Here is a 280,242-nt window from a genome sequence, read left to right on the forward strand (position 1 = left end):
CAGGACCACTAAGCCAGTCAACAAAGGGGTCCAGTGCTGGTGGTGTGGTCCCCTCTCTGTCTATCTCAGGTAGAGTACGTTACTGCTAATGCCCTCTGAGATCCCTCCGACGCTATCCCAGAAGCCCCCTCTCTTTCCCACAATCCTCTTTGCTCCCTGGGTCCCTAAGCACCTTGGCGTAGGGAAGGTGGCTCGCTGCGGATTGTCTTAATCTCTCCTTTTCCTTCAGAAAAGGGCTAAGCCAACCCGAATGTCACTCTCCCCCCATCACTCCAAAAACCAAGTGGTAACAAGGATATATCTTATATCCTATATCCTATAGGATATGTCTCTTCTCTTACCTTCATATCGGTTTCTGTCACCTCTTTCTCAACTTCCTCTCTTTTGCCCATTTTTTTCTCACCAATCTACAATCGCTATAATAATTTGCCACAATAACAGGAGACATTGCACCAGATCTAGTCAGATTTGCTTGAACTAACTGAGAAAACACTGTGCTGTTTGTCGCAATAGACAAGAAACTGAATGTCAGTTACTTCTCATAATAGAATCTAATTTCTACACACACAAATGTAAATAAACATTTAGGGTTTACCCCCTTCTTCATCTCTGCCTTAATGCAACTAAGTCGAAGACAAACTCCAGTGGTTGAGCTAAGGTTGTTCCAAGGTTGCACGAGTCGATGGGAAACTAACAGAAAAAAAACTAAAAACAACAACAACAAACTAATGTTTTTCTTCTCTTGGACCAGTAAATCCTGAGTATGTCTTTTTGTCTCCTGTGTTTTGGGTTTTTTAGGATGTTTTTAGCACAGCTGCTATTAGCCTTCATGTTAATCCCCTTGGAGAATAAACTCATTAGAACATTAATCACTGGATTCTAATTACCTCTCTCTCTCTCTCTCTCTCTCTCTTTCTGTTTCTTCTCTATGTCTCTCTCTAATTCAGGTACTTAGACAAACCACCCGTCACTGAATTCACAGGGGGAAAGTTACAGTAAAATAAATATATAACTGAGTTGACTTGGGGTGAAGTATGTACACTGTATTTTTAGCATCACATTTTGACCTTATCACAAGCAGGTGATGGGATTTTTAGAGATATATGGGCTGAGCATCTGGTGCCCCCCCCCCCCATCTCTCCAAGGCTCTTCACTGTTAGCTTTGACATCATAAACAATGCTCTTGCAGTAACATTAACAACATACACTTTGTATTAAAGCTGCATTAAGCAATTTTTGACCGCTAGGGGGCAGATGGACCTTTATTGTTATTCCTTCATGTATTTGCTTACATTAAAAAAACTAAATGCAGTTGTTAGTAAAATCAATCATAAAAACAGTAACAATAGATGCAAAATAAATCAATTAGAAAGTATGGCTAAGAAACATCTGACTTGAAAACAAACTCACAGAAACAAAGATATGACAAACTGTTGTCTTACTAAATGTTAATTTGTGTCAGGCCCTGCTGCAACATAATTGTGACCAGCATTTCTTTGGTGGGATTCAGAGCTTCAACTGTCACTATCAAAATGTGTCTGTAAGCTCTCTGAAATATTTAGTGATAACTGTTCTCTCATTCTTTGACTTCCTATTGTGACTCATTTACTTGCTTAAAAAGAAGCCTGTCAGTCAGTCAGCAAATACACTTAGGAGGAAACATAATGCCGGTTGGAGCATGTGTTCTAATAACATAAAGAGGAAATTTTAATAACTTATTTGGCAAGCCGCAAAAATGTTGATACTGAGCATATCATTAAAATGTTCACTGATAATGTATTTGTTTTCCACCTTTTGTTGCCTAAACCTAACCACTGACGGGACTCACGATCGCAGTCCTGTGCTTTGTATGCCCTCTATCCACCAGGACCAACTCCCAACGACTCTGGTGCAGTAGATAAATGTAGCGCTTTATTCACTCACAAAAAAGTTGCCTGTGGACATTTGCCATTACAACGTAATTGGGGAAACAATTTATTAATATTTAAATGTAATTTCTCAAAGACAGGATTGACCAGTAAGTGATTCCTATGAAACAACAACAACTAAATGGCCATTAGCCATTAGCACTGCTGTTTACACGTCCAGCAGACACAGAACAACATGAGCATCCCATCTTGTCTTGTTTTCGCTACTAGATGTTGGACCTTCTTAACCAACTGGTTTTCTTCTACTCTTTTTGGACATTTGGAGCTGGGCAGTTAGCATACACTCGAATTTTCTGAGACTGTTTGCCAGGGGGTGTTGATAAGAGCAGTAAAACGCAACCAACATATGAGCTAAAAGATACTAAAAGGTTCATAGAGATGCAGAGTTAGCTGTTGATTTCTAATGTTTTCAGCAGTATTTATGACCTTACTCACTTTACAGAGTAATTTGATTCGTGTTAATCGAAAAAATATAACTCATGCAGGTTTACAGCAAAAATCTGCACCCCTAAAAATAATGCAGTCATTTTGAAATATTCACTCATTTAAATAATTTGAAATGCTGTTTTGTTGCTCTCTAAAATAGCAGTCCATTTCATAGCAGTGATACATATTCTCGCTTTGCCTGACAAAGTCAGAATACACTTAACAAACTCAGTTCTTTCTGTATAGGACTCAACATCTCTTAAACTCTTCAAACTGTAAACCATGATTAACTATTTAAACAAGGTTTTGTGGGTACAAAATATTCCTGGAACTGTGTGGCCTTTTTCTTGCCTCAAATTTATTCAGAAACTGATTTTGGTGGGTAGTTTACAACAAATTCGATAACATTTTCAGAACATGTTTTTCCTGTTCGACATCTGTCGCAAAGAAATACCTACTGAATCTTGTCAGAAAACACTTTCTGATTTGAAAAATATAAGCTGGCAGTGTCAGGCTACCATTACTAAACAGACAAAAGAGCACCACCTGCTGAAAATCACTTTTCTCACTTCGTTAACTCTGCAGTTAAATTTGATGTGTTACTCATCCAGGCCCTCTTCCAAGAATGAATTCAGACACACTGGGACATCTTTAGTTCTGATGTTTGCGTGAAATGTTTGCATTTTGTGGTCTCGTGGTCTCAACATTTTAAAGTTGTGTGTGTATGTGTGTGTCATCTGGGAGGACACTTCCTGCTAACAGGCCAGAGCAGGCTCTGAGAGCTTGGGGGGAGGAGGGAGGAGGCAAGAGGAGGGAGGATGGCAGTGAGGCATGGAGGTGCAACTCCCTCACAGTCACACGGGACCACACAACAAGACAACAAACCGCCCCCCTCTCTCTCTCTCCTTTTTTTCTCTCTACATCTCTGTGTCTCTCTATCTTTTCCTCTCAGCTGCTGGCAGTGGAAACAGAAACTTAAAAGCAGCGTCAGGTCTTCATATTCTGAGTGCATTGCTGCTAATGGTACTTGATACCCAAAGCATTTACTTGGCTTAACTGTCTAAAAGAGTCACTTTAAATGTGTGTGTGTGTGTGTGTGTGTGTGTGTGTGTGTGTGTGTGTGTGTGTGTGTGTGTGTGTGTGTTCTGGGTGGGACTGTTTAACTGTCACCTACACAGAACCTATGATGCAGGGTCTTAGCGGTAGCTTCTCATGGCTGAATGCACAGGACACACACACACACACATGCACACAGCTACACACATAAGGCCTCACAGCGCTGACAGGTGGAGGTAAACGGAGCAGAACTCTGATAATCCGCCTCCGCCTGGGAGAGAGAGCAAGAGGTGAAGTAAGAACAGAGTGATGTGAGGTGTAGTTGTGTTTTCTTAAACACTAAATGACAAATTATTACAAATGCATTTTGTGCAGTCAAGCATTGTTTGCATCTGCAGAAATTTACTTTGAGATACCAAATATATCAGGCTTAATTTTGAGGAAATGCATAATAAATGACGCACAAAATATCTATCTAGGACCCTGTACACATTTTGCCACTTTATGCAAGGAATGCATGGAAAAGATATCTATCGGATATTTAAGAGGCTTAGTGTGAATACTTTCAAGAAGAGCATTGAGAGAGCATTGATCTGTATGGGTGAGGTAGCGGTGAGAATCGAGATGCATATGTAGCTAAGGCCCCATTGGTTTGAGCAATCAAATTTCAATCCATCTTGAATGCTTCTTGGATGCATTTACACCTAGTTTCTTTTAGATCAGAAACCTATCAGATCCACCCCATGAAGTGACTAAGTGTAAATGGGGTCTAAGTGTAAATGGAAGTGTATTGCATCTGCATTTTATCTGGAAACGAGACACTTGAAATGACAAATGTAAAATCTGATGTGATGGTGTACTCGTAAAAAACATACCATCTTGGGTTTTAGTATTTTACTCAATAAATATTTTTACAGGTGTGCTAGAAACCCAGCAGTGGTCAGGCTTTTGAAGTATTTCTGTTATGTGTTGGCACATGTTAAGATCATATCCTGGAGTACGCTAGTTGGAGTACTCCAGTAAAAACCAGGATACTGTGGCATCAGTTTATCTGTGTTTCCGGTCTGCTGTATGTACAGTTGTGTCCTCAGCTCGGGAAATATGATGCTGAACGATATATTGATGATCTACATGCTGAAATGAAAGTCTGGCACAGATAATGCAGATGAGAAATTGTTTTGTTGCTCTAGACTTACAGTACTTCTTACAGGTTCATCTTCAACTATTCAGGCAACTCATTCAATCCAGAATGAAAGTATGTTGTATCAAAACCAGAGACTCAAAACTGGGATACTAATGTGCATGTACAGTCAATGAACTCAATGTAAACTCCAATAAAGTGTTGAAACAAGCAGATATGGAATATACTGTAGATACAGCATATAGGAATGTGGAGTTCATTTTCTTCATCTTAAAGTTACTAAAAGACAAAATTTAAGAAAAAACCTGAGTTTAAAAGGCTATACATAGTGCAGGAAGTGACAAAAACACATAAATCTGAGTGTCAGACTTCTGAACCCCCCCCCACACACACACACAGCTGGAAGGGCAGTCAGGGTAGATGTTATCGTGCCAGTCTTGTGTTGTTTCTTCAGGTGCTTTTACAGCAAGTTAGACCATGCAGCATGCCTGCCCTGTCTGCCTCCTTCACACACACACACACACACACACACACATACATACACACACACACACACACACGTCTTTTTCTCTGTCTTTGATGTTTGTACATTTAGCTTTGGTATCTTGGGGGCATTTGATGAATTCTTCAACTTCTTCTTCCATCACTACTTTTCCATCTTTGCTCCCTCTTTCTTCTTTTGCTGTTTTTCCTGTCCTCCTGTCTTCATCGTTCTCTTTGCACTGCTCAGTCTCATCTTCCTCCTTCCCTCTTCCCTCTTCCCGCTTCCCCCTTTCTCCCTCTTTTCTTCCTTCAATCATGACTCCCTCCCACCTTTCCTCTCGTTGTTTTAAGTGAGTGTCATCAAGCTCACAGATGTTTAGCACCACATTACCACTAAACCCTGTTCCCTACATGTTTTTTCCCCTCCTCTCTCTCTTTCACACACACTCATGCACAAACACAGACACACACACACACACACACAATGAAAGGGGCTGCAGGAGTAATCATGTCATGTAAATTACCCAGCACACCAAGAGGCCTCTTCATCTGCAATCAGCCTCACGGTGCTTCAGTCCAACCTGCTTTCAACAAGAAACTTCTCTCTGCAAAATGGAGGTGGGGGCATATTTTCTGCACATCCAGGAAAGTAGTTTCAAGACATGTTACTCGTTTATATCTATGTTAATATTGTGTCTTTACATAGATTTATATATTGTCATGTATTTTTAAAGGAATGTAATTTTTGGGAGACCAGCCTGTTGAACTTACCTGTTACACATAAAAGTAACCTCAACCTCAAGTCCAGCAGGGCAAGAAACATGAGAAATACAGTGTTATCATAACTGATAAAAGATGGTCTAAACTACAAAAATAAGACATTAGCATTGTCTCGATACAAGCAGCTCTGAAGTAATTGTAATTTATTTGTATTTCTGTCTAGTTTTATGTGAATTTACACCAAATGTTAGTATACATGTTTAGTAAACACTAAAATAAGTGTTTCGAGCATGCAGGGATGACTTTTCCTTGTTTATACAGGAGGTAAAGTTGGTGGGTGATGGGATAATGTCTTTAGCTTACAATTACTGTGCAATAGATGATATTTTTACTACCAGGTACCCAGCTGTTGGTTTGTTTATATTCAAGGTTTCTTAGCAAAACACAAAAATATTGAAGGCTTTTCATACCTAATGAAACACTTTTTTGCATTCTTTTGATTATTTTAAAACTTGTATTATTTACATCAGCTTGCAGCCTTTATCTTCTCCCTTTTTATTAGTGTATTACTACTAACAGACTTGTATTATCACCCTCTGCAGTCAGCAAAAATATGTATCGTGTCAACTATGTGCACGTGGCGTGCCTGTGTGTCCTTGTGTGTGCTGACAGAAGACACAACTAAGACAGCTTCCCTTCCCAAAACAAGATCATGGGCCTTTGTGTCACAGCGTGACAAGTCTATTCTCCAGCTAAATGTAGCAAAAAGGACATGCGTATTGATTTTAGGAAGGCCTCTTCCACCCCTAGTGACTTTTATAAAAGGGGAGGAAATGTTTTTGCACTATTTGCTCTCAGGGTGTGGAAAAACATCAGAAAATTAATGTGTGAGGAAATTTTAAATGTTTGTCTTGCTACAATGATTATGTTTTATTGAGCTTTTATTGGAACTGTCTTTGCTTTTTGTCAAGTAAGAAAATCTTACCATGGATTGACAGTCTTGTTAATGTAGCAAGCAGATAGTTAGGCTGTGTCAGGCTTTGTTCTTGTCTTCAGTCTGCTGTAGTGTGTCTGTAGTTTGTCTTTGTGTCTGTGGTTATCAGTATGCTAAACATGGAACAGTTTCTACACTTTAAAAGCAGCCCTCTTTTCCTTGTTTTTGCACATGTACTAACACTTTATTGTGAATCACTTAATCTATGATCTCTTTTAATACCTATTTGCTAGGGTGGCGTTTTAAACCCTGGCTACACACCAGATTTCCCTTCATGGAACAATATGTTTCAATATGACATGACTTGACTTGATCAATCAGCAATTTGCAACAGATTATCACATCAGCGGTAGCATCATCACTGATATAAACAAAGATAATTAATGACTTCCTGACACTCTATAATGTATTTTACTTTCATGCCAACAATCGTTTTGTAGGGAAGGTGTCAGTTTTCAAACAGCGGATATCTTTCATTTCGGAAGAAAACACTTTACCGCCTGTGTCTCAGGCTGCTGCCAAATCCAGTCAGGCTTACTGTACTTTACCTGCCACTAGCCATAATGCAACTGCAGCTTAATATGTGACAGGCTTGGCAAGGCATAAATAAGGATTAGCTGTTTGTCATATGTGGTATATAGAATAGTTGCTGCATGTCAGCTGGGAATGGATAGAACATGGATTAAATTTATTTTAAAAAAATCTTCAAAGTTACACTTTACAGTGTTGGTGGAATATTTTTTTTTTTTTTTGGGGGGGGGTGCTGAGGCACCAGATAACCACATGACATAGTATAATTAGAAATGTATTTTCTATGCATGTCAGACAGACAGAACATGTAAGTTTCACAGTTTCATAGTGCAGCAAGACTTCAGGCAGAGCAGGTAGAGGCTCAGTGTCTGACTGCTGCAGGGGATCAAACCTGCAACATACTGGTGATTTTCAACCTTTTATCTTGTCTTTTACTCCTCATTTTATTTAGTTTAATACACCACGACATTTTCATGTAAGTAAAAGTGCTTAAAGTACAATTAGAACATCTATAGATACGATCACAGTGCCAGAGCTCTTGAAAAAATCTATTATTCCAGTTCCCAAAAAGTCTTGTCCTCAGGAAACTGGTTATGGAAAATGATTATAGGCCAGTGGCTTTAACTTCCAATGTCATGTGATCCTTAGAGAGGATCATGACAGAAGAACTACGTTAAGGAGGTGGAGATCAGATCCCCAGATCAGTACTAATAAACTTATTAATGGGCAACTCCTGGAGGACAGACAGAAGGGTATGGGAGGCACGTTTTCACATGTGTTCTTACTAAATGTGTTTTTTTTTTTGTGATATTTGGTTTTCATGCACATTCCTTTAATCTGAGACAATTTTCGACTATGGGAGACAATAAAAGTAACCTTAACCTAAACAGACTTTCAAGATTTAATCTGCCTATATGTTTGTGTATGTCTGCTCTTCCAAATAACTTTGGTAAAAGTAGGACAATAAGTATACACACTGTTTTAAGACATCCTTAAGACATATTTGTACCCTCAGCTCCTGTGTTATAACTGTTTGCAAAGCATTCCTCTTTTGTGGAGCACTTTAGACTCTGGCAGAAGAGGTTAAATTAAATTGAATGATGCACCACAACTAATAAGCTACTATAACTTCCTCCATTTTGGACTTTGGTTCTCCCTTCCCTCAAAGATCAGCTCTGTCAAAACGGTTTGCTATTGGTCAATGGCGCAAATTTGCAGGTCAAAGTTCACCTACGTTGAACTTGACTCGAAAGGATTTGCATGGATTTACTTCGGCCCTGCGAGCAAATCCACTAATTGCGGCGATTCCATTGGTTTAATGAATTAGTGGATGGAACTCTCTTTCTCTCCTTACATTTCTTTCTGTTTTGCTTCTATTTGTGTCTGCATGTTCCCATGTCACACTCCTGTCCCATCTAAGTGTCATCTAAGTCACATGAGACATACCAGCTGTGTGTCTCTCTCAAACACACACACACACACACACACACACACACACACACACACACACACACACACACACACACACACACACACACTTATTCTTAAATTCTGGCTCATTCACCTGGGTGGGCTTGTCTGTCTGGCAGCAGTGTGAGGATTAGACCAGAGATTAGACTGACAAAACACACACAACAGGAGGAAGTCAGGGTTGTGTGTGTGTGTGTGATGGGGAACTTGGGTGTATGAACTTACATATGTGTGTACATTTCGTGTGTGAGCACTGCTTAGCCTCGGAGGAATCTCCCAGACGAGTCACTCTCTTCCTCTCTACTAAGTCATCCGACCATTAAAGTCAAATCTTTTATTAATCCTTTCAGTTAAAACTGCGTTCCATTCAAATCTGACTTTAAAACTTTATGCTAGCTGTGCATTCCATTCAAGTCAACTCATCCAAAATGATATTACACTGAACCCGGACAGGAAATGATAATTGTTTTTCAGAAGGCTCAGTACGCCCAATCCTGACCCGCCCTGAGTCTGACAGTTCCCTTAGGTACAACACAATGACATCAAAATATAAGGTGGGTTCCTCAAAGTTGATGAACCACTTCAGGCTATTGCTCTCTGAGGCAAAACAGTAAGCGACATTTGGCACCCAGACAGCCTTTCTTAAGATTCAAAGCTGAAGTACGTATGAAGCTGGCAGTAAATCTAAACAGATAGCATGTTATAATGTAAGGGACAGAGGTGTAATGATGAGATAAATGCTGGTAGTTAATTTCAAAATGCGTTTTAAGAAGCTGTTTTTCACAATTTGAGGGATCCAGGAATGAATTTTGGGTGTATTGGGATGACAAAAACGTGACGTGAGAAAGCATGAGAAATATTGTTTCTTGTGTGATGGCAGTTTGAAACAAACAAACAACAATAATGAACTTATAATCAAAGGAAACATGTTCGTCATAGAATCTACCTTCAAAAGACCTGAACAGCTGGTTCAATGGAGACACGAACAAAAATAGCTTGTGTAAGATTGTGTAACATTATCATGACAATACACTTACAGAGTGTGACACTTTTGGCTCGAGTGTCCCTTTAGTAGTTATACTGATACCGTAATCATGTCATGTAAATTACCCCGTACGCCAAGATGCCTGTTCACCTGCACTCACCCCCATTGTGCTTTAGTTCACCTGCTTTAAACTGGAAACTTGAATCTTAAGAAAATGATGCTATTTAGAAGATCAGACACTGAAAAATGCCCACTGGTATATTCTGAGGCATCAATCATGCGCATCAAGACAACATTTGTTTGTGTTGCCCTTAAGGATAAGGCTTTATACCATACAGTACGCCAGCTACACTGTGTAGCTTCAGTATTTCCTTGTTTTTCTTTCTATTTATGAATCTTGAGGTTTACAATTTCAGTAGTAACCAGAAACAGACAAAGATTATGTAACATTATTATTGTCATGACCGCAATTATAGTAGCCAAACCACTAGTGTTGAATTGGACAGCCATATTAAATTAGACAATTCACAATGAAAATAGTTATTGAGTTTATCATTAACACTACTGGCTGACATGGTGCCCACGATACTGATTGAATAAGCCTTCCTTTTAAAATTTTACTTTTAAAATCTCCAGCCCTCCAGGGACTGTTTTTCTGTTCCTGTGTAATTAAAAAATGAAATCCACTGGTTTGCAATAGTTTTACTGAGACTGTTTGTCCTAACATAACTTGGTCTATCCAGCCCATTTAACCCGGACAATGTAAAACATAAATGCCATTTATTTTAATTGAAGAGATTGAGTTGGATTTGGATTCTATTTTCAGCCCATAGACATGTAAAAGAATTGGTATAACCCCATGCAGCACAGTGAAACATACAAAACAGCCAGCTGAAACAAGTAACAGGTAAGCTGACCAGAGAACATCTTGAGTTGACTGATAAATGCACCTGAAGTCACTAACAGGTTCAAAACATCAGGTCAGAGATCAGGTCAGAGCCGTCAGTTGAGATCGATGTCAACGTAAAGCCACGTCTGTCACTGGACTCATTGTCAACACACTGCGGTGGACCAGGCTCATTCCAAACTGTCTGGTTTATAAGTGTGTGTGTGTGTGTTAGTTTGTGTGGTAGTATGAACAGCACAAGGCAACAAGGGGTGTGGGAGGGATCTGTCATGTAAACCTTGGACATTAACTTGAGTTGTAAAGGCATGTAGACACATTCCAGGCCTTTTTTTTCGTGTGTGCGTGTGTGGTAGAGAGCAAAATTAATCAAATAAATTTACTCAAGTACAATTTGAAGGTACTGGCACTTCACTCAACTATTTACTTTGTTGCATTCATCTGATAGCTGTTGTTACTGTGCAGTTCACATTCAGTATGAGGTAAGCCCATGAAATATGACTTTTGCTGGGTAAAACTCTCTACACTGTCATTATCAGGAACACTGAAAAGCCATGTTTCAAAATGCATGTTTTACATTATTTAAGTCTTACGTCTGCCAAATTCATCCAGCCTGTAGAGTAAAATCCACCAAATAATCAGAAAGCAAGAAAAACCTGAAAAAGTGCAGATTTTTATTATTTCATCACTTAATTATTAATGATTTAGCATTCTGACAGGGATTCTTCGCAGCAAGCACATTTACTTATAATACTTCATTACACTTTACTGTTATATATATACTTTCTTATCTTAAGTAAAAATATGCATACAGTATTTGTACATTGTGGTAATATATAATACTAAATAAATAACATTCAAAGCAAAGTTACAAAGTGCTTTGCAATTCTGTGAAATAAAAGGCAAATTAAAGATTAGAAACATTAAACATTCTAATAAAAACACAATATACGTAACGTAACGTAAACGTAACATAATTTAAAGAAAAAATGTGTTTTAAGAAAAGACTACCATCCTGCGCTCCTCTGATAATCTATTCTGTAATGTTGAAGCCCTCATGTATAAGGTACAAGGTAATTTATTTATCATTATACAACACAAGGTTGACAATAAAATTAAGTTAGTAGTCCCTTCATGCTACACACATACAATATATATATCCTACAGTTATTTACATACAAACATACACGCATACACCCAAACATACAAACATAATTCAGTGCAGTTTTTAAATTTGCTTCTGCAGGAGTGCAAGACAGCAGCAACAAGACAGTGAAGATAATAATATGGTTAATAATCTTCACATAAAATGTTCAACATCTGGAAACAGTGTCCATCCACTTTGACTGTCCATCCACTTTGAGCACCATCAATACATCCTTTAGTATTAAGTCTTGACTGTGTGGGCAGCCACAGGTCTGAAGATCTGAGGGTGAGGAGTTAAAGACAAAGAGTGCTGCCAGATAATCAGGTGTGATGCTATGGGGGGCCTTACTTCTGATTCTTACTCTGAAACATACAGGCATCTCCTGAAGAACGGCCAAAATGACCATGGCTTTGTATCACTACTTCTACTAAAAAAAATTAACCTGTGCACGTTCACTGCAAGCTACACGCACATGCGCTCCCATGTCCTGTGCTTGCGTGTGGCCCCGGCCTTTCCAAGCCCTTTGTGAGTGTGTATTGTCTGGGCCAGTGATAGAAGTGGTTTAGGGGTGGAGCGGAAGTTTTCCGGAAGGTATTTGTCCACAGTGAGGGCGTCTCTGCCCTGAGACTAAACAGGAGGGAACGCAGGTACGAAGAGAGAGGCTTAGCACAGCTCAGGGGAAACATGATGCAAACTGGAATGACCGGACTTGGCCCAGCAAAACAACACACTCTTAACTTACGTCACACTGTTAACCAATTATTGTACAAGTTTATGAAAGTAAACTTTTCTAACTTCTCAAAAAATGCTTCTGTTTTTAAAGCTTTATGTTTTTTTTATTTATATGTATTTTATGCATGTTTTAATCAGCTTTACAAAGCATATGCCTCATTTTCTATTTTCTAAGGCAGTTTTGTCTGGATCACAGACTAAGCATATAATGTAGCAGCTACTGTTCACGGCTGAACTTAAAGCCCAAGAACAATGCTTAAAAAGTTCAAAACTGTTTGATTCATCTTTTTGCTGCAGGGTAAAAAGGTCAAGGAACATTCTTTCTTTCACTGCTGCTTTTTTACTTCTCTATACCCCATTCTACCCACCAATACCCAGTATTTTAATAACACAGGCGCATTTATCACTGAGTGAAGCTACAGAAAGAAAATGCTTCCGTTACAGAGAGGAGGACCTTGGCTTTCTTGACATTTTCCAGCGGTTACTTTTTGCATTGTCTCTCAAGAGTTTGGTCCCTCAACATCTACTTAAAAAAAAGAAAAGAAAACTTTCCATCTTTCCATACCACATAAGATTGTGTATTAAGTTTTGCACTAAAATACAATAATGAAATGTACTCTTTAACCTACAAATTTTAAATCTTTTCCTTTCCTTTCCTCTTTTCCTTTCTTCTGGGGTGGTCTACACTGATCTCTTAACTCTGACATACCCGTCAAAACACCACAGTGTGTGTGTGTGTGCATGCATGTGTGTCGAAGTGAGGGTATGATTCAGAACTCATAACAGTTAAACAAGGTTTTAACATACCACTATTTAGGGTTTCAAGCAGCATTAACAGTGGGGATGGTGTTATGGGGATAGAGCTACCTTTGTAGGGGGAAAACGGATTCCTACATTTTTATTTCAGTCTTGGAATTAAACCCTCAATCTGAAGTGAAGAAATGTAAACATAATTACAGCTCTATTCTCTTGAGCTTTCTTTACATTACACAGCAGTGAGATTTCTCCAAAACCTAATATTTTGTTCAGTTATGACAAAAATCAACCAAATCAATTCATTGATGTTATGATCATAACACATCTACTGCGTGAAATGATAGTAGAAGCTAAAACAAACAATGTGGCTTTATTATATATATATATATATATATATATATATATATATATATATATTACCAATTATTTATCTTGTATGTATGATATAAATATTAGTGACAGACATCTCTACTGTTTAAAAATAAGCTATAAAAATGTAGGATATTGTTTTGAATAAAATTCTAGTCAATATATAGAGCGATAGAGAGAATGACAATTCTCTGGTTTCTGCTTCACCATTGTGAGAATTTTCAACTTTTCTCTGTTTTATATTATTGTAAATTTATCATCTTTGGGTTCTGAACTGTAAATCAAACAAAACTAGACATTTTAATGTATCAGCTTGGGCTGTGGGAACTTGTGATCGACATTTTTCACTATTGTCTGATGTTTTATGAAGCAAACAATTCATTATCTAATTGAGAAAATAATCTTCAGATTAATTGAAAATTAAAACAATCATTGGTTTCAGCCCTATTCTGATACTACAACGTATTTCTGTGGTGGTCGCAGTTAACCTGCTTTTTATGTAACACATCATCACTGAATGTAACACTTTTGTTTTGAAAGGTTTTCATGAACCCTAGGGCCACGAAACTTACTCAGCACCCACCACGAGTATGCAAACTAAACTTTCAATTCAAGTGGAAAAATACTTCAAAGCAAACTATTATAACAGCAATATGTATAATAGGAAATGGGATTTGATGTTTTAATCTCTTCCTTGGCTTGCATCCAGCACACCTGGCCGGGCTCAAACAAACACACAAACAGGATCCTCAAAGACTTACAGATACAAATTGGCAACAGAGATCACCAAACAGTTGTGTAAAGCTGGGCTCAGTCACTTCCTTTAAATACAACCTCTCTGTGGTTATAGCTTTCTCTGTCTCCTCAAAGGAAGAAAGAGAAGGGAGGATCGCAGTCGGCATGAAGACAGAAAGAAAGAGAGAGTTAAGGGAGGAACTGGAAGATTTTAATGCAGACAAAAGAATGTTGAAAATGAAAGATCTTAATGAAAGACAAAGACAATGAGAGGGAGAGAATACAGGTATGGAGAAGAAAGAAAAGAAAAGAAAGGAGAGGAAGAAATATGTTTCTCCCTGTTGTTGACATGGTGTCAGCCGCAGCTATCAGGGTTAGAAAAACACATCAGAGATTTGTTTGCTCTGTGAGAGTAAACTAGCCGGAGCAACGCCCTAACCCTGCATCGCTTTCTCTCTCACACACACACACACACACACACACACAAAGCATACTGAGAAAAACAAAGTGTGAGGGGCAGGTTGGCTCTTGCAGCAGGGAAACAGTTTGCAGAGCAGACAGAGAGAGTGAGAGGCATTAGGAGGTTGATCTAAGGCGTGGCTCACATTCACTTACCTGGTCAGGTGGGGGGCAGAGAAACAGTTTTAAAATAATATTACCAAAACAGTGACTCTACTTTAACACTTATTATAAATACCCAGTGTCCAGCACGTGTTTTTATCCAGAATAATCCTCTTGTACAAAGTCACACAATGTTAGGAAAGCTGGGAATCAAACATGACAAAGATTCCCATGGTTACGACTTCCAAGCATTGATGCCAAGTGTAAGTAGCCTACTTGATGAACATTTTTCTAGCCCTGAGGTACAGATATATGAAATATTGTGAAACATTGTGCGTGCTTGATGGATCAAGTTCAGTGATGGTTGAACTTCTTTCAACTTGCTGCCATGTGTGACCATGGCAACCACAAAAACCACACAGAGGAACAAACAATGGAGAAGCAAATTTTACTGGTATCTGAGTTATACATACCTTCACCATGTTTTTATTAGCTAAACTTGCTGTATTAATTGTCTTATTTTACTAACCACTTTCTCGATTTTAAGCTATGACCATAGCAGCAAAGTATGGTCCAGGTGTTTATAAAGATTAGATTAGAGTTGCACCCTGCGGTCGCCCATTCAAAATACAGAACACCGAAGTTGCCAGGTGGCACATGCAGCAGTAACCAATCAGTGTCTCAATACACCTTAAATTAAGCTTTATTTAACTTTACCGATGCCTGACATCAACTTGAAATTTTCTTGCTTCTAGGAGGAACTCAGGTCTCTGTTTTGGGATAGCTTAACCCCCCTGGCTCCTCCATATTTCAAATACTAAATTCTGTGTAATTTAGCACCAAGTAAGAGTGTATCAGAGTGTTGAAAAAATATGAGAATCACAGTCATAACTAATGGAAATTAGAAAATTAATCAGACAATGATAATTAAGATACATAACTTCCATATGAAGTGAATTCCGCTTGTATGAGCAGTGACGACACAAGTGCCACCTGCAGAAAATCAAACAACATTAGTATAATGTCCAACAAAAAAGAAAATGTGAAAATAGCAATCAGTGCTTAGCACTATATTAAATACAAAGATCATGCACCTCACAACTTGTGTATAATAGAACAATAAAATAATACTAATAGAATTTATTTATGCAAATGTAAAGGGGTCAGAGGTTGATGCTGATGAATTTAACGTCTCTGAGAAACGTGTATAAGAAGAACTTAATATTTTTTGGAAATAAGTCTTTTTCATGAGTTGAGTTGAAAATGTGAAAAAAGCTGATGGACAGCTAATGTACTTACAGTACAAGGAGGTGACAGTGAGTTCTGTTTCCTTTCTGTAATTATATTAACTACATCAACACATAAACATTCATACTACATAATTCTGTGTTTGAGTGACTGGCTAACATCCTCTAACCCTCTAATAAGCTTTAGTCATGTCATTAATACTGTTTGAGAGGCATTAAAACACTGATCTGTTTGTCTCTCTGTATGTCTGCCTTCCTGTGTGAGTGTGTATGTGTATGTATGTGTGTGTGTGTGTGTGAGACCTATCATTTGTTGAGTATAGTACATGTCTGTCTGCCTGTGTCAGCCTGTGAACATAAACATTAAACCCTCATTAAAATACTGTTAATCCCTTCCTATGACATACAACCTGCTTTCAAACGCACACATTCAGACACACAGACACGAAAACATATTCCTGTTATTAGGGAGGTGATTTGTCATTCAGGTTAGTTCGTCATTATCAGCTGTGAAAGCCGCACTGTAAAACCTTAGCACTTTTAGTTTGAAGGTGGGGTATTTTGGTGGCATGAATGAAACTTTAAGAAAACACAGAACTGGGTATTTACTGCCCTTAGACCTAATGCTTATGTTTTTAAAAATTTTAGTGATAAACATGCACACACACAAACAAAAACACAATTAAATTATCCAAATCTTACAATTAGTTATAATGCAGAATTAAGAAAATGCAAGTGTGAGTATAGCGGAACAAGTAGTATCAAAGCAGCATGAACCAGATACTTCTGATATCCATTATGGGCATTTCATCTGCAGAATACTGAGACTGAGATTTTCTTATTCAGGGGGAAGGGGAATTATTTGAACCTTGAGATTAGTCAAATGTGAGCATTTGTTGAACTGGAATAATTGTTTGCGGACCGAATCTATCAGGATTCAATCTTGAAATTCGGGTGATAAAAAAGCTTTTGAATTTCTTTTTTATCCTATAGCAGAGGACAGCTCTTGTCCTTGAACATAGGCCCTACCTGAAAATGGCGCTCTCCTTGTTTCACATAACACCTGGATTGAAGTGGAGGCAAATGTTAGTGAAACAGTCACTCTTTTCTCTGTGTTGGTTGCAGCCTTGGAGCACAACAGAGAGGTAGAAAAAACAATTAATTGACTGCTCTTCTTACACTATAATTATTACTATTAGGTGCATTATTTTCCCCTAATTTTCCTGCAAAATAAATTGATTTCCCAATTTTCCTGTTTTTTGATTATCTACATACGCATATAAAGAAATAGAAATAAATACAGTAAATAACAGAAAAATATCCATGGACCTCAACAATGAACTCACCTAACTCAGTTTAAGACCACTTCTATGACAATGTACAAATTTAGAAATCTGCAGTGCCAATGGTTTTTGTTATTTAGTTATTCAGTTATTTATCATCTCCTCTGTAAATGTCTGTTGTGTTTGTCTTTATGCAGACAACACCATTTTATACTGTTGGGGCAACTTTTTACAGCTAGCTTTTGAAAAACTGCAACATTCATTCAGTATTATTGAAAAAAATTGTTTAAAAGCTTAAACATTTGTTAAATGCTGAAAAAACAAATGCATGATGTTTCCTAGAACTGGTGTCATTGATTTGTTGTTGTTCAGCACATTTTTCCGCAATATAGGCTACCATCAGAGATGTTTGAAGTATTTTGTCTCTGCCCCTCACAAAATATAAAATGTGTACCTTTCACAACTTTGACAGTGACAAAGTGGCAAGACTGTACAACAATTAAAATCCCTCTTTCCTTTTCAAGTTACCAAGGTTACTGTAAATGCCAGACAAGACCTTAATTTCAACAAATATATTAAATGATGCAGAATGAAGACGCCATCAAAATGCTGTTAATGTGATTAAGCAACATTTAAGAAATGTTCAAGATTGTTTAAAGAAATGAAGACATGCAGAAATAAATAGCAACATTTTTGCCATGACTGAAAAGCAAAGCAAATAAGAACAGAGTTGTGGAGAAAGTGAGAAAGAATGTGTGACTGTGTGAGAAGCACGTTTTGACATCCACAGAGTGATTCTCTTTACCTTGGAAATAAACAGATGGAAAGTGAAAGAGAATAAATGAGAGGAGAGATGAGAGGGGAGGAGGGCCCAGACTACTATCTGCCATGCAGAGAGGCATATTTACCAGTGCTGTTTTTCAAAAAGACATTTCTCTCTAGGAGCAGCTATTTGGCTCCCGCCAGGCAGATGTGACAGGGAAATACATTAGGCCAGATTTGGTTTGTTTTGGTTGTTTTGGAGATGCTGCAATTATGAGAGACAGGGGGCTGGTGATCGAGCAGGGTCAGTTTGATTCTTTTTCTTTTTCAGCCAGCCATCCTGGGCTTGTTTTCTCTTGCTCTTTTGTTATTTTTTTTTTACCTGTTTCACTGTCTTCCCTCCTACCTTACTCTCTTCTTGCAACCCTCATGCTTTCTTTTGCGGGAGTAAAATTGTATGACTTTTTCATGAATTAATTTGAGCTCTTTAAAGATGTATGAATAGATTACAAAATGCTACACATTCAAAATAGAAACATTGTGCAAAATTGATCAGATAAAATGTAATAAACAGAAATGTTTCTGTTCTAAAAATAAAGTTTTTTACAAGCAAATGACATGATGACATGATTTAAATACTAACCCACAAGATGCTTAACTTTCATTTGGAAGGAAACTCTGTTATTTTTTCATGTTTTTTGAGTGGACAGTTTGGTTACCACTACGGTAGGTCTGAAAACTGGAGACATCATGACCAGTAGGAAGCCTGTTTCTTTTCCTCTATTACTTTTCCCACTTCCCTTCAGTTTCCCTTAAGTTAACACTTCACACTTTTATTTGGCAACAACAACAAAACTCCTCTCTATTGTCTTTTTTTGACAATACTCATATTTTGTGATTGACACTGCTAAAAGTCAATATTTACAGATTTTCATCTGAATAACAACCACAAATTGTTACAGTAATTTTATGGTAATTGTTATGGTTCAAACCACCCCGAGGTAATTGCACAAAGGACTGAAGAATGAGGAGAGAGTTGAGAGATTTCCATTTGTCTTCTCACGCTTTCTCTCTTCTTCTCCCATAACCTTGTCCTTTCTCTCTTTCTGTAAACATTTCTGTTTTTTGAGTCTCATTTTCCAATGTCTATCCCACAGTATATCTACCAATTTTCATGTCCCTCATACTCTAATTCTTTCTGTTGGCCAATTTCTTTCTCTTCTCTCTTCTGCCTTCTCTAGGTCACTTCAGGTTCCTCTAATCATTTTCATTCTTTTCATCCTATTCACACATTAGCATCTACTTATCAGTTTAAATACATAGGCATGTGCTTGGTTTTAACTTTCTTTTTACCAAATATCTCAAACTAAAAGCTCCTTTTTAGACTCTTGTTTTTAAATAGTTATTGTTGCCATCAGGTAACCTGCATAAATACAATTAATAATATTTCACAATGTTTTTAACACATTAAACCTCACTTGCCTGCCATTGGGTTGGTGATAACAAACTCATACTTTGCAGCCAAAATATGTGCAAACCCACAGAATTTTATTTTAAATTCTACTGGAAATCCCAACATTTCCAAAGATGCCAAATATGTCAGGCTGAATTTTGGGAAATGATGCAAAAGACATCTAATATTTCTGTTTGATGGAATGGTGCAGCCATAAAAATCATGGAGTCTTGGGTTTTAATATTTCACTCAGTGTGAACATCATATAGCTTCAACGTAGAGTTGGAAAAGAATGATACAAAATGCTCTGTATGTGATGCTATTAGACTGTGTGGAATAAGATGATTTTAACAACCTTAAAGCTATTTGAGGGGGTAAAAACTGGAAAAGTGTATGTTAAAGGTCCAGTGTGTATGATTTAGTGGCATCCAGCGGTGAAATTGCAGTTTGCAACCATTTGAATATCGCTCGCATCACCCTCCCATTCCAAGCATGTAGGAGAACCTACGGTGGCTGTGAAACTTGCGAAAAACACGAACGGCCCTATCTAGAGCAATTGATTGGTTTGTCCGTTCTGGGCTACTGTAGAAATATGGTGGTGCAACATGGCGACCTCCCTGGAAGGGAACCCGCTCCCTCTGTGGATAAAAACGGCTCATTCTAAGGTAATGAAAACACAACAATTCTTATTTTCAGATGATTATACACTAATGAAAACATACTTAAATAAAAACATTATATTCCATTTCTGCCAATAGATGCTCCTAAATGTTACACACTGGACCTTTAAGGGGTTAAAGAAAAGTACCATACAGCTAGTTCTCCTTTCCTCTTCTCTCTCTCTCTCTCTGGACGGTCGCCAGATGGTTATGGTCAATAAAGGGTGCTACAGGAGTACCTAAGTGTGTGTATGTGTGAAAGAGAGAGCAAGTTCATGTGTGTCCATTTCAAAGGCTCTTCTCAAACAGACCTCTCCTTTAATTCTGCCACCCAGCAGGACACAAACTCTCTCTCCCTCACACACACACACACAAATATCCCTCTCTCTCCTACAAGGGGCTAATAGGGTGAAGTGAGTGTGTCTCCAGCCGAACAGTGGGTTCTCTTCAGGGCGGGCTTCGCTCTGGGGGCTCGGGGTCCTGAAACTGACATGTTGGGATTTGGCCTCTAATCAGCGACATCAGTGTGTTTCATAATCTGGGTCAGGACCCTGATTTGGGTCACAAGTAGATTAAATGTGGTCTCAAAATTCTTCAGGAAACACAAACAGCTTCAGCTGCAGCTGAACAAGTGGCCTGTCACTGCATGAGTGAGATTCTATAAACCACAAGAATGGGTAGATGCTGTATATCTTCAAGTTTCTACAGTGTTACCGCAGTCAAATACACATCGTCCTGCTACCAGCAATAACAATGGAAATGTGAAATGATTTGACTGTGGAACTGCCTGACTATAATGAAGAAGAACATATAAATCCTACATCTGAAATGCTTTACCTACAGAAACAGCTTATAGTGTTTCAATGTTACAATGTTAACACCAATGAAAGTAAGTTTTTTATCCAAGTGTGAGGAAGTTTTTTCTGAAAATATAATGTCAAAACCAAAATTAAGTACACATTTACATATTGAGCAAAAATATAGTCCTGAATCATATGTTACAACACACTTATTTGGAAGCCAATATGCACAAATATGAACTGGTTTTCTTCTTCTAGCTATTGAGATTGGCAGATATTGACAAATATTCAGGAGGAAAATAGATTGTGTTAGCTGTGTGTGTTGAAAGTGAGTGCCATTTTCTTCAGTCAACTGTCAACGTGTGTGACACATGAAACCGCAGTTTGTTTCCTACCAACTGTCAAAATGTGTTTATTTTAACCATGACCACAATCTTTCCACGTAGTTACCTAAACCTAACCAAACCATAACTATGCAGGTTGCCAATCAGAAAATACTCATATGAATTTGTTTTTTCAACAGTTTTGGAAGACAGATAGAGACACAAAATTAGAAAATGTGCATATGAGTCATTAAGCAAGTCAATGAAAAAAAAAGTGTTGTGTTTTTCAGTTTAGAGGACTTGTTGGCTTGAAATATTCCAATGGACTGATGATCATAAATTGGAATGGTTGTTTAACTTTGTTTAAGTTTAAAAAGCTTGAAAAGGAAGGCAAGCAGAACTATTTATTTAGCAATAATGATACAATAATACAATAATGATAATGTAAGTTTTATTTTTGGGCATGTTGTAGGATCATTTGAAAATGCATGCACTGCATTATGGATCTGGTTTATATATATTTGTGGTGTCTTGTAAGATCATATTTTTCCAAATGACACAATGAAAAACACTTCAAGCAAAAACACAAGGAAAAAAGTCACATGAGGACAAAGGTAAAATGTATTGTTACTGTACATACCTGTGGAACAGAGACTTTAAAGGGTAAAAAGGTTTTTTTTCCACAATTAATAATTTGATGATATAAAAAAGTAATTTGTTTTCCTTTAAATTGCTACACGCTGCTTGTGTGGGAACAAATTTGTTTTTCACTCATGGAGACCTTTCTGATCCCAGAGTCACCTGACGAGCTCTACCCATAATCCCTCAGCCAAAGGCCAACCAGGAAGGTGAAGTCAACGTTTCTCTTCAATACAAAAGATCTCGCTGACTTCCCCTGTTTACTCCCTCCCCACCCACACACACAAATACAGGCACATGTAGACACAGGCAAACATACACACAGAGCAGCTGTTTAAACTCTCTTTCCACTGAGACTGCACAGTGCTGAAAGGTGGCCTTGCTGCAAACATGAATGGAAACAAGTAAACAAATAAGCCTCAGTAAACAAAACAACACGTTGGTAAACAGATGTAGATGTGCGTAACAGCAGTTAAATGTACTAAATCATCTATTGTCAATTGTTTTTTGTAACCTACTTACATGGACCTCAAAATGCAGTAATCTGACATTTTTGATGCAGAAGTTTTAACTACAATGTTGGAAAATATAAAACAAAAAAAAAACATATTTCTCACAGCAGATAGCAGTCGTTTTATTTGCCCACATTTTGAAACATGTGCCGCTGAGTTTAGCAGAATTCAGCAGAAAAGAGTTCTCAATGAAAACTATTGCTACTGAGATCTGTGGTTTACCATCAACAACAACCACAACAACATGTGTTCGTCATGTTTAATATGTTCATGAGAAAAGTCCATTTGAAAGTTTCTGTTGCTGTGCTCCCAAGGAAGTAACTTTTACTTTTGAAATCATTGTATTGTTGCCAACCATTCGTCACTCCAAACATGATGTTGAAATGTGACACAAAATGAAAACACAAAATGTCTCACTAAAAAGGAAAGCATTTTTTTGTTATTTGTCACCACAGCAAGTGTTCTCTTATACCACTTGAATCCCAAGCATTTTGCGTACATAATTTCCAGTTTGCAGCATATTGCACCATTTGAAGGCAACAGTGGACAAAGGAGCACTGTCTAAGCCTCATGGGAGCTGTAGTTGTTGAATGATAACAGAATTATTGTGGTTGTATGTTTGTTAAGATGAGATGTGGTACAGAAGTAAACTGACAGAAAACAAGTTACAAGAATCATGATCAGATCACACTGTAGTGTGAGGGCAGTTTGAAACCAGTTCTGCCAACATTAGTGCCTACTTGACAGATATCAAAGGTTGGCTAGTTACTGTATTGTGTACTATAGTTACAAGATTTAAATGAGAGAAGAGATGTGAGGTAGTCTGGAAGCTTTAACAGTAGAGTTTTATAAATGAATAACATGAGATGGCTATTTCTTCTTGACTGTAAGGAAGTCCATCCAACTTCTCAAAGTAAATTAAGGAATGAAGCCAGTGTAACAGTAGCAACCCCAGTATTAGGATAGGACTGCAGCTCTCCATTCACAGCACAATAGTTATATAATCATTGTGTGTATAAATGTTACACAAGTCTGAATTAAATTTCTGGAATGTTCTGAAATGTTCTGCTAAATAAAATGTGAATCTGTGTGTTTTTCCATCAGCCTCTTTTATGACAATACTATGACTATATTCCAAAGGTTGTGAGAGGATTACATAATTACTCGAGCAGCAGCAACTCTAATACATCAGTCACAATTGAGAGAGGGCGGTGATAGAGAGGGCGGTGACATGAAACAAGGCTCCCCTTCTGGAATCAAACCAGGTATATTGCTGTAACGTACACCCCTGGGGATTTCTGGTGAAGTGGAGGCAGCTAACAGTGAGTGACATCAAGGCTTGGTCTTCAGTATAAGTAGAAGCAGGTGCCTCACTGTCAAGCTGCATTCAAAACGTCTGTTTTTATCTGTTTCTATCAGCATTTATTGCACGTTCTCTCCTCAGATATGTCAAATTTCCACATCAGCCTTTTTGAATTGTTGGTGTTTCCACAAGAGTTTTTATGCAGCTCATAAAAGCAGGTGGATGGAGACGTGCCTAATGTTACTTAAACTGGTTCAGACAAAGACTGCTACCTAATGAACATAAGTCAGAACTAAATGAGCCATTGTGTAAAAATATTTGAAGTGTGTGTGTGTGTGTGTATGTGTGTGTGCTCTATCTGTCTGGTTTTATCTTTCTACCCCTCCTCTCTCTCTCTCTCTCTCTCTCTCTCTCTCTCTCTCTCTCAGGATTAAACATGTTTATCAATTATCACTCCATCTTGCCTCTAGCTCTCAGCACGCCACACAGCTAATTGAATCATTAAACAATCGCTACTCCTCAGGGAGTGTGTGTACTTGTGACTGTGTGTGTGTTTGTGTGTGTCTATGTGTGTGTGTGAATGGTGGGAGAGTGTGTGGAGGGGGGCAAAGGGGGAGTTGTTTGCAAACATGATAATGCCCTTGGGTGCTTGCAATGCACTTGTCAGATATGTTTATCAATTTATAATGCACGCACACACACTCACACAACCGCACATACACATGTACACGCACAGATACACAGTCACAGATGGGTCCTGGCAGAGGCTGGTAGCACCATGTGTTACTTATGGTTGGGGTCCTCTCCTGTTCTCACACTGGTAACTGGAAGACTCAAACTGGTGTGTGTGTGTGTGTGTGTGTGTGTGAGTGTGTGTGTGTGTGTGTGTGTGTGTGTGTGCACAAATAGATGCTGAAATATGTCCAGTCCTGCTACACACACAGCATCTAATTCGAATTCATAAGTTCTCAATTTGACAAGATAGCTTAGGTGATTTTTTTCCCTTTTCGTTAGAACTGGTAAATTTTTTTTAGATGTAGTTTTGAGAACCTATAAAACCGGAAGCTAACTTGGTGGTTAGCTGTTTTTACTAATATACTGTATTTATCTTTATATACTGTATAAAGGAATACTTCTAAGTCTTTAGAGTATGAAAGAATTATTCCCTGTAGGCTTAACCTCCTAGCCTCTGAAAAGTTTGCAGCTTGCTCCATTGCGGAAAACAGCAACTGTATGTATTCATTTTATTTGTTTATTTATTTATATTTCGCCAATTCATAACAGAAGTTATCTCATTGCATTTGTCCTATAGAGCAGGTCTAGACCGTACTCTTTATAATATTATTTACAGAGACCCAACAATTCCCACCATGAGCAAGCACTTGATACAGTGGCAAGGAAAAAACTTCCTTTTGAGAGGCAGAAACCTCGAGCAGAAAAAGACTCAGGGTGGGCGGCCATCTGCCACTGTTGGTTGGGTTAAGAGAGAGAGAACTGCAGTCAACTTGCAGTTACAATGGATTCCAATGGCAGCCTAAGAGTCTAAAATAATAAGAGAATAAAAAATCACTGAATTGTCTGTAGAACCTTCTCAAACCACTCCTGCAGCATAATTGACTTCTTCGCAGTTGATCTTTAAGTTCAGTATGTTCCCAACGTTCGCAGTTCCCCCATAATATTCCTTTCATTGTAGCATCTACATTCATCCTGGAACGCAGAACTTAGCTTTATACTTGAAATAGTAGCTACTAACTCATTTAGATTGGGCGGCAATCTTACTTTGCATTTGACTACTCAACTGTTTGTGCAGTCTGTGTTTATTTGTCCAGTCAATGTACCATCTGTACAGATGATAGCTGTATCTAGCTAGTAACATGCTTACGCTGTGTCTTAATTCGGATACTTCCTTTAGTACACTTCCATGTTGTACTCTGTGTTCACTATAAACAAACTGATGGCTTCTATCCAACAACAGTACAGTTGTAGTGGAAAAAAACACATGTATAACTTACATTTATATAGCACGGTTTTTACCGGAGCAACCGCTCCCCTTCCGCTAGCCAAGATGGCGACCATTGAGGGTGAGAAGTGTCCAGCGTTCCACACTCAACTTTTTGACCGTTATATGTACATCATCCAGGTACTTGTAGTGCGCTTTATTTTGCCATAATTATCGGTGTGAATGCACTTATGCACTCAAAATAGTAAGTGTATGTCATAGTTAGCCACTATGCCCCCTGATCCTTTTGTCCTCTTCTGTATCTGCCTTCCCCTGTGTTTCCTGGCGGTCCCCTGTCCGTCTTGTTTGTGTGTGTGTGTGTGTCTGGGTTCTGGGCTGGTTTCCAGATCTCCCGGCTGCTATTGATTACCGGCACACCTGATCATCATCATCATCATCAACCACCACAGTTATCTACCGGGCTCATCCACACTTCTAGCGCCAGATCGTCTTCGTACCCAGTACGCGCTATACGTAATGGCTCAAGTAAGATACCTTTTGAAGTTTGTCTGTACTTACCTTATGGTAACATTGTCTGTCTCCGTTGTAGACCTCTGTGCTGCCGGTGATCACTTCCTTGTGCCACGGCCATCGGACTCTAGTCAGCGTGTCTTCACCCGATCAGCCCAGCCTTCAACCACGCCAGCCAGTCCAGAACCCGCTTCCCTGGTCTCCGCTCAACGCACCACCCTCCAGCCTCCGTCCAGTCCGGTCGAACTCTCCGTACTACAACGCACTTCGCCAGACACGCCGCGATCTCCTGATCTATCCACACAATAAACCTGTTCAGACCTTGATCAGCTCTGTCCGTGTGTCCTGCTTTTGGGTGCCAAGTTCGTTCCACATAACAGTGTAAGTATGGAAGTACACAAATTGAGACACAGCATTAGAATCATTAAGCCCCTAGATTTTTTGCTCTAGTTGAAAAACATTTTCAATGCATATGGACCTATCTTGGGGTGCACGGTGGCAGAGCGGCTACAGCTCCTGCCTCCCAATAAGGAGATCGTGGGTTCGTGGGTTCGATTCCCGGACCGGACCAACATCACACAATCTCTCTGGGTGGAGTCTGCATGTCCTCCCCGTGTTACCGTGGGTTCTCTCCGGGTTCTCCGGCTTCCTCCCACCGTCCAAAAGACATGCATGTGTAGGTTAATTGATAACTCTAAAATTGCCCGTATTGAATGAATGTGTGAGTGAATGGTTGTCTGTCCTTGTCTGTGTCTGTGTTCGCCCTGCGACGAGTTGGCCACTGTCCAGGGTGTGCCCTGCCTAAGGTCCGAAGTCACTGGGATAGGCTCCAGTCACCCGCGACCCCCTAACGGGGACCAAGCGGTAGAAAATGGATGGATGGATGGATGGACCTATCTTCACTTACATTTGTGCCACGGAGAGCAATTTTGTGTCTGTTCTTACCCACACGTCTTTCCATTGACATGTGCAATTGCACCCCCTCTAAAATTTTCTTTACGTTCTGTCTGGACATACCGTCACAGTTATACAGGCACTGGTTTTGGAAACACTCCAACAGATTTTTGACTAAAAATGGAGCTTTTAAAAATTTTTTAAATATATTTTTGAAATCGCATTCAAAATATAGTAACAGATGACACAGCAGCGGCACTGAGGAGATGTATTTGTGTTCTTCAGTCCTACAGATGGAAGAAGTTGAACTAACCTTCATTGTTTTCACAGATCTGGCCTAGTCACATGGTTCAACATGTGAGATTTACCCCATCAGCCACCCACCCACGTTAATGCTATCATTGATTACAGCTGATCTACAGTATGAAGTATATGAAGAAGGCTGGTATTACCTTTTCTGAGGAGAAGTAAGGACCCATTATATGATTGCTGTCATCACTGATTGTGAAGGTCTCAACCCATCATTACCCACAGGCCTGCTGTCTCATCATCTGTCGACCAACCACACAATCAGAACTGCTTGATCCACTGTCGCTGTGCCATATACTCCACTGATCAGAAATTAACGACCACGGTCCTTCTCTGGCTTACAGGGCTATTTGATAGCATCGTCATCTTCCAACTTAGCCAGCTGAAATGACTGCGCTTTCAAATTTTATACAAACCCACCTTATTTCGGGATTTTTTTTTTTCTTTTAAGCTAGCTACTCCTGTCTGTAAGATAGTAGATTTTCTGTGTGGCTCTGTTATAGCAGTGCAGATGAGATGAGATGTCTGATGGAGTGGCAAGCCCCTGGATTTTATCCAACACATCTTCATACTGACAGAACCGATCGTTTGCCAATGACTCCCAAAACAAGAAATATAACTGTTCCCAAAACAACATATATGACTGTTGGAGAGTACCAGGCATACTGGACCTTCTTAACATTGTGAAACGCTTACAAAACATGTGGTTAACGTTATGAAAAGGTCACAGTTTGGTAGGTTTAGGCACAAAAAAAGTAATTTAGAACTTACGTTACATATGTGACGTAAGTTAAGTAAGACAATGTTGACTTTTGGTTTCACCCTTGACACAAACAGTGCTCTCCTGGGTGAAGGTCCTGTGTTTGTTTGACCCATCCATCCACCTTGACCTCCTCCCTATGTGGATTTTGTCGCTCTTTATACTAAGGCACCTGACTTCCTCCTTTGCCGCCCAACAATAAACGTAAATATGGATCTTAATAAGCTGCTTGCACAACGACTCATACAGCTGTATTTTTGGGGAGAACGGTCTGATTTATCACAGGCATGAAAAAACATCTAAGCTTTGGAGAAGAAGGTATCATTTTCCTTTTTACAAACACATAAAACTACTACTAAAACAAACAATTTTACAATTACATACAAGCCAATTTGGGGATGTGCCAAGTATTCCAGATATATATTTCCTACATTTTTTGTCTGTCAATTTTCCTTATTCTTTGTTTGGCACGAAAACACAATGATTTAGCTGAAGAGCGGCCTGCCACTTCATATGCATGTCCACCCAGGTGGAGTTCACTCTTTCTAGCGAGATTTTTCTTAATATTTTGTTTTATTTTTTTGTTCTTTGGGCTACATGGAAGTAAAGGTAAAAGCAAAGGTGCAGCCTATACTGAATACTGGGGATGTGTCTGCAGTATAGGCTTTAGGTGTTGACACAGGTGTTCTGTTTAAAAAACTTTTTAATTTCAGCAAAAAAAAAAATCTAACCTTGAAGCTAAATACTGGACTAAATCTGGATGTAGTTTCACCTTCCTATGAACATGTATGTGTGATGGGAAGCTTCCTAGCGTGAGAGAGAAATCAAGAAGGAAGCAGGATGGAAGCAGAGTGACATGAAAATTGTGGGGCAACAGGGAGAGAAAGAGGAGCAGGACTCCTCCCAACCCCATCTTGAGACCGATTCGTCACTGCGACAACCATCACCCCACCTTATTCTGGGATGTCCTGTAGTTATGTTCTTCAATTATGTCTCCCTCTTTAATGTTGCGGCTGCACATCCATATTTAGTCAACCGCTGCAATTTTAGCTGCCGCGTTGAAATGCAACCGTCTCACCCTGGAATCAAAGGACAGATAGAGCTTCCTCAGGCACACACACACACACAGAGAGAGAGATTTACATTTATTTCTATATTCTTTCGGGCTACATCTGCAATTTGAACCACAACAGGGAGATTTTCAGCATGCCAAGCAACTTTCAAGGAAAATGTGAGGTATGGCAATTTATCCACTGTATGTGAGATATTTTATTTTTGTCTGCACTGTAACCCCTGAAAATATGTATATTATTAAAAATGTACCGAGGGAACGAACAAGAGACTGAAATCTGCTGCAACAATTATGTGTAAAGTGTAAGAGAAGGTTGAAAAGGCCGGGTGTGAATTAAAGCTTCCCTATGTTGATCCTTTATCACAAGCTTTCTAGTAATGTTATGCTTCAGAAAGAGATACAGAATGTGAACATACAGACAGAGAGAAGAGAATTTTGAGCCTGATGTGTGTAAACAATCAGGAGAGATGGATGAAATAAACCAATAAGGACTGACATTGACTCTGTGTATTTATTACCATCACTCATTATGTGCATTATTTTAGTGCTGTTGATGTGTCTTTTAGGCTTAAGAAGGTTTTTAACTGAATTGACCAAGACGAATCTTAGTCCCAGAAAAACTTCAGATGTTTAGAAATGAATGAGTTTGACATTTAGTCCATTCTACACAGCTACTCCAAAAGGGTTGTATAACATAAATACAAATCTGAAAAGTCCAGATTTTACGGGGTTTTTCACCACTCATAATTTGTAAAAGCTGTGAATTCATGGTGTAATTGTGAATGCGTCGCTGTCTGTGTGTGTGCATAAAGCTCTACTGCCAGCTGCTTTTCAAGATCAGTTAGATCACATTAACTGGTTCAGTTCCTTTACATGTGAGCTTCCAACATTTTTATTAATATGTCAAACTGGGCTGCTAACATTATAAAGCAGATCTTAAAGTGATTCTGCAGCTCCAGTGTAAGCTGGTCCCTGTTTTTCTCCTACTAGTGAGAAAATCATCAGTGCTTCAGGGCAGTCTTTTGTCTTGTAATGCAAATTTTAAAAATGAATTGGCCTCTGTTTGCAATGTATTATTTACAACATGGTTAAAAGACTATCAGGGTTTCCCCCAGATAAGTTGTTAGGCCCAGTGACAAGTATCCTTTGATGGGGGCTGGCAGCCCAGCGGCCGAGTGTCATTTTATAGCAGAATAGCAGAATTGAGAATTTAATAGAGCTATAACACACATTCCATGGGGCCCTACATTAATTCAGTGCTAAAAGCTGACTGGAGATTTGAAAATATGACTACGTAATGTTATAAATAAGTCAACACACATTTTAAAAAATCAACAACTATAACAGAGTCTTACAAAGAATATGACAATGTACAGTTTGGAATGCTGTGTTTTCAACAACAACAAATTAGGTTGAATTAAATTAAATAATATCAAAGTTATTCCAGCCTCAGGTCGACTGAGGCTGGAATAAGTTAACGTTGTTGACTCGGTGGAGCCGCGAATGTTAACAGTCTCTTCCTCATCGCCATCATCTCCAATATTTGGCCATCTGAAAAAAACTAAGGTCTAAGGTTTTTTGGCTTTTACCTCCTCCTTGACATTATCCCCAAATGTCACAAAGGAAGTATCTGCGTTACTGACTGTTTGGCTAGCTAGCTAAGGTTGCTAGGTAACGTTAGCTTGTGATAGTTGGAAGCATCGCACAATGAGGGTAAAGATCACTGATCTCAGACCTGCTGTTTTCTTATAGTGCATTCATGTTTTAACCAACAGATGTCACTGGTGAGCTTTCTAACCATTATATGTTCCAATAGCCGCCCTACTGTAACTGTAGTTTAAAAACATCTTAAAAATACATAAAAAAAAAATTCTTAGGCCCAGCAGGGGGTCAACTTAATGCACTGGCAGAAACCCTGCTACATGTAATGTGAAAGGAGTCGCTTGTAGTGACAAACCCACAGACAATTTTCACCAAACTCTGCAGTTTCCCTCAGCTCTACGGAGCATTTCACATTGTAGCACCACTGTACGCTACCTGCCCACCACCAAATGACATGAAAAAAGTGGAACATCTTGCAGCTAAAGAGCAGCTATTTCCCTCAGCAGTTGGTGGAGACCAAACCAGACTTAAAAGGAGAGTGAATATTGGACTTACATTCACCAAGTGGCCATGAATATGACTCCAAATGAATGCTAATTTTGCTCAGTTTCACATTCGCCATATCAAGTTTTTATGTATGTCAGTGTCATATTTACAGCTTGTTCAACTGCCCCCAAGTGACCAAACATTTATACTGCTTTAAAAACGCATGTGAAAAATTTGGACTTACACACAAACTCTTAAAGAGCTGATCGAACTGGAAAGTGCTTCAGTGCTTCTTTATTTATCACTTTTAGTCTAAACAAAACAAGACCACAAAGAAACATGAGATACTGCATGAGATATTGACTCATTATGAGTTCCTGACTAACTGATTTCTATATAACATCTATTTTTATAAACTAAATATTTGGTGATATATTATTTTTAGGTTTAATTCATCCTTTCCAACTGATGTTGCACGTTTACTTCGTCTGGTGTAATGTTAGTTTGATTCTCTTTGTTCCAACTTAACTGACACTGGACCATTCACATCACAGAATCGACCTTTAGTTGTCTGCAGTGGGTAATAATACCCAATGTGATGAAACTCCAGAGTATAAGAGATGACATCCATAATCCTTTTACCTAGGAATAGTTTTCAACGATTTGTTAGACCAGCACAGTTCGGGATGAATGTAGCGCAAATAATTGGGTGTTTGTTGAATGAAACATTAGTCATTACACACTGACACTGGGAATCCTGTGGAGAGTTTTCCTCAGAGGAAAGTTATTGTTGTCTGGGACATGCAGAGTTTGAAATATGAATACAGCAGCTCAAATACACTGTCAAGAGCAGATGATGTCTCTTAAGTTGAATTCACTTTTTTGGACATGTTGAAGATCCTATGGTGATAATATTTTCAGTGGTTAATAGTGCTCAGTTTTATTTGATGTGAATGATCCATACAATAATCCATACAATCTGCCGTTAAATAGTGCCATATATACAATGAAAGTAGAATTACAAATACGGCCTAGTTTTTTCATGTTGTATTTCTTTATTTCTGAAATTATTATTAAAGTTTAATTCAGTTACATTTCACTGTTTTACATGCAAAACTGATTTCTGACAATGTGGGAAAGTAGTTGTCAGCTAAATCTTCATATTGCAACATGTGATCCTGTAATGATCACAAATAAATTAGGATTATTAAAATAACACTCTTTTGCCTTTTTGGGAACACCACTGTAAAGTTACCCGGTGTTTTTGATGGAGACAACAGGGGAGGACTAGCAGGAACAGCCAGTCCTGAGGGAGTTGTCAGCTAAGAGAGAAGTTTTAATTGATCTACTTTTCATAGGACTGTTTTCAGTGTGTGAGTATCCAACACGACTATTGATTTGCAATAGAAACTGTAGAAAAATTAATAAAAATGACAAGTTTTATGTGCACGTGCGTAAAATTGGTTTGTCAGTGTCACATCAACAAAATACCAAACCGGCACAGTCGAGGAAATTACCTCAGAGTGCCACAGGAAAATACCAGTTTTCCAGTGCAACACTGCATTTCTTGCCCTGCACAAACACGCGACTAGAGCCAGAAATGTGATAAAGACCACACATTATGAGTAATTGTAAATGTAAAATTGTAAGTGCAAACAAGATGTCTCCATTTTAAATGAAAACAAAAATCTGGTTGGAAGGTGAAACATGTTTTTCTTCTCCATAACACAAAATGAGTCTCTATTTGAGGTGGATTGGAGTGGTTGTTGATCACTTTGAAAGACTTGATCAGGTGTTCAGATACACCCCCCACCCCCCACCCCCACACACACACACGCCAAGAGAGGTGAAGAGATGGGTTGCATGCAGAAGATGGTCCTCACAGGTGTGACAGGATGACCTTTTAAACACACACACTCAAAACACACACACACACACACACAGGGAGAGATAAAAAGAGGGCGAGTACACACTGTACAGGCCAAGTGCCAGAAAATCCATTTATCTTATGTGGTGAACATGTGCATGTCTCCTCAGTGTTTGTCTAGTTTTTAAATGCTTTGATTTACTGTTTGACACATCATGTTCTCAGAAGTTGGCCTGGGGTTAATCAAATCATCATGTTAGAAAGGAGAGGGTGCTTCCATTAATAACTACAGTACGTTAATATACTCTATTCAAGCTCCTGTTCATTTCAACTTTGCCTCTACTTTATTTGGTCAAATTTAGGCAATAGAGATATTGTAGGTTATGATGAAAGACACATTACTGTATAAGGAATGTGTGCTGGAGCTGTTTAAGTATATCATTTGTAATTGTGCCTATCTTGCATTTCTTTCTTTCTTTACTCATATTTACTCATTGTTTTCATATTAACCCTTCAGATGATTTTTTAACTTTATTTTAATTTATCCCACCATTTCTCCACTCTTTCCATTGTGTTTTTTGTTTAGCTTAATACATCTGATTTGCAAGTGCAAATGTGTCTATTTCAGTCATTTCATTCAGATGAAGTCTTGATGTCAAGGAATAATTCAAATAATTGTTTTGTTGATGATGTATCAAATCAGAGCTAAAAAGGAAAAATTATTAATCACAGTTGCTTACAAATTTAACACTCAAAACAGAATAATAACACAATTATGCTATGAACTGTGATGAAGTAATGATTTAGTTTTGGTCTGATTGGACAAATCTCAACAGCTGACACCCTGGAGTGGTAAATGGTAAATTCTAGTATTTTGACCACTCAAAGCACTTCACGCTACATATTACATTCACCCCATTTCACACACTGTCCAAAGGAACTAACTCATTCACTCACACACACACCGAAGGCACAGCCCTTGGGAGCAATTTGGGCGAGCGCTTGAAATGCTATTGCAGGCGCACGAGATACAATTCGTTCCCACGTTTTGATTAATTTGTGGGTCTTTATGCATGGTGGACATACTTAGATTAAGATGTACCGTAGTTGATAGCCTACCTGTGCATTACACCCCATTTACCCTGAATCACTTCACATGTCTTAGGCAAATCAGTTATCAACAAAGCAAAGTGTAAATGCATCCAAAAAGGAAATCCAATGTTGCTCAAACTGCATCGGTAGGTGGCCTGACATTAAAAAGGTGTAAATGCATCTGTCTCTTGAAAAAGCACATGTAATATTTACTCCTCACTATGTCAGTAAGCGCTCTGTGGAAAAACTCTCTATGGGGTCTGTACCCTGTGATAAAGGCAGCAGACGTTACTGCACACTGAAGTTACACTGAAACTAGCCATCGATCTCCCTGTCTTCAAAAACTGAACGAACTGTATGGGCGAGGGAGCAGCATGAATAAGTACGATTCATCCATGTCTTTGTTTGTTCATGGATAGTTGTTAGCTAGCTAGCTAGGCTGTTGTCGTAACTAAACTGTTTAAGTGCAGAAGTCACCACGTCTTGGCCAGGAAAGGCATACATCATTGCACTGTTTAGGCTACTCAAATGTAGTCAGTTGGCATGTGAGTGGTTCTACACAATTAAATTAGATTCAATTTTATTTATATACTATTACTTTCATTTTTTAAGATTTTCTCTTTTTTGCATTTATTCCATAGTTGACAGTGTAGAGAAGAAATGTGTGTGTGAGGGGAGGATATGACATGCATCAAAGGTCCCTGGCTGGGCATCGAACCAGAGATGTTGCAGTTATGTTGTATGCTCCTAAACCATTATGCTATCAGAACACCCCAATTATTTTCTTCTCAGCCATTATTTCCATTTTTTTTGTTGTTGGTTTTATTTTTCAGATAACTTCAGCTGAGACACATATAAACAATAATTTACTCCAACTGGGGTAAAATCCTGAACAAAGCTTTGTACCTTTGCTACAATTTCAAAGTCATTTAATTTGCATTTTGTGACATTGCAAACATTTAAAAATACGCTTGACAGCTGGATGCAAAGTACAACTAATCAAGTCCCATTTTTAACACACCTGCTGCATTGTTGCTCCTCCCTCAGGGCAACTACTTTCCTTCTGAACCAACTTGCTGCTGCGGGCATTTGACATAAAAGAAATAACCTCATCATAACCGCAGAGTTAAGCAGTTATCATTAAAAACATTCAAACATTTTCTTCTCAGTCATATCCATAATAAATGTAATACCATCAGATCAAAGTAATGGGATTAACTTTAACCACAGTGGTTACTTCAAAAGACACAGTCAGATAATCACATAACTTGTTTTTACAGATTGTGGGCCTGAAATCAAAGAGTGTTAAAATGGAAGTGAAGTGAAAACACACAGAGGAAGCTGAATTATTGGTTTGCTGGCATGTTGGAGAAAGAAAACACAGCGAACCTCCCTGTTCCCTTCCTCTCTACAGCACCTGGGTCGTAAATGTCAGACCTGTTTCACCTGGAGCTGCAGAGAGAGCAAACAAACAGTGTGTGTGAGTGGGTGTGTGTTTGTGTGTTTGAGAGAGAAAGAAAGAGACTTTTAGAAATGCTATATGAATTAGAAAACATGTTTCTGATATTACTTCTGGCTGATTGCATTTTGCACTGTTGTATGAGGAAACAGTACAATAAAGGGAATTAGACTCTTCTTTGCCTCTCTTGTTCTTCTTTAATATAAATGCCACCAAACTGCACTTTTAGCTTAATCTGTGCAGCCAACATCCACAAAAACATGAGTTCAAACTTTACATGAGTTCATGTCCAAAGTTTTACTCAGCAAAGATAAAACTCTGATAAGCTGAGCAAAAGTGCTTTTTGGAACAGGCCCCAACATCTTAATATCTCTAAGTGTCAATATCAACTGAGCTGCATTCAGATTAGAGCTGGTAAACATTTTAATTTGTATCAAGATGTTGAGAAGTAGCAGATCTATAAGAAGTGGTAGCCTCTTAACTAACATTTTCAGTAGCATGTGGTAATTTATATTTGCCAAATCCAGTATCTCAGCCCACAGTAGTTTCTGTTCTGGTGCTTTGGATCGTACCACACAAAAACTTCCTCAGCAGATGGAGTTAAAAATTGTCATGGAATTGTAGATGTTTAGAATATGTTTTTATTACAATTATTTCATGCCTTTCACTTGGGGGATGTCCAATTGTAGGAGGTATTTACTTACCACCCAACACATATATTGAGCTTTTTAACGGTTATCAGATGTTCTCGAACTTATATCAAGAAAGGAAAGTTTGTTATCTAGTTTGTTATAGGTGCTGTTCAAGGAAGAGAATTATCCACAAACTGCAGAATTTTTAAACACTATTCAAATGATTTTTATCCTTTCATTCATAAGGCTACTAGGATCTCGGATACATCTGCAACCCTTATTGACAATATTTTTACAAATGTCTTTGACTAGGATTCCCACAGTGGTATCATTTACCTATTTGTAGTGTGGCTCATAAAAATCATGAAACAAATAAGCCATCTCTTTACTACAACAGAGTATACATCGAGAAAAATATGAAGATGATCAGCCTGTCCAGTATTATATGAATGTATTTGGGAATAAAATTTAAAGACGTTGCTAAACGATGATGGTAGAGAAAAAGGCAAGAACATATATTTATATATAAACACACATATCTGATGACTATTTCTGTTATATACTGAAAGAATGTTCAGTTGTTTAAACAAGGGGGACAGAGGCCTTGTTAGAGTTTGAGAGAGTTGCCAATCTTACAAATCGTTTTCGCAGCAAATAAAGCTTATGAAGATTGGATGGGTATGTATTCGCCCAAACAATATTACCATAAATCAAATAGGGATAAATCATGGAACAATGTAAAGTTAATAAACAAGAAATATTCATAAAACCTCGTAGTTTGCTGATGATCCCCAATGACTTCACAGTTTTGTTATGAACAAAATAAATATGTTTTTTCCAATTTAATTTCTCATCAACTAAAATTAATGAGAAACAAGTGTGGAAGACTTGAGAATTTTCTTTTCCATCTACTGACACTCTAGCATAATCCCTATCATACCTCCTGTCCCTTCCCACAAATATGATGGAATTTGACTTTTTAATGTTTAATGAGAGTTTATTAAGATGATATCATCTTGCAACTCTTAACAATTTCTCATTTGTATTATTTAATAGAGTGTGTAAGTCAGTATGTGACAAAATCCTAAGGTAGAAGATAAGGTCCTAGAACAGATCATTGTGGTACACCACGTTATATGAACTGTGTTTAAAGCACAACCATTTATGAATATATATTGCTCTCTTTTGCTTATGTAACTAGGTAACCACTTTAGTGTATCACCTTGGAAACCACAGTGTTTTAATTTGGCTAGCAAAATATCATGATTAACGGTGTCAATTTTTTTTGTTGTATTTTAAGATAAGACATACTTTATTGTCCCCAAGGGGACATTTTCCTTATTTATGTTAGCTTAGTTTTTTAAAAATTATTATTTTTTGTTATTGTTTGTTTTTCTCCTTAAGGGAGGAGAGGTCCGTGCCTGTGGCTTCGTGACCTCTCCTGACACACTATTTTTTCATTATCTGGATTTTATACAGTCTTATGTGTGTGCAAGTAAAATAAAATAATAAAAATTTAAAAAAAAAGTTTTAATTTTTTCTGCGGACTTCTTGTTGCCAGATGATCAGACTTCCATCCTGTTTCATACATTCATTCAGCCTGACATTGTGTTCGTGTTAAACGATTTCTTGTTGCGCTGGGGAGTTATTTTATTTTGTCCTAACCAATCAGTAGTGAGTGACATATCCGTCCCACAAATGTCAGCGGTTTGGAACCATGCTAGTCTTCTCTTCCATGCTAAAAGAATGAACTTTCAAGCTCAGTAGTTCCAATTGTGTTTTGCCCATGAATTTTATCGATAGCAGAACTCATTTCACTCATTACATTTACTCCGCTCCAGCAGCACAAGAGTGATTTTATGCCACAGTGTTTTAGATTTCTGTATGTGATATACTTACTATGTCACTTGACTTCAAAGTGAAAATCAACTCCGTCAACAAGAACATGAACATAAAACTTGATTTTGCTTTTGTCAAAGTTATGTTATCTCGACATGGTAACACAGTTGGAAGTGTGGATGGATTGAAAAACCTTCCCAGATATGGTGGTGCGTTCATGTGTTGGTGGCTGACATCCAAAACTGCTGCCAGATCAAGCTTTTTACAGCAAGAAGCTACCAAATGCACATTTTTCTTAATTACCTGATTACCTGATCACTGCAAACACCTGATGTTTTAATATCAAATATATATAATATAAAATATAATATAATTAATTTAAAATGCACGCAACAGGCCTGACAGATAGGTACTTTTAAATCCTGCGGTGTACGTGGCCTATCAGGCTGGCACATCTGACGTGCTGTACAATAGAGAGACGTTTGCGTTTGCGTTTGCAAAAGACGTCAGTCAAAAGCATGGGTATACACACTAATGCAGCACATAGAGCACGTCCACTTGCATGCACATTTATACACACACGCAGTGCTTGTACACATACGCAATCAGTCCGGTGGTGTTGAAGAAGGGGTGGTTATTGCCTAAGAGGGATGGGTTTGGCTCTGTGACTGACAGGCCATTAGTTATCAGGGTTTGGTCAATCGTCTTGTTGACTGACATCAGAGTGAAGGAACGCACTTTGTACTAAATATAACACACACCTGCTTTCACACATACACACACACACACACGCATGAATGAGTACAAATATGAATGAGTACACATATGTCGAGACAGACTCACATTCATGCATGTATGCGTGTGGGACAAATGTGAATTTTACACACATTACCACACTTTTTTCTGCATGACAAGCATACATGCTTAAGTAACTCCAAACTTACAAACATGAACTTTGAAACACCGTACCTGTCTTCCCATCAGAAAGAGAGCACGTGGCATAACGAAACTGCATTGCACCAGGAAATGTTATATGACATAAACTTTATACCAGAAAGGCTTATATACAATTGGTAGGTCAAACTTTATTAACAGAATATTTACATCCAGCAGGTCACACTCATACATAGGAAGTTCCTTTTCAGCTTAAATCTGTATAGTTCAAGGTGTCATGAATCAAGGTTTCAGATGTAAATGCGTTTAGTGTAAATGTTGTGTAGCTACATGGTCTCTGAGATCAGAGACCTTGTAGCTACACAACAGAATCAATGTATGTCAGATTCTCAAGTATTTCAAGGTGCTGTGTCAAATTCCTCTGGGTCTCACAACATTGTCATTCAGTCATATTCAATTTCAGTTAACAGCCTTTTGAAATTTGCAATTCTAAAGAAAGATAGAAGGTATCAAACACTGTGGCGCGACCCTTTTCCCTATTCTTTTGTACTAATAAACACAAGAAAAAAGCGAATAGTTGCTACTGTGAATGATAAGGGCAAATCAAAAATGAGGGCTTAAATACAGTAGCACAAAGGTAATCTGATTTCTAAAGAACACTTAACAACAAGACAGTGCAACAGGCAAATAATGAAAACAAAGGGTGTCTGGGTCCAGTCTAATTGTAACTTTTGATTAAAAAATCATTTACATTTTAATTTAAATCCCAAATGCAGGTGATTTAAAACTGAACTTGTTTTACAGATACTTGTTTACTTATTTTTTTTAATTTACCATTGAGTTTTATTCACTTAGGTTCTCAGATGAAACCAAACGTTAGAAACTAAAAGTTAGAGTACAGACATGGGGTTGTTTCTAGTGAGGTGACACGTGTAAAGACCATAAAATCATGTCTGCGTGAGCCTGCAGTTCAGATGAAGATTTAAATTTTGTTACATAACATTTTACTATTCAATAAGAAAGACAATGACCAAAATAAGCATCTCTCTTGTCTGTGAAATCTACAACAAATAGGTACGATTCAATGCAGGTCAGAACAGCTGCCCTTGTCATTTTCTATGTACACCTACATCAACCGTAGCCGTAACTAGACGCGACATGCTGCGACAGAATACACCCCTGCACTGTTGTCCAGCATCAGAAAAGCAGCAGACTTGCTCATTCAAGGTAGCCGGCACATCCTGGCTGCCTTGACTTCTCTTGTCAGGTGAAAGCCCGTCTTCTTCTGTGGTCTTCTGCTGTCACAATGGATGAGGAGAAACTGTTTGTTTGGGGAGAAAAATACTCTGAACTCTATGACCCACAACTTCTCCTGATATTAAAAGAGACTTTTTTAAAAGAGAAAGCCGGAGAGATTTACCTCTTTATGTGAGGAATCAAGTGAAATAGCACACAACGGACTCCTAAATCCAGGGCAGCACTCCGTATTCAGTATAAATGCTTTATATTTTTCTACATATTCTGTATAGTCTTGCTGATTTCTAACAGTGGCTCAAATGACAGAGTGTAATGTGAAAGGGTTTGATCATAGTGACAAACCCACAGATAATTATCTGCAGTTCCCCTTAGCTCTAAAAAGGGTTTCAATGTCTTTCAGCAGATTGTTTTGGTTTTGCAGCTCGAAACTTTACTGTTGATTCACTCTCACCGCACTCATCAGCGTTGTTTTTTGTAGTTTTTTAAGCAAAAAAGCTTTGAGAAACCCACTTTTTGCTACCTGCTCAGTACCATTCGGCAGACAGAGAAAGTTAGCAACTAGCTTGTAGTGAAGCATTTATCCCCTAAAGAGCCAGAAATTTCCCTCAGGAGTTGGTGGACAGCAAAATAAAGCTAAAAGGAGAGGGAATATTTCCCTTAAATTCGTCAGGTGGCCAGAAACACGACACCAAATGAATGATAATGTTGCTCCGTGTCTGCTGGATGTGTAAATAGGAACACAATCGGGACATTTGCTAACACATTTGCCATGTTAACTTTAAAAGGTAATAATATGTCAATGTTGTGTTTTCAGCTTGTTCCACTGCCCCCAAGTGGTCAAAAGACAAAGAAAAAACAAACACATATGGAGCAAACTGGAAGGAACAGGAAGAAAAGAGCATAAATGTGATCCTAGTTTAGAGATACAAACTATCAGTGTTGCAGCATGTTCTCATATGTGTGTAACAATTTAATTTGAAAATGGTGTACAGGTACTGCTGTTAAATTTCATGCCCCAAATTTTGGAGAAACAGAAGAAATAGGGGGAAAAAAGAATATGTCCCGTTCCTCAATCTATTTAATTTAATATCTGGCCTGGTGCCCAACTGTATTGATAAAAAGTTGTCTTTCATGTTAGCAGTTGACGTTAGCATGATGAACAAGATACAGACACAATGAAAACAGTGCGGCAGCCGAAAACTGTGACTGAATGGTGTAGCTGTGACAAAGAACTCAACACACAAATGTTTGCTGCCAGATAGCAGAAAAATAAATGACTTAAGATGATAATGAATGTGACGCAGAGATAGTTTATTTGTTTAAACACACACACACTATCTCTCTCTCACAGACTCACACACATGAGCGACACACACTTGAAGAGAATAAAACAGAGATAAATGCATACACACCACACTCAATTAATAGCATTGCTTGAAATCTGTCATGCAATTACCAAACGCAAAATCACTGCCCTTTAAAGATACCGTAATGGTGACTACTAGCTTTTCTAAAAACAGATAGCAGCGTTGTCTTGATAGATGCCAGGGAACAATACCAAAATCATTTTCTTAATTATCTCCTCTGGAACTAATGTTGCAGATATGTGTGTGAATTAATTATTGGAGCTCGATATAAGAGAGGGAGCAAGAGAGAGAGCAGCATTATCCACCAGAATCTTTTTTTTTCCACTCTGCATTCATTAAGGCGAAGGCAACTGTCAGTCACTTGACGAGACAAAACCCTGATTTCCAGAAATCAAATTAGTGCTAGAAACAGAGAAATAGAGGAGAGACAGAGAAATCAACAAAAGACAGCAGAAACCTTATTGTGAGCGTCGATGAGAGACACATTGCAGCAGAAGATGTTTCTTTCTTCCGTTTGTCATGTTTCATTTAGTCTTCCCCTTTTTTTCCCATACAGTGGCTTTTCTGTGGGCAGTTCTCTCTATGCTTGGGGGTGCCTCTCTCTATTCTCTTTAGCAGCTTGGCATTATGAACATGACCTTGTGACTCTCTCTCTCTCTCTCTCTCTCTCTCTCTCTCACACACACACACATTTACACGTTCATTTAGCTCTAGCTCCTCTGTCTCTCTTGCTGTAATCTCAGCAACTAACCACCTCCTCTACACCACCTAGAGCTAGAAAAAACTGCTGTTGACTGTTTGTTTGAAATGGAAAACAAACGGTGGTCTCCCATGTTAAAGTCTGATGTTTTGTTTAACCACCCATTCACCTCGACCTCCTCCCTACTCTGACTTTGTCGCTCTATAACAACACCACCTGGATTCCTCCTTTGATCCCTTCATAATACAAGGTACAAGGTAGATTTACTTATCATTCCACAACACAGGGTTGTGAAACGAGATTTAAGTTGCAGTTCCCAATACGACGACCAGTAGAGGGCTTTGTCACTTGAAGGTAAACATATGTTTTGGGGCATTTGCTGAAACTACTGATGCTGCTGTTGTTCTTCTTGGGTGGACAGTCACCTTTAATCCTAGACTAGCTATAGAGTCACCAAAAAGTATTTATTCTAGTTTTATGTTACTGAACTGTGCTTAGCTTGCTGTCTATTAATTGCTGTGGAATATTTTTTCAAGGAAAAGAATGTGCTGGTTTTCATTCCTAGAGCTTGACCTGACCTAAATTCATCACCCTGTTGCCATCCTGACGAGACTGTCCTTGCCTGAAGAAATTGTTCATTTGTTCAAAGGTCCTAAAAATGTTTACATTTTCCTGACAAGTGACTTCTTGCTGTCATGCAAGTAATGATGATCTTCTCCAGTTCAGGATAGATGGCAGACGAACTGACCCTCAGAACATATCCGATCCCTTCTGTAACAGTCAAGATTGATTTTGTAGAACCTTGAGGTGATCTCTCCCTGACCTTGACCAAGTAGCTTAGTTGCTTAAACTAACCAACTAGACCTTAGCTACAGAGGCAGCAGATCACATGACACCCTTAGGACTTGTTTTGTTGGCACTGACAGTGGACCTGTTTTATCATTTCAGTAGGATTTTTTGTTTCTGAGGTGTACAAAGAGGAGCAGTTAGACCCAGCCACAGTCTATTGCACTCATATCCCTTGGTGAAATTCAGGTTTTATTGAGATTTGCCCTAAATGCTTTACATTTTAATGGTTACGGCCAAGGTCAGGTTTAAACAGAATCCTCAGTGGTTCATGTTGGGACAGACACATTTTTTTTGGCTTGGTCAGAGCTTTAATCTGTGTAAGTTATAGTGATGATTTGACTTTTTTTGTTTTGGACTTAATGCCAGTCATCACCTTTGCCTAGGTAAAGAGTACCAAAAATTATCACTATGGAAGTAGATATTATGTCATTTTTAGTAGCAAATTAAGTACCAAATACAGGGAATTAAAACTGTTGAAGAAAACATGTTTTGCAGTTTTTCTTAAGTTTGTATTCGCTAATTTGCCACTATACACACCAGACTTAGATTGGTCTGACAGTTATATGGGGTCTTAATGTTTTGGCATTGGACACTTTTTTATTCACTGCGGTCTCTCTTTATGGTTTAGGAAGCTAAAGACCTACTGTCTCTGTGGCGAATTTCATTAGAGCAGGATTTCCAGGTACTAAGCACTAAGGTCCTCCTCTATCTCTCAGAAACCTCTGCAGCCAGCCATCGCCAGTTCAGCCCTTGTCAGTTTCTGGATTCAGGGCTTTCATACATTAGCCTGGGATTTCTCAAGTGCTAAGCCAAGTGAAGGCCAACACTATCTCAGATTTTAAGTGCAGACACCACCCAATCCCAACCTATAGAGTCTGTCAAGCTCAGTTAAACCAGGAACATCTGGATACTCTGCTGCTCTGCGCAAGTCTACATTAGGTGGGGATTCCTCCCAGACTTTTAAGACGTCAGGCTGTTAGCTGCCCATTTTCACCCCTTTTCTATCTCTGGATTCTGACCTATTCCTAATAATGAAGACAAATGAAGACTAATGAAACTCATATCATGTATCACTACTATGTTTTTTTCCCTGAATTATTTGAAGGAAATATTCAGAAAAGAGCCAGAGGTTCACCAAAGGTTTGTAGATCCTGTTTAGTCTGCGGACAAGTTGTGCCCCTTGATTTACAGAAATCTAATTTGAAATCATTACCTCAGATCCTGTTCGGTTATATCTGGCTTATCATCTTTCAGTATTATTTTTAATGCCACCCAATAAAAATCTGATTTAAAGTCAAAAGCCAATTTCCAATTCCAGTAAATGTGATGTCATTATTTACCACAACAGATGGCAAATTGTAATTTACAAATTAAACAAAACTGCCTTAAAATTTGGATATTGATTCATTGGCAGTTATAACTTATTGACAGAACAAAAAAGAATTGTCTAAAGATGCAGAAAAAAGCCGACGGCAAACCTCAGAACATTTAACTTTGATCATCTATACTTAGCCCTCTATCATCCCTAAAGATGGATATAAATCTTCTTTACTTCCTCCACTCCTGTTCTCTCCTCCCCATTACTCCCTCCTCTTCCCTGATCTGTAATAGTCGTTCCTGATCTCCAATCTGTCCAATACACCAGGACCCATAAAGGTCTAGAAAGATACAGAAAGCTTAGTAGGAGTGACTTCTCGACTCCCACAGACAACCATTCACACAATAATGTGTGAATAATATGTTCATGCAATTAAAGCATAATGACAATAATGTGGTTAAATGTATTGATTGTATGAGTACAGAGTCTATAGGTCTATAGTATTCAAACATGGAAGTCCTAAAAATGTAATGATTTCTTAAGTTGCTTTTTTTTTCCCCAGTTGGTTTTGCAGTTTTTTTAATTTTCATATTTCCTTCAACAGAAAATATGTTGCCACAAAAGAAAAGATCTTAAAAAGTCTACAGACAGGGTTTAAGTTAAAATACAGAAGTAAAAAAGTTTTTTTAACTTGTCAATGAATGTGCATGGAGAAGTTTTAGTACACCTCAACTGAATTTTATTTGTGCTATTGGAGTAAATATTGTGAGACTTAATGGAGACATATTACAGTATGTACTTCTTTTTGTGTTCCTGTCTCCGACTTGTCTTTTCAGCGTTCAGTAACTTTGTTCACAGCCTTTAATGCTTTTGGCCCACTCTCTGATATTTTGTTGGAATCTGTGTCCCACTTCCTAAATGCAATTTACACCTTTTTGGTAAATACACATAGAATACTTGTTCAAAACTCATGTACATGTCTTGTTCAGGTGTGACCTCCCGCTCTCTGTTTCTCTCCACGCACAACACACAGATAAGTATTGCCCACCTGAAACTTAGGATGGGGATTTTGTTGTTTTGTTTTAGAGAGATAGTAAAAGAGTACACATAAGAGAGTGGGTGAGTGAAAGGGAAAAACTAAACCACAACTGAAACTTATTTGAGTCCTTTTTTTCCTTATTTCATTGTGGATGCATTCTAAATTAAAAATAACAGTAGATAAAACTCTCAGCAACACTCACACATGTTTGATACAGTGGTTATTCGAGCTCTGGGTCAGTGGGGTGCTGACGTACATACCTACCAACATGTTTTAAAAACACAACACCACAACAAGAACCAGTCTGGTCTCCTAGAGGGCGTGTGAGGGTATGTACACATTGCATATTACAGTATACAAGCCAATCCATCAGAACATCTGTCAGTGCAGCTGTAGAGTAAACAGGATTATCAACAAGTACCCTCCCGTCAATGACCACAGAGCTGTGATTAGTCCTCACGGCTCCAACACCTCAGTCTGTCTCTGCCTCTCACACACACACATCCATCAGTTTGTCATCCATCACACTGCTCTGTCAGAGTTCAAACTCTGTCAGCCAATTAGCTGATAAGGCCTGACTTTACAGGGTGGAGTGTGAGCGTGGCCATGATCTCTCTGATCTTCTGATCTGATCTTCTTATCGACATGCTAATGGTTCAAATTAACGCTTTCACACTTGTGCATTGCGGTCAACAGACACACACACATACTAGCCAACATCTCTAATCAGAGGAAAATTAAATACATGAGTGGACAAACCTCTTCATCTTTGTCTGTTTTTTTTTTTCTTCATCTTTTGCACAGAGTCTAGCTAGAGTTGCAGAAAGTAATAACCACACAAACAGGGGAAAAAAAGCACAATGAAGGATTTGAAGGTCTTTACGGCGTGCATGCTCAAAACACCAAAATGGGCCATATCTATGAACATATAGATTCCCTATTATTGGAGCACAAAGCAGCTTCACACTGCAGGTAGCAAGCAGGATTAAACAGGAGAGAGAGGAGAGGAGTGGAAGGAAGCGAAATGGAAAAAAATGATAACAAGTGTGTTTGGTTGGCGAGCTGCAGCGTTAAATGAAGAGATGGAACCACATTTCCATATGAACGAGGCACAGGTAGAAACACACACATATGCGCGACTTACAGTATATGCAAGGCATGCACACAAACTATACACTCTACAAACCCTAACGAACACACACCCTCCACATCCACAGCTCACCCTTACACACACGCCACCTTTCGCACACGCACAGTTACCCATTTACTCACTCACTCACCCCACCTTACAAACACTCACACACGCACGCACACAACCTCCACCCTCAACACATACCTTGCACCCCACCCCTTCATTAATACTTTCCTCTCTAAAGCGAAGGAGAAAGCCCTCCACTTATAAGCGACTCCTCAGCAGACGGGCTCAGCACTGCATTTATTAGGAGCTCATTTGGCTAAGCAGGGCTAAACACAGCGCACCGTGGAGAGGAGGGCGGGGGGGGGGGCACGAGTGGAAGAGGAAGATGCACCCTCTCTCTCTATGTCTCTGTGTGACATTAAAGGGAACATCCCTGTATTCTGTCCTAATCCAAACTGATTTGAGATGGCATAGGGGGGTTTGAGAAGCAGCGCTGGATTATTTGTTTATGGTGGGGGGGCTGGAACGCCTCTGCTTCCCCAGATTTACCATCTTATACCGTCTCACAGCTCTTAATCACCTCTCTTCCCCCTAACACAACCCATTTACAGTTCAAAGCGGCAGAGCCTATATCTATCACCAGCTATATTACGATTAGTATTAATATCATCACCATATTCAAGGCTGAGAAGTCTCACAGGGGAATGAGGGAGGGGTGATCACAACAATACTGTTGCTGCCCAAATATGGCAGTTCGCTTTTTGAAAGCATGACCTTAGCGAGGAGACGTTTCTTGCTTTAATCATAACTGCAGCTTTGCCTGGTTTGGAGGGTTAGAGGTGTTACTCAGCACTTTCACAGATGGATTTTTTCCTCCCATATTGGAAATTAGACAAAGTCAGTTTCCTCTCAGCTTTCCATTTTGCATCCAGGAGACCTTGTAGCAGAAAATGTATGGTAAATAATTTAATTTGAATAGCAGGTGTCTGACACTGTAACCTTCACAGCAAAATGTGACAAATCCAACTTTTCTGACTGCAACAGAAGCAATTTCCTCTGTTTGAATACCACACAGTTCATTTCTATTCTAGTAGAACTATCTATCGTTCTGTTTCTAGTATTTCAGGGTCACTTACTGTATGTAGAACCATGAAGGGATATAGAGGAGAAGACATAATACTTTAATTTTTCTGTTACTTAAATGTCTGCAGGTTTGCACATTACTGTAAGAGAATCACAATGATGGTGTACTGTTATATATGCACTTCAATGCTATATAACTAGCACGTAGGCAGGACAGTTATCTAACATCGTTATTTATTACAGGACTACACAAATCTTGAATCCTCAATCTAAACTGAGTATTCTGAGTCATCAGTCATCACTTACTGGTGAGTGAAAGTGCCACTGTCAGCTCAGCTGTGACATACAGGGTGTTCAATGATGATGTGATGTCAGTGACAATGAATCTATGAACTGAACTTAACTGAAAAAAACAATTAAAATCTGCAAAGTCCTGATTTTTTGGATGTGAATCTGCTTGAGATCCCTAGGAAGGAAGTGTTCAATGGCATTAGGTCAGATGTGGAAGGACAGTTGCATTGTGGGCCTGAAAGGTCCTTTTTGTCTGTGTTTTTGTGCTATGTGGGGTGCTTACATTGCCATTGGTTGGATCCATGTAGGCTGCAATCTATAGCCTAATGCATACCATCTTTATGATTTAGAATAAAAAAAGACAAACTGAGACACAGATGTACATTTTTGAAATATTGCCCCCAGCAAGAAAGTACAATTAATTCCTCAGTAGAAATCACAACATTTCCAGAAGTCTTGTAAATTATTTTTATATCTTTATGGATGACTCCGATTACCATCCTCAGAAAAAACAACTTGCATCAGGATGAGAATAAGTTTTAAACATATCAGAAACATACACTGTATATGGTCATATATCAGGAAAACCATAAACAGAGGAAAGTAAGCAGGGAGAGAGGAAACAGCAGTCACACATAGAGACAAATAAAGTAATAGACAAATGAATGAAAACACAGATTCATGAAAAAAGTGCAAGGTTTCCAGAGAGACAGATAGAGCTGGATGGGGAAGATGAAAAAGCAGAGGAAAATAATTGCTCTCCCTCTGTGGCACTCTGGTTTTTAAAGTGTGTTTTACGTGTCTGCGTAGCCGTGCTGCACAGCAGGCGTCCCTGGCGTGGTGCCAAACTCCATCTCCCCTCACCAGGCCCAATAACCACCCAGCTATCTGCACCTGCTCCAATTATTATCCTATTAGCAACAAATACCGCACAATTACTGAGAGAAACCCTCACACCCAGGCCGCCACAGGCTGTAAAAAACCCAGGGAGAGAAATTAGCAGGGAGCAGCAACAGCAGCGATCAGACAGCAATTAATCAGCAGAGACACATCTCTCAATGTGGACAATATAGACAGAAGCCCAACACCTTTAGCTCTAATGGAGAGGGCTGATAAACGGAGGGGAAGGTGGGAGGATACAGATGTGGCACAGAGGAGAAGAGAATTATATTTTATTGCTAGTTTCGGTTGCACAGGTGGACACAATTTCAATACCTCAGCGTCCTTGAAAACCTTTCAAAAGCATGTTTGACAGGTGGCAACATGGGAAAGATGACCAACCAAAGCAGTTTTGGAAAGGGTTATGAAATCATATCAGAAAGATTCATAGATCCCAATTTTGCTAAATGATGCAAGTAAATATATTTTGGCACTAGATGCAGTGGAAAGTGGGCCAACATGGTTGGGTACAATTTTTTTCAACATGGAAATCAATTATTCGAAATATGTTAAAGAGAAGTTTGATTACTTACTTTTTTCATACCAAACCTCCTCCAGAGTTTACTAAAACGATTCCTGAAAAAACTTGACTTTTGTTGTGTTCTTTTTTTTCTTAAAATAAATAAGAATGAACATGACCAGTGGTTCATGCAGAGTGATCTGATGGGAAATTAATGGCTAATAACTTATTGAGCTTTACCACCCAATGTATCTTTAGATTTTATTTGATATACTTTTACGCTATATCCCTCATAGGAAAATCACAAGGAAGATGTAACTTTAGATCAGAATGAGTTTCAGGGGTCAAGTCAGTTTAAAGCAGAATTAATAGATTTTTTGGCCACTTGGGAGCAGCACAAACAAGGTGTAAACACAACATTGACATATTATCATCTTGTAAAGTAGCAAACAGTTGTCTATTTACACATTCTGCAGATACAGAGGAACATTAGCATTCATTTGGAGTCATGTTTCAGGCCATGTCTTTCCATCATCATTTTGACATCCTGGCAGACAAAGATTACAGGAATGGGGTCGGAATAAACATTTCACCTGACAACAACATCCCAGCTGTCACTGCCTTGTCCTGATAGGCTGAAGATGTCCAGTACGCCAAAATATACCTGCTACACACACACACACACACACACACACACACAAATGAAACCCGCTAGTATTCATATTCAAATGAAAATTCTTATCTTTCAAATTGTGGCTCTTCCCTTCAGTTGCTTTTAATGCATGTCGGAGAGATTGAAAAGTAGGTGAGCAGAGAGAGGAAGAGAGAGGGAGAAATGGAAAGAGGCACAGAGAGGGAGAGAAAGAGAGAGAGAGAGAGAGAGAGAGAGAGAGAGAGAGAGAGAGAGAGAGAGAGAGAGATGCTGAAAGGAGAATTTGGGTGAGTCCAAGGCGTCATCACACCCTCTTCCTGACAATTTATCAGCCAAAAATATGACAAACAGACAGACAGACTGACCGACAGACAAATTTCTTTTGCAGGCCCGTTAGCCACGCCCCTGATGGCTGTCAAAACAGCAGTCAGGAGGAGAAAGAGAGAGCGAGATAAAGAAATCATTGAGAGGCAGAGAGAGAGGAAGGGGGGGAATATGTGTGTGTCTATCTCTCCCTGTCTTTCTTTAATGAAACAGTTGTGTGCTTTTTGAGACAGTTAAAGCTGACAGAAGCACTCAAGTTCTGGCCCAGAGGTCTCACTCACACACACACACACACACACACACACACACACACACACACACACAAACCATTTTTGGGCAATGTCATGCTGCAAACATGTAATGTGTCCTTTGGTCTTTGAGACACACTGGGTTCTTTGACATCTCTCTCTCTCTCTCTCTCTCTCTCTCTCTCTCTCTCTCTCTCTCTCTCTCTATCTGAGTGTGTGTGTGTGTGTGTGTGGCCTCAGGCTAGACCAGCCGGCTGTTCTCCAGACTAATTCACAAAGGTCAACCAGAATTCCTCCAAGGTCTCTCAGTCTCCAGTCTGTTTTTCAGTCCTCATCCTTGTGTGTCTAACTCTCTCTTTCTGTCCGTCTTCTCTGTTGATTTCTGTCTGTTCTCTTTTTATTTGCCTCTCCTTCTCTCTGTAGAAAATGTTTCAGTAAAAAAACACTGGAAATGTGAGGGTATGAGTGCATTTTCATACTCAAAAGTGACTTTTAGCAAACAATTTTGATCTTCTCTATACTGTAAGATACATTTAAATCTCAGTAACATTCCAGGCTGGAGGACTTGTCTTGAAAGAGAACTATTCATGTTTGTAATTGGACTTAATTAGACCACAGGAATTATATTTATTTTCCTATATATGAGCTCCAATTTAATGTTATCGTGGGAAATGTTACGATGGTAGTGAGACAACTCCAAAAAGATCTTAGTAATCCAAAAGTAAGTACACTGATTTCTTGTATACTGACAATAACAGGATACTATCAAAATTAGTTCATAGGACATATTATGCACTATTTGTACTTTATGTAGTACTATGGAATTGGTACACAGGTTGCAGATTTAATCGGCATCCATGTTGGAGCCATAGTCCCACCTGTTCGACCTGCACTGGCTGGCAATTGTTTGTTACAATTGCGTATTAGTTCATATGACCTACTTCACATAGTTCCCATTAAGAGTTTAAGCACCATCATTTATTGAGTCATATTTGACCCTTTTTTCAGCATCCGATGCACATTGAAATGTATTAAACATCTATTCTGAAGTTACTTGTTGGACTAAACAGTAAAATCCTCGATATAATTTATTGGAGGACCGTCGAATCTGAAAGTATTGAAACTGTACAATATGATCCAAAAGTGTCTTCACTCCTCTGACAGATCGAGAAGTAGAACAAAAACTCTTACAGAAGTATACTGCGTGAAGCTTCATGAAATATTAAAATATTCATGTTTTCCATGCTGTTACAATAGACAATTACTAGCAGTCATTTAAATATTAGTAGTAGCATGGAGACCTTCAGGGTCAAAAGCCTGTTTCTGTAACCTTTAGACCACTACTGCCCAATGGTTAGGTTTAGGTTAGAAAGAGCTGTATTTAGATATGCAGATGAAAAAACGTTATTGTTACTTTAAGTTGCTTTAATGTCACTACAATGTCTTTATGAACAGGTTGTGTCATCCTCTCTATCATATATTAGGAAGTAAAACAACGGATATGACACATTTCAACTGTCAATGGGTGTACGTTTGTGGAAGGAGATATCATATGTTACCTTTTTACTGTTTTATCAGTCTATAAAGCACTTTGTACCGCATGTGTATCAAACTGTCAAATAAACTTGTTCCAGATACAAACTTGAACTGTAGGTGATCTCCAATAGACTTAAAGAAATGAAGTACACATTGAAGGGATTTTTACATGCGGCTTTCAAAACATTGAAGTAGAGGTCAAGTTTGCATAGTCTGCCTTTCCATGACAATACAACTGTCACAATCTGTCCTCTTCTCCTCTGATTCTGATTGGTGCGGTCACTTTACTGTTTTTGAAGGCTGTAAAGCAAAAGAAGCTAACTCGATACGTTGAAAATACCAACACCTTTGGATGCTTTCATCAGGAAACCGGGATCTGAATTTTGCTCTGACTGGGTACCGCCTGACAACTAATAGAAAATTAATAGATAGATTTGTATGTGATGTTTGGGCTGGAGAGTACGCTGTGGAGTAGTCCACCCAAGCTCCCCCCTTGATCCAGGTCTGCTCTAAATTGAAGAGCATTGTCATTTAGATGAAAATTGTGTTTTGTTTGTCCAATAATCCAACAATTGCCAACTGTACCCAACTGTAAGAAAAGGAAAACTTGACACCAGCCCCAATCAATCCAACACTGCAGGGACAACAGCAAGTGTAAAGATAACAAATGTCACTCTGCAGGCACAGAACGAGGCCTGTGGAGGTTACGAGTAACCAGTCAATACACATCACAAGTAACATAAAAGTTTAAAGAAGCTTCTCTGAATGAGGAAATCAAACATGACCCCAATCACATCCGAGAGGTGTGAACTCAGTCCAGCGGTACAGGGTCACAGACCTGAAGAAACACTTCAAGTAACTCAACTGACTCAATCAAAGAATGTATAAAAAGATAATAACCAAAGTGTAAATAAACTTCTCCCCAATCCATATGTGACTTTCAGTGAGAAATTAATAAATCAGAGGGTTTCTCTTCCCACAAGGCTATCTGAAGTGTAGAAAGTTGTTGTTAACAGTCATGGTCACTGACCTGCAAAAGAAATCAATTTCAGAGATTCATCGATCGACTGGGAGACAGAAGCTAGACATTCATACAGTGTGGCAGTAAATCTGCTCTCATTTCCACCCACACACTTGACATCCTCACAGACTAACACACACACACACACACACACACTGACAAAGTATTTATATTATTCAAATACACATTTGGACAATCTCTTTTTATATATTGTTACTTTTTCGTGTGACATTCGGTCTTCACTCCCTCATGTGTATTAACAAATACACACACAATCCTGTAAAAAACAATAAAAAAATCTTAACCAAATCTTAATAAAAACTCTTTTTAGCAGCCACTTGGGCAATAGGTCCTTTCCATGATCAACAATCTGTGTTTGTGTGTCCCAACACGACATGTAAGATAAGATGAAATTTTAGATTTTCATGTTTAAAAAAAAGGTCCATCGCAGCAGCAAAAGCAACAAGAGGCAACACATAGAATAGCTGAACCTATCGGGAACATTTATATCAACTCCTGTTTGCCTCCTTGCTGCCTTCTGTGCTCCCATGACCCCATTTAGCCCCTCACCTCCCCTTCTTCCTTCCTCTTCCTCTTCTATTCGCTTCATACATCTCCTCTTGCCTAGTCTTCTTTCCTTTCCTTTCCCTTTCCTCTCTTTTCCTCTCCTATTCTCTTTTCTCCTGCCCTGTCTTCTTTCCTTTCCTTTCCTCTCCTCTCTTTTGCCTCCTTGGTTTTTCTTTCCTTTCTTTTTCCTCTCTTATTTTCTTTTCTCCTGTCCTATCCTCTTCTTTCCTTGCTCTCTTTTTCAACCCTTTCTAGTCCTCTCTTTTCCTCTCCTCTGCCCCCAGCTTCCAGTCCCCCAACAAGACAAACACATCAAATGAAGCCTTTTCATTGTTTCAGATGCAAATTTGGACCGGAATCAGAATTAAATAAACGTCTCCCTTTATACAATGTTACTGCCTTCATAAGTGACTCATTCACACACAATAGGAGAAATGTCTCATTTTATTGAGACACAATGGCTCTTTGGCAGCTTTTGTCCCATTCCAGCTCCCCACCCCATTCTGCTCTTGGGAAAAAAACCCACTAAAATAAAGTACATCCCAAAATTTTCAAGAACTCTTATTATTACTAATCGTCATGCGGAGGCGACCCCTTACATGTGCATCATGGGAAATGAGGGAGGTGTCACAAGGAGCAATGCTGTCCTGTTCTCTCTGAGTGAGTGGATAAGTGCTACATGTCAGCGTCATGTTTAAAGACGCGCTGCATGATATCTTTGTCATCAGGGCCGACAGAAATCATGGTTGGAGACGTGTGGCGCGCCTGCTTGTCACAACAAGCCCCTGCAAGAGGGGAGCGCAGCGCGATGGAAAGCTGTAATTTAGAATCAAATGAATTATCTATGACTTCAGTAAGTTTGTCAGAGAGACGAAGACGTGACGGCTCACGACAGAAAATGTTAATGTTGTGTAGTAAATTACTGCAGCTCCAAAAATTATTTCAGCTGTTGAGGAAATTGAACAAGAAGGAAAGAAGGGCCTAATTGAATTTGTAAAGTGCATGTGGAGATAATAAGCTGGGAAGCAGATGATGTGTTAGCTGTGGCACTTATGAAAATGACAATGCGGAAAAGTACACAAAGACCCTGTCAGATACAGAAGAGTACAGAGGATTGCGAGGTACAGAACAGTGATTCTAACCAGTACAAACTCCTCACCAGTACAAACTCCTGAGACTGGGCCAGGACGTGATGTGAGTGGCAGACGTGGAAAAATTGAAATCCATCTCCAATATGATCCTGGAGAAAAAGCCAATTCCATTTTCAACATAATTATATATTAATCTTTCAAACTTCATGAGGGACATGATGAATTTTGGTATAAACCATATGCAAAAGGAATTTGTCCAAGTCAGTAGTAATTGCTGAGAACTGGAGAAATGATGACATTGCTACAATAAAGTCCAACATGTCAATAAACATGAGCCGTCAGGATCAGACAGGTCGCAAATAAGCCAACAGTTCAGCCAGATTTTTGGAACAGCGCGTTTCTGCATTTGGTTGTGTTGTGTGTATTTGCAGCGTGTTTTCTAAATGCTGCGCATGTGTTGTTAAAATAATGAAGATGTTTTCTTAATTTGCCTGTGTTTTGTCTATTTGCATGTTTTTTTCTTAAGCTGCAGTGTGTTTGCCCTTGTTGGCCATCGTATTGATGGATGTTAACAACAGACAGTTTGGCTAACCTGGATGTAAACGTTGTGTGATCCTCTAAGTGTTCATGTTTCTTTCCCCAATAGATTTAGTAGAAGTAGTAATGTTCCCAGATCTCAACAATTAACTTGGTTAGTAGAAAGATATTAACTGTTGTAATAGTGTCTAAAACCACAAAAATACGACCCAAATTGTTACAGGGCAGAAATATCCTTTAAAAAAGTGTCAAAGTATGAGTCCTCTCACAAAGGTTGGACCCTCTGTGTGACTTCCTTATAAGTACCATACATTACCGCAGCATAGCCATAATCATAGTCAAAATATCTGGCTTTATTCCTGGTTTTTCCTTATTTATTGACCTTGTCACCATAACCTGTTAAAAACCTTATTATGGTTCATATTGTGTTGTCAGTTTAACTTCAGCAACTGCGGGGGGAACTGTTGACTGAAAATAGACACTCAGACACAGTCTTTGGATCCTTCTTTCAACATTTTAACTGTCTGTATCTGTGATTTAGACAGCTTTCATGCCTTTTACACAGATTTAGGTCTCCTTTTCCACTGTGTTCTCTCATTGAGAAGTTGTCTTTGTTTACATGCTGCTTTGCAGAGCTGTTGTCAGCCAAAAGGAAAATGAATGGAACGGGGGGAAATAGTTTTGCATTCAGCCTTTCCTAGGGTGTTGAAAAAAACACAAAGAACACTGCTCTCGCTCAGTGGTTCTTATTTTCACTTTCATTTTGACTATTTATCAACATCAAATTAATTGCACTGGACAGGCCTGAAAGAAATTAACATATATCTTATGTGTATAACTGACACAACAGAGGGGCAAACAATAAGTGACCAGGTTGGGTTTCACTGTTTTATTTTTGATCCATGCAGCCTGTGGCCTTTGGGCTACTGTTGGTTGCTGGTTGGCAGCATGTCGTCGAGTGCAAACTGGTTCTTCTCAGTCATAATAAGACACGGAATTCACCAACACGTTTTAACCTTGCTGACTTCCACCTTCTGCAAACTTTCTTCTACAAACACAGTGAACACAACCTGACTTATTTATCATAAAGCATTATTATTAATCTTAATGCACAACTTGTATTCTATCAATGAAGATGATGAATAACTTCTGCAAAGGCCTTCTGACTGTGATTATCCAAAAGGAGAAATACTGTATGTAATGATAACATTTAGTTAGACTTTTCCATTTACCTGCTTGGAATTCTCGCTAAAAATCATTCATACCTACCAGCTAATTTCTGTTCAGGGTCACCCAGGTCTGTAGTCCATCCCAGCATGTCCAGAGAAGGTTCAATCCAAATCAAATTTAAATTGGATTCAACAATCAGACACTGTACCACCAGGGTGGTTGAGATTAACCTTCACACACATATAATAGCATCATTGGAAAGAAGGACGCAAAACATTTTGATAAACTGAAAACTCACCCGTGGGAAAGGTGTTCTGGCGGCCCAGGGGTTTAAGACACTGATCATGTAAACACAACATCCTTGGTTTGATTCCATTTACAGTAAAGACATTAGTCACCTCCTGTATCTCTCTCCTCCTTTCCTATCAGCTCTTTACTGTGTCTGGCTAAATAATAAAGCCAAAAATGTCATGCCAAAAACATTTTGGGAAATATTTCTACACATAAAGAGCCAGGTATGACACCTTGTACATGTTTTTGGTTACAAGTTGCATTCACAGTAATCATTAAATCACCCCAGTGGATCCTTGTGATTAAATACAATACAATAGTGTGTTTTTACTTTTCTTGAACTGGAAGAGTGCTGAGCGATGTAGTAATCTTGTCGTTATGGTCACTGCTTGGGCCCAGCATATAATTATTACAATATAAATTTCTCTTTGTACTATCACAATGTGATCCATTAGATCCAATAGAAAAAATAAAGAAGGCACAAAGAGTAGTATCAGTTTATTGTTTCCAAGGCATTCGGGTGTAAACAGGAAGTCAGGTGGTTTAGAAAGACACTACTGTAATTATTATGTGCTATTGGCCCAAAACTTTGGAAGTCTGGAAATGTTTTTTCAGTATTGACAAAAAGTAAAGATCTTACAATGGAATAACTGGGGCACCATCTTGGAACACAGTATCCAGTTCTGTTTATACACCTGTGACCAAAACTTTTCAGCTTTTAAGTTCAACCTCTGAAATCCCTCATACCGAAAAATACAAAGAAAATATCCAGGCAAGCACACACATACACACAGCCTTCAGACTATAGTGTTTAGAATAAAGCCCCCCCCCCCTATAAGTGACATCTCAGGTGGAAAATAGAATAAAAATACTTGTTTAAAAACTTGTTTCCCATTCAGGCAGAAACTCAAGCTTGAGTGAAGATTATCTGAAAGAGAGCGAGATGGAGAGGGTGGGATGGAGAGATGAAGAGAGAAAGAGAGATAGAGGGACAAAGAGAGAAAGAAAGAGAAGGAGAGCAAGAGAGATTTGGAGGAGGTTTTAATTGTTTTCCCATGATGCTTTGAGGAGGGCTTTGGGCTCAAAGCGTCGGAGCAGAAAGCTGTTGGAGGGCCTATCGTCCTGGCAACCAATCCTGACCCTTTAGCACACATGAACATGCGCACACTCTCTCTCTCTCTCTCTCTCTCTCTCTCTCTCTCTCTCACACACACACACACACACACACACACACACACACACACACACACACACAAATTGTGGTTCATTTAGAGTCTGACATCAGCAGGGTGGAATGCAGAGGGGACGGAGGAGGTGAGGGGGAAGAGGGGGTTGATTGGGATCAGGAGGCATTTTGTGGATGATGATGAGGAGGAGAGGAAGGTGGAGAGAGGAGCAGGGACTGGAGGGGAAAGGAGGAGAGATTATGAGGTAGAGAGGAGAAGAGGAGAAAGCAAGGGCTCATGGGAGTTTGACAAAAGTTGACTGAAAAAATACAAACAAACACAAGGCTGTTCTTAGATTAATAAGACTTGATGAGTGGGTTTGTTGGGTGTTGTGTTTGTTATTCTAATAAAGTCATGTTACTTAATTTTATCCACTAATTGCTATATTAACTTAGTGTACCAAGAGATACTTTCTTACCTGTAAAGTCTCTCTCTTGTGAGTGACCAGCACCAAACAGCACTGGTGTGTAATGTTCTTGCGGTGCTGTTAAATTCAAAGTATTGGGAATCAGAGTAATGGGAAGTGAATTAAACTCATTTTGTCATTTAAGATGCAGTAGTGGGAAGATGAATTCTGTTGAAAATAAGTCAGACTGACAGAGGTAGGATGCTATTTTTGGACAAATCAACTTCAATCTCCAAGAGGTGATGATACAACAAAGATACCAACTTACTTTTTGATTGGTAATAACTGTTATTAGTGACAATGAAGTAGTAATTTGCTATGTTTCTCATTATTGGGAAAATCAGTATTATCACTGCAACATGTTATTCTGAGCCAACACTAAATATATAACAGTAATTGTAGTTATACAGCAAATGAACAAATAATGACACTACAACTGGGGTAAATAACTGCATTTTGGCCATTTATGGGTTTTGAAGCTCAATATAATGCAAATGTTAACAGATTGGCTTTCTCTGATTTCAAGTGATCCCTCTCTCCATGGCTAATAGCTGTACTGGAGTTTGAAGGTAAAAGTCAGCATTGAGCAGATGAATAGGCACACTGCATAGATCACGGCTAGTAATCATAGGTCTAATAAGATGGGAGTTGTCGTTGTTGGGAGACCAGTCAAAGATTGAGGCAGTGACTGTATTCACACCTTGATACTAAGACAAACAAACCAAACCATGCACACAGTTTGTGTGTGTGTGTGCGTGTGTGTGTGTGTGTGTGTGTGTGTGTGTGTGTGTGTGTGTGTGTGTGTGTGTGTGAGTGTGTGTGTGCGCGTGTGTGTGTGTGCATGTGTGTGTGTGTGTGTGTGTCCCGACAGGCGTTTGAAGCATTGGACTCACTCTCTTCCTGTGAGAAGAGAAACTTGTGTTTGTGGGGATGGAGGGATGGAGGGATGAAGGGATGAAGGGATGGAGAGATGGAGGAAGGAGAGGAGGGAGAGTTCTTGGCTTCTTTGTTTCCAGGCCTTGATGTGTGACCAGCAGCTCTCCTTTCCTCCCTTCATGCGACATACTGCCCAGCTCCTCTCCTTTGTTTTCTCCTTCCCTTCTTTCACACTTTCCATCCTGTCTTACTTAGCCTTCTGCTTTCTTGTCACTTCTTTCCTCTTTTCCTCTCCTCTCCATTTTCCTTCTCCTCCTCTTCTTGGTCTTCACCTCCTCCTCCATCTCTCCTCCTCTCTGCCCACCCATACTGCCTCCACAGGGAGCTGCTTCACACTGAGAATGAATCAAAAGGCAAAGGAGAGAAATATCCTTTCAACGTACACGCACACACACACACACACACAGACCAGAGGACTGTGTGGGAATGAACCAAGGGGCCTCGCTCAAATCCCTGTCTCTAGGCAACCAGCAAGGATATGCTTGGGGAACAGCATTAAAGTTGGAGAAAAACTAACACACACACCGCAAACACACACAGACACAAAAATAGACACACACACACGCTTTCAGGCTTGCTCTCTTTCTCTCTGTATTTGTAAAACCAATCAGAAATGTTGAGCAATAAAAAAAGGGAAAGGTGAGTGAGTGATGCATGTTGTGATAGTGTGTGTGTAAAGAAATGATTAAGTGTCACACTGAGTGTTGACCTTCGAAGGTTTGACTTAAAACCAACAGTGATGCAGAGGTGAGCAAGAGCGCAAGAATGTGTGTGTGTTTGTGTGTGTCAGAAGAGTTGTGTGAGTGTACAGCGCTAAAAATTGAATCGCAACAAATAGTCACTTGTGCTTATTTTTTGTGTGTGTGTTTATGTGAAAGTGTGCCTGTGCGTGTTTGTTTGTGCACAAATGTGTGTGTGTGTGTGTGTGTGTGTGTGTGTGTGTGTGTGTGTGTGTGTGTGTGTGGATGTCTGCCACCTCTGCAGCTGGCCCTCCATCAGCAGATTAATAAGCTTTGTTGCCACGCCGACCGGAACCTAGTGACAACCATCCAGACCCAAGGCATTATGGGTAACGGACTGACTGGCCGCAAGCTGGCCCTGTTTTTACAGCTCTGTTTTGTCCCACACCGCGCTCCTGTATGTGTGTGTGTGTGTGTGTGTGTGTGTGTGTGTGTGTGTGTGTGTGTGTGTGATGGTTAATTGCTCCTCTCTTGCCACCCTTCTCAATGACATCACTGCAGTCACAGATGTTTTTTTCCCACTTCTAGGACCCCTGGACACACACACACACACACACACACAAGAGCTCAGGAAACACTTCCAGGCTTTTGACTCACTCTCTCACTCTGTCTCTGTTCGTCTTTGTGTCTCTTTCTTCTTTCCTTCCTCCTCTTAGTCTTTTCTTCAACTCCTTTTTTCTCATCATCTGTGCCCCAATATTGTGAAAAATAACCTAGCTTAAAAAGAAAACAAGTTTATTTTATTGTTGCTGCATTGTAGTTTGGGTTATAGGGTTATGGTGTGTTACCTAACAACAGAACATGCAGTGGCCACATTACAAAGTTTTATAAACATAATATACATGTGTACAGTATGTATGTGTTGGCACTATGTCACCAACTACCTTACACTAGGTTTTCTATATTCAGTATTACATAACTTAAAGGGGTATTCAAGTGATTCAGTATCACACTTCTATAAAGTTGGGGCACTCACAAGAGACAGATTAATAAAAAGATCAAAGATCAAAGCAGCAGAGGCCAAGGTATCTTGAGTTTTAGTCTCTAGTATGGGTCAACCTAAAAACTCAGTAGTGTCTTTCATTAGAGCGACCTGCCTCCGAAACCCATCCCCTTTCAAACCCCACACTTCCAGTTTGTATTACAGGCTTTCTGTTATAAATTTTAAGCCACATACTTTTTACAGGCTGAGTTTGCTTCTAGCAAAATGAACTTTATGTGTAAAATGAGTGGAATGACTCTTACATTTCTGACTCATGCAAAATTGTCAGAATCAGGATCACAGAAATTATAATTATTGTGAATTGATCACTAGTGTAGTTATAAAAACACTTACATGTACCATAGACCTTTCATATTCAACTTTTTTAGGGAACAGTGTAGTCAGACTCTGAAGTCACTCTCTTCTTGTGATGTCTCATGTCCTTCTCCTGTCTTTTCCTTCTTAAAAAGTTCATTCTGACTTCTTACTTGTATTGTCACTTCTTTATATTTCTAACTTTTTAGTAATTTATTCTTGTCTCAAAGAAAAGTGTTGAGTTGTTGTCTGGGCTCTGTGGCTCTGACCCTTGACCTCCCATACTGTTGGTTGCCACGTTGGTGTTCTAGCTTTTTCAGGTTATTGTGCTGGTGCACCCATTGTAAGTTAATGTTGCTGCTGTGAGCAGTTCCTTCTAACAGGTTTATGCGAAAGTCAGAGCTGAGAGAGTGACTTACAGGTCAAGTCTAGGACAAGACGAGGACAGCCTGAAACCCTTTTGTCAAATGTAGTTCATTCAGTCATAAATCTTTTTTTTGTTTTTGTCAATATACAACACATAGCACAAACAAAACTGATACAAACATTTTCTTTTTGATCAGAATCTGAGACAAAGCATGCTTGTTACCTAAACAGTGTCAGACTTGAATTGAGGCCACAGAGCAGACATGAAGTAAGGAGAGTTTTAGGCGGACAACATCCGACGAGTGTCCCTCCATGAAGCTGAGAGACTGGAGAAAGGTTGTCTTTGCCACAAACTCCTCTGATCAGCTCAATGGACTCAGTGTTCACTCGTAACTGCCCTTAACCCCCTCTGTCTATCTACTCATCTATCTCCCTCTCTCTTTTTGTCTTTGACTGTTCATTTGTCTATCACACGCCTTTATTTATATCACTTTCCCAAAATTTCTGTCTTCCTAACTACTTTTCCATTTATTTACTCTGTCACACTTTCTCTCTTTGTCACAAACTCTCACTACACTTTCTTCATAGGCGTTCCTCTCTTGCTCCATTGTGGGGCCATGAAGTTGTAGTGCCCCCTGGTGGCAGACTGCCTTCACAACAGAGTACAAACAGTCCTGCAGAAGCAGAATGTTGTTTTTTTTTCATTCTTCAGCAGCTAAAGAAGCAGTTGATAAATATCTGGTCATCTGGATGTTTAATTTCTCGAAAATCAGGATCAGGTGTTTTCCAGCTGACAGGGACAGTCTGGGAATATGACAAGGTCAATGTCAGAAAATTATAAGACATTTGTTTGTTTTACACTACTACAGAGTGGTTTTTGGACCAACCGATGTGGAAACATGACTGAAAATAAGGCTAAGGAAGGAATAATAGCATAAGGCCATGGAAGCATTCTGACTTGAGCAATAGAGGAAATTTTATGCTGAGATCATGAAAATCATATTTTAATATGACTCCAAAGCACTTTCATCTCTGGTCTGCTTGTGAAACCACATTAAAGCAACCACACCAACATAAAATAATAACATCTGTCTCGTCATGAGGAGTACTTCTGTCAGATAATTTCCCTCACCTTTAATTTCTGATGCTTCTCCGAGCGGCTCTGAAGTTAAATCAGGCTCTCCTCAGGCGTAATAGAGACACGTGAAACCACTTGCAGAGCGTTTTTTGGCTCAGGTGTGATTTCCACAAACAGGCAAGATGATTGACATTGGCTGCCAGACAAGAGAACATTTCTCAGTCAGCACATTTGTATTATGACTGTAGAAGAGAACAAAATAGAAGAGAGCAAAATAGAATAGAATAGAATAGAAGGTATTGGAGGAGGAAAAGAATGGATTAGAATCAAAGTAAAAGTTGAAAATCACTTGACATTCGGCCTGTGTTAAATTATCCATGACTGAATGCCACAGACTGTGGGCCTCAGTGAAAGCTACTTTGTCTGACTGAGCTCTGTCTGTCTTAATGAAGCTAAAAGAGTCTTAAACAGCTTAACACAGTCTTCAGGTTTCTACCTGCGTAAGGCAATACAGTGAGTGTAATGATGCACAGAGCAATGCTGTGTGTATGTGTGTGTGTGTGTGTGTGTGTGTGTGCGCACAAGATAGAAAATCTTTGTATGTACTCTACTGTATTACTGTATGCATGTGTGTGAGTGTGTGTGTATAAGACAGTGGAGGCGAAAGCAGAGACGACATCAGAGTCCATATTAAAGGATAATTACAACTAAACAACAGGAGAGACTGTTCCCATGAAGAATCCTGGGGGATTATCACTGCTTATTGCTCCTTTACATTGTAGAGCTTTCATGCTAGAGTGTCTGTGTGTCTATGTCCCATTCTTCCGCCTAGCCTCAAATGTCCCCTGCCTACTCACCTCACCACAGTGTGATGAGAGTTACTCCATGTTTGGATTCATGATCTAAAAAGTTTTTAACAGATATTTCATATTCCACCGTTTCCTGGTTTATTTTCCCTAAATGCACATTGTGTATCATCAACATTAAACAAATCATCGTGAAGATCAGTAGCTTCTATCTACAGCACAACTACTGTAACTCTGCAACTAAACTTAGGATTTCCTACTTCCAACAAGGAAAAAAAAATTTAAAACTGCCATTTGAGTACTGACTTTGCATAACATTAATTTGTAATATCTCTAACGTATTTTTCCTGGCTTATAGGCACTTCGCCAGGGGATTGTAATAGTAAAGGTCAGAAAACGGGGCGTAACCAACCAACAAAGAGTGAACAGTAAGAACAGAAAACGTTTCTTTACCTAACATTGTCTGTAATGCATTTATCATTACAGGTTCACATTATTATTTGTTGTATTTGTGTTTGGACACAAAGTGTGAAAAATTCAAGCTTATACTGTTGCTGCACTGAAGTCAGCTGCTCTAGACAACTGTGTACTTTACGTGTACCTCTGCATTTTATTGTATATCTATGCATACACTAAGTGTACATCTGTATAGTTTGTTGTTTTGTTTTGCTGGTCTTGTCGCTTGCCTGATTGGTTATTAATTAATTGGTCGGTCCATTAATATTACATTCAGAGTTGATTTCTGTACAAACTGGAGACATCACCTAAAGCCGAGTATAAAATGTTTGTTTTAAAGTTTTAAGCAGTAAGTCAAAGTTAAGGCCATCATTTAGGTGAGGGAAGCAAAGTGATTTCAAGTTTTGACAAGTTAACTCTTGTCAAGATTTATATTCATCACATTCATTTTCTAAACTGAGTTTGTGTATCCTGAATAAAACTTGTGTCTAATGAGCTTGTGGTTGAAACCAGGTATTTTGCAGACAGATCACGGTCAGATCACAGTTAACTTCCACACAGTTCACATGAAAAAAATCCCAAAACTATAGGAGAAAACAACAAAACATGGTAACATTTGATTTTAAAAGCTAATTTCTCAGGCCATTTCTCAAGGGCAGTAAGAAAACGGAACAGGAAAATATAACACTGAAATGTTTTTCCTACTTTTAAGGTTTCCTCATATAAGAAAATTAAACCTCATGCAGGTGTCTTTAATCCCTTTTTAACTTTGTACACACACACAATACAAAGACTCACCTCTCCTCTCCCATGTTGTCCTCCGTCATACTCTACTATCAACTAACATGTGTCTTGGTTTTGGTGTGTACAGTGCAAAATTGTAGTCAATTTTTCAATTTTTCTTTTTTTAGTTTCACTAAAACCAGCTTTTTATCCTTACAGTTTGGGACGGTGTTGGGGTATTTAAAAGGTGCTTGTTTTACATTTTTAAATCCATAAGCATTTTCAGAAGATTTAATGAACTAATGAACACATGAATGCCTGGATATGATTTGTCAGTCTTGCCAGGCAATGGCTACAAATCCAAACAGCAAGCGTTTGTCAAACATTTTGTACCAAAATTTTGTCACCAAACTTGCAACTGGATCACTGAGATCTTAAAATAAGTTCATCGGTCTCTCTGTGTCACAGCTCCCTGCCTGAGCCCTCCCTGTGAGACAAAGCTGAATCCCAGTAGAAAATTAGCGCATTTACCTGTCATCGCTCAGCTCGCTTTACAATCCCAACCAGCATTCACACAGAGGGCCCTGGCCTCTTTTCTCTCCCTCCATCCATCCACCCCTCCACCTCCCACCCCAACCCTCGCTTGCTTGCTTGCTTTCTTTCTTTGAGTAGGAAAGGTGATCCCCTGTATAGCTCAGAGATCAAGACAGGAAGGTGTAAACTGCAGATAAATGTGATCAAGTGTCTCCGCTATCACAAGCCCTCACGTCGGAGTGGCTGGCTGGCTGGGTTTACCTCCCCCCTCTTCCCTCCACACCAACATGGATTAGCTGCCCCCTCTTTGTGCCTCTCAGTGGAAGCAGACAGGTAGAGGAGATGAGGAGATGTTCAGTCATTTTGGACTTGCAGACCTTTCAGACCTGCTCTCACAAGTAAAACGACACTGAGCGGCTATCATTAACCTCATATAGACCTGTCTGTCTCAAAGGTCATTGCATGGCCTGCTGGACAATTCAAGCAACAAACCAGAAATAACTTTACAACATTAAATGTAAAAATAGTGAACCTCTGCCACTATATACTACACTGTGTGATGATAAGTTTGATACTATTATTGTTCCTGCATTAATTTATTTATTTTTTTTGGCCACTTGTGTGCAGCGTAACAAGCTGTAAACAAAACACTGACAAATTGTTAACTTATTAAGTTGATCTGGTTAACATGTTAGCAAACAGTGACTTATTGCACATCCATCAGACAACATTAGCATTAATTTTGAGTTGTGTTTGAGTCCACATGACAAAAGTTAGTTCAATATTCAGCTAGCTAACTTTATCCGTGTGCAGTTTGGTGCTGGGCAGGTAGCTTACAGTGGGCTTTTTTAGCCTTTTCTCTAGCAAACAGTTGTCTGCTGCATTTGGAAACAATGTTGAAGAGATTTGCAAGACTAAATCAGAACTGTAAAGTTGCAGGCTGTAAAACCAAAACAACGAGTTAAAAGACATTACAATGCCCCGTAGAGCAGAGAGGAGAACTGCAGTCGGGTGAAAATTATCTGTGGGTTCAACAATACGAGCGAGTAGTCATTTTATCTATTGTTAACATTGTTAATTCAGATATTGATTAGAACAGATGTAAGACTTTAAGTACTTGTTTAAAAATCTATTTAGTAAAAGTTAAAAGCAGTACATTTAAATGTAGCATGAGTAAAAGTTTACAAGTTACATTCTAGTAAGGAAGAACACTGGTGTTATGTTTATAACTTAAAGGGGAACTCCACTAATTTTACACCACAAAGTCTGTTTACAGGTCTTGGGGAATACTACTGCCTATGTGAAAACATTTGTATAAAGCCTGTTGTGGAGGGAGTTGCATGAAATCAGATAAATTACCTCAAGTGATGTCAGGCTGCGTCAGGTGGGTTTGAAGACTACAAGTTTGAAAATGAAAAAAAATCTGGGGGTGTGGAGTTAGAAAGAAGTGAGCTTTCCAGACCTCTGTAGCCTGCTCCTCATCTCTGCTTGAGGCTAGTGACTCGAAGCTACATTAGCTGCTACTAGCATAACACACCTGAATCACAACCTAAACTGTCAGCTGTTGCGTTGCACTGTGGATAATGACCCCTACTGGTTAACGGGCAACAGATGGAGGACATGAGACAAAAGATGACACTGAAAATGCTGTGGACCACTGGCAAGTTCCCCTTCTATGTCTCTCCTCTCACTGCAACTCATGTAAAGTCACCAAAAACCAACCATGCTACAACAGGAAAAGGCTACTTTACTGGCACTGGTCTGCTAAAATACCACTTATAGTTATCACCATTTGATTCAATGTCCCTGCATGAAGATATAGCCCATGAAAAGTGGACTTAAAATATCAGAAATTAGATTGGGACTAAGAGGATTTAAATAAGGGTGCAAAACACAAACCAAAATAAAGTCTAAATTTTAAAAAATCACAATCAAAAGGTGATTCTTTGACAATGCACTGATTCGACTCTTACTACTCTATGCTGTAAGCTATGGTGCTACGACCACAGGCGCTAGTCCTATTCAATTATTTCAGTACACATCTATTCACACATGCACTTTGACATTCTCACATACACTCAGAAAAAATACAAGATAGATATTTTTCTGTGAATGCCACTGACAAATTGCCCAAAGAAAAGGAGAAAACCAGGTGAGGAAATACAGTATGACAGTTACATGCCTGTGTTAGTATTAACAGGCACTATAAGCTTGAACCGACTTCATGCAACAAGTGAATGGTTTAGGTATTGTTGTGTTTCGTTGTCTGTCCGTTCCATCAATGTCTGAATCGTTCTGCTATTAAATAAGTGACAAGGTAAAGCTGTGTGGCCAAGTAAGCTGAATGAAAGGCCAGTAGTGTGCGTATGATTGATATGAGTATAAACTGCTCTATTGACACTTCTTTTCTTCCACTTTCTCTTTTTTCCTCCATCTATCTCTCGCTCTTCTTCTCGACAGTTCACGTGTCTGATAAACCATTTATCCCTCCAAGGACATTTTTCCCATCCGAGCGTCCATCCAGTGAAATTACACACTCAACACATAATAGAATCTGTTCCTATCGTCTCAGCACAGAGAGACCCAGAACCCACATCTGCTCCCAAATACCCCAGACAATAAACAATTCACTCCTCATGTTCAAATCTAATTTTTCGGACAAAGTCTTGACAATAAAAAGAAATAAATTACGCTGCCGCCGAAGGGGCCGCCTTAGCCATCCTGGAGACATAGGGAAAAGTTTTTCTCAGAGTTTTTTTGCAGCGAGCAGATTCCTCTGAGCTAGCCATTATCTCAGGGAGGAAGTTAATTAAAGTGGCCCAGTCTGAATCAATGGGGGAATTTGCTGCCGCGCGACGGACAGACCGACGTACTGACGGGAAGAGCGGAGTGACGGCCATGACACCACTTCAGAAGAGAAGATTAGCCTAGAGACAAAACTCTCGGCTCTGATCAGCCCTACAGTGAGGCTCTCCTACTGGATTACTCCTCTCCCACCCCTCCCTCTCCTCCTTTCTTTTTTTATCTCTCCCTTTCTATCCATCCATCCACGCCTCCCCCATCCTCCATCCCCAAAAGAACTTGAGGGGGCTTGTCTTCAAAGCTCGTCCCCTCCTTCCATCCCTGTAATTCCTCACATCATTACCAAGTTTCCAAAACTTAATTTTAGCAATTACACATGCAATTAATTAATAAATGTGCTGTCATTACAGCCCCTTGTGTGATCTGAGCCCCATGAATGGGAGGTTGAAATAAAGTGGTCAAATGAACTGGGAGGGCTTCAGAGAGAGACACAAGGAGGGAGGCAGGGAGGGAGGGAGGGATAGAGGGAATGAGATTGTTATTAAGGGATTGCAGAGTTAATCGGTCGGGGGGCTGCTGCTCTATCAGAGGCAGAAGTCTGCAGGGAGAGTGAACTAGAGACAGAGTGAGAAGGAGAGTGAGAGTGAGACAGCAAGAAATGTACGGAGAACAAGACCAGGAGAGGCAGAGACAGAAGAAAGACAGGATGATGAGGATGGAAAGGGAAGAAATGGACCAGAAGAAACAGGAACAAAAGAAAAATAGAAGAGGAAAAGACAGAAACAAAAGACAATAAGGGGAAAGGAAAGAGAAAGGGGGGTGAGAGCTCTATGGAGCGCGCTCAGTTCAGTCAGTCGGATTATTAATGAGATCAGCGAGTTCTCAGGTCACTACAGCAGCAAAGACACACACACACTCATATAACACACACTCAAACAATGCAGAACACTGTCAAGTTTGAACATAGTTTCAAGACAAAAAGGTGAAAAATTAGAAATAATAAAGAAAAGTAACATCATATTGATCAATACTGTTACAAAATTTTCCTTCTATTTTATTTCTTTAGAATGAAGACCTTGTGATGTGGTGTGACCATCAACAAAAAGTGATTTTTGCTGCAAAAGGAACAAAAAAACTGAGATGAAGAGCTGACAAATTCATAAAATTGCAAAGTTGAGGAACAAAAAGTGACCTAATGTTGCTCTTCAAAAATAAGTTCAGTTACAAATATATAACAGTAATTTTTGTCTCCTTGTTTATTGATTTGACATGCACTTTTCTTTGTTTTTGCAGTATCTGATCTGAATGTTCAGTGTGGAAACACAGGCAGACAAACAGATTGCTGACTCATTTATCACTTCAGTGTGTTGACGGGAATCACACCTGATATGAGGAACAGGATCAGATTACAGACGCGCGTGTGTGTGTGTGTGTGTGTGTGTGTGTGTGTGTGTGTGTGTGTGTGTGTGTGTGTGTGCATGTATGTTGTTTGTTTTAGTTAGATATCAGATGTACAGTAGGAGAGCAAAGTCCATTAGCCAATATTCCAGCTTCATCAAGCTTCACAGCAGAAGCAGTGATGTAGGATGTATAATCACACGACATGACTCACGGAAACATTTGACATTTAGACCAAGACGTTCGTGAGTTTTCCATGTGACCAAGGGTGCAGATCTCATTACGACTTAGGAGGGCACCACAAACATGGAATTTTCTCCAAAAAGCTTTACAGGTATGATCAATGTAACGTAGCTAGCAAGCTAACTAAACTAGCTAGCTAGCTACCTCTAAAAATGGATCTGGCTGGGGGTAAGTTAATTCACTTGAGGCGGTAAACACAGTCTGGTTACGGTTTTAAACCTTTTATTCTGTTGATGGGTAGACTTTATCTTTGTTTGAATAAAATTACTTACAAGGCATCTGCATAGCTGCCAACATTTAGGTTTCATAGAATGGGAGGTTTTTGCCGTCGCCGGGGGGGGGGGAGAGAGCAGCTGCGCACACGCCCTTTGGATCAGGTTGTGGGTTGCCAGGTTGCAGTAAAAGATAGGATGAAATTGTTTGTAGTGTGTGGATTGTGTTTCATAGACTATATGGCAACTTGGGTGATGTCAGAAAAACATCCAAAACTTGGATCCGTGTATGACAAAAATTGATGATCATGCAATTTACTGGAGTTTCCCGGGAGAAACAACTAAACTGGAGGGTGCCGGGAGATGGCCTTGAAATATGGGAGAACCCGGGAAAAATGGCAGTGTTGGCAGGTATGCATCTGTCACAGGACTAGCCTCTGGTCCTAGCAGTTGCCAGTCATGCTAAAATATCACTCAACATACTATACTGTAGAAATGTAAAACTTTTGTTCACTGTTTCCACAAAGCTCAAAGGGGTCCATTTTAAACTTGTTTATGTTGCATTTTTCTTCAAATAAATCATTACCGTATTCATCTTGTGGCATTATTATATTTAGCATAAACAATACAGACTATTGCTGAGAAGACTGGCAGTCTACACCAGCGTCTATTAAATCTAGGACTGGTTTGGTAGAAAAGATGATGAAAGAAGTAAAAGACTGAAAGTTATTGATATCGTGAAAATTCTCTTGCAAAGTCAAAAAGAAAGTCTTGGACAGAGGCAAAACTTGGTCGTAATTTTGAGACACAATGGCACCAACAACATCAATGCAATAAGATTGTGGCTCTCAATCACTTTGCCTGTGATCTCATTTGTTTACCATAGTTATACACATGCAGCAATATTAATTTGACAATGACATATTAACGTTTAAAGCCAGCAAATAATTCCTTTGATAACATGTTAATTTCAACTTTAACTGTAGTATTCTGTTGGTGAAATTTGTCTTGCAGGTGAAACACAGAACACACACAGACTTGAACATACATACAACAATATATATGCATAAACCATGCTCACGCTTACATAAAATATAATGTACATCTAGTAGTACATTACTTGGAGTACATTTAGCCACCTTCATCCAACCCAATCCTCTGTGGTTAAAACATTAACCCCATCATCGCCCACCAATTGTTATACTGACGATTCATCAATAGAGTCTTTGAAATCACTCTCAATGGAAAATGTGAGACAAATCAGGCAGTTTGACACCAAACGTGGTAAAATATAAAGAGGAGTTATTTTGTAAATGCTTTTTCTCAGTAGTTCATAAAACATAAATTGGATAAAGCTGACTAAAGAGAGAAGAGGTACTATATAAAGTGTCCAGAGGCTTATTGAAACCTCTCATGTTGAATGAGGAAAGAGGAAAAACAAGATTATAAACAGAAGAGAAACCAAATCACTCTCTGTATCGCCTCTCTGCTTCTCTAATCTGCTCTGAGTGCAGGCTGCTTGGTGGGGATGAATTAAAGATGAGGGTTAAAACAACGCAGCTTCCAGGGTTAGGTGGAGATGAGATGAGAGGAGAGAAGGAAGAATTAGATCTGGTATCGAAAGTTGGTTATTTTTTACTCATTCTATGTCTCTTTTTAAAAGTTTTTACTAGAGAAAAGATCATAAATTAGACTCTGGACTGTCATGAATCCACTCAGTGCATCAGTGTGTTTACCAGTTCAGGATATTCATTTTAACTCACATTTATACAGTATGTCTCTTTGTTTTATCCAGACAGTTTCCAGTATCCAAGTGTGTTTACCTCTGTCAAAACTGCGTCTGTCAAAGTGTGTATGGGTATGGTCCACACTCTGCCAATTCCATCCCAACACGCCCGCCTGTCAAAACAACAACTCTCCCTCTTTTTTAAAGAGAAAAAGGGTAATTCCATGAATTAAAATGCTTAAATGACAGTCAATCAGGCTTGTAATTCCGTCTGGTATAATTAGAGGCTGGGAAAACTAATTACAGCGGAGAAACCTAACTCTCCTCTCGCTCCCGCTCCTCTCGCTACTACAGCAACCCTCATCACCGAGATCAGGTGACAGCTATCAAACTCGTTAGGCCGCCACGCACGGCCACACACACATACACGCACTGTGTGGTTGAGCGAGCAGCTAGGCCAAAAAAGAGATGGAGATGAGGAGGAGGAAGATGAAGGGATAAAAAAATAGCAGTAGGTAATCAAGAAAGAGTGGTGACAACAACAGGTTGTGTTCTTAATCAGCAGCACAGAGAGGGAGACAGAAAAGGGAAGCTGTGCAGGGATGAGGTAAAATAAGTGAAAAAGAGAGGAAGAGATTATGAATGATAAAGAGAGATACAGAAGGAGGGAAGTAGGGAGGGAGACAGTGAGAGCATATACTGAAATGTAAACTACTGGTACTTTGCATCAGGTTGCACTCAGCTTGATTACTGCTAGGAAAAGCTGTTTGCAGTAAAAAAAAAAAAAAAAAGTGTTTCAGATTATGCCCACGACCTGCTTACAGTTTTACCCATCCAAGTGACACAGCCAGCTGATAATTAGTTATGGCTATAATTAACTGCTTAAACTGCAGAATAACTTAATTTTACCTAAAGTACTGAAGGACACAGTCCTGGAGCACCAAACACTTGAGTGCAAAGTACTTCACTACCAGCTGCTGTAGGCTGACAAGTGCAGTAGCATCAAAAACTGTAGTACTTAATAATGTAGTGCCAAAACTAGCACTAGGTACTGAAATACTAAATAATGTAAAACTGTACAGTAAAGTACTGAGGAGTCACTAGCATAGACAAAGGTTTTTGTACTGGTGATGCTTCAGATAGTGAATGAGAATCAGTCCAATATGAGTGAGACTTGCTTTAATAGATGTTCACCAAAAAATATTTGGATTTTTAAAAATGAGCACATCCGTTAATCAACGGATTTTTCCCAGAATTATTTCCCCAATGTACCCATGAAACCATCAACAGGTCCTCTTGGCGAGAGATGCTTCTGGTAATAGAAAGTGAAGAGCAAAATTTTAAGTAAATGTCATTTTAATAATTCTCAAAACAGTGAACAGCTATTTCCTGATCTGATTTTCACCCAGAGTTTAATATAATTTATTTCTTATCTGATTTTAACTTGCCAAAACAGAGATACATTTGTACATTTGTTATAAAAACTTAAAATAATGAGCTCTTGAAATAATGATGATGATGATGATGATGATGATAAGATGAAAAATCACTTGCATGTGTTTAATATAAGATGACATCACTAGTTGTTAATTTGCATTAAAACAGGTAATTCAGCAGCTTTTATTCATGAATTACGCTGATAAGATGGATGTTTTTAACTGCCTTGTGTATTTTACAGAAATTATGTTTACTACACTTCCCAGGATGCTGTCGGGCCTTTAGGCTCACAGCTGCAGTGAACTGATACCTGCTGCTGGCCAGTCAGTTAGCAGAAGCCTGTTACGTTAAACACTCTGTAACATTTAGCCCCTTTTACTTCCCTGCCATGACACAGTAATGACCAGGTATCACCATGAAGACAAACTCATTACACCGAAACCAATTGTCCAAAACCAGGTTTCTTAAACTGCGGGTCAGGACTCAAAATGGGCCCGGGGCCTAATCCTGGGCAGGTTTCCTGAGGAGAGTAACAGGATATCTTGACGACCTTACAACTTAAAGCCAGGAGCTGTTTTTCCACTTTGCTCTGTGTAGTAAAATCTTCAATTATACTTTAAATTAATGAAATCTATCAATTTGTCAGAGTTTAAGTGTAAACCAGGAGAGTAAAACTCTTCTTCTTGTGGCATTTACAACCAAATGCTCACACAAATACACACACAAAAGTGCACACATACACTAGCTCAGACACATTCTGTGTCTCTCTGTTTAATCTTGTTTACTCTGTATTTACCTGTTAACCTTCCATGTGTCGATGGCTCTCCGGTGAGAAACAGGCAGAATGTCACTGTACGTTCCCTCCAAACCACATTGTGAAGGTGGGTGGGGGACCTGTTTCCAAGGCGACCGGGGTCTCATTTTTTGCCAGCGGCCCATTCCCAACCTGTTACCAAATGAGCCGGAGCAGCACCGCTGAAGCTTCAAAGAGCAGCAGCCCCGAAGCCGCCACGGGGGCCGCTAATGTCAGGAAACCCAATACTGCAGCTAGAGCTAGAAGATTTCAGCTACGTAGACAGATGGAGAGACTGACAAGTTGTTTATTGCTTTATTTAGTAAAATAATACACAAATTCTGTCTTCTCCAAATCTGTTTTTGTATTGTTTCTATCTTTTATCTAACAGATTTGTTCTCATCAACTTCAACTTCAGTTGATGGAAGCGCGCCTAATTCACATTTTACTTTCTGGGACTTTTCAAAAGTTTGCATAAAATTCACTTGATAGTTGCATGGAAACATTCAGTAACAAGTCTCTTCCTCACTCCCTCTTCATCTACCTGTATTTCTTGCTGTCTTTCCCCCCCTCTCATTTTCCTTCATGCCTGGAGGTTGCAGAGCTTCAAAGTTTATTTCCCTCCATGTTAACTTCTGGATGGAGGCTTGAAATGGAGAGAGGAGAGGAGTGGAAAGAGAGGAGAAGTATACAGTAGTACAGAGCAGTTGAAGAAAAATAAAGGTACATGTACATGAAAAACACAGCAAAAACTAATTCTGGGATTTAAAATAATTTTCCAACCATGAGTCAGGTGATGCCAATAATTTTCACCATTTGACTACTTTACTGAAACTTGGTAAAAGAAAAAGTTGGGGCCCATTGATTGTGCACTGCAACAAGTACATTCAGAGATTGTGTGGCACAGAGTTTCCCAGGCCAGTATAAGAATTACAGGTGTTCAGCTCACCCAAAAGTGACTTGAGCCCCCCTGAATATGAATGCATATTTGGAGATGAGGTACAAAAGCTGATGATTAATTAACCATTCATTTCACAATTAATAACATTTCTACTCCGACAATGGTTCAAATCAAAATGCATGATTTGAATTTCTTCATTGTAATGACTTCACCTGGATTCTACAGCTGTATTTAGATACAGGTCTATGCATTAGGCCAATCAATATGACATACTTCATCCTGCAAGGATAATGTGCCTTTTGTAGTCCTTGTGTGTGTATGAGAACAAAAAACAAAGTGCATTGTATTGTCATACACTGTCAACATACTGTATATATACATACAGGATATACATATACATATTGAAGGCCAGATTGTAATTCAAACACTGTCAAGCACATGAGAAATTCACAAATCCTAAATTTTGAATAAGTTTTCAATTTGCACTTAATTTTGTCATTTTACTCATAACTTATTCTCCTAAACAGCTGTCTGGTACCAAACCACTCATTTTGTACCAAAATGCAACTGTTGGTTTCACATACTAGTAGTGATTAAGAAACGATCCCTATGGAGAAGCAGGGGGCTGTTTTTTTGTGTCAGTTCCTCTCTACAATCTAGGACACAAGATGATATTACAGTACATGCACACAAAACTGGCTGCATTCCCTCTTCCAAGCACATCTAACATGAATCAAATATATTAGCTTATTACATGAACATAATTTGTAAGTATGTACCTGCTTTCTTTAACACAGCATGGGCTCATATTTTAGTTGTTATGTGTGTGTGTGTGTGTGTGTGTGTGCAAGTGTGATGGCTCCGTCCCTATCTGCCATATGTGCTCTTCTGGAGAAGTTTACAGTAGGCTTGTCTTTTCCAAGGAATTGCTCTTGTGTGTGTGTGTGTGTGTGTGTGTGTGTGTGTGTGTGTGTGTGTGTGTGTGTTCACCGAAACAACAGCTGGTAAATAGAGGAGTGTCCTGTTCCACTCCCTCTCCTTCCCACAGCTCTTTTCATTTCATTACAGATTTCAGGGTTTTTGGTCAAAAACTAGATAGGAGCATTAGGCTTGATCAAGTTTGGGAGGGTTGCAAAATTACATTCCCCACCTCCCGCAGGAAAATGACACACTTCCAGCCTCTATTCATCTCTGCTTGTCCCTGTGGATGTCTTCTTGTTTCCTCAGCCTGGCCTAGATGCGTCCGTTCATCTGCTCCCCACGTATCCACCTCACTGTCTGTCCTTCCATCTATCTGTCTGTCCATCCAGGCCTGTGTTCTCTCACCAGGGTTTGATTTCAGGCTGAATCGACGCCCTGTAAGACGAGTCGAAGCCAGCGGCTCCATGTAGGCTCCAGGGAGGGAGAGGGGGCGCACGGCCAGGTTTCATCCCGGGGAGGGTGCAGTGTTCTTGGGTTAGGAGTGACCCGGGGGGCCCCTGGGCACGATGGAGGGACGGATGGGTGGATCCACTGACTGATGATTGTGTTTCCCCTGAGGCAGAGAGACATAGATCACAGAACTTATTGCCCTACACTATGTGTGTACTTTTAGCTTGGGGATGTTTTTCAAGGTTTGAACCAGGTGAAATCTGTATGCAACAGCATTCATTAGTACTTGAGACAATAGTGTGCTTCTAACTTTGTGGCAAAGGTTTAGGGAATGCTGTTTTTGACAACATTTATGACATCATTTAACATTTATTTTCAACATCAGTCCATAAAGAAGAGACTGTCCTCCCAAGAAAAACAATAGCATCAGCTGTATCAGCAAATGCCCAAAAACGACATAAGTTTACGTTCAAGCCCTCTAGCAGTTATATATGACTCTTGTCCTTCGGGAGCAAAAGAGGAAATAGTGTGACTTTATTATAGAGCCACAAAGTCTCCAGATGGAGGAGGCCGGGGTGGTTGGAACGGCCAACAAAATGTTTTTCATGGGAGACTGTTGTTTACTTCTCGATTCGTACCAACAGTCAGGGTTGGGGTTTTTTTTTTTTAGCCATAATCATGTTCCCTAACATTAACTAAGTAGTTATTTTAAACCAAACCATGATCTTTCCCAAAATCCAAAAAAAGTAATTTCCATTCCTAAACATTACCAAACTTTAACTGCAGTGTCAGATCAGAAAACGGTTACTATTTGTAGCGGTTTTGGCACTGACAAATTATGTCGTCCTCCATATTGCGGTGTCAGATCAGAGAAGAGATCAATTATTTGTAACACTGTATTATGTCATTTGTATTTTGGAGGACTTGTTGAAAAATAAGCGGTTTTTCAAGTTGGGTGTGGAAGAATGTGACTGGCATGCCCAGAGCCCTGACCTCATCTCCATCCAGCACCTTTGGGATGAGCTGGAACTACCCAACCTCACTAATGCTCTTGCGGCTGAATGGGAGCAAATCAAACAAAACAACAAAAGCAAAGCAACATATTAATGCCCATGATTTTGGAATGAGATGTTGAAAAAGCGTACACCATATGGGTGTAATGTTAAGGTGTCTACATATTTCTTTCGGGTGTCCACATACATTTGGCCATGTAGTGTATGTATTTGGCTTTGTGCTAGCAGCTGAATTCCCTCTCAGGTCTCTATAGGACTATGTTGCTATGGATACGAGAGATCAATTAGCCTTTGCATGTCTCTTAATCCGGGCTAAATCATAACAGCCGCTATAGCTCAGGTTGGATTAACTCAATTACAACTAACTATTATTACAGGATTCTGTTACCACTTATTCTCCTTCTCTTTCTCTCTGCCTTTCTGACCGTCTCTCGTCCTATATAATATGTGGCGCTAACACACCACACAACGCTTTTAGACACCAAATATAGATTCAGTTTCCGCTTTAAGAAGGCTGTTTTATTAAGATGAGCGGTGGGAAAAGCATTTTGGTGTAATCCTACTTGTCAAATTAACATCAAAGTATTGGCATGAAGAGACCGAGAGGAAGAGCAACTCGGAGGGACAGAAATATTTCCTGTAATTGACAGATCATCTAACAAAGACGTAGAGTGATAAATTAAAATGTGAATCTATGACTTCCTTGGTGTTTTGATGTTGTTTTTGGCACAAAGTTTATGTGGTTACTTTTCTGTACTACTGCACAAGATCTCATATCAATCAAAGATTGTGTTCAATGCTGTCAACTTTTTTCTTTGATGTTGTTTGAGGGAAGTTTAAGTTTCTGTAGCTGGCTATGTTCTTTGACTGTGTACCTATGGTTGCTCTCCCTACTCATCAACAAAGCAAATCTATTTTATTATTTTCAAACAAAGTGGAAATATAAAGTGTAGAATTTCTGTGTAAGTTAGAATCACACACTGAGAATTTAGGACAGCAACTGTTAATGCTTTTATAATGAGCTTTTATAATTATTATAAAGCAATCTGAAATATTAATAAAAATATGTATTCCTTTTAAAATATCACACATTACTTTAATCACTGCTATTAATTGTATTAGTTTAACTTGTTTTATACCCCATCTACACTTGTTTTGGGCAGACCAGATAGGTATCGGATTAAAAAAAGCAAAGTGTAAGTGCAACTCTTTTGACTCTATGACACTTTGTTTTTATTAGTTCTCTTTTGCTGCTTGATTGTTGGTTGTTCTTCTATGCTAGTTGTGTGATTGTATGACAATGAATGTGTCATGTGCTCAGATCTCTGAGTTTAATGTCTGAAGGCTCAAAACACCTTGGAAGGCAGTTTGAGATGCATTTAAACCAGATGTCAAAAAGGAGTAAATGCATAGGCTTTACTCCTTCCAAATATTACTTTATCAGTAAAATGCATGGCAAACTGCGATACATATACATAGTCCAGTGCAAATGAATATACAGAGTTAAGTGCAAATGAAATGACAAGTGTAAATAGGGCCTTGATGATCAGGAACAGGATCAGAGTCACTCTTCTAAGTTCAGTGATCGAATCAGCTTATGACAAATATATGTGAAGCATAAAGCTTTTACCCAGGTCTCTTATATGAATGCAGCTCATTTTTTCCAACTCTTCTGACAATGAGTGACAGTCTCACTTTGTCACAGAAGGAACAGCGTAACTAGCCTAAGGCCTGTGTCACTGTGTGTTTGTGTGTGCGTGTGTCTAGGGAGAGGGAAGCGGGGGGTCACCTCAGCTTTGAAGCAGTTTCAGGTATCTGTGTGCCAGGCAGGTAGACAGGCAGCCCTCAGCCTATAGCCCATGGTACCCTCCCTATATGTGTGTGTGTGTGTGTGTGTGTGTGCAGTAGTAAGTCACAGGGGGAGGTCTCTGGTGGTCGTAGAGCTCTGCCTGATACATGAAGGAAGGTCTCCTGTTCTACTTTCTTTACCTTTCTCTACTTTCTACCGCTCTATTTTTCCCTCTTTCTGTCTTTCTCTTTATTCTCACTTCACCCCTCCCTACTCCTCATTCTCTCCTCCCATTTCTTCCTCCTCTCTAGTCTGTAGTTCTCTCTACTTTCACATGCAACATCCTATAATCAAGACACTACAGTTGAAAATGCAGTTTTTTTAAAATAGTCATCGCAAAAACAAGTTCTATTGTATTATTAATAAATTCATAATGCAACACTGGACTTTATTGTGTTATCCACGTGTGACTTGATGTCCTCATAATGTCAGCTGAACTAGACTAAACTAAACTAAACTAAATGAATACCTATAAAAACTTGTTTATTAAACCATGTGAAAATGAGTGAAAATATTTTGTCAATAGGGTGAACAAAAAATTATTATTTTTATATTAAACAAAGTATATAAATATGATTCACAAACAGATATTTAGTGGGCTTTTCAGGCTGGCTCTGACTTCTGGACTTGCAAGTGTTTTATCTGCTCATCTCATCTCACAAATCAGGAGCTGAAAGAAAACATATCTTTATTAAACCCTTCTTGTTTCATCTTCCATTTCTCCTTCAGTTGCTCACTATAATATCCTTTTGAGTTTAGGTAATTTGGGTTATTGTTGTTTTGTGGTGATTATTTTTAGATGGTTTGTCTGACCCTTCAACATATTATTTCTGAAGGGTGACACCACGTTTTGTGGGTTTGGCCTGTTGGCCGTCGCAGCCTGTAGCCCACATCAGAATCCTCCATTATCTTTATTTTGATAGCATATTTCATGTATCTCACTCTATCTCATAGTTAGGAGTAAACACATGCATACAATTTCTCACCTGGTATGAGTTTTCCTAAGAAGAATGACTGATTTTGCCCACTAAGGCCCTATGTTCTTGTCATTTAATTAGTGGTGTTTCTTTTCAGTGAAACACAACCTCTACACGACTAACAAATACTGTGAAGCCCTGGTTGTAACTAACTGAATTTAGGAAAAAAAGAGAGAGACATCAAATAAAACAAAGTGTGTATTACTGTTAAAAGACACATTGCTGCTATAGAGGCTCAAGTTTTGCCTTGCTAATAAAACGTTCTTTAAACTCAGTAGTTACTCAACCGTTTACTGTAGTTACTGTTGGATAAATCAGTTAAATTGCTTTGTTTTTCTCAAACAGGTTGACCAACAAGCCTGCCAACCTGTTGTATTCCTTCAGAATCTGATCAAGTATTCCTCTGATAATACCATTTAATGTTTTTCTGCCCAGAAGCATCATAAACGTTAACATGCCTATTTTATAAACAGATAATTTAAACATATGTGTGTTCACATCAGATGGCTATGTAATACATGATCAAAGACTGACAAAGTGATAATATTACAGACAGTTATAGCTGACCAATGACGTGATACCTGGATGTTGATGTTCCTGATGACAGGATAGACCGTTACAGCTGAATTATGCAAAAGGTAGTTCTTCTGGTGCTGGCTTGACAACTGTCACCTCTTACAGCTGTCTGGCTACCTGGCTGCCTGGCTGTCTCTGATCATATAGATAGATGGAGACAGTCATGCATAACACTAAACACTGCATAAACTATGAGAGGACATACACTTACAGTTTTGCAACAACACAGTGATATCATTGTTTTCTTGATATCAACTACGAAAAAATGAAAAATCAGCATGCACCATCTTTATTTCCCTTCTTCCAGCTGTGGGTTCAGAATTTATTCTAAAATGGTATTTAACCAAACATTTTGTTTACAGTGAACAACCATGGGAAGATCTGAATCTGACTTTAAAAAATATTTTATTTTACTGCAATCCAAAATAAGGTCACATTTTTATTACAAAAATAAACTTCAACTGCATATGTGTTAATACAATTTAAAAAAAGGGATAGTTTGGCCAATGGCAGATTATACTATAGTATTATAATTTTTTTATTTTACTTTTCATACACATATGCATGTTTTTAAAGACAGTTTCAGCTAGGTAATTAAATTGTTTTCGCCCTTCAGCTACAGTATGTCACACTCGCAAGCTGTGAGGAGGTAAATGAGACAGGTAACAGGTCGTCCACGCCCACACACACATAAACACACACAGGGCCAGAAACCCTGAGGCATGCTGGTGAGAGGATCGGGGGGGCGGTTGGGTGTGGATGGTTGTCATTACTGCACCATATGGAGAATGATAGTTTAAGTCAGAATCAAGCGTATCTCATAATCTCTTTTCACTCCACCCTTCTTCCTCTTTTTATCGCTCATCTCCCTGTCTCCCCCTCAGTCCTTTCTCTTCATCTTCTAGACAGCTTTACAATGCGACCAACTGGTATCTATCTCTATCATAGTTTTGTGACTTTTTAATGATACAATACAATGACTTTTTAATGTCATGATTTGCAGTACTGATTACATCACATTTTACTCCTGACAGATGTTTTTAAAGATGTGTTTGTTATATCATATGTAAGTGGTGTAACGTTTAATATTAATCCCCTCCCATCTATGATCCATAATATTTCATCATCAGGTAAAGGAATATACAGTACCATGTTTTCAATAGAATGTCTCATCTTATTAAGACCCACAGCAGATTATTAGCTCTGGTGCATATGCTAACACATTGGTCGCCTGCACGATTGTTCCAACAGCCTTCAGTAAGAAAACTGACCCTTCCCTCATGTAGCCTTACTAGAAGTTAAATTGTATTTATTGTACATCCTATACATTCTGTACTTTTACCTTAACAACTACAGTAGTAGGCTGCATACTGCATCACTGTGCAGTGAGTTCAGATGTGAATAGGCTCCTAGCACCTCACACTTTTATTTTTTACGGAAACAAGGAAATTAGTTCATGGTGACAAAATTCAGAATTCAATATATTTGTATAGTATTTTATATACATTTTATCATTAGACACACAGGCAACTGAGCTTTGTTGCTCCTACAAACCCTAATTTTCTCACTTTACAGCCAAAGACCTCTCTCCGAACTAGCCTCTACTCCATTAGCGCAAAGCAACTTTAAATCATAGTTTTCCCTTTGAGAAATTAGTTGTTTTTTTTTTCATCTGTCTTGTTACTGGGGTTTGTGCCCATGTAAAGCAGTTAAAAGAGCTACAGAGTTAGATTTTCTCAAATGGAATCAGGAACGCTAGCATCTCTTTAGGAAGTCATTGAATTAAAAATATCACCAAGTTGTCTAATGGCACAATCTCCCATATTCCCAACTATGTTACATCTCTGACGGGGCTTGCACACCAAAGACACAAGCTCGATATTCTACAGGGCAAGGCCATTTTTTCCAAAATGCTGCTCTCAGGCAGCTGTGCGAGGTATAGCAGCAAGCACTGCGCTGATATTTCACTAGGCTAAGTGGCCAAATACGTGATCTCCACAATTTAAATATAGAGAAGAATGTTGGAAAAGTAAAAAACATTGTACAATATGCAACCACCATACTGTCTACATTGGATTATGGAGATATCCTGTATGCTGATGCTGATATACCCTTAAACCACTGGATGCTGTCTACAACTGTGCCATTCAATTCATTACACAAGATAGCTATATTACTCACCACTGTGAGTTATATGAAATGGTTGTATTGTCATCACTGACATCTAGCAGACATCAGCATAAGGTCTTGCTATCTAAGTTGGCAAGATATTTAACATCCTTAGTTGAGTTCAGAGCTAATTACCATGACACCAGATCAAAGGATAGGTTAGATTTAAAAGTTCCTCATATGAACCCTGAATTGAGGAAGACTGGCTACCAGCTTTTATACCCCTTACTACTGGAATGAAGTGTAACACAGATTGAAGTTAGAGACACTCATTCCTCTGAGGGACTTTAAAGTTGTTGCCTTGTAGGATTATGTGCTGCTCTTCATGCTGCACTCTACCTCACACAAACTCCACCCTTGTGCTTTTGATCTGAAACAGCTGTAACAAAGAAGGTTACTCATTTCTCTATATAGTAAATCCAACTTCCTGTTATATTTGATTTTATTCTTCAATATAGTCTTAGATTAACCGTTTTTACTGTGTTTTTGACGCATTTGGAGGGATATTTAGATTTGGACACATTCCAACGGGTATCACAGTATCGTTCCCTACAAGCTTTCTCCCTCTTCTCTTCCTCTTCTTCATAAGAAGATGACAGCCAAGTGTGTGTCTTGGTAGATTCAGTCTCCTCCTTCCTCCTCCTCTTCCTGTATGTCATGTTGGTGTGTAATAAACCTCCTCTCTGCGCCTCCATCTCACTCCTGCCTCTCTGTCAGTGTGTTTGTTGCCATGAATGGGATTTAGTGTCACACACAGAGAGCCAAGGCTTCTTAAAGCGTGTTCTCACACACCCCTATCCCTCCCTAACCACGCTACATGCGTGTGTTTGTGTGTGTGTGTCAGGTAGGTTAATGCAGCCCTGTCATCAAAAGCCTTATCACTGTTGGACAGGATTCAGTGCTCCACCTCAGTGTCAACTTAACACACAAGCATGCACACACACACACACACACTTAAAATACTATGACTTATTTCTTGGCACCTCATTAATGTTTCCCTGAAAGTTAAAGTCATGGCAAACACCAACAAACTTTATTTGGTTACTTGTCAGACATGTCTGTGTGTGTCTGTTTACTGTATAAGCACTAGGAAAACGAATGCCCAAAATATTTCCAGAACCATGACTGAGTTGTGATCGTTCTACCTAAAAAGCAGGGTTGACTTTCAACACAACCATGAGGGCAGTTTAATTCTTTTTAAGTTCTCACATTATTACCCCTTTGCAGGCCATAATCTAAAGTGTTATCCTTTAGGATTTGTAAATATGAAGTCTGCATATGCATTAGTTTATAGCAATGTATTTCTTGAAAACAATGAGCTCAAACAAAATGATATTCAGATAACAACAAACTAATGCCTGCGTACACATCCAGCAGATAGAGCAACACGAGCATTTCATTGTTCATTGGAGTTGTGTTTCTGTCCATTTTTACAAATGTACGTCCAATTTTCCCTCTTCTTTTCTTTGTGTTTTGGTCTCCACCAACTCAAGAAACACTTGTTTACATTGGTTGTATGTAATTTCCTGCTGGGAGGTTTAAAATATTTTTAACAGTGCATGAGAGTTTTACCAGGTGGTATTTTATAGAATAAGGCAGGCAATATTCTACATGTTCGTTGTGTGTTCCTACTGAAGACGTAAACCTTTGAAAACAAGGCACAAATATACTGTTTCTTTTTCTTTTGTTTTTTTAAGGCTCAGTAATTTCCAAAAATGTAATGTTGTGTTGAATGCAGTTTGTGTAAAACCTTTTTCCCTTTTCTCGCAAGTCTTCTGGTGATTTTAGTTTCTCCCTCTTACTTTCCCTCACTTCCACCCTTTTGCCTTTAATATGACAGGCCAGTCTGCAACACAGCACAGCATCTGTTAAGTGAATGCTGGAACACGAGGATTATTGTAGCCACTTATTATCGAACAGAAAGCACTATCTGTATTACCCTGCGCCTACAGGGGTCCCCACTTAACAATATCCAACCTTAATGATAATATTAATGTGTACTAAGACGAGTCAAGCAGAACAATTAGAGTCAAGCAGCCACAGAGTGTTTTGCAGCTTATCGCGGCACTGCTACAGTCAAAGACAATTGGTATTATCTGTAAAACAACTTATTACACAGACTATCAACTATCAAAGGAGAAGAGGCAGCACACACAGACATGCACAAACACTTTTCTACACACAGAGGCAAAGACACACATAGGTTTATCTGTGAGGTCAAACCTATTAACCCCAAGGGTCTGAGTATTAAACTCTTCCTCCTGACAGACAAAAGATCCACCTGAAGAGAATAACAATCACACAACTACGGAAGAAGGAGCGTGATAGCTTCTTAAAAAGAGAGAAAGCCACATGAAAAAGCTGTGGTTGCCTCCTCCTCCTCCTCTTCCTCCATCCCTCCTCCCACTCCCTGTGTACACTCCCTGAGGCTCATGAGTAAAGCCTCACTATCAGGTGAAGCCTGATTCGGCGTTTGCACCATTCCTATTGTCGAAGGCCTTTTGTGTGTCATATTAGTTACAGAGAGACAAAGGTAGGATCGAACCAGCGGAACCCAGGCACTGAGAGAAGGAGAGCAAGAAAGAGGAAGTGGAAGCAGTCATGTTAATATCAAGTTATTTTTCCATTGAGGTCAGTGGGACAGGAACCCCTTGTGGCACACACACACGCAATGACAGAGCACATCGCCAAAGGGAAGTTCTTGTGACATTTGGATTTGGATTATTTTAGTTTATTACAACTATGGCCTTATTTTATACTTTTGGTCATTATTCCCATCAGTCATAATAACATTGTATTGTTAACTGCTGAGACCTTTTAACACTACAGTCGCTAGTCCAACAGGGCAAGAAACACAAGCAGTCAGATGATCAGACTTTAATCAGGTTTTAAACAACCCACAGTTAAGACAGACTTATTTGCCCAATTGGACTTCTTTGTAGCAATGGCGTGATCCCACAACTCAGCAATTACTTTAGTGAGCACAATGTTATCATAACCAGTAGAGACGGTGGTCAAAACTACTAAAATAAGACCTATGTTACAATAAACTAGAATGATCCTTTAACTAATTCATTATTGGTGGTGTACGACCCAAATGAGTGCTACTGATTTATAAATCTTTGTTCTTGCAGAACGTAACATTTTCAGTCTTCCTGTTCTTCATTCATGCATCTTGGAGAACCTGACAGTAATACATTGGTTTCTCTACTGAAACACAGATGGAAAGGTAGCAAGGAGTATCTTACAAGCTGCCTCACCAACTCCCTTAACCTCCTAGATACTCACAAGCATATACTGTGTGCATAATTAAACACAAAACCTTTGCATATTTTTATGCCAAAAAACACTAGTGTTTCCCCAAAAAGTGTATTCTTGTCATGAGTGCACATCAGAACAAAGATTAATACTGTATAAATAGGTTAGTAGCTTTTTAAGGCAGTAAGAGGCAGGTTTTATTCTAGCTATTATGGATAAAATGATATCCTCACACACATTGATATGGCCACAATGAGTAAATTTTTTAACGATATGCCAGTTACCATGCATTGTATGACAAATAAGCCATTGGAATTTCTTTGTAGACTTTTCTGTCTTTATCTTGGTGTCACTAATTAGTAATGTTCACATGAATACAGTCACTTCTACATATGGTGATTTCTGAACTACACCAACTGTGCTTTATGCATTTTGTGAGATGTCTTTGTGTGCTATGCTTTTTCAGAGATCATTCAGATTAAGTCCTTATTGATACATTATAGTGCAGAGCAAAATTAATAATCCATGAATCTTTTCCACCATTTATTCTATAAACATGTATTTCTAACATGAATGTGCCTCCAAGAATATCGAAATTTGTTATTCTTTTCTTACGTTTTCTCATACACAAACCCCATTTGGAAGGTACAGGGAACAATAGTCTTGTCTTTCTTCTTTGGCAGTTTACTGTACATGTAGTCCAAAATGATCTGAATATTATAAATTACCAAAGAGAGGAGAAGAGAGGAGAGGAGTTCTTCCACCTAAACCCAGAGCAGTAAAATGGGAACAGGGCTGCCCAGTGGAAGGACACGAGAATAAACAATAAGAGATTATTCTCCTCCTGCTCTTCTTCTCTGCCGAAAAGGTGAAATAAAAATGTTTTGATAAGAGCTCAGTGATATCAAGGATAGTCTAGTCTGTCCCTGATGGAACCAAATCCCAGTGTGTGTGTTTACTTGTATCAATTGTAGGGACAACCTGTTTATACATTCACATTGTGGAGATCTGCCTCCCACATGGGCACAGAAATCTGGTCCCTAGATTAACCATTAAGTTAAGGGTTAAGACTTTTTAGAGTTTTAGGGTTAAGTTTTGGGTAAGGTCAGGATAAAGTTTAGGTTTAGGCATTTAGCTGTAAGGGTAAGGGTTGGGATAAGCCTCCAGAGAATTATGAATTCAATAAAAAATGCCCACAAATGACAAAAGAAAAGAAAAGTACATGTGCAAACCTTCCTATGCAGGTATCCAAGCTTTTGCTGCTCCGTCATCTCTAATTAAATTGCAGGGACACTTTCTAACAAGAATCTGAGTGGCAGACGGCCTTGATAGACTGCTGCTCTCTCTCACACACACAAACAAGGACAGATTCGACAGCTCTAACAGCTAACCTTGGGCCCCCGATGAACCTAAGATGCAGCTCTTCTATCTTGCACGGCAGCTTCAGTGAGCATCAAGGTGACAGCGTACATTCAGTGCCATTCAGCTGCTTTGATAAACACCGGGGGTAGGTGACCTTGATCACCGGGCATGTTTTTCTATCACGGTGGCGGAAGCTAACACGGAGGATGTGTTTAGTCAATTTAGTCAAGTGTTTTGACTTAAAAGCAAAAGGAAAATGATTACCATTATGCATCCGTTTGTCCTCAACTTTCTCTGGCTCAACACCAAACTGTCCTCATCAGCATACAAATGTGAAGCTGGCAGAAGTTACAGTGGAGTATTATACATCTGTTCTTCTGGCTAAACCTGGCCTCATTCCTGGATTGGTCAGTCTTGAGATATTGTAATGTTGTGGTTGTGGACTGGGGCGTCAGTGGGTTAGCACTGTCGCCTCACAACAGGAAGGTTCTCAGTATGAACCACTGCCCTGGTCCTCTCTGAGTGGAGTTTGCATGTTGTCCCCCTGTGCATGTGGTTTTTTTCCTGCAGGTGTGCTAGTTGTCAGTGCAACAACATGCAGCTCAGGTGAATTTAAGACTCTAAAATGGACACGTGTGTGAATGTGGGTATGAATGTGATTCCCTATCAATGCATGTTTCCCCAGTTTGGGACTAGTAGCCTGTCCTAATTTTACCCAATGCATGTTGGAACAGACTCCTCCATGGACCTTAACAGTATCAGTGTGTATAAAACAATGGATGGATGAATGCTTGGCATCCATCTTGGGCAAGATAATAAATAATTCAAACAAAAGTGTACAATAAATATTACTGTACATTGCAAATTACATTGTGATAGAATGAATCTATGCTTTTTTTTTACAGTAAAGTAAAATTTCATTTATGCAAAGTTTTTCATTATACTTTAATGTTGGGGTCTCTTTGGGGTAGAGGGCTTGTATATTTTGGTCACTTTATATTTCTAATTTTGGTTATAACTGAAAAAATGTTTAATGATATATGGGTTTAACCGTTTGATGCTGTCATGCTTCCTCTCTCCCATGGTGCTCTCTGGTTTCATGGCAGGTCAGGGTGGCATGAGAATGACCTGGCAGGAAGGGTCAGAGGTCACAAGGTCAGGGCTAGGCTAAGGTACAGGGGTCCTGTTACACATAAGGAGACAGGAGAGGGGTCTTGTCACTCGCTGTCAACAGATCACAGCACTGAACCACAACCTTCACCTCTTTGACAAATCTCTCAGCACTGCAGCCTGCACTTCCAAGGACCAAAGTCAGACCAGGAAATGTGAATATGGATCAATATTAAGTTACTGACCTTGAGATGATGACAGAGACTTTAAATCAAACTTAAGTATTATCCAAATTTCTTGATTGAGTTGATTTTTTCAACAAATTTTTGCAATTAATCTAAACAAATCTAGTAATAAGGTTACAGATACTTTTTTTTAACAAGGGTTGTCACTTCTGCAGTTATATGTCATGTCATTTTGTTCATATGGTACATTACAGCATGTCATGTCACATGCTGTTTAATGATGCAGGATGCCTTGAATTGTCATGTTGTTTTTGTGGGGTGCACTAGACTATGTCATGACACAACAATATTAATTGCAACAACACATTTCAGGTTTTGGAACACCATATTATGTCATGTTGTGTCGCATTATGTCATGTGACCTCATGTTGTGTCAAGTCTGCTGTTTTTTTCTACGGTACACCATGTCTTGTCAAGCTTTTTACAGTAAGGGCCAGAGCCGCCTCTATTTTCTGAGGAGGCTGTCCTTCAACATCTGCCGGACAATGCTGAAGATGTTTTATGAGTCTCTGGTGGCCAGTGCTATCCTGTATGCTGTTGCATGCTGGGGCAGCAGGCTGAGAGTAGCGGACACTAACAGACTCAACAAACTGATCCATAAGGCCAGTGACATTGTGGGGGTGGAGCTGGACTCTCTGGCGGTGGTGTCAGAGAGGAGGATGCTGGCCAAACTACATGCCATCTTGGACAATGTCTCCCACCCACTCCATGACATGCTGGTCAAACAAAGGAGTACCTTCAGCAGAAGACTCATCCCCCAAAATGCAACACAGAGCGCCACAGGAAGTCATTCCTGCCTGTGGCCATCAAACTCTTTAACTCCTCCCTCTAACATCACTGCAGTACTTAAAATATTGTGCAATATTCACTGTTCAAAAATACCTGTGCAATACACTCTGTTTTTAGTTTAATATTCTCTATTTATTGATATTTATTCATATTTATATTATTGCTGTGCAATATCCACCATCTAATAATCTGGTTAATCTGCTACATTTAACTTGACAGTACTCATTATTGCACTATTACTTATTACTTATATTATTACATTGTATTATACCGTACACTTATCAACCTGTAAATTCACTTTTGTACTTACACTTTTTTTTTTAGCTTTTATACTTATATCCACTTTGTACTTCATTTATCTTAGTTGTATTATAGTGTATTACATTTTTTTATTTGCTTAGTACTTCTATTCCTGTGTGCATTGACGTAAGAGTGAGCAGCTGTAACGAAAGAGTTTCCCCTCTGGGACCAATAAAGTATTTCTGATTCTGATTCTGATTAAGTTTTTATGGGTGCACTGTGTCATAACATATATCACATCACAATATATGATGTTTTAGCTTATTGATCAATATGTTATGTCATGCCTATTACCTTACGTTATATTATGTTATGTTGTCTGATGTCTGGTTCTAAAGCTGATTCTGACAATATGTTGACAATTTCTATTCCCACTTTCCCTAAACATCTATATACTATCACTAATATAATATCAGATTAATATCTACATCTGCGTATAGTTCACAAAGTTTGAAGCCTGTCTGCTCTTAATCTCATTCTCTGTCTCCCTCTAGTGCTAACTGGCCCCTGACTGCTGGAAACCCTTAAACATTCTCACATCAACTTGACAAAATAAGTCAGACCATACTTCATAATCCCCACTTTTACATTTTAAATTCCATCTACACTTGAAGAACTTGGGTGTGCTGCTATAACCAGTACAATTAGCATAGATACTAGTATAGTAGATGAAGAATACAGATACAGATATATATATATATAAACAAAACAAATCTTTCCCTTAAATGTATTTCACATTTGTTAACTCCTCTTCATTCTTTGTAGGTTTCATGCAACTGCATATCAGCCTTTATTTTCTTTCCCATTTTCATTTCTGCATGTGGTTAATCTCATATTGTTCCATGAAGCATGCTGTATTTTTATCATTTTCTGTATTCTCAAAAAGCTTTGCAACCTCTGCTGACCTTTAGGAGATCAGCGTAAATGACGTGGAGATAAATTACCCAATGCAAACACACAAAAATGTACTGTGCCATAATAATTAGACTTGTCAGTTTTTTTTCATTTGGGATATTCAGGAAAACAAGGCACAAGGTTCCGCTGTTGGTTGTTCCAACATGTCAGAGTGTTTAACCTGAGAACCACAAACACACGCGTGCGCGCACACACACACACACACAGATTCATCAGGCTTTGGGATCCAACAGCTTAGCATGAAAGCAAAGGTGAAACTGAATCTGTAAATTGCAGAGCAGGGAAGAGGAAAGAGAGAGAGAGAGGGCGAGAGGGATAGACACAGAGCTGTTATCAGAGCAGGGGTGTGTGTAACCTCATCCCCCTGCTAAAGTTTCCTGATCGGGTCACCTGACCGCAGCCTCGGGGTGTGATTGGCTGATTGGCTCTTGCAGCCAGGTAATGATGTAAGGTGAGTGTGTGGGAACGGGAGAGGGTGATAAACCTGTGTGTGTGGGGGGGTGTGGGTGTGTGGGTGTGCGCGTGTGTATGCGTGTGGGTGTGTGTGTGTTTGTGTGTGTGTGTGGGAACAGGGTAGGTTGATAACAGCTTTTCCCACTGCTGCCATATGACCCTCTCACCTGCCTACCTAACACTGGTTATCACCAAATCCTACACAGCAGGAGGTTTGTGTGTGTGTGTGTGTGTGTGTGTGTGTGTGTGTGTGTGTGTGTGTGTGTGTCTGCAAATTTGTGTGTGCTGATTGAGGGTTTGTGTGTCTCTTTGTGTGTGTATGTGTTCGTTGGTACATGAGTGTTTGAATAACCTGAGTGAACAGAAAGTCCGAGATTGAGAAGGAGAGTTTCAAAACCAAGAAAAAGAAATATGAGTCAGGGTTTAACAAAGAAATCAACCAAATACAAAATGTTAGAACCTTGTATTTAACTATTACTATAATAGGATAATAATAATAGGATTTTGTTACATAGATTTTGATTTTGAGCACATTATTACAGTCAGTATGGACAGGAAGAATGATTAAGAAATCAGTATGCTTCAAATGAAGCACCTTTCCAATGTTGCAATTGGGGGGCTGCATCTAACAATTTTTGTAACTTTCCAAAACGGTCAGTCTGACATTCACACCCACTTTACGCAGCCATTTGCCAGGTGTGTGGAGATGAGAAAGTATGTAGGATTTCAGCTTTTCTCTCAACCTTTTAGCAATGCTAGTGATGTGGCTCTAGGGATGACTTCAGTGCTTAAACATATAACTGAATTAACACCTCTATAACACTGTCAACAAAAACCCTGAACATTATATAGAGTTGTATTGGATTGCATTAGATTGTGGCTCTAGGCAATGACGGTCTGTCCATCGGGTTGCTCAGATTGTTGGTCTGTTGGTCCACCACTTTGGTCCAGAATAAAATGTCTCAGCAATTATTGGATGAATTGCTATGAATTTTGTACAGACATTCATGGTCCCCATATGATGAGTCCTAATGACCTTTGGTTTATGACCAAATACCTGCAATGACCGAATACCTACTTGTCATTGAGAGCATGCTAGCATGCTGACATTTCTCTCAAAGCACCTCTTTGCCTACATACAGCCTCACAAAGCTGCTAGTGTGACTGTGGACTGTTAGTAATGTTTCATTCTTCACACAACTACTTCCATCACTCTTTGTGTGTACAGCCAAGTGTAAAACCATGAATGCCTTTTTATCTGGTAATTATTTAATGTAATTGAGTGTAATTATATGGTTTATCAGGGAAGTTTATGCAACTATAGTACTGACAGTTGTCTCATATGAATGGGTCCAACCCCGGTCGAACACACATTGAGTAGACCCGTGTCATGCGCGCGTCTGTTGTCTGAAAGTGGTAGTATAAACACTTTTGCCAGACCACATTACCATTCGTTTCAAGCATGCCCCTATACCCACCAAGAACTGTTTCAACATACATATAAGCGTGTGAATATTGCATTAAGACAGACCTGAAAAAAATACGAACCTAGAAACATTGAATACCTTTGTGAGTGTGTGATTTTGGATCTGCCTGGATTGCTTGCAACTTTACCAAGTTTGAATGACTTCCGGATGGGAGCCGAAATGTCTTGATTCTGAAAACAGTGTCCATGTGACTACGACTGAAACCTTTTCTACGATGGAACACTCCTGGATGAATGAGGGACTACACCGTCTTTACCAAGTTTGTTATTTCTACACTTGGAATTTATATATTGATTTATACATCTTAAAATATTTAATATTTAAGTTTTTCCCCCCACCAGAACTTCTTTCCATGATACTGTGCTACCCCAACATCCATACACACACACACGAACACATACACCACCACCAACAGCTTCCAGTCACCCCCCTCCACCACCATCAGCACCGTCCAACACAGTTCCCATCCTAGTTGCCGAAACCCTTAATTGATCTTGACCTTTGGTTGTGCACTTGTGTGTATGTGTATATGTGTTTGTGTGTGTGTATTTGTGATTGTGCTTTCTGGAAATTTGGAGAGTGAGACAGGGAGAGTGGGAGTGACAGTTAGTGGGTAAAGATTTTCTGGGAACTGCAAGCCCCCATGAACACCACACTACGTTAAACACCCACACACACACACACACACTCCTTCCCCCCTCGGCCCCTTGCGCTGGAAGAAGCTGGCTGGTTCTCAGACACCTGGTCATTACCATTGCTAATTAGGTACCATTAATCAGGTCTGTGTGTGTGTGTGAGAACCAGACAGAACAGAATAAAGAGGCAGTTTTTAAAAAACAGAAAGTGAGTTTTTTAACACTAACAGTTTCAAATCATTATTATCACAAAGAAATTAATTTCCTTATCTTTCTTTTCTGTAACATTTTCTTTACAGATTTTTTACTCTTTCTTCAACTTAATGTTATAACCAACTTGTCCTCAATATTAAATGACGAAATACGTTGTTTGTCCATGCCCTCTAGAATGACAAATATAAGTGTTTTCTGATGTGACGCCCCAATTGGCAAAAACCGTTAAAAATCACTGTTTAAAAATAAATTAGTTTTTATGACATGACAACGCTATGGTTAAGGTTTGATCACGGTTTATGATAAAATAACTACTTTGTAAAGGTTAGGGGACCTTCATTGCCATGGTTACAATGGTGTGGTTAAGGTTAGGGGACGATCGTGGTCATGCTTTTGAAAAAAATTACGTTGACTAACTATTTAAAAGGGGAAACGAATAACGACTTAGATAGATAGATAAATAATTTATTGTCTTCCATTAGAGGAAATTTGTTTCTACAGCCTGTACACACATAAGAACAATTAGGGAACATCAAACTAACACAACCTAGACACAGGGAACACAAAAACGTGTTAAAGTCCTCCGTAAACATATATCGTTTTGGGGCACTTGCTGCAATGACTGATGCTGTCGTTCTCCTTGGGAGAACAGTCTCGTTATAACTTAGCCAAGCCTAAAGTTGTAAATTAATGAGTACAGCGTGAAGTCTAAAATAAAATGAAGACCATCATAAACTTTTCTATTTATGGTATATCTAAAAATGCATAAACACACAGTCTAATACTTTATAGCATGGAGACTGAGATTTCTTGATTCTGATTGGCTGGCAGGTGTTCATTATTTTTTGTAACCAATAGTATAACTGGACAGTTTCAAGCATTTAACATTCGAGTATTGAATTTTAAATGACAATATCAACTGTACTGAGGATTTAGCAACTGTTCAGCTAAAGAGCTAAACAAAAGAGGGGTACCTAGAAATTTTAGTCATCTTGTTCCAATATGCTATTTAATGATGTATTGAAAAATATTCTATATATTTTGTGCGTCATTTTCACACATTTCTCAGCGTAACATATTTGGTAACTTTAGAAAATGTGGGATCTACAATAACATTACAATAAAGTTGCTTTTGCTTGTGAAGTGAAGTATGAATTGAAGTCTGTTCATATGACATGAGTTTCTAATGACTGACCCACCAGCTGGTCAGTGAGGTTGAAGAGGTTACATTGCTGCACACAGAGCCCCTTTCCTGAACATTTCTCATGAGACAGATTAACACACAGTAGCTGTTAGTTTGTGTGTGTGTGTGTGTGTGTGTGTGAGTGTGTGTGTGTGATGATAATGAGCGAGATGCATCAGTGAGCTGTGTCATCCAAGGGCACTAAGAAGGGGGGTGGTTTGAAATCAGCACACACACACGCACACCTCCCACTGTATCCAGCACATTCCTCCAGTGTTAGCAGAGGAAGCCCTCCCTCGCCCCGCTCACTCAGCCCAAAACAATACAAAAAAGAAAAAAACAGTGAGGAAAACAACAAAAAGCTTGCCATGTTCTGAATCATCTAATTAGAATTCACTGAAGCAGAGAAATAATTTGAGAGTCAGCTCAGAGATAACTCTACTATAAACATATTTGGCTGCATATTTAACACGCAGTTGATGTTGATGATGAAGATGATTATTGAACTTAATACTTGCTGGGTGTATTTTTTCCATTGCACCTCCAGAATTGGCGATAGCATCCTTAAAAATAAGCATAAATAATTCCCCCTCATGTCACTAAAATGCAAAACTAAACAGCATTGACATCCATTGGTCGCAATTGTTGCCCTTTTACTCCATAAATCAATATTGTAGCAATACATTCTCAGAACAAAGTTAGGTTTGTTGCCATTTTTCAGCTAAGCTTAATGTGAGAGAACACTGACAAATTGTCAAATTAGGGAATACAGTTAATCTGATATTCAGACACATACAACCAATAATTATCACATTTTGTTTTTGGTAATGTGCACTTTGTTGATTTCCAAGAGTAAGTGTGAAACTGAAAATTAAATAGTTTTGTGATCTGCTGTAACAAAGCCATTTCTAGTGCCAACCTTTCCATTGTCACTCTATCATTATTTTGGATATTCAATGAATGCACAACACAGACTGATAATGTACAACAAATCTAGTGCCACTATGGTGCTACAATGAGGTTAAAGGATACAGCTGGCATCATTCTAAATTTGTATTATGAAAAAAACAAAACCAACAGTGTGTTAGTCTGTCTTTCAATACTTTTTGACTTTCTTATCCTTGTCTGTGGCTCTCAACCATTGGTTCCTACCAAAGACATAAACCTTTAAAAATGGGTTACAAATATATAATTATTTAGTGCATTTGTTGGGGACTATTTTCAGCTGTGGATTAATACATATAGAGTATGTGAGTATTTACAACAGGATGGTGTATGTAGGATTGGGTCAAAATATACTGTACTCATGTTCATCAAGGTGAAGGAACATGTCAACCAGTGCAACAGTGTGGCTCGTTTATGTGTTTTTAATAGTTTTTGGACACCAATGAAGCTCTTTATTAATAATAATAAGCGAATAAGCAAAATCAGGCTTTAGCTACACAGACAATACTTGTTCCAATCATTGTTGGTTTTGGTCTTTTTCTGGGATTTGATGACAATGAGGAAAATGTAGAATTTAACCAGCCTTGTCTTACATGACACAGAGATATGTACATTAAATTGTATAATACTTTAGTTGCTAATGTTTGATTGGCACTGAGAAAACAGCATCATCATCCTTAGCATCATCATCACCTTCATCATCCATTTCATCAAACATACACATGCACACAACACAATAACCAGCAACAACGACAATAACAACAACATTGGAAATTTGAGGCCAATTCCATTTGAACCATTTAAAATGGCCTTAAATGAAAATATATTCATACTTTATTATTTCGTCTGTCTTTCAATTTATGTTGCTTTACTTCTCTCTCACATACACAGTCCCCCAATTTGTATATGCTACAATTTGCACAAACAGATGTGAGAAAAATAGTTTATACACACACACACAAACCACCACATAGATAGAAAACAAGGCTACGAGCTGCACAAGGGTTCCTGTTTGTAGAGTGCAGAGCTACTAGACTGGAACCCCCCAAAACCATCTCTTATACTACACACACACACACACACACAGCTGCACACACTATGTTTGATGACCCCTGACCAACCCTCTCTTGTTAAGTACAGGAAATTCCTGATGGGTGTAAATAGTTGTTTATTAGACACACTGCTAATTCACGCGCACACAAGCACACAACTTCAACAACACGCATGTAAAACCACATGTGCATTAACTCTCAGTGTGTGTCCACTCACATAAACAGTACTCACACACCAACACACGTGTACTCTATAAAGGATGCTTTAACAGACAACTACTGCTTGCTGTGTGTGTGTGTGTGTGTGTGTGTGTGTGTGTGTGTTTGTTTGTGTGTGTGTGTGTGTTGTCACCTTGTTAACAGCTTCACTTATTACTTCACACGTCTGCCATATGGGACTAATGTGACCCCACACAGTGTTTCAGTGTGTGTCAGCGTGTGTGTCTGTTGTCAGTGTGTTTCTCAATATGTCACCACTAAATAATTTAATCTATTATTATACAATCCTTTGAGCAGCTTTATTATGTACAGTGTCAGTCTGAATGGATTCACAATGCATCAGAATTTATAAATAATATTCATACCAGCTTAAACATTCTCAACGTTCACAATGATTTGAAGTTCTTGTTACTGTTTAAATGTGTTAATTTGTTAAACTATACAGGTCTATTGTGTAAGTGTTTCACAAGCTTGCATGCATTAATTGGTTAATGAAAAACATCAGTTGAACTTCAATACGTAACTATATGATATACATTCACTAATGAATTGCATGTAAAACAATAAGCATAATCACAAATCTCAGTGCATTTCAAATGATTTGTTTTTGAGTTTCTACCATATTAAAGTTAATCTATTGTTTTTGCACATGTTGTTACATATAATAGATCCAATAACTGTCTAACAATTTAAGATTATTTTTTTCTTCAGTTATGCTTATATTAACTCAACAAATTATTATTATTTTCTGGAGACTATATCTATTTGATTTAAACTTAACTCAATATTCTTGCTTTATATCTCACAGGCAAATGTTAATTTGCTGAAAGAACAAAACGATGTTTTAGTTGCACAAAACGACAGCCTTCATTTACTTTTAACAGATTATTGTTATGACAGATTATTTTATCTAATTTAATGAAACATGTAATCACATAAATGTAATGATATTAAATGTGTAATTTATATAGCTGTTCTCTGCTGATTCCAGGTTATACAATTTGAGAAAAAGTGGTTTATTTCCATTCCCATGTATTGGGGACATGTTTCACAATGCATGAAATGTTTTGATGATGTTCCTACTGTTTGGTTTATGAAGCATTTTCTAAGGTTTTGCTATAGTGTGTAAGTCTGTAAGTCAGAAAGAATCGTTTTTTGTTCATTTAACCCTTGCAGTAATCAAACTCAATCAAAGTGCCCCAAAGATGACCTTCGTCTCCATCCTGTGTTGACAAGTGGGTGATGACGCCACTGTCTCAGGTATAAATGAAGCCTTTCACATCCAAAGTGTCTAATCAGGTCTGGGATAGGGCTGTCATAAACCAGTCAGAGGAGAATTAAGACAGACGTGGAACCAACAGCAGAAGTGCTAAGTGGTTAACATACAGAACTACAGGGAGAGGAAGAGATCAGAGCCAAACAAAGCCTCACAACAAGATACAAACCACCTCAGACAAAAGATTACATTTACATCAGGGAATGAGACAGAGGGTTATTCATCTGTTCTGGATTATTAATAGTATACCTCAATAGTAGCCTCACAACTGGTAATATTCATTATGACTAACAGTGTTTGAATGAACTGGATATATTAGACACTTGAGGTCAAAGAAAGGCCAGGTGGAGCTCACAGGAGGTGCAGCCCATTAAGTCATTTATGGGAAACTGTAACCTAGTTAGCAATCCATCTGTTGGTAACAAGAAAAAAGCTTATTCATTTCATTCACTCAAAGGTTGGTCAGTTCATTTCGGAAAAAGAGAAATCACAGTTGAAATATGAAATCTGCATATTATTTTATTCCATTATTTCTCTTCCATTTTCCTTTTGTGGTATTAAATTAGTCACAGACATATAAACTGGACGGAAGAGAAGCCAGTTGAAACACTGAAATGAAGCTCCAAATAAGTTACTTTCCATCTGCTGTAAAAGCTACATTTCTCATAATCATCATCTTAGTTTTACTACTTATCATGCAGTTTCATCTTTTTAACTTTCCTCATTCTGCACAGTACACCTTGAGAAAAACAGAAATGCTGAAAAAATATACCTTAAACATGTTTCAATACTTCAATACACAAAGTCTATTTCTACAGTCTGTTTTCCTCCTAACTGCCTGTAGCTCAGTGTTTGAACAGTATTACAGCAGATAAAACCCATTCGGCAGATCCAAGGCATGTGGGAGCCAGATTACCAAATGTTCCACACCACATTAGTCCCATATTACATTAAAATCACAGCACTTTGGGTTTCATTTAAAACATACCCAGAAATTAAAGCATTAATTACTGTAATGATGGTAATCTGAGGGAATGTGACACCACGTTAGAGCATGACAGATTTAGAGTATTTCTGAACGGGGCTAATTTAAAAATGGTTTAATTCTTGCAGAGGTTTGAAGCTGGTCTAGGAACCCTGGGGGGTTGTCTGACACGCTGCCATGTTGACTAAATGACACATCAAGAAGTTCTCAATTTATTTTAAGTCTGGTTCAGTCCAGTAGAGGGAATGGCAGGTCGGCCAGGTGGTTTTAGAAAAGGCTATGTGTTTAAAAGGTTTGTTTCTGGTGACGTGAATCAAGCAACAACCCTGCTGTGAGCAAGTCTGCTGCAGGGGAACCATAAATGCTGATAACACTGCAAAGAACTACACAAGGCTTTTAGGAAACATGAAGATAGGAAGGGTTTTTAAATGTTAGGGAGGGTGTGATGGGTTCTCCACTCTAACAAGGAAGGACACTTATTCAGAAGTAAAACTTTGAGAGAGACATGTTTAAAGCTGTTTTAGCTCTCATACCTGACACTCACATAATAAACTGCATGTAGCACACATTTGGTTATGATTCTGATCAGTCTGTAATGCTGATACCAAAGGATAAGAAACAGATCAGAGAGTTAGAACATTTTCGAGATTTGTGGCCCACAACAAAATGCCTTATCAGGCCGAAAGCAGTTTCAGCTGAATCCTGCAAAGTGGGCATGTCTGTTTGGATTGTTTCAGAAAGTTACAAAACTTATCGGATGTAGCCCCACCAATTCCAACGTTTGTTAGGTGTAGGGGGTGGGGTTTCAGATGCTTTTTGACGATCTGACAAGCACTCCTTTACTCCTTTACTTACAAGGAGTAGTTAGAAGTTAAGTGTACCCTTACGATTTAGCACACAGTATTAGCACCATGAAGTTGAACTTCTTTTTTTTCATATATGGATTTTGGCTCAAGACTGGTAAAGTACATTGAAAAATTGTCAGACTCCCTATCAAGGTGATAAAATAATGACAATGGAGACAGAGGAAAAAACAGGCCAGTCTTTAAGTCAACCCCACATGTATTATATTGGATTCAGAAGTGGATGGAAATCAGTGCTGGAGCTGCCTACCTTTCATAGCAGATTCGGTGTTGATGGTCAGGCAAAGCCCCAGAGGCTGTAAACTGACTTGACTTGGCGTGGACCCCGTTAGCTTGAAGGCCACATCAGTGTGAGCCAGGGATCACACATGTTGGTTAAAAGGATTGATTGGAAAAGGTTCTTCTTTTCATTCAGGCCATGTGAACAGTAACAGACTGTAAAGCAGCAGAGTCAAGTCTTGGCTCGCAAATGTGTGTTTGTGCGTATGTGTGTGTGTGTGTGTGTGTGTGTGTGTGTGTAATTCAGAAACAGAAGTAGCACCAATTCACTAAGTAGTCCAGTTGGAGTGACAGAATGACTAAATGGTCCAAAACGAACAAACAAAGATCCATATGCCCATACTGTGCATATGCCAGCTCTCTCTCTCGCTCTCTCAGCGGGCCAAGTCAAATCTTGTTGCTAGGTTTTACATGCTGGCAACGCTCCAAGCCACTCATGCATTGGAGTGGACTGTTGGACTCTGTTGGAGACACACACACACACTCACACACACACACAACCATCATATTTATCATGCAAAGCAAAGTGAAAGCTCCCATTGATACTAGAACCAGAGCAAGATAGGAGTAAGACGGGCAAAAAGAGAGAGAGACAGGCAGAGTGAGAGGAGGGAGACATTTCTCTCTCCTTAACAACCATCATCTTTAATCACCACTTCTAATTTCTCCTCCTGTTGGCTGTCACAGGCTGCAGATCCAACTCCCCATCTATGCTATTAGCATTTTGGAAAGTGAAATTAAGTTTTGAGGAAGTAAACTATTCATTGGACTGATATGGGAACAGCGCTTTATAGGAAATAGTCTAGTTTATATGTGTGTGTCATGCTCTTGCTGCAGAAAATATTGGGATTTGACTTCAGTTATTCAACAATGACTGTAAGACATTAAAGCTGCTATAATAAATATTTTTATTATCAATGGATCAAATGACTACGTGTAATGTGAAATGGATCACTTGTACTAGCCAATTCACAGAGAACAATCACCCAACTCTGTAGTTACCCTCAGCTCTACGGAGCATTTTAGCTTCTTTCTGCTCGTTGTTTTGGTTTTACGACCTTTTACTGTTGTGATTCAATCTCACCACTCTCATCAACCACTTCCTTTCCAGCCTCAGCAGACAGCTGTTTTCAGCAGAAAAGCTCAGATAAACCCACTGTACACTGTACTCAATGCAGGTTTGATAATATACGTAATAAAATTAACAATTATAAAATCAATGTAAACAAACATACCATATTTGCGTTGACTGTCTATATTGAATTTATTATAAGCAGGAAATTGGTAGATTGCTTTACAGCACAAAAGGAGTTTACTTTCACAACACAACACAGGAACCATTTACTTTAATGCTTTTCAAACAATTAACGACTTACACCCAGCTGTATTCTACTTGCACCATTGTATTTCGGACTTTCAGCCTCAGGTTATCTTACCTGGTCTAAATACTGACAGCTATCAAAGGGCTTTTATTGATGCCTCTTGTGACTTTTTATACAAGTGACATGGAGAAGGGACACATACAGTAGCAATATCCTCTATATGCAAGAAGCAACAGGGTTTATGGGAACAGAAAGTTTTTCTGGTTTGTGCCAGGGGAGTGAAATAACTCCACCGGTTTCCACTGCAGTTCCACGTGTATTTGCCGTTTCCATTAAATTGCCACCAAAAAAGGAAGATCCCTTTAGCAGTCACTTCAGTTAAGGTCAAATTCAGCTGGAGACAAATGTAAGATTACCTACTGTTCCTGCGAATATACAGGTACAGGTGCATTACAGTTAGTGTATATTTCTGGTCTTAATAAAACAAACTCGATAGACAAAGAGCTGTTGGACACTCCGATTGTTCTATTGCCACTGTCTCACTAACTACTCAACAGCACAGTAAGAAGAAGAGTCACTGTAGCATGGAGAGCCACAGTCAGTGATCTATCAGGGGATGATTTTGGTGTCTGTTGACCAAAAACCAATTTCACCCCCCTCCAAACAAGTAAAATCTGTGAATACCTTTAAACTTTAAGTCAACCAAAAAGATAGACACACAAACACACCTAGGTGGGATTTGATGGGGAAAAGAATGTGAAAGTAAAACCTGTACATTCAACAACTCCAAAACAGTACAATGACCAGCCTTTTTCTCCCTCTCTTTGTCCCTGTGAAACATTAGAGTCAACCTGTTCTCCTGTAGAAGCGGTTTTAAGTAACAATAGATGAAACAAAAATGCTGCAACATCTTTGAAGCAAATATTTACTCAATTTGAAAAAGGCAAGGCAGGAAGGTCTCATAGATTCAGGTGCTGTGCTGTGCGTGTGTGTGTGTGTGTGTGTGTGTGTGTGTGTGTGTGTGTGTGCATGTGTGTGTTTCCATTTTGGGTTGGGATTAACGTCATTACAAAGAGACAGCAGCTGCTTCAGAGAAACAGCAGGTAAACATGGAGAGAGAATTTCCAGTGCATTTGCATGTGCGTGTGTATGTCAGGCCAATGTAAAGAAAGCAGTTACCTAAAGGAGTACAGTAACAATTTGCAGACTGAGAAGTGATGTGACCCCTGGGGAAACACACACACACACACGCATACACACCAACATCCATGTGGGCCCATATACACAAACGCAAAGGTAAATGTGAGTGTCTGGAAAAACCTCTTGATAGTTTATATCTGTATCAGTGGCAATAAAACCCATAATGTGTGTGTGTGTCAGGTAATAATATCGATTCCCTGAAGATACTGTTTCTAAGTGCATATAAGTGCATGCTATTTCTCATAATGTCAAAAACCATTTTAATCCATTTGTATTCATCTAAGTCTAAAAACTTCAGGCTTTATCCAACATGTAACAGTCAGAGGAAACCATGATGAACCGAACAGTGAGGTAAATACCAGTGCAGTTCTTGCCATGAAGCTGTCCTGCTCAGTGCTTATTGCTGAGGATGTATCACCATCTAGTGGTTAGAAGGAGAACTATCCCAAGATGGTACAATGGAAAATATATCTATCTATATGAGTGAAACTTAAAGGTTGGATGTAAACTCCAAAAGAAACTGCATTTGACCAGTTTTCACACAGAAACAATGCTCAAAGCAAAGGTCTTTTTCGTTTTATGGCTGCCATGCCAGATTAAGGTACTTGTCACTATAGGTAAAGAGACAATGATAATGCTTTTAAAAGGTTCGTTCTACAAGTAATATAACTCTATTGAATTGAAGTCATTGATTGCAGGGACCAATCACATGATACGGGAGGCATTTGCAAGAGTTTTATGACATTTTAGTGCAGCCTGAATGCAAAGCAGCAATCTAAGTCAAATGTAGTGCTTCTTTATAGTCACCAGGTTTAGTGGTTATGTTTGGAGTATACTGCCATTTTAACAATTACAGTATATTGTCATATATAATATCATAACTGTTGGATGATGATATAACTGAATAAAAAGGGAGGAAAAATAAAAAAATAACAAAAAATGTATCCATATCTTAACATAGCTGACAGTTTAAGTTAATATACAGTGTGATTTGTTGCATTACCTTTTTTAAAGAAAAGACACTCTATAAAATGTGGATCAAAGAATTGAAAAATGGAATAATGTTCTTATTCTTCAGTTATATCATCACAATCACTATTTTTATTACTTAATGATTGATTTGATAAATTAATTTTATGTTTATATATTAAAATGTTGAATTAAATTATGTCAGTAGTTTAAGTTTAATTTGAAATGATATTTTTCTTATTTTTTTCATGTTCCTAAATGTGAAAGACATGAAGAAGACCTGAACTGCCGCCATAATAAAAGTCCATCTGTAATTATGAAACTACAGATATTCTTAGCAAAAGGTAAACAATAAGCCATTATAAATACTACCAAAATAAAAATGGTATCCTTAGTTGAACTCCTTATGAAAAAGAACCGAAAAGACTAACATACAGAAAGAGATAAAAATGTAAAAAGACGTAGAGAAGAAAGTAGAGAATACAGATTACCATACTGACAGAAGAACGTGATGCATTTTCAAGCAACAGGAAACTTATGACCTCATGAGATAAATGACTATTTTAAGGTAAACATACAGCGTTGGGATCAAATCTGATGTTCAGAATAAGACCCCAAATATGACTTATTCAGCTAATATCGCTTATCAGCTATATGTATGTGATCATTCATTTATCATCATGTAACATCCTCTCACACACACACACACACACACACACAGTCAAGTAATCACTGCAAACAGCTTGAAGATAATACAGCATTTACATACAGAAGTGAGATCACTGAAAGACTTGGGCCTCTCTGAAGCAGGCCTCACACAGACACACACACACACACACACACACACACACACACACACACACACACACACACACGTGTATATACAGACACTTTTCAAAAGCCCCTGTCCCCCTCGCGTTCCTGCTTTGTCTTTGATAGTTGTGGGTGTTTAGCATCATGCTGCCTCTTCAGAAGAAAAGATATGGGGGTAGAGAGAGGGACAGAGAGAAAAAGAGGGAAAGAGGGAGAAGCAGGTAAGGCAAATGTTTGGTCTGTGGCTGATAGAGGCTTCAGATAAACATGCTGGTCTGCCTGCCTCCAAACACACACCTGACTCCGTATGTAGCAGAGAGAAAAGAGCAGGAAACTGACAACTCCGTTTCTCCATTTACCTCTCTTTCCATTCAAATAATCATAATTGGGTTGCACCAGCTATTCATAAAAATTAATAATACATTTGTGTATAAAGTTCTTCCTGAGTTCTTAGTATCTAGCAAAGTGATTCACTAAACCGAGTTACACCATTAAAAGTCAAGGAACATCTCAGCTAGTAAAGACTTTAGTTATGTGTAAATCAGTTGCTAGGAATTTATCTGTTGCGCCATCCAATCAAAAGCAATTTACAATGAAAACAGAAAGTCACCTTAGCAACACAAGCTAGCTCTAACATAACTTCCAAATACCTTAATTAAACTAACCTGTTATTTGGTCATTCAATCTAACGTTATTGGCATACCGTATTGTAATTTGAGGTACATTGTGTTGTTTTTCTAAAATGTTCTCCCTAGTTCATTGTTATTAAAAAGCAAGTGTCAGGTCAGATATGTTGACCATTACCTTTATTATCTCTTTACTCCTCATCTAAATTAGTAATATCAGCAAACTAACATTAGCTTTGTCAGTTGGTTCAGTTAGCTGCGTAAGAGGTACAATTGGTTACTGGTTGTAAATATTTAGTAACGACCAATCTGTAAATACAGTAAGAACTAGTTTGTGTGGTGCAACCTGTTATAATTTAACATCAAACTCCTGTTAGTAATGTTATAATTAGGATAAATTTGAATTTCCGGAAGGCTGGTGCAACCGGCTCCTAGAAGTTTATAAATTACCAGACTATTGAGCGAGCACAAAACATCCCTTACATGCAAACTCCACAATTGGATTTGACCTGGAAGTGTCATTCAGTTTGACTCTGCCTTCCAAATATGGTCAGGTTACTTCCCAGCATGGTAATCTGTCCAGACATCACTGTGAAACAAATCTGACCCCAACACCTGGCTTTGAGTGTGACTTTTTGAGCCCCTCAAGCGTTATCATGCGCTCAGAATCTGCAAACACACAAAATCAGGAATTTGTGTGCAAACCCTCTGAACTTACAAATCTGTGAGATCTCGTTTTGTGCTCGTTAAATAATTTTTATCATTACATCCATATGAAACACTGCATTGCACTACCAGTAGTAGCAGTATGACATTATGTGCTCCTTCAATCAAATACATTCTCTCCATAGATTTCATGGATGCACACACTGATATTCTCCCATTTTGTGCATGCTTTCACACACACACACACACACACACACACACACACACACACACACACACACACACACACAGTAGCAGTAGAAGGGTAGTATCAAGCATTACTTCAGTCAGTGCAGATAAGAAAAGTTGTGAAATGAACTGTGCAAATCTTTCCACTTCAGCTCAAACTCAGTCTCATATCAAAGCTGTGGAGCGATAACGGCTCTCTCTCTCACACACACACAGTTTTAGATAGACTTGGTAACTATGTTGGTGGTCTCTCCCCCTCTTGTCTTGCCTCTCTCTTAGATTAGCCTACTGACTGACTGGTATGTACGTCTCAATTCCCAGACATTATAGTCAGACTTTAAGAGCAGTGAGTCGCTGTAGGTTAGGCCGAAAGAACAGAAAGTAAAGCAGTAAAACAGTTTTTGGCCAAATCAGATTTTATTTTATGTTCTCAGTGATCATATTGGTCATAAACTTCCATGACAGTTAAAAGGAAACACACATCTGAATTAAGTGATGGAATTAATTTGAGGAGTTTCATTGTTTATCCATATGTTCAAACAAGCTTAAATTATTTATATGCATTGTATGTATGTGCTTAATTTAGCACACTTACAAGAATTAAAACATACTTTTAATTTTTTTAAGTACACAATTTGGTAGCTCAGAGAATACAAAAATACATAAAGATTTCAATATCTTTAAGTACTTTTTACGCACAACTTTTAATACAAAATGTATCACTTTTAGTATTATACGACTTACATAAAAAAGTATATTAAAGTGTATTAAAAAATACATTGACTTTTTTATGCTATATAGTAATACTGCATTACAAAACACAGTAGGCTGGCGCTGACCCACATTCAAAGCAAGTCCCTTGAAGATCACAATCTCTGCTTCTGATGATAAAATATTTACTTCTGCACAAACAGGATGTATTTACTGCTTCTAATTTTTTTATGCATCATGAATGTAGAGGAACAACCCTTTCGAGTTGAGTGTGTGTGTGTGTGTGAGGCTGCAGGTGTGCCGTATGTGTGTGTGTGGGACATTCTCTCCTGGTGCTGGAGCAGAACAAACATGGATTAGAGCCACACCATCATGCAGGTACCAACAACTCCCTGTTCATCTACACATACAGCTACACGCACTCAAACAGCCAGCTGCTGCGGCTTACATGATGTCAGGGCCATTAAAGTCATGTAGCTGGAGAGGGCAGACAGACAAATGAAAGGCCTGTCATTTAAACAGAGCAAACTATTAGAAGGCTTATAATCGCTGATGGACAGACAGGTTTACTGCCTCAGGCATGGAGGCTGCAAAGGCCTGTGAGATAGAGATGATGTTAAATATACAGTATGCGTATATGAGTCTCTGAAGCATGGATTTTACACTTACACAAGTTATTTGTTTATTTTTTATCATTATTCAATCATGAAAGCCACACTGTGATGAAGATAGGGACAGAATGTGCTGCAAGTCTCACTCAACAGGTATGATTGATGACTCTGATGTTGGCTAAGTCCTTTACACACACACATGCACTTGTACATTTGCCCACTGTCTTAGTTTGGATCTGCGCAATCCATCGAGAGTTCAACCAGAGGTTTTCCTGATAACATTCACACATACGTACAGTTGCACATGCACACCTGTGACCTGGCTGGCCATTGCATCATGCGTACACAGGTTTTGCTCTCAGTCGACTCTTGTAACAAGGAGTGTTCCAAAACTGTTCCAGCACTTCTGCAGACAGTCAGAGAGTACGTCTACAGCTTCCCTCACTCTGGGAAACATTGAACGATAACAGTTCGAAAGAAAAAGGCTTTCGTCTGCCTCTACAATATACTTACTTCTTACTTTACACAAAACATCCGTTTATAAAAAATGATGCATTGTTACAGAATAAATCAGCTAATAGTATGTATGTCGGCTCCACCTTGACCAGATGCAACATTAAAATGCTACTTTCATGGTAATGCCTCATCAGTTATCCAATAACATAATATATGTAATAATAAACACTCTGAAAGGGGCTATTCTGCACAATGTACTTAACTTTTGATACTTAAGTACATTTTGCTGATAATACCTCTCCAATTAAGATTATAATAATAATATATAATAGAGTATTTTACCTTAATTATTTACCTTAAGTGAAGGATCTGAGTTCTTCTCCTATTACTGGCTAAGTAGAAACAATTTAGCGCTAAGCTAGCTGTCTGCTAAAACAAACCAGATGCCACTGAGCATGTCTGAACTCATATAGACACACCAGTCTCAACCAGCTGCCGCTCAGTCAGCCGCAAGCTGGGGAGTCAAGAGGAGGAGAGAAGAGAGAGGATAGGGGCCCGGAAAGGCCAAGGTCAGTAGGGGCCAGCGTTACCATGGCAACGTCAAACACACACTCACATTTATTCACACAAGCAGACGCATGTTGTGAGCAAAAGGGTTACCACAGTAACTTCATACAACATACACACACACCTCATCAAGAAGAGAATGAATATGTGGTCGACTTTGGAGGGTTAATCACAGTTAATTACAGGTACCTTCATGTATGCAGGTTCTCCCTTAATCCATCAGTGTCCCTCCTTACACTCTTTGTAAGTCCTTTTTAGTCACAATATTTTTGAATGGGAAAGAAAAAAGACTGAAAAATGAAAAAAATGACTTTGGCTTTTCCAGCACATATCGAAAAAGACATGATCAGTTGAAAGTTCAGTGACCAAAACACCAGAGGGCGATAGAAGAAGCGACCCAGCTGCGTGTCCTCGTGTTTTTTACAAGACCCCCACTCTGAGGATTGTGCATGAAGTGATCTAACTCTATCATAGACAGGATTTCATCTATACCCTCCTAAACCAAACGTCTCAGAAAATGTGTGTTTGTGTGTGTCAGAATGATGGAGGGGCGAGGGTTTGCATTTTCAAGCAGCTGCTTGTCCTGGTAGAAATGAAGCAGATCAGAAGAACAGAAAAGCACAGACAGCCCCTTGCCACACACACATACCTTCAACATCTTAGAGGGAACCTTTTGACATGAGATCCAGAGCAGTTTAGGTAATCTGTGGGTGGCTGTACTGCAGCAACTGCCACATAGCACTGTATCTGGAGACTGTATCGCCAAAAACCATGAGTCATCTCTGAGATTCACTATCTCTTAGGTGAACAACAGATTGCGTCACTAAGAAATGTGTTAAAATGGAGTAAATCTGAGAGTAAGAGCTGAGAAAAAAAAGCTGCTGTAAAATTACACCAATCATATCGAATATAAACCACTGAATATGGGTGGCTTACAACTGAAAAAAATTACATTCCTAGTTATTAAGATTCTTCAGTTTCACCCTATTTGATGCAAAGAATTTCACAGGTCGGTGTTATCACTGACAAGATTTTTCTCTCTTCCCCTCTTATTTGCCCCCTCTAGAGTTTCATGGTTGAACAGATAAACTTATAAACAAGAAAAGACATTGCTGCATTTTGGTTGGAGAGAAAAACACTGCACCTTCTCAGTGAAAGGAAAAACCCTCTGCACTGTATGTGGATTATTCATAAAGATTCAGGTTCATTCAGTGGTGATCCATTTGACACACACACACATACACACAATTTGTCATCCATGACCAGGTCCAGTGAAGTGGATGAAGAGCTGCCTTCCGTCTGTCTCTCCGGGTCACAGACTAAGGAGGTCAGGGTGTTAGGTGAAGAATTAGTAGCTCCTTAGGAAACCCAATACCACCCACCTGGCCACACACATACACTCATACGAACACATACCTAGACAGTGAACAAACACGTACACACAAAATAGTAGAGCTGCAGTGATTCACCCAGTTGATACCAAATGCTTTCAGGAATCATATTCAGCTGATTAGAAGCTGGAGTCACACACACACACACACACACACACACACACGCACACACAGACCTACACACACATTGGCACACATATCTAAAAAGCATTTGAGTTTTGCAAATGCAATGTTATGCTCTTAATGTTTTATGTGTTGCGTTTTACAAATTGCATTACTGTAAATTATGTCTAATAGTTGTAACACCTCAGTTTGTCCTTAAGAGGGAGACTCACACCACATATCAGATCTCCAACACAGCTTTTACTTTGCTAAATCATTGAGTAAGGCCAATGAATTTACAACTATTAAACTAATTAATAAATTGTCAAGAATGAACTTTTCTTGAATGCAGTTAATATCCATTGCTGCCTTTCAAGTCCAGTTCAACATCTAGAAAACTATAAAGCACTTCCTTTTGTGTGTCTTAAATGCTTGTCCTGATTTTAAAGCAATGTTTTATTTATTTAGTTTTCTAGACTAATGGTTAATTGGTATTGATTCAGCTATCCAGTTTAAAAGCCAATCCATTTATTTTCTATTTCCCTAAGAGGCAGGACAACCATTTCAGCCAGGCTCCCCAGAGTCCTGGTCCTCACAGAGAGACAGATGTTCATGCTAATGCAACAAGACAGATGCTAATATACACACATACAAAGCAGTAGCCAAAGCCTGAGCAAGCAACCGTTACATAGAAATAGGGGGTCTTGGTAGAGTGGGAGAACTTCTCCTAAGCCTATTAATACTATTAGAGATACTTGGTGGTAATGAGTGAAAGCCACTTAGCGCTGGTGTATTTACCAAGAGGATCAGCCACAGCATGGTTAAAGAGGCCTGATGGATTAACTCAGTCCAATACCAAGACATACACACTGACCAGGAGAGGAGAGGAGGGAAGATCAGAGAAGAACGCACAGAAAAAAATATGGTGTAAATTGTCCCGTCAGAATAGTCTCTGTTTTCCTCTACTGCATGCCAGAATCTACCATATAGGAAGCAAACTGATGATGAGCATTTGGGTATGCCAAGAAGCAACACTTGCCTCAGATATAAACCCATATGAGCTTTAAGTTTGTGGATTTTATTATTTTAAGAACAGGACCAATATAGACTTTTTTAAATTCAAATTGATTGCTATAAATTAATTATTGTAAATTAATAATGAATGCATCTACCTGTTTGGTCATCATATCCACAAGCAGTGTTGGAAAGTAACTAAATAGATTTATTCAAGTACTGCACCTAAATACAAATTTGAGGTACTTGTACTTTATACTTCAACTCAGCGTACTGATTCAACTCTACATTTCAGAGGGAAATTATAATATATTAAAGGTCATATTATGCTTATTTTCAGGTAAATACTTATATTTGGGGGTCCTACTAGAATAGGTTTACATGCTAACACTCCGTTTTAGCTCCCTAAAAAAATCCAGTCTGCTCTGATTGGTCAGCTGGCCTATTCTGTTGTGATTGGTCAACCACTTAGAACGTGTGTCGGAAAAGTCACGGCCCTTAGAATAACCGGATTCCTGAGGCTTCCTGGTCAGCTGAAACAATGGTGTAGCTACGGTAACCATGGCAGGCATTATGCGAATGTTAGAATATGTTACATAGTGACATAGACAAGTAACGGAAGAAAAGGCTGAAATACAAACGAGGCGTTCCAGCAATGATTTCTGTGGGAGACAGTAACTCCCTAAGGCATGGACTTTGGGCTTTGTAACTTTGCAGACCTTTTACATAACAAGAAAAGCTATAAAACACACTAAAGGAAAGGGGAAAACCCCAAAAGCATATTATGACCACTTTAAAGTGCTGCTTACATGTTAATCCATTAGTAATAATGGTCCAGTTATATAATATTGAAATGTAACAATGACAGGTGCCGTGTATCTTCTATAATTAGTACTCTTACTTGTTATACTTATGACTTACTTTTAGTTAAGTAACATTTTGAATGCAGAACTTACTTTTAATGAAGTATATCTGCACTGTGGTGTTGATACTTTAGAAATCTGAATACTTCTTCCACTGTACACAAGATTTTCTGTGTGTGGAAGTATTGTTGCATATTCTAAAAGCACGAGTAGGGTTCCCAAAAATATAGTCCCACTGATCAAACCAATATTACCAAGGTACACAGTTAAAATTATGCAAAATGTTATATCTTACATGATACATACAAACAAATACAAATATGCGTAGCCCATAGGAAACACATGCAGGATTTCTACCCTTATCTGTGCAGTATGGTGAATAATTTCAACCTGTGAGCCACAGCATTTAATATGACAAGCACTTGTAAAATAGAAGTATAATGGAAGTTAAATTCAATACAGAGCTGGGAAGGCAGCCAGACATTATCTGGTACCTTGCCATCCATTTCCATGACAGACATCAAGGGCAGTGTGGATCACTGGCCAGCAGTCTCCTGTCTGAGGCACAAAGAAGTGCTTTAAGCATACAGCATTTCAACTGGCAGCAACTGTGCGTGACCACAGTACATGATATGGCTTATGCTTCGTGAAGTCTAACGTATATGAAATTACTTCAGCTAATATAATGTGTGTTAAATGATTTCAAGACATAAACAATAGGGAGAGGTTCAGTAGAGTGCAAACAAAAGTATGGCACAAGATATATTGATTGTGAGTATTTTACATTAAACTCAGGGATAAGTTCTCCTATACAACACGTATAGGAGAAACTTGGTCTACTTTAAAAAAAAAATCACTACTTTAAGTTGCCTTGTAAACTTGTAATCCTTGGAGATTACTTATCAGAAAAGGATTTTTTCAGTCCCTGAAAAAGTTGACATTTAGAGATGTGAGATGTTTTCAGCTTAGCACCAAAAATGTGCACGCCGCTGTCAACCTCTCACATTAAATACTAACATACTGTATCCAATACAGCTGTGAGGCGGGAGCTCCCAGATGTTGCTGCAGCAGTGGCGTTATGTAAGTCAATGTAACCAAGAGATTACCCTGACAGTCACATGGGTAGGACCGCTGGGCTCAGGGCTCACATACAAACACAGACAGATAGCGGATTACCCAAAGGATTTGCAGAGTAAAGCTGTCTTTTTAAGATGAGTTTGTGACATTTCTGCTTTTGCTGACTATACAGTAGAAAAAACACAAAAAGGTACATGACACTGTTTATTGTATGTGATAGATGAGTGGGACTTGAACCCAAGATGTTGCAAAGACTGTGGCACACTCATTGTCTTACTCTGCTGACTCACGGAGTGGCCTAAAGCTGTGTTAATCCTGGAGATAAATGCGTGTTGGTGGCGTTTGGCTTAGCTTCACTGTTTTTTCCTGGTTTTTAAAAAGGCTTTCCTGATGGAGAGGCCAGTAGGAAGGGGTTTTGTGCGGTGGTGAGTTGAATCACACAAGCACCTTAAGGAACAAATGGGGGGGTATTGGGAACAATGCAAAAACATACAAATACATTTGCATGTTTCACATTTTCATTTAGGCAGCCAGAAAAAGAAAGGAAAAACACTTCACTGCTGGGCAGCTGCAGCAATTCTGCTCCAAATATAGCTGCTGGAACACATTGATTACATAGGATCATTATAATTTGCCATTTGCTTTTCTTGCCATTGATGGGAACATCACTTCAGTGTTTTCAACCATATACAGCATATTGAATCAATTTAGAAAGTACACAGTACAGCAAAACCTTCCAGATACTTAGATTTTGAAAAGTCTGAACATTTCTCATCCTCCCTGTGTGGTAGCATTTATGGTCTAAACATTACTGACTGATTGGGATGTACTGCAGCCAAGTCTCCGAGGAGGGAGGGGACATGAATGGATTCATCACTGGGAGAGAGCCACTAATACTAGGATGACCTCACTTTATGTGAGATGCATTACAAGAGACATCCTGGAACAACAGGGGGGCTGGATAGCATCGAGAGATTTAGAAGAAAAGGATGAAAGGCAAATGCATGTTTTATCCACCGAAAAGATTTCCTTTGTAATAGCACCATTTTATTTCTTGTTCTATATGGTTATTTTTTATAATTTTTCATTCTAAAAAGGAGCCACACAATCAATCAAATAAAATGAGAGGACTTGGATGAGCAAGGGGGCAGGAATTATTGTGAAAGGGACAAATTTTTCAGTTCATGTTCGATTAGGTTCAGGACTTGCCCCAGGAGATGAGAAACCCATTATCTCTGGCTTAAGATATTTAAAACACTCTTGGAGTAAGCAAATCCACTTTAAGTCTCCACTCTGTTGGCAAAGAGTATTCACTAGTTTAAAAAGTGCCAAGTAAGCAATCTAGATATGACTCAGAGTCCTGCATTATCACTATTTGGTGTATACAGTATTAGCAGTTTGCAATGCAGTGAACACTCTGCAATTTAATAGCACCACTGCAATATATACAGCACATCTACAGTATATATGGTGTATGTTCAGGGCCATTCAGCACAGTGTGAAGAAGACAAACCTTAACAGAAAAAAGTGTAACAATAACATATGTACTCATGTCTGATGTGCTCTACAACTATACATCTACTCATACCCACAACTACTCATCTTCAAATGTTTTACTCATTGTAGGTTTTAATGGTCATTGACACTCTTCACACTGTTGTTATTGTAGCCATGGCAGGATTAACTTACTGGGAAACAAAGGGCAAAAATGAGCTTCTGGGTCTCCATTGGGAGTATTATTAGGAATAGTATCAATATCAGCTGAAATAATGAAGGCCTTAAAACTAGATTTTGGCACAGGGCCCCTCTTCAAGACAGGGCCTCAAGATAGCCATTCTCACTGCAGATGTTTTTACTTGTCATAGTAGGGAAAGCACTGGTGTTACTAATAACATTAATGATGGCCCTGTTATATTTCAAGGGCCCCAGTAAGCCATGACAGTTAGACAGTGGGGCCGCATACACAATACAAGGACCCTGAAACTGAAGCAGCTAAAGGGAATTCAGCCATTACTAGCCCTGGACCATTTGCACATTTGGTAATCCAGCCTTATTCTTAGTTTACACATCTTAATTGTACATACATCATAGACTGTGTCCATGTATTTAAATTATTTAAAAAAAATACATGGTGGTTATAGTTGTATGTACAGAATATAGTCATTTTAGTTCAATTTCCAACAAATCTATCTACTATCACTATCACTTTTTAATGCAGACAGGCAGGGGGCGTTGAGAGGCCGCTAGAGAGCAGCCAGTGTCTGCATTGAGCTGTGTGCTGGCAGGGGGAAACTGATCGTGGCAGGACAGAGATGTAGTGTAGCTCGCTGGGACTCCGTGGCCAGTCGTCTGTCACTTTTGCCGCGGATAATTTGTCTGACATTAGCGCGGAATGGGAAAAATCGGATTATTTTTTTTGCACAGTCACATTGCATGAATGTGTCGCGTAATGCGACCGAGAAGAGCTGCCTTTGGGGGGAAATATTTATGGTTCGGGACGGTTTTGTTGGTGTAGGTAGTTGCTAGCGCTGGGCTAGCGACTGTGCTGGCTACTTTGAACGTATTTTTGCAAGGATGCTACGGTGGATACGACAGCAGCTGGTAAAACTGTTCTCCTACCTTTCTCATAACGATAGCCCTCATTAGCTCACAACAGCAGACGCCGAATACAAGGTTTAGCCCACGGAAAGCTGTATTAACTTATTTGGATAACATTTATCAAGCTAACCAAGCTAATTAGCTGTTGCCGATGTGTCCAAAACATTGTTGTCTGTCTCGCTGTTATGACAGTCAGGTGTAGGTTATGTTAGCTACCTTCCCAGCTAGCGACCGTTTATTAGCTGACAAATGGTAACGTTAACTAACGCAAAGCTAGTTATGACCTAAACAACATCAGACTTTACATTTGAGTTGTGAGTTGATTTTAAGTTTGCTGGCGTTTTAACCACAGCTGAATCGTTTGTCATTGTAAAAATATGACAGAAAGTTAACTAAGTTTAACGCTAGCTAGCTGGGTAACAATGTAAAACTTGGCAAAGTTAAACAGCGCTGCTAACTCCACTTCATCTAGCGTTAACGCTTAACGTTTGCTAACTTACACTCTAACTTAGACGCAGATGATTTTTTTCAAACTGACTTATTTATTTGTGTCAAAAGAGCCAACAAACTTTACCAGCTGGTTAGATATTAGTCTCAAAGCATAAGTAGCTAGAGCAGTTAAACGACAATAATGGTCCTTGTCAAGCACACGAGTCCTGCCTGATTCTGTTTTTAACTAATGTTGGCATTGCAGAGAGTGAGTCACAGGGGGCATATTAGTTAAATTGAGTTTTGAATTATGCTGGAGAAATTACTGATTTGTGTTTCAATCATGCTGGAATGACACAATGGTTATATGATAGGATTTTTGTGGTTGTTTCTGTTTGTAGTAGAGTTCAAAGTTTGGGTAAGAACCTGCATTGATATACAGTATAAATGAGAGTGGTGTGACTGGTAGAGGGGGCTTGAGTATGTGAGGAGGGCATACCCATGTAAATGAATGAATGAGTGCATATTACTAGATTAGTCACACATTCGTCAATCTGTTGATGTCACCACAGACAGTGAGTTTAATCAATGCTAAGGTGTTTCTGAACTCCCATGTCCTTGTCAGGGAGTACTCCCTGTACTTAGGGTTGGGTTAGTGTGACTCTTGCTTAACTGCAAGTTTGTCAGTCTGTACAAAAAAGTTTTCTTTCTGCCTTTAGAGGTTAATTTTGGCCTTCACTTTTTTAAAGAGCACCACAGAGCGTTTCACTCTATAAAAATGGTAGCCTCCTCCTAATTTGAGATAGCGCAGTTCATTTGACCCATCCCATATAATTGACCTGCCTAGTTAATTAAACGTGTAATTAAACTGCATCTTAATACAACTGGCCTAATGAAAAAGTTTGTCGGGGGCATTTGTCTGACCTTGATATCAGCTGGAAGTTAATGCAGAAATGTTTATTCCCTCACATTTTGCTTATCAGTTTCTTTCTGATGACACTAGTCCACATTAAGGAAGAGGAGGAGAAGGTGGGAGAGTCCTAATTGACAGTGTGGAAGGCTTTTAATATCAGTCTTCTTCCATCAGCAGTGCTGACATAATGCTAGTAATGCTGCATTTACTTCATAGACCTACTATAATTACTGTACAAGCAACAGTAGCAACTGTGAAAACCCTTCAACATCTTGTGCAAGTATGACATGGAAACTTTTTGTGCGCTCAAGTATTTCCTACGGGAATCACAAATTGCGGTGTGTATATATTATTGCTGACCATTTTCAAAACATATGAAGCAGCACTTGGTCCATGCCCACAGGTATAAAAGCCAACTCACATGCTCAAGACATCTGAGATGTGTGATCTAGCTGCTGAACAGCAGCCGTTTTAATGCAAGAAACTACCAAATTCACATTTTCCTTTTCATAACTTGTGATATATTATTATTGCTTGTGTTTTGAGTTTGATTTCTCAAAGGCATACTTTGCAAATATAAAGCTTTTCTGCAGCAAGGCTTGATACGGCAGAGGTAGGATTTTGGATATTGCTTCAATGCGCTAAGACACAAGAGTTTTAAAAATAGTCATTGCTTGCAACGACATTACCGAGCAGTGATAAGCATGATATCATTTTGAAAAACAAAAACAAAACTAGAGGTTATTAAATTCTCACTTTGATGCATTATTTCCACCCTTGTTAAAATTGTTCAATTCCTTATCACCTGTAGCTCTGCTCCAGGCTATTCATTTCTTGCCACATGTTAGATATCCGTTTGGCATCGGACATCGATAATACCACCAAAAGCAGCATATATCTACTGCATCAGACTACAGACAGTCTATTGCTCTCACTCTCTCTTCCTCTTTGTGTTGCAGTCTTTCTGTCTTTACCGCTTGCTCTTTATTCGACCTCTCTCCTTCTTTCCATCTTTGATTAGCTCATCCCATTTGATTAAATGCCTCGAAGTCTATGATACGACTCAGTGCGTTGCCTTGGTTGTGATGCAATAGTCTGTCGCCCAGCCATTGTTCAGGTCAATGGTTCCTCTAAGGCACTGTGGGACTTGTAGGCCTTGTGCAGGGAGTAATTACCTGCCGGCCTACAAATTGATGGGGGCATGAGAGTGAGGGGCAAAATAAAAATTTAGACTTTTACAAGAATGCCACATTGAAATTGTTGCTATACTGCCAGAAAAAAATGAGAATGAAACAGTTATTTTCTTTGAGTTTATCGCCAATGGTGACACATAAAATGTGTGATATATCTTGCATCAGAAATTTGGTTCTTCTTCCTGATATTCAATATCAGCATCTTTGCACAATTCTAATGGTCCGAAAGCTTTGAAATTCTTATTTACCTCATTTACTACCGGTTATATCCAGCTTGTCTTTTGTGATTGATATAAATTTAATTGGGGGGAAAAAAAATGGAAAATGGCTTCTACTTGGATTCACCTCATTGGTGTAGCCTACTTAATGAAATAGTTAAGTGCCCCTATTACGTGCCAGTCATACCTATCCATCAGCCAAGTATGACATCAGGTCTATGCAGTTTTCATACATTTTCAACATTTCTATTCAATCTGTTATTTCCAAGTAGAGGCAGTCCAAAATAACTAAATCTGGCACTCTAAGCATCAGGTTAGGTCTTTGGCTCATCATTACTGCTGCTTCTTGAATATGTCAACCTGTTCAACGACATCTGACTATTTAATAAAAGTCATAACCAACATGTATACTATCTACACAAGCAAATGCAAAAGTCACAGCCTGCATTGGACTAACTGAGACTATAAAATTGGCTGCTATAGTGCAACAGACACGTATATACAGTAAGAGATCTGGATCAAGTGAATAAGTGCTGCTTTGGCTGCATTTATAAGTGTATTTATCTGTCTTGTGTAGAGTTAAATGATGGGATACATGCCTTGGGAATCATAGGCTCAATCCATTACCTGCGTGTTTGTGTGTTTTTCACAATTTAAAGTCTGTTATTTTGGTGATTTTAAATTTTGTCATAAATTGTAAAGCAGATAGGTTAGCTCTTACCGCTAAATGCAGCATGGTTACGTATAACATGTAATTGTCTTGTTATTGTCATTATATACAGGTAAGACTCATTTGCTTAATTGAACTGAGATATTGTGGACCATTATTGTAATTTTTTATATATGCTAACTGAAGAGTAGCATAAAGCTCAGGCAGTTGATTCAGGATAGGCCATACACAGGGATAGTAAATGGTCTTAACTCTTGATTTAAAAATATCTGTGGCATTACCTGCCTAATAATAAAAAGTGACATTTAATACTTCAGTCTTATTTTAAAGATAATCAGGTGTGAGATTGCTGTACATTTGTATGATAAATAATTATAATTGTTCGGTGTAGAAATCACTTGTTACTGTTGTTGTGACAGATTGATGTCCATTGACCAATTCGAGTGTTTCCGGGTGGTACTCCCTGTACTTAGGGTTGGGTTAGAGTGACTCTTGCTCAACAGCAAGTTTGTCAGTCTGTACAAAAAAACGTTTTCTTTCTTCTTTTAGAGGTTCATTTTGGCCTTCACTTTTTTAAAGAGCACCACAGAGTGTTAAACTCCATTAATAATGGTGACCTCCTCCTAATTTGAGATAGCACAGTTCATTTGACCCATCCCATATAACTGACCTGCCTAGTTAATTAAAAGTGTGTGTAAATGCTCACAACAGGCCATCCTTTATTGAATAACAAGATGCTGCATGACATTTACCTAATCCTGTTTGAGTTCTTGCGGCTCTCTAGCAGTTGTGCATCACTGACATTCATAATCAAATCATGTGAAGAATAATGTAATTTTGTGTAGATTCTTCAATAAATTTTATTTATATAGCACCAAATCATAACAGAAGTTATCTCAGGGCACTTTTCATATAGAGCAGGTCTAGACCGTACTCTTCTTCTCTTAATTCTTCAATACACATTTCAAAAACATTTTACCTGCATCAGACATTAGCCTGTTGGATCACCTTAACTGTGCATAGGCCTATATCTTTGCTGGTGGTGATAGTGAATGTAGATACACTAGCAGAGTTGACGCTAGCCAATAGGAACATTTTGACATATCAGCCAACTTTGGTCTTGCTCTGTAGCTCTATACACTTTAAATGACCCTGGATGTAATCAGTCTTCCGTACATTAAAATGCCATACCCTAAAGCATGAACAACAACTACTATATTAAAGCTGCTTTACAGTGATTTCAGAACCATTGGGTGAGGCGCTTCCCTTCATTTCACAAGGCCACATCTTTGTTACAGTTACACTAGGCAATTGTGTATGTTCTCAGCCAGCAGTTCAGCTAATTTAAGCTACTGTGTGCAAACATATTAATGATTAAGCAATTTAACTGATAGCTGATTGATGTGGTGGTGAGCTAGAATCTCTGACTCCATAGACTGTCTGAAAAACTGGGTGGAGAAAGGGAATGAGAAATTTTCTCCTCCATCAACCACCGTCAAAGTTCCTTACAGTAATCATGTAAAGGTGTATTAAGGAAGATGTTTACCGTCCTAAAGTACAAAATTACCATAATCTATCTGCAGGGATGCAGTAGCTCGTTGATCAATGCCAGTGACTCAACAGTTACCCAGAATCAGAAATATTTTATTGATCCCTGAGGGGAAACTCTTTTGTTACAGCTGCTCACTATCACATCAGTGATAGTGAAGTACTAAGCAAATCAAAATATAATACAGCTAAGATAAATTAAGTACAAAGTGGATATAAGTATAAAAGCTAAAAAGTGTAAGTACAAAAGTGGATTTACAGGTTCATAAGTGTACGGTATAATACAATGTAATAATATAAGTAATAGTGCAATAATGAGTACTATCAAGTTAAGTGTAGCAGATAACCCGATTATTAGTTGGTGGATATTGCACAGCAGTAATAAAAGTATGAATAATTATCAATAAATTGAGAATATTAAACTGAAAACAGAGTATATTGCACATATTACACAGGTGTATTAAACAGAGAATATTGCACAATATTTTAAGTATTGCAGTGATGTTAGAGGGAGGAGTTAAAGAGTTTGATGGCCACAGGCAGGAATGACTTCCTGTGGCGCTCTGTGTTGCATTTTGGGGGATGAGTCTTTCGCTGAAGGTACTCCTTTGTTTGACCAGCATGTCATGGAGTGGGTGGGAGACATTGTCTAAGATGGCATGTAGTTTGGCCAGCATCCTCCTCTCTGACACCACCGACAGAGAGTCCAGCTCCACCCCCACAATGTCACTGGCCTTATGGATCAGTTTGTTGAGCCTGTTAGCATCTGCTACCCTCAGCCTGCTGCCCCAGCATGCACCAGCATACAGGATAGCACTGGCCACCACAGACTCATAAAACGTCTTCAGCATTGTCCGGCAGATGTTAAAGGACCTCAGCCTCCTCAGAAAATAGAGGCGGCTCTGGCCCTTCCTGTAAAGAGCTTGAGTGTTCTTAGCCCAGTCCAGTTTATTGTCCATGTGTACTCCCAGGTACTTGTAATCCTCTACAATGTCCGCACTGACCCCCTGGATGGAAACTGGGGTCACTGGTGCCTTGGCCCTTCGTAGATCTACAACCAGCTCCTTAGACTCTGTCGCATTGAGCTGCAGATGGTTCTGCTCACACCATGAGACAAAGTTACCCACCACATGTGATGCTGATACATCCCACCACAGAAGAATCATCGGAAAACTTTTGAAGGTGGCAGAACTCTGTGTGGTAGCTGAAGTCTGTGGTATAGATGGTGAAGAGAAAGGGATAGAGGACAGTCCCCTGAGGGGCCCCAGTGTTGCTGACCACACTGTCCGACACACAGTGCTGCAGACTCACATGCTGTGGTCTACCAGTCAGGTAGTCCACAATCCAGGACACGAGGGGGGCATCCACCTGCATCGCTGCCAGCTTCTCCCCCAGCAGGGTTGGTCGGATGGTGTTGAAAGCACTGGTGAAGTCTAAAAACATGATCCTCACCATGCTTGCCGGCTTGTTCAGGTGGGTGTAGATGCGGTTCAGCAGAAATATGATGGAGTCCTCAACTCCCAGCCGGGGCTGGTAGGCAAACTGAAGGGGCCCAGGAGGGGTCTGACCATGGGCCGCAGCTGTTCCAGCACCAGTCTCTCCAGGGTCTATATATGTGGGAGGTCAGTGCCACCGGTAGTCCTTGGAGCCACTGGGACATGGCGTCTTCGGCACAGGAACGAGGCAATATATCTTCCACAGAACAGGGACCCTTTGAAGGCTCAGGTTGAAGACATGTTGACGGACTCCACGTAGCTGGGGGGGGCACAGGCTTTTAGCACTCCGGGGCAAACGCCATCGGGGCCTGTAGCTTTGTTTGAGTGGAGTTTCATCAGCTGTCCTCTCACCTGGTCAGCAGTCAGACACACAGCAGAGGTTGCAGGCGGGGGATGGGGGGGGTGTCGGTCTGGAGAGGGCCGTTAGCCTGAGAGCCAGTTGAGGGGGGGGTAGGACTCTCCCAGGAAGATGGAGGAGGGGGGAGCAGTGGACTCAGAGGCGTCTGAGCGCAGACAGCAGATGAGTTAGACAAGGGCAACAGGCAGCATGCACGTTGGCACATACGCACTATATTTACTTCATTAGATGTGGGGATTTCTCGCTTACAAAATTCACTTCCTGGCCTGTCAGTGTCTGCAGTTGCCAGTTCATATAGGTTGATTTAAAATCCTGTATTACTTAATGTCTGTTAAAATGTAATTGCCTCATGGGACCCGCTCAGCAGCCAGTGTTAACAAACAATGGTAGTATTGGGCAGGTTCCTGTTTCCTGCAGCAATAAACTGTGGTTGCTGAGGGCAACTCTAAACTATGAATACAGTACTATACGTGCAGCTGTGTGATTGTGATGCAGGAAGTTGCTGTAAAAAGTGAACTTCAAGGTGGAAATGAAAAAAAAATCTGGGTGTGTGGAGTTAGAAACAAGTGAGAGTAAAGAAATCTCACATGGACCAGCTTTTTGAAAACTGAGAGCAAAGTGGAAAAGAATGGATCAGCGGAAATGGAAAATCCTGAACATATTGTTTTCATTCCTGAAAGTAGATCACTGATTTTATGCCAGGTGATGACAGAAAGGTCAATGTTTGTGCAAACTTTGACGTACAGTGCTTACGCACTCTGAAAATGAGAGGGTAAATATTTATGTGAATTTCATAAAATTATCAGTAAGAGGGAAAAACAAGACTTTCTAGCTATTGCTACTTTGATAAATACTTCCTTGACCCTAGAAAAGTATATATGTTCAGGTGAGAAAGTGATCACTTTCTGAAAAACTACAATAGACTAACAAAAATGATGTCATCGTTCAATCTTAGTGTTAGGTGTGGTGCATTTGTTTAATAAATAATAAGAAAGCAGATGGGAGAGCTTAAGAAAGGCAATAATAGTTTACATGTGTCCCTGAACAGAGGTGAATCTGTGTGAGAGTGACTGACGTGGCCCGGATACATTCCTCTTTGTGTGTGTATGGGTGTGTGTGTTGGACCTACGTCAACATTTGCAAATGATTGTAAGCACTTGCTTTAACCTTCTTAGTATAGCAGTCGGGTAGGGTGTGACACACAACACAGTACCAGAAAATGATGTTAGAACTAAGTGAGAAATTATGAGATGAAAGTGAAAATTGCATCTCTGTGTTTTGGTCTGCAGATGAATGGATGAAAAATGACCAACATTAGATCATCATATCAATAACCTCTAATATTATACAGTGCTTGAGACATTACATTTTTGTGCTTGCACAAAATTCACAATCATCTTGGTTCCTCTTAATGCCGCCTTCTGGGTAAATAAGCAACAGCTGCTAACTAGCTAGCTGTTCACAGTCTGGACCAGCTCTGCTGTGAAGGGTACAAGAAGACGCTGTAGTAATGTTACATGAACAGGGACTTTTTCTGTGGCAGCAAACACAACACACAGCCTTTCAGTAACTATTATAACTTTACTGCAACCTGAGCTCATCTACACACTTTTTTGCACAACAAACCCGCTGGACTCCGTCACACACACAGGTTACCCACAAGGCCACATTCCTTAAAGGAGAGGGCTCGGCCAGTAACGCAGGTGCAGTTAGGCTATGGGTGTGCTAACCAGAGGTGGAAGAAGTATTCACTTAGTAGCCTAAGTTCTGCATTCTAAGCCTTGCTAAGGTAAAAGTATGTATTATAGCAAAATGTACTTAAAGTAGTCATTGCTCAGTAAAATGGTTACTGTGTTGTTACTGCTGCATTAATGTGTATGTTGCATTTTACTGCTGTAGATGTTTAAGGTTGAGCTAATTTTAACTATTTTATATACCGTTGGGTAGTTTAATCTACAACAATGCATCATATTCTACAAGATCATCATATGTTTGCACTATCTGAGAATTTATGGTATGTTATTTTAGATAAAATGTGTGTGTGTGTGTGTGTATATATATATATATATATATATATATATATATATATATATATATATATATTTATTTGGTGGTGGCTGGTGACTAAACTGTGAATGAGGTGTTGATTTGTGCCAGATATTGTGATCTACACTTTAGTGAAGTTTGGCATACTTTTACCCTTTTTTATTGTACGCATATTGCATGTTTTGGAGTAGGGCTTCTATTTTGTTCTGGTTTTAATTCAGTACTGGGCCTAAAAAATGTTTCTTATATAAGTTGTTTTGCTTGCTATTTAAGCTTTGTCTACTAACTGGTGTCTTGCTGGTCGAACATGTTTTAATCAGCTATATATCTTATCTGGCTGGCCACTCAGAAATTTGCATTTGAATGGAAACATACAACATACAGTAGTAGAGCAAGAGATGTTTACCATGCTCTTGCACTGTAAGTATATGCCATCATCTGTACTTGCACGATGTAACACTAGTGTAGTGTGTATTGTTTCTCTCTGTTTTTCAGTATAGAATCCTTCAAGTCCCAAACTAACCTCTGCCGCACCAGACAAAATAATGGCCCATAGAGATATGGCTTTACAAGCCTAACTATATAGTAACTGAAAGCACATTGAATAGAAGCACAAAATGTTGCCCCAGGTGAATTTTAGTGTGGTGTAGACTTTTAGGGTTTAGTCATGCTGCTGCATAATGCCAACAATATAAAATGACTTGCTTTATATTAAAGTCATAATGTTGCATTCCCTCTGTACCACTAGCCAACATTTGCCTATAATTCTGATTTATTTTAAATGTAAGTAATTTTCCAGTGAAAAGGAAATTGTATTTTCCTGGCAGTTATTTGTGTTTCGCATGTTTTTGACAAAATTTGAAATTCTTATATTTTGATTAACTTTTTTTTGCCTTTCTAATGGATGTGGAAGTGTCTGTTTTACTGCAAATTCATTCAAGAAATAAGTGAGATGTCTACTATAAGGGATGTACTAAGAGTTATTACGGATGTAACCTGTTGTCTCCTTTTTTTCCCCTCCTTTTCTACATTTTCCATTTGTCCCTTTTTTCTGCCCCTCCCCTCTCCCTCTCTCTTCTTATATATCCTCCCTTCACTCAGGGCTTTGACCCCCCTCATCAGAGTGAGACCAGGACGGTTTATGTAGCAAATCGTTTCCCCCAGCATGGCCACTACATACCGCAACGCTTTGCTGACAACAGAATCATCTCCTCCAAGGTACCAAATGTTGATTTAAGTAGGATTTAGTTAGTCAGTGCGGCAGTATGTTATTTTTTACTATATTTGATATAATTGTATTGCTTATTGTCTACATAATGAAAGTTTTGGGGCAAAGTTTTGTTCTTGAAGTGTTTTAACTAATATTATGAATCTTCAGATCTTTGCTTTATTTTTTTACATAACTGCCACAATCATGTTCTCAAATTCTGTCATAACCACGAAAGCACCATGTTGTGACTTTGCATCTTTAGCCAGAAGTGCAAAACAGATGAGTGATGGAGGCACTGTTAATTTATTAATTTGTGGTTTAGGCGGTTTGAGGCACTTAACATGCACCATGACATTTTGCCATAGACTGTATAAAACATGGACGTAGTGTCCGTGACATCACCCGTAGGTTTCTGAAGAGCTGTTGTGAAGCTCAAAGTAGGCGGCTCCGGTGCCTTTGGTTGTTGCCTGGTTGATGAAACCACCTAACGGCAAGCCACCTGAGAGGGCACCCACCTGTCACTCAAAGCGGCCCGCCCTTAATTATGCATAACTTCAAGCCTTAATATAATTTAAACGGGTGAGTTATATAAAAATTTACAGTTGTCATGAACGGGGAGATTGACTCGCTTTTGGTGCCAGTCTCAAGTGGTCAAATGAGGAACTGCTGTTTTTGGCACTTCCGCGTTGGCTTCATTATTCAGCCACGGAGGTTGCTGCTTGCATTTCACATGAGTCTGAGCAGTAACAGCTAGTGATGGGAATTACGGCTCTTTGAAGGGAGCTGGATCTTATGGCGGCGTTCCTTTCGGAGAGCCGGCTCTTTCGCCTCCCAAGTGACATTCTTATTCGTTGCAAGAAATAAATATGCAATACATTAAAATATTCATATTGATAGTCATATTGATGGTTAAAAGGTGTATCAAGAATAACTATCCTTCACCCTACTAATGAAATAGTATGGTTAATAAATAATTACACAACTCTATACAGGCACATACAGTATATTTCAATTTAATTTCTATGATATAATATGAAACAAAAAATATTTCTGCTCTAATCGGCTCTCAGACAGGAGCCGGCTCCCATCGTTCACTTAAAGGAGCCGGCTCATAGAGACACATCACTAGTGACAGCAAACATGACTCAAGAAAAAGTGTCACTACAGAAACTTTAAACTCAAACTGATTTCTGGCAGCTTGACCAGTGTTAAAAAAATAATCTATTCTAGTGTGGTGTTTGAGAGATAAGGGATGAAGCATGATTTGTTGATAACAGGATCAACTCAGACGAAAAACTTTTGTGTTGGTGAGAGGATTAGCAGGTCAGTTGGAAGATTGACTGGACAAAAAGATAATAATTGAAAGAGGTTGCTGCCTGCCACCAGCAGTGAGGTCATTGATTAAGCAGTTGATTAAATAATTCAGGGTTCCCATGGATCCTTAAAAGGTCTTAAAAGGCATTGAATTCATTAATCTAAAAATAAGGCCTTAATTTGTATTAAAATGTCTTGAATCTATCTTTCAAATATCTTAAAAATGCTAAGAAATGGGAAGTAAGATTTTATGAATCGTTTTTTTTCTGACATTGCATAGCGTATGTCATGCAAAACAAATGGAATGGAAGTTGGACCAAAAAGTCATGTTTTGTTACAATAAATGTTTGGGCAAAATTGTCCCTAACCCCAAGTAATTGATGTTGGTTCATGTTTTTTTTTTTCCTTCAATTTTGGTTAACCTAAAATTGGTTTTAAATTTAATCAGTGTCATTAAAAAGTCTTAAAGTATTGCCTTAAGCTGTAGGAACGCTGTGATTTACAGTAGGAAGTCACCTAGGTCAGAATTAAATAGATTTTAAGTCATGCTTTTTAAGAGACAGAAACAGCTCATTTTAAAAACAAGGTTATTCTTGGTGGAGCTGTGCACTAATGTGATGACTTTCAACTTAAGGTAAAAGCAGGCCGTTAAAGATCTATGCAGAAATATTTCTTGTAAACAGAACATTGGAGCCGCACTTTTTTTTTCTTCCATCAGCTATTCTTTCTAGACCATGCTGCACAGGAAGTGATGAATTGAAACGTAAGAGTGAAACAAAAAGAGTCTCTTGAACAGCAGTCATCTGGAGAACGCTGTACTGAGCACAGCAGGGTGAACTACTAAACCACTTACCAGAATACTTTTTCTCATACTCTTATTTTATTTGGAGCTACCAACATTGACAAAGGCAGCTTTAAAAAGTATGAAAAAAAAAAGTGAAAATAAATTGTCTGAAAAGACCTAAAAATGATTACTTTAGGTATTTAACGTCTTACATTCATCAGCCATGCTGTGACAGGATTAGTATGATAATATGCCAAACATGGTTTTTGTGTCTGCTGTACTAAACAGTTAAACTTAATCTCCTTTAACAACTAATTCATGGTATTAGTTTTCTTATTGTGCCTGTTTACCTTTTCCTGCCTTGTGTATTTGTTTATATATGTTTTACTTGTTCATAAGTGCAACTCCATCTAGTATTCTAAGGGTTTCTTTAATTAAAATATATATAATGTGTGTGTGTGTTATTGAATAAATATTAAATATTTATGAATAACCTGCAGATACCCTGCTTAAATAACCTTTCCTTAGTCTTTGTCCTAAGTGTTGTTTTTTCTTTCTCTTTCAGTACACAGTTTGGAATTTTGTCCCTAAGAATCTGTTTGAGCAGTTCAGAAGGATAGCCAACTTCTATTTTCTTATTATCTTCCTTGTACAGGTAATAATACTCACAAATGCACACACACAATTATTTTTTGCAGTTACATGTTCTCCTCAGTCATATGGTGACGAGTCAAGTGTTACCTCGGTTTTCCTGCCCTAAATACAAATGTGTTTGTGTGTCTGTTTGTGCAACAGTGAGTGACTCATCGACTTCTAGAGAGACAGATCTGCCTGTGTAAAACATTACACCCACACTATAAGTAATATGTGTGTCTTTACAGACAGCCCTAAGTGTTAGGCCTTCACTATGCATCAGTCAGCCTGTGCTGAAGTAGGATTTGGCTTTCAAATCTTCTCCGGATTTATTTGGGCCTGTGTAGTGAAGCCAAAGCAATTGACTTGACTCTCTAAAAAGGCTCTCTTTTCACCCACTCAACTTGTCAGTGTAGCTGAAGTCACCTTAGTCTCAAATCACTGAAAGGAGTGCCTCTTTTCTCTTGACATTGTCAACATGACGTTTTCTTAAATGGCCAATTTGACCACTTTTTGGATGGCCTTAGATGGATTCCTAGATACATGTTGTGAACTGAATCATTTCCCTTATCAAACCAAGTAAAGAAAAATCTAGTTTATACAAATTCTTATGCTAGAGTTTGTTTGTTGTTACTGTTTGTTAAAATGTTCAGATACATCTTAAGTGTGTCTTGTTTAAAGTTACCTTGAGGAGTTTTCTTGTAAAGTAGTAGTTTATATTTAGTATCACTGCCTTTGCTGGAGCATTGCTGCTTTTCTTGGCACATTACCGCCACCTATAGATCAGTGGAATAGTGTGAAACCATTGGCAGGAATCTGTATCGTATTACCTGCTAATGAGAACAAACAAATCGGGGACCCACTCATAAAAGCATTGCTCCATAGTGCTACTAGTTGTTGGAAACTATACAGGGTACCTTTTAATTTGCACCTCTGACTTTGTAGCTAGAAGGAGACTTAATCTCTTCAAGTCAACGGCCGCCACAGCAGAATTTCAGAAATAATCAGAATCAGAAATACTTTATTGATCCCCGAGGGGAAACTCTTTATGGAAAAAGTAAGACGACGAGACGGAGCTATGGCAACAGGCAGCATGCACGTTGGCGCATGCGCACTAAATCTCCCACTAAAAATTTGAGGGTGTAGTTACCCTTTAAGAGATTTAAGGTTTTCACTTGTCTATGTAACTAAACAATGTATGTAGATCTTAAAGCCAATGAATGTGAAAAAACTGCATTTTGGCTCATATTCTGTGTAAGTCATAAGTCAGTGTTACCAGGAAGCAGATGCAGTTCTAGCCAATAACTACACTCTCGGTGGAATGTTAAGACGTAAACTAGGAAGTAATGACTGAAACACTAAGAGGACAAATCACCATGCTTCCATGGTCTGTGCTTCTCTAAACTATTATAAGCTAGTCTGCAAAAAAAAATAAGTTTTATATAGGGCATTCTGGTGGCATAACTGCAACGTCCCTGTATCGAATCCACCCCGGGACAGGGCTGGGAAAGTTGAGACTTGTCTGCTCGAGTAGATGTTGCTTTTGAAGCTTTTATTTTCTTGTGCCTGTCATTTTTAAGTGACGGTTAATCTTTGAGGGTAGTAGGATTTTCCTGTTTGACACATCAGCCACTACTTCCCTCTGTTGTCTTTCTAGTTTGCTTGATTTCTCTCACAGGACACACCCACTCTTACTGAATCTCTGGTGTCATTATTTTTTTAATTATTTTTTATTTCCCACGCCACACTTCAAATTCGTTGAAATCTCTCCACCATCTCCTCCCCCCCAACTGTATTTGTCTTTCCAGTTAATGATAGACACCCCGACATCCCCAGTCACCAGTGGTCTGCCTCTCTTCTTTGTGATCACAGTAACTGCCATAAAACAGGTGAGAACACAAGCACATGATAGCTTCCTCTTTGTTGGGCTGAAAATGGGGAACTAACATACATGCAGTATTATTTAAGTTAGATTAATTGTAGTCAACAACTTGTGATTTACAACTTGTTTCAGCTCAGTTCAGTATTTAGTTCAATTCAAATTGATTAAGAAAACTTGAACCATTCCTGTAAATTTCATCAGTCACAATGTTTAATATATGAAAATGTGAAATAGCTTTAGTTGATTCAGGATGCTTTGTTCTCTAACCACTAATGAACTTGCCATTGATATAAAAAGGTGTGTTTGGAATAACTTAACCAGCTATTAGTCACTTCAATTGATCCATGACTAGTGTGCCAGCATTGCATCATCACTGTTGATCAATAATGCTATATTCCACTGTGAAGTTGGCGATGGTCAGTTGCTGTATGTGATCTGTTATTGAATTAATTTCTTCATAGGGCTACGAGGATTGGCTGAGACACAAGGCGGACAACGAGGTAAATGGGGCTCCAGTATTTGTGGTTCGCAGTGGAAGTCTGGTCCAGACAAGATCCAAGAACATCAGGGTAAGGTGGCAAAAGCTACACCCTAATGCAACTGTATTATATCAATTATTCCAGTTCAAAACTCTTTGTTTAAGAACAGGGCTTTACTTCTACCAAAGTGAAGCATTATGTTTGTTAATGGGGAAAACCTGGTCTCATAGCCAGCAGCCATAACTAACTTAAGCTTAGCTGTTAAATTCCTGGTGTTTCTGTAGAGCTAGTGTATATAGAAAGGTAGTATAAGATAATGTTGTCAATGACAAGAGAACTGCTTCATATGTTAGGATTGAGAGAAACGGGGGCATTCATACTGTTCTCTGGTGTCACAAGTGTGATTGGAATGTTCTGTGAATGATGCATTTGCTGCAGTAACACAAGTTTCTACAAATGCCACTGTTTGTTTCATGTCCATATTATTGGACTGTATTGGACCGATTGGCATTATTTGTCTTTGCAGGTAATTTTCCTGAAGATCAATGATGTACCATGGTGACCAATTTTTGAGCTATTTGCATATTTACAGCCTTTACAGTCTTGCTGTTACCTCTGCAGTCACAGATGATGTGTCTTTGCTGCCTGGATATGCCTGTAACTCAGAACATTGTAGTGCACACAATTCCTCTGAGGTCAGGTTTCTCAGAGACACTGTAACTAGTCTGTCTGGAGCCAATTCAACGCTACCTAAATGATGTGTGTCCTTTAGTCAAACAGTAAATGAACCTCTCAAGCTTATCAAAACCATGATGTTGTTTACCCAGTCACAGCCAGGAGACTTGGTGTCCACAGGAGTGGGCCATTTTATTCAGTATAAGTCCAACTGAAATTAAGTAGCATTTTTTTGTCTGCTACAGCATTCATATTTGCATACATATTTGCACATTAAATCACTTGTCCTGTGTTCTGCTTTGAGAAAAATATCTGAAACCAAAAGGGAGAAATTTATATTTAATATTTTTTGGTTTCATGATGGCGCCCCCTAGTTTTGCATTAATTTGACGGAATATTGTTAGGCATCGTCGACATAGATGGAGACCATATTTTGATAAAGCCAATCATATCTTGCATAAAGCAGTAATATCAACGTTCTATCATAGGCAGAGCAGACTGTCACACTGACCCAGACAGCCGCCGGCAACACAACGCAAGAGCCACAGACTTTGAACAACAAACCACATTAGTTTTCCTGCTGGAGTCTCCTTCTTATCTAAGTTACAAACATGAACACACGTCTTGTCCTGCACCTTAGCTTGTTGAATTAGCGCCCAAACAAACATTCACTGGGGAAAAGCGCACTGCCAACGTCAGTTTGCAGGCTCCCCTCCAGCCAGCTTATAAATTATATTTCCTCACAGACCTTTTTTCTTCCTATTGATAATCAGAAATTATTAACAATACATGAAAAAAACATTATTTCTGACTACAAAAAGGATGACTAAATGTGATTCAGTTGGACTTAAATACAAAGGCACAAAGCTATACGAAGTCGCTGGGCGTCACTTGAATACAGTTAAACTAAATGTCGGTATAAAACTTAAACAGTATTAACCTGTGTGTGTGTGTGTGTGTGTGTGTGTTTTCTGCCTGTCCATCCAGGTGGGGGACATTGTTCGTGTGGCTAAAGATGAGACGTTCCCAGTTGACCTGGTGTTGCTGTCGTCGGATCGTGCAGATGGCACCTGTCACATCACCACAGCCAGCCTTGATGGAGAGACCAACCTTAAAGTGTGTTTGTGTGTGTTGGCTTTGGAGTATATGAAGAATATCTGGTGTGTCTGAGTTTGTGGAGTGAAAACTTTTAAAGGTTCAGTAGGTAACTTTGCTGAAACTGTCACTACATCCTGATAGTTGTACATGAGACAGATAATCTGTGAAGAAATCAGGTTCTGCTGGCTCCCCCTAGTGCTCCTAATGTCATTTGCAAGAATCCACCGTGCCTGAACGAAACAACCAATCAGAACCGGGAGGAGTCTCAAACGCAGTACATTCAAAGGCACTTTTGGTCAAAGTTCTGTTCATTTCTGACCCGGCCTCTGTCATGCCGCTGCCGCACTTTATCTTTCCCTCCGTCTGGTGTAGAGAATATCGATAAATTGTTGAGAATTATTACATTTTGACGGATTGTTTCTATTTTAACCAGCGCAGCTTTTCTAGCCTTTACAGCACTGGTTTAGTGGCCCGCAAGTTGAGTCGGTGAGTGAGGCATACACAGGGAGAGGAGAGGAGAGATGCGGGATGAGGTTTCGCAGGGCAACGGGCTCCTTCTGCTGCCGTACGAATTTGTGGGTTTGGTGGGAGGGGCTTAGCCAGACTAATCAGTAAATTAACCTAGGGCTGCACCTAACAATTATTTTTTTTATTGATTAATGTAACAATGTATTTTTTAGATTAGTCGATTAATTTAACGACTAATTAAACAATTATTCTAAAGATATTTTTTTTATTACTCAGTTAATATAACAATGTATTTACCTACAATAAATATCAAAACTTGTCATTAATATTTCAATATTTAATTTAATTATTTTCTCTTAAAAACAAACAAATGTAACAAGGAAGTATGCACTGCAAGACACTGCACCGAATGAAATCGGCACCAACAGGTACCAACAGGTGCACTGACAAGCTTTTACTAAACGACAACATAAGTAGGCCTACATTAAACAGGAGACTCTCTGTGTTTCTCTGCAGAGCATGTGCGACTGTCAGTAGCTTGCACTGGAGGGGGGGCTAGAGCGAGGTGCTTTAGATGATCATGGACAAGGTTTTTTAGCTGCAGTTTGTTCTGCAGGGAAATCCAAGCTTCATTGCGACGCGCCGATGCACATTATGCAAATCGACGTATTTCCATAATCTATTAAGTTGATTATGTTGATGAAACGCCCCAGCCCTAGATTAACCAGTAGCAGCACAAACAACCATTTGATTGAGTTAACAAGATATCCCAATATTGGGATTCTGCACAAGCCAACTGCTCTACCCTAAAGGTGCCCTGTGGAGTGTAAACAAACAAAAGTTACATTCAGTAAAAAACTTTACTATACTTTACTCAGTGTTTTTCATCAAATACATTGTGTTTATCTTTGTGGCTTGACAAACATGTTGAGTGCATTTACTTCCTCATAACACATTTACAAAACAGATTTTTAAAATATTTAAAATCCATTAATTTAAATAAATCCATGTTTACTAGCGTGCAGTGTTCTTCCTCACTGCCTTTGTTGGTGCATTGCTGCATCTCTGTAGTTACTGCCACCAACTGTCGATCAGTGGAATAGTGTGAAACCAACAGCAAGATGTGAACCGTGTTGCATGCGTGCATGTGCATCCTCATGCGTGTGCATGATTCAAACAAAATGGGGACACACTCATGAAAACATTCCTCCATAGCACTACTGGTTAAAAACTCCACAGGGTACCTTAAGTTGTGTAGCTGTGTGTGCTCTGCGGCTTTGTTCAGACTGCAGGCAAATCAGATTTGTATCTCAAATCAGATCTTTAAGATAGACTGTCCGCACTGTTACAAGTGATCAGATTTGCGTGTCCAGACATCACCAACCTATCGGCATGGGTTGCTGTGGTAACTATGTAGGCTTCAGTAACTACGTACTGGTGACACAGCTTTCCAGCGCGGAAGCATGAGAAATGGAGATCCATTATCTCGCCCTCCAAACAATCGTACTGTCAAGTCGTGGTGCAGAACTCCTGCTGCGCACCAGACAAACTCAGCGACGGAGGAGTTCTGCACTGCGACTTGACAGCACACAGCATGGATTTTCCTCAGCCACTCTGATGCACTACCGTGACTCTGGATTTGACCTTGTATGTCGCGTTGCAAGTGATGCAAAAGACACTTTGAAATCCAATTTAAGCGGACAAAAAACGGATTTGGTCTGGCAGTCTGAACAAGGCCTGAGTCACTGCAACAAGTGGAGTTTTATGAATGGATGGTGATTAATTTAAAAGCTGTTTAATAGAAATAGTTTGCATATATTGGGAATTTGTCTTTTAATTGGTCAGAAAATAGAGTCTGGTTTGCATACCTCTGGGTATCTGTCACATGACTAAGACCAGCTTGTGTGTGTGTGTGCCAGGTGTACGCACGACTTTGAAAAAGTATTTAAATGACTTGGATATGATTATATAATTTTAGTGCTTTACACCTCTTAATTTTGTATTTAGAAAGTCCCCCCCCCCCAACTCATGCCAGAGGCTATATTGTTTAATTGTCTCTCTAACAACATGCTGCTGTTTCTGTTGCAGTTTATTGTACAGCATGGTGGGTTTTTAGTGTTGGCCTAGAGCTGTGTTTGTGCACCTTTTGATATCTTTATAAATTGGTGTCAGCTGTAGCTGTTTGTATACTGTACTGTATAGTGCAGTGATATTGCAGTAGTAGTCTTTCCCCTTTTGGGGGGCCTAAACCTAAACCCAGCCTGCCAAAAATACTGTAGCTACAGTATTGTTGGATCAGGTTCATCTGACCAAATCTGTATGACAAGTTTGGAAAAAACTCAGCTGTTTTGGGCAAGATCAAGATATGCTGGGTGTTAAAGAAGGTCAGGTTAGGTTAAAAAGCTAACAGTGGTCCCACACTGAGTCAACACTGAGATGCATTCAAGGATGTTTCCCTTGAAGTAGTGAAGGTAACGATGTCACCTAGTCAAGGCTACTGATTACATTGTGATGGAACCTGATGAGTTCTCACCACTGCAGTATGGTACTTTTCATAGGAATACAGATTTTGCTTGTAGGTTTGTTTGAGTAGATGAACAGATGAAATGTATGAAATAAAGTCAATCCATCGGTCTGTCCCACAATCACATTCACCTTACCCTGGCAATCTCCCTGCTTTGTATGGCCAGGTTAACAGTTGAAGTGCAGCCTCCTCTCTTGCAAAGCAACAACAACTGACCAAACCAGTTATTTTATAAATTGGAAGCTGTAGATCTATTTGTTCATGAGTTTGCTGTCTTTAGTATGAAAATTCCTCCTCTATAAACTAAAAAAGTATCTTTTTCCAATTTTAAACTATGCTCCCCTTTCATCAGCATTTAGCTGTATTTGTGTGTTGTGTTTGTATGTAGACTCACTACTCTGTGGCAGAGACAGCAGTGTGTCAGTCCGTGTCCCAACTGGAGGCTCTGCAGGCTGTGGTGGAGTGTCAACAACCAGAAGCTGACTTGTACAGGTAATCTGCACCTGTGTGTACACACACACCTTCAGTAGTGAGAGCACAAAAAGTCAGGTGTGAAGTCACATACAATAAAGAAAGGATACTCCCAGCTAAACACATTAGAACATTAGAAATGAAGATTCTGCCTTTGGAATCCTTATACATGAAGATTTTTTTGTGTTTTATTATTTTTATTCTAGCTTTTTATTTAACTAACATTTAACTGTAAAACAAGTATAGGTCATTCTTTTCACTCATTTCATTTTCTGGGATCCCCGAAGAACCCATGGAAGTCTCCAGAACCCACTTTAAAAACCACTATGATTAATACATGGTAGAAATGCCCTGCCAGAGATGTGTTATTAAAAGGATCATGGGGTGAGATGGCTTCATCACCTCTTCAACAACCCCTCTTCCTCTTGTCTGTCTCAGCTGGCTACTTCAGGATCGATTAGTGTATTTTTAGATCAGGCAGTTTGTTTTCGGTGTCAGTTTTCTCCCTTTACCCTCCCTTGGTTGCTTTCTCTCTCTTAACACCCACTGTGTTTAAATGCACTTAACTAACCCAGCTGTTGTCAGCTTTATGCAGTAATCTAATTTCTTCAACATCGTATTAACCAGAAACCTGGTTTCCTTAATCAGGTTAAGGGATTAAGATAAACCTTGTTAGACTTCTGCTGGAGCAACCTGATTGTATACACTTTACCAGGTTTCCTATGGGATTATTACATGTGAGCATGTTCATGACAGATGCTCCAAATAGGGAAAGTATTTTTACATGCAGAATTCTGCAGATACATTTTACACGTACATAGAAAAACACCAACAAATGCATGTAGAGCAAAATTAGGCAGATACCCACTGATAATTAACATTCAAAAGAGGGCACTCAAATTTTTAATCACCTTAAATCCAGCCCCCTAGACACCCTCCATTCCAAAGCCCTCCAAACCCAAGAGCTGAGCTGAGGAAAAAAATCCCTTATGTCAGTTGGTGCTGAGACTAACTGCCCCCTCTTGGACACACTCTGACCAGGCTCACAACAACACTGCTTTCAAAACACCAATCAAACCAAAGAAAGAACCAAAGAAACCTATTTGGAACATTGGAAAGAAGAAACTAAAAGCCAAAGTAGATCATAATGTTATCTGGCCCTAAAAAGACATTATGAATTGGCAGAATATCTCTCTATTGTCAGAGATAGAAAGCAGAAAAAGGAAGACCAATCATGACAACCAAAAGAAAACAGAATATGTGGTCACTGTTTGACATGTGAGGTTGAGACAGTGATGCACTTCCTCCTACAATGTACAGCATTCAATGCACACAGCACATGATGCATGCGTTCATACATTTGCGCGCGCACACACAAATACATGCATAGGATATACTGTGTGTTTGTGTGTGTGTATGTATATATATATATATATATATAAAACTTTGTCCTTCACCCTCCGCGGGTGGTCTCGTCCTTCGAGCTCGGGTCCTCTACCAGAGGCCTGGGAGCTTGAGGGTTCTGCGCAGTATCTTTGCTGTTCCCAGTACTGCACTCTTCTGGACCGATATGTCTGGTGTTCTTCCAGGGATCTGCTGTAGCCACTCCTCCAGTTTGGGGGTCACTGCCCCGAGTGCTCCGATGACCACGGGTACCACTGTTGCCTTCACCTTCCAGGCCTTCTCCAGCTCTTCTCTAAGCCCTTGGTACTTCTCTAGTTTCTCATGTTCCTTTTTCCTGATGTTACCATCACTTGGTTTCGCCACGTCAACCACAACGGCTTTCCTCTGCTGTTTGTCAACCACCACGATGTCAGGCTGGTTCGCCATTACCATTCTGTCAGTCTGGATCTGGAAGTCCCACAGGATCTTGGCTCGGTCATTCTCTACCACCTTTGGAGGTGTTTCCCACTTTGACCTCGGGGTTTCCAGTCCATACTCAGTGCAGATGTTCCTGTACACTATGCCAGCTACTTGGTTATGGCGCTCCATGTATGCTTTTCCTGCCAGCATCTTACACCCTGCAGTTATGTGCTGGATTGTCTCAGGGGCCTCTTTGCACAGCCTACACCTTGGTTCTTGTCTGGTGCGGTAGATCTGGGCCTCTATTGCTCTGGTGCTCAGGGCCTGCTCCTCTGCAGCCATGACGAGTGCCTCTGTGCTGTCCTTCAATCCAGCCCGCTCTAGCCATTGGTAGGACTTCTTGATATCAGCCACTTCAGTTATGTTCCGGTGGTACATCCCATGTAGGGGTTTGTCCTCCCATGATGGTCCTTCCTCCAGCACGTCTTCCTCTGTTCTCCATTGCCTGAGACATTCCCTGAGCACGTCATCTGTTGGGGCCTTATCTTGGATGTACTTGTGGATCTTGGATGTTTCATCCTGGATAGTGGCTCTCACACTCACTAGTCCACGGCCGCCTTCCTTACGGCTAGCGTACAGTCTCAGGGTGCTGGATTTGGGATGGAACCCTCCATGCATGGTGAGGAGCTTTCGCGTCTTAACGTCTGTGGTCTGTATCTCCTCCTTTGGCCATCTTATTATTCCTGCAGGGTATCTGATCACTGGCAGGGCGTAGCTGTTTATTGCCTGGGCTTTGTTCTTGCCATTGAGCTGACTTCTTAGGACTTGCCTTACTCGTTGGAGGTATTTGGCCGTTGCCGTCTTCCTTGTTGCCTCTTCGAGGTTGCCATTTGCCTGTGGTATTCCAAGGTACTTGTAACCATCCTCAATGTCTGCTATTGTTCCTTCTGGGAGTGAGACCCCTTCTGTGTGGACTACCTTCCCTCTCTTTGTCACCATTCGACTGCACTTCTCAAGCCCGAATGACATCCCAATGTCAGAGCTGTAGATCCTGGTGGTGTGGATCAGTGAGTCGATGTCCCGCTCGCTCTTAGCGTATAGCTTGATGTCATCCATGTAGAGGAGGTGACTGATGGTGGCCCGTTCCTGAGTCGGTATCCATAGCCAGTCTTGTTGATTATTTGGCTGAGGGGTTCAGACCTATGCAGAACAGCAGTGGGGACAGAGCATCTCCTTGGTATATGCCACATTTGATGGATACTTGTGCAAGTGGCTTACCATTGGCCTCAAGGGTGGTTTTCCACAGCCTCATCGAGTTCGCAATGAAGTCCCTTAGAGTCCTGTTGATGTTGTACATCTCTAAGCATTCAGTGATCCATGTGTGCGGCATATATGTATATGTGTATATATATATGTATATGTATATATATACATATATATACATATACATATATATATATGTGAAGATCTGTACTAGTAATGCATCCTTGTTTCCAAATAATGTAATACAAAGTCCAACTGAAACTAAAATTGATAGGTATAAATATGTCAGATTCCTCTGCTGAACTTTTTGTTAACATTTAGACACATTCTTACAGTTAAAGAAAAGCTGTTTACTACAGAGCCTGTTCTCTAAGTGCTCTGTCAGTCTGACCAGCTGCATATAAATACAGGTTTTACAGTAACTTGGTTACTGAAGTGCATGTAAAAGCCCTTCTCATGTTTCCCATATTTGTAAGATTTCTTCCCATAGCCTGGTTTCCTGTGTACATGTTAACATAGTTGCTGTTGCTGTCTCTCACTCAACTAAAATGCCTTTGGTGTTTTCCAGATTTGTCGGTCGGATTACGGTGACTCAGCATGGAGAGGAGATAGTCAGGTGAGACCAGATTTATCCAGCTGCTTTGACTAATAATTAAACTGACAATTATATGTGTGCTAGACTAGCTAAAGACACTGCTAAAGAGACATCCCCAATAAGATAGGCATTGGATACACAGCTTTCTGATTAGTGTAGTGGCACCAAGGTCACAATCAGACAAATAAAATGGGACAGTAGTTGAGGGTGAAACACGAAAGCATGTCCGTTGTTCATGCAATGTGCATGCTTTTAGCAGAGGGCTACAAAATGTTACAAAATTACTAACCACTGGTCTACAGAGACTAAGCTGTTTCAAATATTTAATCAGCAGTGGGCTGCTATGCCACCAAAAGAAAGAAGCAGTGCAGCTAAATGAAAATTATACATTTCATATACAGAAGATTTATGAGCCTCATAGACTGTTGTTTAGTGTTTTAGTTTATATCAAGGTCCTATTGTGTCTTGTTTGTACCAAAATCCTATAGCCACATCCATCTTTCTCTGTATTTATGTTGTTTTTTTTGCTTATATGTCAGACCGCTGGGTCCAGAGAATTTGCTGCTGCGAGGAGCCAGGTTGAAAAATACCAAAGAGATTTATGGTGAGTTAATACAGTTAAAATCAAAAGAAAAGGTTCTGCAAAAGCAAGACTTCCACCTGAGAGGCAAGCAGCTAGGGGGGTAAATGATTTCTTACAATGGGAAGTTTGCAGTTGAATTTAGAGAGAAAGAAATACAAAGTATAGCTGCTCAAGAACAGGTTGCTTCTGAAATGCTTCCATTGGATATTGGAAGCGTGATAGAGAGGTGACCCAGCCACATCGCAGCTGTTACACAAACAAGCCAAGCTCATAGGACATTGTGGGTAGGACAGGCCATTCATCATGTGGCTGAGGTCTGATCATGTTAACTGAAGACAAAAAAGGGTTTTATCTGCAGATTTTTTAGCAATGCCCCAATGCTTCTCTAGTGTGTCTGTGTATACTGTTGTAATTGTTTGGCACGGACAACCAGAGCCAATGATCTACCATGGACACATGGATAATTTTGGTGTCTTTCCCATGAATTCATGCACAAGTCAATCAGTAGTCTAATGGTCTAATCTCCCTCAAGCCTAGTGTAATACATTAACCAACTGTGCTGTTGCAGGTGTGGCGGTTTACACAGGGATGGAGTCCAAGATGGCCCTCAACTATAAGTGCAAGTCCCAGAAACGCTCTGCAGTGGAGAAGTGAGCACTTTATTTTGTCTCCCAGAGTAAGCAAAATATTGCTGTTTTAGGATATGCTTAGTTTAACATTCAACTTTAAAATATATTTGTGTGTCAGGTCCATGAATACCTTCCTAATCATCTACCTGGGCATCTTGCTGTTCGAGGCCATCCTCAGCACCATCCTGAAGTATGCCTGGCAGGCTGAGGACAAATGGGACGAGCCTTTCTACAACCAAAAGACTGAACAGGAGAGAAACAGCAGTCCGGTTAGTCTGCTGCGCGTTAAGAATAAAAAAAATGCATTCTTTTTGGTTTTGTTTTTGTAAGTAGTGCAGCCTATCAGCCCTAGAGACAAGATGATGTAAGATAAGTCGATGTTCAACTTTACACTTTCATCTCCTTGCCAAATAATAAATAATTTATCTCTATATCTCAATTCTAGGTTTAGAATGTCATAAACTTGGCTTTTGTATAGCTGCTGATACTCTGTGTCTCAGTCTGTGGCCCTCTCACTCACCTTTCCTGTCACATAAAGTAATTAACTCCTTAATGGGAATTAATTAACCTGCCTGCTTTGATTCAGAAGGATCCATGCTGAAGCACCATCAGTCTGTGTGGCTTTGATGTGTATTAAGCAAATTTATTTTGCAATCTTTGTGAATGTGACAAAATGTCCCCAATAGTGCAAAATCATTTTGTGCAGACTTGAAGAAAAAAATAAGGAAACAAAAACACATTCTTAAAAAATATTATCGTACAAACATTAGAGATGCCATTTCTCCAAATAAATGTGCGCACAGTTATTATTTGGCCATTACATTGTGCATTACAACATTGCCAAGTGCATTTCTATATTGTTCATGTCAGATAAAAGTTCATTTGAAATTCAGATGTCAACATTTTTATTTTTTACATTTTTTTTAGGCATTTTTAGTTCTTTGCAAATGTCCTTATTTTCCTGTTTTGTACCAATCATCATCCTCCTCCTAGGTTGTTTTTTCTGTTTTCTTTCACCCACTCTCCATCTTGCTTCCAACAACAATTCAAACTGTTTACATTTGTTACCCTAAAGTTTAGCTGATGTTAGTTTATCTTCCTATCTTTTTAAACTCCTCATTTTTGTCCTCATTGTGTTGGCCACCTTTTGTCTCATTCTAATAAAATGTGCTCTCATCCTTCTTTAGATCTTGAAATTCATCTCAGACTTCTTGGCATTTCTGGTCCTCTATAACTTCATCATCCCCATCTCGCTCTACGTTACTGTGGAGATGCAGAAGTTTCTGGGCTCTTTTTTCATTGGCTGGGATTTGGACCTTTACCATGAGGAGAGTGACCAGAAAGCTCAGGTCAACACCTCTGACCTCAATGAGGAGCTGGGACAGGTATGGAATAGAAGTGCAAGAACACATACATATGGCAAAGGAGTAAAGATGCATACATATGTATACAGTAACATACACATACACTAAACACATACATGAATATCTGTATCATTTCTGTTTTAGTATTGTGTATATAAAAACAGTGTATGTATACAGTTTACCCGAAAAGAGTTTTCCAGTCAGATGTAATGTACATTGTATTGCAATAAATATGCCTATTTTGATATAGCAAGAAACTTAAAACAGACATCCATTTAGAATTCAAGTGTTTGTATTTAAATACATATTATATATACATACAGTAACACATAAAATTTAATTCTAATAGAATGAAAGGGAACTTAAACTCTGCCTCAGCTTAAGAGCCAACTACATAATACTCAACTTATGTGTGTGTTTCCTAGGTGGAGTATGTGTTTACAGATAAGACGGGTACACTAACAGAAAACGAGATGCAATTCCGTGAGTGTTCAATTAACGGAATCAAGTACCGGGAAGTTAACGGCAAACTGGTGCCAGAGGGAATGACTGAAGATTCACCTGATGGTTCTGCGCCTCACCTGGTAACTCATATATATCTCAATTCTTTTGGCATATATGCTGTTCTCACTGCTGCCATCAAACAAGCACAACATATGTACAAATCAGCCTCAGATGTTAGGGATGGCATTTTGCCTTTTGTGTAATCAGCAATAGATAATTGGACTAGTGCAGCATACAGTATGTGTATTATAAGCTCTTCACCCAAATGAACCCCTGCTACAGCTAGAGGTTGTTCTTTGCAAATGAAGTGACTCTGGTTCATATCTCTCGTGTTTACAATGGCATACAGTATGTCACTGTATAGAATAACAATTGATGGTGTTTCTTCCTCTCATCCTTCCCTGTTGTCTCTCCATCCAGATTGGTGATGAATTGTTATTTCTCAAGGCAGTGTCATTGTGTCACACTGTTCAGATCAGCTATGACCAGCCAGACAGCTTGGTTGGGGGAGGAGACCCATTCTCCCATGCAAACGGTTTCTCTTCCAGTTACATGGAATACTACGCCTCTTCACCGGATGAGAAAGCCTTAGTAGAAGCAACAAAGAGGTAAGGTTAAATTAGAGCTTCTTCAAGAGACTCCACCTCTTCTGTAAGTTTCAAATAGTGCATAGGTTGAAGAACCAGCTAAGCTAGCTGATTCTAGCAAAGGTGCTCCAACGTTTATCACAGCTGTTTCCACCAACCATCACCACTAAAACAGTACAAACCCATTTGACCCATGCCTCACATAATTAGGAGCAGTTGTGCTATGACCAATGAAAACACAGAAAATTAGCAGCAGCTATATTCCTTTGGTTGTAGTACTGGCATTTTGCCAGTGACCCCTGTCTTCATGTGTATTGTGGTGTTATACAGTACTTCTATAAGAGCTTGTGGTTTGGCCAGATGGCATGAGTATGTGATTGTTACAACTCAGGAAATGTGTAAATTTCCATCTTTACTTACATTGTATGGTGGCCCCCAACGATGCAAGAAAACAAAACTTGTGATAGCTATTAGTTACGTGTGAAGTCTGTTGAGGCTACTGTAGGTTTAAGAGAAGAGCTTGAACTTTAGTTTAGCCAAAAAGCACTGGTGATAATGTGTATGCCATTTCTTGACCGTTGCACCGATGTGAATCATGGACATTGACATGATGTGAAATTCTACTTGCTGTACTACCTGTTTCGACTGAGTCAGCTGCTAGGGGACATTGAAATACTTGGAGGTTGGACTGCAGGCCAGATAGACATTGGCACTTACTCTTACTTGGTCTTACTCACTTGTTGTTCTTTTTATTGTCACAGAAATATAGTGCAGGCAACAATTTAATGTCCAGGGAGTGGTTGAAAACCCTCAAGCACGTTGTGTGGAACATGGCTCAAAAGGGGAAAAACATTAATAGAAAGTGACCAGATTCTACTATACCATTTTGATAAAGGGTAGCTATGGAAGCTGACGGGCTGCAGTGTAGGTCATAAACCCTGCCCCCTCCATGTTAGCGGATGGGACATGGGCCAAACTAAAAAATCAAAGTACACGTCAAATACATTTTTCACAAAGATGGTTTCTGTCATTTTAGGTAGTTCTTATCACACTGATGTATGTTCAGTGTTCATTTTTCTGGTAAGTTTGGTTTTAATTAGTTATTTGATGCTATAAAAGGGGGGTTTCACGTCATGATTGACAGCTGAGACCAGCTCGCAATTGAGTCAGCCAGGTGTATGGGAAAGACCTCGATACCGCGGTTCCAACCCCAAGCACTACTGCACAGACTAGCTCCAAATTATGTCACCAGTGCAAGACGGCAGCTCCCATTTCCAGAATATTTTTGCTTCATTTTTGTACAGGGAGGAAGTGGAGATGTGTCGTCCATCTTTATATACAGTCTATGATTTAAACCAGGAGGGGACACAGTTGGTACCATAACCTCAATAATCACTGGTGAATGGTGAACACTCAGTTAATGTTACAGTACAATTTAAAAATGTAACCTAAACATTCAATCAACACTGTACATTGACTCCAAAGGGGCAGTGCCATTACTCACGGCTGGCTACTGTGTTTACCTTTATCAAGTCAAGTTCAGATGACACCAGGCAGCTACAAAATAACCCCACACGCCTCTACACACACCAGACGGGTCCGGTATAACTCGGTATTCTATTGTGTATGTGGGAGATGTCAGATTTCAGCGGTTCATAATTTTTTTTTAGCAAAAATGGCATTTCATGTTTTATTTTTGAATTGCATAGTTGTGTCACATTTTACAATATGATGTACCCATTTACAACGTGAATTACAGTAGAATTAAAACTGAAATAATGTGGTACTGCAATCGTATAAATGGCTTCATCAACATATTTTATTATTATATTTTAAAGGCTCCAAATTGGTTTTTCACCCAGTATTTTAAAGGTCAGAATATCCGTTCTCCATTTTACGCAGGATCGGAGTGACCTTCACTGGCAGCAGGGGAGATACCATGGAGATCAAAACATTTGGCAAGTCAGAGAGGTATGTCTAACCCTGTGCATCTCTTAAATGATAAATAAACATGCAATAAAAACATGCCATCTAGATTGCAGACAAAAAATTATTGCGTAAGATACCTGTGAAAAAGAAATGGTCACGTCCATCCTGTGAGTCCAAAGTGAGATTAACTTGAGTGTCTCTCTTTGCTCTTTCAGATATAAACTGCTCCATGTGTTAGAGTTTGATTCTAACCGCAGGAGGATGAGCGTCATACTGCAGACTCCCTCAGGTAACTCCACCTTAAACTACCATACACAGTATTTTTAGCATTAATGACAAAATATTGACTGCAGCAACTAACAATGAAAGCTTGACAAAGGCAAATTCATCATATGGTCAAACAGAACACTGGAGTTCCAAAAACATGAAAGGCAAATTATAAAAGCAAATAAAACAAGAAATTAATGCAAATAAAACATTTCAATTGTTTGAGAGAGTGGAGATAAACATGTTTCATAAGTTAATTCTGTATACAAATGTACAGTTTTTCATTGTATTCATAGTATTTTCATAAGGTATATTTAATATTTATTTCTGTAAATGTTTACCTTTTACACCTTCTTCATGCTGTCTTGACTTTCAAGGAGGCAAAGTGCTGTTCACCAAGGGTGCAGAGTCGGCCATCTTGCCTTTCGCTACCAGTGGTGAGATAGAAAAGACAAGACTGCACGTTGACGAGTTTGCCTTGGTGAGAAATACATTTGTATTTTTTATTTTCTTACAAAAAATTCTGAATTGTGTGTTTTGTGTCAATAGATCTCCTGCAGCTTGTACTATTACTGCTACAGTATATACATCTGCTCAGTGGGTAGTGGTCAGCAAAAAGTCAGTATTTGTTGCAGAAAATACAATTTTCTCTGAATGTGCAGACAATCTGGAGTCAAAGGAGTTATGCTGATATGTTTCCTACACTTGACTAGTAGTACTTATTTTATTCTTTTAAATAATATACTTTTAATAATATACTTTATTTTGTTTGACTCACAAACTCAACAATCAATATTCATCTTTTACCCATACAAAGGTGGGTAGACGAGCAGATACCGATCCTTTGAGACACATTGAATAAACTTAATATACCACACTTGCCACTTCGGAGAATTGCTTCACCGGAAAATTGCTCTTCAACCTTATAATGAAACCTTCAAATATCTGACTCTGAAATGCCTCTAGATCCATATGTTCACAGTTATGTGTCTCTTTGTGCGTAGGCCTGGCATTTCCTGGCGTTGTAGTGATTACTTTTGGCTTTGTCGCTCTCTGTTCCCATTAGACTGTAAATTCTTCCTAACAACAGCCACATACACATGCACACGCACACACATCCGGCCCCCACATCATGTCATCGGACGTCAGTATCCAGGAGTCGGTGCACTGGACTGGGTTGATTTGTGGTCGTCTACCCCTCAGGCTGGTTCTGTGATTTAAAGCCACACTTTGATAATTTGTTTTTCTGCTCTTTCTCTCTCTGCTTCCATTCATCTCTCTTTCCTTCCTTCTCTTCATCTCCTATCCACATCTTTTTGACTTCCTCACGTTTACCCTTCCTCTCTACACAAACTTATTTTTTCATTTGGACATTTATAATTTTTTATTATTATGTCTTTCTCCTCCTTTCTTTATGTTCCCCTCTCTTCTTTTCATTTAATTCTTCTTGTATTCTGACGTAGAAAAGGTTTCAGTCGTAGTCATCTGGACACTGTTTTCAGAATCAAGACGTTTCGGCTCCCATCCGGAAGTCATTCTCAATTGTGAAAAAATGGGACGGGTACTAGAAATTTAAGCTACTCTGTGTTACATAAGCCCTTGTATTCTGACTCGTTTCTCCTGTTTTTTCTCTACCCATCACCCAACCTTCTCCTCCCACTGTAGAAAGGTTTGCGGACCTTGGTGGTGGCATGTCGCCACTTCAGCCCAGAGGAGTACATTGATGTGGACAGGTGTCTGAACGCTGCCCGCACCGCGCTGCAGCAGAGGGAGGAAAGACTGCAGGAGGCCTTCAGCTACATCGAAAGAGACCTGCAGCTGCTGGGAGCGACGGGAGTTGAGGACAAGTATGGAGACTAATGAATAAATTGGAATATATCGGTGTTGTCCATCCTGAAAACAGTTCTCATTTCCTTATGCATATGTCCATGATTTTTAAGTCTTTCACATCAAGAAGAAATTTAGTCAGTTCAACAGTTCATTCCAAACAGAAAGCAGTTGTGCAATGTAGTGCTGGTTGTGTTTAGGTTACCCTCTTTGCTTCCCTTTATAGTTGTGTATGTACAATGTATACTGATGCAAACATAGGAAGAAGATGATTCTGAATCAAGAGTTGCTGGCTTATATTAAGGCCACTGAATGGAATAGGTGATTAACTATCATCCAAAAGCCATTTCAATAATCTTCAACATATAGTATGATGGAAAATTATGTAACACACGTTTGGTTTTTTTTAATCATGTGTTGCCGCTGGCAGTGAATAAATAACATATAGTTACTGTTTAGATAAAACATGTTTTATTTCCGCATGGTTAGCTTTAACAGCAGTATATGTAATGTGTTACTAGATTGAATATTTACTGCCTGTGCATTTTTAGCCACGCATGCAACATGGCTGTATGGATGGTCGGTCCACCACTTTGGTCCAGACTGAAATATCTCAACAACTATTGGATAGTCATGAAATGTGCTACAGACTTTCATGGTATCCAGAAGATTAGCCTACAGACTTTGGTGATAACCTGACTTTTCATCTAGTGTCATTATCAGTTAAAAATTTTCATTTTTCCAATACCTTGGTTCATGACCAAGCCTGCAAAACTAACGACATTATGAGCTACAGAAGTAGAGAATAGATTACTAAAACTAAAGATTATTATGTTACAGTAGATAAGTGTGTGAATTAAAAATAGTTTGACATCTAAGAAAAACTGGGGCATTATAAAACAGTAAGAAACATGTAGCCAAAAACAGATAAACAAAGTGGGCAGGAGAATCTCCAACAAACAATGTATAGTCAGCAAAAAGATACGTCACCTCACTGAGCCTCTCTGGAAATTAATGTTGATTTGTGTTTGCATCCGCTCACCATCTGCTCCTCACAAAAGCCCCACGCTTCTCCCACTTTATCTCTCTGCTCTCTCTCTCTCTCTTTTCTCTCTACTGCTCTGTTTCTGTATCTGGAATGAATTCCTCCTCAGGCACACATGGTCACAATCTAAAATTTCACTCTGTTTTGAGTCTAATATGAATAGTGCAACGCTGATAGGCATGGTTATATTAGATCATAGTCATTGTCTATTAACTTCTTTAGGAATATAACTGTGGTCAGAAAGGATAAATATTCTTTAAAAAAAAATCAGTGCTGTCCAATTTCAGAGCCAGTTTTCACCCTCCTCCTCCTCTCACCCGCAACAAGTTACCTTTTTATATCAAAATTTTTTGAAAAAATTGTGTCAACTGTTTCTCTGTGCACTGGAAAATATTATTTATTTATTTTATTATTTTTGAAAAGTTTCAATCTGGTTTCCATAAGTATCACAGGACTGAGACTGCCCTGCTCCAGGTCACCAACGACCTTTTAATGGCTGCAGATGATGGCATGTGCTCAGTCCTTGTACTGCTGGACCTTACCTATCTTAACTTTTAAAGACAGACCATTTTACACGCCTTCATCTCATCACACTTGGATTACTACAACAGCCTTTTTATTTGCGTGAACCAAAAATCTGTTGATCGACTCCACACTGTCCAGAACTCAGCCACCAGGCTTTTAACCAGAACCAAGAAACGTGATCCCATAACTCCTGTTTTAGCCTCCTTACACTGGCTCCCAGTATGTTTTAGAATAGATTTTACTGATTACTTTTAAGGCACTTCATGGCCTTTCTCCCTGCTATATATCTGACCCCTTAATACCGTACGAGCCGGCATGTACTTTGAGATCCTCGGGCAGAGGTCTTTTGTCTGTTCCCGAGACCTAGCTGAAAAGTAAAGGGGACAGAGCGTTTGCAGTCAGGGCCCAGAGGCTTTGGAACACTCTGCCCCAGGAAATCAGGTCAGCTGAGTCAATGATCTCTTTTAAATCCCTTCTTAAAACATACTTTTATCAGAGAACCTTTCTTGATTTTTACTTGAGTTTTAATTCTTTAAACTGTCTTTTACTTACTTAAAAATGTTTTTTGTTTTTTATGTTTTCTTTTAAAACCAGATGTGTTTCATTTTGCTTCACTTTGTAACATGGATTTTGAAAAGTGCTCTACAACAGAGATTTTTATTATTATTATTATTATTATATATTCTTTCTCTCCCTTGTCTCTCTTAGACTCCAAGACAAAGTCCAGGAGACTATTGAGGCTCTTCGGCTGGCAGGGATCAAAGTATGGGTGCTGACAGGAGACAAACATGAGACTGCGGTCAGCGTCAGCCTGTCCTGTGGCCACTTCCACAGAACCATGAACATCCTTGAGCTTCTGCAACAACGTTCTGATAACGAGTGTGCTGAGCAGCTCCGCATACTGGCCAGGAGGTGAGTGTGTGTGTGCTTCTACTTTTGACTGTAGAATATACATAGTGTATCTTAAAATGCATCTTGAAGCCTTGTATTGTGATAACATTAGAGCCCCTTAAGATTAAGAGTTGCCTAAGATTTAGATTAAGAGTTTGGTTTTAATTAGATACCATTCATTTGACTGATGTCTTGTTTTTACTGTCTGCATCAGTATAAAACTGTCTGGACCTCAACTTGTTCTCATGTTGTTGTTTGTTTGTTTTTTTGAATACTATCCAGTTTTCTAGAGGGCAGTTTCTGGAAATAACGTTTCTGCAAGAAAATTAAGTAGTAGGCTGGCAGTTTCATAAGATGCAGCATAAAAATCAGAGTCGGCTGACTTGATTTGTTAAATGCTTTGTTTACTTTGACAAAGGCAGTGGGCAAAGGAAGAGCCTTTGCTATAGTGATTGAAGTGGTGTTTGTTTATATGTTTGTTTCTAATATAGTCTAGGTCTGAAACAGAACCTAAATATGTAAATTCCATATTTGGGTACATGTCAAACATGTCAAAGCTCAAAAGTGCTCCTAAGTGAGGAATCTTTAAAATACTAACTCGCTATATAAAAGTAAAATGTATCTGTGACAAATGCATAGTAAACAAAACATCTATGTAACAAGGAAACGTGCTGGTGAATGGACTAACAGTAAAATGTAATATGGCATTAGATGGTAGTAGTTCTTTCCATTCCATATCAACTCAGAGTCAGAAAAATCAGAATATTTCTCTCCATTTTTTTTTCCAGGATAAAGGAGGACCATGTCATACAGCACGGATTAGTCGTAGATGGAGCCAGTCTGTCTTTAGCCTTGAGGGGGCACGAGAAGCTTTTTATGGAAGTGTGTAAAAACTGTTCAGCTGTGCTGTGCTGCCGCATGGCCCCGCTGCAGAAAGCTAAGGTACCAGTCTTCTGCCATATACATACATACATACATACATACATACATACATACACACACACACACACACACACACACACACACACACACACACACACACACACACACACACACACACACACCCAAATACATTATCCTCATGTTTAAAACAACTTTTTGGATTTTGGATGGTCCCACCATCAATTCAGTGGTGACATTTTCCTTGTTGACTAATGAATAGAATATGTGCATGTTTCTGAGTGTTAAACAATTTCTGACATAAGCTGAAATAGGGAATTATTGTGTTAATAATATAAAGCTCTTATATTTGTGTTGTGTCTGCTCATGGTGTGTTCATGTGATGCATCTTCAGAAAACATACTTAAACTCAGCCCAGATGTCAACGTTACTTTGTTCTATCCAGGTGGTGCGTCTTTTTAAAACGTCTCCGGAGAAACCCATCACCCTGGCTATTGGGGATGGAGCCAATGATGTCAGTATGATACAAGAAGCTCACGTGGGCATAGGTAAACACTCACCACACACACAATATTGTTTCTAAGTCTTAAATTGTATTCTGCAGTGTGTCCTCCAATATATGTGTGTGTGCATGTGTCTCCAGGTATCATGGGGAAAGAGGGTCGTCAGGCCGTGAGAAACAGTGACTATGCAATTGCCAGGTTTAAGTTCCTGGCTAAATTACTGCTGGTCCACGGTCACTTCTACTACATTCGAATAGCTACGCTTGTACAGTACTTTTTCTACAAGGTAAGACTTGGCTATGAATTAAAAAAAATGTAAAACTTTATCTGCACAAACTTTTATGAATAGTTATCATAATCCAGTGCTATATAAATAAAATTATAGCACTTTTCAAAACACTGGACTCACTCATCAAAGAATAAGTCTTTAGGAGCTCAACGGGGTTTTCAGTGATACACTATACTTATTTTGAGCTTTTGCCTTTTTGGAATCTCCTTGTCACGCATTCAATTATGGAATACATTCTAAATAACAGAAATTGAATTTTACATCAGCTGTGATCAAGACTGTTCGGCCATGTCTATTTTCGCTGCAATGTTTTTAATGTTTCTTTCCTTCACTAGAATGTGTGTTTCATCACGCCCCAGTTTTTATACCAGTTCTTCTGTCTGTTTTCACAACAAGTAAGTCTCTTATCTCTCCATCTCTCCACTCTCTTATGTCATTGTTGATTTTGTTTGTGGTTTTAATGTTGCACAGTCTCTCATTTACACTCATTCATTGAATGCGTTCTTAAATATACTGAAGATTTCTTTTCAAAACTCATCTATGGTTGAGGCAGTTTGATATCCAGTTTGATTTGCATTTTTAATCATTTCAGTCATTAAAAGTTGTAACGTTTAAACAGTGGATCTCACATTTTGCATTTAAACTCTTCAAATATTTATTCAATATAGCTTTAGAGCTTATGCTAAATGATTTAGCAAACCATTATTAAGGCATTAAGTCTGGTACTAAAGTTTTAGTCTGTTATTAAGGTTATTGCATTGGTCCCAGACAAAATGATATCGGACCAAGAAATTATTTATAACATATTAGACTATATACAGTGTAGAGATACAGAGGCTACATTATAACCTGTAATATTTATATAATAAATGATAACATAAGCCTTTATTGACCCCACAGGAATATTTAGGTGTTACAGCAGCACAAGGACAGAAATAAGTATGGATAAATTGAGGAAGAAAAATAATTAGAAGTATATAAAAAGAAAAATATAAATAAAGATAGAAACTATATAAGAGCAAATTAATGCATAATTAAAAGGCAACTAATAGCACAGTACCACCTTAAGCAAAATGACATAGTGGTGTGTCTCAAGTCAGATTAGTTTACTGCCATTCTTTTCTTCTGTGTATCTGACACTGAGTAGACTCTCGGCCTGTTTTGTTTGTTAGATTAGACGAGTGTTGCGTATCAATTTAAGCTAATAGGTATGTGTTAAGTGAAATGCTGTCTCTGTCCATCCCAGACTCTGTATGACAGTGTTTACCTGACACTGTACAACATCTGCTTCACCTCGCTGCCCATCCTGGTGTACAGTCTGTTTGAACAGCTGGTCCATCCACACGTACTGCAGAATAAACCTGGTCTGTACAGGTAAGTTTACATGTACTCTGTAGGCACACACAATAGATGTCTGCCATAAATTCATGAACAAAAATAATTAGAAAAGTAACTATTTTGTTTTATGCCATATACACTACTAGCAAAGACAGCTAATAGGAATTGTTTTTTGCATTTTAAGTAAGATTAAACTACAAAATAAAGTTTGAGTTTGTTGCCATCTGCATTCTATTTAGTCCATAATTCATTAAACATTTTTTGCTGAATCAGTCTGTAAATTACCTAAACTTACATTAACTATTAACTTATTCATCCCAGTGAAACATGAAAATGCGCTTTGATACAGTATATCCTCCTAAGAAAAAAAAAAATGTTTGTATCCTGAAGGGACATCAGCAAGAACTCTCTGCTGTCTTTCCGGACATTCCTGTACTGGACCCTGTTGGGCTTCTGTCACGCCTTTGTCTTCTTCTTCGGATCCTACATACTGATGGGGGAAGACACCACGCTTATGGGCAATGGACAGGTGCGTCCTTGGCTGTGTGTGTATGTGTGATGTACTGTATGTTTATACTCTATATTAGAATCCCTAGAAAAGAAAAAAAAAGATTGCCCTGCTGAGACAATTTTCCATATTAGGAAAATATTGCTTCAGGAAATTAATGGTAAGTTAGAAAGCAGGACATTGTATGTGTGTGCATGTTATGATGAGTTATTTTTATTGATGGGGCTGGTTGTCTGCTGGTCTTTCTTCAATCACTCCTTCCCTTAATCTTGCTTTTTTATTTGTCTCATCCACATTCTGTGTTTTTGTTTAACAGTCTTTTATACAGTCTGTTTCCATTTCTGTGCCAGCATGTATGTCATTCACTTGTTAATAAGTAAGTTCGTAATTTTACTTTTTCTTCTTATCATATCTTCTGTGTCTCTGGTCTTTCCCAAAATCTGTGTTCTTCTCTTTTCTTTCTTGCTGCATATCTTTGCCGTCTTTCTCTCTGTTTGAAGTTTGGTATCTCAGAAAGCACTCACTTCTATTGCTCGCTTCTCTTTTTCTTCTATCTTTTGTTGATTACTCCTTTTCCTTCTGCCTTCACGCTGTGCATGTCTTCAGATCTTGCGAGCTAACAGGCAGCTGGTAAGAGTTTGCTCTACAATTAAATGCATGTCTCCTTGGGGGGTTAATGAGAAGACTATCAAGATTATTCCTCAATATGTTTTTGTCTTGCTAATGATGATGTAGAAAAATATTAATTTTAATACATATGCTCTATAGTATATTTACATGTTGCCTAATTTTGAATGCTGTCCTGCACTATGCTGAATCACAAAACACATATTTTGTTTTCCTCTGAAACATTGAAATGAGCAGTGTAATGGCAGTTATAAAACATGCAGTGGCTCATTGATGATTCTAGTAAATTGTAATCACTTTTGACTCGTCCATTTTCTCTAAAGTTAAATTAACTTAAGTTAATTGTGTATTCAGTTCTCAGTTCCATGTCTCTTGCTCGAATACAGTATTAGTAACCCTCTGTTGAAAAACGTATTCATTTTAATTTATTTTCTAAAACACACAGACTAACGGTCTATAGAAAATGAACACATAGATTTATCATAAACATATAGCTTCAAATGTATGCTCATCTTGTGCCGTTATATAGTGTAAAAATGTGTCACTAAAACTTGAACAATATTCAAGGGGTCCAGTATTGTTGTCCGCTCCCCCGAGTGTTTCTGTGGATACATCTTAGTCCTCTCACTATTGGTTTTCAAAGTTCAGACTCCAGCAGGGTCCTGTATTGGCTGGCAACAAAACAATGCCCCCCACAGCTCTCAACCTATGAGTAGAGTGATTCTCATAGCAAGTGGTGGAGTTACCGATGGTAGTCACACGGTCGTAGGGCAAGGCCTCATTATGGGTACCGTAATACCGCTCAACTTGTTAACCGAGAACGGTGCCTTGTAGAAGTTTTATCTCCATTCCACAACTCAAGCACAACACTGCTCACCTTGTCCCACCTGTCCTGACTCCCAACTTTTATCCAGATTTGTGGTTTGACTTGGAACAGTTTATATTATTATATTATCCTAGTAACATAATCAGTAAATATTAAATACAGCAACTGTGACTGGTGTTGTTGGTATCCGTTATTCATTGTAGTGAAATGCCAACAAAATGTCAAAGATTTATATTTGAATGTTTGGCAACCTTGTACTAACCTAATACTGCTGAGTCAAATGGGAATTATGTTTATTAGTTCATTCTTGACAGCAGGAAGAAGAAATTGCAAGGTATCAAAGTTGCATATAAACAGGTCGACCATATAATGATCTTGTCATATTGCTAGTAATTGGGTCCATGCATGTAAACATCGCTACCATTTCTCTGTTTTGTCATCGCAATGTAATACTGTTTTATTAACAGTTGCATTTCTGTTTTATAGATGTTTGGAAATTGGACATTTGGAACGCTGGTCTTTACTGTCATGGTCATCACTGTCACATTAAAGGTAAATTACACTGATCTTATGCTCTCACAGCAAAGGAGCCTGTTTTTTTTTTGTTTTTGTTTTTTTTTTTGTTGTTTTTTTTGTTCAGAATGATATTAGTCAGTATTTTAAGATACCACATTATCTTTTGAGTTAAGTGAAATGCACTAGGCATCTTTTAATCCCTACTCTATTTCTCATGGCTTTTCAACTTAGTAACATGCTTTCTGTTATATTCAGCTGTAAATATGTATGATATTTTTCTTATCTGGTGACAGTGTAATATTACTGTTGTGTAAGAAGTGATTGGTTTTTATATTAGCAGCCATTTCAGTAAACTGAATATACAGTATGCTATTTGCCCAGCACAAAACTGAAAAAATCCAAATCAGCCAAAGAAAAATTTATGTCTGCTGAAAAGTTACATGAATATTGGGCTTAAAATCATCAGGTGGGCAGAAATGTGTCTTCACTGACATGCTCATGTTGTTCTGTGCCAGCTTGTTAATGAGCTTGACTGTATGTCATCAATGTATTTTTCCGAGTTTGTTTTTGACTCTTTGTGCCCTCTCCTGGTCACAAATAGCGAAATGCTGCTTTAAGATGATGATCACTGTGTGCATTAGCTGAGAGCTGTGTAGTATGTTTTAGTCCACAGGGACACACTTGTATTGCCACAGTCCCAATATGAAATACATGCAGTATGTTGTGAAGTATTAGGATGATGTCAGTGGCCATTAACAGGAGAAGATTATTTGTCACAGGTTGGGGTCAAGGTCTTTTTTACAGCACAGAAGCTGATTGCTGTAGTTTATTGATGCCCTACCTGTCCCTGTCTCAGTGTTTTACACCTAGCTTTCTTTTCCTCCCCCTCTTGTGTGTGTGTTTGTGTGTGTGTTACCACAGCTTGCTTTAGAGACTCATTTCTGGACATGGATGAACCATTTTGTGACGTGGGGTTCAATTGCCTTCTACTTCATCTTCTCTCTCTTCTACGGAGGCATTATCTGGTAAGAAGAGGTTCTTACAACGTTCATGATTGTCCTCGTTTTTGTACAAGACACTGCTTTCAGACTCAATGTAAATGCTTTTCTGTGGTATAACATACTCGATCTACCGTGTAGGCCTAACATAACACCTCTTAAATAATCCTTACATGCGGAAAATACATACTCAGTGGCCATGCAACAGGTTTACAGAGAGAATAAATTGCAAAAGAAGAACAAAGTGAAATTTAAAGTATTAAATCATCACATTTACATTGTTCCACATCCTTTCATGCTAGCAATAAATGACTACTTTGGTTGAAGTAAGTGGACAGTAGAATATGTAATAGGACATTGGTCTACTGTCCAAGTTTCTCATATGGACTATGATATGACTTAAAATGCCCAGACAAGGAAGACAGTATACAAATCTTTTTTACATCTAAGGATGAAAAAAACCAAAAGGCTGTTACCACTCTAAGCGAATCTCATATTCTGCAAATGATGCTGTATATATTGTATTCACATATTTTTGTCTGGCTCTCTGAAAACCTCTTTTCAACAGGCTCTTAAGAGTAGCTGCATTGAGAACAATTATCCAACACATGTTTTTTACTGAAATCTATTTAAGCTCTTACTTTAAATACTGTAATTTTAATATTTTTGCCTTCCCAAAAATTCATCTTGAAAGGGATTCACTTACAATAAGAGAGGTGTATAAATTGTGCACATACTCTATTTGCCTGATGGTGATGTTTGGGATAGAACAAGCAGATTTACACCAGATTTACCAGCCTTGTCACTTGGCAGATAAATCCTGAGGCTTTGTTAGAATCAGCTTTCATCATCTGGTAGTGTATTGCATTGATCATATCAGTCTTAACCACTTTACCCAGTCCAGTCAACTTACTGGCTAGTAGGAGCCATGCTGATAATATTAGACCTTAATTGATATTTGTAGTCTGACATCTGCACAGGTTATTCAATTATGTGGTACCAGGGAATAATAAAATAGTTCTAAGAGCAAGACTCCAACTGCCAGTGAGACCTGAATTTGAGGACCGAGCCTGGCTGCTCACCTCTATGGTTGTTTTGAATGGCTTCAGTTGTGTACCTAGCCTACAGCCTACTACCTCAGTCAGTTCTGATACTAATTAAGCCAAAATGTTAGTCACTTTCAGACCAACCAACTCGTTCATGCTTTCCACCACTGGTAAAAAGCATAACAATGGTTATCTTTCCCCTTTTTTCTGCAGTATGTAACCATTGTGTCCCTTCCACTCCCTCCAGGCCATTCCTCCACACCCAGGACATGTACTTTGTATTTGTGCAGCTGCTGTCCAGCGGTTCGGCCTGGTTTGCCATCATCATCATCATCATAACTTGCCTCTTTCCTGATGTGGTGAAGAAGGTCTTCTACAGACATCTGCAGCCCACTAGCACACAGAAGAGTCAGGTAACATGGGAAGGAGGGGCAGAAAATAAGAATGTGTGATCAGAGAAGACTTCTAGAGGTTGTTGTCTGGGAACCAGCCATTCCTCTAAAGTGGATTATACTTTCTTTGGTAAAAAAGTCCAGGTTCTATTTCAAATTGGCTGGGATTTAAAGAGGCTCTTCCAGCATTTATCTGTTTACTTCCCAAAGGTTGCCTTGCGTTTCACATGCCCTGGATCCTGCTGGCCTGTCTCCAAGGTGCAGTGTAGTCACTCTTGGTCACAGCAGTGTCACTTTTTAATGAATCATTTTTTTGTACTATTGTGCATGTCTCCTGAGTGTCCATACTGCCGTAGCTACTCTGGGAACTGCAGATGTTTTGTTCTTCTCCAAAGTTGTCTTTGCTGTCTTATCTCTGCTCTCAGTAGTAGTTTCGTTTTGGTAATCTAGGATGTGTGAGTAGATGCTACTCGTAACTTGCATTATTTTAGCTAACTGTGGTTTAGTGACCAAAGCCAAGACTACATCGTTTTTTTTCAAGGCAAAATCTTGATTTAAAGAAGGCTGTAAGGCAGGATGAGAGAGAGAAGTCAGACAGAGGATAATATCAGGTGTGGCGAACAAATGTTCTACTACAAACAGTCATAAAGAAGTCAATCATCAGGCAAATGTTGCAGTGGAAACTAAAAGTTTGTCTGCAGCAGCGTCTTCAGAAACGTATTGTTAGTTTTTTTTTTAAATTTAAATCAATAGGACTGGGACACTAGCTAGTTCATTACCACAGTTGTAAGCTAATCATATAAATTGTTGTAGGTGAAGAATGCTAAAAAGATATTTCATTATTATTATATTATTTTCTATAAGGTCTGCAGGCCCAAGCTCAAAAGTAAAACTTATTAAAAGTAATGAAATGGCACAGGGAAGGCCAAACACCTTCCAGTAGTTAAACAACAGTCTTATGTGTGCAGTGTTAGATTTAATACTTATTCCTACTTGTATCTCAAAAATGGAAATTACATTTTTGACAAGAGTCTGGAGGGAGAAAATAAACTAAAATGTCACATTAATTCAAATTCTAGACAGAGAAAGAAATTGTTCTGTGTGTCACATTGTTTAAATAGTTCATTTTTTCCTCAGCCTCTGTGGTCATGAGTTACCCACAGGCACAGCATGGTGTTCGGTTGCACACACACCGCATGACTTCTTTTTGATCCAATACATGCACATACACAAACACACAATGTGCATGGTCTCCTCTCAACAGACTCCTGCTGTTTACTGTATTGATTTGTCCAGCTACAGACTTTTTATGTTTCTACCTTACTCTTTTCAAAACTCTCCCCTTGTTTCTTAGAAAAAGTTAACTGCCTTTTCCAATCCTATGTGGTGTTTGTTGTTTCTGCTCTAACCTTTGTCCCATTTTGTCTGAGAGTGAGATTCTGAAAGTGGGCTTAGTATGCTTGATATCTAACCTTTGTGTGTGTTCTTCCTCCTATCCTCTCTGTGTATTCTCCTGGTGTAGATGTATTCCAACCGCGTGGTGATAGGTGATGACTTCATCGCTCTGCAGCCTCTGTCCAGAGCCAAGAGCCAGCTGGGCAAAATTAGGTAGAGGAGATGAGACTGATTCAGCCATGGGCTTAAAATATATCTAAAAATCAATTCAAATAAAACAAGTATCCCAGGAGTGCTTTATTCAAAAGCAATATTTCTATATTAGTACTTTTTGGGAAGCATCTGTATATTTTTGTGAAAAATACATATTTTGTAAATATGTATTTTAGAACTTTTATAAACCACCACAGGGCCTGTTTTTCTTTTCTTTATGATTTCTCACCTTTTTCAGAAAATGGATATCCATTGCAACATTTTGCAAAAGTTTTTTAGTCCCCAAAGTCATCATCTCACATTAAGGTGTTGAAATGTATAAAATCAGTGTCTCGATGAGGTTTTCACCATTCAATAATATGTTTCTTAGCACTGCATGTTCACATTTAAAATAACAGAATACGATTGATACCACAAAAAGCATGTTACATACCTTTCTTCGTCACTTTTCACGATGTCCCTTGAAAATGTATTCTTCTTTTTCATATACTTATTATGCAAATTTCAGACTTAACTATATATGGTCAAAAATATACTTGCTTTGAAAGGTTTTATGTCAGATAGTATTTAGAATGTCTTAAGTCTTTCTGAAGCATTTACTTGTAGATTATTGATGCAGAGGTTAAGATGAAGAAAATCAGGGTTCAAGTCTAATTTACAACATACAACATGGACAGCCTGTAAAAAGTAGAAACATTGCTTTATGAAACAAGTGCTCCTGTTAATGATCATTCATACAATACTGAAGTGTTCCTTCTCCCAGGTCTGAACTTGATTTTAGTCCCACTGAGACCAGTTTCTAACACTGGCAGTACACTGACTGCCGAGATGTGTGCTGTTAATGTTGGAACAGTTTATTTTGTGTCATGTCTGACTGCATGCCCATAACAAGCCAATTAGCATTCTCTGTGATTGGGATAGGGGGGAAATAAACATATTTTGGAGATAATGCAAAAAAAACGTGATATCAGTCGCTGCATGTATTGCATTTTTGTGAGAGGCCTCCACCCCTCCTGCCTGTTACAGCATGGTACTGTCATTACTCCCCCGACTGCATGAACAAATAGATGAATGAATGTCCGAATGTCAAATCACCTGGGAATCCTCATTGACTTAATTTTTACTCTTCCCCCTGCACTCATTATAATGTGATAGCAATGTTATCATACAGGGACCCTATGTGGTGTCCTAAGTCATAATTTATGAAGCACCGTTCTGACTGTGACGTCCTGCGTCTGCATTAGTCCCAAATCGGAGCACCCTGTCAGACCTGCCTCCTGACCATCAGCTAGTGGTCTTGTTATACAACCACAGTCTGGCATGTCACGCTCAAGTTAAAGTGACACATCACACAGTCGCATGGTGCAGCCCATCAAACCACCCCTTTTATCTATAGCATGGTCCGTCCTCTTGACATATGCCCAGCCTAACACCCCCAAACTGGATTCACCACTTGAGACACCCTCCCACCTGCATGGTTTTAGCAGACCCACAGAACAAGACAGATACCTCACTACAGCTGCATGACAGGCTCTTGGACCTATCTGAGCCGCCTTGCACAGCAGCATGATGCTGTCCTGTTAGAAGCATGACAGACTGCTGTGTTGTTATCACAGCTATTTTAGACTGATGATTTGAAGATCTTGTGCTGTCATTGCAGATAACACTATAAACAGCCTGCAAGGGAAACGCTAACAATAGTGTGAGCCAAAAGCCAAAAGAAGATTTGATCTTGATCTTGAACAGCTCTGTCTTGACTAGTGAATATAAAAAAAAGTTTTTGAGAGTTTAAATTTTTTTTATACATATAACTGTCCGAGATCATGTGAATAAACCTTGTGAAATATATAGAGTTAATATTTTTAGATCTGTACTTTGTGTATAGAGGTGCAACGATTAGTCAATTAATATTGATAGACAGAAAATTAATCAGCATTAGTAGTATTATAATCAATTCATCTTTTCAGTCATTTTTCAAGCAAAAATAAAAATATTATTTGGATTTGATGCTTTTCTTTGTCATATATGACAAATTGAATATCTTTGGGTTTTAGACTGCTGGTTGGATAAAACAAGCTATTTTAACATTTAATGTCACCTTGGGCTCTGGGATGTTATAATGGGCACAATTTTCTGACATTTTACACACCAAACAGTTAATCAAGTAAATGTTCGGCAGATTAATTGATAACGGAAATAATTGTTAGTTGCCGCCCTAGTATGGTTAAATTCATTCAATGCTATTGTTGCATGCATATCTTTATCCTTACAGCTATATGGCATGTTCATTCTGATGGTTCTGTAGCACTTGCTGGGAAATGCTTCTCCATATTAAAAATAATAGGCTATGTTTTATGTTTGTAGTTATTTACATTACACTTAGCTGCCAGTATATACACATTGCTGAAACTAATGCAGTCTAATACAACAGCCCTCCAATAAATCCTACCTTCACAAAAGTTTTAATGCTTACTTTTTTAAAAACTGTTTTAGAGAGGTGTTGATAATCAACTTAATAGTTTTAGAGGCTGTAGTTTGTGGTGCCGTTGAACTGTATTGCATCACACTAAGAGGTGTTTCTAATATTTTGTCACCATATATATATATATATATATATATATATATATATATATATATATATATATATATATATATATATATATATATAATATATATATATATATATATATATATATATATAATATATATAATATATATATATATATATATATATATATATATATATATATATATATATATATATATATATATATATATATATATATATATATATATATTATATAATATATATATATATATATATATATATATATATATATATATATATATATATATATATATATATTATATATATATATTATATATATATATATATATATATATATATATATATATATATATATATATATATATATATAATATATATATATAATATAATATATATATATATATAATATATATATATATATATATATATATATATATATATATATATATATATATATATATATATATATATATTATATATATATATATATATATATATATATATATATATATATATATATATATATATATATATATATATATATATATATATATATATATATATATTAATATAATATATATATATATATATATATATATATATATATATATATATATATATATATATATATATATATATATATATATATATATATATATATATATATATATATATATATATATATATATATATATATATAAGCACCTCTCAAAAACAGTTTCAACAAAAACTGAACATTATCTTCATAAAGGTAGGATTAATTGCAGTAGTTTTAGCTTGGTGTATCTATACAAAAAAAACAAAAAACTGGCAACTGAGTGTATATGCCCGCCAAGTCACTAATGATATAGGCAATGCAGGTCCCATCCCACAAACTCAATGAGCAGAAACAAACTGATCTAAGTATTGTGTGCATTATGGTAAGGGAGGGCGCAAAGCACATTATGCTAAAGATATCCCATTTCCTCAGTTTGACTAATTTGTTTGTTGAATTGGTAGGACTACACAAAGTGCTCTTACTGGGTTCAAAATCAGTGTGCATTCATGTTAATGTGCTGTATAATTATTCAGTTATGTTGAAAGAATTCCAGTATCTTTCAGAGTCTTTTTTTTCCTAATTAGATTAGAGGGAGGTAATCACACAAGAACCCAGGAGGCTCTCCTGGGTTTTCTGTTGTTTGCCTACTCTGTATCTCTGATAGATTCAGCAGCAGGTTAATTGGTTTGGATGCTAATAGATTTACTCTTATCTGCACCAGAAGAATTATTTTCCCTCGAGACATCTTCCTTATGCCTGCAGCTTCTTTCTGCTCATTTGTTGCTCAAATTTACAGCTATTTCTGAGCTTACCAGCCTTCTCACCAATGTGTTCAATTGTCACTGCTTTTGTGAGAAATGAAAGCCCTCCTCCAGTGACCTCATCACCCCACTCAAATTTTCTGAATGGCCTCTTCCCAAGCAGTGATTTATGATTATCTCCCAGTCCCAATTAACATGAGGTTCAGATCTGTCGCAGAGGAATAAGACCCGGGATGCACATTGGTGTCTTGTTTGAAAAAGCAGGAAGCAGCTGTTCTTGTTTGCTTTGGAAGCCAAAAACGTCCTATCAATTCTGTTGCTATGTTGAAGATTGTTGGTGAGGTCACTTGTGAAGGGCTTTTTCTCTATGTTGTATCTTCTGTATAAGTGTATTAGACCACACTGTAGAATGAGGGTCAGAAATTTAATTAATTGCCCCTCTACAGTGCAGCCTGGACTGACTCGCTGACTGCTTGCTTACTAACTGACTAATTAATCTGCTGGTTGGTAAGTAAGCAGTACTGAAAAACATATCAGCTGTATCCACAGTCTTTTAGTCTTGTATTGATTCCATAGATTTACAAAACAAAATGTAAAATAATTCCAATGTTATGAGATGATTTCATATCTCGCCCAAATCAAATCACCTCAAAAATAACATTCTGTATAATTCAAGTATAATTTTTTTTTATACTTTTCAAAATGTCTACTTGTTTTCAGAAAATTCCTAAAATGGTGAAAGTGAAGTGAAGTTACGAGTTATCTCATCCCATTACTTCAGCTGTTTTAAGAATAATTTAAAGACTTAATATGAGACAAAATGACTACTGTAGATATTTTTGCAGTGTGATTGGTAAGTTAACAGGCTGGCTTTACTGGTTATGTTGCTATGTCGATGTCTGACCTAACAACAGTCTACTTGGCTGGCTGATGAGCTATTTGACTAGCCAGCAGGGCTCACTGTAAGCATCTTGTGTCCTTCAGATGGAAGAGGGTGAGGGTTCAGTCGGCCCAGAATATGACCCTGTTAAAGCCCAGCGGAGCCCAGGGGAGGACAATTGGCACCTGCTAGCTGCTTATCCTCCCCCCGCTGCCCCCCGGCCCAGACCCCTGCTCCCCTAGGTAGTACCATACTTCACTCCCATTGTCCCCCTTGTACTGTCACTGCCCCAGCATCATGGCTTCGCCCAAGGACCAACCAACCCTGTACACCCCCTAACAGCTGCAGTCAACCACATATGTCCTCATATTTGGTTAAGACAACCTGAACCTTCAGTTACTCACCCATGGCTGTATGTCACAGCTGTCCCTGCACTGCCCTTTTATTTCATATGTAAAAATACTATTCCCGTATGTCTCTCTGTTAATCTCACTTCCTGTATGAATGACCTTATCCTCTCCCACCCCACCATGATCAACTCCACCAATCCCTACTCTTCCATGAATGAACCTCATCCTTCCCTACACAGATATGACTGACCCCATCCTCCCTTATCCAACCATGATTGTCCCCATCCTTTCCTATTCCAGTCTCTATTCACCCCTCACTGTTATTGATCAGATCTGGGTTCAGAGTTTAGAGAGAGAGAATGCTGTTGGCATGCTGACTTCATTGTCTTTGCTGTATTTTTGTTCAACCATCTAATCCCAATAATAATACTCCATATTGAAGCCCGGATTATATCATATAATCCCTTTTGCGCTTCAAGTACGATTTGAAGTATGATTTTTAAGTTATTTTCTCTTTTGTACTATAATTTATGACTTTCAGTGTTTTTGTTTTCTCTACATACAGAGTGTGCTTTGTGAGCACCATATATAATACTATAAATCCAAGGTCATTACATTTTCTTATGTTGTCAGAAAGATCTTGCTAAAGATACGCAGCTGTCGTAGTTGTGTAAAACATCATGTTGTTGTGCTAAATAAAAGGACCGAGAGCATGAACTTTTGCTGAACTCTATAGCGAATATATTAAATCAGCCAGGGGATAATGTCACCCATATAGCTGTAACTGGTCATTTTATGACAAAACCATCAATTCAGGCATTGTTTTCTCTGAAAATCTCAGTTTACAAGAGAACTATTACTCATGCGGTTTGGTCTGGTTTTACATCATATTGCTGCTGCTTCTCCAGAACAAAACAATTACTTGCACCAAAGTTGTGTTCCTCAGAAACAGTGCAAATCAGATACATTACCATCCATGACTACAGCTCTGGCTTGGCTGCTGTCATTGTGGTTTGGACTGTAATGTGTGTTTGGACCTCCACTTTTCTCTTTGCTATGGCTGTAGTGACTGTTGCTTACAGTAACAAGAACCAAACATTTTCAGAACCTTTTTTCAAGACAAAAAAAAGCTATGTTCTGATAGAGGAAGAGCAAAGCCATGCATTTGTTATCCAGGGACACCTGACACTGCCAGAACAAATCATATTCAGTTTGTCCAGTCTGTGTTTTCTTGTTACCAGCCAAGATGCAGAAATTTGGTTTCATGCCAACAGTGTCTTCAATTTCTGCTGCAGAGAAATGTAACAATGGCAACGTCACAATCCAAAGCACTGTGGCTACATGGGTCACACATTCAGCTACAAAATAGGACAATTTGGGCTATATGACAGGAGTCAACATCAAATGGTAAAATATGAAAGCTCAGAAATTGTTTCCTACAAAAGCACTTTTCTTTAAATACCTTGACTTGCTGATTCTAGACCATAATCAAGCATCTTAGTGTTTACTTAGCACTCCATATACTGAAAGAAACTGGAGGTTTGAAATTTTAGTTGAAAAGTTTCTGTACACCAGAGTTAAACTTTTAATCTCAAAAATTTGATTCCACAAACAATGCCTGTAATTGATTGCAAGAAGTACAAAATTAAGCTGATTTATGAACCAGGTGGGTCTGTTAGTCTGAGGTTAATCTGTAATTATGAAGTCCTGTTATGCTGTAGGAAAGAAGGGTACAGGATGCAGACTACATGAGTATAACCTCACCCTCTGTTTCCTCCTTGCCTCTTCGCTTTCTCTCTTTTCCATCACATGCTCTCTCTCTCTCTCTCTCTCTCTCTCTCTCTCTCGGGTGCTGACTCAGGTTAACAGAGCCACCTGATCCTGCAGGTTTCTAGGCAGCAACTTCATTCAGCTTTGTCTACCAATGCATCACTGTCTCATTCATTGATCATGGATCAAGTTTAACATCCGTGGAAATGTTTAGCCAAACCTGAATAGTTGTTCAGCTCTTCAGTCTGATGTGATTTCCAAACAAGGCCAAGGGCAGACTTAATCTGCTCTACAAGTACCCTAAAATATACTGCAAGTCATTTAGATTTAACATTTTGAGCTTTTTTTGTCTGTTTTCTCAAAGATTTCTTTGTTTACAGGTTTTATGATTTTGTGTATTTGTTTGCAACATTTCAGCCCCTCGTGTAGCATGTTAAATGTTTTCCCTGTACATCATTGTTCCTGTGATAGCATGCAATATGTCATCCTCCAGTTGCCCTTATCATCCTATCAGAATGTGACAGTAAACCTGTATTACAGTATTAATTTCTTCTTGTTTCTTTCTTCACTCACTTCTCCCTCTTTCCAACTTTTCCTGTCACCCTTTCCTTTTCTTGCTCTTTCTCTGCCCTTCCACCTTCTTTCTCCTTCCTCCAGTCTCTATCGGTCCCCCAAGCGCAGGCCCTCAGCTGTGTGGAGTCCCTGTGCTGCTACCAACATGGGCAGAGCAGCTGTTCCCGCCTGGCCCACCTCCTGGAGCAAATGACTGGGCAGTGCCAGGCCAGCACCAACCATTGCCACGCATCTAGCCGCAGCAACAGGTGGGGTGGACGACGGCGGCAAGAAACAATGATTATGAATTCTGATGAACCCTCACCACCTCTTGGTTTCAAAAATTTGGGCTGCAGTCCCTGACTATTTTAGCCCTTTATGTGGCTACGACTCTACTGTAATTCTCTCTTGTTCAGATCTGTAGTTGAGCATACCCTTGTGGGGGAGCAAAGTTTCAGACAGTCAAAGAGACTGGGTTTAGGGTGCAGCTTAGTGCAACTTTGGGGACAACAGCTGAACGAGGAGTTAGAGGCTGAAGATGTGTGACTTCAACAACTACACTATTATGAGTTTCTTATTTCCATCAAAGTGCGTGTTGGGAGAGTCTGGAGTCTGAACATATTTGTTAACCAGACACAAAGGTTTACTTAATCTTGTATCCACAGTAGTGTACTATCAGAAATATATCGGTACACCTTTTAACCAAAATCATAGAGACCAATGACTGAATAGATTGTGATGGCCATGCCTTCTACATAGCATGCAGATGTGGATGTTTGATAGTCTAGCCAGGGAGAATTTGGATTCCAGTATTTTTATTAAGGCCCTTACAATAGAGACCTGCTGCGATATACAGGTCTCAATATTTCATTATGTAACCTGTCTTGTCTGTGTAGCCCCTACATTAGGGCGGGTCTGTCTCTTAGCCCATGTGTCCTAATCATTTATGCTATGATCTGTTGTTCTGTCTGTCCTGTGTGTCTTCTCTATTTCTGTTCAACAGTCGTTTAATATCAAAGGTTGGTGTCCAAATGGGAGCTAGCCTGATTAATGTGTAATGCACTTTAACAGTTGACACTTTTAGTTGTTAATAGCTGTAGGCTGACTCCTATATTGTCCAGTAGGTCCTCTTGTAAGTGCAGATAAAACTTTCTTCTCTGCTGCAGCTCCACTTTGTGATGAAGGCGGATGAAACACTGACATGTTGATTATGTTTTTGTTTCATAAAAGATTTTAGCCTAGTGCAGCTTTAAAGACGAGTAAGCTGAGTTCACAGTTTGCTGGGCTGCCCCAATCTGCAGTTTCAGTGTTATTGTGTCTTTTTACTTGAATCCCAGTGACTCAGTGGGGTCATTGATTAATTGACCTGATCGGCCCTTTCTGCTGAGCAATCAGTACTCCTCAAAACAGCTTGGGACATTCAGTATTGATTACATCAGTAATGAAGATGTAGCATTCTTGTTCTTTGTGTGTGAGTCTTTTGCAATGGACCTTGCACAGTCAGGTGGTGTGGGGACGCATGTTTGTGTGTGTGTGTGTGTGTGTGTGTGTGTGTTTTTAAAGGTAATGACAGCATGCAGGTCAAATAAGGGATGCACTGGTCTTCCCCACCCTCCCTTCAGCCCCTCTGGACACTAACCTGCAGACTCTCTGTGGTGGAGTAGAGGACTGTCATCCTAGTTAGTCGGGCCTGGGGGATACAACAGTCTTACAAGCAATCTCGAAGTAGAGACATAAATTTGTGACTGGTTATAACAACATCACATTGTAACAAATTTTGTTCTGTGCCAGGCCTGTGTGCAAATAATTAACATCTTAGGTATCATCTGATCATTTTAAACTTTGATTCAGCCAGTCAGGAGCATAAAATGGGTCCTACGTTAATATTGTTAATATTTATACCTTTCATTATTCCTAAAAGTGCAGCATGAAATTATCTATTTCAATTGTTGACAGGGTAATTTCACTAGAAGAAAGGAAACTATTCCCATTGCTTCGGGGTTAAATTACCACTAAATGCATGATTCAATTTGGATGAATTTCTTCCTGTAGGAATGATTGATTTGTTTTCTGACCTTGGCACGAAGCAGCCAGTTGGATTCTTCCAACTGAGCAAACAGCAGCCAATTTGTACTCCCAGAAGCTTAAACAATAAACATGAGTAAAATGCTCTGCTTAGGTGTGCGTTATGCTGTAAATGCAAAAAGAATACAATCAACTAATAGAATTGGGGCTGAATGTGCAGGTTTAGTTTTTGTCCCTCATTTCCGTCCCTTAGTTTCACCTCTCCTTTTCCTTCTATCCTTGTCCTCTTCTCACCCCTCCCCACCTCCTCACTTATGTTTTCAACATACCGTCATCTGTCCCTCCTCTTTACCTTTTTAGATTGAGGAAATAAAGCATAAAACCACAAAGAACAAATGAAAGATTAGTGAGACTCACATTTGGCCTTAATGCTACAATACTGCCATAGGGGAAAGGGAATATATCCACCTAGTCCGATATAACATGCTTAATGACTGGAAGGGACATATAGTAAGCATATTTATAAACTTATATAATACATAAAGCATTTATCTGTTATATATTGGAAGCCCAACTGTAGCTGGCTGCTTGACTTGGCCTGTTGTTGGAGCGCTGAATGCTGGCCACAGCTGAATCATGGCTAGGGGCAACAAAGCAGGAACAGACACGGATGTCAGGAGTCAAAGATGTTTTTCATTATAAACGAGATACATGCCTGTGTGTAGTTGACATTTGGATAGAGACGCAGCTGCCGGGATTTGACAAACAAATTTTACTCAGACTTTTTAAATAGGAAAAAAGAGAGTGCAGATTAGGAATGCTTTCCTATTGGCATTTACAAAATATATATAAAAAAAAATTGTTGTTGAAAATAAAGAAATGTATTTGGATGCACCAATTAACAGGCATATATCCAGAAAAAAATCTAAACATACAAAACATCTTGTTAGCTGTTGTGCAACAAAATTTAACCATTTTACATGATTATTTCATCAACAAACTTGTCTTCAAGTCTGCTTTAAAACAGTTTGTGGAAAATTTGATTAAAAGTTGCAACATCTGTTTATCTGTAATTTAATGCATTATAATTTGAAAAAAAAAATCCTTGGATGAAAACAACCCTTGCTCCTCCTCTTCACCTAGAACAAGGGGACCACACCCTAAACCAGAGAGGCTGCTGGGAAATGTAGTCTCTGAGTCTTATTTTATTTTATTTTTTTGCTACTTCATGTATCTATTAGTCTTTTTCTACCGGATCCTGAAGCCTTATATGTGCTTCTGAGAAGAGGCAAACTTTGGGGGCATGCTCGTTTTATAACCAGGGGTGTTCCAGGTAGGTGGGCATTACCTTCTCCGCAGGTTTATATTACAGGTATATAACTCCACCTGGCTTGTCCACTACAGGCTACAAAACGAGAATGTCCAGACGCTGTCGTGTTGCATGGGGGCTGCTGTTGCCTTTGGTACTTTGTATACAATGTAAACCTGTATGTATTTGTGTCCCCTCACACACTCCTCCCCTTGCACTTGTCTTTCTCTGTCTCTCTGTGTCCTTGTCCTTCTGTGTCTGAAATCTGCATAATGTTGTTCGACCTTCCAGATTAATTATTCATGTGCTGTTAACGTCCCCCGTGAGCTTCATCTTGTCAGAAATCTGCCTGTTCTGTTCTTTTCTTGGGTTCATGTTCCCACTGGCTTATCCCAAAAGTGTTTGGGTGCTAACGTCCTCTTTGTTCTGTCGTAACCCGGAGAGCAAAGATGGTTTTAGCACTGAGATGTTTCACTTTGACCCCAGCCCTGGTAGACAGCCGAGTTGGTGATGTAGCACGTGAGAGTGCCTCCAGTCAAACCACCATTTGAGTCATCAGCCTATTTAAAGTCCCTGGGTGGCCCTGTTTTCCTGTTTACCAGGTCTTAAAACGGTTGTCTTCATCTCAGAGAGCAGCATTAAATTAAAGGTCATGAGAATTGTGCAGAGTAGAGCAGCTGACATTTAGAAATCAAAACCATGTTTGTAGATGTGGATGGACAGGTGCAGTGATTGAGGTGCAGAAATTTGCAGTCTTCCTCTCGTCAGCTATTCAGCGTGTAAAAGCTGCACAAACATTTCAGGCTTTACTTGTGCAGTCATGTGAAGATCAGGTGTAGCAGCCAGAATGGAGGCACTGTTTGAACTCAAAGGATGTTGAACCACAGTCTCTCTGCTCCTCCCTGCTGGTGCTTTAAGGTAGAAGCTGTGATCGTTGGCTCTGGTTCTTTGATGTGAGTCAGCATGGTGATGGTTGGTTTGTTGTGACCTTTATGATTCCAACAGTGGCAAGCTGCGACTTTCACGATGTATCCATGTTGTATTTTTTTCTTGTCCGACCCAGTCTCTGGCCATTTAGTTCGAAAATGTTTTAAGCAGTCTACAAATGGATGAGTGTATGTACTCAATCAGTCTTTGTTAGACATTTCCAAAGTAGATCCAGCTTGCTAAGCTAATAACAGAAAGGGACTGTGCCTCCATCATGTCTCTCAGTAAGAATATACAGTATATCATAGATTTTATACTATGTTTAATGTTGTGGAAGACAGCATGATACACATTTTTATAGTAAAAAAGACTTAGGGATGTATATTTTACCTGCAGAAAATCCGATACTAGTCCTGGTTATTTTGAAAGTGGATATATGAGGCAAGAATGTTGTTGTTTATTTCTTTTTGATTGTGTTGATTTTTATCCTTGAGTTAAGTAGCTCAAGTCTCCTCTCACCTCCTCCCTCCTCTAAGAACAAACCAGAGACAGATTCAGAAAACAAAACAGATGAAAGGCTTATAGTACAGAAATTGAATGGGATACATTTGTGTTTTAAGAGGCACCAAGCATTTGCAGCAAAGAACCTTTACCATTATTTTTGATGTGTGAGATCAGAGACATATAGTACTTAAGGGCTAATGAGCTGTCTCTGAACAGCTTCATTAAATCTAAACCTTGAGATTGTTTCAGCACCAAAGCCTTTGCATCATTTGCATTTCCAACCTTCCAACCACTCTAAGGACATGGATCTACTATGACTCCACACTGCTGCTTCTACTCTGTTGAAGCAAATAAGAGATTATAGTGGATATACCCAGATTTTAACATGTTTTTTCTTTCCCAGTCTGTTTTTTTTCATCAGCAGGTCTTAAAGTTGCAAAATTTAAGGCCTTAGTGCAGTAATTAGTGACCTTATTTTTTTATAGTGCACTAATATGTTTTCTTTGTTCTGTGTACTCTTTAAATTTAATATAGAACAGCATTGGTAGTACAATATCCAGTAGATATTATACCTGCTTTACTAAACACAGATAGACTAATGCCCCTCAAAAATTATTTTCCCAGTGTACTTTTTACTTCAATATATAGGTTTTTTTTTTTTTTATTAATATCTATGCTATCAAAAGTACACTGGATTTGTCATCTGTAGGTCTTTTGAAAAAACATCCTCAGTTATTCTCTTTTAAGATATAACACTAAAAAGCTCAGCTAATTTGCTTGATCAGGACTGTGCAGGTGTGGTTTCAACCCCATAATTGTCATCACATTTTAATTCAAATGTCTCTGATCTCTGATAAATTGGTCACATATTTTTCCCACTGAGCCCTGGCCTCTTAAAACCAATGAAAAAATCAAGGGCAGGAAAACAGAAATACAAATAATAGTATGTTCTGGTAGGACGCCATCGCTGATTGAAAAAATTTGTTTCTGGGATCTTTAAATTTAATTCTCTGAAACTGGGGCAACCCTAATCGATTTGGATTAGTGCAAGTTAATGAGAAGAGACTTTTGATACTCATCACTAACACCATTACACCCATTACTAACTCTTCACTCTTCCATTCCTCACTCTTCTCTTCTTCTTCCAGTCTGGTTGCGTAGATTGTAATCACAAAACCTCTGGACAACAGTGTGATAGCTAGTGACAGCCGAGCCCACTGTCCCCCCCATCACACACAAACACACACACATTCACTCCGTCAGTCTCCTAACCCTCAGTCACTCCTGCCTGTTTTCAGATCTTGGAGCGACACGGAGAACTTCTACTCCAACGATCGCAGCATCCTGACGCTGTCGCCCATCGAGGCCACCCACTGCTGACTCCCAGGGCCGCTGACTGTAACTGGGGGAGAGCTACTACTCCGCTATCTAGACATAATCACACCCACACCCCCCTGCCACCATTTTATAAACCTACTTCAATTTAAAGTCAATGCATCCTCAGTTGGATGCAAAGCGGACACAGATGGGAGCTGTCGTATTATGTGAAACCAAAGGACTCGGCTCGGTGCAGCAGGCTGCTTTAGCTTTCACCAATTTGTTTCCCTGAGTGAATCAATTCTTAGTAGAAAGGTTGAGAAGGACATCAGATGGGAGCTGCAACATGGAAGGAAATGAAATATGAGGTGTGAAGCAAGTCAGCATGGCATGAAGCAGACATCTGTGGAGCTACTCCGGTAGAAAGATCAAGTCAACAAAGTATCTGAAAACTCCATATTTAAATTCAGTACCTTTTTAAAAGGTTAGAGAAGACATGTCAGCTCACAGGCGCTGCCCTCTGAGATCAGCCCAGGTACATGGACTCTCAGCAGCTGTTTATTTTTATTATAACAGTACAGTTGCCAGACTTATTTTTTCTTGCAGCTGGTGTAAAAATGACCGTACTGTAACTCTTACATATTTGTAGACACCTAATGAAGATTCCTGACGATATGAACTCTTTGCTACAAACAATAGCTAATATCAGGTTACAGTCCTCGGGCTGCAATGCTTCGAGCAAGACTGACACCTAACAAGCTGGTTTCGACATGCTGACTAACCTCAACACAGGACTGAGGTGGCTTGTAGACACCAGCTACCATGATCATCCATGTAGCACCAGGACAGGAGCTCTGCAAAGTCCGACTGCATTAAGAGTTCATCTCAGAAATGTCGCCTAGCAGCTAAGGCCCAACATCATGCTGCTTCCATAGACTGCTATATAAACTTCCTCTTCGAGCTGTCGGCCCCGCTGCACCTTTGTTTCTCATTCAGATGGAAAGGGGAAAACGCTAGACTATCCTGTAGCTTTCAGAGCTGTACAAGCAGATTCATCTCTACCACGGAACCAAAGACCAAATGATTCAGACTGGAATTTAAAAGATAAAGTGTTTATTTTTGTGCCTGATTGTACAGAAGCTTATATTGTTAAGTAGACTATTATTATTGTTCGTGCTGCTTTCTCGTCTGACTGTTCAGGCCTCTGTCTCCCCGGTGCGCTGCTCTGAAGGAGGCCAGATGGGGTCTGTTTAAAAAGCCATACATTTTCAAGAGGTTATATTATTGATAGATTATTGAAGGTATTGCAGATAGAAGCTGTTTGAGCCTGTTGTTACTTTGTGTTTGGAAACTTGTTCCCCTTGAATGCCTTTTTTCATTCAGCCCGGTTAGCAAAGGCATCTTAGCATTGAAGACCACGATGCTCAGGGAATATTTTAAGTAAAGTTTTTATAACTGGACGTAGAATCATCCCTCTCAATTGCCTAAAAATATTTCCTGAGTATCGGATCAGATCATGGTACCATTTTTATTTCAGTGAGACAAAAATGGCTTTAATGGCGAGATACTTTTCCAAATCAGGGCTGATACATGTCGACCCAGACAGCAGAATGTCTCGATATTTATAGATAGATATATCAGATAAATATAATTCGCTTCAATAGAGATGAAAAAAAAGCAGAGCATTTGCACAAGTCACATATCAAAATCACATTTTGTTGTTTTTCTTTTTGTTGTTTCTCAAATCATTGCTTGTCTCTCACCATTGAAATCATCTGAATCATGTTTTTGCTGTTTGCTTGCCATGTGTGTTTCTTTCCACATGTTGGCGAAGTGTGTGTGTGTGTGTGTGTGTGTGTGTGTGTGTGTGTGTGTGGAAGTGTTGGTGTGTTTCTTGTATGGCAGCCATGTTGGTTGAAGGAAATACGGTACGTAGCCTTGTAGTAAGCTCTTGTACGATCTCAGTGGCCACATGCTACCCGCAGATCTAAGGTCAAATGTTTCTCTTTGATGCTCAATTTGCCCTCTCTTTTTCCAAAAAAAGTGAAATGAGGAAAAGTTTTGACGGTTCTTATTTTTAGGAGAATTCAGTTGACTCCAGAAGGTGACTGGCAGCTGACAGAAGTTTAATGTAGAAACCTTTCAAGACAACCGTTTTAAACTTGACATCAACAACCACACAATGACCAGTACATGCCTCAGGATAGGAGGAGTCATAGGATGTTTCTGTTACTACGGTTACTGTTTGAAGACATTGAGGTGTTCCTCAACAGCTCAAAATCAGTCAGTAATGTTTTGTTGGTCAATTCATTTAATATTATATTTTCTATATGGTACATGCTGTTGGATGCATACCTGGGCTTGTTATATACTTTCTGTTCATACAGGTCACAATGAAAGTGTATTTATTATTGCAGTACTTTTTTCTGTTTGTGTTGAACTTTTCTTACATATCAATATATATGTGTGTGTTCTATACTTGGCCTGAATGCAGCAACTTCCCAAGATGTTTTACTTGATCTTAGACGTGTAATCTGGAGGTTCAACCTCCATCGAAGCTCTTTTTTTGTTTGACCTGAAAGGTGTGACAGTGCAGCTGGGAGCTGTCAGCTGCAACCCTGTAAGTTTGTTACAGGACATTTAAAAGAGCAAAAGGACACTTGGAAACTTTCAATTAGATCACTCCATCCAACAACCCACCAGTTCTTTTTTGACCATTTGAGTTTATATCTACTATTAAAATGTCTACCTGCATACACCTATGATACCTGTAATCTGTACCTGGATTAGGAAAAATACTGCTGTTTAAAAGCAGCACTTCACCAATGTTACACATAAAAGGTTAGTTTCTTCATCATGGAAAGCACTATTCAGCCTGTGAAAACTGTTGTACAATGTCCGCTGTGACTCTGAAGGGAGCTGAGAAATCAACCCTGATGATGTCATCTTGAGTTAGGCTCTAGCCTTCAAAAATTTGACAGAAAACCTTCATTATAAACTAGGGGCATGGAGTTTGAAAGATGAGGGCATGTAACAGGCAGGAGTACCCGTTAAGATGCCATTGGGTTGCATTACGTGAATTGTAGGATCCAGTGTTTTTGGAGCTAGACCCATACGAGGGACTTTAACTCAGGATATCTTGGTCTCTGCTGCATTCATTCTGACCGTTCTTTTTTATGGAACTTTATGGAAATGCAATACTAAATCCAAGAGTACCCCTTTAATACCTTAAAAAAAAAAAAAGTCAAATTTGATGCAGCAGAGGCAAAGATATCCAGACTTAAACACTGGAGCCTGCAACTTTTGTAAGGTTCTCCATCAGTGTTATTTTTTTCAAACTTTGGAAAGCTCCTCCAGAGCCGCAGAAAAAATATTCAACTGTTTTCACAGACTTACTAGTACTTTATTGTGACAAGTAAAATGTTTCCAATATTGATACATATGATCACAAAACCGCAGATAAGTTGATCCAAATTTTGTAAAAAGATAATCATCATCAAAATGTCAGAGTGTGATTCCACTGACGGTCAGTAGATCACAATATTGAATCATCACCGAGCCCTTAAGGTGTGATGTGCCAGGAGAAAACATTCACCCAGGGAGTTCAAACCAAAAATGGAAAACCCTCCTCTCTGGAATCAGCGATAAACTCAGTGTTCAGGAGAATTTGGGGGCATCAGTACTGTGACCCTGCTGACAAGTCCTTCGTGGCCAAAGGTAAATCAGGCGGAGCTGTGCAGAAACACCTGAAGTACTGATACCCCCTTGTGCTCACCTACAGAGACCCAACGTGTTCAAAATTACATAAAAACACTGACATCAGTCATTATATGGCTAAATACAAACAAAATATATAGGTGTGTCCTAATTACAGGGATGTACAAATAAGCGACAAGTAGTAGTTACATGATTTAAAAAAAAAAATGCCTCTACCAATAAACAAAACAAAAACCAAGTCAGTTTTGATTCAAAGCAGACAACCAGAATACATGTAAATGTGGTTATGTAATTGCAATTTTATCGCGACTGTATGTCCAGGTAACGATTTTTATTGAACATATCAAATGTTATTGGGGCCCAAGTGGCACTCAAGTGATAGATGCTATATTTTTTTTTAGATCAGATGAGACAATAGTAACAACCAGGAGCTGATTCTCCAAAGTATCACAGCACTGACGTCATTACAAGAGAGCAACATGGGTTGGATACGAGGCCTCTGGGGTATTTCTAGAAACAGGAGATTACTCAGCCATGTAATTAAAAAAAAAATGGTAATTTAATATTTTAATCAGTCCTCAACTACAGATGATCATATCATCCATCAGAAGCACCATCCAAGTTTAATTGGAAACCTTATTAAAGACACCAAGAGCTGTTAAACTCTGTCTACAGGTGTGGTTTTAAACCATGTACACGTGCTTCTGGTAAGAAAGAAAGTTTTGAACTGAAAAACATGTAGAAATGCTGACCGATGACGTCAGTGGAGAGATGCTCTTGGACAACTCAGCCACAGTTTGCAGACTTGAATCAAATTAAGGTTTCCTTGATCAAATCAGCTAATCAAATCAGCTAAAAAGAGTGTCCGATCAGTTTTTCAGCATCAGCCAGTACAACACGAGGCTGCAGATTGTCAGTGCTGAACAGTTTGTTGAAATAATTTTTATTCTCTCCTCATCAGTAAATCATGCTGCAACAGACAATTAATAAACCACCATCATCACTCTTCTGTTCACCGATATCTGGCTGTCTGCCCTCCTCCTCCTGTCTGTAAATCTGTCTTATAGCTGATGTTTATGAAGATGCGGTTCTATTTACGAAATAAATACATTTTTAAGAAACAGGTCTTTGGAGTGTGACTTTGTTCATTTAAATGCTCTTACAATGTGATAAGTAGACATTAACTTACCAGAACCAAACAAAACAACAGCAAAGCAGCTCACAAGTGATAAACAACAAGAGAAATCTCCACGTAGTTAACGAAGGAGGGAAAACACAAGTAAGACTTTCTACACAGCAGAAAGCAGCAATTAATGCAACAAACTCAGATTCACTCTTACGTAACTGATCTGAAGAGAGCTGTTCAACTACATAGTGAAAAGTTTACACGTTGACTCACAAGATGGCTGGTTTTCTTTTTTGACAAGCGAAACAAAGGGGAGATTTGTGTTTTCAAACAGCATTTTTACAAGAGAAAAGACTTCAGGAATGAAGACTAACTGGTTGTTTTGGCAAATGTACGTCTGCTTAACCACCCCACTTCTGTTAAAAAGTACCGGCTTCCCAGAGCTTAGGAAGATATTATTGACCTGCTGAGCTGTGGAGGTTGTCTAGATCTTCAGTTAACGCACACTGCATCACTTAGTAATAGTTTTGTCTATTTCACCGCCAGCAGTGATTCTGCACTGCCACACAGCTGTTTCCAGCCATTCTGATTGATTGGACCTCATCCAAGTCTGTACACATCCACACAGACCTTTTTGTCTGTGTGGGTGTGTACAGACTGTGTTTTTTAATTTATTAATTAATTTTAAAGTGTTACACTAAGCAACCCACCTTCAAACACTTGCGAGTACATCAAGTATGACATGGGGCCATAAATCGTAGAAAAGGTTTCTATCGTATTCATCTGGACACCGTTTTCAGAATCAAGACGTTTCGGCTCCCATCCGGAAGTTATTCTCAATTGTGAAAAATGGTCTGAGTTCTCAGACTGAAACCTTTTCTACGATGGAACATTCCTGGACGAATGAGGGACTACACCGTCATACTTTAGAAATATTTTTATTACAGTATCTCACCAGTCCAATATCATTTTTCAAAAATCATCTGTCATACATCTACAAAATTAACACAAGTGTTTGTCAGTTTTAGTCTACAAAGGCCTCATAACACACCAGTTAGTCAGAAGAGAGTGATCAGCAGAATCAGGTCAAGTTCACATGACATATGCGAGGTAAAATCATTTGGACTGATGACGGATTTACACAGAAACAAACCATCTGTCTGTTTAAAGCCCTCTGTGACCGACATTTCATCTTTTAAGGGTTATCAAATCAGAGCCAAAGCTGGTCGCAAAAGTTGGGAATCATTTGATAATTCTCAAGTGTTTTTCTGCCTCCCAATTTTGAAGGCCTTTCTCCTCAGTGCCATGTTACAATATCTGCTCACAGCAGACCTCTGCAAACACACTTCAGGGGTAAATGATGACAAACAACAACAAACCCCAATACAAAATATTTTTGACACCAAAAGAAAGTTTACAGCTCTTAAAATCACTGTCCAGTAAAAGCCATGTAGCTTCAATGTGTCAATTCTTAATGACTATGAAAAACTGTTGAGTTGCTTTAAGCTTGGTATTCACTCAGTATATATTTTAAGGTCATGTAAATGTGAAGTCCCCATCAGTAACTATTCCTATAGCCCAATGGCATAATTCTGCAAGTATTTTGTCTGATTTCTCACTTGCCATTCCACCTACTTATTATCTTCTGCCTCAGATATGCTTACAAACAACTATTTAGTTGAAGAAGTAGAAGAAATAGACAGTGTGTGCATGGAGAGGACACTCAACTGTCAACCTCATCCGTACGTAAGTGCATTAAACTGTACTGAACAAGAGAATACCCAAATCTTTAACGAACACCACACCGCTGACAGAAACCAACCCAGAAAAAAAAAAAATTGCAAACACAGAAGTTGTCAGAGATTCACTGATTACTGCAAACATATAAACACACAACAAGAAAAGCAGAAACACACAAAAGTCAACATAAAGGTAATATCCTGATGTGTAAAAGGCAACTGTACATTAGTGATTTTTGTGGTGTTTACCCACAGTATGAGCCTTTTCACTGCTGTCACACAAGTCAAACTCAGGAACATTTCAGGTCACTGTAACTGTTTTTGACCTTCCTAAATGCATGTTGGGTTTTTGTCATCCATTCCAGACTGAACCAAAATCAGCCCAACTGATGATTCAGGCCCTGACTTTAAGAAATATTAATCAAGTGCTGGACACCAACCCCATTCAGATTGACTCACTTTCCCTCCAGTTGTCACAGTAACTAGTTCCGGCTCTCTCCTACCTGTCAAGTGTGTATTTGTGGGTGTGGTTGTGTGTGTGAGTTTGTTTACTGGCTGCTCCCCTCCCCATCCTCCGCCTCCTCTTCCAGTTCAACCAGAGGAGCGTGGCGATTGGCCTGAGAGCCCTCGCTGAAGAAAACCTTCTTGATCACACCTGACTTGGGCGCCCGAATCGTATGCTGCAGAGACAAAAACAAACAACTTTACCTTCCAAGCGCAGCAGAGAGTGTGTGTACCTGTGATAGACCAAGAAAAAGGTGAGAATGTGTGTGAGGCAGAGCCAGCAGGAGTACCTCACCTCCATCTTCATTGCAATCATGACCATCAGCGGGTCTCCTACAGCCACTTTGTCTCCAGCCTTCACTAGCACCTGAACACAATACAACAGATTGTTTATTTGTATTTGTTTGGACATTGAGTCTTTGTTCATCTCAACAATAAAGATCCATAATGTCACTCAAGGATAATGAGGAAGTAATTTCGTGCTTAGATTGCTGTAATTGTCTTTTTAAATTTGTGGCTCGATTATCTTTAAATTCTTTTCAGTTGTTCAATATATGGCAGTCAGTCTGCTCTTATCACTTGTGGCAGCCAGTGTAATGAGGCTGAAGCACATTTCAGGTAAACAATAATACACTCAGAGGTGTCCCCATAAATAAAAGTAATAGACAAGGTGGAGGCATAGAATCGCATTTCTTTCACAGAGTCAATTAATTTCTATATCAGCATGAGTGTATTACAGTGCTTATACTACTGCCTCTTACCACAAGAAAACGATGTGTTAAAATCATCATTCATCAAGTTTGTAATGGTTAAGGTTAGTTTCACCAGTGAGTTAAGTGAAGGCATAGTATGAAGTAAAAGTATTGTTGCAATGGTTACCAGCAGTTTTAATATGCCATATGACAACACTGAGCATCAAAGCTAATTCTTGACCTTGGAAACAAAACGGCCAAATATGAAGCTGAAGTCAGGAGGTGGTTAGCTTAGCATAGCATAAAGACTGGACGCAGGGGGAAACAGCTAGCCTAGCTCTGTCCAAAGTACCTCTAAAGCTCACTAACCAACATAGTGTATCTTGCTGTCTAAAAGCTAACTAATTAACATGTTGTTAATTAAAGTGCTGCTACAGTAGGTGTACTTATGCTATGCTAAGCTAACCGCCTGCTGGCTATAGTTTCATATTTAGGGCACAAGCACAAGAGTGGTATCAATCTTCTCCTCTAACTCTTGGCAAGAAAGTGAATAAGCGTATTCCCAAAATGTTGAACTTTTTTTTTTTAAAGTCTACTCATAATTGTTGCAATTTAACTGTCCCTGTCAAAAAAACTGCAGATTTGCTTTGGTAAGTGACAATAACATAAGTCTCATAATGCATTTTGAGGTGTCCTGATATAGTATATAGTAGACTTGATGAATAAAACAATAGTTGTGCTTCGTGTTACAGTGTTTTTTCCTGCAACCCGTCCATTCTTTTCATATATTAGGACATCTCGTGTAATATTGGCTTCACATCAGGACACCTTGGAGAGTATTATCCCTTACTATGCAACTATCTGTCCAACATCCTTTAGTTGAACCACCGGCTAAATCCAGAATTGACCAAGACTTCATTTTAAGCTGTCCCCAAACTGTGGAATAAATTACCTCACTTTTATAAATTGATTGTGATCTGTTTCTGATGTAATAATGTATTTCTTTCAAGAAATGTTAATTTGTGAATAGCTCTTCACTGTTGTATCTTCAAATAGAGTGATGTGAAAGGCTTCCACATTTTTTTTAATTTACAATTCATTATGTAATATGATGACTTTAGTCCTCCAAACTTCTAGAAAGACAGAAACTAAATTCACTGCCAATTATTATCCATATGCTAATACAGCCAAACTCACCTTCTCTATGGTTCCAGTCATGGGGGCCACAGCTCCACCCTGAGCCCCAGAGCTGCTCACACCAGCCAGATACTTGGGCACTGGAACAGACACTTCACAGCTTCCCTCCTGCAGAAAAGATGTAAAGATGTCAGAAACAGAAGTGGCAGTTAACTGGCAGCTGAGATGAGAGGATTTGAACAGTATTTAATTTCCCCTGATGTCAGACGTTGAGCGTTTGTCCCCAGCCACCGGTCTTGAAAGATGACAGATGCTAAACACAGGAAATTTGAGGAATGGAACTTTTTATTTGAGTTTAGGACAACACGTTTTCATGCTTGCAAAGCCCACCCAGTTAAAACGTACGTACTGAAATGTTTAGGTTTAAGAAACGTTTTTCAAGCACAAGTGGCAAATATTCTCTGGTTCCAGTTTTTCAAATGTGTGCATTTGCTGTTTTGTTTTGTTTTGTCTTATGTAATATTAAATCCAATCTTTGGGTTATGGACTGTTTGTCAGACAAAAGCTATTTGATGATGGTTTCCAAGATATTGCGTGATTTTTCACAATTTTCTGCATTTTATGGACCAAACAATGACTCGATTAACAAACAAAATAATCAACATCAAAATAATCATTAGTTGCAGCCCTAAAAGAAATACTGCTTCATTATTTAACTTATACAATAATTTGAATTTACATAATTTGCATTTAAAAAAAGGTACCAAATTTATACCATTAACAATTCATAAATGTCTTTTTCGTGTTACTTTAAATAAACATAAATCCCAGTGCAACTAAGATGACAGATGATGACTTCTGCTTCGCTGACTTAGGGAATATGTAAAATGCAAATCTGTCCACACACCACAAATAGAAAAATAATGCATGTAAATTTAAATGTAAATTATTTTTCACTCAGCTTGTGTTTCTATTGTCAACAGTAGTGGCAGGAACATACCGTGGAGAACAGGTGCACTGTGTTGTCCAGGATCACCAGTTTGGGACGAGACTTCACGCCATTGACAGAACAGTGCAGGAATGACGCTCCACCTTCCATCTCCACCTCCCCAGTCACATGGTACACCTCCTCACCAATCTGAAAGAAGAAATACATTTATGATAAATGTGAAGGTGGCAGATCTACTACTACGGATTCACCTACATCTTCACCTAATACTCATACAAATAGTGTTACTTTTCAAAAATAATCACTTTTTAATTTTTGACCTTAGGAACAGTAGTTTGATAAACTAATCTTAACTCAAAAGGTCCACTTGCTAGCTTTTTTGGGATTTTGCAAGCACATCTCACAGCCTTCATCTGTGAATGGAGTTTGATCAGTATTCAAGTCGCTGATAAAGGCAGTGAGATGTGTAAAGCTAGTAAGTGGACCTTGAGTTAAGATTATTTTGTCAAACTATTTACATTACACATGGGTGAAAATTCGATTATAGAAAATAAAACACTCATACAATAATGTGGTCTACAATCAGTATTTAAAAATAAAAACTAATCTGCTCCTTTTTTTAAATCTGGGTACTTTTCTGTGAAAAACAACAAAACATGAAAACAGTGATTAATGATGTAGGATACAGGACCTATTCCAGCTCACCTGCATTGTGTAGCTTCCGTCTTTGTTGTACACGACGACCACATCAACTTCTAAAGACGCAAACACAGAAGATGAAATGTTTTGTAATTCTAAAAGGCCAAACAGGTTTGAGAGGAGCACAGAAGCAAACAAGAGGAGACAATGAAGTAACTTTATGCAGAGGCTTTAGTTGACCATCATCATCACATCACAATGAAGCAGCCGCAGGATTTATTTTTGGCCTTGCAGTGATATTTATAATAGAAACTTTGAATAATGAATATTCATTAACAAACTGTCACAGACAAGACCAGCTTTAAACTTAATTATTCAAACACTCATTAAATAAATCAGCTCCACAGTCATGAGTCGACCCTAACTGTACTGATCTGCTTATTAAAACTAACACAATATACCATAATTTCAAATAATTTAACACACGATTTAACCATCATTATATACCTCTAAAGCATCCAAAACATTAAATGAATGCATCAGGTCTTTGATTGACAGGCCTAATGATCCTGACAAAATATTATATATATTATATATAATCCATTCTTATATTATTATATAATAAAAATATCCAAAATATTTGTCTATTTGTCTTTTCTTCCTCCTCTACCTATCCTCCACCTTCCCTCCCTTCTTATACACTAGGGTGCAGTAAAAGCTCACCATAATTCTGTTACTTACTTTTGTCTCCCAGCTGTAGTGTCATGTTTCTGTTGAACTGAATGTTGCTTCTCCAGCCGCTGCTGGAGCCAAATGGGGAGAAGGGGTCTGAAAATCACACCATGAACACTTAGTATACAATTACTTTTTCAAGTCAAATGTGCTATAAATCCTTTGTCCTGACAAGGAAAATGTTATCCCCTCACCAGTGGAGGTCTGTGTGAACTCCTGTGTGCGTCTCCTCTCCTGCAGCACCAGGCCCAGGGCCGCCTGGCAGATCATTTCCCCAGAAGGAGTTCTCGGAGTGGGGAAGAGGTCAGCGTAGTGCTGAGGGATGAAGCTGGTGGTCACATTTCCAGCCTCAAACTCCGGGTGGCCCGAAAGACTCAGCAAAAAGTCAATGTTAGTGTTCAGTCCCACAATCTGAGGACAGGGACAGGTGAGAGGACAGATGCTATTATAGGCATTTTGCATGTATATGTTGTATAATTGAACACAAATGCTAAACATAGGGGCTTTGGGTTTAGTAAATACTGTATTTATCATACAAGTTCAGTTTCATGATATGCAACGCATCATTTGACTGTATGTGTCTTACATTGTACTGCCGTAAGCAGTACCGCAGCTTCTTTAAAGCAGCAGATCGGTCTTCTCCCCACACCACAAGCTTGGCGATCATTGGGTCATAATGTGCCGACACCTCGTCCCCTGAAAACAAACACACACAGAATAAGACACAGACACAGTTGTAAAGCTCCAAATATTTTTACATTATGGTAATTAGCTTTATTTATCCCTTGCTCATCCCATTATCTACACAGACCGAAGCAGTCGCATAGGTTCTTCTTTCTACTGGTGTTGTCACGTGTGATTGGATAATCACTGATCAAACATTTCTCAAAAAGCACAGAGAGAGATTAACAAATGGATGGAGACCAGTCAGTACTGTACAAGAGATCTCTTTTTGTTTGGTCTTCTTACTTGATCTTTGTTTTGTGTGTAATGAGCCAGTACAGCTATTGTGATATATCAAGCAATGACAGAAGTTTGCAACTTGGACACTTAATACTGTAAAGAACAGTGAGTGTTGTTACATAAAGAATGGAAAACTATCCATGCAAACACAACCAGAGTTAGATCTAGACTCCCTACCATCCCTGACTCCAGTCTCTATGCGTGTGTGTTGGTCTGGTGGAGGGGTGGAGAGATGCAGCAGAGGCCCCGCCCCTGGAAGGAAGTCGTTGTTTGGGTCCTCGGCGTAGATACGAGCCTCAAAAGAGTGTCCCCTTAAAATGATGTCATCCTGGAGAAGAGGCAGGCGCTCCCCTGCTGCCACCTGGAGGAGATTTACATCAAGAGTAATCAGTGTGACAAATCAAAACTTTGCTGACAAAAGGTTATTTCTGTTGATTTAAAAACTCAGCTCAGAACATATTTTTTTCAACAGGCTGTCTGCATTCCCTCCCTCTTTTTACTTTTTCCTCCCTCCCTCCCTCCTCTCTCACCCTGAGCTGCCACTCCACCAGGTCAGTCCCAGTGATCATCTCAGAGACAGGATGTTCCACCTGCAGCCTGGTGTTCATCTCCATGAAGTAAAAGTTATGCTGGGCGTCCATTATAAACTCCACCGTACCTACACATGAAGACAAACAACATGATGTCAATATCCTGTGTGTTCTGGGTCTGAGGCACTGTGGTGTGGTGTGTGTAGGTTAGTGTTTGTGTGTCTCACCTGCCCCTACATAGTTGACAGCCTTGGCTGCTTTAACTGCTGCCTCTCCAAGTTTCCTCCGAACCTCTGGACTAATACCAGGCTGGAAAAATACATATAGAAACAGAGTGAAAGTACAGTAAAACAGTCAGTTGACACAAACAAATTTAAGTGATCATAGCCCTGATATCCTGTTCACATCATTGATCCACGTATGTCCGTACGTCCTTTCTTTGAATGAGACGTTCACACGGTAGGGGAAATTGGTAGCTGGAGAAGGAGAGTGTCCTCATTTAAGACAAAACTCTACCAACACAGGTGGACTGCACTTTGTGTGGAAAGTTTATTCAGCTTTTGTCACCATAGTAGTGAAGGAAAGACTCTAAAATGTCTCCTCTTCCAAGAAAAAGAGCGTAGTAGTGGTAACTTAAAGCTAAACTAAGAGCTTTTATTGACTGTACATTTATGGGTTTGGGAGAAACAGATTTCCACTTGCTTGTTTGACCACATTCATAATGGGAATAGTTTGATAACCAGAGTTGCAAATGATTTATACAAGTCACTTTACAAGAAATTTTGAATTACATACAAGCTAATTGGAAATAAGAGAATCAGTTTCTCTATGCCAACAATAAGATCGGTGGATTATTCCAGAAAAAAGTGGCTCAACATATCCTGTACAAAAAAACTTAAGTAAGGCTCCCATTAGCTGGATGTGGCAAATCCAAATTTATCTTTCAAGAGAAACTGATTTAAATGTATGCAAATGTTAAACTTAGATACTGTAGGTTTTGTCTGATTTGTGAACATTCACAGCAACGTTTACATTTCCTTATCAGTCAGCATTAATTCAACAATACATCTATGTGACCACCATTGCTCACTCACCCCTGGTGCTTCCTCTATGATCTTCTGATGTCTCCTCTGGACGCTGCAGTCTCTCTCAAACAGATAGACAGCGTTACCGTGCATGTCCCCGAACACCTGAACCTCCACATGTCTACAGGAGACACACAGACAGAGGAAAAACAGGACAAATTAATATTTTTATGTGAATATAAATTGGCTGGTCAGCAGTATCTGACAGAGTGAATGAATATTACCTGGGATCCTCTACAAACTTCTCAACCAGCATGACATCATCGTTAAAGGATTTTCTGGCTTCTCGTCTCGCCGACTCCAACTGCTCCAAGAAGTCTGAGTCTGACCGTGCAATACGCATCCCCTAAACACACACACACAAACATATACACCACACACACACACACACACACACACACACACACAAGGTTATTTCATGTTTCCTGAAGTAACTCTGTCAAAGTTATTTGGGCTTTTTCACGTCGTCTCACCTTCCCTCCTCCTCCACGGACTGCCTTAATCATCACAGGGTATCCTATCTGGGTGGCCTCTGCTTGCAGCCTCTCATTTGATTGGTCCTCTCCATGGTAACCACCAATGATTGGCACCCCAGCAGCTGACATGATGTGTTTGGATGTGCTGAAAAAGGAGACAAATCACTAAAAGTCAATTGGCTCATATTGCTATTATTGCTTTTTGTCCTAATGTATATGTTTCTATGTTGCTGTATCCCATAAACGTTTGCTCCTACAATGACACCAATTCCTCCACAGGGATCAATAAAGTTAGTCTTTTTATGTACCAAAAAACATAAATCAGTTATTTCATTAAATGTTAATTAGAGACAACTGGACAGATAATATAAAATGTATACTGTTCTATATACACACACACGTGTGTTACCTTTTAATGCCCATGTCTCGGATGGCAGAGGAAGGTGGCCCAATGAAGATGATCCCTTCCTGTTTACACGCCTCCGCAAACTCTGTGTTTTCTGACAGAAAGCCATAACCAGGGTGGACCGCCTACACACACAAGCACATTTTCCAAAACATCACATTTAACAATGTCAAAGCTCCTTGTTGACTCCCTGTTAAAGAAGAATAGTTAAAGGGAATAAAAAGACCTGAACATCTTAATCTACACTTTCTTTGGAAGTAGCTCCTTTAAGCAGGACTAAAGGAAAATCACAGCATCACTTCTAAACATTATCAAGTAGAGGATTACTCACATGTGATCCAGACTTCTTGGCCACTTCCAAAACTTTCTCCATAGAGAGGTAACTCTGCTGGGAGGGTGGGGGGCCGATGTGGTAGGCTTCATCTGCCTACAAAAAACAACAACAACAACAACAACAAAAAAAAAAAAACAGACCGTTTCCAACTGAACATAGCTAAGTTTAAAAACTATTAATGGGCAGTGTGAGAAAACACCAATTCAGCAACATGCTGTCTCATTGTATTTGTTAAAGTAGCATAGAAGAACACAGAAAGCAAAGAGAAGAAGATGACTACAAATACTAAAAGGACACAACTCCTTGCAAGACAGAGCTATCCAGCATCTCACCATGGCCACATGCATGGAGTGTCTGTCTGCATCACTGTACACAGCCACAGAGCGGACGCCCATCTTCTTGGCCGTGCGCATCACACGACACGCAATCTCTCCTCGATTGGCAATCAGCACCTTCTCTATTCTTCCCACCCCTAGAGAAGACACAGCAGACGCTTAGGTTTTTTTCCAAAATGACAACAAAACGTTCTTAAACTGAGCTAGTTGTCACCACCTCACTTCAAATGCGCAAAAAGTTTTAAAAGGGATCGCAACCATCGTTCTCCAAGGTCTGTGGTAATAAAGTTGTACTTTTTAAGATGTAACACGACCATACTGATCAAAACAACCACAGCACAGACAATGGTTTGGGATCCACAGTGCGTGTCAGATAATATTTATAGAGTTGAAACAATAAATCAAATAAAAAAAACTAAAACACAAACAACAACAATTTTACCAAACATACCCAACATTATCTGCTTCCAGCATTCCAAAAGTGAGGATGTTGCTTTTCTCTGTTTTATATAATTGAAAAATGAGAATCTTTGGGTTTGGGTCTTCTTCGGGCCAAATAAGCAATATGGATTTGTCATGTTGGGCTCCAGGAAACTTGTGCTGGGCATTTTTCTCTATTTTCTGACATTTTATAGAGTAAATAAATTAATAAATAAATTGATAATTAACTAATAGTTAGTTGCAGCACTAAAGTTTTACTTTGCCCACATCAACATAACACTGGAATGTATATTTTAATGAGCCTGTTAAAGTTAAAGCTGGAATCACAAATAAACATCTCTTGCACTGCAACTGGAACACAAATGTCACCTAACTCACACCTTAAGCAATAAAAGGCAACCCATGTTTTCAATTAGAGTTGCAAATAAAACTATTTCTTCTATAATATTGCAAGGAGCATTTCTTTCACTCACCTCCTGAAACAAGCCTCACGCCTCTTTTGGTCCATGACAATTTTCTGAGGAGAGGAGAGAACAATATCTTCAGTACCATTCATCTTTCTCTTTGGCTGTGAAGGGCAGATCATATGCTAGATGGACGAAATGCTGGTGGCTAATTTATGAAATAGCGATAGTAACTATATAGATATATAGAAATAGTAAATAAAGCAAAGGCTAAAGAGCTGAGCTGAATGTGATACTCGGTGAAGGCTGGTCGCACAGGTATATCCACAACAGTGTGCATCCTGTACCAGCCACATTAGCCATTCTAGCTCACAGTTTGCTACCTTTATTTAACCTTGCTCAGCTCTTATCTGATTCATTAGCTCGCGTAATGAAAAACATTTTATCAACAAGTTAACGCTGAGGGGAGAAATAGCGTGATTTTGGCAAAGTCCGAAATCATGAGAACCAGCAGATAATTTACAATGTGATGTGTGGCAATGATAGCTACACAGGTACTAATTGTTAGGTTAGCTCAGGGGTAAGGCAGCGTTAACATTGGTCGGCTTGCAAACTTGATAGCTGTAATTAACGTTAAAAAGAAGGTTAAAAAAAAAGCTGTTTGGTGGGAGATAACGTTGGAGGTGGCAGCCTGTTGTCAGACAATATCATAGCAGCCATGTAACGTTTTGATGTACTCACTGTGTAAATATCCTCAGACCCTGCAGAGTTGGGAAACTCAGAATAACTGCAGCCATAGCTGCCAGCTCTGCTGAGGATATCTGCTAGCTAGCTAACTGTCTGACCAGCAGAGGAGAAAAAGGCGAAGTGGTAAATACTAAACAGCTCATACACCGTTTGGTTCTATTTTAACTGCAGCAAACAACTCAACTTAATCCGGAGAGAAATACTGGGGGGGCTTAACATGTACACTCGCACTAATAAACACTGCCACACGCTAGTAAATTTCTGCATTATCATTTATAACCTTTCAAAGGACTCGTAGTGCCGACAGCCAATCAGAAAGAGAGATATGGAGGTGGGGAGGAAGCTGCAGTTACCAAAAATCACCAGCAGATGGTAGCGTTTCTCTGTCAAACAGGTGGTGATGGTGGTGAATCATAGTTAATAAAGAAAAATCACACTCACAATGATAAAATAAAACTCATTTTATTTTACAAACGAGAAAAATTGCTTGTAAAGCAATATAGATATTCTGAAACAGAAATATGTTGACAAATTAAGCATTCAACAACTATAATAGCTAAATTATAATATTTTTGAGTTATGTATAACTTTTGCAGTTAAAAACAAAATAGTTCACTATAGCCAACATACTACAGACTGATAAAGGCTGACTAAGCTGCAAAACTTGAACTAATTAACTGTGATGTTCATTCTGCAGTATCCCTGCCATGTAGGTTAAAGAGTTATATTGTGATAAATCACATTATACAATAATTTGGTTCATTTATATTGCTTGTGTAATTAAGGGCTATATATATATATATATATATATATATATATATATATATATATATATATATATATATATATATATATACAACAAACATCAGAAAAGAAAAGTTATCTCTGAAAGCAGAAGGAAAGTGAAATGAAATGCAAGTAGTTCCAAGAGACTGGAAGATAGAAAATAATAATGAAAAAATCAAAGAAAGAATAGTTAAATAAATAAATGTAACAACATTGTTTACATGTATTGTTTAAATATTAGACAGTAGACCTCTTTTGCCAGGAGCACAAAGTTACATTCAGGTTAAGGAGAGAACTTTTTGTAACAGTATGAAATATTCTATAAGATGGGGTAAATCTCCATCCAGTTTCACAACAAGCTCAGATCCTGTCGTATCCTTGTCTGTGGCGGTCTTTGATGAACAGGAAGGTCAGCACAGCAATCAGAATGAGACACACCACCGTGGCCCCGACGATTATGGGAATAACCCGCTTGTTATAGTCGGCCCAACACTCCACCTCTGAAACACAAGACAGGAGGAGAGCAAAATGCAGAAAGAAGAAGGAATTGGAGAATAAGGACCTTGATTTAAGTAGACATATGAGGAAATTCTGTATCATGGCATTCCTTTATATGGAATCTGAAATGCTGTTGTGGCAGTACTTTGATTTTTAATTCTTGTTTATGTGTTTCATTAATCACTTGAACCACTCAGGTATCCTGTTCCAAGAAATAGGTCCACTGCTTTTAGAAGAATTGTCTCCCATCGTTTATGATCGTGCACAGCTTCACCAAACCATTAGCTTTAGTTTCAGTAGATTTACTCTTTCTGAAACAGATTCTCACTGTCCAATGGGACAAATTATCACACCGTCCAAAACCATTTCTGACTTGCAAAAATCTCATCCTCAAAAATGGGATGCTCACAGTATATCCAGACAGACGTAGCTTCTCAATAAAAAAGGGTCACCAACCAGGCTTTCCATCAGATGTTATTTATTTTATCTGGCACAATTTTCTGCTTTTGGCAGCTGTAGATGTTTTTAAAAGTGTTTTAAAGCAAGACCATAACCTGATCCAGCTGTAGAAAACAGGCTGAAAACACACAAAGGTTTATGGATATGAAAATGTATGTGATTTTATGCATGAAAAAACTTGCAAAACTTGCATATTCATTTATTTGTGTTTTTACTTGGTATGAACACCAGAGAGGAAGCACCGACAAGACCATTATGCTTAGCTGAAGGTGTCCAATAAAGAGAATTATAAATCAATCAACTTGTGTGCTATACAAGTGTTGGTTTACTTTTAACCGAGCATTGTGAATTTGGTCCTTGTCTTCACAAAACAATAATATTTATTAGAGTGTTAGCAGCTTATATATATGTATCTAATAGAGAAGGATTAAACCACCTACACTCATTTAAATTTGTGGAGCATTTACCCCTGCATCACTGAACACAAATGACAGCTCAGTCACCTTTTCCATACTGTCCTTTGGGCAGAGTGAAGGCCTGCATCTGCAGAGGAACCAGCTTGATCTGCAGCTCAGACGACATCAGAAGCAGATTCTCAGATTTGCACTTGAAGCTCTGCCCATTGGCTGCTGTGAAGAGCTTGTCATGGGCCACCAAACCCGAGTAAGTCTTATCTGGGAGGAAGAGGATGTAAGACAGGGACAATTACATTCTCAGTGTTTGCAGGTCATTGTTCCAAATCAGAAATACCAGCTGTATGTTATCTGCCTTCTCTCTTTTTCTCTTGCTCTCTGATCTTACTTGCACATCCTTGGCAGACAGGAAGAGGAGACACATGGACAGTCAGCTTGGTAACATAGAAAAGATTCTTTTCCTGGAGGCAAAAATACAGATATTGAAGATGAAATCCCCTGAAATTCTGGAAAAATATACACCTTTTTCCAAGTAAAAGAAAATCATTTCATCATTTGTTGTGAACGTTTTGATCTAATGAACCTGGAAGACTCACGGATGCGCTGTGTGAATGGATTATGTTCCTATGACTACAGTAGTTTGAATGAAATTAACGTGGACACTATATTTCTTGATTTTTTGTTTTCCATAAAGAGCAAAAGACAAAGTGATTTCTTAAAACTTGAAATATCACTGTTTTTCTTGACATAACTGAATTTCCCATCGCGTGTTGATGTGAACAGTTAACAAATGTTTAAATAAAAAAGACAGATGGTTGTTAAACTAGGTAAAAACATGAGCTACTGATTATTTTGCATTACAGGAATATGTGCAGTATGGTGTTAAATGTCTCTGGACACCCTGAACACATAAAGTCAGACCACCATTCAGCGTCACAATGATGCCTACCATGAATTTACAGTTGCCAGTTACCCTAACCTGCATGCAGTGGTGGAAGAAATACTCAGATCCCTTACTAATAGTATTAATAATTGAAGAGTTTCCCCTCGGGGATCAATAAAGTATTTCTGATTTCGGAGTATTCCTGATTCTGAATGCCCCACTGTGAAAATACTTATCTACAATTAAAAGTCCTGCATTTAAAAGCTTACCTTTAAGTAAGTGAAAGTATGTAAGTATTATCAGCAACATTTACTTACTAAATATCAAAAGTAAAAGTACTCATTCTGCAGTAAAATGGTCCCTGTCAGAGTTTTACTATCTGATATTTCTGGATTAATATTACTGCTGCATTAATGTGTGTGTTGCATTTTACTATAGTAGTTTAAGCTTGAACTAATTTGAACAACTTCATATACTGTTAGTTTAATCTGCAGCAATGCATCATATTCTATAGGATCATCATATGTTTGTTGCATTGACATATCATTTTCCAGCTAATCCAAGGGGGGTTTAAAATAGTTTATTTAACATAAGAAGTAGAAGAATCTTCTCATCCCACCAATAAATACTTTGATTTATCAGAAAAATCTAATTCAAAATCACCTAATTTGGAGATATATGTTTTTTTACTGGACAAGAAGGGTATGAAAAAATTTAATATGAAAAGTAACAAGTAACTAAAGCTGTCAGACAAATGTAGTGGAGTAAAAAGTACAATATTTGCCTCTGAGATGTAATGGAGTAGAAGTAGAAAGGAAATACTCAAGGAAAGTACAAGTACCTCAAATTTGTAGCTACTTAAGTACAGTTCTTGAGTAAAAGTACTTAGTTGCATTCCACAACATGCAAACTTCACACAGAAAGGAATATGTGAGTTTTGTTGTTAAATGTGTTGTACCTTCCTGAAGGTGACCTGCAGACTGGCAGCATTGTCTGGCAGTGTGAGAGAGAGAAGAGCAGTTTCTTTGCCACAGTAACCACTGGTGCTGACCCTGGAGGGGTCCAGGCTGAAATACCAAGTCTTCTGAAAGCACACAGGAGGTAAATACTTTATATCATTAGACAAGTCAGTGTTTCTTCTCTATTTATTTTTTAACTTTTGCCAAACTTTTCACTCTAATAACACTCATCACTTACATTGGAGACATACAGTGTGAGGGTATGCATATATATGTAAATATGTCAATTGAATGCACGTTTTTCATTTATTTTAAAAAAGAGCTGATGGCAGTTTTAGATTTTAACAGTTTGAACAGTGAAACCAACTTGTGACACCTCACAAAGAGACGCTGACACAAACACACACTTTCTGCAAAAAGTGCTGAAATATTAGAAAATTACACAGATACAGCAAACACACAGCACACTATTCATAAATGAACCCTGACAGATGCACACACACACACACACACACACACACACACACAGTGCTGAGCTCGTCACAGCCTCTAACCTTCTTTTCGATGACAATGTACTCTACTCCCATGGTGGCTTTGATGCAGGGTTTCCCAGCAAGGTTTTTCAGCATGTAGGTCCCTGTGCACAAAGCACACACACATACATTAACACACACAGATACACCAGACAAATACCAAATGTAATGTAAGTTTTAAGTTGCACACAATTATTATGTAATATTATCTATAACTTCCAAACATTTTATTTTGTCACTTTCAGTCTTTACCAACTGTCACACTTGAAGTTCTCTATGAGTCATGAGGAAAAGATGTGATTGTGTTGTTGCAGCCAGCGAAGCCACCACATTTTTTTACTTTCCTTTTACACTGTTAATGTTTTACAGTAAAACTGAACTGTGAACCCAGTTATCTTAAAATGCAAGTAAACTAACTGTGGTGCAGATAATTAATGTATTATCTCAAGGGAATGCAATAGTGTTATGTCCTAGTAATGCTGTAAATGTAGGGCTTTACACTGCATGTATCTGATACTGGCATTGTTAGTGTTGTCAAATATGTCAAAATGTAAATAGTTAATGATCAATAGAATTTTTTTTATTTTTTTAGATTGTATCTCACAGTTTTTATGCTAACAAGATGTTTCACATATCAAATTGTGTGTAATTTGTTTTAAACTTTTATTATTGATTAAAGTTAAGTTTAATAAGAAATCCTATAGACAGCTATGTTGTTGAAATATCTCAGCTATCGAGTGGAAATTTACTTCCAGTAACAGCTTTCACAGCCTTTAGGTTACAAAGCACGTTAATGAGTTTTCATGTTCACAGTGCCAACCATCTTCAAAAAGCTACACAAAAATCGAGCCAATCAGCATGATAGCAACGGGTATTTTCTTCAGAAAATGCTTGTATATATTTCAGTTTTGTGTGCTTCATACTGCGTTTATGCTCTTATACTGCAGCTTGTCTTATATCTGTCACTACTCATGCCAATTTATCAACATCTTTGTGATTCTTTCTACAATAGATGGGCTACAGAAACTGGTGCTTTTGTAATAAATCTGGTCTGGCGTTGGTGTGTACCTATTGGAGGAATGGCCTCAGAGGGCTGCAAGACCGGTTGGTAGATCTGAGCCTCAGAGGGCAGCTCAGAGTCAGAGGCAGGCTGGACGGAGCTGCCATTTCTCTGGAGGTGGAGACCTGGTGAAGGAAGAGACATGTCACTCTCAATGTGTGTTTATCACCTGATTTTTTTATTGTTATATACAAAGCTTGCATTTCAAAATAAATAAATTAGTTTGTAGTTTGCAAACTGCTGCATTGCTTTATGGCACAAAATGGGAAGAAGATTAAGTCCAGTGCACACAGCAGACTACACATGCAATTTAGTTAATTGTCCAGAGACCCAGAAACCAGTCAGCACTTCAACATGCTGGAATATATCACATGGCTCCAGGTTTTCTGTGTGTCAATAACTGCATTACAATCTGATTAAACACAATTTGAATGAGGAATATTCACCATTAGAGCAGAATATAAAGTGGATTTTGACGCAGGGCCCATCTAAAAGACAGGGCCACAAGAATAGGTAATAATGCCAGACGAGTCTTAGTATATATTATACCTTAGTGGGGCAAATTCCTATTAAAAAAATTTGAGCTTTAACCCTCATCCTACCGATGGGCAACAGCAGACCCCAGAGGTATACTTTTTGTCATATCCCACAGGTGCTTTATTCTATTATTCCAATTTTTTATGACTTTGTCAATCAAGTTGTTCCTAATGACATCATCTCTTGTTTTCTGTTCCTGTTTGAATTAGTGCTTTTTGAAAATACCAATGTATTTGACCCCAGACAAAAGCACCCAATTCTGCCTATGCAGTTTTAATAGATGGAACTATTTATTGACTTCATGTTTGCCATGGGTTCTAATTTAACACCATCGGGAGGGTAGGGGCACTCTGTCAGTCATTTAGAAGGAGACAGATTATCTCATGTGCTCTGTCGACAATACATATTTTTATAATAAAATGTTTTATGGCTATCAAATTCAATGTTTATGTGTTATACAAGATAAGACTGTAAAATAGTGTGTCATGCATGCGATTGACATGCAATCAGAGCATGATCAGGACATGAGAGGGCCAGAAGGAGGGGTATGCAAGGAGAAGCTCATGTATTTTTTCAGATGAAATTAATTACATAACTAATAATGTTTTGAGTTGCTATGATGGTTGTTTCTTACAGTAGTTTATTCTTGTCGGTAGTCCTTGTATGTTAAATATGTTGGTAGGATGAGGGTTAACAGATTCTTGGAACAGCAAATGTTGCAGAAAGTGTAAAGCCAATGGAAAAATCCCATTTAACATTTTTGTTCTCAGCTTTGTCCACTTTTCAACAAGACACGACTGAAAATACATTTTTGGGATATGTAATTATATAGTAAAAATGAGTCTTGACCTTTGTCTACAGTAATTACACCTAGGTGTCACAATTGCAGTCTTTTAACAATGGCACTTAATTAAAAAAACAGCTTGAAAGCTGAATTGAATTTTTCACATTTTTTGACAAAATTTCCTTATCTTTAACAACCTCCATTTCTAAAATATTTGATGTAGTGTTATCAATGCTGTACTACATGAAATGGCTCTGATCATTGTCATATCACATGTTGATGTCTGTTAAACTACAGACTGAGTAAGATGGAAAATGTGAGACCACTAAAGACCACCAAACCAAAGATGACTGTGTGTGAGAGGAAACCAGAATAGCTTCACAGAACAGACAGCGCTCACATCATACAAGGAAATATCATTCTTTAAAGAGAAGTTAACACAACATTATGAAGTCCACCATTTCATTTCAAACTATCAAAGATAAATGAATAAATAATCATTAGAAATGTCCCAATCACAGATTCACTCCCATCATTATTGACCTTCTTTCATGTGTGCACATAAATACAGAATGGGAGTTCAAAGTGAAAAACTTGGGTGGTAAGGGTGTGGAACCCTTCACTATTCCTCTGTCAAAAGTCTCCCATTAAATACAGAATATTTTGAGTTACAGAGAGAAGACAAAGAACAGTCTGCCGAGAGAGTTTAGAGTCCATTATCTGAGGGCGAAATAAGATTTGAATATTATCAAACTTACCTGGAATAATAGCAGCCAGGAAGAAAAGAGACCACCCAACTGTGTGACCCCTTAGCTTCATAGTTAGTAAAGAAAATAATAGAATAGAGTATAATGCTACAGTCCTAGATGATAAGGGCAGTATGAGTGCTGCAGTTGTGGTTTGACTTGTGAATGTGAAACTGTTGAATACCTTAACACCTAAATAAACCGTGCAGAGGAAGTGAAGTGTCACAGGAGGCGGTGTAGAGGCCGCTGCTTCTCTCAGCATTGAAATGTCACCTCCGATGGTGACTATTGATCCTCTCGGCCTGTGGGAAAAGCTGATGAGTCAAAGACTAGTCTGCACATAACTCTAACTTTACAAAACATACTATAATGATAAAATAAACTCCTAATGAAGTCCCTTACTGTACAGCAACAGTAATCTCAGTCCACATCTTGCTCTTCTAAGGGTCAAGTTAAAAGATGAACGCTAGTAAATGTACATGTTATATTTTTAAATATTATATAAGGTTTTCTTCTAATTAGCAGTCAGCAGATACACAACACAGCAGAGCTAAAAGCTACATGTGTGGTTTCTTTCAGATCAGGGTCAACAGTGTTTTGCTTTGCTTAGAGCACCAGGAGGGGGACATTCAGGACCACCCAGATGGTGTTATTGTATGTATTTTATTTATTATAATCTCACTTGTTGTTGTATGCACTTTAACGTGAAGCACATTGAGTTTACCTGTAACGAAATGTGCTATATACATAAAATTGCCTTGCCTTACTCAACCCATCTAAAATTGAACTTATTTGTTTTTATTTGAATGTTTCTTAGAGTCCTGAAGAGGTGAAATAAGTCAATAATTCAAAAGACAAAAAATCAAAGATTAGAGGAAGGTTTTTAAAAAATAAGAAAGACTTTTTGTTCTAGGAATCAGTTTTTTCGCCTCTCCTCTCCTGCATCTTGTGGCCACTCAGATTTAACTCGACCCCTATGTTGGGAACCACTGGCTTATAGTGTAGATGTGATGCCTAATAGCGCCGTATTTCTTGGTGCATGTGGAACCACAAGAGGGCAGAATTATGCTCTTATAAATCTGCTCTTTTCTAGATTTTTACACAATCACAATTCTTTTTTTCTTTACGGCCTCCAAAATATATGTAAGGACTTACTTTGTATCTATCATTACAGAGCTGTACATGATGGAGCTAAAGTGGTTCCTTAAGTGCAATAGAGCCATGAATCAGCCAGGGACACATGGAAGATTTTAGCATGTTGTCATCAGTTCACAGGTAAGTTGCTGTACTTGGTGAACACAGACAAGGCAAACACAATGTCTGTATGATACATCTATAATATGGAGTGTAACATCTGAGCACATTTCACTGCATTTCACAGAGGAGCAGTGGGGAAATCAGAGTGGTGAAGGCTAAAGGTCGAGAAGGACAAAGTACCAGCTAAAACACACAAAACATACACTGAGCACACACACATACACACACACACACACACACACACACACACACACACACACACACACACACACAGGCTCCTAAACTACCTAAATATTTTGCTACTATACAGTCAGTGCAAATAAACTTTAAGTGGTTTCATTAGTGAGTATGTGTGTGTGGAGGTAGGAGAGATTTTACTCTTTCAAAGTCACTAATGAAGGAAGTAAGTTCATCTCCTTACATGTTCTCCTGTCTCTCTGATACTGATTGTTGTATTGACTCGACAGGTAGGAGGGCAAACAAAACAGCAAACATTTACTCTCCTTTTACCGACTGAGCGTTTTGAGCCTTAGTGTGTGTGTGTGTGTGTGTATGTGTGTCCTCTGTGCCCTCCTGTCCTCTGTGTATGTGTCTATCAGTGTGTTGTCATTTTTCTCAGGATTTCCACCTACAGTTTCAGGAGAACTTCACTCAGTCGTCCATCCTTGTGTGGAGAGGATTTAAGTTTTTCCTCTTCAAGCCTGGCAGAATCGACAGCAGGCCTCCACCTGCAGAAACTGTAAGTACTGTATCACTAAGTTTTTACATTAAAGAACTGTTTGGAATTTTACAGCCACAAATAGGAAATCTGAGATTGATCCAGCTAACGCTGCCAGAGTTTGGACATGAAATGCACTTACATTACATTGATAAACTGTGGCTGAAAGTGTTCATGAACTGGTGTGATATTTGCCATTTATTTTCCTTGTAGCAGAGCAGAGTCAAACATCCATCAGGATCAGACGATGAGGAGCGGAGTGGGGCTGTGTGTGCTGGGCCTCCTGTGCCTCCACAGCTCAGTCTTTGGGCAGGTAATCATAACTTCTAACTGGTTTTCTGGTATTCTGGTAAATCTAGATTACACCGTGAGAACAGTTTAACTATTAGGCTGCAAAGTGTTACAGCAGTGGTGGATGTGTTCATGTCCTTTACTTAAGTAAAAGTAGTAATACCACACTATAATATATACTCCATTACAAGTAATTCAGAACTTTACTTAAGTAAAAGAACAGAATCAGCAGCAAAGTATCAAAAGTAAAAGTACTCATAATGCAATATGGCCACTGTTAGGTTATTATATTATATATACAGTATTATATAAATGGATATTATTATTGATGCAGTATCTTGTATGCAGCTTTTTAATGTTGTCGCTTGTGGAAGTGGGGCTAACTGCTAAACTACTTTATAAAAATGCATCATATTTTGTAAGCTGCTCACGTTTCTTGCAAATGGTAATGTGAAAAGTAACCAGTAACTGTAGCTATCAGATAAATGTAGCTGATTAAAAAGGTAAATATTTTCCTCTGAAATGTAGTGGAGGATAAACATAAAGTAGCATAAAATCAGAATACTACATAAATAAAGTTTCTCAAAATTGTAAGTAAATATACTTAGTTACTTATTTCCATCATTGGATTACAAGCATGATTTATCTGACGGCTACAAATTTGGATCATTATGTGTCACAACCTTTTTAGGCCTGTGACCCTTTAAAATGAAGCAATGTCAACGTACAGAGTGGTGGAAGAAGTGTTCAGGTCTTTTATTTAATTAAAAGTAGCAATACCACACCAAGAAAATATTCCATTACAGGTCCTTCATGCAGGTATTGTCAGCACTAATGTACTTAAAGTATCAAAAGTAAAAGTGGTCATTAAGCAGCAAAATCGTCCCTTTAGAAGATATAAAAAACTTTGTCCTTCACCCTCCGCGGGTGGTCTCATCCTTCGAGCTCGGGTCCTCTATCAGAGGCCTGGGAGCTTGAGGGTTCAATATATATATATAATTGAATTCATATTAGTAATGCAATAACATGTAAAAAGCATTTTAATGTTGTAGTTAAGTTTAACTACCTCATATACGTTTGGGCAGTTTATCTATGGCAAAGCATCATATTCCATAAGATGATCATATGTTTTGTATGTAAAATTTAACCTGAAAAGTAACTAGTAAATATAGCTGTCAGATAAATGTAGGGGAGAAAAAAGTGCCGTAGATGTATAAAGTAGCAGAAGATGGAAATACTCTGGTGAAGTACAAAAGTTTTGAGTAAATGTACTTTGTTACTTTCCACCACTGCTTGTCACAGGTTGCATATGTTTATGAGCTGTCAACACTTTGATCAAAGAGTACTTTGCCTTCTCAGATGGTTTAGTTAAAAACAAAATGATAGGCCTGAAAATTTAAGACTGTCAGCATTTTACAAGCAAAAGCAAAGACTGGAGAAAAGTCAGACCTAATCTTGTGCAGCAGAAATGCATTTTCTTCTGTTTTCGTCATAATTCTCCTCTTCCAGGATGCAATTGAGGTCCAGCCCGGCGTCCTGATCTTCTGTGACGACCCATCGGTAGAGAAGGCTGTCAACAGCGCTGTGCACAAGTTCAATGAGAGGTTGAGCACCGGACACAAGCTGGCACTCTTTCAGATACTAACAGCCAGCAAGGTACAGTGATTGCAAAAAGATGTGGCTTTCTGCATATTCACCTGACCTGCTTGGTCTCAGTATATTTGTATACAGTCATCAAGACCCCTTATAAGACTCAAACAGTCACTACAAATCAAACAGAAATAACGGTTTAATGTACAAAACGAAACATTTTAATTCTTGATTGTTTAATACTGCCTATAGAAAATATGAACAAAAACATAATTTTCATACCAATTCTGCCTTTATGTCTCAGTGGTTTTAATTACACTTGCCAATGCATACAATTTTATGAGCTTGTTGCATGTTTTTCCTGTATAGCCTTAATAATAATAATAATAATAATAGCGATAACTAATACCTACAGTGCCTGCCAGACAAATATAGTGTACAAATGTAGCATTTTAAAAGTACAATATTTCCATCTGAAATTAAGTGAAAGTATAAAGTTGCACAAAATTGATGTAATGTGCCAGTAATTCAAAGTCGTTCTTCTATAAGTAAATCAACGTTTATTGAATATAGTGTTGTGTTAAATATTCAGATGTGAATAGATCTGATGGTTGTTCCTTCCATTAAAAATCCACACATCACATTTCAGAGCTGAAACTGGAAGGTGATAAAACAAGAGGAACTTAAACTGTGGGATGAATACCAAGAAATTCTAGGAAAACATGTTCAGACACTTTGACCTCTGGTACACACTGATTTTGTGTGTGTGTGTGTGTGTGTGTGTGTGTGTGTGTGTGTGTGTGTGTGTCTATCTACAGTCAGAGAGTGGCTCAGACTCGGTGTACTCGCTGCAGTTCACCAGCAGGAGGAGTGACTGTCTAGCTGAGGGCAACACACCCTGGACAGACTGCAACTATTCTCTTTTTGGACGCAGGGTAAAAATGATGAGATTAAATACAGTTACTGATATTCATGTTCGTCACAAATGTAAACTTTGCAGTGACCCTCCATTCATGTCTGTGGAAAAAACAATATATAATATAATATAATCATCTCTAATGTAGATACTTATGCTTAAAGAAAGCTATAGATTTCCTGTGTAGTCAAAAACTGGGAGAGATTGGAGGACCTTTTATTGCTTAAAGTTGGTAGCAATAGTTAATATAAAAGTTTGGATTATACAGTATTAACAACACAAATCACAATCCTAACATCATCCTGTTATTCCTCCAGAAGCCAATTTCATGCAATGCCACAGTCTACATGACAGAGACCAAAGCAGACACTAGAGAGGTGGACTGCCTGCTCGGTGAGTGAATGAATGAACAGGATTATCTCATTAGGATTTGGGTGGATAAACCAACCTGTTATTTAACAGTTACAACACAAGTACAACTAGCAGAATTTTACTTAAAAAAATTGTTCAACATTTGGGAAAATAGGCTTATTTGCTTTCTTGCAGAAAGTTAGATGAGAAGATTGATACCGCTCTCGTGTCTCTACAGTAGGTTAGATATGAAGCTGGAGCCAGTAGACAGTTAACTTAACTTAAACAGCGATCCTTGCTCTGTCCAAAGGTAACAAAATCTGCCAACCAGCATCTCTAAAGCTCACTAATTAATTAGTTAATTAAACTTAATTGATTAAGCTAATCAAGTTGTGGTTTTACAGGGGGTTATGTGCTGTACTATTTCTTGACCTGGAGCAGTGACTTCCTGGAGTGTCCACTGGTTGCCTGGCAACTGTTCCCAGCCCAACCCAATAGTCCAGCATATCACTTCCAGTAAAACCACAACTTGACATTTTTATACTTTGGCTTTTGTATGGATTAGATAAAAGAGATAACATGTTAATTAGGGAGCTTTAGTAAGCTCTTGTTGCCTTTGGACAGAGCCAGGTTAGCTGTTTCCTCTTTTTTTCCAGTCTTTCTGCAAAGCTAAGCTAGCTGGCCACTGGCTGTAGTTTCGTATTTGCTGTAGAGACGTGAGAGTGGTATCAATCTTTTCTTCTTACTCTCGGCAAGAAAGCAAAATAGCATATAAACTAAAATTTCTAACTATTCCATGAAATATTACCAAAAGTACAGAAAGTCAGAATACAAGATAAAGCCTTTTGCTTGCCTTGTCTCATGTTTTCAGCAGTGAGAAATAATCTGGGACACTGAAGGGGCAAGTGATTTTACTTTGCCAGGAACTTGAACAAAGTTTAAAGATTCTTTCAAAACACTCTCAATAAGAAAGATTATTTAAAAATAACTTTTTCAACGTGGGACCTCATTTAAGACATTAACCGCAGAACCAGTGGCTCATTAATAGGCCTACAGAGAGGGGCTGATTGTGTAATATATCAACACTACCTGCAGATAGGGAGAGCACAATATTAACTTATAACACCATAAATGGCAATGACAGTCTAGACTTTCATCTGTTTGCCTAACCAGCTCACTGTCAGCCTACAGTAAATAGAAATTTTCTCTGTTCAGCTTCCAAAATGTTTTGCAACTTTTTAAGGCTCAGCTTGGAAATTTCCTTTGTGTATTAAAGCAGTATTTAACTGCTTCAGTGGGGTATGGCCTCAAAGAAATAAAAGTTGTGTGGTTTGAAGCCTGTGGTGTTAAAATAGGTAAATAAACAGGCTGGATGGAGCATCAGCACTTTCTTCATGCAATAATAAAGCTAGATTTACCCCCATATGAATAATATGAATATGAATAATTAGTCCTAATATTACTTGACAAGACAACATACAGTAACATCAATTATCACATATGCTATATGCTGATGATGCTCATTTTTATGTTTCAACCACGCCTGATGATCCTAATGCATTAAACTTATCTATCTTATCTAACTTATGTAGACGCCAGGTTTTTACAAGGAAGAAGAACGCATGCAAAAAAGACATAGACTAGACTATATGTTTACCTGGATCAAAACTGAAGTAAGAGGTCATTAGAGCTGGACTATGCCAGCAGCATTACTAAAACATTATTCTTCCAATGTTTCATTGAGAATTCAACGCTTTCATTTTCCTATGCACTTGTCTATCAGGTTGTAAAAAATAAATAATTTTATAGTTGCTTTCTTGCACACAAAGAGCTGTAACTTGACTTGGGCGATATTTTATTGCAGAATTTGAACGATTCTATGTTCCATCATGCACATTCAGCTCATCTTTTGCTAATCTATTAGAAATCACTACCCCCACTCACAGGAAAGGTGAGAATGTGGCTTTCTTTTACTAATTTACTTAAAGATATTAGAAAAGCAAACTCATGGCAAAGAGTTTGAACAACCTTTAAAGACATAATTCAACTTTGTATACAACTAGTGTCTCTCCATCACACATCTCTTATTTTCTTACATTTGGTGAAACTTTTCAGTTCAATTTAAATATTATCAGAAATCAGAATCAGAAATACTTTATTGATCCCTGTAGGGAAACTCTTTGTTACAGTAGCTTCGTTACAGGATTATTTTCATTAATTGATTTGATTGTGCTGGTTTTAACCTCATTACCTTTCTTATTATCTTAATGTTTTAATCTTGAGTGCTATTTGTATCTGTTTATTATGTTTTACTTATTTCATAATGGAAAGCACTTTATAAATCTATGCTAATCAGTATCCTAGCACCAAAGTTAACACTACCATGAAGTAGCAGTGATGGGAAATAAGGGCTGCTCTTGAATGCATGGTTTATACTGACTGTTACATCAGTTGCTTTAGTATTTTACCTGCATGGATTAAGGAAGGAAATTGCAATGTCACGATCGCAACAATTAACGCAAATTCAACCAATCCCTGTGAATTCTGCGCGACCTTGCAATTTTGCCCAAATTTTCCGCGATTTTCCTCAATCATCGTAGTTTCCTGCAATATGTCACCAAACTCAATTCCTTGTTTCTGGTTGTGAAGATGCAGACATGTGTGACGCGAACGTCTCACATTTACCAACAAAAATTATTGCTAAAGACCGTGTAAGGCAATTCCCTGATGTTGCGGGGGTAAACTATTTGCAACGTTGTGGTGGAACACAAACGAAAATCATCGATTGACACTTTTCTACTGCAAAACACACCCGGAGAATGCCTTAAACACATGGACAACGGGCAAGCCAAATCACCATGACAGAGGCTGTTGCATCCAGACACAATTGACACAATTTTGACTCATTTGTTATTCTATTCATAGATGTGTAAAAGCACACACAGTCTGTGGAGAGACTACATCAAATGCTACAAAATCCAGATATGGCTCAAAGTCTGCAGGTCCAGATCAGCAAGTGCAAAGTAATCGTTCAGCTTCTGGACATCTTCCAGAGCAGATTTTTGACCTGGAGGAACTGCAGATAAACTTTGCTGCAAATAAAAAGCTACAGTATGAAATGTGTCCATTGCTTTGAGGGGCTTGACCTATCTTTTGCTGTCAAGACACACTTCCTCAACACAGTGGAACAGGCATACAACAATGCAGAGGAGAAACTCAGCAAGTACATGTCAGATGGACAACCTGCCATTAATGTCCTTCAAGAGGTCAGGGTGTTTGATCCTCGTCACACTGCGTTTATGAATGACAGTGTGTACAGCTACAAATACATCCCAGGCTTCAGTGATGGTTCCTAGAGATGAATTGGAAGCCTACTTCATCCTCCGGGGTCCAGCAGCCCTCAGAGCTTCAACGTGTGGAGTGGTGGATTTGGATGTGTTCTGGGATGGGCTGCAGGAGAGGCTTCCCATGTCTTGGCCAAAGATGTCATTATAAATTCAGCAGATGCTGAACGAAGCAACAGCATCTATAAGCTGATGTTGTCCAGCTGAAGGAGATCAATTACAAGCAACAACAACCTCAAAGCCTTGGTCTTCCTATACCACAACCAACGGCTTACCAGTGGGGCTTTTGAAGTGGAGGAAGATTCCTAGGAGGACATAGAGGACATTGAGGCCTAGTCAGGTTTCAGGATTTTTTTGGTTTGTTTTTTACATTTATTGACTGAGCCTGCATCATTTCATTTTGTTTATGCATTGTGTTACTTGTTTACAGTTATGGGTTTAGCATTATTTGTTATGGATATCTGTCAACATAAATTAAATGGTTTGGTTTTATGAGCAGATGTAGATGAAAGTGCTAAGAAAATGTTGGATTCAGATTTAGATTTATTCTTCACATGGTGTGGAGTACAAGCATAAAGTTTTGTTATTGGCATCTTTCAACATAAATGATGCTGAATGTTTCCTGTGAGGTTCTGTGCACTTTAACTTTTAAGCCTGCAGAGGGCGGTGTAGTCCCTCATTCGTCCAGGAGTGTTCTATCGTAGAAAAGGTTTCAGTCGTAGTCATCTGGACACTGTTTTCAGAATCAAGACGTTTCGGCTCCCATCCGGAAGTCATTCTCAATTGTGAAAAAATGGATCGGGAACTCAGAAATTTAAGCTTTAAGCTTTTTTCACAAAAATGGCTTCCTTGACACCCCGTTTAAACCAACTCAGCTACAAACCACACATTTGAAGACAGCGAGGTGAGGATTCCAAGTAGAGAGAAGAGTTGGTTTGAACGGGGTGTTAGGAAGCCATTTTTGTGAAAAAAGAAAACCTCTCTTTGAACAGAAATGGTGGTCTGAGATTCAATCTGCCCAAAGTTTACCACAGTGTATTAGCACCTTGGTCACGCCAATCATATGCTAATCAGGTACTTAACAGTGATGAGGGAGGTGCAGCCAGAAAACAATAGGCCTGATTACTGATTACTGGGCCATCATGGAAACAATTAGATCAGTTTCAGGTAAACTAGCTAATCAACAGATACTCAGGTAGACTCCTTCCTGAGGGCAGGGCTTATGTAACACAGAGTAGCTTAAATTTCTGAGTTCCCGTTCCATTTTTTCACAATTGAGAATGACTTCCGAATGGGAGCTGAAACGTCTTAAGCCTGCAGGGGTCTTTTTGCATTCAGTGATGGTAATCAGAAGAAAGCAGGGTTTTGCATTGTTATGGATGTCTATCAACATGAACTAAATGAAGCTATTCAGTTTTATGAGCATATTTAGATGAAGGCGCTGAGATAATTTGTTTTATACTGTATTTACCGTGAGGTTCTATGCACTTTAGCTTTTGAACCGGCTCAATGTTTTATTATTTATTTATTATTATTATGTGTTTTTATTTTGTCACGGAAACTGAAAAGAATACAAGGTTTGTCTTTGTCATTGACATGTATCAATGTTCTGTGCATTTTAATATTTTATAATTTTGTGCTTGCTGTTTTGACTGAGTTTGAGCTCCAAAATGATTTTTCTGCTTTCCAGGTGCCCTTCTTCAATTACAAATAAAGCATATTTTGTTAGAATTTTTGTAATCCTGAGCCCTTTTGATAAAGTTTCTTAGAACGCTTAGAACAGTGCTGTTTTATTCTCACTAGAACAAGTTGCCTTCGATTTTTAATGAATTATACAAAAAAATCACAACTATTTTTCACTTGCAAATTTCGTTGCCAAAAACGGCAAAAAAAATCACAACATGCATTGCAATTTTTTAGAAAAGCTGCTGTGAAATCAGGCATTTTAGGCCGCAACAATCCCAGAAAAAAGCCCTCGAAATCCTTGAGGGACTGTTTTTTTAAAAAGCCCAACATTTATGAGGTCACGCGTATCATGTCGCGCACATCCTGATCCACAAACCATCTGCTGTCTCCTTCCTTTTGCCTTCTTACTTTATCTCTGCTCACAATCTTTCTCCTCTCCAGATGATTACATCATTCCAGAGAAAGCTTCCTGCTTGGGATGCCCTGTGGACATTGATGAGAACTCAGAGGATCTTAAGGGTCCTCTTTCCGTCTCCATCTCCAAGTATAACTCGATCTCTGACTCTACTCACCTGTTCACCCTGCACAATGTCGGCCCCGCCACCAGACAGGTAGAGACTGGGTGATATGAAGGGAGAGGAAGTGGAAGGAATGTCAGTGGAGTAATTTCTGTTTCATTTCTACCTACTTTCTGTACGTATCCCTGTAGGTGGTTGCAGGTTTCAGGTTCAAGCTGAGATTTGATATGAAGAAGACCACCTGCGCCAAGGCCGAACACAAGGACCTCAATGATCTCTGTGTCCCTGATGAAGAGAATTTGGTAAACATGAAAACAAAACACATATTATTACTGACATAATGTGTGCCTGACGTGTGACGTGTCCCTCTGTGTGTATTTATGTGTGCAGGAGTTTGCTAACTGTAACTCTACAGTGGATGTCGCACCATGGAGACTTGAGCCCCCACAGGCCCAGATACAGTGTGAACCAGGGGCACTACCCTCGGTGAGACCAACTTTTCACAAAATAGTCATACATGAAACAGCATTTTGCCTCTTTTAGAAATCCAACAATGCTGAAGAAAAAGGACTACCATTCTACTGCCAGTCCTTAAAATAAATAAATAAACTACGCTAGACTTTCACTCTAAAATAAAAACTTCTTCAGTCAGAAAACGTTTTCAACTGTAAAGTGTCATGGGTGCACGCCAATGAGAAAGGTTTATCAGTCTACTCATTAATCCATATGTTGTACACTGTATTCTTTTCTTCAGGTGTTCACCAGGCGCCGTCCTCCTGGCTGGTCTCCACTTAGGAACATTCTGTTGGAACGTGGCTCCCCCTCCTCATCTCCATCCACAGCAACCCCCTCCAAGGCTTCAGCTAAAAAAGAATCTTCTGAGGAGGACACCACAGTCTCCAAACTGCCCGTCTTCTCTGATGTGGCCCCGGAAGCTGTGAATGACAACCCCTTCCACTGCCCGTCCAAGCCCTGGAAACCTTTCAATCCAGTCGATCTTGCGATGCCTGCAGCTCCTACGAAGGCAACCATAGAGGTGGCCTCCCCACAGCCTACAGCAGACTAGACAGGGCCTTCAGTAATACAGACCTGGTGGCATAAGGTTTTCCTCAAGAGAACCACATTTGTATTCAAAATAATCTTATTTGTCATGCTCTCCCAACAGATGTTTGTTGTTTTTGGTATTTTGTAGACTAGTCCTCAATTATACTGGGGTGCATTGCAGGGATCTTCAGGGGTGTTACGCAGATTTAAAACTATAAAAGCAAAAGGGTTAAGTTAATAAAATGACCAGTTTAGGTGGGAAAAAAGAAAAAGCAACACATTGTTTGGCCCTGTAATTCATCAGAAAGCACTGGGGCGAAAAAAAGACTGAAATGATGAGAGCCTGATGCTGTTATCATATTAATTGCTGGTTAAGAGAGGAAAACCGGTGTCAGTTTGATGTCAGTTTCCTTTGAGTAAATCAAAGTAATGAGTGATTACATGCCTTCAGTGTCCATTTATTAAAGATGTGAGAAAATGGAAAAAAGCACAATGGAAATCTGCCACTCAAAGGGAAAAATCTGCAAGAAAATAAAATTAAACTTTGTTCTGTGTGCTGGTTTTATGTGTGAATATAAATGCAGCTCATCAGTAATTCCTATTAAAAATGCTTTTCTTTCAGTAAACATTTCCTGTAATCACCTCCTTCCACAAACAATATAAAGCTCTGTTTTATCACAAGATACAGAGTTCACACTGTTTTCCCACCTGACACTGTGTCCCATGACATCCCTTAACAGTCACTTAAAGTCACTTTTAGTGACCCAAATGATCTTTCCAGTCTTTTAATGTTGTTGTTGTTGTTTTTAAAGGAATCAGATTCACTTCACAATTTTGCTGGGGGAAAAAATGCAACAAATGTGAAACAATTTAGAAAAAAACACTAAGCTATTTTCCTGTGAAGTAACATTGGCACTGTAGTCCCTGACAGTCGTCTTCTCCACAAAAACATCAAAATTCTCTGAAATTCCCTTTTCAGCAATCCGCCTTTTAAACAGATAAACAGTGGGGACCCTTTAAATAAAACAAAGTCAATAATTTAAGTTATGGTTGAACATGGCAGACCAAACTTTTAAAAATGCTTGTTCAACTACACATTACATTATTCATTAAGTAAGTAAGATTTTGTAAAGAGGCTGTACAATCAAATTGCAAGAGCGGACAGTGCAAGAGCAAACACAGCTGGGTGAATGTTTAACAAATTTATTTGTACATCTTCACAGAACACTCAGATGACCAGTCGGTCAGTCAGGGTACAAACCTTTACTCTGTGACCAGGGAGCCAAAATAAAACACAATATACAATATAAATAAAAATGCAGGTTATTGTGAGGATGAACATGTCCTAGAAACTGTCCCTACACGGAGCAAACTTAAGGCATTCATTTATAAACATCGGTATGGCCGCTTAGCAGACTAAAAAAACACAATGTAACAAGAAGAATATTAATCTTTACCCAATCTCATGCAGGTAGGCTGTGAAAAACAATACATTGGCCCACTGTACATTCATTCATAGTATAGGTTAAGGTTCTGACAGCATGGTGTGTTGGAAATATATTAGTGACAGACTAAAATGTACTTTAGAGCACTGCATACAGAAAAGAGCATGAAACCACAGACCACTTAGCCAATACTTCTCTTTCAAGTGAAAACTTGGGACATTTTAGAAGCCTCAAAAATGATCACAAATGATCAATAATAACTGATTAGTCATATTTGCTCTTTGATCCAATGCTGATTTTTTTTTGTAAGCACAAAAGTTTAAAACCCTCGACATTCATTCTGTTTAAAGCCCCATTCAAAGGCTTTCTAAAAACACAATTTGTATTAAAATGAGGACAGTCTGTAACTGTGGGCTTGACAATGTTTTAACTGCTTTACAGAAAGAAACACAGATGACGATATGCGGCCGTATTTACTAAATATCAGGGCCCGTTTTCATACAGCTGGTGGACACAATAACGTGAACACCTGTCCAACAGTAACAACAGTCATCAAAAACAGAACACTATAAGCTTCACAAAAGTAGTATTTACTGCATGGATATTGCATTGAATTGCATTATATTCTCTGGGTGTTCATGTTATTGTGTCCACCGTTCATCTTGGAATCATATGACTGAATCATCTCAGATCATATGATTGTATTAGCAGGTGCAAACTGAAGAGCAGATGAATGAGAATAGGATTCCCCTCCTCTGTTAAACTTCACAGAAAATCTATAAGTATTTCTCTGCACACATAAGGCGCTTAAACAAGATCATTTTCAACGTCACCTTTCTTGTACAATGATTACGTATCATTATGTGATACTCAGTCAGACAAGCTGGCTTAGTAACAAAAATAGACAAAGCCAGTTTACTTGATCCTGTGATAAGCAGATTTGTATATATGGGCCTGTGTTTTCATTGTTGAGCTTTTTGACAGTTAAAAGGGATAAAGCACGGGTGCCATCAAAGCCTCCACTTAAAGGAGGAAAAACTAGTGCAACAATTATTGCAGAATTCCTGCACCAATTCAGTGCCAAAGTCAGGGACCAGGAGAACTTTCAGACACACAAACACGCTCTGAGAAGATGTGAGAACTATCACTTAGGTGCTGGACGTCATTCTTATGATTTTGAGGCTGAAAATCTAAGCTTATTAAATTTTATTAAATCCTGTAAGATACTTCGTCATAGTTCTCACAGCACCTGATCTTAGAAATTTGAACTCAAGCAAAACTTAAGTCCTTCATTAGTTCAAGTAATTGTGTCTTCACTCTGAAATTCATGACTGTGGCATCAATAACATTCACTACCAGTATCAAACAAACAGCCTGTGCACAATGCTTCAACCTTCGGTGCTTATGTACAGTATAAGACACACACACACTCTCACAATCAGTACTAAATAGACACTGCACCCCCCTATCTCAACTTTAAACCAACAAAATACAGCTGTTCTGATTCATGACATTTCAAGTAAAACATTTACAACTTATGTATGAAAAAAGTTCCTCCATTTCCCCTCGTTTGTTTCCTTACAAACGATGCAAAAACTTGATAATTTTTTTGTTTTTCTTCTCTGGCACAGACCAGCTAGTGGAAAAAAAGGCTTACAAAACATTTAGAGACACCATCACTTCAACAGTTAAGTGTCATCACACACGGACACATGGACATGTACATACATAGTGTGGGTTTTCATTGGGGCCAGCCAATGAAGCTCTGCAACCTGCACAGAAAGACAATTAATGCATATGGGCACACACACTATCGGTTTGGAGGATACATGGGAAAGGATACTGAAGATAACAACACTACATGAAGCCTCCCATAGAAAAAAGGGTTTGGCTGTAACTGTACATACATACTGCTTAATGCTGCTTCAAAATGTACATCATACACACTGCTGTTATGCTGCTTGAGAAATATGCATACTAGGCTAAGTTTCTTCTTACAGAGTCCTTTTGGACAAAAAGGCATTGAGAACAAGAATTTGTAAGTGCATACCCCAAGCTTTTTCTTTTCTCTTTTTAAAGTCTGTAACTGATATGCATTAATGCATAATGCAATTCCAGCATTAGCTTTCACCGGCCTCAGTGATGCTTGATTTGGCACGTTAAGAAAAAGAAAAAGAAAAGAAAAAGAAGGAATAGTGAACAAGAGAAGAGCGCTCTGCTGATAACCTACTGTATGTTTAGTGGCACTGCATCTGACAGAAAGTAAACATGAATGGCATACACATAAAAAGATGAGACGGTGTAGTCCCTCATTCGTCCAGGAGTGTTCTATCGTAGAAAAGGTTTCAGTTGTAGTCATCTGGACACTGTTTTCAGAATCAAGACTTTCGGCTCCCATCCAGAAGTCATTCTCAATTGTGAAAAAATGGGACGGGAACTAGAAATTTAAGCTACTCTGTGTTTCATAAGCCCTGCCCTCAGGAAGGAATCTGCCTGAGTATCTGTTAATAGCTAGTTTCACCTGAAACTGACCTAATAGTTTCCAAGATGGGCCAGTAATCAGTAATCAGGCCTATTGTTTTCTGGCTGCATCTACTTCTTCTGTTAAGTACCTGATTAGCATGTGATTGCATGCATGTGATTGGCGTGACCAAGGTGATAATACACTCTGATAGACTTAAATTTCTAGTTCCCGTCCCATTTTTTCACAATTGAGAATGACTTCCGGATGGGAGCCGAAACGTCTTGATTCTGAAAACAGTGTCCAGATGACTACGACTGAAACCTTTTCTACAATAAAAAGATGAGTGCACATAAGGTCCATGTTAGCAATTAAATACATTTTAGACATTAATGCTGCAATAATAGGACATCACACATGTGCGCCACATCAGAACAGACCACAACTTTGGCTTTTCAATACAATCAACAGTTGAACTGGCAGACTGAGTTTCATACTGTAGAGTTACTAAGATAATAATTTAGTTATGGGCACATCCAAATGTCTTTCTAGGTACACTGTAAGGGCGTCAGGGGCTCGAGGGGCTCTTTTCTAATACTACATTCGCTCCTCAGCAAATAAATGCTCAAATGTTTCTGTTTCTGAAGCTTAAATCTGTAAAATTTAAGCTTCTAACAAAAAGTTGTAGAGCATGGCTTTAACGGTGCCTGGCAACAGAAGGCATGGCTCAAATACTGGCAGGGTCATGGGCTCAGTGAAAGGTGTATCCACCAAATGTGTGATAAACACAAGTTAAAATGCACTGTCAATGAGTCAACATTTTAAGGACATTCTAAAGGGGGGCATGCTAAAGACCATCAAACTAACATGGCTAGAAATACAAATACAAAGAGTTTGTAGGGCTTAGCAGTGTGCAGTGTTGTGGAGTGTTGTGCTGTGACGCCAAGGCATTTTATCAACAGGAAGACGAGACATTCCCCTGTGCCTCTGCTTGCCGTCAAAACAGACAGCCAGAGGCTTAAAATAGGTCCCATTATTCATAAAATGTGAGACTGGCACTTTGACTCTCGCCATTTTGCATTGCCAAACAAATTACTCTTAAAATTCCAAGTAGGGCTGCAAACTAGCCACATTAAAACAAATTGGGCTACTACTGATAAGGTCTAATGAGATGTTTAACTTAAAAGTGACGGTGGCAAAAAATGCATCAGCAGTCTTCATTTATGAATATGAGCAAAACTCTATAATTGAGAAAAGAGGGGAGAGTTGTTGTTCTCGTTGTCAGAAGAGGCTAGAGGGAAGCAAATAGGTGAACACAAATACAAAAAACTGTATTTACACAAACAATGGTGTGTTTCTGGAGAGAGAGTTGCCTGTGTAGAAACTGAAAGAAACTAGATACATAAATAAATTTAAAAAGTCATAATAAATCTGTATATTATTCTGGTATTTCTAAGTGCTGTTTTTTGATGGAGAGGCATCATCACCCTGAAGTTTATGCAAGAGTCTAAAGCTGCACCACCAACAAATGTTCCCAAGGGTGGAGTGCTTTTTCATTGAGGCCGTGGGAGACTGCAGAGCTGTGCAAAACAACCCAGAGGCTCTTCTGCAGTTTTTGAGCTTTGAAACTTCCTCGCAAAGGGTTAAAAGCTGACACCAAATCAGCTCAGAAGGGCAACTTCACCACAAAGATGGTGGAAGACTGTGCAGTGGTAGTCATCATAGAAGCCCCCATACTGCAGTAATCCTGCACTGTACAACAAATTTGATTAACACTTATATTATGTAAGATAATTTAGACAGTTCCTTGTGCCCGCTATCTTCTCAGCAGTGATGAGTAAAAAAAAAAGAATTCCCAAGCACATCCTTTCTGGGGTGGAGCCACAGTGCAGCACTAATATAGCAGAAGGGCAGCAAGTTGAACTTACTTTGTGGCTACATTTATAGATTGGCAGATACTTATTCTTTGCGCCGTTTTGTCCAATTTCTGTTTTTCCTGCAAGAGCAGCAGGGGAAGGGGTCCAATTTCCTTCGTTGCCCAGTTTGTTCCTGTCCCTGGAAAAAAAACAGCAGAAACATAGTAGCCAAGGATACAAGCATCGGCCAGGTAGGGCACATCTTCACCAGGACATGAGGACAACGTTCTCTTGTAGACGCAGAACAAGCAGAGGATAGTGTGAGGGCATCATCAAGACCACACAAAAAGACAGATGATAATGGCAAGAAAATGCAGAAAACAGGAACCTCGTTTAAATTAACAGAAATGGTGTTTGAAAAAAATTAAAAAGCTGCAAACTTCCATCATCAATGAGCTGTGCGTGGTGTCTGAAATTCCTTGAAAGACTAATGCTGCATGGTTTGGACTTGAACAGCTGGCTGACAGAAGTAAATACTCCATGGTGGGACTGGTGGTTTCTGTTTGTGTGCAGGAGATCAGTTTAGTGCATGCTGTCTAATTGTGTGGAATATCCAGTCCATCTTGGTGGTCCATCCTCCATGGTGAGCATCGTTCATCTGTTTCATAAAGTAGTCCAACGCCTCCTGCACAAAGCAGAAAAAATGAGAGCAATACATAAGTAGAAGCAATAATCTTGCAGAGGTTTCAGAAAGCAAAATGTGAGACTTGAGACAATATAAATACCCCAAACTAAGAACAGAATGGATATGAGCAGAGAGAAAAGCCTTATTACCTGTTCGCTTTTCTCCAGGGCCAGCGTCTTCCGGATGTAGGCAATGTCATCAAATGACTGCAGCTCCGGCATGCCAGAGCCCAGCATCATAGAGAACAAGTTGATGAAGAGGTTAGCATGCTGCCGGATGGCCAGGTAGGCTTTATAACACATCTCCTGGAACCTGGAGGGAGACGGAAAAGGGAATGTGAGACAGACAAACATTTTGTACAATTTGTTTAGTGGCTGCAGTGCAGGGAAGTCACAGCAAACATCAGCAAGAGAAAAACGGAAACTTACAAAACTGAGGGAAGTGAGGCAAGAAAAATGCAATGTGCTGCTTGAAGTAAAAAAAAAAAATCTGTACTAAATATATTCAAACCTCTATTCCATTCCAATATATTTACAAAATAAAAAATATTGTGTGTGCGCTCTCCAGTTTGACTGCAATTGTAACAATGCCATCCTCTAAACTCAGTTAAAAGAAAAACACATCTATAGCAAACCTTTGTGGTGGCAGTATGTCATGATCGGACGAGAAGAGCCTTGACGAAAACGTTTTGGGGGTCAACTAGCCAACAACTACTCACTGACTAAAACACTGACTTACACTAGTTGCAGGTAGCCGATAAAAAAAGAAGATGAGAGAAACAATGAGCGAAAAGAAGAGGTAAGATGCTGCAGTACCTCTCAAACTCTTTGGTCTTTGCACACTCCTGTGAACCCTTGCTGATGACGATGAGGAAGTCTTGTGTCAGTACAAAGGGCACTCGCTCTCGCTTGTAGCCAAATTTCTTTTTCTTATGATCCAGGAAATGGCCAAAATCTATATGAAACAACTGGCAGAGAGCAGAACAAAGAGGTAACCAGTAAGTCAAAGTTTAGTATCTCTCTCTAACAAGTAAACCTCCTCTAAAGTCAAACCTATATACTGTACATCAATATCAAGTTATCTTACAGAGATGAGTATAGCCATTCAGTCTGCTTAGTACTGGCTTAAATGTATTCATTTTATCAAATATGTAGTGGACAATAACAAATCCCTAATAAATTCATTTAAATTAAGAAAAAAAGCAGCCTAGACGAAGAAGCTTACTAAGTAATCTGCATATTTATTTATTTTTTTCACATTAGTTGGCTTCTTCACCTACAAGACCAAGACAGCCAGGATTATGTTTTAGAATAGTCCTTTAAAATGTAACTAACTATAGTTTTTTTACTCCAACTGTTTCTGGCTGTCTCTCTTCTATACTCCAAACTACAGTGACATTGTGAACTACCACATCATTAACATTTTTCCTACAAGTATTTTACAGGGAGCTGGAGTTATAATGAGTCCACAAACAGTAATTTCTGCAACTGAAACAGAGAAAAAGAAAAGCTAAATGGGCAACATTTATATGGGAAGGAATGTAGAAGCGTAGTTATACGCACATCACATGTAGGTGCAAGACTATTGGAAACCAGCATCAAAGAAAAGAGTAATGCCTGCACACTGACTCCAAACCATAAATTTACATTTGAATCCCAGTCAGATCTTCCTTTAACCTTATTAAAAAACACTCTGCATGTATGTGGTTAAATGTCAATCATATCTCAAACAGTGTATGTACAGCAGATCATTTTTACCTGTCCATCATCTTTGACCATAATGTTGCTGTTGTGCCTGTCTCCTATCCCAAGGATAAATGTAGCTACACAGTAGCCAGCACAGGACCTCGTAAACAGATCCACAGCCATGTCATACCTGCACAAATACACGCACACACACACACCAGTAAGCATTGACACAATTAATGTTGTATTTTAAAAAGAAATTAGAAATGAGAAAATGCTGAAAATATAATATAATATAATATATATATATGTACACACACACATATACATACATACATACATATACACACACACACACACAAAACTAATCGCAGGCAGAAATAAATGGGCTGTAACTCTAAACAATACCATATTTTTCTTTTAGGATCCCACAGACACTGTACTCTAATGGACATGGTTCTATACTGTCTAATGTTGCAAAGATGCTGTAAAAATAATATCAGGAGAGAGGAACTAACATCTCGCCCTTGTTCTTGTCCTTGAGCCACTGATGCAGAGTGTTTGAGTTGAACTGCAGGGCTCCTTTCAAGCCTCCTTTACACTGAATCTGCATGATGGTGTGGGAGCTGCGAACCACCTCAATGAGACCCACGCAGTCTCCTAATGACAGACAGCCATAGGGAAGCATCCTGGAGACACACAAAACAGATTTTCTTAGCCCCATGCACTGAGGCAGGAAAGAGTTAGAGAATAAAGAAATGGAAGCAGAAAGACACAGAGAGAAAGAGAAATATACAGTAGATTGAGATAATAGGTGAGAAAGTAGTACCGCAGGTCCAGTCCCTGATTCTGCCAAATATTTTCCATGATTTTAATAATCTGCAACGTCAGCATATCCTGCCGCAAGTCTACAATACAAACACACACAATGAAGACAGTTACAGTTAATAATGTCCTGGGATACTGACAGATTCTATACAGACACAACTTAAGGATGAGTTAGTATGATTATAGTGGACAACCAATACCAAGTAGCTCTGCAATTCTAAACAGCACTTTACAGTTTGTGTCAGCATTTAGGATTGGGACAGGGAAATATGCTGAATCGCTTTACAGCACAAATGAGGAAGAGTGAACTGGTCTTCCCGTGCAAACTGAGCTGAAGCTTTTAGAGTTTCTTTCAATGGCATATGGTGGTAGGAGGGAGAGAAAAAAAACTTTCAATATGTTAAAGTTTATGCCCAAATCTTTGCAATAGTTTTCCCATGACGGGTTTATGGGAAAAGTGTTTTGATTCATAAGCGCTAACAATACCACATGTTTGAGATAAAGGTTTCCCATAAAGGACAGAAAAGTTTCAGAACAGTTTCTGGTACCCTCAGGAGCCAATAAAGGTTAAAAATGAGGTTTAACAGGCTGTGTGTGTACTTGTCTGTGTGTGCGTGTGTTACCATCTCCATTTTTGAAGATTATCTCATTGTTCTGAAAGAGCAGTTCAGACATGATGTCAGGATTTTCCCAGTTCAGCCACAACGGTCTCTTTGCTGATGACATGATCCTGCATTCGTCTAACCTGTGCACAAATTAATTCAAGTTACTAAACAATGTCAATCTTTTTTTTTCACAACCCACTTATACACATATACACACCACTGCACACACACACACACACACACACACACTCAATAGCTCATTCATTATTGCTTCCAACCTCAGGTTTCCCAGTTGGTGCGCAGGGTTGAGAGGAGAGGTGAAGTTCTGCAGAGCATCCATGTAGTCCGGTCTCTTCATTTGGTCCACAAGAAACCGCATCTGGACCTCCACAAGACACACACACAACCACAACAACACACACGTGCATTTGCATATAAATGTGTATGCACGCACCACATCCACACACATCCACAAAGAATCCTTCTAAAAATGGCTGCATTTGTGTGGTATTACGACTCTGACGGTAAATTATGAATTAAACAAAGCCATAAACAGTTGAATGAATAATGACCAAACTGTTCTGGCATTCTAATGTTTGTTATTTTCAGAATGAGTAACACAACACAGATCCCACATAAAATCTGGGTGTTTAATAGGCTATCTGAATATAATAATGGCTGATAATTAAAATTTTATGTGTGTTGTCAGTTGTTGAGAAAGAAGACAGGGTCAATTAACTGGAGAATCCACTGAGGAAACTAATAAAAGCACCAAATCGACATACAACATAATAGTGACTTGTATGCTGTGAAAAAAAAAATAAAAATAAAATCCTGTTCTGTTATATGGGCATGCACATCACAGTGCTGTGTCATTGTTGTACTTCAGTACTTGATACTATAAGCGACAGCAACACAGGTAACTGAGGCCCGTGTGCCTGTCACATCTACAAACATGCAAGACACTGGATTTTGAAGCCAAACAAAACATAAACCCGCATGACTGTGGAGCGCTGCAGTGTAGGACATTGTCCAGGCACAGATCAGTTAATGAAGCTGAATGAAGTGAAGTGAATGAAGGTGATGATGTAGTAAAATTAAGGCATTTATGATCAAGATAAATGCCAATGTCCCTGTGTGTGTATTTATATATATATATATATATATATATATATATATATATATATATATATATATATATATATATATATATATATATATATATATATATATATATTTATATATATATAATAATAATATAATATATATATATATATATATATTATATTATATTATATTATATTTTATTTTGTGTGTGTGCGCTGCCATACTCCTTACCTTCTGCGTCTCATCCTTCTTCTCCTGTTTCAGGATGTCAGTGAGGTTAATGAGCTTCTCCATGGCCTCTACCTGCCTGCTGAGGTGTTTGAGGTACATGCCACAAGCCCTACAATAAGCCTCTAACAGCAGCCCAAACCTCTGGCTCACTGTTTTATTGTGCATTTCTGACCTGTGAGGAAGCCACAAAGAGAAGGGGGAGACAGAGAGTGAGAAGCAGAGAGGCACAATGAGTTTCTAGCTTTCTAGAAAGACTCTAAAAATTAAGGTGTATAAACATGCAAGATATATATGCAATCTGGATGGTAACTCACTTGAGATGCCAGAAGAAGAAATGTCCTATCCTTTGATTGGTCAGGGCCTTTTTTAGAAGGAAACGGGCCAAGGGATTGTCAAGATACTGCTCATATTTTAATACCTACAACAGGAGGAGAGAGAGAGGGAAGGGAAAGTTGGAAGGAGAGAACAAGAGGGGATGCAGAGAGGAGGTTTGATTAGTCATTTCAGAGTCTGTGATGTTTCCCGACCATGGAGTCTCTGTTCAACCACCACCAAATACAACCTAAGGCAGACCAGAAAGTCTTCAACGCACAAGAACAGGCCAAACAAAAGCTTTCCAACAGATATAACAGTGGCTGTCAAAGACACTCAGGCTGGAGAAAGATACTCCACAGTCCACTTGAGTCATAGTACTCTTTGTTCCTCAATGTCTTCCTTTTCCCCTCTTTTGTCAATGATTTCCTTGAACTCAATAGCCCCAACTCTCTGTTAGACCTACCTGTACAAGCTGGATGAGGTACTGGGACAGTTTGTCATCAGTCAGGTATTTGTCAAGGCAGCGTACAGCAAAGTGCCTAACCATGGGGTCTGGATAGTTACAGTCCAACAGCTCCATGGCCTGCTCAGGACGGATAGATGGCCATTCCTTTAACAGACAGTACATCTGGGAGACATGAAAACCAAGAAATCATATGAATTAATGCTAATTAAACAACGTTTTTTTTCTATTTCCATTTTTTCCAAATCCATTTAAAAATACGTTGTGGAACAGCTGAGCTGCGTCAAATTTTCCTTAACACAGATCAAGTATGTAAGAGTGTTTATATAACAAGCAGGTATGAAATGGTATGGCATTACCTGTGCTACTTCATCTCTGGAGTTCCATTTGACAGCGAGAAGGATCTTGGGAAGGATCTCAGGGATGTTCATGCAGTAGTGCCTGGTAGAGAAAGGGGGTAACTGCTGTGTGATGCATCCCAGTTTAAGTCTCAAGCAGTTGTTTTTACATATCTACATACATGTATTAACATGTAGAATTACATGGTTACGGTTAATCCCAGAAATGTATTTTGGCTTTTTTATACAAAATGTATATTTAAGAATAACAATTTAAAAAAATGACAAAATGTCTCAGCCAACTAGAATTAGCTTGTATTGAATCTGGTTGGGGGCTATGCAAGTGACATACTGTGAATTTACATACAGCTACATACTAGTCTGACCTATGAAATCTATGCCATTCTATGTAATTCTATGTGCTCTGCATAAATAAATGCTTTAAGTGCTATATGGTAAAGTAGGATAGTATCATATTTGCTGGTTGGGATGTTACCTGTGTCTCCAGAGGAAGTCTTTCTCCTGCTCAGTGATTTCTGAAAGAGGGTCTCTGTTACTCAGCTGTCTCAGCTGCTCAGTATCGCTCTCTGTCAAGGCATGATCTCTGGCCGAGCGGTTGCTCTGAAACACAACAGAAAGAAAATACTTGCATTATTACATTACTAACACTACCATAACTAACCTGTTGGCCTTCATGTTTAGCTCACCTGGTAGAGCTTGACCATTAAGGCTGACTCCTTACTGCAGTGGCCCGGGTTCAATTCCAACCCGTTTGCTGCATGTCATTCTCTCTCTCTCTCTCTCTCTCTCTCTCTCTCTCTCTCGCCTTTCCTGTCTTTCTCTGCAGCTATCACTATACGAATAAAGGCAAAAATACCAAAAAATATAATCATAAAAAAAAAAGATATGTAATCGCTGCATTTCCTTCACATTTTTTTTTCTACATCAGGACACCTTGGATTATGGAATCACGTTTATAGTCAGCAAAATGAGAAGCGGTGTTCAAGCTGTGCTCAAATTATAGTCTGGGTATGTTTTTGCCAGAGCAGCTCGTGTTTCTGAAGCGTGAAATTCACTTTGGAGAGTATTAAAATGCCTGTCTTTACCGGCAATTGACTTGAAATGAATTCTTAATGATGCATTTCCTTTGTTTCTGACTTTATCTTCACAGATACACAGCAAAACAATTTTTTTGTTTGTAGTTAGTGAGAGAGAGAAAGGAGAAAAGCGTGGGTAGTTATTCTCCTTTACATATTTTTCGATTTCTGCTGTCAACAAAATGAGTATGAAATTTGGTCACGGCTCATAAATACTATGTTGACCAGGAGTCATTACCAAGCTCCTGAGCTGCAGATAAAATCACTATTTTACAATCACGACATAAAGTCAGACAAAATAAAACAAAAATACAGTGTAATGACAGGAGCTGTGCTGTGAGATCAGCTATACTGACATTTAAACTGTGATGACAGGGGATGTGTAGAAGGAACAAAAAGGTTGTTATATTCAATACAGCCAAAAAACATTGGTTACCACATATAAATGAGCTGCAAACGTTTATGCTTGTAAAACCCAAATAAATATAGCTGCAGAATAACAGATGCTCCACTTCTGAAACCTTTCCAGTCGACATTGAAACTGCAACGTGGTCGTGACAGAGCCGGCGTACAGTCGGAACACGATGCAGCCAGAGTACATTCGGCATAAGGTTCAGGCTGTTAACAACCCTGACAATGCCCTCAAATCCTGAATTTGAGTGTCTACCTTTTGGCCATCACTTTGCCAAGAGCACAAAATCTGTAGAAAAGCTCTATTGTCCCCTGGCCAATCATCCTCCAAAACCAAGTCCAATATAAATATGACGATATGATTAATTTAGATTTTAACTGTGCATGAGACAAGATCAAACTATTTTCTGGCCAGGATCAAGCCGGATGATATTCTCATCACACTATGTATTGAGTTGAGCACTCCTCACATTTGACACACACATCATGAATAACTTAACACATTGTCTCACACTGTTCACATCCTCTCACATGGCGGAGTAACTCCAACCACTTGTCACATTATCACATCAGAAGTCATGGTTCTCACACCACACATCATCTAGAAATCTGATAAGACAGCATCACCAACACCATCATGATTAACTAAACACAATAGCTTACAGTGGCACTACTGAGTCACATGAAAAGTGTTGGGACAAACTTAGTTAACAAAGTCAACCATGAGGTTTAATAGTTAATAGTTGGGCTGAAACTTAACCACATTTATCGAATCACTTATTGACCTAAATTTACTCATATCAAAGTTTTCAATAAGTGAAATATCAGAAATACACTGAAAAGAGCTATAACATTTATTGACATCTAACCATACATTCAACCAACCAATTGGCACTGCCGTGTATTATAACCGTTGCTGCCAATAATGTTTAATGCAACCATTCTTACGATATAATAATAATAAACTTTATTATACAGCACTTTTTGAAACAAAGTTACAAAGTGCTTTACATGGTTGAACCCGGATTAAAACATATCAGGACTGCAATGAGGCAAATAAAATCAGACGATTAAAATAATACAAAAATAAAATACCCAACAATAAATAAAAGATAAAAACAGTAACAATAATAATAAAACAGATAAGACATGTTGAAAATAAAGTGTGTGTGTGTGTGTGTGCTAGCATTAATAAAAAGCTTATTTTTTTAAGATAAGTCTAAAGGGAATATTGCTTTCTTTGAAGGAATACATCTTAAACACTCACATATAACATACAACTACCGCTCAAAAGTTTGAAGTCGCCTGCCACAAAAGCTTGATTCGGTACAGTCAGATGGCTGAGAGGAATACAAATAGAGGTTATTTTGTATGAAGGGTTTGCAAAAAAAGCAATATTTTGTAAATGAAGAACAAAACACTGTACAATGGTTTAACCAGACTGTCAATTGAAAGGGCAGAAAGAGACAAAGATACCTCTGAGTAACAGTTAAATACCAATATAAGAAATCAGCATCAGCATCAGTCATTGGTAAAATAAATTGGAAGCTTAGCATTAAAATCTGTGCAGATTTAAATAGGAACAGGTTCCTACAAAAGAAGAAAAACATCAACAGGTGACTCCAAACTTTTGAGCAGTAGTGTATATATATATATACAAAAGATTCAATAACACCTAACTATAATTACATGTGGTGTTTTACAAAACACACATATCTGTTCACATTATTTACACACTAACATCACAACTAATTTAGCAGATTGTGTCAATACATGTAAAGCCTTCAGCAAGGATACAACCACACGCATCAGGGCCTCATAAATCAATGTCAAAATATCTCATGCCACAAAGGAGTCTAATGAACGGTGATATTCAAACACCTTCATTAACAACTTACCTCATCTTCTCTCTGTACACATTATATTTTCAAAAAGTGTGTATTTGAGCTCTGTTACTTGCTAAATGAATCTGCTTTTTTCAGTGAGAATATTAAGGTAAAGATGCATTTTATTATGTTTTTAATGCAACTAATGTATTTGTCTTTATTGCGTGATTTGACACCCACTTGTCTGTCACCAGTACAATAGTGTTTCATTAATTTGGTTCTCAAAAGTGCACACCCCTCCCACTCCTGTGTGCTATCTGATCATCTGTGTGGCCCAGGCCTCTTATGCTCATGCAACCTCTCACCTATAAGCTCCCTACGGGTCTTTGAGATGTCACTTTAACAGACATGTCTTTACTTGTGCTTTAAAGAGTTTCAAAACATAAAACAGTTATCTTGGGTGAAAACACAGGGTTCTGGGGTCCCTATAATGCAATCAAGGTGTGTTGCAAAAATCCGATCTATTTTAAATTTTAGTGATGCAGAAACTGTTGTGCATGATTTTATCTCCTCACGCCTTGAGTCCAGGATGAAAACTAAGGGGGACGGAGCTTTTGCCATAAGGGCCTCAACGCTCTGGAACAACCTGCCCGGAGAAATTAGGTTGTCTGAGTCAGTGTCTTCCTTTAAGTCTCTTCTCAAAATGCATTTTTATCAGAAAGCATATCCTGATTTTACCTGAGCTGTCTGTTTATTTTATTGATTTTTATGTATTTTATCATTCACTGTGGTATTTTATTTCTCTCTCTGTGAAGCACTTTGTACTTTGTTTTGATAAGTGCTCTATAAATAAAGTTTCATTATTATTATTAATTATTATTATTATTATTATTATTATTATTAGGTAAACATCATCTTTCCAGCCCACTGATTAGTGGCTGGTAAGCATGTTATTACCTGCCCAGAGAGGTTGTAGTTAAACCCCAGTTCCCTCGAGATGGTCCAGTTTGCATGATCCTCTACTGCATTCATATCTGGGTATTTGACTGGACTACTAAAGTGGTCAAACTCCAGCTCCAGACATGGGGTTTCCTGGACAACAGAGATTAAAAGAATATTATCACATTGTGTCAATTACGGATTCTCACAGTCAAAACTCTCAATTAAATATAGAAACCTGTTAACTTTCTTTTGCCCCATTTCTGGTACAGTTCCCATATGAAACAGAGCATGTACAGTGCAAAAGATGCTGAATTTTAATACCTTATTAGGGTTGGATCCAGTGACTCCTATGGGGTTGAGGAGGTCTTCAAGGCCATGAGGGACAGGCCAGAGGTTCAGAGCCATCTTGTTGGCCACCAGAGTGTGAGTGTAGTCAAACAAGTTGATATTACCCCAAGCTAATGGACAGTGCTCCTAAAGGAAGAGAGAGAAGTAGGGAAATAGAGAGAGAAATATTGTTTGGATGTGAGAAGCTCATGGGAAAAACAGACACAAACACAGATGGTGAATCATTGTGAATCAATGGAGGCTTTTAACACCAGCATATTCTGTGACTCAGTGTTTTAGCATGTGATCTCATTAAGGTTTGCTTATGCCAAGGACACATTAAAAGCACTAACTCAGAAAAGGTCTCTATCAAATACAACATGATACAATACACTCATACAATAGTCAGTGGTTATAATAAAAACAAAAAAGTACTTTAGCCAAGTGAAAGCACAGATAACACATCCACAGGTTAACATTTATAGCTCAGTTGTCTGCTCAGTCCAGCTAAACTCATTTCATGTCTTTAAACCTGTTGAGATGCAACTTTCCCAATGACTTACTGGACTTATCAAAACTGATCGTGCACTGCTCATTCTGACAAAACTCTCTATTGGTCGGGCGTGCTGGGCATTTCCCTATTTCTGAGGTTAAGTTTTATTTTCGGTAGGTCAGATAGAGGAGATGCTCTTTTGGATGCTGTTTATTTGCCTTCAATGTGTTGGTTTACACTAACAGAAATTAGTTTCGATTATCAGGATAAAAAAAATAAAAAATAAAACATTTACAGGTTATCAAACAATCTTTAAACTGCAGTACTCCATCTACCAAAGGTACAATGTAAGCCTTCACAAAGGCTAAGGAAATGTTCAAGATAACATCACTAAGGGGCAGCGATGGAACCAGGTGACAAAGGGCAACATGGTGAGGCAGACAGAGTATCATGCAGACAGCCAGTCAAAATGCACCTATTTTTAGTAATGCTGGAACAAAAGGCTGCTGTAGAGAAGTGTTTCTTTAATTCAGGCAGGGCATGAAAGAGCATCCGCTAACCTGACCTCAACCTAGCATGGCGCAGTATGGGACAGGACTCACCCCAGGTGTCCGTTACAATATCCATGTCTGGCATACACTGATCCACTCCACACTCACACACACACACCTCTCTCTCTCTCTCAGCTTTTCCACCATAGAGAGATGTAAGAAAAATCAGTGTGGGTGTCTGTTACAAGTATCAGACCAAATGAACAAAAACATTGACACACTCTGAAAAGTTTTACCACACATGGTTTCTAAACATAGAGTAAAATGTACAGACAGTCATTCTTTTTATTGTAAATCAGATGAAAGTATCTAGAATGTTACTATGCTACAAAATAGATTTTTTTATGACATCAAAAAAGCATGACACTTTTTATGTTTTAAATTTAATGTATTCATTTGCTAATTTTACTGGCCATATTTTGATTTTTGAGAGAGAACAATTAGCCTCTTTCACAACATGCCATCAATGTGGCTTGCACAAGTGAAACATATTCTAACATGAATGGAAAAGTCCCTTCTGCTGATGTTTTCAGCCACCACAGTGCCCATGGCTGATTAGTAATTAAACAGAACCAAAGATGATACCACAGCTCCCATTCACCTTAGACACATATACTATACACAAGACAGACTGACAGAGTAAGGTAGGTTCATGTACCAATACCAGCACATGATAACACACACACACACACAAACACACAAAATGTACCTATACAATATAAGTATCTCCAGGATGGGTTAGCATGCCAGTGTTAAATAAAACTTTAGACACATGGTCATCTGCTCTCTGCTATCTTTAGACTGTGACAACTATAGCACTCTCTGCCTATCTGTAATACAGCATACTGCTATTGGTATTTGTATGATCAGATAATAGCTTCCTTTGGCTAAAATGAGTTCATACTTGATTTGTTGTGCCCTGTTATAGATTTTTTGTGTGTGTTTTAAATCATAAAATGCCATTTTCACTATTCACAAATATGCAATTCAATTCAACAGTATACTGTTGCATTTTCCCCTTGTGAAACTTCGGGGCAAAGTATTTTACTTTTCCATAATCATTCCAAATGGCTAAAAATGGAACGGTGATATCCAAATGGCCTAGTAAAAAACTTCCTGTTTTTGCATGTCCACATCCTGTCAACTTAAGTTGCACTGTGGAGTCATTTCCTTCACTGATTTCTATCCTACCTCCTTGGCTCCCTTCCTGCCCTTGACAGAGCAGATGGAGAGGCAGAGTCTGGCAGCACGGGGTATGTCTGGGATGTACATATCATAGGTGAGCCACTCATTCCACCTGTAGATAAAGAATGAAAGAGACACAGATCATTTAAGAGACAGGGCCAACAAAAAGAACCAGAAACAATCTCAAATATAGGCCTACAAAGCAAACTACAACCACCAAAAAAGAGGACCTGCAGAGAGCTGGGACACCTAATTCTACACCAAAGTGGTTCCAATGATAGAAAACACAATGCTCAGAAACCTTACACTGCTATTAGACAGGGGTGAGCTGAGCCTATACTTTCAGCAACAAAATTTAGGAAGTGAAACATAGCAAAAGATACCTCAATGTCAAAATTATTTTAATATGAAGACTGTTCTACCAGGCATACATAGTTTAGACAGTATTCTTTTTACCTAGGTGTAAGACTGGACCAAGGCTTAGGTTTAACAGTAATGTAATACAGCAGTTTAGTGTTGCTAGCAAGCACTAAACTGGTAACTTTACCCTCCTGCCTTTGACTGCTTAAAGCAAATTATCAATGTAAATTGTCTAAAGCAATTGTCTATCAGTGAAATACTGAGAAAGTGAATTAAGGTGGTAGTTATTTCCATTATTGTGTAACATAATTGATTTATCACATTTTATCTAATTTTTCCTGGTTTTACTTTTCACTGTATAATTACTGACTCTCACATTGTTTGTTTAAGCAATTTGTAACTATATTAAGAAAGGCTCGTCACAAGTAAATTTATTATTATAAAGGGACCTTGATTAAGGGGCAGCTGTTATGAATTAAAAGGTATTGTAATGAAGGGTGGATAGTTACCTGGGGTTAGAGCAGGGTACCCTCTGTGTGTTGACATTGTCACACATCTGTTCACCTCCATGGTAAATGCCTGTTCTCACATATATCTATAAGTTTACAAGAGAAGCAAAATGCAACAAAGACAAACAAAAAAACATTAATAAAAAAACGTGTTATCTTAGAAGTACACAATTAATAGTGTGTAACAGCTGTCATGTTAAATGGTCATTACACTTAAGTGGCATGCAGTCTGGCAGTTTTGACTGGTTACATTTCAACAAATGATTCATGACAGCACAACAACATGAGCTACCAGAGCTACTTTCCCTTGGTAAAGGTCTCTGTTCACACGAGACCTGGACAATGAGTGTTTGTTTCCACGGGAAGTGAGGGGGTTGGAAGACTGGACAATGTGCACAACTGAAAAAACATTCAACTGATATTGCTCAAAAACAAATCTTAATTGCATTTAATATATTGATTTTTATTCATGAACCTGCAAAAAATACAATAAATACCATTCACAATTTTTTTATTACTAAAAGATCATTCCTCCAATTCTTCACCTACCATCCATGTAAAAATAGAGTATTTGAGTCAAGAATCTGTTATTTAATTTGAATGATCAACAGTAGGGGTGGGACGATATACAATTTTATCGCGGATCGGGATAAAAAAAACACTCAAGATAAGTTGATCATGGTGAATTTCCATTAATGGGATAATCATGAATCGGGATCATCGTGAATATCATCACGAATGACTTGAAAAGCCCAATGCCACATGGATTTTATTTTTGTTAAAAGGATAATTCCTGTATTTCTTAAGTCAAAGTAAATTATATATACTGATGCAATTGATGAAATCGGTCTGTACCATTTGACATTATTGGTAGAGAAGTAAAAAAGAGCCTGGTTTAAATAATACAGGAATTATCATGTAACAAAGAACAGACTCGCACAATGTTGCTATTTTTTTTATTTATCCTTTATTTATGCAGGGGGAGCTTATTATTTATGTTTACCTTATTTAAGTTGTTTTATTATTGTTTTTCAAAAGGATGTGCACTAAAAAGATGTGTGTCCTATCTGTGATGCAATAAAAATATGTTTCTTAACAAAGTGTAAGGTAAAGTGATTCCATTGCCAGTGCCATTTTAAGAGTTTTAAGCATATTTTGATGATTATCGGAATAATATCGTGAATCGCAATTATTTTGGTCAGGATAATCATGACATGAAATTTTCATATCATCCCATGGTATATTCCCACCTTGTCTATGTCCCGTATATTGACGTTAACATAGGTGGCACAGAGGATTCGTATTCGCAGGGTTCCATTGATGGTCCACAGCGTCTTGGCAGCTGCCTCGCCATTCATATAGGATGTTGCCGTGGAGATGCGTCGAGAGTATGACGGCATGACAAAGTTATCTGTAGGCAACTGGGTGTACAGGCTGTCCTTAGCCATTAGCATCAGGTTAGGCATCCTGCCCAGCATGATGCAACTACGGATATACTAGAGGGAGAGAGACAGAGAGAGAGAATGACACAGAGTGTAATCAGTGATGAAAATTGGTCATTATCCAGCAGCCGCCGTGTGACTGTAGAGCAAACAGTGACACTTTGTGCATCTTCTACTTTGATCTGGCTCACATGGAATTTCTTCAGACTCTGAGCATGGGCTCACTTCACCATGCATGAGGAAATGGTTCTAATGTTTTAATGAAAGACAATATTGTTTTGCCATATCCACAATGGTTACAACAAATAAAGAATCTGAAATGGATTAGGCTTTAGCTGTACCCTGATACGGATTTATCAAAAAAGTCCTGGAACAACTCTGAGCCTGATCCAGCAGGTTAGCAGAAGCCAAAAATGCAATGTTGCAAAAATGAGTGGACACTTCTCAATTTTTCATACACTTTTTTTCATCTCAGAAAATATGCTGCTGGCTTTCTATTCAGACAGACAGATAGCCCCCAACTATGCCTGCTAATTTTTCTCTTTGAGCCATTAAACTAAGTATTTCCAACTCTTCATTCATGTAAGCCAGCAATGTTGGCACTGTTTTGTTAAACAAATGTTTGCTATAAATCACTGAAATTATAAAGAAAATATTTACTACCTGTAGAAATTATTTTTCATACATTTTCATGCCATGTAAGGTCTAAATTCTCACAAATTTTATGTTTTCTTAATTTCTTTAATGAACTGCCCGAAATAAATTTTTGCCCATATATCACTTACCTTATACTGGCTGATGGGGTACTTTTCCAGCAGGTACTCATCACAGCCACAAACTTTGAGGATGTATTTACCCTGATATTCCTGAACACACATCTTTAGCTGTTCTGGTGACAGCAACATGCTGCGTGTCTTCTTACGAATGGCCTCTGCAATCACCTTTAGGACAAGATACATGCAGACAGACTACATTAGACTATCGTAAGGCCTATAGTGACACCCTTCAATTTCCTCACGTCGAATTTAAAATCAAAGGTGCTATATAGTGTGGCTCATGACTGACTCATTGTCTTTTCATTTTAGTGCATGTTCACCCCACCTGTTCAGGCACGCAGTCGTGGTTGATCTTCAATGTATACTTTTGTTTGTCGTTGTTTGGAGAAACAATCACCCAAATCACGACAATAATCTGACCTACAAAAAAAAAAAACACAGATTGACATGACACCTTTGTTCATTCTGAGGTCAGGTGTATGGATTACTGTGCTTCTTTTACAAGTAATGTTTTAATACAATAGCATCACACTAATAGCACTTCAATCAATTAATTGATTGCCGTGCTCATTACTGTAGCTCCTATCCATTATAAAGGCTGGCTAGTAGTGGTTAAGTATTGATGGGAGGCTAAAATGTTCATCTCTTGCTCCACGTTGGCCTCCTGTTGTCTTTAAGTGTTTTCTTTGTGTTTTATTTTCTCAAAAATAATAATCATAGGCTTGATCAGACAACCAAAACAGAAAAAGATACATTTTCTATTTCCGAAGATTCTTATTTTTCTCTTTTCCTGCGATACTGGTTAGATTTGACACTGAAAAGGCTGTTTCCTACCTTTGTCCAGTTTGCTATAGATGTGTTTGGGAAGCTCCTGTGTGGATTCTATATTGGGTGGGTAAACATACAGCGCTCTACTGTGGGGTCCGCTGGCATCTCTCAGCTCCACAGAGTCTTTACAAACATTCAGGATGTTTCTCCTGAAGTCCTGAACCTCGGGGTCCTTCACAAGGTCAAACTCACACACAGGCATACCAATGGCAAAACCTGACAGAATAGAAAGAAGAGCCAGTGTCCTTTAAGGCAATTTTGGCTAGATTGGTCCGTTTATAGATACAATAAAATAATGTTTTCCTCCTCTATCGACTGTAGTTTCCTAAAACATTCAAAACAATAATCCAAAACAAATGTAAGTAGCTTTAGAACATCAGTTCTGCTTATTACATCAAGCTAAAATTAGCCTAATAACATGCTTCAGCTAAACGGTTAGTAATTTACTAAATTTTTTTTGCATCTTTTGTCTTTTCCATTTATATGAAAGAAAAAGATTAAGATTAACTATAAATAAAGTATCTAGCAAATTAAACAATAATTTTCGCTTAAAATTTAAGCTGAGAACAAGAAAACGTATTTTGAATTTGTCATTAATTCACTTTTTTACTACACAAAATCAAACCAAGGCTACAACAGAACCAATGCTTTCAGAGGAGAAGAACCTCTCACCAATCTCTCTGTTGAGGATCTTTTCCTCTCTGTTGCCAACTGGTTCAATGACCTTGAGGAAGGGCTGGAAGAGTCTGAGGTCACACAGCCTCCGTGTCTCATCATAAAACTCCTCCCGCTCTGCTTCCTGCAGGCAGGAAAAAAAACAGAGGCTGTGTTCAATATTCCACTTTCTGTTTTCATGAAAGCCAAAGGTGATTTGCTGTAAGTGCTGATGGCCTGCCTGCAGGCGTAGAATTGATGTTTTGGAAAAGTGCAAAGCATGGTGTGTTTTTAAGCACAGGGAAGCATTTTCTAAAGATAAGATGTGTTCAGTTTTGAGAGGCAAGCAAGATGTGAACTACTTATTTTTGTGAGCCTTCCATTCACAACAAAGTGGAGGCAGGGTTTCCCTATAATTTTCAGGCAGCATGAACACATTGGCTTTATTTCAAGTACAGCATATGATAATTTGCAGAGACTTATTTCTTTGCATTAGCACCTATTGCAGCTTTGGCAGCTCCAGATAAATTTCTGGTCTCCTTTATAAACAGCTGTCTGGGGTTGTTCCATCAAACTTTCAATAATGGATGTCCGTTATGTTTACTCATTTAGATGGACGCCTCTGCCTACCAGATATTCAAATTGAGATTGAGTGTTCTTACCTGTGTAACACTGACAAAGATGTAGGATGTCTCCTCCTGTAAGAGGTGATGGAGGGGGTATTTCCTGGCCTCCTTGAACAGCTCATGTTTGATGGTGATGAGCGTGGCCTCACGGAGACACTCTAGGGTCAGAATCATCCCATTGGGCAGCAGGCAGTCTACCAGGATCCTATAGTCACACTCAGCATCATTATACAATGTTGATGACTAACCTAATTATTACTTAATATGCCCTCTTTGGGCATTTCACACTGTTTAGAATTCCTTAACATTCAATAAGGAATATATATACTAAATAATATAATAACAATAACTGAATACTAAATCATGTAATAAATACATAGGCATAGATTTTGGAGATTTTTTGTATTTATTTGCAATAACAGGAAATTGACAGGCTATTAAGCCTGTCAAGTACATGGGTACACAATAAAAATTACAAAATGCATTTATATCCACAATAGAATCCAGAGTGTCATACCTGGGAGGCATTAAGTGGATGCCCCATAGCTCCCCTGAGGACGGCCTTGGAGGCATCTTCCTCTCTGTCTCCCAGCTCAGTCACACAGTTAAGCTGCAGAGCACAACCTGAAAGATAAGAACACTTTTAAGCAAGTTCTGACCCTCATAGTGTAAAGCAGACTGAAAGCCCTGTTAGACTTAAGCCCCAGTGGTGATACTTAATGTAAAAAAATCAGGGTGCAGTTGGTTTATTAAATACAGTTTACTTGATGCTTCTGTCAGAAGCAGGGTTGGCCAACTGACACACATTGTTCAAAAGGTGCATGTGCTACACTTTCAAGGTGACCCAGTGGGTGCACATGAAACCACCTCACAGTGCTGCCAACTGAGCAGCTGTTTATGTGCCTTGTGACTTCTCAATTAAACAAATTTATTTAAAAAATATTAATTTTAGTGACCTGATTAGGCAACCACTGTTTTGCCACTTTCTAGATCTGGCGACTTAATTTCAAAAAAGTTGCCCAACGACAATTCTGGTGACTTTTGGCTCAACATGAGAACGGTGAATCCACAGTCCTGCCTATTCGCTGTGGCTAGGGGCTCAGCTATGCTCAGTTAAAGACAACAAGCATGTCAGCACACAGCAGCAAGACAGTGACTGACTGCACAGTATCCATGGCATGTGTAAAACTGGCATAGTGTATCTTACCAACAGGCTGCATTTACAGTACAGAAGTCTTTTTTGGTATACGGATTTAACTAACATTTTATCATTACTTTAGACCCACATTAAGTGGGTGATCACAGAGACCCATACAACTAAAGACCAGGCTGGAAGGCATCTCTACTTGTCCCCAAAGTAAAAGCAATGTGAAACATCTACAGTAAGAGGCAGTTTTACACCTCTGAGTTGTAAAACATGTACTTTCAACTGAAATAAAAGCAGTGACTTTATCTTACCACTCCTGTCACACTGAACAATTAACTTAAGGTAGAGACATAAAAATAGTTTCCCAGTGGTCTCTTGAAAGAAAATAAATTTGAACTCATCCTGCAAATCATGTCTGTTTAGTCCAACAATCTCATGTCAAGATGAAATTAGTATTATGCCCTCAATTTCTCAGATTGGGGTCAAATCATATTGTTTGTTCCGATCAACTGTCTCCTATATTTAAAGCATCATCTTGTAAAATTTCTAGTCCGTTTATTAGCAAGTCAAACTTCAGTCTGCAATATCATTTGCTGGTGATAACTCAGCTCCACCCTGTGGCACAATCCTGAGAGAAACCCTTCTTCTGTAGGACTGGGGAGACACAGGCAGATGTGTATGAGCTGTTTATCCATCTGATGTTGGCCCTTCTTTTTGTTCAGATCCAATCCAATCTGAAAAGGTCCCTTCCAAACTCAGACTTCGATGGGTTTTTTCACTGAATAGCACTTGGCTCAACAATGGATACTAAATGCAAAGTCAAAAGAAGTAAGGAATTCAGCCAGGCCAAGCGACTAACTGATAACTTGACTGAAATCAAATCCAGCAAAAGACCTTCATCCCAAGCCTTTCCGGCCCATGCTTACACATCTGGGTATTAAGAATTCTATATGTCTCTTACACCACACATAATCAAGTCGTAGCACCCAGAATAAATACTGAATGAAATTCTAACTATTCCCAATGCTACAACACATCCACACCAATACCAACTATAAGATTATAGAAGCCCTATAATGAAAATATATTATATATTGTAAATAAATGCCTAAAAGAGGCCTAAACTTGAGAACAGAGGGGCCTTCAGGTAATCAAAACAGATCTTTTACAATAAAGCATGACAGTTTCATTTCTGGAGGATGACCTTTGTTGTGAAATGGAATAAAAGTAAGCCTAGTCTCTTTAAATGTTCACTTCTTATCACCCTAGCTAAGTGCTCTCATTTACAGAAGATGAATATACACTAATACAGCTTTTAAAGCAGATAATACAATGAAAAATTTCCCATTCCTTAGCAACACATGGATACTAAAATGCTTTTTTGTAAAAGTCTTTGTACATATGCAGGTCTAAAACAGGTCGAATGTGATATGTCTACCTTCTGGCAATTATATATTATATACGCCTAGCAAACAAAAAAAGATTATGAAATGTCAGTTATTACCGAGTACAGTACTATACTCGATTTTGGCTTTTTTTTCCGCCACAAAGAAAAATTAGCCAAAATAAGTGCTTACTAGCTGTAGTTGTATTTTTACCAGTCAAACCTGCTCATTCAATTGTCTGTCATTGAGTTCTGGGAAATAAAAGGGCCTTGGGTAGCCTGACATCGCTAGACCAATTAACAAATGCGAATTAATCTGAAACCTCTCAGTTCATTTTCGATTTCGCAGACCAAACTGCCTCTGGACGCAATTGGATAGACCTACAACCAATCAGAGCTACGAAACGTGTGACGTAGCGCTTGAACGACAGAAAAATGTAAACAGACTACAGCGTGCAGAGATGAGTTGTGATGGTGTAGCATCGATATGTCTGTGAACGAGTGTTGCCGTTTTTGCCATCAGAATCCGGAGGTCCAGTTCGTTTAAATAGTGACGCCATAGCGGATTCAACAGAACATCAGCAGCAGCCATCTTGTTTGTTACGCAAATGCCACAACGGCGCTCTGTACGGTCATCGTATCAAACCCGCCCCATATTAGATAAACGGTTGCCTGAACGGGAGGAGGACCAGACGCATCTGCCAGAGCAAATAAAATATGAGCTCGCAGATTTGTCTGGTTCCCAGGCTAGGTCTTGGGGGATTTTATAGACACAACTATTTTAGACAGACCGCTCAGGTCCAACACTCACAAACACAAAAACAACACAGTGACTCAACTGCAGATTGTGACACAGTGATGGGAAAGAATGTGTTTGCATGGGCTCTTAAAAAATTACAACATGATGCCTTAATTTAACCTTCAGCCAACTTATGGCCATAAACAATTCTCAGAAATACAATCAGGACGAGAAGAAAATCAATCATTATTATTAACAGATCATATAATTCATCAAGCCAATATCCATCTTTCATTCATTACTGTACAAGGAGTGTCTTGTTGCCCTTCTTATAGTTTTTGTGGTTCGCACTCTGCCTGGATTGTATTAGCAGTCTAGACTATATTAGTTTAACATCTTAAGTACAACAAGATATTTTGAGCAAAAATACCCAGTACTAATAATCTAGAAGACAAATCACACGCCCTTGAAACAGCGCTGTACTGTCATGTACTTTCTTGGTGTTTCCTCACTTTGACTAGGTCTGTCTTACAACATTATGAGAATATGACAAACTATACTGAAGATCACCAAAAAAGGCATCACTGGCATCTCAATCATTACACTAGATTACTGCAGCATTTTTATGAACAGATCAAGGAACTATTGGTGCATTCGAACAATATCTTATCTAATTTCTCAAGTAAGGGTGGTGAATACTATTTGCAAAATAGCATAAGAATTTAGTGGCCAAGCAGGTAGAAGCCTTTATTGTTCATTTCACTCAACTAGAGCACTCAAATAAGTTAAGGTTATTGTATCGTCTAACTGTAATGCAGCCTTTCAGACTAGTAAAGAACATTTAACATCTGTCAATATAATACTCAAAATCCCACGTTATCTCATTTCATTTTACAATACCAATAGGCTATTACTTTCATATCCCCCAGCTCTATCTACCAGGAGTTGAGGCACGCAAGAAAATTGCCCCAGGTCCAAGATCAGATGGAGTGGTTAAGGCACCTGGCAAGATGCCCTCCTGCACCAGACTTTGGAAATGTTTTGGGGGTTTGACAAACTGGGAGGACACCACAGGGCATATCCATGACATGGCAGTAGGTTTAAATCTTTTTTCTGTCTTTGGAGCACTTTAGCCTCTGACTCACCACCCACATTGTCTTAGTATTTTTGCACGGCCTTGTGCTGTTTGTACATGGTTGCACACATGCATTTTATGTAGTCTTGTGTAGTCTTAGTTGATTCTGTGTAGTCTCATGTGGCTCTGTGTTGTTCGATGTAGCACCATGGTCCTGGAGAAACGTTGTTTAATTTCTTTGTGTACTAGCTGTATATGGTTGAAATAACAATAAAGACAGTCTACAGTCTACATCTCAGATTTTTTCAGTAATTTAAATAAGTCTGCATATGTCCTTGATTGACTTAAAAAAATGCTCTAAAATGAAATGGTAATTTGGTCTATTATTATTAATCTATTAATATTAACACTACAATTACATTTATACTACTTAAAAAATTCCAGGTGGTATTTGCATTGTGCCTCCCTTTCCCCCACCACCAAAACCTCTCTCTCTCTCTCCATCTCTCTCTCTCTCTTTCTAAACCCCCTTTTCTCTCTCAAAACCTAACATGGCAACGGTGGATGGCCGCCCACCATTGATTCTGGTTCTGTCCAAGGTTTCTGCCTCTTAAAGGAAGTTTTTTCTTGCCACTGTCGCCAAATGCTTGCTCATGGTGGGATTTGTGGAGTCTCTGTAAAGAATATTATAAAGAGTACGGTCTAGACCTGCTCTATAGGAAAAGTGCAATGAGATAACTTCTGTTATGAATTGGCGCTATATAAATACAATTGAATTGAATTGATTATCAGACAACGAGCAATTGGGGATCCCACAAAGGGAGCACCCCCAGGTGGTGGAAGCTGCTAAGGGAAAGGGTGCTTGGGCTGCTCTTTTTGCCCTGTTACAAATACAAAACTGACCAGGTTACGCATTCCAGGGGGTGAATGGCTACATGATATACAAGGAGCAATGGAGAGGAAAAATAGAAGATATCATCCTCCAACTGATGGAAAATTGTCCACCCAGTTAAAATTAAGAGTTGTGACTGAGACAGAAATGCATGAAATTGATAGTTAATGAGACAGAAAAATAGCAAACTTAATTTACAAAGAAGGGAAGCATTGAATATGTACAAAAACAAGCTAAAACAGTAAACCCTGAGTTAGAACAAACCACCCATTGAGCAGTTCTGTGATCTGTGACCCTGATCAGGATGCAGCTAAGCACTTTAGGACAAAAGAGGAAGCTTCCTCACAACACAGGATGTGGGGAGTGGGGAAACATTGGCCTAGACACAAGCTTGCTGTGAATACTGAAAGAAAAATGCACAACTAGTTATGTAGGCTAGCAGTGGCAAGATCACACATATGCTCAGTCTCTACAACACATAATATATGTGTGGTAAACAGAAGGTTTGGCCAGTTGCAACATATTACACAACAAAGTGGTTTTAAGAAAACACTTGTGAAACCATGATCGATTTTCTATTTCATTTTGTCCATTAAATCATCTTTGCAATTTAATTTGTGAGTTACAGGACAAAAAACAACATTGTATATAAAATGTATTTGCTGGACAGTCAACAGAAGACGTGTAATTCTTTCAGATGGAGAGAGGAATTTCTGAAGCATACCTAAATGAGAGAAGTGATGATGGGACAGTTCCACCCTTCATGTTTCAATCCATCTTCACGCTGTCACAGAGATATGTGTGGGGAGGAGAGGAAATTAAAACACACAAAAAACATCACACACACTGCAACTATGGCAGTTCGCGTGATTCACACTGACCAGCAGCAGGTTAGCTAACGTTGGGTGTTTGGGAATGACAGCTCAGAGATGACAGCTAACTTACACAACACTGTGAGCTCTCGATATAATAATATAAGTTAGTATATATATAGCCTATGAAATAACCTAGCTAGGTAATTAGCTAACAACCACTCTACCCATGTCGGCTCTGTCTTAACGTTGGTTACCACAAACATCTCTTTCGATTCATGTCCACCAGTTTGGCAATTGTTAACGTTAGCTAGCTCTCTTGTTCATTAGCTAACGGCTAACGCTGAGCCAGTCATCTCCTTGCTGGAAAATATGTTACCAACATTAAACACAAGCCATTTGTCTGCTGAAAGGTACAAATATAATTAATTTAGCATAATGGCTTACCCTTTTAAGTTGGCGACAACGCAGCGAAGGGTTTGAGGATGCTGGTCTGAAGGGCTCTCCCCAGCTAATGCCAGTTAGCTAGCTTTCCAGCTAGCCAACCCCTCCGGTTCCCAACGGCCGGTTGGTGGCTCCCGGTGCCGGGCAAAGCAGGCTGTTATCTGACGTCTGTCAGCCTCTGTGTCAGCTATCCGTGACAGCAGCCGTTACTCCACTCCGACAATAAATCCGCTTGTGTTGTGAGATGTAAGGTGCACAGTTACAGAACATATGTCCAAAATGTCCAGTCAGAAGGGCTCGTCCTGAGGATGTTATGAGCAGCTGAGCTGCTGCTCGACTGGACAAGTTGTCTTGCTGCGGCAATGCAGCCACGCTGTCTGTCTGGGGCCCTCCTCCCTTCCTCTAACACACAAACACACCACATGCAGAGAGAGTGAAACTGTGTGTGATTTATCGGTGTGGTATATTAGTGGTAGCTTATAACATGTTGCCTCATGTTTCAAACCACAAAACCTTTTTTTTTTTTAGATTCAAATGTTATATTCAAATGTTATTACAGGACAATATCAATATCATCACAGTAGGCCTACACAAATAGGCTAATTCTATTTAAAACCAAAACATGTTTGTTTCATTGTTTGTGGACGTGACACCTACTTGCTTCTGCTAAGTAGCTCATAATTTGGTAAGAAGGTAAGATATTATTGATCCCCAGAAAGGGAAATTCACACTTAAAGGCAGCACAAAGGACAAGTTCAAGGTAAGGAAATAGAAATATAACTATTTAAATGAAATTTTAAAAATTTAAATAATAAAGACAGAATAAACATTTAAACTCTGGAATCTTAATTGTAAGAGTCATACTGATGTAGAAACGGGTGTATCTACTCTACATATTATTATACGATAAACGTAAAGTATATGAAACAATACGGCCTATAACAGTAATGTATGTCATATGTGGGCAAAAAACAAAATGTACACACAGTATAATAATAATACATTAATATGTAATACATACGTATATAGTTGACAAAACATCTTAACTCAAAGCCCACTTACTGCATTTTTTCTATGGAGCTTTCAACCACACATTATAGTCTCAGTAATATAATATAGTAGTTAGGCTACTATATAATTAAATGTATTACTACTACCACTAATAAGAAAAAGAATAAGAATAACAACAGCAATAATAATAATAATAATAATACTTATTGTTAGCCTACTTAATGCAAATTTAGTTTTCAATTCTTTATCCTATTTCCACAGGCTAAATTCCGTTTTGATTATCGTAGCGCTTTATTATATTTGTCCACATCATATCAATATTTTCATCACAATATTTTCCCAGCAGATTTGAGACTCATATACAGCCCAGAGTGTACCACAGAGGTGTAACATATTTATACAATGTGTCATGATTGCCACCCATGCAAATCAGCAGCGATGGCATCGGAAATGGACTGTACCAAGAAAGAAAGGGAAGCTGGAGGAGCCTCGGCAGGTTTTTATGTCTAGTTTCGCGAATGAGAACATCTTTGTCGACGTGTAATGTGAACAGACAAACGCACCGTGTTGACATGTTGTCGATTAAAATGCATTGTTGTTGACTGTCACTTTCTGCATTTCTCTCCTTTGGAAATCACCCCTCCGGTGAAAGCCTCAGTGTCTGAGCGTGTGGTTGGTAGATTGGTACTGTCATCCTGCCTGGCCGCCCGGTTTTTGGAGAGAAGAAGTTGGCAAAGGGATGTGACTGCGATGATGGCGCTGCAGCTGAAGAACGGGGATGCAGCGTACTACCAGAGTGCAGAATATTGCAGAAATTACACTTCGCCGCCTGTCAGCTACGGTGGCAGCAGCCATTATCTTGCCCGATTGCCAGGTAAGCAGAAGCTTGCCATACAAGACATCCACTCTGACTGTCAGCAGTCTTATGCGCTAATGTGCAGGGATGGAGAAAATCTAAACAGAGACATTTACATATGGTAGGCTACAGAGGAAGGTGGATGTTGAGACTGGTTTCCCTGGTGCTGCTGTCATCATCATAATGTCATGTAGAGGGGTGCACCAACCATCATTCTGTTCAGCTTATAGAGTATGGATGCTGCGATGCAAAATCTGATGTTGTCGAGATACGCTAATGGTCTCTTGTACTGTAGGAGAGCTCTATATCTCATGCTGCAGGGAGACTTAGGTTTGAGCTGATGTCTGACTGTAATTCGAAACAGTGCACAGCCTCAGTGCAATGTTCACTTTCATCGCTCGAGTATGGCAGGCAATCACGCGGTCTGTTGTCAGAGCAAGTAAAGAAATAGAAACTGAATCGTTGCTGCTCCCTTCACTCTATCCTTTGCACTGCTTGATCTGCACAGCTGATGGTGGCATGTGGCAATTACACAGTGTGTCTTCTTTGTACCTGCACAGTCGATGCCAAAACTGGCTTTCGTGTTGATTTCAGGCACTTGAGGCCAGCATGTGTCCATGCTCATGTAACTACATAGATGTTCCAGATTTACAGCATAAAAGAGATCAATCCACCTGGTAATATTCCTGCCATTAAACTGTGTCATCTTGACTCAGCCTCTGTCATCCTGACATTGCATAGAGTGCATAAAGTCTTAGATTGAAGTTAGCAGAAGTTATTGTAATTGACCTGAAGTCAAATGTATATAGTGCTTAGACTAATTATTAATCAATCAACAGGAATTTTTTATGGAAATTTTGGTAAACCATCAATTATTTAAGTCATCAAAAATACCAAACATTTGCTGTATTTAATTAATCAAAACTAAGGATTTACTTGCCTATCGCTGTATAATATTGTTATAAATTCAATACCAACTTTTTGTCAGCCAAAATCATCAGTTTTGTTCTTTTGTCAGTATTTCTGACTTTTTATTGGTAATCAGTTATTCAACAAAACTAGATGTCTTGTCCTAGTTGTTTTCTATAAGGAGGAATGGATAATTACTGATCGAGTAATAGCAGCCTAATGCATAGGCCAGGTTTCTAGTGCTTAGAGTCTTTAAAGCAGAATACAACCCACTTTATGTTAATTATTATGTATGACATTCAAACCTTTAGTGCTACTGAGATATAAAGTAAGTAAACTGCAAAGTACAGTAAGACATATCTGGTTTTTGCTGCTTTCTGCGCTCGTCCATTGCCCAGTGAAGCAGATGGAATAAGTGCAGGAGACATGTGCTTCTCATCACTCCATAATTGATGTGACACAACACAGTATGGCAAGAAAAACTCTAGAGAAAATGAACACTTGGCCTATTTAGAGATTCTCAGTGGAGGCCATGAGATGATCAGGCTCCAGTTTTTTTTGTGGCTATTGGTTCTAAACCAGCAAACCAAGAAATCTTGAGTCAAGCGCCTAAAATCTGAAAAGTGATTAACTAATAAATAACTTCTGAGGTAGTTTCAATTCAGGCATTCAGGTTTTTTTTTTTCCAACTCTGGCTAATTCTTTGATGAACATTACTGTGTTGTCAGTCTACTGATCACTTGCTGCCTTGTGCTTCAGAGCAACATTACATAAGCCTGATTTTGACTTGCAAAGTTAATGTGTGTCCTCTCCAAAAACTCAAATGCAAAACAACAAAGGTTTTTTGACTTTGCAGCAAGGTCCAATGCTGTGAACATGCGTATGTTCTGCAGCTCTGTAGAGTGCACTTTGTGGGCCTGGATCTGGGTCTTTGCGGAGGACAAAACTGACCTATCTAGCTCACATTAAAACTATGCAAAGGTAACAGCCAAAATAATAGGCAATTTTGGCTTTCTGACACCTCTGTTACTGTACAGTATGTCAAAGAAGAACCAACAATCAGCGCAGATCTTCTCTTTATTATGCGTAGTGGTATAATTAAAAGCTGTACTGTTTGCTCTGCTATGATGTTCTTGTGAGAGGATCCTGTTTTGTATGATAACAGGGGGAAATATTTATTGGTGGTTTTGGCTACCACAGTGTTGATTAAGAACTATTTGTAATCTGCACACTCATAGCTAATAATTCATGTTTTTGTGGCTGCTTCTGGGTTTTCTCCTGGATAGTAAGGGCACTTTTTGCTCTCCTACACTGTCACCTAGGCTGAATAAAGATATTTAGTCAACTATGGGGCCACCGCTGTAATATTCCTCCTCTGCTAGAAAAAGCAAATATGCTCATAAATGTGATCAGAAGAGCATCATAATTTAGCCCTATTTCTCTCAGAACCAATCAATCATTGCTCACAATGCATATCTTGATCTTAATAATAGGGTATCAAATTAAGAACAGATTGGTCTCTGCTTAATACTGTTACAGACACGCCAGGCTCCACCTCATCACAGCCACACCGAACTCCCTCACCGGAGTACTAATTCCCAACACCTGTCAACCATTACACACCTGCACTTAATCAGTCACTCTACTCCCCATAAAACCCAGCTCTTCAGCTCAGTTAGTGTCCGGTCTCGTTTATACTAAGAACAGATCATAGCGGTCTACAAGTATATGCATCACGGACTCACCACAACGATTATTGGAATTTACCCCCCAAGAACTCCGAACCCCAGCTTCGATCAATCTGCGGTATCCACATCGTGCCACTCAAACTCCTGGCTCTAGTCTGTCTCGTCTCACCAGAGTGGGCCGCTCCTGACCCTGGCTCCCGTCTGTCTCCTGTGTCCGGAGCTCCTGTGTGTTCCCCGTCTTCGGTGTGTGGCGCCCCTGTGGCCACACACCACTACCATCAGTAAGGAAAAGGACAGTATCTTCTCTCCACCATATTCCTGCTGTGTGTATAATAAACTCTCAGTATCCTTACCCTTGTCTCCGGTTGGTCTGTTCGTAACAAATACACTGGAACAAGGACAAAACTGAAATGAAGGTGGAGGCAAAATGTTAACAATTTTATCTTTATTATTATTATTATTATTATTATTAAGTAGTTATAGTCAGTCCAGTATAGTGTGCACAAATAAATACAGCAGTAGATCCCTCTTGTCTTTGTTGTTCATTTACTATTGCTATCGCTATAGTGCTTTCAGAGAGGGAGGAATTAATCAAACTGAAAATGCCAGCAAGCACAAAAAAATTTAGATACAGATTTACTGTAAAGCTTTCAGCATGTGACCATGTTTTAAGAGTTTACATAAATGATGGAGTCTTAGAAGTGTGGAGCTTCAAGTCAGGATTGTAGGGAAATAGGTCTTGGAGGTCTGTCAGTTTAGCTTAACAGAGGGTCTGAAATGCAGAGAAAGTAAGATTGGATTTCATGCTGAACGTATCTAAAAACTCAGCATTCACAGCAGAAGTGTGACACTAGCAAATAGATGGAGATTTACCCTTAAAGAGGTAGTTCAACTACATTCATTTGGAAGAATATGTTTGAAAATGAAAATGAGATTGATCGAGCGCCATCCCGCCAAAATAATCAGCCATTGATTCATGTTCATGTTTGGCCCCTGTTTTGTTTGCAGACACCGTAATGGCTACATGATATCGTGATGCAAAGTAATTTTACACGAGGTAGTATCACCAAGGGTTGGTCAGAAGGTTAAGAAAGAGAAAATACTATGCAGGGAGGAAGTGTTGGGAAAACAGTGGACAGCAATGTCTTCAAGCTTACCTATTGTAACTGATATACAGTAAATGCACATGTAGTAAAAACGTCAAGTCAAATTTAGTTCTATAGCACATTTAAATCAACATGAGCTAACCAAAGTGCTTTACAATACATATGCATAAAAATAAAAAAACCCAGGCATAGAGCAAGATAAAAATATAGCAATTTAAGTACAATTAAAAGCCAAAGAAAAGAGGTGGGCCTTGAGCTGTGCTTTTAAAGACACGAGCGAGGGGGCAGATCTGATTTAGTGGGGCAGTTTGTTCCGCAGACTGGGGTCCACAACTGCGAAGGCATGGTCACCCCTGAGCTTCTGCCGAGCCTGAGGGACGACTGGTTAGCGGACCAGAGTGACCTAGCTGGGGTATAAGGGGTTAAAAGGTCAGATAGGTAAGGGGGAGTCAATCCATGAAGTGCTTTGTATACAAACAGTAAAGTTTAGAAATCAACTGACAGGAAGCCAGTGGAAGGAGGCAGGTACGGGGGAAATGTGCTCATCCTAACGGGAACAAGTTAAAAATCTTGCAGCTCCCATGTACAAGAAGTTGCAGAAGTCATAGTCAAATAGTCATCTATTGTGTGGTGGCACTACGTGGACTCTGAGCTGCTTAATGGATAATATCAAGCCAAAAGGGTTAGTCATCCTTTGTGTTTATAATTGCTGCTGCAGTGAGGTTTCCGGACTGCTGTGCAGGCTGTCTCAATCAGGGCTGAAGGGTTCTCATGAGGCACTGCTGATTAGAATGGAATTGGATTGGTGTATCAGGTTCTGGATAGTGTTAATAGTGATTGTTGAGCATTGACGATGTGTCCAATTCATCAACATATCGGTCTCATTCAACAACACCAGTGAAAAATATGAACATTTGAAGCACAATCTTCTCATTTTGGACTATCTTCTTTATCCTTTTAATGGCCACAGTATATCAATTTATTTTGTTTTAGCATGTGTATTGTAACGTTAAAACCACGTGTTTCCTGTTTTGTCTCCATTCTAAAGCTGTCATTGCTGTGATGTTTCTGCAATGCACTTTATATGTGCCTATCACTTATTTTTATTCTGTTAATGAAGTTTGAGGTTCTGTTACAGCTGCTTTCCTTTGACTTTCCACTCACACTGGCCAATACTAACCCACACCCTCTGCTGTTTATTACAAATAAATCACTGCTGCTGCTCCCTATGGATGCCAGAGAATATCTCGTAAGAAGAAGCTCTCAAAAACAGCAAATGTAGAAGCTTTCATGAGCAGGATATAAACAACACTCACAATGCCAATGAATAGTGAAATTGATATTTATTTATATGTAACTGCTGCATAATATTACTTTATTAATGTATAGGCAACTTATCCAGCTCTGCTGAATCTTCCACAGTCTCATCTTGCAGTTGACAGGACTATAGTAAGGTCAGTGCCTTGTCCAGCATACCTTTCTCCTGAGGTCAGCCAGGCCAGGTGACAGACAGGCAGCCAGACAGACTGACAGCAAGCAGCAGTCGGAAACACAAACACTCCGGGGTGTTATTTTGGGTCCATGAATCACTGCCATTGGGCGTCCAATTGGATTCCAGATAAAAGCTTCCAGCACAGTGAGTTTTGACACAGCTGTTGGCACAGACCTGACAATATATGTAGTTATACACACACACACACACACACACACACACACACACGACGAAATGGAGCATTAGAGCGGCACAAACGAACACATACAAATCAGCACAGTGCCATTCCTAATATCATCTTTCTTTATGTTTTTCATACACAACCATGCCTACCATGCACACACACACACACACACACACTATATCAGCCTATTTGAGCAGTCACACTTCAGGCTGTGATCGCTTCTGATCAGGGCAGCTTGAGGATTTTGTCACTGTCTGTGTGTGTGTGCACATGCATGTGTATGTAATGTCCTGTATGCATGACTGCAGGCGCTGCAGGCTCAGCCTAATCTTTCTGATGCCCACTGGAGTGTGAAGCTCCTCTGTCCGAGAATGTGTTTCCATTCACCCATCTCTTTACATCTCTCCTGCCTCAGGGCGCCAAGAAATAAATGCCTTCTCATAGTGTCACTGTAGATTGGTCATTGGATTTTCACGATGCTCTGACTCAATGTCCATTTGATGATCTGTCAATCAGACAATATCCACTTAAGTCTGCAGTATCTGAAGCATCATCAATAGTCTAAAATCCAAAGCAAATTATGTATTTATCTTTGCCAAGAAAGTGATATTTTGTTAATATTATGTTTGTTTTTGTCTGTTTAGGCAGTTGTATATCTTAAAAATATATTTACAGATTTCAATGAAATTTGGTGTAAAGATAATGAGCCAAGTTTCTGGTGCCATTTATAAAGCACTTTCTCTTAATACAACTTCTGAACTGTGCAGCATTGACTCAAAATTCATTTTAATAGATTCCTTGCTTCTAGACAGATCTGCCAGAAGAAATCATACCATGTCTACGTCAACAGATTCTCTTACATCATAATGTTTCTCCACCGCTCATTCTACAAATATCATCCCATCTTTACAAAAAAAGTAACTTTTTCTGACATTGTGAATATTGGCAGAATTCATCCTGGTACAAAGCACTAATGTTGTCCAGTGTGTATTTTGATGCAGACCCAGATCAATATTCAGAATAACAAGACAGCCTACATCCACCCTAGTGGGTCTGTGAAGCTGTATTTAGGCACAGCAGTGCTTTGAGCTAAATACTAACATGCTCACATGCTCACAATGATAATGCTAACATGCTGATGTTTAGCAGGTATAATGTTTACCATGTGTACCATCTCATTTTAGCCTTTTAGCATGCTAACATTTGCTAATTAGCACTAAACACAAAGAACAGTTGAGGCTGATGAATGTCATTAGTTTTGCAGGTATTTGGTCATAAACCAAAGTATTGGACAAAATGAAAATTTGACCTGAGGATGAATGACCAGATAGAAAGTCAGTTATTACAATTCATCCTGAGGAGAACATGAATGTCTGAACCAAATTTCATGACAATCCATCCAATAGTTGTTTAGACATTTCACTCAAAAGCACACATGTCAACCTCATGATGATGCCAGAGGAAAGTCCGGGGATCACCAAACACATTCGGATATATCTGGGATGAATCCATGAATGTATGTACCAAATTTTGTGGCAATCCATCTATTGAGATATTTCAGGGGGATAAGGGAAAATGATGACATGCTTGTGGTGCTAGATGAAAAGTCAGGAGATCATCAAAGTCATTAGGATTCATCCTCTGTGGACCATAAATGTCTGTACAAAATTTTATGACAATCCATTTAATAGTTGTTGAGATATTTTAGTCTGGACCAAAGTGGTGGACCAACCAACCGACATGGCATGGCTAAAAACTAAGTATGTTCTATTATTGCATGCTTACTAGTTTCCTTGAATATAGTATTACTAATGTTCATACAAGTGTTTAAAAGCCATTGAGGCCTTGACATGCAATATAAAGAGTAAAATTGTGCAAATGCTGAAATGGTATGAATGGCAATGTATATATAATGGCAATGTATACAGTATATAAATATATAGTTCATTCATGTATTATTGCAGTCACGTCTGAATCAACACTGATTCCATCAACAAGGTTACTGAATTTCCTTGTAAGAAATTTCTTTGATTTGTAATATCTGCTCATGTCTAAAAGTAATGTGTATGTGCATTGCCTCTGATGTCCACAGGCCCAGAGACCATGTTGAAGCCTCCTCTGAGTCTCTTCAGCCATCCCCAGCAGCCTTTCCAACACATGGACTCTCTGCACCAGCTGGGACCCCCGCCAATGGCTCCTACCCAGCCTCTCGGCCCACCACCCATTGCCCCTGCTCAGTCAATTGGACCCCCAACTATGGCTCTCACCCAGACTCTAGGACACCCACCCATAACTGCTACTCACACATTAAGGCCTCCCCCAAATACCCCACCACACAGTTTAGGCCCCCTCCAATGTCCCCAGCTCAGCCACTGGGGCCTCCACCAATGGCACACATCTTGGGACCCCCACCTGTAGATCACACACAAGCAATAGTGCCTCCAACCATGGACCTCACACAACCGTTAGGGCCTCCACCTCTGAACCCTGCACCAGCACTGGTGCCCCCACCTGTAGTGGCGCCTGGAGCCGGCCGATTCCCCCTCCCTCCCAGCCCACTGTCCTCCCCTCCTGCTCCGGGCCCAGACCCTTCACAGCTGCCCCAAAGGCCCCCAGGACCGGCCCTCATCCCAGCCCCAGTGTCCTGCCTCATCCATGGTCCTCTCCTGGGTCAGGCAGCCCCAGCCAGCGAGCAGCCCCAGGATGAGGGCTCTCTGCTGGGGATGGAGGAGCAGGAGGACTCTCTCGGGCTGGGAGAACTGTGTAAACCGCTGTACTGTAAACTCTGCAACGTTACCCTCAACTCCGCTCAGCAGGCACAAGCTCACTACCAGGTCAGTTGAAAAACACATTCGCACATGTACAAAACATTAAGATACATACAGAAACACGCATTTCTATCTCCTTATCTGTCTGTCTAGGGGAAGAACCACAGTAAAAAGTTAAGAAATTTCTACGCTGGCAGTCAACAGCCTCCAGCAATCAGGCTCCCAGAAGTCCTCGAGGGGGCTGGCCAGACAGCCCTCAGCTCAGGATCCAACGACAGTGACGCAGGCAGGCAGGTCAGATCCAAACTTAGCAACTCAGCACTAACCTACCTAAATGTTAGAGTTTTAGTTGAGAAGGTGGGTGTACTGTTGCTGAAGTGGCCAATCTGCTGATAGAGGTCGTTCCCCTCTGAGGAGGTGGTAGGGAACTGCAGAGTCACCCTGTTTTATTTGAACAGTGGAAACTTACATCACCACTGAACAATTTACTGTCTCTACACATTCTAGCAGCACTTTAATAACAAAATACCTACTCCATATGATTCAAATTGTCTTTACTCAGTGCTACCAAGAGTTAAATCTAAAGTCAAATTTAAAGCTGATAAAACCAGATTCTCTACAACTGAACATGGTTTATGAAAGATCAGAAGCACAATGAGAAAGGGACAAGAGAAATTAAATAATAAGGAACATGATGTCTAATTACTATTTGGAGATACAACTGAATGAAATTATTGTATATAATAGATTTTATTGTAATGCTACATTTTCTCAGACTGTAACACGGCTATAATCGGTATTCTTATGTATCGAATGACAAAGTGAAAACAATGTGATATTGTGAAAGGGGGTGGTCGTCGTGAACCTACAGAGAATTATCACCAGAATCTGCAGCTCCCCTTGGCTTTACAGAGCTTTAAATTTGTCAAACTAATAATACGACTATTTTGGACTTTAGCACATGGATGTGATTTCTTTCATGATTTAATAACTTTCATCTATTTAATTTATTTTCCATTTGAAAATCTTCATCAATTTGTGCAAGAAATAATTTTCTTCCTCCCACTGGACCTAAACATTTCTTTCTTCTTTTTCTCACTGTTTACTCCCTAACTGCTCTCACCACAAACACTGCATTGCTTTGTCCTGCGTCTGCAGGCATTGTATAAGGGGGTGACCCGGGTCATCTTGGCCACAGAGAATGACTACTGTAAGCTGTGTGACGCCTCCTTCAGTTCACCGGCAGTTGCACAGGCCCACTACCAGGGCAAGAACCACGCCAAGAAACTACGGCTCTCTGAGGCCCAACAGAACTCCATTAACATGTAGGCTAAAGTACAGAAACTTTTTGCAGTATACAGAGGTTTCGTCCTTATTTAGCTTTGTATGAGCTTAGCATTTGTTTTGCAAATCTCTTGGAAGCCACAGCCGAAGCCATGATTCAGATTTGGCCTTCTTAGCCAATCCTAAATTAATTAAAAGAAGCCCTGAAAAATAAATGTTTTTGAATAATAAAGTCATATTTTGGCTATAGCCCTGATCATTAATGCAAACCTGAATGATCCAATAAGGTGTACAGAATTTGTCTCCTGATTTAAGTTACCCAGTAAAGTGTGGTTTGAATATTGTTGTAGTTGTAGCTATAAATACCCTATATAAAGAGCTTTGTTAATTACTGAAGTAGCCAAGATAAACTTGTGGAAACCGATAGCCAGATAGTATGTTTTACTCACCAAGTGATTTTGACTGGCTGTTTCAGGGAAGGCAGTAATGAGGCAGCCCCAAGAAGAAACAGGAAAGATGGCAGTGAGTACAGACTGGTGAAAAACCGCCGCAGCCCACAGCTACCTGCTTCCATGCCAGGTAAAATATTAAAAATAAATTTTAATTAAACATTTTTGTAGCTGTCCTCCCTAATAAAAAGACTAGATAAGTCAGCAAATTAAACAGTTATTCAGTCAGTCAGTCAGGAGCTGTGTGTTGCTGTATTTTCTCATTGGAGTCTGGTGCACATGTGTTTTGGTCTGAGATGCTGGTGCTCTAGTGCAACATTTAGTGGCACTGAATGTCGCATACAGCACCTTTACCATGCTCTTTGTGTGTACTTATGTGAGTGTCTGCTTTCGCCTTAGTGTGTGTGTGAAAACAGATACAGAGTAGGTAACGTCAGACTTTCTGCTGACGTCAAACAACTATCTCTTTCTTGCCGTCTTTTGCTATGTCTCTATCTTTCCACAAACAGTAGCACCTCAGTTAAAGATTAAGCAGGATAAATCATACAGTAGATTCCCTTCTCTCTCTCACACACACACACCACAATGTTCTGCTGATTTAATCAGTTTTCTTGATGGGCAAACCCCAAAATAGCTGCACTCTCCTGTGGTTGCCTTCTCGCTGTCTTTTTATCTCTCCCCCCCTATCTCCTTCTCGTTTTTCTGCTGTGTTAACACACACAAGCACTCTTTTTCCAATGATCCACCTAGTTGTAATCCCAGATGACTGTGTTTTCGTCCTGTACCCTCGTGTGTCTTTATCACAAACATCAGTGATATATCAGGTTATAATTAATGTGTGATGTTGGTCTACACTATATTTAAAATCTGTTCTGAAATGTGGATTTGATGTGTAAAAAACCCCCAAAAAAACTCATTCATGCTAAAACGATTAGTGGTTTAATCAATTTTAATAATCAAGCGATTGTGTGAGTCATTTATCAAGCAAAAAGACTAAGAGTCTAAAGCCATGCTAACAGCTCTGTGAGGCTGTACTTAGGCACAGCAGTGTCTTGAGCTAAATGATAATATCAGCATGCTAAGATGGTCACAATAACATTCTGATGTAAAGCAGGTATGTTTACTATGTTCATCATCTTAGTTTTGCATGCTAACATTTGCTAATTAGCACTAAACACAACATACAGCTAAGAATGATGGGAATGTCATGTCATTAGTTTTGCATAAAAGATGGTGCCCTCTGGTGCAAGTTGGGCTACCATGATGCTTGCCTTGGGCTCCGGAAAATTAAAATTTTCAACTGGCTGATATTTTATAATAAACAATGAAGGATGAATTGAAAAAAAGATAAAAACAATAATTAGTTGCAGCCCTTCATCTCACATAATCTTTGCCTACCATCAGTCCTATTTTGAAATATCCTTCCAGCTGTCATGATAGGTAAATCTGGTATGAATCAGCCACTTAATATGTAGCTACAACTAACTTCTTCTCTTCTGTCCATCACTTCTCTTCTCTTTCTCCCTCCAGGGCCATACTACAATCCCAGGCCGAGGCAGCGCATCCCCAGGGACTTGGCCATGTGCGTGACTCCCAGCGGACAGTTCTACTGCTCCATGTGCAACTGCGGAGCCGAGCAGGAGACGGACTTCAGGCAGCATCTGGAGAGCAAGCAGCACAAAGCAAAAGTGTCGGAGTTAAGATACCGCCATGAGATGGAGAACCTCGGCTACAGCTAAGAGACACAAGAGGGGAGGGGGAAAGAGAAAAGACAGAGATTAAAGTGGGACTGAATAGGTGGAGGCAGTACAAGAACAAAGGGCAGGAAAGCAAATACTGCCCATGTTTGAGGGGCATATTTAGTGAAGGGATTAGCCCTAATGGCCTCAAGATCTTGTTGCAATTCATTTGATATATGAATCAAATACTTAAATCCTCATATTTGACATAATTCTCTACCATATGGAGCTATAATTGGATTTGATGGATTTATCTGATCTGGGTATTACTCTTGAAATTCAGTCTGTATATTGAAGCAGGCTGCAATGTGTATGCAGAGAACAGGAACCGTACATTTGAGAAAATGGTGGATTTTTGACGTACAAGCCTCAAGACATAAAAAAGTCTGTTTTTTAGGCTCTGAATTAGATCACATTTTTGACCCATCACCTTTTGTTATACTGTTTCTGGTCAACTTTCCTCCAAGGCTTTGAGTGGGTTGCATTCTGAGGATACAGGTAAATGGAAATTAATTGCCAGTAAATCTTGAGTTTGTGAGGACTATTGATGCACAGAGAGCCAACATGACAGGATAGGAGGCACAGGAAAAGACTAGTAGGACATGTAGAGGGTTCAAGCATTAAGACAGAATGCAAAATGTGGGAAATGGAGAGAAACCTGTTGATATAAGTAAAAGGTAGGAGACAAGCATAGAGGCAAACACTTGAGGTCAGAACAAGTCTCATCCTTGGGAGGTTTGAGACTTGTTTTTCAATTCTTGTGTGTGAATCAGCCCTACAGGTATTTTTTACAGGCCCTACAGCAGGGACGTCAGGGCCACTTAGTGACCACAGAGCCACACAGGGCACAGAAGAGCAAATTCAACATCTATATAACCTAATACAGGTTATAAAATCCAAAGCACTATTCACTGATTTAAAAAAAACAAAGCACAACAAACACCATCATCTGGTAGAAACTTAGCCGACCTCTTAGCGGTCCTTTGGCGTGTATCAGGCTGAAGGCTACACCCTAGCTAGCCTTGTTTGTGCCTTTAGTGAGAAGTAGGCTAAAGAGTAAGCTTTGGCTAGCCATTTTGGAAACATAGTGGAAACCAATCTACAGTATTGATTGGATTTTTCTATATTATGACATCTCTCTCCTTGTATTAAATCCACACAAATATTACGTAAATTTTCTCAAATTACATTATAGATGTAAATATGGTATACCATACACAAATACTATTTATTCTTTGGTTATTGTTAGCCTAGTATATATTATAAATAATCTATTTAATAATTATCAGGAATCTTGTACAAGTGTGCACTGACTGAATGTCTACCCTTCAGCACTGTATGTTTGTGTGTGGATTTTACTGTAGGCTCTCCATACCACTTTGGGTGATGTCCTTGTTCATTGGTAAAGTAACTCTGGTACCATCCATCTGTAGTTAAAAGATGCTAGTCTCATCATTTTGACTGTGCTGGAGGACCACATGCTAGGAGAGGCTGTCTCTGAAGTTGAAACCTCTTTTGAGGCAAGGTGAAAACTGAATTATTGTCTTGACAATACAGCCAAACTGGCACTGCGAGGAAGAAATGTGCAAACACGTTGGAAACTCGTAGTTCGTTAGTGATGCGTGCAGCCGAAAGCATTTATCTCCAAACTTCTAATTAGTTTGTAAACTGCAAATGAATGTGTGCAGAGCTCATGGATGTTTCTGGTTGTAAGACATATCATTTAATTCTCCCAATCAATCTTGATCCCTAGAGGGGACATAACCAGGTTTTACTGCAGTGTGAAAGGGCTGCAGAGGAGTGACGGATTTTGTCTGGATTTGCAGACAGATCTTTTCTTTGTAGTTGTTGTTTTTTTATTTTGTTTTTTACCCCGTATGACCCAGGTCCAGCTGTTTTTCAGTGTTTAGCCCATCCTGAAAAGTCAGTTATGTAATTGGAATCAAATTTGATTTGATTGTTTCAGTTCAGTGGTGCTGAGCTGAACATGGTGCAGTCACAAGGCATTTGGAGTTATACAGTCATACTTTAAATGACTAAAAGTGTGTACTGTGCCTTTAATGTTGGCTTTGATCTCCATTGCATTTAGAGAAGACAATGACAGGGTCAAAAAATCTACATTTTTATTGTTTGAAACACAAAACTATTGTCTTTTAAATAGTAATTTTCAGATTGTTGATTCTTTAATCCTTTAAATAGATTTTTTTTATTTATGCCACAAAAAATCATTTTATGTTGCAGTTAATAGGATTTTTCATCTAGAGTTTCTGAAGCCAACATGTTTCACCCATACAGTATACAAGAATGAGTAGATCTGTGGTTCAAAAGAGGAGAAAAACCTTCCTGTTTCATTTTACATTTGCTTCTCCAACTTTTCCTGCAGAACAGCAGTGCATGCACACATACTCCCACATAATTCAATCAGTCAAAGGCCTGATCAGGTCACGTAATTAAATGTGTTATAAAGTGAAATGAAAGCAGCATCCTGGCTTTCTCTCTGGTTGGTTTGGTTTGCTATGGGGAGAGGCAGCTGTTCACATCTTACATTTGTCTCTAGAGCACAAACACACACCTGATCACACACAATGAGGACACTCAGGAGAAAAGCACTGTGAGGACAAAGTACTGTGGTGTTTAGGGATTTATACATGTGAGAGAGGGACAGCCAGAGAGGGAGAGGCAAACAGAGCATAGAAAATAAAATGCTAGGTTTTATTAGCCCACTGTGCTGTATGGTTTAATCAAAAAGAAACAAAGAGGAGCTGAGACACAGCTAGTCAAGGAGTTCTTCACATTAGACTTAGTTGCAGTCTGTTAATAGCACTCATCCTCCTCCTAGAAATAACACACTTTGTATTACATGAAAGCATGGGTAGCATAACCTTTTATTATGTTGACAGGTTCCTGAATTCAAAATGAGAGTCACAATCCAGTGCAGCTACTGAACACCTTCAGCAAATGCATAAAATTAGAAACTGCAAAGGAATGGAGGAAGTGAGGGGATCATAGGAAACTATCAGGCTCCTAACAGGCATTGCATTTAAGATAGACAGTAGCCTGGAAACCTTTTTTGTTTCTGTTCAGTCATGTATTTGGACTCTCTAAACAAGTGGTTCCCAAACTTTTTGGCTTGGGACCCCTTAAAACGTGGCAATATCTACTTGAGACCCCTCATCACAGGTCATGGCCTTAGTGTGGGCAACCAAAGATTGATTTTTCTTTGTCGGATTGTTTCTTTGAACAAGACGGGCAACTGCCCTGGGGGCCCAAATCCGGAAAGACCCCAAAAGACCAAGGTTCACTGCATGCCGATTGGATTTTGTACTTTGATAAACTGAACATTTGTTAGGGAGTTTGCACAGAAAAAGTACATCAGCTAAGGCAAGATTAATCTTGTGGTCAATCTTGTAGATGAACCCTGTCAAAACCTAGTTTTAAGACCTTTATTTTTAGTTTCTATAGTGCTCACATGTTGTATATTCCTATGTAAAGTCTTGTTTAATCAAATTAACCAACTGAGACATTGAAAACCTGGGGCCAAGAGTTTTTTTTTTCTTCTTCTTTAAGACGACAGTGAAAAAGCAGACAGGAAACAAGGGGAGGGAGTGGGGTATGGTCCCTGGCCCAATCCTAATCATGTTGTGGTTATGTGGCATGCACTCTAACCATTTGGCTACCAGGATGCTCGCCAGGTGGTATTATTCCAGCATATCAGCGGTTGGTTTCTGGGTCTCTGGGCAAATAATGAAGCTACCACACATTGTCTGCTGATTGTGCTGTGCTTAATGTGAACTTGGAGGTGACAGGATACATACACAATTTACTGTACTGAGGGTCGGAGGTAGTTGATCAATAGGAGCCCAACAGCAAATTTTTGCCCTGAGGCCCCTTAAAGCTAGGGTAGGTAATGTTGGAGAAACTAGAGACAGCTAGATTTTGAAAGTATCCAACTGAAAAAATCCCACCCCCTCCCTTCAAGCTTCCCTCCAAAGCCACTCCCCAAAAACACTTTCATGCGCAATGACTGCACAGGCAGAGTGCATGCAGGAATTAGGTAGACAGGCCTCCCTGCCTGTCTACCTAACTACCTGCTCATTTCATTTGAGCCGAATGAAATAAGCAAACATGATTTTGTGTGGCAGAGAATATACTTTTCTTTCTTATCCCTTAAATCATCTTGTGACCCCTCACACTCATCTTGGAACCCCAGGTTGGAAACCACTGCTCTAAACCACGAATGCATTTTGCTTTTTGTGAGGATATTACAATCATCACAGCAGTGGTTCTAGATTGGTTTCATTTTTGGAAACACATACTGTAGATGATCACTGGTCCTCCGCTATGTGAGTCAGGACACTGAAGGAGGCCACATAGGACTTACACAAGACTAAATTTACAAGTATTTATTATAATAAACATTTCACCCAAAGCCTCTTTGTTCCTTTTAAAGAGTTTCAAGGGAACAACTCAAAAAGTGTCAATATAATGGTATTTTCACTTGATTCAAGAACATTTTGAAACAGCAGGCTCTAATTGAAAATAAATTACATAGCCTGAAATAACATAGTAAACGCAATTTGTTGTTAATGGGCTAAAACATGCCAAACCACTGGTAAACTGCTTCTTTTATACAGGACTATTTTTGGATGGATATTGTTGCAGTGAAACCACTGTGGTAAATTACATACAGCCATTAACTGTTAACAGGTTTAATATTTTGGCAATTGACACTTTTATTTGCTCTGTGTTCACTGAAATTGATTAAATTGTATTAATGCTTATAAAGAATACTGTTTCGTTGTTGTTTGGTCTGGTAACACGTTCAATAGTTGAAATACCTGGGGTAATGTTTCTGTTTGTTTTGTTCTGTGTTGAGGACAAGAACTTGTTAGAGACTATAACGGTTGGTAACTAAAATATACTGATAATTATTGGTTTCTGTTATTAACCAATACTGTTACCTGAATGCTGATGTGTTTCAGCACCATAACTGATAAGGAGAACTTCAGTGCTTTGTTGTAAATGACAGAGAAGTGTTACATACTGCACCATATAAATTGGTTTATTTTGTGCATGAGTAAAGTCATACTTAATAACTGCTGAGATGTTTCTACTATTGAGAGAAAACATGACAGTGTTTTTCTGAGGTTTATATGACCGGTTGGCTGGAAATGTCTGTATATTGTGCTGAATCTACAAAAGGGCATTGGAAAGAATCATGATTTTGCACTGAATATAAAAAGACACTCGTGTTTATAAAGAAAATTATGCTACCATATATTGTGTAGTTCAAGTGAAGGCTTTGCTACCATTGTCATTATTTGCATCTCAATAATTTTTATCCTAATGTTTACAAGGTGAGAAGTTAAAGCTGTTCTGGATGTGTATCATATTTGTAATTCTGTGTGTTTATCCATGTGTTGCACTGTTGGACTGATAAGACCAGGGAAGATGGGCAGCACTGTGAGGTTAAGTAGAAAAAACACTATAACCTGTGAATAGCTTTGGCTCAAATGATTATATCAAAAGATGTTTATCCATTACTTAACTTAACTTAAAATTAGACACCACTGGTCTGATTTTGACAAAACAAAGAACAAAAAACGACGACAGACCTTGTTTTATAATTATTGCAGTGAGTCTGTAGAGTTATTAAAGGACACATTTTAAGGTCTACAAAATGTGTGTTTGGCACAAACTTGGCATGAAAAACACAGTTGTTCTTTGAAATTGCTGTGACAAATAGTCAGTAGAAAGTTTTTTACTTGGGTGCCCAAATCTACGGAACCGCAGAGTGGCCATAGAGAGAGAGAGAAAAAATTTGTTCCCAAGTTTATATTAATTCATGCGCACGAGATAAGTGTATATCCAGAGAGCTAGCACAACAGACCAGCATTGTTTGAGTGTTGAGTAAATGGAAGTCAATACACTCTGGCAGCGAGGAGCATCATCACAGGAGAAGTGACCACAGGAGGAGCAGCAGCCCGGGCTGGAGGGACTGCTATATAATACAAGCTGTATTATATAGCAGTCCCTCCAGCCACGAGCCCTATGCTTGTCTCAAACTGTTAACTCATATTCCTTCAGAATTAACGTTTCCCTTTACTCAGCACTCTGATAAACAAAGCTGGTCTGTTGTGCTAGCTCTCTCCTGCGCACAAATTAATCAAAACATGGGAACAAATTGTATCTCGTGCACACGAATTAATCAAAACGTGGGAACAATTTTTTTTCTCTCTATGGCCACTCTGGGGCTCCGTACAAATCAGTTGTCTGGAAGAAGTTGAATCCAAATTATTGGGTCATCATTTTTCTGTTTATCTGAAAGACCATCCACTGTTAAAATGAGGGCATGTAAGAGTCCTTGGTTACAATCACGCCCCCACTGAAAAGAAGATGGCTGTGGGATACGGCCTAAAGCTTGTGGAAAAGCTAATAAAGTGAACCTTGATTTAAGAATTTATATCACAGACCACAAATGGTCATTTTTACATTTATGATTGTGCATGGATTAAACAAATATGATATGTTAATTAGTAAGATTTAAAGATGCTGGTAGGCAGGTTGTTTTTACTTATTGTTTCCCCTGCTTCTAGTCTTTATGCTAAGCTAAGCTAATTGCCTCCTGGCTCTAGCTCCATACTTAGCACACAGATATGAGAGTGGTATCTCATCTAACTCTCTGACAGAAAGAGAATAGGCGTATTTCCCAAAATGTCACACTATCCTTTTAAAACTGTTTTGCCTGCATATACTGTATGCACCTGTCCTCTTCAACTGTATTGATTTCTAATGTTGTTACTCAACCACAACATATAAAATATGGTTATGCTTGCCTCACATAAAAGCCCATGTATCCTGGTCTACAGACTGAGCCAGTCTTGTACACTGACAGAATTCAGGAACCCTCACCTCCATCTACTGTCAGGGGCCCCAAACCTCCTAGCAGTGCCCCTGCAGGACAGTATATACTCCTGTAGTCTCTGTGAAAACCTCAGCACACTTTCAGTGCCTCTGAACAATGTTGCCAATATACCACTGACTGACTGAATGGATGTCTGGACGACTGATATATTGAATTCTGAGGCTGTGTGTGTGTGTTTTCTGACAGATGAATAAACGTGCAGATGATATAACCGAGCTGAGTTGATGATTATTACATTGAATGTATGTCTCATGTGTTCTCTTCCACAGCTCATATCCGCTCCGGGGGAAATAACCGTTCTGTTAGCTGATGCTGTTATTGGCTCACAGGGAGAAGATGTCCTACATAGCCTAGTTTCCACTGCACTGATAGCCAGGCTTTACTCATTATTCTTGATATTACTTCTGCCAAGATAGCTGTTCTTCTTCTGCCCCTGGTAGTTTGTTTATTTGCCTTTCAGCTGGATATCTCACAAACCTTATGAACAGATTGCCTGAAATGTGGTGTATTGGCCTCAGGTTTCAGTTTTTAGTGAGGATACACAAACTTGGATTTCTGCCATTGGATGGTTCTTTTTTATTTGCAACTATGAAATCAGTGCTTGAATTGGGCCAGTACTGGAACATTAGATTATCTGTCCAATTTCCTTATTACTCAGTACTGCCACTTTTGAATAGATATATGTAGGTACTAATGGTGTCGTTATTGTAAGTGTTGGGCAAAATAGGCCCCTTTCCTGCTCCTCTGTTCATATCAGGGGTACCTTTTAAAATTTATTTGTGCTAATGAATTACTATTAATACTTTATATTACATGGTGGTTTTGCGCCTCGATATTAATAACTCTTCTGCATAACTTGTGTCCTCAAATGCTGCAGGTGCATTGCTGCTGGTTTAGAATACAGCACCCGTATCTTTATTCCTCTCTTTATTCATTGGGGAGTTACACTGAGAGCAATGCTCTCTTTTTCAGGAACACCCTGATCACATTCACACAGTTACATATTCACACCTGGAAGCTGTCCAGTACAACCACATTCTGATGTGCTGGCCACTGAGCAGCTCCACTGGAGCGGTTGGGGGGTTGCTTGGGGTTAAGGGCACCTCAGTGGTGGTAATGAGGGACTGAATGAAACTAGCAAATAAACAGACTCAGTTGCAATTTTATAAACTAAATGTTTAGCCATGGCTCACATTTTTGCATCTTTTATTGTGGTCCAGAAAGACTCAGAAAGCATTTGCTTCAAACAGACAGCTCAAGTAGATGATTGACAGTTGTCTCCTTCACTCAGACATCAATATGAACCCTTCCTATAGAGCCGATTGAATAAACACACCACCACTCTGGGCTTCCATTGGTCTTTGGTTCTGATGCGTTGACCAGAAAAATGTGGCAGTTGTTCTGGCCACAATAGTTTCATAAGAAAGAAAGGTGTCTGTCTGATAGCACCTTTGCATCTAGTTTATGTAATTGTTCATGAGGAGTTTGGAGAGACATCGAGTAACAAAATCATGGAGACACTTGCTGATTGTTGCTGATAGGCCTTTGGACCTGTCACAGTAAGGAAAGCACAGGTGTCACTAATAACATTAACAATGGCCAACATTCACAATATCAGGACCCTGAAACCAAAGGAGCTAAATGGAATTCAGCCATCATTTTTTTAAAGGTTATATCCAAGCACAATCACTGATGCTGCACTGCTTTCTGTGGGTTCATGCTTGTCGCACCATCAGTGATTTTAATGCAGGTGTTTTGCCTTTGACAAGTGATGGATTTTCAAGTACATTGTGTTTGAAAATGTCAAACCGCAGTCATCAGCGCAGCAGCAGCTTTCTGCCCCATGTAGCTCAGTTTGGATTTAAAAGTCCTTTATAAGTGACAGGAGTGATGTCTTTAGGTGTACTACCAAGCCAGAGGATTGTCCCGTGTTGACACTGGTTTGCACTCTAGTACATTTGAGCCATATAGTTAATATTATTGATAATCCCTACAAGGCCCTGAGCACTATGGTCAGTCTTTGGAGCAACATTAAATGTTTTTGGTAAATCTTTGGGCAAATGGGCAAAGTTGTGAACACAAAATTGACATACTTTTTAAGTTGATACTTGTTAGCAAACAGTTACTTATTACACATCCAGCAGTTACAGAGCAACATTCATTTGGAGTCTCGCCATCTGGTGAATTTAGGTCCAATATTCACTCTCCTTTTAGCTCTGTTTCTCTACCAACTCCTGAGGGAAATATCTGACTCTAGCCCTTGTTTGTCCCTCTCATGTATTAGCATACATCTGGGTCACAGAGGTAATCACTAGTTTCTATAATTAACCAGTGAAATTTTAAATAAGCTAGATGGTCGTTCAAAAACACTTACCGCTGTCCTGCGGTATTTTCAGAAGCCCCAAATACACTTCCAACCACCTGGATGAAAAAATATTTCGTCTCTGCACCATAAAACATATTTTTAACCCATTCCCCAATTTGCAACTCTGTTTCCTATCCTAGCCACCGGCGGGCTGTCATCTTTAATCTTTGTTTAGATTCTCAAACAGAGGCAAATACGTGAGAAGCACAAACTGTGACTAGGTCTTTAGCAGCTAAATGCTCCACTATGTTCACCAGCTAGTCTCTAACTTTGTCTGGCTGCTGCTTGGTGCTGAGCAGGTAGTGTGTACAGTGGGTTTGTAGAGCTTTTTCTCTGAAAACAGCTGCCTGCTGTGGCCGAAAACAACACTATGAGAGGGGTGAGAGTGAACATTGCTGGTCGGACAGCTAAACAATGAGCTGAAACTTGTTTGCAAAGAAGAAATTGCCAGAAAGACAATTCTCCAAAAGTAGGCTACATACAAAACAAAAATATGCACTTTCAAAAATACAGCTCCCAATCAAACCAATATCTGCCGGCTAGGCACTACTCCATTGCTGCCTCTCAAGTTTAAGGCTGGATTGCACCTATAAACGAAACAAAAATCTGGTTTACTCGTCAAACAGATGGTTCGAACTAAGGTCCCTCCTCTGACTGGGTAGATAGCCAATCATAGTTTAGAATAATGGGGTGGCACCTGGGGTGGTCAATCAGATTTCGCTCCCTGGACAAACCCCTTATTTCTTCCCAATTTAACTTGTCATTTTTTGTTTTGTTTTGTGGCCCCTTGTATTTTCGATGGGTTAATTGCTGTGCTTTGTGCTTTGATATTATTATTCTTTTCTTGTGCCTTTTCTTTTCATTTGTATTTTCTATCTCACATGTACCACCAAAGAGGCTTGACAACCACAAAGACTTGCCCAGTCCCCCAGTTCCAGTCCTCCAGGCCCAGCTAGAGGACTGTGGGTCAGTAAGGCAAACAGTTGTTTAGACATTTAGGAGGAAGTGATGACCCCTGTGTGGAAACATGATTTTTCCTGGAAGAGACACAGGAACACACACACACACACACACACTCACACACACAAAGAGAGACAGCAATAGGGAGGGCCAGAATTTTCTGGCTTAATATGAAAGACAGCTGTAGATTTCCGATCGTGTCTCAGACAGCCTGGGGACATGCAACAGTGGTCTTTGTTTCACTGTTATGACAGAACAGTGGAGAAAGGGAGGGAAATGTTTCAAAAACAGGAAATCAATCAGTGAGTGGACGCAAAACACCCAATAACTACCTGCAGGGTGACGCAGATGACATTTGCTGATAAAAATAAGAACAGTTAAACCAACAAAGCCACTGTTCAGTCCCACAAAATATTCTACCTTTACAATTTTACAGCGCAATTTTGTCTCAGTTTTGTATAACTCATCCCTGCTTTGTCGCAGTGTGAATGTCAGTGGACTAGGAGCCTGCTGAGGTCTTACTGGACTTGCTAATTGGACTTTATGATACAATTTTCTGTCATTTCTGGCACAGTGCAATACATCTCTGTAACTCTTTAACTTATACCTTATACTTACATTAATTTTGAACACAGCAATTTGCATACTTGTATGCATACACATACGTTACTTTTATGTTAGTACTTTATGTGATTGATTTGTTTTTGCATTTTCTTTGTACTGTGTGGTTCGTTCATGTACTGCTGCTGTGACATCTGAATTTTCTCTGTGGATAAATTCACTATCTATAATCTATCTATCTATAACATTATAGCAGTGAAGGTATTGCACAGCTAAAATTCTTGTAGAGCAATTCATTAGATGCTGTAAGATAAAATTGAAAAAATGATTCCTCACATACTGGAGCTGCAACGTTTGCCACTTAATCAATTAGTCAATCAACAGAAGAGTGAACTGCAACAATTTTGATATTCAATTTATCTGGTTTAAGCCTCTCAAATGTGAGTATTTTTCCTGTTTTCTTAGTCTGCTACTTTTAATTATTTAAATATAAAATATAAAATCAATAATATAAACAATCGTATTGCAGCCCCACTAGGTACCCAAATCCTAACTGAGGAAGAAGTATGGCTTTGGTATTAATGCTCTGACTTGGTTCAAAAAGGCACAGTGGGGGATTTTCTTTCATAGATTATTCATCTTTGTGTCCGTAAATAACATATCAGTTTTCACTAATGCACTGAATGATAAAGCATGTTTTGACGCAAAATGCATTTCTTGACAGAACCAAAATGGATCTCTTGTAAAGTTACGTGAGTATACCCAAGCTGTTTTGTAATTCTTATTATTTTGCGCCCTCTAGTGGTCATGGTACAGTATGACACATGATGTGATTTTGTGAATGAAAGTAAAGCTTCAGTAGAAATCAGTGATATTAAGATGTTAAATATTTAGTTTTAGAATTATAATTTCTGACAGTGAAACTAATGTGGCATCTGGCTTGTTTGTATAAACTGTGACTAAATTAGTTTGTTGGCCTGTCTGTAGCAAAAGACCATACAGCCTTCAATGTTTATAGTGTACAGATTCGAACTGTGTTGAGATGATAGCTGTTTGAAAACGTGTTCCACATCCTCGGGTTTTTTTATTTTGTTTTTTTACGCATTTGCATTCATGTGCATTGCCAGGTGTCTGTTAAAAGTGCACTTTTAAATCAAACAGATTTGAACATAGCATAACACATGCAAAACTTTATTCCCTCCGTGGCTGGTAGCCAGTGGCTGGCGGTAAAAGTAGCCGAAGCACTAGGTCGGGTGGTATTGGTAGATTGAGCAGGGACTGTCCACAAAGTGAGTGCCTGCACGCTTTGTTGGCAGTCGGGTGAGGCAGGCCCAGCAGAACCGCTGTCTACACCGAGAGCACATCATCATGTTACATCCTCCGTCCTTCTACAACACACAACACAACAACATGTGTATTAGCAAAGACACAGAGGTCTAAAACAGTCAGAAAAACAACAGGTGTGTAACGTTCTGTCACTTTTTGTTCTATAAAGAAATGTAAATCTGGAAACACATGACTGTCTGTGCTCATGAGTTCATGTGTACGTGTGCAAATAAGTGCTAATAAATGAATAAATAAATACCTGTATTCTGCAGAAGCAGTGAGGACAGTTCTTGCTATTGAAGGCCATCCAGTCCTCACTCAGACACTCCTCCACAGTGACCTGCAGTATCTTGCGGCCGTATCGGCTCTCCAGGAGTTGCTGCCTCTGCTTACTGCCTCTGGCATAGTCGTCCAACAGAGCTTGTATCCCCTCTGAGACACACACACAGCAACACAGAGCACTGTGTCAGATACACATCGAGACACATCTGCATCCACACAAACTCAACATTCAATCCAGGAAGTCCAACGTGACATCTTCAAATTATTGTTTTGTATGACCAACAGTCCAAAACCCAAAGATATTAAATTTACGATCACAAAAGACAAAGAAAAGCAGCAAATCCTCACAACTGAAAGCTGGAACTAGGGGATTTTAAGCATTTTTGCTTGAAAAATGACTTAAACGATGATCAGAATAGTTGCTTCTGTTGATTGTCTAAACAATTAATTGACTTATCATTTCTGCACTACTTCTAAGGGATGAAAAGTAGCTTTAATCCTCCAAAAATGCTGATTCACTTATGCAAAAAAGGAGCAAGACATTGATATGAGACTTAATATCGGGACATCTCTACACTACTTGTTCTGCTTCCTCCTTTTAAGTACTGAGAAATATATATATATATCTTTTTTATTTTCTTTTAAACAAAACAAAGTTAAGTTTAGGTATAAAATATTCACATGCCACTTCCTGTTTTTCTTCTTACTGAATATTGTCATAAAATATTATAGTAGTTCTAGTTATAATAATAGTAATAGTTCTTTTGTTTCAGACTTTTTTCTTGTTTCTAAGAAATTACTGCCACAGCCATGTCATAATGACTCATGGGTGACTTATACTGTAACATTAATGCACAATTGTAATATTAAGAATGTGTCACCGTGCCATTTCCAGATAAGCAGATAAACACTTTTGGAGTTTTCCAATTAAAAAAATAATAATTTGATTCTAAATAAATACAAAAACACAAGCGTGTGCTTGTATACCTTGTGACTGTGGCAGGTCTATACGGGCTTGCTGTGAGTCTTTTTCTGTCAGTTTGTTCGTGTTCTGCTTTCCCTGACAGTCATCTGCACCATGGTATGTCTTTCTGCAGGTGACACAGAAGGCAAAGCCACACACAGAGCACATTGCTGCAGTGCTGGACTTCTCCTGAATGACGGCCGAACCACAGGAGCGCCGAGGACAGTACGTCACATCTAAGAGGAGGGGAGAAAAGAAGGGACATGAGCAGAGACTCTTCCATTAACACATTTTTTTAATCAAACAAAACAACACACTTTCGTAGAGAAATTCAGAGAAATTGCTATAATTGTATCTCTGTTAATTCTAATGTATAAAGGCTTTGAATACATCCTCAGTTTTCCAGGAATATAAGGGAAACACACCAGGCATACAGTCCAGAGTATTTTGTAGCAGGAGACGATCGTAGCGGCTGAACAGCTCCTCCCCTACCAGACTCTTCACCTACCAAACAGGGAAACACAGACAAAGACTGTGTCAGAGAAGTCAGTAAAATGCAAGAGATTTCTTTTTCTAAGATATATTGGTATTGGTGTATAGGCTATATCCACATATAACAAGACATTGCATGTCAGAAGTGCCAAAGATGCATATGCAGAAATTTAGAAAAAGTACTGCCATTACATAGTTTGTTCACCAGAGATCACTGACCAAGTTTATTTTTACACTGCAAGTACACAGTCAGTAAGTACACATCATGGCCACATCTCCAGTGGTGGAGAGTACTGTACTTTAGTACAATTTTGAGGTACTTGTTCTATACTTGAGCGTTACTTTATATTTTTACTCCTCTACATTTTAGAGGGAAAATATTGTATTTTTTACTCCATTACATTTATTTAAACAGCTATAGTTAACTAGTTATTAACATTGAAAATATTGGTTACACTTTATTTGGATAGCCTGCCTACAGATAGTTTATAGATAGAGTATTTTTAACATTTTTAACAGAACAGCTTATTAGTTGAGGTTGTATCACAACTAAAGGTTTGGTTAGTTTTAGCCACAAAAAAACATCTTGGTTAGGGTACGTTCATGAATTGTCACATATACTTTATTGATAATCTATTAAACATCTACAAACAACAGCGTAACAGTTGAAATGTTACAATACTGTCTACTCTGTAGGAGGTCTATCCAAGTATAACCAATATTATTATACAAAACACATAATTTTATAAAACATAAAGCATTGTTATAGATGAAAATCCCTAACACTATATATAAAGTAGCTAAAATGTGTTTCAGCTCAACCACCTGCAGCATTAAAAGGCTACTTACATGCTACTGCATCAATAATAATGATCCAATGATATGATAAACTCCAATATGCATTTTTAGTACTTTTACTTTTGATACTTTAAGTACATTTAAGTAATACTTCTGTACTTTTACTTCAAAATTTGAATGCAGTCATTTTACTTGACATTGATTTTCAAATTGTAGTATTGCTACTTTTACTAAAGTTCTTTCAGCACAGCTCTAAACCTTGCCCAGCATCCCAAAGCCTCAAAACATGTGAAAGACCTCCAGAAAGAAGCTGTAGTTGGCAGAGAGAACAGACGGACCGGCCAGGACTGTACCTGTGCAGGTGTAGGGGTTGCAGTGCAGTCTGCCTGAGGACAGATGACACCCTGGACGTTCCCCTCTGTTATCTGGAGCTTACAGAACTGGGCGAGACAGGTCTGGCAGAAGATGTGGCCACACTCAGGCAACTGCACACACACCGAACCGAGCCAGCCCATAAAACACACACCACAGTCAAACACCGTGGTGGCAAACGCTTTCCGATTCTGGGCCGCATCATAGATCAAGAGCTGGGACAGGAGAGTTTGTGACGGAGTTAGGGAGAGACCAGAGAGGGTTTGGTCTTCATTTTGAGGGGATTCTCTGGGGTGGATTGGCAGAGAAGCAGCTCCTTGTCCACTTTGATCTAGTTGGACTTTGCTGTGGTCGAACGGTGAATTTTTCTGATTAGCCTTGCAGGAGTCTAATGCCACAGCTCCCTGCAAGTCTGTGCTGGTCCAGTCTGAGGTTGAAGGATCTGAGACATTACAACTTTGGTTATCTGAGGGTTCTGACTTTGGAGTGTGTTGATTATTATTTGGTTCTGACAGTGCAGCATTTAATGAGTCCTGGCTATAGTACTGGGTGCTCTGTTCATCAGAGGGGAGCTCGAGCAGAGTATGGATGTCCAGGAACCTGAGGGCATCTTCTTTAAGAAACTGCACCCAGGAAAAGAGCACCACAGCGCCTCCAGTGGCCTGGTAGAGATCAGTGAGCTGAGCCCCCAGTGCAGTGAGCTGCAGGAGGAGAGGGCAAATAGACTGATGTAATCTGTATTGACCCTCTGCAATCTGCATTCATGTCTCTCTGTCTTTGTGACACACACTGGCAGGTTGTAAATGTGACTAATAATGTTTTAGTTGACCCACGTTGCCTCTACTGATTACCTGTGTGTGCGTCAGCCAGCTGCAGGTGAGGGTGAAGGAGGGAGGGGAGGAGGATGGGTAGTCCTCGGGGAGTTCAAAGGTCAGAAGCAGAGGTGGAAGGAATGATATCTCATACTGCCTCAGCGTTTCACCTTAGGACAAAAAACACAATAAGACAACATGACCAAATACATACTTTTGTGACATATTGTAATAAAATCGTTCCAAAATTATTTTGTTTATAGGAAAGGCCATACAGTGTGTTTCATTTAGTTTCCCATGCAAGCAAATTCAGACATATTTCGTACAGTTACAGCTCCTCAACATGCTGTTGTAATCGACACCCTTCTATTCGTGTCAATAACATGTTTCTCTAGTCAACACACTATCTGTTGTGTGCTGAGATCTGAGTGTAGACATTAAGATTTTATGTAGGTTTTTTGTCCATATATATCTTCTGTTTGTATTTGTATGTTTCCATGTTGTACTGGCGTTGAAAATAAATCTCCCTCTGGGACAATAAAATCCAATCTAATCAGATCTAGTCGGTTTTATTTACCTTCTTTCAGAACCACAGTGAAGTCTGCAGGAAGCTCAACAGATACTCGGATTTCTCCGGCAGACTTCGACTCATCCCGGACGAACTCCTCCGATCCAAAGATACTATGGAGAGCGAGCAGTTCGTCTTCCTGCTCCACCATGTCCGCAATCATACCTCCTGTCCCCAACACTGCAACAAACTTCACTTCCTCCTCGCAACGATGGCGGCCTGCTCCCGGTCTGTTGCCCGTCCCTCTGTTGACTCATCTGTATGATGCAAACACGAGCAACCTCACCTGACAGTGCTGCTGTTAGTATTATGCAAAACAGGGCACACCATGTGCCATTTATGGAAATCACGTTAAAAACACCTTTCTTTGCACAAATGAACAATTTATTATAATGTTGTTATGAAGATCTGTGTGATATCCAATCACAAAGATGTATTTGAGTTGTATTTGTATTGCATTGTATTTCCATTTTGTGTAACTTTATAATCCACTACATTTCAGGGGGAAATATTGTAGTTTTTACTCCACTACATTTATTTGACAGTTGTAGTTACAAGCTACTTTTCTGATTAAGATTTTACATTAAAAAAAAACACAAGATAATCTTATAAACCACAATGCATTGTTAAAGATAAAACAGTTTTGGCCTGTGACCCTCTAGACTTCTCAGATGGTTTCATTTAAATAAAAGTGTGAGCCACAAAGAGGGAAAATTATCCAATATTTAACAAAAAAAGCAAAGATTAAAATTAGATTAAATTTGTGAATGCAGTTTTTTTCTTCTTACTCAAATCAAGACCCCTCAATTTTATCTTGTGTCCCTTTGAGGGGGCCCAACCCCTTGGTTGGGAACCACTGAGCTAAAATACCTAACAGTATATAAAGTAGTTAAAACTCGCTCCACCCTGGAGCTACAGCAGTAAAATGCTGCTTGCACATTGTTGTATCAGTATTAACAATCTAATAATGTCATATATAATAATATATCAGTCACAGGGGGTCTTCTCTGCAGAGCAAGTACTTTTACTTTTGATACTTTAAATACAAATCACCTATAATACTTCTGTACTTTTACCTTTACCTGTAACATTTTGAATGCAGGACTTATTGGGGTATTAGGGTGTTCTTACATTGTTGTACTCATACTTTTACTTAAGTAAATTGTTCATTGTTCATTACACCGCAAATCATAAGAACTTGATATAACCAAAATACACTGGCATTGTCAGTTGCCAATGTATTTTGTGTGTTGCCATCAAGTGGAAAACGTGGCCTGATGGTGGTGCTAGAAAACATTCACAGGGTCACTTAAAGCATTATGAATCAACCTCTTGCTACCAACATCATCCAATAATATCCATTAACAATAACTAGCCTAAATGTGTGTAACACTTACATTTGCAATGCTAGATTAAGAGAAGGTAGGGTGATGCATAAGTACATGACTATTATAGTCCATAAGTAGCAGGGAATGGGCAGACTGGCCAAGGCAAAAAAGATGCTGGATCCGAGTGATCAGTATACAAACAGGATGAGGAAAACAATCATATAGAAACACTTTTAACTTCATCTTAAAAGTTAATGCTTGACATTGGGAACAGTAGCCATGAAATTGCTGATAAAGACCACAAGATGCAATTGAAAGCACTGGAAAAGTGGAACTTGAGTTAATTTTTTTCTTGGCTATACTTTTAACTTATTCATTCAAAAATCAGCCAGAGAATACTGTGAAGTGAAGATTAACATAGCTAATAGCATTAGTCAAAACATTTAGATATAAAAGAAGTCATATGCCAAAATCTGACCCTGGTTCCCACTGGATTCATTCTGTGTAAATGCAGCCATTATTACATTATTATTACAATACTATAACATATTGTAAACTTACAGATATGAATATGCCAAAGAGAAATCATTATGTCAGAAAATACTGTCATCACCATTCAGCCAAATATATAAAGAAAGACTCAGAATCAGAGAAAGAAATGGTGCGACAGAGTGTGTGAAATTTCAGTATTCATCAGTTGTAGCTGTAGTTTTCCTTCAGGTTGACTTGGCTCTCCAAGACCTTCTCTGCCATGCTCAAGGGCTGGGGGACTCTTTGGGATTTCAACTTGACACTCATGGGCCTTGGGACTGTTTTGGTTTTCAACATGACAGCCAAGGGCCTGGGGCCTCTTTGGGATTTAAACACAACATTCTTCTGGATGCCATCAGAAGATGCTGGATTGAGAAAGACAGATAGACAAGGTATTTATGCTCTGTTCATCCAAAAGATAAAACCAAATTAGTATTTCCCAGATATTGTACATCATCCAAAGCATAACTACATTTCCTACAGATATCACAGATTCAAAACACTATGACAAAGTTATACATTATCATTTTATTAAAAGCTTATTTAGTGAAATTCCTGGTCTGAGTTTCAGCGCTCCTGGGGTAGGGTTTGGGGACTGATGCTTGGGTGCTGTTGAATGCAGAGGCCCTGATTCCCACCTGACACCCGGATACACTCTTCCTTATGTCTTTCATTCCATGCTTTCAGTTTGCAGGTCCCGGAGCAGTAGAAGACCTTGTGGCAGCGGCTACAAGCAGTCAGCTTCACGGACACAGAGCGACCGCAGTGATAGCAGAACTTAAACACTGGTTTCCTAAGAAAAGATTCACACATAGAGTTGGAAACAGGCACCTGGAAGATTTTGTGTAACGGACTAAAATTTGATTCTGAGTTGGACAAAGTACAAGTTTAAATGAGAGGGAATAGAAAAAGAAAAGGGACAATATGCAGGAGCCTTACATGAATGTGTGTGTATATGTACCTGTGTTTTTCTGTTATGGGTGGTAGACTTTCACAGCTGGGGAGGGGCACGTTTGAGGCAATGGCACCGGCACCCATGTACACAAACCTCTCTGTGCTACTGGTACCTGTTACATAAATACAGTACACACACACACACACACACACACACACACACACACTATGATTTACAGGCATACTCAAAAACACAAAATAGTCACATTTTTTTGCCTTCAAAAAACACAAATACATTGTACTGACTAGTCATTGTGAGGTGATGTTCTCTCTCTAAATTCTCTCTCTCCCTCTGGTCGGCAGTGTGTCTCAGCAGATCTCCCATCATGCTCAGCAGTTGGCGCCGTGCTTTGAATGTTTCCCTCTCCCGCATGTTTAGAGCATGGAAGGGAGTGTTGGCAATACACAAGTCCTAAATAGTAACATATATCATAGTCACTGTCACAGACAGCTATTCCGATGAAATTATCCAGCAAAGAAATAAGTAAACAAAACAAAAAACTACTCCATGCCATTTTTCTGTCTGTGTATGAGTGCAAGTGTATACTCTATAATGTTTGTTTAAAATGTGTCAGAGGAGATTATTCAACTGAACCAACCTGCGTCCACCACTACTGGCACACGTGACACCTGTCAATATAAATGCAGTCCAGTGCAACTCTACCACTAACTATGGCTTCAAAAAGAAGCACAAAGTCGAATCAACAACTCTCTGACACAGTCTCAACAAAAACTAATCCTTATAATGTTTACAAAAATATGATTTATTGAAAGGATTCTGTATGTGACTAAATTTTACTGAAATGCTTACGGTGTTTTTACAGTTGGTGTGTTACCTGGTTGAAGGAGTAGTATGCATAGTCAACTGCGGTTCCCACAACATCACCCACCGTAACTGGCATCAAGATGTCGGCACCAGCCTTAGCTAACATGTCCAACTACATCAAAGACACACACACACAATTCAACCTTATACTTTTAAATGACTCAGCATAGAGGGATACAACCATTTCAACAATGTTTTTGGAGTTAAATCAAATCTGACTCATTTGAAGCCACCAAGAAAACAGTTAAGTCTGTATTGTTTTGGGATGTAACTTATGAAAGAGAATGACTTTGGATCTGGGTGTTTCAGATTCACATTCTCAATGAAAAATAATCTTTACACACCTGTATACAGACAAAAACAAGTGCGCATGAAAACAAGTGAGGAGATGAACAAACAATCAAAAATAAACATTGTCACCACGGTCAAGTTATTGGGCAGATTCATTCTGGAAATTTAGAAATGTCTGACAAATGTCACTGTGCCTAAAGACAGCTGCTAAATAAATTGACTGTATGTGCTGAAAGTGAATGTGCTTGGGTGTGTACCAGCTTAGCTCTGTTGCCACCTAAGTGGTAGTTGATGTTGGCAAGGGCACAGAGGGCGCTGCCCACCCTGCAGCCGAGGGGGATGTTGGGATTTGTACCTCCGTTCAACAGCTCCTCCACTGCCTGGCCAGGGAAAAGGAACAGGTCCAGGACAAAGTGAGGTCTTGTACGCATGTATGTGTGTGTGTGTGGGAGGGGGGGCCTACCAGGTCATTCCCAGTTGCTATAGCCAGGGAGAGAGGTGAGTGTCCACTCCAGAGGAGATCTGTGCTGGCTCTGTGGGAGAGCAGGAGGGCTACCACCTTACTGGCATTCTGCAAAAAAAAAAAACCCCCACACAAGTCATTTAAATAGACCACACTGATGTTCTGAGAAAACGTCATGCCTTTTGTGGAAGGTTTCATCAGTGATGGTGTGTATAGGTGTGAGTGTGTGCATGTACAGCATGTACTGACCCGGTAGTCACTGTCCCTCTGGCAGGCCACGTGCAGTGCCGTTCGGCCCCCTTCTTTGAGGTGTGAGCTCTTATTGGTGCTCAGTGGTTCCTGGGCCTTCATGAAAATCTGTAAAAATGTCACACTGAAACTCTTCTCTCACAATTAGTAGTAATTGTCCTTAAAAAGCTTAAAGGGACAGTTCACCCTTTACCTGTAGTGCTATTTATCCATCTAGATGTGTGAGTTGCCGAGTTTTGGAGATATCGGCCATAGAGATGTCTGCCTTTTTTGAATGCAATGGATTACATTGCACTCGGCTTGTAGTGCTCAAAGTGCCAAAAAATACATTTGTCAATTGTGAAATTTGTCATTAAATGTATTTTGTTTTGGCACTTTGAGCACCACAAGCCGAGTGCCATATAGTCCAATATTTTAAAAAAAGGCAGACATCTCTATGGCCAATATCTACAAAACTTGGCAACTCATACCAAAACAATCTAGATGGATAAATAGCACTACAGGTAAGAGGGAACATATGTATTTTTGATTTTGGGGTGAACTGTACCTTTAAAAAAGGTCAAAAACACACTCACCTTATCTGGTTCATAGATCTCGTTCTGGTCGCATGCCTGTGCGTCTGGGTCAGTGACAGCATGGAGCAGCAACTCTGTGATTCTGGGACCTGCTGGACCTGGGAGTGCTGCAGCTACATGCAGGGGATACAGGCCTTTCTTCTACAAAATGGATGAGAGGTTGAGGAGTTATGGAAATGATGGATGCTCTCATTTTGTTTTCTGTGCGTTTGTTGTTTTGAGATATCTCAACAAACGTGTATCCCCCTCCCAATAATTTAGTTTAAACTTACTAAAAAATGTATCACAAAAGAGGCCCTAAATAAACAGAACTTAGATAACGTTTGTAACCAAAGAAATTCCTTCCATAAGTAAAAATTAAAAAAAAGTTCCTGCCTCAGGTGGAAGGGGAATGTCAGTGCGAGCTCCACACAGTAGCAGTCTCTTGACGGCCTCAGCGTCAGCCGCCATGATGGCTAAAAAGAGGGCAAGCATGGGGACTCTGGATACGTTGGGGTCAGCTCCCCGTTCCAATAACAGCTGCAGAGTGTTCAAACGAACACGGTGTCTGGTCAGATGGGCAAACAACACACAACATTTACACAGATACACAAACAAAATCAGTGTCATCAGAACAGAACAAACAGCACAGGAAAAAGCAGGACAGAGGTAAACAGAACTGACTCAGTTTTCATGGCAGCCATTTTGCGTACAGTCTCCTGTGTGTCAGAGCGCTGAGGAATCCCTGTGCGACTCAGAGCTTCTGCAGAGCGCTGCATCACTTCCTCTGTGACCTGGATGTTATAGCTGCTGACGGAGCAGGCAGAGTCAAAGGTCGGTTTTTGGGTCAATTCTTTGTCGTTGCCCTGCTGCAGACAGAGAGTTGAGTGGAAACCAGTGAGTTCAGACAAGTACCAACTTATCAAACCAATTATAGGATGGGATCTCTTTGCTTTATACCTGAACTCGTCCTGCTGTCTTAGCTCGACATTCCTTCCACTGCACGCTGCCCAGTGCAATGTGACCATCCAACACCTGAATGGAGCGCTCCACACCAGGCACGTCCTCACTTCCTCTCTCTTCTCTCTCCTTTACATCCTCTTCATGAATATTCCTTACTCCCTTCTCCACATCTTCCTCAACCTCCTCCCTCACTTCCATATTCTCTTTTCTTGACTCTGTGTCTCTCCTCTCACCAAGCTCAACATCTTCCTCATTCTTTTCTCTCTTCTTAAATTCTCTTTCCTTCTCTTTTAGCTCACTTTCTCCAATTTCCCACGTTTGATCACATCTGCACTCTATCTCTCTTTCTTCCCCTTTGCTCTCTTTCTCATCCTCCCTCCTGAACCTGTCTTCTCTCTCTCTAACCTTTCCCTCTCCCTCTGTCCCCTTCCAGTCTCTTTCCATTTCTTCTCCCTCTTTCTCTTTCCTCTCCTCCTCCTGTTGGTCTTCAGTGTCTGCAGGGGTCTCAGACTGATTCAGGTCAGGCGAGCACTCAGTGATAAGCTCCTTGTCATTGGGCACTATACTGCTGTGATGTAAGATGTGCTCTGTTAGTTCTTCTGCTGTCCTGAAAATACCACAAACAGGGAACTTAAATTAATACATCAGCTTCATAACCAATCAAAGGGTGGTAACACTGTTCTAGACAGTGACAAATCTATAAATACGACTTGGTTTGTCTCAGTTCTTAATAGAGGGAAAGATCAGTGCTTAACAGAATACATAGTCAGCTACACCCCTACTGATCAGAGAGGTGACTCTGGTTGCTCAGGGTTGTGTCAGTGGTCTGAGGTCTGTTGTTAAACCTGGGTGTGTCTGTATTGAAGTCCACTTGGCTGATCTGGGGACTGTTCCAACATGCAGATGGAGACCTCAAAACCTGATGACACATACAGTGCAAGTTGTTTCATTTCAACTGTCTGTACAAAACACGGTTTCATACATGTGAACTACAGATAAAGAGGCAATGAGGAAATATAGATAAAAACTACATTAGGTAGAATCTTACTTGAGTGTTGGCAGGTGGTTCAGCCAAAGTGGTGTGCAGAGACTGAAAAGGGTAGTAGAGGACATGGCACACAGCCAGGGCAGACATGCCTTCACAATTCAATTTGTCAATATCAGCACCCATATCCAACAACAGCTGGATCACATCATTATGGCAGTTTATCTGACAGGTATAAGAAACAAAACTAAATAGTCAGAAAGAAAAACATGAAACTAAAACCAAAGAATAAACCATTGAATCTTTTATTTCTTTATCTATTTGATTTTGTTGTAATTGTTAACTGTAATTGTTGAATATTTGACTACGTTGTAGGTTTTCCAACCTGGGTTGGATACCAATCAAAGAGCAAATGAATGACAAACTGAATAAATACACAATGGGCAAAAATGTTTTTAAAATAATATGTTACTGTGGCAGCAATCATTGCAGTGTGCCCCTGTGAATCTGTTACATCAGGGTGGACCAAACCGGTCTGGAGGATCTGCGACACAGCCTGCAGTTCCCCTCGAGAGGCATGCTGGATCAACAACTCTGAACTGACTTCCAAAGGCCCTTTAGGACCAAAATTTTCCCTGCTCAAAGAGAGAACAGCTGCCACGTCCCATTCCACATTTTCAGCATGTAGTCTGAGAGACACATAAATGCATAAATATTAGCACATATTATTTCAGTTTGCTTGCAAAAGTGTTTGCAGTTATACCTGTACATGATGTAGTGTCTTTTTCTTTTATTCAATACTGGTGCCAGTACAGTGTGTTTTAGTACCAATACTCAAACAACACTTTTTTGATGTATGTCTGACCTGTGTTTGTGTATGTGAGCCTGCATGCGGGCCTGTAAGGGAAGGGTGGAGAGTGGGTCTCGCTCATAGCCTTGATGTGGATAAGCGTCTGGCACCCACAGCTCGCCATAAAAGTGTTGATCCAACTCTCTTCTTCGGCCAGGGGGCAGCGGCAAGTGGTCACCATCTGTTGAGTAGCTCTCAATGTCGGTGGGAAGGATAAAATTCTCATCTGACAGCAGATCTCTGTCCGTATCCACCTGAGGAGGATGGGGAATCAATTGATCTGTTTCAAGTTAAGTCGCAAAGCTCATATAGTTGGTCATTATAGCAGTACTTTACCTCAGAGTCTGTCCTGGCTTCTGTCTGTGGACCATTAGTGGGAGCCTGGTAAGGAAAAGAGAGGAGCAGAGAGGTAATTTAAGAATATTTTGCAAATGTATATATATTTGTTTGTGTAAACACTACATATTTTACAGGTGTGAGGAAAGTCTCCAACAATTTAGGTTCTACTTCCTGGTACAACAATGTTTTGCTTATACAGTATTGTCCAGCAGGGAGGATTGGTAAGTATAAAGACTTGATGACAAAATGTAGCTGTGAGAAAAATAAATCAACAAATACAATGATTCAGTGTCTTATAGAGATGGTTTGGGGCAGTATGATGTTTTACATGTTCTTGGCTGGGTCAAACATTATTTAAGCTGGGATCTCAACAATGTTTTAAAAACAATAAGACATTACATTTTAAACCAAATATATGTATGAAAATGCAGATCTTATAGCCTGGCATATCTATTCACCTGTGGGTGAGATTGTGGTCAGCATGTACCTGAGTCAGGGAATCGGTGGTGGTAGCTGGGTCCATGTAGGCAGCATATTCAGGAAAGTTCTTCAGGCTAAAGCCCTCTTCTACAGAGGTACAGAGCTTTAGCAGGCGATCCCCGAGCCACAGACCCACATCCTTTCGCCCATCTGGATAACTAACCACACCTGGACCAAACCTCTGGTCAGCGTGGTACAAACCCTGAGAGGAAGGGATTGCTATTTAATGAAATTTATAAACTTAAAAAAAAAACATCGAAATGCCTGTCATCCATCCATCCAGTTTACCTGAAAGGTGACTCCGTCAGGGAACAGTTGTTGTCCATATCCTTCCTTTCTGTTGAGGTAGAACTTGCCAGTGAACTTGTGGCCTGTGGGCCAGCAGTACAGTCCATCCCCATGCCTGTAGTCTTTGTAGAAAGAGCCCTCATAGTACTAAAAAGGAGCAGACAAGGACATCAAATTTAACTTCAGGACAAACTGACTGGCTTTCTGCCATCCACACACGATATACCATACCAGAACACCTCACTATTATTGTCTATTTTTGCAAAAATATAAATTCCTAAAATGAAATCGTTAGCTAACCTAAACTGCGGAAAAAGGGCGCTTATGAGATCTTTTGCCTAATTCTTTCATGTCAATGTCACATTACCTCTCCGTTTCTCCAGGTGTATCTTCCGTTGCCGTGTTTGAATCCGTTTACAAATTCCCCCTCATATCTGGATCCGTCGGACCACTCCTGAACACCGAGCCCTTGTCGTCTCTCGTCACCGATTTGTGCTCCTCTCTGGCCGTTGCTTTGTCTCCCTGCCCCCGGCTCCGCACCTGCTCGCCCCGGGTCAGCCGCAACACCTCTCCAGGTCGACAGCATTTTAACCGGGGCGTATCCGTTCTGAAAACCATTCACCTGAATCCATTTGAGTACAACAACAATTAGTTTAGAGTTAACGTCACAGGAACGACTAACTAAGGTGTTTAGAGGATAAAACTTTTGCGTTAGCTGTCAGAAGTCAGATTTGAGTTTTGACTTTCCTGTAAGCGCCGGTTGTCATGGGAACAGAAGAAACCTGTGCTGGGGGAGTTGTTCTCACGCATGCGCAGACGAAAGACAGTGTAAGAAAAGTTTAAATCTCCTTGTAAAAAAACACTTAATTTTTAGTCTCATTGATGCTATTTTTTTGCTAAATTACTTAAGCATAAAGTTCCCTCTGTCGACCAATTAAACCAGCAAAATTTCGGCATACACTACACATAAACCCATCCTATTTTATCCCTTAAATTGAACAAATTTCTCAATTTAGTTAAGTTTAATCATTCATCAAAAATGCCATAGCTTTAAAAAGGAGGAAATAAAAAAGGATTAAAGGATTAAAAAGGACTTA

The 280,242-nt window shown here is 39.1% G+C and overlaps 8 protein-coding genes and 3 long non-coding RNA genes across 25 annotated transcripts; 4 read left to right on the forward strand and 7 right to left on the reverse strand.

The window, feature by feature from the left end:
* Window positions 1–25,860: 25,860 nt before the first annotated feature.
* On the forward strand, window positions 25,861–26,715 carry LOC122877792. The gene is made up of 2 exons (XR_006378335.1): window positions 25,861–26,379; window positions 26,469–26,715. It is a non-coding gene; the product is annotated as an uncharacterized LOC122877792 (long non-coding RNA).
* A 34,484-nt stretch (window positions 26,716–61,199) lies between these two features.
* Window positions 61,200–119,216, reverse strand: LOC122877260. Of its 2 annotated transcripts, XR_006378216.1 has the most exons (4): window positions 116,013–119,216; window positions 74,356–76,787; window positions 63,277–63,418; window positions 61,200–62,948 (listed from the first exon to the last, which is right to left on the reverse strand). It is a non-coding gene; the product is annotated as an uncharacterized LOC122877260 (long non-coding RNA). The 2 variants fall into 2 exon arrangements; XR_006378215.1 differs by lacking the exons at window positions 74,356–76,787; window positions 116,013–119,216 and adding an exon at window positions 65,739–65,796.
* On the forward strand, window positions 115,618–178,105 carry atp11b (ATPase phospholipid transporting 11B (putative)). 4 transcript variants are annotated; one of them, XR_006378214.1, is made up of 32 exons: window positions 115,618–115,994; window positions 125,964–126,080; window positions 128,736–128,825; window positions 130,612–130,692; window positions 131,147–131,254; window positions 132,827–132,955; window positions 136,318–136,421; window positions 140,035–140,082; window positions 140,601–140,665; window positions 141,213–141,294; window positions 141,392–141,542; window positions 142,461–142,658; window positions 143,063–143,221; window positions 143,562–143,749; window positions 145,631–145,699; window positions 145,873–145,946; window positions 146,302–146,405; window positions 147,590–147,771; window positions 150,030–150,233; window positions 151,001–151,154; window positions 151,558–151,660; window positions 151,756–151,901; window positions 152,240–152,299; window positions 153,151–153,278; window positions 153,633–153,771; window positions 154,357–154,380; window positions 155,690–155,755; window positions 156,641–156,744; window positions 158,011–158,176; window positions 159,678–159,763; window positions 164,616–164,753; window positions 167,289–167,420. XR_006378214.1 is itself a non-coding variant. In XM_044198578.1 (31 exons), the coding sequence occupies exons 1-31, from the start codon at window positions 115,968–115,970 to the stop codon at window positions 167,395–167,397; spliced, it is 3,465 nt and encodes a 1,154-aa protein (XP_044054513.1). In that variant the 5' UTR covers window positions 115,618–115,967; the 3' UTR covers window positions 167,398–167,452. The 4 variants fall into 4 exon arrangements, 3 of the variants coding, with proteins under 3 accessions (XP_044054513.1, XP_044054511.1, XP_044054512.1); XM_044198578.1 differs by lacking the exon at window positions 164,616–164,753 and having other exon boundaries at window positions 167,289–167,452; XM_044198576.1 differs by lacking the exons at window positions 159,678–159,763; window positions 164,616–164,753 and adding an exon at window positions 173,247–178,105 and having other exon boundaries at window positions 115,619–115,994; window positions 167,289–167,452.
* Window positions 178,106–179,030: 925 nt separating this feature from the next.
* Window positions 179,031–190,523, reverse strand: mccc1 (methylcrotonyl-CoA carboxylase subunit). Of its 2 annotated transcripts, none has more exons than XM_044198580.1 (19): window positions 190,216–190,523; window positions 189,544–189,587; window positions 188,627–188,766; window positions 188,292–188,387; window positions 187,964–188,085; window positions 187,552–187,699; window positions 187,303–187,424; window positions 187,088–187,199; window positions 186,221–186,302; window positions 185,994–186,121; window positions 185,641–185,824; window positions 185,087–185,196; window positions 184,695–184,911; window positions 184,510–184,596; window positions 183,835–183,884; window positions 183,181–183,318; window positions 182,241–182,348; window positions 180,647–180,718; window positions 179,031–180,527 (listed from the first exon to the last, which is right to left on the reverse strand). In XM_044198580.1, the coding sequence occupies exons 1-19, from the start codon at window positions 190,269–190,271 to the stop codon at window positions 180,396–180,398; spliced, it is 2,148 nt and encodes a 715-aa protein (XP_044054515.1). In that variant the 5' UTR covers window positions 190,272–190,523; the 3' UTR covers window positions 179,031–180,395. The 2 variants fall into 2 exon arrangements, with proteins under 2 accessions (XP_044054515.1, XP_044054516.1); XM_044198581.1 differs by having other exon boundaries at window positions 180,642–180,718.
* Window positions 190,524–190,667: 144 nt separating this feature from the next.
* Window positions 190,668–198,042, reverse strand: LOC122878040 (lysosome-associated membrane glycoprotein 3). Of its 2 annotated transcripts, none has more exons than XM_044200356.1 (7): window positions 197,892–198,042; window positions 195,821–195,937; window positions 194,774–194,856; window positions 194,219–194,344; window positions 192,766–192,838; window positions 192,468–192,638; window positions 190,668–191,507 (listed from the first exon to the last, which is right to left on the reverse strand). In XM_044200356.1, the coding sequence occupies exons 1-7, from the start codon at window positions 197,950–197,952 to the stop codon at window positions 191,368–191,370; spliced, it is 771 nt and encodes a 256-aa protein (XP_044056291.1). In that variant the 5' UTR covers window positions 197,953–198,042; the 3' UTR covers window positions 190,668–191,367. The 2 variants fall into 2 exon arrangements, with proteins under 2 accessions (XP_044056291.1, XP_044056292.1); XM_044200357.1 differs by having other exon boundaries at window positions 194,219–194,341; window positions 197,892–198,040.
* A 1,473-nt stretch (window positions 198,043–199,515) lies between these two features.
* On the forward strand, window positions 199,516–210,148 carry kng1 (kininogen 1). 2 transcript variants are annotated; one of them, XM_044200621.1, is made up of 10 exons: window positions 199,516–199,539; window positions 199,736–199,875; window positions 200,068–200,167; window positions 201,655–201,801; window positions 202,554–202,670; window positions 202,969–203,044; window positions 208,474–208,643; window positions 208,742–208,852; window positions 208,941–209,036; window positions 209,305–210,148. In XM_044200621.1, exons 1-10 carry the CDS (start codon window positions 199,531–199,533, stop codon window positions 209,614–209,616), a joined length of 1,278 nt encoding a protein of 425 aa, XP_044056556.1. In that variant the 5' UTR covers window positions 199,516–199,530; the 3' UTR covers window positions 209,617–210,148. The 2 variants fall into 2 exon arrangements, with proteins under 2 accessions (XP_044056556.1, XP_044056557.1); XM_044200622.1 differs by having other exon boundaries at window positions 200,071–200,167.
* Window positions 210,149–215,435: 5,287 nt separating this feature from the next.
* Window positions 215,436–240,562, reverse strand: LOC122878181 (phosphatidylinositol 4,5-bisphosphate 3-kinase catalytic subunit alpha isoform-like). Of its 3 annotated transcripts, none has more exons than XM_044200631.1 (26): window positions 240,137–240,562; window positions 239,602–239,661; window positions 234,158–234,264; window positions 233,677–233,845; window positions 233,033–233,159; window positions 232,367–232,576; window positions 231,858–231,952; window positions 231,542–231,697; window positions 230,565–230,810; window positions 229,315–229,400; window positions 228,452–228,557; window positions 226,211–226,363; window positions 225,905–226,039; window positions 222,110–222,234; window positions 221,635–221,716; window positions 221,276–221,440; window positions 220,812–220,915; window positions 220,498–220,669; window positions 219,438–219,538; window positions 219,178–219,299; window positions 218,556–218,634; window positions 218,245–218,415; window positions 217,799–217,916; window positions 216,857–217,008; window positions 216,191–216,353; window positions 215,436–216,041 (listed from the first exon to the last, which is right to left on the reverse strand). In XM_044200631.1, the coding sequence occupies exons 3-26, from the start codon at window positions 234,211–234,213 to the stop codon at window positions 215,934–215,936; spliced, it is 3,201 nt and encodes a 1,066-aa protein (XP_044056566.1). In that variant the 5' UTR covers window positions 234,214–234,264; window positions 239,602–239,661; window positions 240,137–240,562; the 3' UTR covers window positions 215,436–215,933. The 3 variants fall into 3 exon arrangements, with proteins under 3 accessions (XP_044056566.1, XP_044056564.1, XP_044056565.1); XM_044200629.1 differs by having other exon boundaries at window positions 219,438–219,544; XM_044200630.1 differs by lacking the exon at window positions 239,602–239,661 and having other exon boundaries at window positions 219,438–219,544.
* A 148-nt stretch (window positions 240,563–240,710) lies between these two features.
* zmat3 (zinc finger, matrin-type 3) lies at window positions 240,711–260,759 on the forward strand. 2 transcript variants are annotated; one of them, XM_044200636.1, is made up of 8 exons: window positions 240,711–240,826; window positions 241,797–242,018; window positions 249,472–249,598; window positions 249,883–250,213; window positions 250,301–250,441; window positions 251,306–251,472; window positions 251,907–252,010; window positions 253,411–260,759. In XM_044200636.1, exons 2-8 carry the CDS (start codon window positions 241,895–241,897, stop codon window positions 253,617–253,619), a joined length of 1,203 nt encoding a protein of 400 aa, XP_044056571.1. In that variant the 5' UTR covers window positions 240,711–240,826; window positions 241,797–241,894; the 3' UTR covers window positions 253,620–260,759. The 2 variants fall into 2 exon arrangements, with proteins under 2 accessions (XP_044056571.1, XP_044056570.1); XM_044200635.1 differs by lacking the exons at window positions 240,711–240,826; window positions 241,797–242,018 and adding an exon at window positions 247,206–247,339 and having other exon boundaries at window positions 249,472–250,213.
* LOC122878186 lies at window positions 244,871–253,490 on the reverse strand. Its single transcript, XR_006378427.1, has 3 exons — window positions 253,367–253,490; window positions 247,180–247,369; window positions 244,871–246,110 (listed from the first exon to the last, which is right to left on the reverse strand). It is a non-coding gene; the product is annotated as an uncharacterized LOC122878186 (long non-coding RNA).
* Window positions 260,760–265,494: 4,735 nt separating the features above from the next.
* On the reverse strand, window positions 265,495–270,310 carry LOC122878184 (E3 ubiquitin-protein ligase RNF14-like). Its single transcript, XM_044200634.1, has 7 exons — window positions 270,054–270,310; window positions 269,516–269,646; window positions 268,646–269,365; window positions 267,428–267,506; window positions 267,026–267,238; window positions 266,016–266,188; window positions 265,495–265,818 (listed from the first exon to the last, which is right to left on the reverse strand). Exons 1-7 carry the CDS (start codon window positions 270,205–270,207, stop codon window positions 265,675–265,677), a joined length of 1,614 nt encoding a protein of 537 aa, XP_044056569.1. The 5' UTR covers window positions 270,208–270,310; the 3' UTR covers window positions 265,495–265,674.
* A 1,281-nt stretch (window positions 270,311–271,591) lies between these two features.
* Window positions 271,592–279,934, reverse strand: ankmy1 (ankyrin repeat and MYND domain containing 1). 5 transcript variants are annotated; one of them, XM_044200625.1, is made up of 20 exons: window positions 279,513–279,934; window positions 279,146–279,292; window positions 278,865–279,059; window positions 278,375–278,419; window positions 278,054–278,292; window positions 277,661–277,877; window positions 277,252–277,413; window positions 276,986–277,122; window positions 276,201–276,810; window positions 275,925–276,106; window positions 275,637–275,808; window positions 275,262–275,402; window positions 274,687–274,794; window positions 274,438–274,545; window positions 274,232–274,354; window positions 273,694–273,795; window positions 273,104–273,269; window positions 272,865–272,970; window positions 272,542–272,696; window positions 271,592–272,268 (listed from the first exon to the last, which is right to left on the reverse strand). In XM_044200625.1, the coding sequence occupies exons 1-20, from the start codon at window positions 279,729–279,731 to the stop codon at window positions 272,066–272,068; spliced, it is 3,537 nt and encodes a 1,178-aa protein (XP_044056560.1). In that variant the 5' UTR covers window positions 279,732–279,934; the 3' UTR covers window positions 271,592–272,065. The 5 variants fall into 5 exon arrangements, with proteins under 5 accessions (XP_044056560.1, XP_044056561.1, XP_044056562.1 ...); XM_044200626.1 differs by having other exon boundaries at window positions 274,687–274,782; window positions 275,925–276,109; XM_044200627.1 differs by having other exon boundaries at window positions 275,925–276,109; window positions 277,703–277,877; window positions 279,513–279,933.
* Between the last annotated feature and the right edge of the window lie 308 nt (window positions 279,935–280,242).

This window comes from Siniperca chuatsi, linkage group LG6, assembly GCF_020085105.1.
Source record: "Siniperca chuatsi isolate FFG_IHB_CAS linkage group LG6, ASM2008510v1, whole genome shotgun sequence".
NCBI classification, from domain to species: Eukaryota; Metazoa; Chordata; class Actinopteri; order Centrarchiformes; family Sinipercidae; genus Siniperca; species Siniperca chuatsi.

Bases quoted from the DNA above. Each gene is read 5' to 3' on its own strand.
- atp11b (XM_044198576.1), top strand. From the start codon at position 115,968: ATGCTACGGTGGATACGACAGCAGCTG. The intron at 141,543-142,460 runs GTTAGTCTGCTG...ATCCTTCTTTAG, and splicing joins AGGAGAGAAACAGCAGTCCG to ATCTTGAAATTCATCTCAGA. The intron at 151,902-152,239 runs GTAAGACTTGGC...TTCCTTCACTAG, and splicing joins TACAGTACTTTTTCTACAAG to AATGTGTGTTTCATCACGCC.
- mccc1 (XM_044198580.1), bottom strand. From the start codon at position 190,271: ATGGCTGCAGTTATTCTGAGTTTCCCAACTCTGCAGGGTCTGAGGATA. The intron at 188,086-188,291 runs GTGAGTAATCCT...TTGTGTGTGTAG, and splicing joins CCAAGAAGTCTGGATCACAT to GCGGTCCACCCTGGTTATGG. The intron at 185,825-185,993 runs GTGAGAGAGGAG...AATCTCCTCCAG, and splicing joins TGGTGGAGTGGCAGCTCAGG to GTGGCAGCAGGGGAGCGCCT.
- LOC122878040 (XM_044200356.1), bottom strand. From the start codon at position 197,952: ATGAAGCTAAGGGGTCACACAGTTGGGTGGTCTCTTTTCTTCCTGGCT. The intron at 194,345-194,773 runs GTTAGAGGCTGT...GTGTGCTTTCAG, and splicing joins ACATTGTCATCGAAAAGAAG to AAGACTTGGTATTTCAGCCT. The intron at 192,639-192,765 runs GTAAGATCAGAG...TCTTCCTCCCAG, and splicing joins TGTCTGCCAAGGATGTGCAA to ATAAGACTTACTCGGGTTTG.
- kng1 (XM_044200621.1), top strand. The intron at 199,876-200,067 runs GTAAGTACTGTA...TTTTCCTTGTAG, and splicing joins GGCCTCCACCTGCAGAAACT to CAGAGCAGAGTCAAACATCC. The intron at 200,168-201,654 runs GTAATCATAACT...CTCCTCTTCCAG, and splicing joins ACAGCTCAGTCTTTGGGCAG to GATGCAATTGAGGTCCAGCC.
- LOC122878181 (XM_044200630.1), bottom strand. From the start codon at position 234,213: ATGCCTCCAAGGCCGTCCTCAGGGGAGCTATGGGGCATCCACTTAATG. The intron at 222,235-225,904 runs GTAATAACATGC...GTTGTGTTTCAG, and splicing joins ACTACAACCTCTCTGGGCAG to AGCAACCGCTCGGCCAGAGA. The intron at 219,545-220,497 runs GTAAGGAGTATG...TGTCTTGTGGAG, and splicing joins AGAAGGATGAGACGCAGAAG to GTCCAGATGCGGTTTCTTGT.
- zmat3 (XM_044200636.1), top strand. From the start codon at position 241,895: ATGATGGCGCTGCAGCTGAAGAACGGGGATGCAGCGTACTACCAGAGT. The intron at 249,599-249,882 runs ACCCATTGCCCC...ACCAGCACTGGT, and splicing joins ACCCAGCCTCTCGGCCCACC to GCCCCCACCTGTAGTGGCGC. The intron at 250,442-251,305 runs GTCAGATCCAAA...CTGCGTCTGCAG, and splicing joins ACAGTGACGCAGGCAGGCAG to GCATTGTATAAGGGGGTGAC.
- LOC122878184 (XM_044200634.1), bottom strand. From the start codon at position 270,207: ATGATTGCGGACATGGTGGAGCAGGAAGACGAACTGCTCGCTCTCCAT. The intron at 269,647-270,053 runs GTAAATAAAACC...TTTTGTCCTAAG, and splicing joins CACTGTGGTTCTGAAAGAAG to GTGAAACGCTGAGGCAGTAT. The intron at 269,366-269,515 runs GTAATCAGTAGA...CTCCTCCTGCAG, and splicing joins GCTGGCTGACGCACACACAG to CTCACTGCACTGGGGGCTCA.
- ankmy1 (XM_044200624.1), bottom strand. From the start codon at position 279,731: ATGCTGTCGACCTGGAGAGGTGTTGCGGCTGACCCGGGGCGAGCAGGT. The intron at 279,293-279,512 runs GTAATGTGACAT...GCTCCTTTTTAG, and splicing joins ACACCTGGAGAAACGGAGAG to TACTATGAGGGCTCTTTCTA. The intron at 275,809-275,924 runs GTCAGTTCTGTT...CCATCTGACCAG, and splicing joins ATGGCTGCCATGAAAACTGA to ACACCGTGTTCGTTTGAACA.